This window comes from Cololabis saira, chromosome 6, assembly GCF_033807715.1.
Source record: "Cololabis saira isolate AMF1-May2022 chromosome 6, fColSai1.1, whole genome shotgun sequence".
NCBI lineage: Eukaryota > Metazoa > Chordata > Actinopteri > Beloniformes > Belonidae > Cololabis > Cololabis saira.
In genome coordinates, this window is record NC_084592.1 from 40,847,848 (window position 1) to 41,136,205 (window position 288,358).

General features: G+C 40.2%; 10 protein-coding genes across 19 annotated transcripts in view; 2 read left to right on the forward strand and 8 right to left on the reverse strand.

Annotated features, from left to right (window-relative positions):
* Positions 1 to 20,935: 20,935 nt before the first annotated feature.
* On the reverse strand, positions 20,936 to 29,164 carry si:ch211-160b11.4 (trichohyalin). 6 transcript variants are annotated; one of them, XR_009782813.1, is made up of 7 exons: positions 28,929 to 29,156; positions 25,151 to 26,965; positions 23,631 to 23,713; positions 23,403 to 23,540; positions 23,212 to 23,332; positions 21,200 to 21,399; positions 20,936 to 21,153 (listed from the first exon to the last, which is right to left on the reverse strand). XR_009782813.1 is itself a non-coding variant. In XM_061724140.1 (7 exons), exons 1-7 carry the CDS (start codon positions 28,963 to 28,965, stop codon positions 21,329 to 21,331), a joined length of 2,061 nt encoding a protein of 686 aa, XP_061580124.1. In that variant the 5' UTR covers positions 28,966 to 29,161; the 3' UTR covers positions 20,936 to 21,328. The 6 variants fall into 6 exon arrangements, 5 of the variants coding, with proteins under 5 accessions (XP_061580124.1, XP_061580123.1, XP_061580122.1 ...); XM_061724140.1 differs by having other exon boundaries at positions 20,936 to 21,399; positions 25,151 to 25,253; positions 25,458 to 26,965; positions 28,929 to 29,161; XM_061724139.1 differs by having other exon boundaries at positions 20,936 to 21,399; positions 25,151 to 26,333; positions 26,415 to 26,965; positions 28,929 to 29,157.
* An 8,813-nt stretch (positions 29,165 to 37,977) lies between these two features.
* Positions 37,978 to 108,194, reverse strand: mgat4a (alpha-1,3-mannosyl-glycoprotein 4-beta-N-acetylglucosaminyltransferase A). Its single transcript, XM_061724142.1, has 16 exons — positions 107,862 to 108,194; positions 74,074 to 74,241; positions 71,811 to 71,951; positions 61,546 to 61,679; positions 61,431 to 61,477; positions 58,373 to 58,486; positions 55,387 to 55,462; positions 51,874 to 51,988; positions 47,827 to 47,957; positions 46,533 to 46,640; positions 45,619 to 45,693; positions 45,415 to 45,533; positions 44,028 to 44,106; positions 43,702 to 43,762; positions 43,448 to 43,560; positions 37,978 to 40,094 (listed from the first exon to the last, which is right to left on the reverse strand). Exons 1-16 carry the CDS (start codon positions 107,953 to 107,955, stop codon positions 40,068 to 40,070), a joined length of 1,602 nt encoding a protein of 533 aa, XP_061580126.1. The 5' UTR covers positions 107,956 to 108,194; the 3' UTR covers positions 37,978 to 40,067.
* A 7,827-nt stretch (positions 108,195 to 116,021) lies between these two features.
* On the reverse strand, positions 116,022 to 123,483 carry creg2 (cellular repressor of E1A-stimulated genes 2). Its single transcript, XM_061724143.1, has 4 exons — positions 123,033 to 123,483; positions 121,097 to 121,266; positions 117,641 to 117,754; positions 116,022 to 117,556 (listed from the first exon to the last, which is right to left on the reverse strand). The coding sequence occupies exons 1-4, from the start codon at positions 123,456 to 123,458 to the stop codon at positions 117,415 to 117,417; spliced, it is 852 nt and encodes a 283-aa protein (XP_061580127.1). The 5' UTR covers positions 123,459 to 123,483; the 3' UTR covers positions 116,022 to 117,414.
* A 6,807-nt stretch (positions 123,484 to 130,290) lies between these two features.
* Positions 130,291 to 142,272, reverse strand: LOC133446202 (CRACD-like protein). 4 transcript variants are annotated; one of them, XM_061724146.1, is made up of 10 exons: positions 142,097 to 142,272; positions 141,303 to 141,362; positions 141,019 to 141,163; positions 138,549 to 138,681; positions 137,745 to 137,894; positions 136,784 to 137,038; positions 135,665 to 136,700; positions 133,251 to 134,137; positions 133,082 to 133,166; positions 130,291 to 130,712 (listed from the first exon to the last, which is right to left on the reverse strand). In XM_061724146.1, exons 2-10 carry the CDS (start codon positions 141,349 to 141,351, stop codon positions 130,516 to 130,518), a joined length of 2,937 nt encoding a protein of 978 aa, XP_061580130.1. In that variant the 5' UTR covers positions 141,352 to 141,362; positions 142,097 to 142,272; the 3' UTR covers positions 130,291 to 130,515. The 4 variants fall into 4 exon arrangements, with proteins under 4 accessions (XP_061580130.1, XP_061580129.1, XP_061580128.1 ...); XM_061724145.1 differs by lacking the exon at positions 142,097 to 142,272 and adding an exon at positions 141,446 to 141,996; XM_061724144.1 differs by lacking the exon at positions 142,097 to 142,272 and having other exon boundaries at positions 141,303 to 141,996.
* Positions 142,273 to 152,404: 10,132 nt separating this feature from the next.
* mitd1 (MIT, microtubule interacting and transport, domain containing 1) lies at positions 152,405 to 158,107 on the reverse strand. Its single transcript, XM_061724593.1, has 7 exons — positions 157,874 to 158,107; positions 156,161 to 156,262; positions 155,540 to 155,676; positions 155,364 to 155,450; positions 153,901 to 154,013; positions 152,899 to 152,959; positions 152,405 to 152,822 (listed from the first exon to the last, which is right to left on the reverse strand). The coding sequence occupies exons 1-7, from the start codon at positions 158,016 to 158,018 to the stop codon at positions 152,727 to 152,729; spliced, it is 741 nt and encodes a 246-aa protein (XP_061580577.1). The 5' UTR covers positions 158,019 to 158,107; the 3' UTR covers positions 152,405 to 152,726.
* A 1,493-nt stretch (positions 158,108 to 159,600) lies between these two features.
* mrpl30 (mitochondrial ribosomal protein L30) lies at positions 159,601 to 164,228 on the forward strand. The gene is made up of 5 exons (XM_061724594.1): positions 159,601 to 159,845; positions 160,629 to 160,712; positions 162,635 to 162,781; positions 162,885 to 162,958; positions 164,040 to 164,228. The coding sequence occupies exons 1-5, from the start codon at positions 159,804 to 159,806 to the stop codon at positions 164,170 to 164,172; spliced, it is 480 nt and encodes a 159-aa protein (XP_061580578.1). The 5' UTR covers positions 159,601 to 159,803; the 3' UTR covers positions 164,173 to 164,228.
* Positions 164,229 to 166,447: 2,219 nt separating this feature from the next.
* txndc9 (thioredoxin domain containing 9) lies at positions 166,448 to 172,840 on the reverse strand. Its single transcript, XM_061724595.1, has 5 exons — positions 172,748 to 172,840; positions 170,430 to 170,618; positions 169,745 to 169,863; positions 168,318 to 168,572; positions 166,448 to 166,872 (listed from the first exon to the last, which is right to left on the reverse strand). Exons 2-5 carry the CDS (start codon positions 170,601 to 170,603, stop codon positions 166,752 to 166,754), a joined length of 669 nt encoding a protein of 222 aa, XP_061580579.1. The 5' UTR covers positions 170,604 to 170,618; positions 172,748 to 172,840; the 3' UTR covers positions 166,448 to 166,751.
* A 3,880-nt stretch (positions 172,841 to 176,720) lies between these two features.
* Positions 176,721 to 216,874, reverse strand: rev1 (REV1 DNA directed polymerase). Its single transcript, XM_061724148.1, has 22 exons — positions 216,654 to 216,874; positions 210,332 to 210,407; positions 210,119 to 210,251; positions 208,851 to 209,019; positions 206,794 to 207,225; positions 205,119 to 205,753; positions 203,099 to 203,182; positions 202,899 to 203,015; positions 199,469 to 199,595; positions 199,271 to 199,399; positions 198,642 to 198,796; positions 194,880 to 194,999; positions 192,376 to 192,596; positions 190,645 to 190,817; positions 188,753 to 188,982; positions 186,466 to 186,644; positions 184,895 to 185,143; positions 183,470 to 183,569; positions 183,200 to 183,396; positions 179,334 to 179,478; positions 179,148 to 179,250; positions 176,721 to 178,434 (listed from the first exon to the last, which is right to left on the reverse strand). Exons 2-22 carry the CDS (start codon positions 210,395 to 210,397, stop codon positions 178,323 to 178,325), a joined length of 3,876 nt encoding a protein of 1,291 aa, XP_061580132.1. The 5' UTR covers positions 210,398 to 210,407; positions 216,654 to 216,874; the 3' UTR covers positions 176,721 to 178,322.
* A 4,532-nt stretch (positions 216,875 to 221,406) lies between these two features.
* aff3 (AF4/FMR2 family, member 3) lies at positions 221,407 to 258,252 on the reverse strand. Its single transcript, XM_061724597.1, has 19 exons — positions 258,061 to 258,252; positions 255,220 to 255,264; positions 245,290 to 245,364; positions 243,644 to 243,677; positions 243,495 to 243,552; positions 241,635 to 241,686; positions 239,738 to 239,772; positions 239,404 to 239,614; positions 233,233 to 235,131; positions 231,123 to 231,232; positions 230,855 to 231,011; positions 229,103 to 229,215; positions 227,625 to 227,688; positions 226,452 to 226,588; positions 226,302 to 226,373; positions 225,539 to 225,632; positions 224,695 to 224,744; positions 224,411 to 224,619; positions 221,407 to 222,004 (listed from the first exon to the last, which is right to left on the reverse strand). Exons 1-19 carry the CDS (start codon positions 258,133 to 258,135, stop codon positions 221,883 to 221,885), a joined length of 3,612 nt encoding a protein of 1,203 aa, XP_061580581.1. The 5' UTR covers positions 258,136 to 258,252; the 3' UTR covers positions 221,407 to 221,882.
* Positions 258,253 to 268,211: 9,959 nt separating this feature from the next.
* arhgef7a (Rho guanine nucleotide exchange factor (GEF) 7a) overlaps positions 268,212 to 288,358 on the forward strand; it is a 69,768-nt gene continuing 49,621 nt past the window's right edge. Inside the window, exons 1-2 of one of the 2 annotated variants that reach the window (XM_061724152.1) lie at positions 268,212 to 268,599; positions 279,039 to 279,122. In XM_061724152.1, the coding sequence (XP_061580136.1) occupies positions 268,435 to 268,599; positions 279,039 to 279,122 (249 nt within the window). In that variant the 5' untranslated portion in view covers positions 268,212 to 268,434. The remainder of the gene's footprint in view (positions 268,600 to 279,038; positions 279,123 to 288,358) is intronic. The other variant, XM_061724151.1, reaches the window with a different exon arrangement.

Below are 288,358 nucleotides of genomic sequence, written 5' to 3' on the forward strand. Positions count from 1 at the left end.
AATGTAGCGATGATGGTTGGGAGGACCATCGGCCCATGAGCTGTATGAGGTGCTCTGGGATACGTGGCGGGAGGCTGAAGTGGCGGCTCCGATCCTAAGGAGTGACCGGAGTAGTGCGTTGGGGAGGTGCCAGATAAGGAGAGTATATGACGGAAGCGATGGTGAAACCAGAAACTGGTGACGACTGTCCTGACTCGGACGCAAGGATCTGTCGAAGATGTGCTCTGTGTTTTCCAGGAAGACAAGTAGTTGGCCAGGGTCTCGAAGTATTCAGGGGAGATTGGTCTTCGGGGATGAGAAACGAGAAAGAGAGTCGGTGATGGTGGTGGAGTGACCGGGGACATGTGCTGCATGGAGGATAAATTGATGTATGGCTGAGTGCCAGACTAGACGGCGCATGAACAGCATGATGGATGTGGAGTTGGAGCGTCCTTTATTAATTATGTCGATACTTATCGATATGAAGATGATGGCGATGATGGTGGCGAAGAAGATGGCGATGGATAATGATGGCGATGATAATGGCGATGATTATGACGATGACGAAGGCGATGACGATGGCGAAGACGATGGCGAAGACGATGATGGTGGCGAAGACGATGCCGATGAATGATGATGGCGATGAAGATGATGACAAAGGCGATGACGATGGCGAAGACGAAGGCGATGACGATGCCAATGACGATGCAAGTGATGATGGCAATGACGATGACGATGACGATGATGGCGATGATGGTGGCGAAGACGATGCCGATGATGGCGATGAATGATGATGGCGATGATGATGATGGCGATGATGATGATGGCGATGCCGATGACGAAGGCGATAACGATGACGATAACGGCAATGACAATGACGATGTCGATGGCGATGACGATGACGAAGGAGATAACGATGACGATGAAGATGATGGCGATGATGGTGGCGAAGACGATGGCGATGAATGATGATGGCGATGATGATGATGATGGCGATGATGATGGCGATGATGATGATGGCGATGACGAAGGCGATGACGATAACGATGACGATAACGATGACGATGCCAATGACGATGCAAATGACGATGGCAATGACGATGATGATCGATGGTTCGGTCGAAACGTTGTGGTATTCGTTTGCGCGCTCTGAGGGCCGTCCTGCTGCGAACCATCTGCAATCGTAAAAGCCCCCAAAACCGATTGAAGGAGCAGCATCAGTGTATGGATTGATGCCGTGGGGGTGAGCCAGTTGGTCATCATAAAAGAAAGTGATCCTCTTCCAGGTGGCAGGAGGTTGAGCCACAACGAAGCTCGGCACGGCTCGAGTTGTCTGGGGAGATGGGAGACAAGAGAGATGGAACAGCGGAAGCGATGGACGGCAAGTGTGAGATGAAGGCCCGCCCTTGGGGAATAATGCGCATGGCAAAATTGAGGTGGCCCAGGAGGGAGAGGAGTTGGCGTTTGGTGCAGCCTGGAGCTAAGAGGAAATAGAAGACCGATAAATAAGAAGACCGATTCGGTTGAGCTTTCGGTTGGAAGAGAAGCCTGAAACAGATCCGTATCGAGAGTGATACCAAGGAATTCGAGGGAGGTGGAGGGGCCCGCCGTTTTCTCAGCGGACAATGGAACCCAGAGTTCGGAGAAAACGGAAGTCAGGGTGACCAGGCTGGAAGCGGGTGGCGATGAGAGAGGGGTAACGATGAGGAATCATTCAAGAGATGGACGAGGAAGGAATGCCGTGGTTGTTGGAGAGGATCCAGCAGAGGGCCTCTGAAGGTGTCGAAAAGTTAGGGGCTACTCTTGCAGTGACTGACTGCAAGTAGTATGCACCTCGCCAGCGGACGCTGAAGTACACCAGCCCGGAAGTGGGTGGCGATGAGAGAGGGTGCCAGAAACCCTGGCCGGATCTAGCGGCTGTAGTTGGTGGAGGTGGGCTGGGGGGGGCAGTGGCATCCCGGTGCCAGTAACCCCGGCTGAAGTTAGCTGTTGTAGGTGCTGGAGGTGGATTAGGTGCTGGAGGTGGGCTGAGGGGGGCAGTGGCATCCCGGTGCCAGAAACCCCAGCCGGATCTAGCTGCTGTAGTTGGTGGAGGTGGGCTGGGGGGGGCAGTGGCATCCCGGTGCCAGAAACCCCAGCCGGATCTAGCTGCTGTAGTGGCATCCCGGTGCCATAAACCCCAGCCGGATCTAGCTGCCGTAGTGGCATCCCGGTGCCAGGAACCCCAGCCGGATCTAGCTGCTGTAGTGGCATCCCGGTGCCAGGAACCCCAGCCGGATCTAGCTGCTGTAGTGGCATCCTGGTGCCAGAAACCCCAGCCGGATCTAGCTGCTGTAGTGGCATCCCGGTGCCAGGAACCCCAGCCGGATCTAGCTGCTGTAGTGGCATCCCGGTGCCAGAAACCCCAGCCGGATCTAGCTGCTGTAGTGGCATCCCGGTGCCAGAAACCCCAGCCGGATCTAGCTGCTGTAGTGGCATCCCGGTGCCAGAAACCCCAGCCGGATCTAGCTGCTGTAGTGGCATCCCGGTGCCAGAAACCCCAGCCGGATCTAGCTGCTGTAGTGGCATCCCGGTGCCAGAAACCCCAGCCGGATCTAGCTGCTGTAGTGGCATCCCGGTGCCAGAAACCCCAGCCGGATCTAGCTGCTGTAGTGGCATCCCGGTGCCAGGGACCTTGGGGAGGGAGTGAGGAGATTGCTGGTGTGGGTGGAAATCCGACCTGCGACGACGGCTATGGGCTGATCCGGATTGTCCGCGTCCTCTTCCCTCCGATGGCGGAGGTGGGCTGGAAAGGCTGGAAGATGGTGAGCTGCAGTGATGCCGGATGTTCAGAAGGGATGAACCGGGTGGAATGTGGACGACTGAAGAGGCAGAAGTTTCTGGGCGGCTGTCAGGCTCGGGAGAGCGGTGTTTCGGGCACGGCGGTGGCTGAGGAGTTTGCCTCCTCCGAAACATGGCGGGGTGTGCTAGCATCCCGGTGCTAGTAACACCGCTGAGTTAGCTGTTGTAGGTGTTGGGGGTGGGCTGGGGGGGGGCTAGCAACCCAGTGCTAGTTACCTCGGCCCCGAAGTTAGCTGTTGTAGGTTTGTTTGCACAGGTTTGGCCGGAACCGGAGAAATGCGGGAAGCGAAAGCGTTGGGATGACGGGCGGCGGGACCAGCCGCGGACAGGGCGAACGAGCAGCTGCCCGCGGGGCCGGAACGAGTCGAGGAAGAAAACCAGGCCGAAATGTGGTGGGAGGGAAGCCAGGCACTGGCCGGAACTGGGGAAGGGCGGGAAGCGAAAGCGTTGGGATGACGGACGGCGGGATTAGCTGTGGACGGGGTGAAATGAGTAGTTGCCTGCGGGGCCGGAACGGGTTGAGGAAGGAAACTGGGTTGAAATGCGGTGGGAGGGATGCCGGGTACCGACATAACCTGTTGGGACTGATGGAGCTGGGAAGCAGAGGATCCTGGCAACCCGGTGCCAAGAGCCCCTTCTGGCGCTGGCGGTTGAGGCTGCTGAATGAGCATAGCGGGGGTTTCTAGCATCCCGGTGCTAAAAACCCCGGCTGAGTTAGCTGTTGTAGGTGCCGGGGGTGGAGTGGGGGGGGGGGTGCCTAGAAACCCGGTGCTAGCAACCCCGGCCGAAGTTAGCTGTTGTACTTGCTGGAGGTGGGCAGTGTAACGATGGAATCGTTTATGTTTCCACACGGACGGCTTAAGGTGAAAGATCGCTCATGTGCAGTTGAGGTTCCTGCAATGAGGCAACGTTGTTCAGAGATTATGTTTAACGAGAATGTTAATAAAAGACCTTGTGAGTAAAGGTAATGCTCAACGTCCGGTTTGTACGATCGCTTCTCTTTTACTATTGCGGTCTATGGGAAAAGCTTTCGGGGTTTTTTTTTTTTTTTTTTTTGCGCGCAGTACCGGGGCTGGCCACTGGAAAATCTTCTGAGTGCGAGACCTGAGGGTCGACGTCACGGCGCGCCGTCGGAGTTGGCGTGATGACGTCATCCGGAAGAGAGCAGGTGTCGGCGGGGCTGATGGCATGGCAGGCTGAGATGAGATGGTTGAGAAGTTTTTTCTTCACACCTGCGGGCGGCTGCGATCACGGATGTTGATGAGAGATGAACCGGACGGGATGGACCACTCGTTTCTGGGTGTGTGTCGCTGGAGCGGGGTTGACAGCAGCTCCGCAGGTGGCTGAGAGAAAAGAAAAAAGGAGAGGACACGTGCGTTCCGGAGGAATACACCACCGCCGGAGCGGCAGCCGACGTGGGAGGTCGGCGGGCTCTTGGCGGGACACCTTGGCGGGACGGGGCGGCTCGGTCTCGCTGCGCGGCACCCCCCGGGGGTGGGGGGGGCGGCGGATTGCGCAACCTGCGGGTCAACGGCGAGGGATTGTCCGCGGCGCGTCCCCTTCCTTCCCGCCGGGCGTGGCGGGCCAGGAGACAGGGAGGACGCCATGGCGGGCTGCCGCAATACCGGATGTTCAGGAGAAATGGACCGGACGGCATGGACCGCTCACCGGGTTGGTGGACCGGGTTAACCGCGGGCTCCGCGCGTGGCTGAGAGAGAGAGGAAAAAAGGGTTAGAGAAACACGTGCGCGGCGGAGGAATACGACGGCGCAACCTGCGCTCTCGGGTTGGCGGCGAGGAGACACAGGAGAGGAGTCCGCGACGATCCGGATGATCAGGAGAGATGGACCGGACGCGGACCGCTGAGGAGACGGGGCTCGGGCGGCCCCGCGGCCGCCAGGGAGAGCGGCGCTTCGGGCGACGGCTGAAAGTTTTTTCTCCTCGGGATCTCGATCGGCTGGTGTTTGCTGGTGATCGCCTGCAAGCTGATCGTTGTCCTGATGGTGATCGACGCGAGATCCATGCCGGCCGTCGGACCCGCCGGAGCGTGGCGACGCCGGGACCGGTGGATTGCGCACCTGCGGCGCTTCAGGCACGGCTGAAAGATTTTTTCTCGGATCTTGATCAGCTGGTGTTTGCTGATGATCCCCTGCAAACAAGTCGTCATCGATGGCGATAATGACACGAGAACCATGCCTGAACGGGTGAGTAACGATCTGAGATACGAGCGTGTAGTAGTGTTGTCATGATTGCGGTTCTGGTTCGGAGAACGAGAGTGAGCGTGCTGCAGAGAACGAGAGCGAAGAGGAAATGAGGGTTAGGCTGGTATTTGAAGGTTTGCCGGAAGAGGCGTGGTGCTGGAGGAGGCGTGGTTGAGGCGTGGTCCTGCTCCCGAAATTCGCTTGTTAAGCTCCAATAAAAGCATCGATGAGTCCAGCGAACGTAGAGATGGCGGGAATTAAAACGAGAGGCGACGGGAGAGAGGGGTCACAGGATCATCATGGACCGTCTCGTTTGTGATGTGAAATATGTGTCCGTTGGCAGTCCGTCGTGCCCCCAACAATGAACCCCTTTGTCGGTGGTTTACGCCACGATTCTGCCGCCGGCCCCGTCACCGGGGTCAAAACTCAATTTAACATAAAACATGAGCAGAAGTGAAATAATCCATGCACATTTATGCATGTGGCTTTTCATTTACGAGGAAAGATGCTGATAAGAGCATTAGAGCTTCATGTGAATGTGAGGAATGATGGAGTTTAAAAGCGTTTGCATTGTATTTCGGTGCATCTCCATGTCTACATCACACACTCACTGTTAACTGGTCTGTTAAAACTGTTCAGCAGAGTTTCACGCCAGACGTCGTCCGTAGCAGTGAAAGGTTTACCCTCTTCAAGCGGCTGTTTCCCATCATGCTTTATGTTATTCTCCTCAGGATACTGCGTTGAACAGACGTATGCACAAAGGTTATGGATCCCTCCACGATCATTAAATGTTGATAAGAGATGGAAACATGTCGTTGAGACACGTGACCCAGATGTGGCTTTAGAAAAACCTTCAACACGTGTGAGATTGATTAAGTACATTTTGTTATGGTTTTGATAGTTCCTGTTTTATTTTGAAGCTCGTGTCTTTGTGTTTCAGTTTTGTTTTGATTTTCCTGTTTCCCAGCTGCTATGATTGTCTGCACCTGTGTCTCGTTAACCCTCCTGTATATCTGGTCTTGTCTTTCCCTCACTCCCTGCTGGTCCGTACTGTTTCCTCCCTCCGTGTTTCCATGTCAGGTTTTTGTAGTTTTTTGATTCATCTTCATATCCTGGTTTTTGTATCCGGCTCAGCAGCGTTTTTGGTTTTGTTTAAGTTAAATAAATCACCTTTTTTTTTGGACCTCCTGCATCTCTCCTGCATCTGGGTCCTACTCCAACCTCATTCCTAAACAATACTTGAGTTGTAAAAAAATAATCAGGGGGGATGGTGGATTTTATCATATGGGGACAGATAATTTGTGCTGATTACAAATAATATAATATATTACAAATAATAGCACTGACCAAAACACCTGCAGAAATACTGCAGGAATGACATAGCAGCAGTTAAATGCAGCCTTCTGTAAGCTTTAAATATCCACTGGGCTTACATCAAATACATCAAAACACAACAATAAAAAACAGTTTTCTGAACTTATCAACATGACTCTGTCCTTCACAGGATAAGTAAAATGGATCACTGCAAAAACTCAAAATATTAACAAGAATATTTGTCTTATTTCTAGTTAAAATGTCTCATTTTAGTAAAATCTCATTACACTTAAAACAAAACTCATCACTGGAAAAAACAACAATTTTCACCTGTTTCAAGTAGATTTTCACTTAAAATAAGTAGAAAAATCTGCCAGTGGAACAAGATTTTTTTGCTTGTAATGAGAAGATAAATCTTGTCCCACTGGCAGATTTTTCTACTTATTTCAAGTGAAAATTGACTTGAAACAGGTGAAAATTGTCAAATAAATTATTTTTCTGGTGTTATTTTTCTGGTGATGACTCTAAATGTTGAAATAGCAGTAAAACCACATTCATTGATGAAATGACATAAGGGATGGAAAGGGGGGATGGCAGTTTTACAGGGGTGATGATTTTGACCGTTTTTATTCCATCCGCCCTCATCCCCCCTCAACTCCAGTACTGTTCCTTAGACATTTAATATAAAACCAGAAAGTAGAAAGCTGCTCCTCCACTATCTCTGTTGCCACGGCAACAAGTTGACAACAACGCTGATTTAACCAAATGCAGGGAAATTTGACATTCGCATTACATCTGCAAAAAGAGGATTACAGAGTGTAAACCAATCCCGGGTCCGATCTCAAGCACCGCTTCGTCCATCAGGTTCATTTGTTGCGGGTTGATAAGAGATGGAAACATCACGGCCAATAAACGTGTCGTTGAGACACTTGACCCTGATGTGGATTTAGAAAACCCTTGAACAAGGTACCATTTAATACAAAACCAGGGAGTAGCAAGCTGCTCCTCCACTATCTCTGTTGCCACGGCGACAAGTTGATGACAACGCTGAGTTAACAAAATACAGGGAGATTCATTCATCTTTATCACGAAGGACCGGTCCGATCCAACTACCGGAGGATTTAATCCCAAGTCCAGCACCATGAGACTCTACACAAAGCAGAACAAGGAGGCCGTGGATTAGTGAACGGCGAAGCTTCCATCCAGGATGGAACAACGCAGATCCAGGAAGACATCTAGAAGATAAGCTGCTAAGTGAATGTCTCAGGGACCAGAAATCCAGTGCAGAAGAAGATGTGCACGAGGAATCATGATGGATAAAGACGCTCTTGGACAACATTTAGCATCGGGAGATTAAAGAAGTGGCTGGAAGTGGCTGGAAAAGGCTGGACTGAAGACGTAGACCAGAGGTCTACTTCACCAAACTAGACCAGATTGTTGAAGTTCTGCCCGTCTTTACCTCTGAAATGCTCCTTTAGTAGCCAGTCAGGCTACTGACCTGCTGCCAATTAAACTCATTTACTGTCCTCCAGATGTTTTTGATTCATTGTTTTTCCCGCCTTTTCTTGCCTCTGTTCCAGCTTTTTTGAATATTTTCCGTAAAATAACCCAAAAAAGTTCAGTTTCAACATCTGATTTGTTGTTTTTGTTCTGTTGGGAATAAAATTGATTTTTTTTTTTTTACATTTTACATACATAAAGTCCCATCTTTTTTGTTACTGGAGTTGCACAGAGAGAAAGGCTGAGTTTACAACTAAACCTTTATGTTTCAAATTGGTGTGAAATACCTTTAGATGTATTCTGTCTGAAGACGTGAGAATAGTTAGCAGGGATCAAGAGGGATACGTTAAAGGAGCATGAGGCAAGACTAAGAAATGAGACTCATTAGCGCCACGACGACCGTCGGGGTTACTGCAGCCAACAGCGAAGCCGGCACGGGAGCGCGTGTGTAATCTCATGTGATTTTCAAATCAAGCTCTAAATATGACTTACAATGTTATCTTACCTGGTCAGTAGGAAATGAGCCATGTCAGCATCTGTTTTCAGTCCCAATTCAAGTTGAAGCTGCCTCCATGACTCAAACGCGTATCCAATGTTTACTCGTGCGCCGCCGAGAACGCGCATGCAGCGTCATGTGACGTCACATCCGCAGGACAGCGCAGGAAATTCCGGTCCGGAATCGCAGCACATTTTGTAGCACACAGCCTGTTCAAGGCAACGGAGAGATATACTAGAGGGCTCATTCTTTTTGGTTTGGAATGCTTCATCTGACATTATTACTAGAAAACTTAAAACGTATACACATTTTTTTCATAAATCCTGCCTCATGCTCCTTTAAGTCCTTTTATCATTGTTCTCTGGAGCAAAAACACTGTTTGAACCAGGGACAGGCGTCTCCAGCCCCCGGGGGCCACAGTCCCGCATGGTGGAGATGTCTTTCTGTTTAATCACTCGCTGATCAATGATTCATGAAAGGAGTTGTGCAGATCTTGATGACGAGTTGGTGACGAACGTTGACTGGAATCAGGTGCGTTGAAGCCGGGAAACGACTAAAAACCTGCAGGACAGCGGCCCTCGAGTACCGAAGCTGCCCCTCCCCGGTTTACACAAGTCTGCAGTATTTATTAACTCCTTTTATTTATTCTTTATTAGAAATTGACTGATTTCATGAAGTAAATTATAATAAGAGGAAACCAGAGCAGCCAGAGAAAACCCAAAACTTTTACTGAACGTGAACATAAACCTCTGCGATGCTCTTCATCTAATAATACATTTTATTTGTAAAGCACTTTTCATAAAATAATCTCAAACTGCTACAGATACCAGCAAACAAAATAAACAAAAAGGAATAAAATCAAGACATATAAAAAAACAATAGAGACAATAGAAAGATCTATAAAAGACCAGGGAAATTTAATTCAATTCAGTTTTATTTATATAGCGTCTAGTACAACAAATCTTGTCTCTAGGATCTTTCCAGAGACCCAGAACATGACCCCGAGCAATTATTACATAAACAATGGCAGGTAAAAACTCCCTTAGTGGGAGAAAAGCCTTAAGCCAAACAGTAGCAAGGAAAAACTCCCCTTTAGGAGGGAAGAAACCTTGAGCAGGACCAGGCTCATAAGGGGGGACCCTCCTGCCGAAGGCCAGACTGGGGGGGTCGGGGACGTCAGCAGCACAGCAGACATCCACGCAGCAGACATCCACGCAGCAGACTTCCACGCAGCAGACATCCACGTAGCAGACATCCACGCAGGCAGGTGGAAGCAGCAGCGGGATGAGGGTGGGGGGACCGCAGGCCAGCACCTAGCTCCTGAAGCTCCGGCCTGCAAACATGCACAAAAGAGAAAAAAGGGGGCCAGCACAAGAAACTACAAAGAAAGTAGTTCCTAAACAGAAAGGTTTTCAGCCCCTTTTTAAAAGTGTCCACAGACTGGGGTCGACGTAGGTGTTCACGGAGGCAGCTCCAGATGTGGGGGGCAGCGGAGCAGAAAGCTCGGTCTCCCATGGAGTCGTGGGGGGGCTGACAGAGGAGGTTGGTGTTTTGTGACCAGAGGTTACGTGTGGATGAGTGAGGGGTCAGGAGGTCTTGGAGCCACAACAAAACGTAGAAATAAAATAAAAATCCCACCCCAAGCCAACAGTAAGCGCTGCGCAGTACGTATGCATAAAATTAATAAGTAAATAAATAGGTAAATTAAGAGACAGGTAAACGAAGAGCACATACATGGGATAAGTGAAAGAAAGAGTAGGCAGTCCTCATCCTTCAGGTGCAGAAGCTGAGTTAAGGCTTCTGTTAGAAGGAGTGCAATGATTCCCAGATCCTCCAAAACTTGTCCGAAAAAGAAAGAAGGAGTCAGCAAGAGCTGTTTACCAGTGACCTCCTGGATTACAGAGTGAACCCCTTTCCAGAAAATCTGGATGTGGTAACATGACCAAAACAAATGTACCTTTGTGTGTCTTACATTTATAACAAAGATTGGAAGTGTCAGGGAACATTTTCTGGAGGTGAACAGGAGGGTAGTAAGTTCTGTGAAAAAATTTAAAGTTCTGTTCATGTATAGAGATTGAGGTACATTTAGGAAAAGTCCCGCTGCAGATCTTGTCCCAGTCTACAGGATTAAAAATCACCTCACCTTGTTTCCGTGCTTTTATTTATTAGTGCATTCTGTCATTTTTTAAATATTATGGTTATTATGTCTTATTTCAATTAATCTTAATATTGTATCTGTTTAGCACTTTACCTGCTGATGAAGAATTTTGACAGCTTGGCCCCCTGCAGGGGGAGGTCGCCCCAGTCCTACCTCCTGCAGGGCTTTGAACTGGACTCAAGACCTTTTGAGGAAGCTCCAACTTGCTACTCAACTTCCTACCCCCCGGGCAGATCCCGACACCTGGAAGTTGGTTCAAACAGACAGGAATCAAGAGAGCACCCCATGGGGTGATTTGGAGGTCTGTGTCAGTCATGCCAAATGTCTGATAATGACATTTGGCCCGATTCACATCCGACTGTAAATTACTTTTTGTCTCTTGCCTGATTCGTGTATTCCTGCATTTGTTAAACTCCTTGTTGTATAAGAATCTGATTACAACCTCACTCGAGGTCAGCATTTCTACCAGACCTCTGGCCTGTGTAGACACGCTCACCGCCGGCTCAATAAAACCTCATAAAAAACCACAAAGCGGACTTCTGAACTGGTTTGATAAATTCCACAACAATTTGGCGCCGTGACCCGGATGACAATAGACCTTCGATGGAAACTCCTGTTCCAGAACAACGGCGCAATCAGCGACTCTATCTAAAATTTTAGAGGTTAAGGGATCCACTTACAAAATCCCAAATTATTGTTGCTGAGTTGTTGTCGAAAGTCTGTGAATTGGAGTGCCGGAGAATGGTTGACGTCATCCTGAGATTTTAGGTAAGTCCGCTGTGTGGTTGTGAAGGTTATTTTATTATTTTGTGTTATTGGGAACGTTATTGTAGAGATGTTTTTAGGAACGCTGGCAATTTCATAACACTTGAATTTGATTGTGTTGTGAGAATGTTCTGCTTCTCCTGCCTTAAGAATCTGACTCGCTCTTCTAAAAAAAGGTTTAATATCTCAGGTAACATTAAAGAGAGAAATGGCCAAGAGCGCCATGGTTGGTCTGGTACCAATAAAAAGATAGTCCAGGGGGACTATTCTTATGCATATGCAGGACGTGGGGTCCGTAAGTGTTGGAACACTGATATATTTGTGAGAAATAGACATAATGTATGTAGAGAAACTGTTTTATTTTATAAGTCGGGATGACACGCTCTCCCAAAATGAGGTATATTTCATTTCTGCAAGAATCGACTTGCTCTTCTTGCACCAACAGGAATGATTTGTATGCTCTGTCAAGTGAAGTTTTTCAGTTCTTTAAATACATGTATGGTAATCACGGTACCGATAGTTTTATTTGTTAGTTTTGTTTGTTACTTAGTTAGTATTAAATATTGTTAAAATAACTAAAAAGCACTTCAAACTCCCTCAGATTTGTGGAGGGATGAAGGTAGACGCCGTAATGCAGAATCTCAAATAGCTTCGCTTACTGATCAAAATAAAAAGCTGATGGCTAGAAGGATTTAAAAACACAACGCAGACGAAAAAGAAATTAGAGAACCAGTTAAATGATAAAATCAAAACCTTTATCCGGTGAAACTGATTAAAGAATCAAATGACGATGACACTTCTGATGACGACTGGATTTTACAAAAATCCAAGATCTGTTGCCTACAAAATTTGGAGCCAAATAATGGTAAGAGATTTTAAATTAATAAACAAAAATGGCTAGAGGAAACAGCTGTTAAACTAACTTTGCCACATGATTTGAAAAGTAAAGTACTTGATGCGCAAAGTACTTGATGCTTGTAGAATTCCCTTTAATCCCACAGCTGTTGCCAAAATCACACCAGAGCAAGCTCAGACCTTTTTTCACAGTATTTATTGCCTTAACAGTTCAAAGGGAAAATTGATAATCCCAGGGAACTTTATGCTAAAACAATTTTGACAGCAAAAGAGAATTGTGGTCTGTCACGAGATCAGATTGATGGATTCCCTCCAGGGTACATGCAAAATATATATTTGCTAATTGCCCTCCACAAAGGGTAGGCCTGGATAACGCAAAAAAAAAAGAATCTGAAATGTATGAAAATACTAAAGTCTTTTTCAAAAGTGTTTCCTACACAGGTTGAGCGCTGAGAGGAGGCGCAGAGGAAACAGCCAATGATCGGCTCCCATTGGGGTGAGCCAAATCAGAACATCCCAATTTACATAATCTTATCCTGCCTATGGTAAAATTCATCATGTAAGTGCATGGAAATCTGTCTGTGGCCTACTATAACGTCTCTGAATGCATGTATAACTAATCTCTAACTAGAGGTGTCAAGTAACGAAGTACAAATACCTCATTACCTTACTTAAGTAGAACTTTTGGTTGTGTATGCTTCACTGGAGTAATTATTTTTCAGACGGTTTTTACTTTTACTCCTTACATTTTCACGCAATTATCTTTACTTTTTACTCCTTACGTTTTAAAAAAAACAGCCTTACTCTATTTCATTTCGGCCTTTACAAAACTATCCAGTTAAATTGTGCCATCCGGATAGAGTGAATTTGGTTGTGGTTGGATGAGAAGTATAAACATATTTGGTTTGTACGTGTCTGCTCTCTGAAACACATGTTAATGCTCAATAGTACACATATATGGTTCTTTAATATATTTGCATTATACTAAGATGCATTCATTTTCAATGGCTTTTAGCCTTAATGGTTTTTCCCCGCTTATATTACTTTTACTTTTATACTTTAAGTACTTTTGAAACCAGTACTTTATACTTTTACTAGAAAAAAAAAATGCATATATAATAAATTTTGAGTTGATACTTCAACTTCTACAGGAGTATTTTTGAACTCTAATATCTATACTTCTACCTGAGTAATGAATGTGAATACTTTTGACACCTCTGTCTTTAACACTCGTCCTGACCTTTCCTGTTTTCCTCACTGACGGCTCTGCTTATAAAAATGGAATACCATACGCAGGTTATACAATTTGTGATAATTCTTAATTGTTGAAAGCGCCCCCCTCTCCAGCTCCACCCAAGTAGATGAAACTATATACTGATCAAAAGGTAAAACTGTTACAATCTATACAGATTCCAGATATGCTTTTGGTTGTGTATATTGTATCTTATAGATTTTATATATTGTGGGTGAACCGAGCATTTATCTCATCCTCGGAGATAAATGTGGTTAATTGATTGGTGAACTGTTACAAGCCTGTCAACTACCTTCATCTATTGCTTTGTTAAATGTGAAGCCCACACCCAGTCCAACCCTGTTTTCACTAGGCAATGCTTCAGCTGACCATGCAGCAAAAGAAACTGCCAAATTTGGCTTACCTGTCTATGTAAAACTTTGCCCTTCTATACCCGCTAACGACCTGGTTTCTCCTAATGATGTAGCTCTCCTACAAGAAGACTACTGAGGTGAAGAAAAAACGGATTGTAGCATTCCCATGGTTGTAAAAATGTAAATAATTTGTGGGTCAGCAACGACGGCCGCGTTGTTGCACCCACATCCTTGTACACGTGAATAGTTGATCACAGTTGGCAATCACAGATGAGAAAAAGGGGGAATGTGTCAGATAGTGTTGAAAGACTGATAAGCTCCAAGATTTGCATCCTATAAAAATATTGCAAACATTATCAACACTTCCCCCCACCGTGATTTTTTTTGAAGCTCTGCAAATAGACATTATGTGAGGGATATGAAATTATTCTTGTATGAAAATGTTCATGTATGAAAATGTTTTTGTATGTGCAGAGAATTTTAAACTGGACTTAAATGGACAATGTTGACACCTGTTAACACCCATTAGGAAGCACAAAACTCACGCTTCATGAAAGGATTATGGGTAGACCTATGACCATACCAAGCAATTCAGTTCTGTATATATGAAGAAGATGGACTTCCATGCCATGGATGAATCCATGATATCATTCTGTTGTACTCTAAACTTTTGCTGTCCAGTCAATCCACAGACAAGTAAAAGCTGTCCAGTCTCCTCCTAGTCACAAACCGTGCCATAACCTCCAACCCGGCAACTGGGTCTGTGTCAGGGAGTTCCGACGGAAAAACGCCCTGAAACCTCGCTGGTCTAAACCTCAACACGTCCTGCTCACCACCAACACCGCCGTCAAGTGTGAGGGGCGTCTAACCTGGTTCCACGCATCCCACTGCAAGAACACAACTCCTCGACCATGCAGCGGAAACCAGCCGATTCCTTCTTCTTCCTGCCCGGAAGTAGCTGAGCTCCAGCACCTGGGACCTCTGCAGAGGAGCAGGGGAGCAGGGGAGCAGGGGAGCAGGGGAGCAAAGGAGCAGCACAGGCCAAACTGTGACTCCACATGCTCTCCTTCTGAAGAACCGCTTGTTAAGCCTAAAACCAGCCAAAATCCACTATTATAGCTACCTTGCTACAATGGTTAATCGCTGTTCCATACCTCTACCAAAGGATGTTTACTGGATTTGTGGCGTGAAGGCTTGTGAATATCTTCCAAACGGTTGGTCTGGAATATGTGGTCTGGGCCATGCGGTACCAGCCATGAGAATCGTTCACATTGTTAGAAGAGAATTGTACACACACACACAAACACCATGGACAAGATTTTTTGGTGCCCTCGTTCCAAATTACGGAGTCATGGCAGCTTTGGAACAGATAAGATATTTATCCCATGCAGTTGAAGATTAGCCAACACCACTGCAAAAGACATGCCTATGCTCTCACAAGAAATGACTGCTTTAGGGATGATGGATTTATTAGCTTCTCAAGGGGGAACTTGTGCTGTCATTAAAACTGAATGTTGTACATTTATACCCGCAATGCCACAGTCCAAGAAATAACGCATCACTTGAAAGACATTGCTAAAACGTTACATACAACTGTCGCAACTAGTTTTTTGATTGCTTTAAAGAACAGTTAGGACACGTTGGTTACTTGATATTTGAATTTGTTTTGTTGGCTTGTTGTTATTTGACTTCTGATCACATGTTTAAGGTTCACTTGCAAAATATGTATCACTACTCCACTGTAATTCAACAAAAAGAAAAAAAAAAAAAAAAATTGTGAATTGATGAAGAATTTTGACAGCTTGGCCCCCTGCAGGGGGAGGTCGCCCCAGTCCTACCTCCTGCAGGGCTTTGAACTGGACTCAAGACCTTTTGAGGAAGCTCCAACTTGCTACTCAACTTCCTACCCCCCGGGCAGATCCCGACACCTGGAAGTTGGTTCAAACAGACAGGAATCAAGAGAGCACCCCATGGGGTGATTTGGAGGTCTGTGTCAGTCATGCCAAATGTCTGATAATGACATTTGGCCCGATTCACATCCGACTGTAAATTACTTTTTGTCTCTTGCCTGATTCGTGTATTCCTGCATTTGTTAAACTCCTTGTTGTATAAGAATCTGATTACAACCTCACTCGAGGTCAGCATTTCTACCAGACCTCTGGCCTGTGTAGACACGCTCACCGCCGGCTCAATAAAACCTCATAAAAAACCACAAAGCGGACTTCTGAACTGGTTTGATAAATTCCACAACACTGCCCAGGGACTACAGGCGGAAATTAGCAATTGTTGCTATAACCTGGCTCAAAGCATCTCTTCTTGTTTTACAAGATTAATGTTTTTTTTTTGTGCATTGTCCCTGTTTTAAATAAATAAATTCAATAAATTCAATCAATCAAACCTCCAGATCACGCTCCCACAACAGCTTCACAGCTTCAAAGAGTTATAATCTGAAGAATCAGAATAAAGCAGTGAAGTATAAATCTTGGAAATCAGTCCTTTGGGAGATTTTGACAGAACTATAGTGTTTTCCAGCTCTGACAGTCCCATGCGGATCCTGCCTGACTTCAAGAGAGAACCTATAAAGTGACGGATTTGGAGATACTTCTTGGAGAATCTTTGTGGGGAATATTAAAATCAGCCCTAATTTGCTCAAATGATTTTACTGAGTCAGAGACCAACAAGTCTGTAAAGCTTGACAGGCCCTTAAACGTCCACTCCATCAAACCAATACTTAAAAGAGATGTCAAACCTGGTCAAATCCATGCTTAAGAGGTGGATTTCATCAGGAGGACCTTCCCATGGATTTTCATTCAAATTAGTCAAACGCTTTATGTAAAAGGGACATTTTTTGAATTTTGGACACTAAACAAATATTTTTTGTGACGAGGTATATTTCAGTCAGTAACACCGAACCTTTTAGAAATATAGCTGTATATCAGTATCGTTCACGATTTTTTTTTTCAGAATTGTTGAGATGTTGAATTTTGATGAATTTCTTTAACCATTGAAATAATTTTCAGTTATTTATTTATCATTATTAATATTATTTTTATTGAATTGTGTAATGTTTTGTTCTTAAATCAAGAAAAACATCCTAGGAGGTAGACTGTATATCTTTTTCTCATTCCATTGAGATGCACAATATTGTTATGGTGTCAAATATCCTATATATTGTAGATTGCCATACAGAAATAATGACACTCAATGTAAATGTGTCATTGATTCCTGTTCAACTTTGCCTTACCCCCTAATAAAAATATTTGAAAAAAGAAAAAAAGACAGCTTTGGTGAACCGATGTTTTGCCAATCCTTGCTCCCTGCCGAGAAATGCTACTTTGTGGTTCTGCGCATGCGCACAGTCGAAAGTTTGCATCATTTCTTGCACAATGTAAAATGGATAATATGGGATGTTGAGTATTTGATCCTTCAAAATACACTACCCATGACATGAATTGCATTAGACTTTGTGAACATTATACGATAAAGAGAAAAAAAAACAATTGTATCGCTTTATTTGATATTCATTCAGTCATTGGCCTTTATTTAACCAGGTCATTAAGAACAAGATCTTATTTACAATAATGGCCTGGCAAGCGACAAGGACCACTTGGGGTGAAAGGAAGTGGGCTAGGGAGTAAAACACAGTAAAATTGTAGCTCTACAAAGGTGGAAAATCATTAGGTAGCATTTTTTGGCAAAGCAGCAGAAATTGGCAGAACACCGGCACAAGCAAGACGGGCATGGCAGCCGGCGAACGGCTGGTCCTGCTGCACCGAGTGGGAAAATGGCGTGAAGAGACAGATGGAGAGCAGCGACACAGTCGGTAACAATCACTCCAGGTATCAGAGGATCTCCACAGGAGGAAAATACCTGCTACTAAGGAAATTCCTACGATATTCCCACTTAATGACGATGACCAACCAGACCTGATGATGCTCGAGTCTTTACATTATGCACAGCTCATCTATCCGCCCTGATCTTTTAATGCCAGCAGAAGTCACTTTTCCTGGTGGCTGAACAACAGAGGCGTGCATGATGGTTTCCCTCAAACGATCGCTTGTGCAAGACCTTATCAATCGTATATATTAATAACCTCTAATGCTCGTACACACGGGGGCTTGTGGATGGATGCATCGGTGGAGCCGTCAGCAAATATAATGGCGGGATAAAGACCTTATAGGAGGTAATCCTCACCTCCGTGTCCACAGGTCAGGGAACGATTGTGTGCAGGCCAGTGGAAAATGAGTCACGCGGCGGCAGGCTTACGGCAGCGCCATGTGCAGGAGGAGGATGCTAATCTTCAGGTGTTTTAAAGGGAGGGTGAGGAGTTTTCACAAACGTCCCGGCTGGCTGCTCGTGATGTTGTTTCCTGCACATCCTCCAAACCTCGACAGCAGTGCAGCTTAGAGGGAATACCTGCTTGGTTATACCTCTGCTATGACTCCCCGGTCTGACGTACGGACTCGTGTTTAGACAGGTTTCCTGAATATACAGTCGAGCAAAAAAGTATTTAGTGAGACACCAGTTGTGCAAGTTCTCCCACTTAAAAAGATGAAATTTGAGGAGATTTCCATATATGAATTACTGCAATATTGTCTGCAACTTATCCAACTTTCCTCCAAAAAAGATTCTTAAGAACGATCTCTCAGTCTGGTAGACACGAACCATCTGCACCTCTTTTGATGAAATATTCCTTATTATTCATTCATAAACTTAATGTTTTTCACTTCATGCTTGTGTGCATAAGTTTATCAATAGAAAACAAGATTTTCCTGTCACTTTCCAGCAGTTTTTTACTTTTTTTATCTGATTTTAATTCATATCCAACTAGACACAGTGGCGATCTTCATTTACCCTTCTGTCGAACATCTGGTCATCAATTTAATATTAACTTTAGATCCAAAACTCTGGAATGACTTGAATGTGTCGCTGAAGTCAACATTATCTTTTACCTCCTTCAAGTTATTAAAAAAACATCTTATTCTGTTTTAACCTCCAATGTCTTTATCTTTAATGTAATCCAGACCTTGTATCCATGTTCTCTTTTACATTTATATTTTTTTCATTTGTTTTACATTATCTTTGTTACTTCATCATTGTTTAAAAAAAAAAATTGTGCTAAATAAATAAATAAAATGGGAAAAAAAAAGATGAGATATACCTGTAATTTTCATCACAGGAATATCTCAACTATGAGAGACAAAATGAAAAAAAAAAAAAAATCCAGAAAATCACATTGTGTGATTTTTAAAGAATGTATTTTGCAAATTATAGTGGAAAATAAGTATTTGGTCAATAACAATAGTTCATCTCAATACTTTTTTTATATATCCTTTGTTGGCAATGACAGAGGTCAAACGTTTTCTGTAAGTCTTCACAAGGTTTTCAACACTGTTGCTGGTATTTTGGCCCATTCCTCCATGCAGATCTCCTCTAGAGCAGTGATGTTTTGGGGCTGTCGCTGGGCAACACGGACTTTCAACTCCCTCCGAAGATTTTCTATGGGGTTGAGATCTGGAGACTGGCTACACCTTGAAAACGTTTCTTACCAAGCCACTCCTTCGTTGCCCGGGCGATGTGTTTGGATCATTGTCATGCTGAAAGACCCAGCCACGTTTCATCTTCAAAGCCCTTGCTGATGGAAGAAGGTTTTTACTCAAAATCTCACCATACATGGCCCCATTCATTCTTTCCCTTACATGGATCAGTCATCCTGGTCCCTTTGTAGAAAAACATCCCCAAACCATGATGTTTCCACCCCCATGCTTCACAGTAGGTTTGGTGTTCTTTGGATGCAACTCAGCTTTCTTTCTCCTGCAAACATGACAGGTTGTGTTTCTACCAAAAAGTTATATTTTGGTTTCATCTGATTTGAAGATTTTATTTCGAACATGCATGATAAAAAAACAAAAAAAAAGTACAAAAAAGTAAAAAAACAGAATACAAATATATATATATATATATATATATATATATATATATATATATATATATATATATATATATATATATATATATGTACAGCACTTGGGCAGACCTCACGGATCCACCAACATGCTCGAAACGGAGTAGGAATGAAGTAAACACTTATCCAGTCCTACCCCTGAATCTTACATATATTCTTACATCTAACAAGACGAGTTTCAATAAGCTTACTTATAAAAACACCCATACCTACTTTAATAACTGTTCAATACAGTGATATAATAACTCAATTATATGTATATATAAATATAGTCAAAATCAAAACAAATCAAGTCAAACAAGCATTTATTTAGAAAACAAAACAAACGCCCAGCATTTAGTTTTGCTACTATGTATGTATGTACTGATAGAAGTAATTATAATGCATGGTATTACATTATCATTACTTTACTATAATACTACAATATAATAGAGAGCAATAGACAGAAATGGTGTAACAACATACTTGAATAACTATATAAGAGTAGATATGCTATATATACACTGATTCATATATTTACCTCCAATTATATACATGAAAATTACTATAAATCTATATATCTACATATAACTATAAATCAATATATATTAATAGAGATATTGATACACAAATTCTGTACATATAATACAACTCAATATATCTATATACATACCTACATATAACATATCTATATCCATAATATCTATATATCTACATATATTAATAAGTGTACATATCTACATGTTTATTCGCATCTGTATTTTGAATAGAATGTTTCTCTGTATCTTTTTTTAAATTGTGATATGTTTTGACTCTGTTTTAGCTCCATGCTCAGGCTGTTCCACAGTTTCACTCCGCAGGTCAACATACAGAAGCTCTTGAGTGTTGATCTGACCAAATAACATTCTCCCAGTCCTCTTCTTCATCATCTAAATGCTCTCTAGCAAACTTCAGACGGGCCTGGACATGGACTGGCTGAAGCAGGGAGACACGTCTGAGTTCCTGGCTACGTAGTGTGTTACTGATGGTACATATATATATATATATATATATATATATATATATATATATATATATATATATATATATATATATATATATATATATATATATATATATATATATATATATTAGATAGATCAGAAAAAAATAATGTATGCAATTACTCATAAATTGCAAAATACCTTTTTAAAACTAGTACATCGTGCAGTCACTTGTTTCTCCATAGCAACTCTATCACAGGAAAAAAATTGAAATTAATTCAAATGAAACAAAAAACATGTTGAAGTGGTTTATTGAAAATTTTACAGAAAAAAAAAATATGTCCAGTAAATCTCCTTCATCAGGAATGAGCATATGTCTGTTTTGATCACACTTGATTGACAGCAACAATAAAAGAAACCATCTTTCAAATCTTGCTGAGTTCTGATTGGAGCACAGCAGGATGACATCATCACTCCCAGGATGAACCAGTGAGAAGCAGAAAACACCAAAACCTCTCATCTGAGATACATCATCTTAAGATCTCCTAACAGAGAAAACCAGTCTAACATATTTGTGATTTGTCTCGTCCTTTAATTTCTCACCGGATTTAATTTAGAAAAAACACTGCAAAATTTTTTTTTTTAAAAAGAAACCCTTCGAAGCAAAGAAGCCGAACAGTAAAGAGCTTCACTGTAAAGAGTAGGAGCAGATGAAGGCCTGATCCTCCCAGCATGTGAAGTCATTGAACGTCCCATATCCTGAAAGCAAAACATAAAACAATTAAGTCAATTTAAATGAGTGTTGTTTGTCCTTTTGTAAAATAAAATATAGAATATATCACTGCAGTGTTTCTGAATCCACTCTGACTAGAAGTTCGTCTACACTTCCACTATCACTCAGTCTCCTGTAGATTAATATATATCAGCCTTTATGGCGAGGTCTGGCTGGTCAGGGCTTCGTGTAAGACTCAGTTCAAAGATTGAACAAGGGCATGGAATATAGAGGGAATGTGCATGATGTCACAGATGCAACTTCACAGCGGGTTACAACCACTGAGTGGCAGAAAGACTGAGTGGCAGCGTAAACTTTCAGTTTGAGCAACTGTAAAACATCTAAAATGGGAAAGAGCTGTTGTGCGATCGACTGTACTCATAGATTTAGCAAGAAATCGGAGTTATCATTTTACAGACTGCCGAAAAATAAGCTTAAGAGAGACAAATGGATCGCTGTAATTCGCAGAAACAACTGGATTCCAGGCACCGAAACGTGGATTTGCGTTTCCCATTTAGTATCAGGTAATGTTGGATTTTTGGGTAGCTAACGTTAAACGGCCAAATCATAAAGTTCGGTGTCCTCATCACTTTAATTTCTACAACAAATGCTGCCTTGAAGTTGGACCAAGCCTCAAGACTTTTGTATGCCTTCAAGCTTTGCTTCGTGTATTTCCCCAGTGTAGAAATTAAGTACATATAAATATCAGGAAACTGGATTCGTGGCCAAATATTAATGTCCATGGACCACTGGTTCTTGGTAACTGTACGTTTCACTGTCAAGTCCAACTGCCTTTAATTTAAGCTGATAATCAGCTGTTATCCCGTCTTCTCCACTAGTTGCAGCCGTTTTTGCCACTCAGTGTGAGTAAGGGGGCTGGTCCAGTGGGGAAGTGACGTCAATGCAGACCCTCTAGTCGTCTTCTCCAGGGCAAGAGGCCCCAGGGCTCCCCATCCTCATTCTTTACTGTCCAGGGGCCGGATTCACAAAACATTCTTTAGAAAAAAAATCTTAAGTGTCATTTTTTTCTTAAGTTCAGTCTTAAGAAGAAAAAAGAGAAGAAGTCATATTCTCCAAAAAAGTTCTAAGTATTTTCTCAACTATCTTCTTAAGTTTCTTCTTAAGAAAAAACTTAAGAATAAATGGTATTCTTGAAATAAAAGTTCTCAAATTTGTTCTTGACTTTCTTCTTAACTTTAAGACAACCTTGACCTGACTTAAAATTTCTTCTGTGAAAAGGTAATAATAATAATAATAATAATAATAATAATAATAATAAATATAAAGAATAATAAAGATATACTTTGTAATTAATTACACAAAGAGCCTGTTAACTGTTTGTTAGCATGTTAGTTAGCGTGGTAGTTAATTATTATTCATTTTCCCCAATAGTATTTTTTTCACACATTAATCTCATCCACCATAACCTTGAAAAGTTCCTGCATCTCTTTTTCTCCTTCTCCATGTTTAGTGAGTGACTGACGGTTAAGACGCAAACTACCTATAAATGTTGTTTGTTGGCGCGTGCAATGCAATGACATATTTTAAGAAGTTCTTAAGTAGGAAAAATGAGAAATTCGTAAGAAACTACAGTTTTTAAGATGGCTATTAAGAAAATATTGAGGAATTTCACTTAAGAACTTTCTTATGAACTTCTTAATTTTAGATCTTAAGACATTTCTTAAGATCGTTCTTAAGAACATATTGGTGAATCCGGCCCCAGGTGTCTGAATGATTTCCTTTTTAATAGTAGTCCTTATAAAAGTAATAAAAACGATCCTCTCAGAGTTAATTCCTACCATAGGGCCGCCCCACGACCTCCAGACAGTCCTCCACCCCGGCTGTGTTGTTGGGCTCCCCGTACAGCCATTGGGCGTAACTCCAGCTGGATCCATCCAGCCACCTGAAGCCGTTCCCCTGCTGCGAGCAGCAAAACATCCATGAGATGCAGGGGTCACTTAAGGTCGTTGCTCTGACCGAACATACGCACCGAGAGTCGTCTTCCTCCGATCCATGCGCGAGTATAGGTGCCGGTGTGCTTCAGGATCAGCTTCTTCACCTCCTCATGGATGTACCGGCTGGTGATGGAGGCCAGGTGTCCTCCAGGGAAATTCTGCTTACAGAAGTTCTACAAAGCAGATGGGAACAGAGAGAACGTCAACTCAGCATCATCACGGTGCAGCAAAGGAGTCTGGGAAGTCTTGGAGGAGAGAAATACCTCAGCATCATCAAAGTTCTTTGGTCCCCTGAAGAACTGGTAGCACTTGCCGTCGGGTGTCACGCCTGGACAATTGCGCCTCCCTGTGGCAGAAAGACACAGTTACATCATTTAAACTTTAGGTTTTTTCTATTTGCATCTTCTGAACAAAACAAACCTACAGATTTACACATATCTATATATACCTATATATAATGTATGTGTGTGTGTATATATATATATATATATATATATATATATATATATATATATATATATATATATATATATATATATATATATACAGTTTTTTTTTTGCACGTTTGTCGCACTTTAATGTTTCAGATCATCAAACAAATTTAAATATTGGACAAAGATAACACATGTAAACACAAAATGCAGTTTTTAAATGAAGGTTTTTATTATTAAGGGGAAAGAAAAATCCAAACCTACATGTCCCTGTGTGAAGAAGTGATTGACCCCTAAACCTAATAAGTGGTTGGGCCCCTTAGCAGCAACAACTGCAATCAAGCGTTTGCAATAACTAGCAATGAGTATTTTTCATCTTTGCAGTTTTTATTTAATTATTTTTTTCAGTACAGATCAAAAGTTTGGACACACGTTCTCATTCAAACAAATGGGGAAGTGTGTCCAAACGTCTGGTCTGTACTGTATATATGTACATGTCCGTATAGGGCATTAAGAGATTAATTTGTTTCATGATTTTACACAAGTGACAAGTGACAGTCATGTAAAACAGCTATTAAACGGTCATCGGTGCATTAATATGAGGAAGGATCTTCTTTTTATGACTAAAGTTCGTTTATTCATATTTTTTGTTTGTAGTGAACAAAATAAGACACAGAAAGGTGGCTTTCTTGTATTTATAGACATGTATGCTTTAAACCAGTGTCTCCCAACCTGGGGTCCAGGCCCCCCCTGGGGGGGCGCGAAACTTTGTCTACTTTGAGGATATGCAGTTGTAAAAATTATATTTACACATGTTAAATAAATAAAAAATCATAATAACACACCTCATGGAATACAGTAATCCAAGTCTGTATAAACCCACTTAGAAAAATATATTTTGGTCATTTTAAAATACTAAGTTATTTATCAGGATAAAAACTTGAAAAAGGTATTATTATATCATTATTCAACATTTAATCATACTACTACTCCGACAGGTTGTTAAAGGAAAAATGTTAAAAAATGTTGCTCTCATATTAAAAGAGACATTTTTCAGAAATATTTTGATGTCCTTGCAATTATTTTTTGTGTGTATTTTATACATTGAAGGAAGGTGAGAAAAACAAAGTACAGGGTAAACCAAAGAGAAATTTATCAAAAAAACATAATTCATGTTAATTTTTTTTTGCTGCTAGTACGTAGTAGTTCTTAGACACAAGTAGGGGGGGCTCCATTGAAAAAAGGTTGGGAACCACTGCTTTAAACAACTAGTTACTACTGTGTGTGTGTGTGTGTGTGTGTGTGTGTGTGTGTGTGTGTGTGTGTGTGTGTGTGTGTGTGTCCTCACTTACCCTGCCCGTTGGGCCCCTCCCTCATCACAATCAGCTGTTCTCTCATCTCCTTCTCCTCTTCCTCCTCCAACAACTGAGCTGCTGGTTCTTCTGGCCTCAGAACCTCTGTCTTTTCTTCTTTTTCTTCTTTTTCTTCTTCTTCTTCCTCCATCAATAAGGCCTGTCCTTCGGGGTTAATCTCCTTTTCTTCCATCATCTCTGGGTCCAGTTCCATGTTCAGCTGCTCATATGAATCTTTCCCCAGCATGAGCTCTTCCTCCTCTTCCTCCTCCAACAACTGAGCTGCTGGTTCTTCTGGCCTCAGAACTTCTGTATCTTCTTCTTCTTCTTCTTCCTCCTCCATCAATAAGGCCTGTCCTTCAGGGTTCATCTCCGTCTCCTCCATCATCTCTGGGTCCAGTTCCATGTTCAGCGGCTCATATGAATCTTTCCCCAGCATGAGCTCTTCCTCCTCTTCCTCCTCCAACAACTGAGCTGCTGGTTCTTCTGGCCTCAGAACTTCTGTATCTTCTTCTTCTTCTACTTCCTCCTCCATCAATAAGGCCTGTCCTTCAGGGTTCATCTCCGTCTCCTCCATCATCTCTGGGTCCAGTTCCATGTTCAGCTGCTCATAAGAGTCTTTCCCCAGCATGAGCTCTTCCTCCTCCTCCTCCTCCTCTATCTCCTCCCCTTGTGTCAAAAGTTCAGAATCTTCCGGTCCAAACATCTCATCGTCGCCCAGTGACTTCAGCTCGTTCATGGTTTCGAATCTTCCCTCCATGTCATCCGGTCTTTCTTCCGCCTCCAGATCCGGTTCAGTTTCTCCTTCATGGAACTCCTCTTCGGCTTCATCTTCAAGCATCTCATCGGGGTATGGCTCCACCTTAACTTCTGATTCCACCTTAAACTCCGGCTCATCCTGGATCTCAGTCTCTGGCTCTAGTTCAGCCTCCTGCCCCACCTCCACCTTAACTTCTGATTCCACCTTAAACTGCTGCTCATCTTGGATCCCTGCCTCTCTCTGAAGCTCCGCGGGCTCCAGGTCTTTCTGCTGGTCCTGGGGCTGCAGGTCTTTCTGCTGGTCCTGGGGCTGCAGGTCTTTCTGCTGGTCCTTGGGCTCCAGGTGTTCCTGCTGGTTCTTGGGCTGCAGGTGTTCCTGCTGGTCCTGGGGCTCCAGGTCTTTCTGCTGGTCCTGGGGCTCCAGGTGTTCCTGCTGGTTCTTGGGCTTCAGGTCTTTCTGCTGGTCCTTGGGCTCCAGGTCTTTCTGCTGGTTCTTGGGCTGCAGGTCTTTCTGCTGGTCCTGGGGCTCCAGGTCTTTCTGCTGGTTCTTGGGCTTCAGGTCTTTCTGCTGGTCCTTGGGCTCCAGGTCTTTCTGCTGGTCCTGGGGCTCCAGGTGTTCCTGCTGGTTCTTGGGCTGCAGGTCTTTCTGCTGGTCCTGGGGCTCCAGGTCTTTCTGCTGGTCCTGGGGCTCCAGGTCTTTCTGCTGGTCCTTGGGCTCCAGGTCTTTCTGCTGGTCCTGGGGCTCCAGGACTTTCTGCTGGTCCTGGGGCTCCAGGTCTTTCTGCTGGTCCTGGGGCTCCAGGTCTTTCTGCTGGTTCTTGGGCTGCAGGTCTCCCTGCTGGTCCTGGGGCTCCAGGTCTTTCTGCTGGTCCTGGGGCTGCAGGACTTTCTGCTGGTCCTGGGGCTCCAGGTGTTCCTGCAGGTCCTGGGGGCCCAGCTTGGGTGGTGGTGCAGGATGCTCCACCACCACGTGACCCTGCAGCGGCACCCAGTCCCCCAGCAGGGGGATCTGCTGCTCCTGCGCTGGCCGAGGAAACGTGGGCGTTCCCAGAGCCACTGCAAGCAGGAAAAAATAAAGTTTAGACAATCTTTGGACTTTTAGATGCTCGTTAGAGGATTTTGTTTCTTTTTTAGTTAGTTAGTTAGTTAATCTTTATTTCAGTCAATTATAAGCATTTAAAATAAGCAATAAGCAAGATAATAAACATTTACAGGTGTTTCTTTTGTCAACATTGTGATTATTTTTACCGAAAAGGTCTGGGCTTGAAGCCGAAAGCTTATCTTGCCCACATTTTAACATAATAGAATATGCAAAAAGAAGAAATGAAGTATCATGAGGCTACACAAAATAATAATAATAATAATAGTAATAATAATAATAATGATAATGATGATGATGATGATGATAATAATAATGATAGTAATAACAATAATAATAATAATAATAATAATAACTGTAATAATAATAATAACTGTAGTAATAATAATAATAATAATGATGATAATAATAATAATAATAATAATAATAATAATAATAATAATAATAATAATAATAATAATAACTATAATAATAGTAATAATAACTAATAATAATAATAATAACTGTAATAATAATAATAATGATGATAATAATAATAATAACTATAATAATAGTAATAATAACTGTAATAATAATAATAATAATAATAATAATGATGATGATGATGATGATGATGATGATGATAATAATAATAATAACAATGATAGCTCTGAAAACAGAAAGTAAAAAGATGCTAAAGAAACCGACAAAACCAATTTAAGTTGTAATTTCATCTCATGCATGTGTATTGTGTCTATACATCAAATCCTACATACTATACATGCATATGTTCATACCGGTACACACACACACACACACACACACACACACACACACACACACACACACACACACACACACACACACACACACACACACACACACACACACACACACACCTACACGCATACATGTGTACATTTTTCTTTGTTTGCTTATTCTGCTTCTATAAACAGTATTAGTCCATTACCTTTGCTTTGAATAATAGCTTATATGCTTTTATTGAGTTAGCTAATTTAAGGTCGTTGTCTAATGAGTTCCACAGTTTTACTCCTAAAACGGATATACAGGACTGTCTCAGAAAATTAGAATATTGTGATAAAGTCCTTTATTTTCTGTAATGCAAAAATGTCATACATTCTGGATTCATTACAAATCAACTGAAATATTGCAAGCCTTTTATTATTTTAATATTGCTGATCATGGCTTACAGCTTAAGAAAACTCAAATATCCTATCTCAAAAAATTTGAATATTCTGGGAATCTTAATCTTAAACTGTAAACCATGATCAGCAATATTAAAATAATAAAAGGCTTGTAATATTTCAGTTGATTTGTAATGAATCCAGAATGTATGACATTTTTGTTTTTTTAATTGCATTACAGAAAATAAAGAACTTTATCACAATATTCAAATTTTCTGAGACAGTCCTGTACATCTGCCCTTTGTATTTGTTCTTACTGTTGTTGTCTTAAACATTGCTGTTCCCCTGAGGACGTGTTTGCCCTCTCTTGGCTTGAACAGTTCCTGCAGCCCGGAAGTAAATTGTTATAAGCCTTATATATTATTACAGTGGTGTTCAGATTAACTATATCTTGCAATTTAAGTGTATTGTTTTGAATGAAAAGTGGGTTTTTCTGATGCTTTTTGAAGTAATTTAGATCTTCTTAATACCCCTCGATAACAAATAACAACTCTGAGCGCTCAGCTGAGTAATTCATCCGTGTGTTTGTTTTGAAAGGGCAGTAAAAATCACAGAGGTCACAGCTGTTGTAAATCCTGAACAGTTACACCCGACAATCTGTTCAATCGCTTCTCATCTACTGTGGAAATTAAATACGAGCTAATAGAAATGTGCAGGAAAACAATAAGAGACAGGGCAAAGCAGAAGACATCAGGTTTGAAGAGAGAATCATCGTGCTGTCAGGAAAACCCCGTACCTGCCAGGGTGAGAGGAAGAAGCAGCAGCGTCTTCATCTTCAGCTCGTTTAAGATTGTTTAAGATGTTTCACGTCCGTCTTCTCTCTGGTTTGAACCGAGATTGTATTCGTCTTGTTTAATTCAACTCGTCCTTCCTCTTCCCGTCCGTACTTTTCTCATAAATCCATAAAGCATCACCGCCCTTTGACCCCGTCTCATCAAAGACCGACAATTGATCCTCTTGTTTCCTCGTTCGCTCCGTCTGAACTTTGACCTTGAGAATAATTAATTTACTGTCGTTGTTGTCGTTGATACCGTCTCACTGCCTGCATTTCTTTTAATCTCTTTTATCAGCATTTATGGCTCGCTGTGTCACATTAATGAGACACAGAAATAGTCTTGTGGTTGAATCTTGATTGATTGTTTGGATTTAACCAAGACCAATGGCACTTTTCCACTAGCACCTACTCGGCTCTACTCATCTCAGCTCGGCCTGGTTTCTTTTCCACTACAATTCCTGGAGTAGAAGTAGGAGGTTGGAGAGAAGCTGCTGTGACGTATTTGATTGTGTATCTAAATCCACATCTGGGTCAGGTGTCTCAACGACACGTTTGTTGACCGTGATGTTTCCATCGCTTATCAACATTTATGGCACTTTTACACTAGTACCTACTCAACCTGACTCGCCTTGCCCTCGTTTATTTTCTTTTTCCTTTTTTTTCACCTTGTCTGCACACATATTAATGGTTGATACCATGCCGGTAAAAACCTAAGGCATATATATGTGCATTATTACTATATTTAATATATATACATATATATACGCCAGAAGTGTCAAGTAACAAAGTACAAATACTTTGTTACCTTACTTAAGTAGAAATTTTGGTTATCTATACTTCACTGGAGTAATTATTTTTCAGACAACTTTTTACTTTTACTCCTTACATTTTCACGCAATTATCTGTACTTTTTACTCCTTACATTTTAAAAACAGCCTTGTTACTCTATTTCATTTCGGCCTTTAAATAAAAACTATCCAGTTAAATTGTTCCATCCGGATAGAGTGAATTTGGTTGTGGTTGTTTCAGATGTTCTTGTCCAGTTTTGTTCTTACATCCGTTCCCTCAGATTCCTGCAACTAAACTTGGATGTACATTCCAATAAAGGTTAGGATAAATGATAACATGCCTCTGAAGTTTGACTTTTTTGCACCATTACAATACTTATAGGCAACTAGTCATCATATCTGCTGCTCTCTGAAACACATGTTAATGCTCAATAGTACACATATATGGTTCTTTAATATATTTACATTATACTAAGATGCATTCATTTTCAATGGCTTTTGTCCTTAATGGCTTTATTACCCCTTACATTACTTTTACTTTTATACTTTAAGTAGTTTTGAAACCAGTACTTTTATACTTTTACTTGAGTAAAAAACTTGAGTTGATACTTCAACTTCTAAAGGAGTATTTTTAAACTCTAGTATCTATACTTCTACCTGAGGAATGAATGTGAATAATTTTGACACCTCTGATGTGCACATACATACGCATACACATACACAGGGGCGGAGCAGGGGTCCCAGCCCAGGGGGGGCCAAGCATTCTTGATGGGCCTGTAGGAGCCATTTTTTATGTTGTGCAGGTATTTGTTTTTCCACTAGGGTGCAGTATTATTTCAGTTACTTTCTTTTACCCCAACCCTTGCCCAACTGCTGTTGATCAGAAGTGTTGATTAGTTTGAGTTGAGTGGGGGTGGGAGACACACACAGTTTTTACACGGCAGCCAGAGAGACAATAGAAACCCTTTTTGTTCCGTCAATTTACCTTTTTGTTCAAATAAACGGGAACCTCACCCAAAGATATTACTTTTGCAACCTTTCCTTTTTATTCCCTCTGGAGTCGAGTCAAGAACAAACCATCTCAAACCTACGGAAGAGTATTAGGGCCATGCAGGAGAAAAAATATTTGAGAGGGGAAAAACATTTTTTATTGTGCACTTCGAGAAAAAAGTCGAAATGTCGAGATTAATGTTGAAATACCATTTCGAGAAAAAAGTTGAAATGTTGATAAAAAAGTCGAAATGATTTTTATAATGTAATAACAGGTATCATTTTTTGATAAAGTAAAGCTTGCTGTTATATATATATATATATATATATATATATATATATATATATATATATATATATATATATATATATATATATATATATATATATTTTTTTTTTTTTTTTTTTTTTTTTTTGAAGCAAAATTGAAATAGAAAACAAGGGGTAGGACCACATAAGTTTTTTCTTCCTCCTACCCCTGTTCGGGCATGAAGGTTTATTTCCCTTTGATTTTGTTTAATGACTGTTTATTTGTATTCTTTTTTTGTTTTGTGTAATTGTTTTTTTTCTGTATGCTCGAAATAAAGATTTCAATCAATCAATTAATATTATTACAGCTTACGAATGATGGTTTCATCCAACGGTGGGCAGAGAACCACAACAAACAATATTATACACATTGAACCATCCAAAATGCAAAAACTATTTCAAATCCAAACTATCATATAGTATGTGTGTGGCCTCATCATAGCACCAACAGCCGGTTCTTCATCGCCGCAAACCTTTCAATCACCTTGCTCTTATCAACGGCGAAGTCCCTCTGGATTGAGAGCAAGGTGAGGTTTGATCATCTGGCCTCATCCATGCTGCCGGAGAGATTTTTTAATCATTTCAGCTGCTGAAACTCTGCATGACTTTCCTGCTTTAAGCTCTGATGTGACAACTGGCTAAAAGTAAACAGAAAACATGCGCAGGGGAGAAGGGACTATTTCTTTCATGTTTATTTTTTAAACAACTTTATCCTTATTAATGCAAGTGTTACATAGTCCAACTTTCCTTATTTTATTCAGCACACCCCCCCCACCCCCCACCATCGGCGTGGGCCCGGGGTAGACTTGCCACCCATCCCTTGAAATATGGAATTGTTACGTAATTGGGAATTAAAAGTTGCGTTCCGTATTGAACCAATACGGACATAAATTATGCTCTTATTTATTGATGTCATAATATACAGGTGAAGGTCAGATAATTTAAATATATTGTAAAACTTAATTTGTAGTCAATTCCACTAAAGGTGAAACAAATATATTATTTCCCACTACATTCAAAATTAGATATTTCAAGTCTTTATTTATTATAATGTTGATGATTATGGCTCACAGTTTATGAAAACCCCAAATAAAAAATCTCAAAAAATTAGAATATTTAATGAAATCAATAAACAATTCAATCATCAAAATGATAACAAATAAAGGTTTAACATATCTTGCTTTGCATGTAATAAGACTAGGTAATATATTACAGTAGTTTCACCTTTTAAGTTGAATTATTGAAATAAATTAACTTTTACACCATATTTTAATTTTCCGACCTCCACCTGTAGCTATATTCTACATCTGGGCTGATGTGGACATACATAGCACAGGAGGATATTTCAGTTGCTAGTATGGTTGGCTGTCTGTGCAGTCATGCAAGTTCAATGCTATTAAAGCACTTTAAACTTTAAATCAAATTAATAAATACATTTCTATGCAGTTTAGAAGTTTTGGGGACGTCCCTTTTTTTTGGCTCCTGCGCTGCTGAAATCGGGGCGTCCCTTATTTCTATTTCTGAAAGGTGGCAACCCTAGCCCGGGGCGGCCGGTCCCTCTTCCCTCCCGCCTGCTCCGCTAGTGCTTGTGATGTTACAGAGAGCCTTAATGTTGGATCAGATCCGGTTCTGGACGTGGTTCTGTTTCACATCGTGGTGCTATTTAGTGAACTATGTTGTATTTCCACCTGTAGACTTGTAGCTCTGGTCTCTGCTGTACCTGGTCTAGTCTAGACGGCAGACCTGGGCTGCGTCCGAAATCCCATCCTTCCACCCTAATGAGTAGCAAAAACAGTATGTGAGATTTTTTAGTTCGTCTGAAACATTAGTACGTACTCAATAGTATGCGCTATCCCAGGGGTCGGCAACCCAAAATGTTGAAAGAGCCATATTGGGCCAAAAACGCAAAAAACGAATATGTCTGGAGCCGCAAAAAATGAAAAGTCTTGTATAAACCTTATAGATACATACAGCATGTGTTGCCTTCATTATATTAGTTATAACTGGGTACTCAGCTGCAAATGTAGCACGCAAATGTCTTTCTACATGACTCTTTCTGTTATTGGACAACTTCTCGCTACAGAGCAAACATTCAGGCAATGAATGCAAATGATTCGGTCCAAGAAACGTTGAATCCTCTTTTCTCCTCAGTTATTTTTCTCTTTTTCCCTTTGGAAACAATCCCTTTGGCCGGTTTGTTTACAACAGCCACCTGCCTGGCGCCGCCCTGCTGGTAGAAATGTGTGTCGCAGGCTCCGACGCAAATCTTCGTTAACAGAAATGTTGAAATTTAATATTTATTCTACACATTTTTACAGCATTGGAAAACGTTAAGAATGTTTGTGTCATGTTTGTCCTCCTACAGAAACCATATTAAAACAAAAAATAAATTTCCCTCCCCCATCTATTTCCATTTTCAAACATTTTTTAAAAAGCTCCAGGGAGCCACTAGGGCGGCGCTAAAGAGCCGGATGCGGCTCTAGAGCCACGGGTTGCCGGCCCACGTGCTATCCATACTCATTCTGGAGAAATGTATTAGTATGGATTGATGGACACTAACTAAGCAGAAACTTCCCACAATGCAATGCAGCGGTGTTTGGTTGCTAAGTGCTGTGCAGATACGTATAAGTATAATATTAAGTATAATAATATTATTATATTAAGAATTTAAACTACTGGATTCAGTACGAAAACATTGGGGTCCCCCCATCGTGGTTGGTCATGGAGGCGAACTCAGCTCATCCGGTATCCTTGAAGGCCTTGTTATACTCACCCCCTCACTCCTCTACCTCTGGTTTTGCCAAAAATGTAATTGTGGCCTCTTGTCTTAAGACCTGGGCTCAATTTAGACGCCATTTTGGCCTGCATAGATTCTCCGTCGGGGCCCCGTTGTCAGCGAATCACGCATTCCCGCCGTCTTTACTGGACAATTCCTTTGCTTTATGGGCTAGGCTGGGCATAAAAACCGTAAGAGACATGTATGTTGACTCAATTTTTGCATCATTTCAACAACTTGTCGATAAATTCTCACTCCCTAAGGGACAATTTTTTAGATACCTGCAAGCGCAGCATTGGGCCCGTACTGCATTCCCAGAATTCCCAGCTCTACCTAACCCTTCAAATTTTGAGATGTTCCTGAGACCTCTAACCTCACTGAGGGGGGCAATCTCGGTAATTTATTCAAATATTTATGACCTTCATCTGGACTCCTCAACTACGCTTAAAACAGCCTGGGAAGCAGATTTAGGTGCGAAAATCCTCGATGAGGAGTGGGTGGAAGTTTTGAGAAGAGTACATAAGTCTTCAATTTGTGCTAGACATAGTTTTATGCAATGCCGGATCATACATCGGGCTCACTATACCAAAGCGCGGCTCGCAAAAATGTTTGACACAGTGTCTCCTCTGTGTGACCGATGTCACCAGGCCACCGCAAGCTACATACACATGTTTTGGAGCTGCCCCTCGTTGAAAAGATTTTGGTCTGATATTTTTTTTACATTGTCTAAGGTAATGGGTAAAGATGTCGCCCCTAATGCTCTAACCGCCCTGTTTGGTGTGTGGCCTTCGCAATCTGGTCTTTCTCCTGCTAACAAAGACTTGACTGCATTCACAACCCTGCTGGCCAGGAGGCTGATCCTGCTGAGATGGAAATCAACAGCCCCACCCACCCATACGAGCTGGATTAAAGAGGTGCTTTACTTTCTTAAACTGGAGAAGATCAGACTGACCCTCTCTAATAGATCTGATTCATTTGATGTAACTTGGAACTGCTTTGTGTCTTATGTGAACAGCACGGAATGTAAGATCTCTTTAGACTGAAAGGGGACTGTCAACATTTTATTTTGCAAGATGCGCATACTATTATTTATGTATTCTATTTTTGATAAGTAACTCTTCATATTTTATTTTTCTTGTGCTTGAATAGGGTAGGTGCCAGGGGGGGTGGGGGGAGGGATGGAGAGGTTGAGTCTTGTTTTACGGCTCTGTTATTTTTACAACTGTTGATTTGATCTTGTGAACCAGTGTATTTTTTTTTTTATATATATATGAAAAACCACAATAAACAGATTGTTAAAAAAAAAAATAATAATAATATTATTATATAATATTAATATTATAATATTCGTATATAATAATATTGTAAGGCAGTCGCAATAGGGAAGTTTGTTCCTCCTCTATCCCCTTACATGAGAGGTTACTTGTTGTCAAATGCAGGTTTTGATTGGTTCATGAACCGGACACGAGCCCGCAAGGAAAACGAGACTTGACGAGGGTGTTAGTTTTTGGTTCTAACTAGGTTGAATGTTGCTCACGGCTCATCGCATGGACGGTGCTAACTGCTGTTCTGTGCCCGAGCTAGAGTCCACAACCCAGTATAATCGCTTGGCCTGATATAAACAGCTGCATATTCTGTACTGTATTCTGCAAGTTAAGTAAAGTTCCAACCAGAAGATCCCTTGTCGTGTGAAGAAATTTCCACCCACGCGCATCAAGACGAAGCAGCTTAGCTTCCACACAGAGAGCTACAACGCAACAATATTATATAATGTCATCTTGTTTGGGCCAGGATAAACGGGAAAGAGCGGAGCTGCTACTGCTGCTGTGACAGGAGTTGTTACCATGGTAACAACTCCTCCTCCCAACGGCAGGAAGTGCCGTGTGGCTCTGAGTAGTACGTCCCAATTAATGCATACATACTACTGATATTTACTCAAAAGTTTGACAAACTAAAGTATACTTTTGCGTAAATACTGTTTAGTATGGCATTTCTGACGCACCGCTGGTCTCTGTTGTGGGTCTAGTCTGGTGTGGTAGACCTGGTCTTAATTCTTTCTTCTTTATTTTGTACATTTATAGGGTTCATAGTTAGTATTGGTATGTGGTGGTTGTCTGGGAAAGGCAATATGCGCTGTATTGATGTATAGTAATTTATGGTTATTGTAGTATATAGGGACTGGGATTCTATATGTATGTGGCATAGTAATGATGGTATAATATTAGGGGTGTAACAATATATCATGCCACGAAATTTCACGATACAAAAACGATACAAAATCTATTGTGTTAGTAGACTAGTAACGCGCATCCGACCGCGCCTCGACCCGCGGACCAAAATCGGGGACAACTTCTGCTGAGTTCCAGTGTACTTTAATGTCCCTCAACAGTGTAGGATTTTAGAACATCAACACAGCACCTAGTGCCGTACTGTGGCGTATCACTCCGCCCAATCTAAAACAGACTAATCACTACAGATAAACTGACTAGTGTCATTATAGTCCCTGATTTACATCAGAATATAAAGAATATATTTATAAAATAATGAACCCTGAATTACCAAAATAACCTTAACAAAAATAAATCTCCTCTTACACTTATAAGGTGAGCATGAATCAATCTGTTTTATGATGTAAAATTGTATGTATTTATTTACTTTTATGTATTTATTTATTTAATTTTAGTTGTTACATTTCTGGAAAAGAAAAAAGTCAAATCATACATGAGAGAAACTATTCAGTTTGTGGCAAAATATTTGTACTTGTATGAAACTGAAGATCATAATGCAAACCTGACATTTACTTTTAGTTCAGTTTGTGGAAAATGGTTGGCCTGGCTTTCTCTTTAAAACTTAAACTGTTATAAAGCATTACAAACTGTAACAATAGGGCAAATGCACAGCATTGTTTTGTATTTTGTGTCTTTCAAATAAAAGACCATTTTTTCCAGTCATATGTTCCTCATTCAAGGTTGTTAAAAAAATTACCGTATCGTGAGATTAGTGTATCGTTACACCCCTATATAATATTTATAATACTTATGATGCTCAGGTATATTGTTTATGATAAGATATGTATATATGTGTGTGTGTGTATATATATATATATATATATATATATATATATATATTGTTTATGGTTGCTCTGGTATATCATTTGTTGTTTATAATGCTCAGGTGTAATATTTGGAATGCTCAGGTATAATATTGTAATGAAGTGCTGTAATATTTTGTATTTGTAATAATGTGATGATAGGTATATTTTTTTGATAAAGTAAAGCTTGCTGTTGTATTTTTTTATTTTTATTTTTCTATGTTGTATTTGAGTAAAATTGAAATAGAAACAAAGGGTAGGACCTCATAAGTTTTTACTTCCTCCTACTCACTTTCGGGCATGAAGGTTTACTTCTTTTTGACTTTGTTTAATGACTGTTTATTTGTATTCTTTTTTCTGATGTTTTGTGTAAATTGTTTTTTGTTTTTATAATTATTTTATGCTCGAAATAAAGATTTCAATTCAATTCATCAACAGAAACGTCAACCAATGTTATGAAAAACGGCCACCATGATCGTGAAATGGCATGACGGGAAAGCGGAAGTAAATGCATGCTGGGAACGATTGTAGTTTTTATGTGCGCGAAAGAGACTACAAACCTCATCCCAGTTAGATTTTAATATCAGGGTTCCTACACATTATTCAAGGTCAAATTCAAGCACTTTCAAGGGTCATTTTCAAAATCTTCAAGCACCTTATGGCTGGGGTAAAATATCTACAGGAATATATATACTCATAATTACTTTTTCCGCTTTTTATCACAATTATGTACATTGTATCGTGCTGTAAACATCTAGTTATGTTTCATCTTACTGATTTTATTTCTCCTTGTAATAACTAAACTATACAGTCTGATCCCAATTTTGTGAAATATAGTTATAATTTCAAGCCCTTTCAAGCACTTAAACTAAAATTCAAGCACTTTTCAGGCCTTGAAAACACAACATTGAAATTCAAGCACTTTCAAGGATTTCAAGCACCCGTAGGAACCCTGTAATATACATATTTAGCTCCTGCATGTTGGATCAAAGTTATTTTAAATGATATCATGAAGGATGTGAGCTGGATAAAATAATAAAAAACACAAAAATGGTGTGACTTCTACCAACTTTTCTCATTTATTTCAAATATGTCCATGTAAGATGATGCTGGAAACAGCAGTCAGGCAGACACATGTACGTGATGAAGGCACATGAAGTGACGGGAGCTGACGGGGGGGCTGCTGAACGCAGTCCCTTTTCTACAACTTGACCCGAGAAGGGAAATCCCAGACATCACATGACTTCATGCATGCATTCATTCATTCATTCATTGCTGTGTTTATGGCAATGGAGGATGGGGGGGGGGAAATCCTGCAGGCAGTACAAAAACCCCCTTTCAAAACAATACAGCTTAAGTGTCGCGCCCCGCCATCATCTCCAGATTAAAAGAATGTGACAGAGCCAGAGACTTTATTAGGCAGAGCTCTCGGGTCGATGGTTTGATCCGGGGGCGGCGTAGACTATTCCCACCAAAAAGTATAAATTACATATATACATCATGCTCGTGATAAGCAAATGTAACTAATTTCATATCAAAGGCACTTCACTAACTCCATGAAAAAAAGAACACGTACATGTAAAATCAGTAAAATTTCACTTACAAATAGTTTTCCACTCAGAACATCCAGCCAAATACACAAAATATGTCAGAAAACATTTCAAGTGGAGTCCGATAAAACTATAACGAAACAAAAAAGGGAGAAAAAAAATGATAGAAAGTGATGACGATCATTGTCGCTTATATCATTTATATACATGTACAACCAGTGGCACACTCTTAGCAATGATCAGTAGTCATGTTTCTCTGTCCGTTAAAACGTAGAAAATGTTCGATTGTGAAGTAGATTTAGGGGAGAAACTGGGGAGACGGGGAAGTGCGGCACAATGAGATGCGATTGAAACGAAAAAAAGGTGAAAAAGCAGTGCAAATATCGCTGTTTGGGGTAGTGAACGGGTGAAACGTCCCCGTCTACTACTCTCACTCAGGATCACAAGTATTGTCCTTCGCATCCAGTCGGACTTTGCCAGTGATTTTCATGATATTAATATATCCAGCAATCAAAGTTCAGGCCAAAAGTGAGCGGGAACCAACTGAAAACGGGAACGTAGGGACCTAAATATAAGGCACATCTTTCTAACGCACGCCCACAGCCACGACTACTTCCACACAATCCTTCAACTAATTTCTCTACCATTTCATCTTTAAGTAGTTGAAATTAATTGCTTCAGTTAAAACGTTGCAGAGAGCTGCTGAAATGAAAATAAAAACGTACAACAATTTGGATTTAAAAATTAAAAAGAAAAAAGTACACAAACACAGACTCTGAAACTACCATAAAGTCTTCTTGGTAGAATAAAAATATATTTTACCTCTTGTACAAATTAAAAGATTTATTTCAAATAAATTAAGTCACCTTCATAGATCGTCAGTCATAGCTGTAATAATATATCAATATAACAATATATTCCTTCAGGAAAAATGCTGCCGAGGCGAAGTCCGATTGCTTTCCTAGAGTTGGACGCTGAGGTCAGACGACAGGCGCGTCAGATATGATGCCGTTTCACTCGTTTTTTCTTGACGGATTCCCTCCTCGCGGCCCGAACCGTTGCCCCCGGCAACCGGAGGCAGTTATTCTGGTTCTGGAGCGAGAAGAAGCTCGCAGGGAACCGGCGTTTGGCTGCGAGTGCAACGTCTGACCGGAGGAGTGTGGAGAACATGTTCGTTTCAGGTTTCAGGGGGAGGGGAGAAGTCGATGTGAAGCTCCGGCGACCGGCCGTCGGTGCCGACAACATTCGTGCGGGTCTCGGGCTCGGCGGAGCCGCTAGTGACAGTGCAAAGCCCCGGCTGACCCGGCCGTGGCAGCATTCAGGAACCGAGGGGGGGGGGGGGGGGTTTGGCAGCATCTGCACCGCCGGCCAGATGTGAGGAGTTCCTCCCTCCTCGCTGTTCTGCAGACAGTAGTATTCACATTCTCACAAACTAATCAAGAGGGAGGGGGGGGTTCATGGAGATCTAAATAATCAGGAGGATTGAGGAGGAAGAGGTTCGTTCCTCAGACGAGCTGAGATGAGGGACTGCTGGTCGCCAGTCGATGAGGGTTTGGTCCTCCGGGGGGGGGATGATTCACGTACCTCCTCCGGACTTCAGCCAGATATTCTCTTTATATGTATCTGCAGGAAAAAAGACGAGAGCGGCATGTTTTTAGATGAAGATGAAGAAGAAAGATTCACTGGATAACAAGGCATGGGCCACTGACTGCGTTTCCATGCATCAATAACCCTTTTAAAACCGGAATATTAGCAACAACCCGGTTTTGCACAGCCATATAAACACCAATAACCCCTTTGAATTACCCCTTTGAAAGATTTAAAAATCTGAATATGACCCCTGGGTACCTCCTTTTCTAACCCGGATATTTGGTCATTTAAACGCCTAAGGGGATTTCCCCATCAAAAGGAACAGGAATTTGTTTTCTGCGCATGTTCCAGGGCGTTCCACTAAGGCACAGACTAGCCATATTAAATAAGTAGCCAACCAGGGGGGGGCAGGGGGGGTTGTTGGTGGTCACGCCGTAGCCACGATCATATAACTGGTCTTAAATGTAATAATAATAATAATAATAATAATAATGACAACATATTCATATTTATTTTTATTTATTGAAATAGTAAAAACATAAAATAAAAACAAAAGCAAAACAAAAAATATAGACAACCTAGGAATCAAGTTCAACATTATTAAATAAAAGTCCAGAATGCTACCAGTGGTACCCGCTGAAAAACCTAGGGATGCACCGAAATGAAGATTTGAGGCCGAAACTGAAGCCGAATAACATTTAAAGACTTGGCTGAATACCGTGTATCCAGTACTCGAGTTGTAAAAACAAATCAGGGGGGATGGTGGATTTTATCATGTGGGGACAGATAATTTGTGCTGATTACAAATAATATAATATATTACAAATAATAGTACTGATCAAAGCACCTGCAGAAATACTGCAGGAATGACATAGCAGCAGTTAAATGCAGCCTTCTGTAAGCTTTAAATATCCACTGGGCTTACATCAAATACATCAAAACACAACAATAAAAAACAGTTTTCTGAACTTATCAATATGACTCTGTCCTTCACAGGATAAGTAAAATGGATCACTGCAAAAACTCAAAATCTTAACAAGAATATTTGTCTTATTTCTAGTTAAAAGGTCTCATTTTAGTAAAAAACATCTCATTACACTTAAAACAAGACTCACTGGAAAAAACAACAATTTTCACCTGTTTCAAGTAGATTTTTACTTAAAATAAGTAGAAAAATCTGCCAGTGGAACAAGATTTTTTGCTTGTAATGAGAAGATAAATCTTGTCCCACTGGCAGATTTTTCTACTAACAGGGGAAAATTGTCAAATAAGTTATTTTTCTGGTGTTATTTTTCTGGTGATGACTCTAAATGTTGAAATAGCAGTAATACCACCTTCATTGATGAAATGACATAAGGGATGGAAAGGGGGGATGATTTGAACCGTTTTTATTTCGGGGGGATGCCATCCCCCCTCACCCCTACTCATCCCCCCTCATCTAGAGTACTGCGTGTACCGAATAGCCTACCTAATGCGGTTGTTCACAGTTTTTCATTTATTTTGCCATTTTTTTCCCAATTGCATAGATTAACAACAACAGCAATTACATTATTAACAACAAAAACAGTAAACTAATATGAGTTGAGCCACTGTCAAGCAGCTGGCGATGCTGTTGCTTAAATTGACCAAAAGGTGGCTCTCCAACATCACAGTTTGTTTACTGTGTGTGACTCTGACGGTGTCACATTCCTGGTTAGTAATTAAGAAGTTAAAACTCACTCGCCACTTATGGGACTCAGTAGCCAGCAGGCGAGCTTATTGCTCCACCAGAAACCAGTAGGAGCATTTATTACATTTATTAACTGTATTACCGCCTTTATGAGAGGTTATTTCTCACAGTATTCGCCTAAAGGGACTTACTCACTGCTGCAACGTGTTGCCTCCAGTCATTTCAATGAGAAGGCGACGGCATTCGTAGGTTGCAACACACCGCATTGCATATTCAGCGCCGCACAGAGGCTCCCAAATGGAAATGATTATTGATTTCTGAATGAATGGATAGATACGTCGCTTATTTTTGGCACATTTTTTTCTTTTCTGGCCTGGCGGGGGCTCTCATTGGCCTGGCGCCCTGCCAAGCCTGTACAATTGTAGGGGAAACACTGTATTAGCCTAAGTGTTCCTGCGTAATAGGCAGGCTATATTAATTTCTCAGACATTTGCTCTATTATTTTATTATTATTATCACCATCAATATCTACTCTATATATTATTATCATATCATTATTATTACAACAACATATTGCATCTTCTTTTATTCATTAGTGTTACTAATGAAGTGTATGAAAATACACTCTCACGTGTCGCAGGTGGCGCTAATTGAAAGCTTGAAGAGAAGACTGGATTACCGGTAGAACGTTTTGGGCTAAACGATGCGGTTAGGCTTTCTTTTGGCGTTTTTTCTTTTTAATACGAACTGATTAAACTGATTAAATTTTGCAGTGGATAGCCTGAGTAAGTAAGGACGTACCGTTTTTATGGAGACAAAAGAAGCATCATGGTGAGCTCTGCTTGTTGCCTCAGAGTTCCGACATATTCACTCCGCTGAGCACGCACGCACGCATGCACGCACGTTTAATTTTAAATTTTATTAAATTCGAAAAATAATATTTATAGCCTATAGGCTATAAAAATAATGGTCATTAAAGTAGCCGGCTGGACTTAATTGTGTAGTCGGCTATATGGGCGGCAGCCGGGGCTTGTGGAAAGCCCTGATGTTCTTTTTGCAAGGAATCTTGGTCTTTTGAGTCCAGGAAGTTCTTATAAACATGGAGAAACGCAAGACCAGGAGGAGACTAATCACTTCATAAATGTACTGAAAGATATGAACATTTTGGCATTTGTAGACGGTAGAAAGTACCGGGATAGCGAGATTTACAAGAAGGTGAGCGAAAAGTTGTGCGAAGCAGCATTTGTTTTGAATTTGGAAACAGGAAGAAGAAGCGGAAATGACGGGAATTGCGTCATCACGTTCTCTGTGCGTCGCTGGTTTGGTCCAGATATCCCAAATGATTGGTAACGGGAGATATTCTAGTCCGCTTGTCTATTTTCTTTTCTCTCCTCTTCTGCATCCCAGTCATAAAAATGGTTAAATTCACCAAATAAATGAAAAGAAATGACAAAATCACTCGTCCTGCGGTAGCCGGCTCTTCTTCTCTGAATCTCCGTTGCCGTGGTTACCACCTGGCAGTTGATCCAGCGCAATGATATTAAAGTTATCAGGCAATTTGACCAAACTTGTTTTCTAGGTGTAGGTTATAAGTTATAACCTACACCTGCCAGCCAATCAGAATCGAGTATTCACACGGACCGTGGTAAAATAACATATATAAGGGTGTGTGTGTGTGTGTGTGTGTGTGTGTGTGTGTGTGTGTGTGTGTGTGTACCTCACTGAGAATGGCCCACACAGCAGAGTCTCTGAGAACCGACAGCCGAAGCGCCAGAACCGGGTTGAAGGACGGATCCACGGCTCCTTCTGCCACGCCCTTCTCAAACTGACCTGCGTTCAGAAACAAACACGGGGTTCAGACACAGATCCACCCTGACAGGGGGGAGGGGGGGAGAAGCGTTGCATCGTGGGTAAACGGGTGAGGTGATGCGGAAACGGCAGCGTGTTTCACGAGGAACCACGGTCACTCACCGACCCGGTAGAATCGGTCCTCGGTTCTCTTGTACTTTTCTTTGGTCTGCAGTCCGTTCTCCTGAAACACAGAGACAGAGTTGAGGAAACGTACGATACGCAATCAAATCTCTTTTATTCTTATTTTAACAGATATTAGCAGATAGTCGTAGCCGAGGTCGGAACTGGGAATCCTGTCGTGCTCTGAGTCCTGTCAATAATCAATAATAATCAATACTACACATACAAAGGAGCAGCTGCTCAGCCTAACCTGATCAGAGGCATTTACACATATCATTATGGGTGTGTGTGTGTGTGTGTGTGTGTGTGTGTGTGTGTGTCTGTACCGAGACAGGCAGTATTTCCACCGTTGTGTTTTCGATCTTGTCCCCCGGATGTTCCTGGTTTCCGCTGCGAAACAGGAACCTGGCAATTAAAGCGTTAATCTTTAAGACGGATAATCTTTACTGCACTTACGCCCTCGTGACAGAAACAAACTCCCCCCATCAAATTATCTCTGCTCATCAAATTAGCTGCACCAATGAGGCCAGAAACACAGATGCCGTTCAAGAACAGACATGAAGGATCAACCCAACGCCACACGGCCTCCGTTCTCTCACACAGGACTGTCTCAGAAAATTAGAATATTGTGATAAAGTTCTTTTATTTTCTGTAATGCAATTAAAAAAACAAAAACGTCATACATTCTGGATTCATTACAAATCAATTGAAATATTGCAAGCCTTTTATTATTTTAATATTGCTGATTATGGTTTACAGTTTAAGATTAAGATTCCCAGAATATTCTAATTTTTTGAGATAGGATATTTGAGTTTTCTTAAGCTGTAAGCCATGATCAGCAATATTAAAATAATAAAAGGATTGCAATATTTCAGTTGATTTGTAATGAATCCAGAATGTATGACATTTTTAGTTTTTTTAAATTGCATTACAGAAAATCACAATATTCAAATTTTCTGAGACAGTCCTGTACACATGTACATACACACATCCACACACACACACACACACACACTCATGTACAAAACATATTACATAACAGAGGGAAATAAGATACGCTGTAAAACAATTGTAAAGCAGTTTAGCTAATGTTGACAAGTCTGATTCTTTAAAATCCACTTTTTGACTGCAGAAGAAAAAACATTGAAGTCTGTGCAAAGTTTCAGGTAGGTTGAAAGATTATTCCATGATTTGATGCTTTAAAGGAGACACAGATTGTGCAAAGTCAGAGCTGCTTCGGGATATTACAATCTCCACCTGAGACAGACCTTGAGGATCTGACAGTGTGTTCAGAGCCGAGTTTAACAAAGTTGTTCTTTCTGTTTACACTGACAAAGAACTGGCTCCGGGCCAGAAAACCCGGTTCCAAGGCTCCAAGACTGGGAGACATTTTCAAATAAGAATGAATCTGGATGCAGCAAAGCATCATGGGTCTGAGGAGGAGACAACCTGTCTTTTAGAGACGTGTCCACGGAGGAGCTACGTGGACCAAGTCCTATTAGAGCAGATATCTGGTTGTTGCTGCAACTTTCACGCAAATGAAAATGCAGCGACGTAATGACGTGGCTCCTTTTAGCACCCGAGCTGTGGAAAACAAACCGGTTCTCAGCTGGTTCCCAAGTTGAACGAGTTGTGAACCGGTTTGGTGGAAAAGACCCAAAGACTAGACTAAAACTCAAATTGAAACAAACAGAAACATTATTTCCCATTTACCTGTCGATGCTGATCGGCTTGTCAAACTTGAGGAGGATGTAGTCTCCTTTGGTGGGGGTGACGGCCCAGAAGAAATCTTCCCCCAGGTAGGTCTTCTCCAGCGTGTGGCCCTGATACATCTGCAGGACAGGAGACACTTCCTGTTAAAGTCATCCCATAACACTCCCAGAGCAGGCGTAACCGCGGTGAGCGAGGGCTCCGCACCTTCATGGAGGTGGACACCTCTGCCGGAGGGTTCACGTGCATCTTGTGCAGCAGCGGCTTCAGGAAGTCCTTGTCCTGCGGAAGCAGACGGGAGGAAACCGGGGGCCGGTTTCAGAAAACATTCTTAACAAAAATTTTTTTTTTAAGTGTCATTTTTTTCTTAAGTTCAGTCTTAAGAAGAAAAAAAGAGAAGAAGTCATATTCTCCAAAAAAGTTCTTAAGTATTTCTCAAATTTCTTCTTAAGTTTCTTCTTAAGAAAAAACTTAAGAATAAATGGTATTCTTGAAATAAAAGTTCTCAAATTTGTTCTTGACTTTTTTCTTAACTTTAAGACAACATTGACCTGTCTTAAAAATTTTTCTGTGAAAAGGCAAGCCTCAAATATCACCTTTTTCAACACATTTTAGACTAGGAAGTCATAGTTTGAGGATATACTTTGTAATTAATTACACAAAGAGCCTGTTAACTGTTTGTTAGCATGTTAGTTAGCATGGTAGTTAATTATTACTAATTTTCCCCAATAGTATTTTTTTTCGCACATTAATCTCATCCACCATAACCTTGAAAAGTTCCTGCATCTCTTTTTCTCCTTCTCCATGTTTAGTGAGTGACTGACGGTTAAAACCAAACTACCTATATATGTTGTTTGTTGGAGCGTGCAATGCAATGACATATTTTAAGAAGTTCTTAAGTAGGAAAAATAAGAAGATCGTAAGAAATGACAGTTCTTAAGACGGTTCTTAAGAAAATATTGAGGAATTGCACTTAAGAACTTTCTTATCAACTTCTTAATTTTAGATCTTAAGACATTTCTTAAGATCGTTCTTAAGAACATTTTGGTGAATCCGGCCCTGGGTTTCTACACAGGAAACTGGGTTTGGACCAGAACAGAACCGGACTGAGCCGGACTCACCGTGAGCTTCTGGATCTTCCCGGCGAGAGACGAGTGCAGTCCCACGTGCTGGAAGAGCGACGGCCGGAACCGAACCCGGAGGCCCGACTTCTGTCTCTCACAGTGTTTCTGAGGGACAGAGAGAGGTGTTTAAAGAGGCCCGACCCGGTCTTCTTTTTTTTTTTTTTTTTTTTTTAAATCTTTTATCTGGAAAAGTACGGGAGAGTATAAGGGCCAGGCAGGAGAAAAATAAAAATAATATTTTAGAGGAGGAGGATTTTTCTTTCATTATGCACTTTGAGAAAAATAAAAAAGTCAAAATGTCGAGAAAAAATGAGAAATGTTGAGATTAATGTTCTCAATATAATTCTCAAATACATTCATATAATAATAATAAAAAGACAGGTTAATCATCTTCATCTTCCTTTTTATAAAACTAAACACGGCCAGTATTCCCTCAGATATCGTGGTGTTACAAATATGGAACTCCAAATCTCACATTATCAAAAGCTCTGTTTCTCTAGAGATTTTTAAAAGAAATGTATCATCTCATTTAATTCACATTTAAAAAATGTCACAAGTTTTCTTTGTTGATTTTTTTTTTTTTGTTGTTGATTATTTTTTGTGTGTTGAGGATCTGTAACTACTGTATGTAGTCTAACCTTCTTTGTTTTTTGTTTATAGTTTACTGTTTTACTTCCTAAATTGAGGGGAGGTTTCGCTGCATAAGCCTGTTGGCTTTTTGACCTCTCCTGTCACATTTGTTTTACTATTTTGATAGTGTTACTTTTATTGTGTGCAAACTAATAAAATAAAATAAAAATAAAATAAAATAAAATAAAATAAAATACAATAAAATAAAATAAAATAAAATAAAATAAAATAAAATGTTGAAGTACAATTTTGAGAAAAAAGTCGAAATGTTGAGAAAAAAGTCGAAATGTCGAGAATAATGTTGAAGTACAATTTCGAGAAAAAGTCAAAGTATTTCAACTTTATTCTCGAAATTTCAACTTTATTCATGATATTTCGACTTTATTCATGAAATTGTATTTCAACATTAATCTCGACATTTCGAATTTCCATCCTGAGTCCCACATTTTCTCCAGCAACCATTACTGCTTCCCTGGTGTCGCTTTTGTAGAGGTGTAATAAAACACCTTACAATGTTTTTTGAATTCCATTGTACTTGACAAATTTTACTCCAGCCTTCCTCTGCAGTAATTAAATTTTCCTCCTTCTCCCACTTCTCCGACCCGGTCCTCTAACCCGGTCCTCTAACCCGGTCCTCCCACACCGGCAGCTTCACTCGTACCGCGTCCTTTTCGGGGTTGCAGACTTTGACCCAGAGGATGTGGTCCAGCAGCCAGTCGATGGGCTTCTCCTTGTAGAACATGAAGATAAACTCCACGATGAGGTTCAGGTCCGGAGCCTGGAACATCTTCCCTGCAGGAAACACGGAGCACATCTGTAACAATCGTTTATCCTGCAGGAAACACGGAGCACATCTGTAAACGCTGGTTTATCCTGCAGGAAACACGGAGCACATCTGTAAACGCTGGTCTATCCTGCAGGAAACACGGAGCACATCTGTAAACGCTGGTTTATCCTGCAGGAAACACGGAGCACATCTGTAAACGCTGGTTTATCCTGCAGGAAACACGGAGCACATCTGTAAACGCTGGTCTATCCTGCAGGAAACACATCTGTAAACGCTGGGTTATCCTGCAGGAAACACGGAGCACATCTGTAACAATCGTTTATCCTGCAGGAAACACGGAGCACATCTGTAAACGCTCCTTTATCCTGCAGGAAACACGGAGCACATCTGTAAACGCTGGTCTATCCTGCAGAGCTGCATTAGTCAACAATTACGAGGCAGCGTCTTGTTTGGACTCCATCTGTAAAGATTTTTTTATGACACTGAAATAAATTCAAATTTAATTTAATTCTCAATTATAGATTATACATGGAACAAGCTTCTATCGAGAATCAATAATTAGCTTTATTTTATCATCTGCAGTAAATACATCTGGGTACTAGTGTTGTTTCTGTCAGCCTGTTTCAGTTTTAGTTTTATTCTAGTCTTTGGGTCGAGCTATCGTTTTAGTTTTTATTAGTTTTAGTCACGTTCATTCTCCTTTTAGTCGTGTCAAGTTTCAGCCGACTAAAAGTCTGAGCATTTTAGTCTTATTTTAGTCAGAATTGTCCAGGACCATTTTAGTCTAGTTTTAGTCAAAGATTGTATTTAGCCAAACCCATTTTACAATTCAAACAAGGTTATCTTATTATTATATTATTGTTACCTTATAGACTCAAGAATACATTCATTCCACTTACAGAAGACTCTAATTTGAGTTTACAACATATTTATTTTTCCGCATTTCTCCCCATCTTTTTCTTTTTCGACACATTGGGTTTTCTTTTCCACGTCTATGTAGGAAAGTGTATCCAAAGATGGTTCTTCTTCTTCTTCTCCCCGCGTTTCTCTATGTAACTTTGTTTTTAATTGACGTGAACCTAGAGCTCTGCGTTAACGGCATCAGCCTCTAACTCTGCAGCTGCATCTTCTGGATCTGATTCCCGCTGCAGCGACGGGGATTGAGGACTAACGTCACCCAGCAGCAGAACTAAACCAGAGGAAACTACTGAAAACATGGACATTAAGGACATTTGTGAGAACATTTTGTCTCGTTTTGGTCAACGAAAATGAAGACAGTTTTTATTTTGTAATCTACATTTTAGTCTCGTTTTTATTCCTCTACGATATCGCATTATATATTTAATTATCGTTATCGTCACATGACCAGCATTTTAGTTGCATCTCGTCTCGTTTTCCTCGGGTGATAAAGGTTCGTTGATGACGATATTTAGTCGTAATTTTCGTTGATGAAAGCAACTTTACTGATCAGCTCATCAGTTAAAAGACTGAAGACTGCTGAACTGAACTCCAGATACAGAAGACTAATTTGAGTTTACAACATATTTATTTTTCCGCATTTCTCCCCGTCTTTTTCCTTTTCAACAAGACATTGGGTTTTCTTTTCCACGTCTATGTAGGAAAGTGTATCCAAAGATGGTTTCTTCTTGAAGATTGTATATATATATATATATATATATATATATATATATATATTTTAAGGATCTTTGTTTTTTTTCTGGATCGTCTTGTTTGGAGCAGAGTTTTTATTTTGTAATCTACATTTTAGTTTAGTTTTTATTCCTCTACGATATCGCATTATATATTTATTATATATTTAATTATCGTTATCGTTGCATCTCGTCTCGTTTTCCTCAGGTGATAAAGGTTCGTTGATGACGATATTTAGTCATAATTTTCGTTGATGAAAGCAACTTTACTTAGTAAATGATCAGATCTAAACCAGCAGAAATGCTGGTGCTCAGTGAGATGATGTTATTTAAAGTCGGATTATAAATGATTGTTAAAGTAAATGAAGTTATAACCACAGTTTGTGGTTATAATGAACATTTACCGACCTTTTCACGAATGGATCAGTGTCGGTGGGTCTCACATCTCACCGTTTAAGACATAAACATTGTCTTCGTGCATTTAGACAAATAAATCAAAGTCAACATTTTACAACAAAGACCAAAGGTTTAACTTCATCGTTTCATAGTTGAACTTTATTTAAAGGCTGAATAAAAAAGGCTCTTTAAAACCCTTTGTGCGTTGTGAAGGAGCTTTCAAACAATGCTCAGGTTTTAAAGAGCTTTTTCTGTTTTCAGAGGCTTTCAGCCTGAAACGAGGTCCAACTTCATCTTCAAAATGAGGTGATACGGAAATCGGCTAAAAATACAGCCGTCCTCCGCAGTAACGAACCTAAATGAGGATTATCTTCCCTGGCAGTCGCTCTGACCCAGTTCTAACGGTTTATCAATATCATTTCAGCTTCTCTGACTGGTTCCTCCACCTGCAGACGTGGCAACCGTTTAACTACGACGGTCTCCAGGGACGTATCTGGGTTAAAGCCTCTGGTTTAACCCTTTAAGACCTGCTGGAGCGCTATGGAAGCATATGAGGGCCTATATTCAAATTAAAATACATTTGCGGAAATGCCTTTTCATTTTAAGAATATGGCTGCATTATTTGAGTCAAAAATCAAATTAATATTATATAATCCGATTTGCATTTTAATTTCCTTTTTCAAGACTGCTCATTCTTGTACTTAATTCAAATTAAAAAGAAAAAGACGTTTGAGATTTAATTTTCAAATCATGCCTCAGCAAATAGTTCCCAATATTCCATTTTAAATCTAAAATTTGAAAATTAAATTGCATTTGCAGAAATGCTTTGTCATTTTAAGAATGTGGCTGTATTATTTGAGTCAAAAATCAAATTAATAATATATAATCCGATCTGCATTTTAATTTTATTCTTTACGCTGCACATTTCATGTCATAATCAAAAAGAAAACAAAGAGGACATTGCTTTTTCTTTTTCATGCTCTGCCCGGAAAATAGTGGTCAAAATTCGAAAACGAATTTGCAATCCCAGCGGCGCAGGAGAGTGACGTCACGGCCCGCTCCGGCGCTCCCGTCTGCATTTGATTTTCAAAATATATGTACAATTACAACCAAATAAAAAAGAGCAATACTTCTTTCTGCAGGTTAAACAGGAATAGTTTCACTTACATATCCTGCATTTAGTGTCCCAGAGTTTTAATCCATTAAATTGTTTGGAAAAATTACATAACAATCCAGTAAAATTGCATAAATCTTCATAATTGACATTGCGGGTTATAGATCCGGTATCTACGTTGACACGTACATCAACACGTTTTCAGTGAGTCATCAGGTTGGATTTTTTTTTCCCGCAAAAAGGGAGGTGACATCATTCCCTCGGGAATCTAGTATGCTTGAATTTGCGCTCTTGTTCGTGCTTTTTATCAGAGATTTTCACGAAAGATTACTCAGCGACACACACCACACACACACACACACACACACACACACCACACACTCACTAACTAACTATTAGGGATGGGAATTGATACGATTGATACAGTTTGAGATTAAGATTCCCAGAATATTCAAATTTTTTGAGATAGGATATTTTCTTAAGCTGTAAACCATGATCAGCAATATTAAAATAATAAAAAGCTTGCAATATTTCAGTTGATTTGTAATGAATCCAGAATGTATGACATTTTTGTTTTTGTAATTGCATTACAGAAAATCACAATATTCTAATTTTCTGAGACAGTCCTGTACTGGTGTGATTGTAGCATCAAAGTGTTAATTCAAGGCTAAGGCAAAGTATCGAGATATATATCGTGTATCGTGACATGGCCTAAAAATATAGAGATATTAATAAAAGGCCATATGGCCCAGCCCTACGTACCGATGAAGCCCAGCTGAGAAAACTCCAGGATCATCCAGTCCTCGGACGACAGCTGCAGGGCGAAGTTCTTCATGGTGGCAAAGTAGTTGGGCTTGGCCACGATGTCGTCCTCCAGCTGCAGACGGAACAGAGGAGTCAGACGGACAGAGGAAGAGTCTCTTCTCTCGGCAGCGGGGGCTCATTGTTGACGGAGATGTGGGGTGGGGGCAGCACAAAGACTCCTCTATGTTTACTAGACAACCCTATTATCTGACTAGACTAGAGCAGCAGTTGAACCACAGACGGACGGACGGACGGACGATACCTCTTCCCTCCTCGTGACAGCAGGTAAGAGAAACAGTACCAGCGTGAATACGACAGACGGATGAAATGATACAGTTGTAGAAAACAAACACTAGCGGCCGCAGGACACATGAGGACAATGACTGCGTATACTACTACATACTAGCTATTAGGCTGTACCGTTGGAGTTTTGTTCTCCACGCTCTGGAGTAGGGGTGGGCAAAAATATCGATATGGCAATATATCGCGATACTTTTCCAGCTGATTCAATATCGATATTCAAAATTTGAATATCGATTTTATTTTTTATTTATTTATTTTTATTTATTTTTTTAAATATTTTTTATCCCCGATTTTTTTCCCATTATATCACTCAGTGCTCCTACCTAAGTGACAGTCCTGGGCATTGCCACTCTCTACTAACCCCGGGACTTCCTGCACTGAGCTCAGGTTTTATTTCACGTTTTATTTCATTTTATAATTTATTTTTTATATAACACAATTGCCTGTCCTTAAAAAATGGACAAATAATGGACAGAGGTTTATTTATTTATGGATTTATATCTATACTGACTGATCACTGTGCCCGTCCTTGGTTTTAGTACCATCTTTCTTGTGTTTATTATCATTTGCCACATAATTAAAGCAACCTCATACTAAATTTAATGTTAATTTCATATGATGTAAATAATATGAAAAACATATACAAATAAGTTGTAACTTTAGCTTGTATAGTTATAATAAAACATTGTTTTGACTCAGCTTGTCCCATGAATTGTCGCTATAATCTGATGAACGTGCAACTCGGATTTTAAGATCCATCACTATCATCTGATGTACATATATACAACTTGGATTTTAAGATCCATCACTATCATCTGATGTACATATGTACAACTTGGATTTTAAGATCCATCACTATCATCTGATGTACATATGTACAACTTGTGTAATGCATTTTTTAATTTTTCGGTGAACTATGTAGAATATAATAATCCGGATATCGCATAATCGGGATATCGCAATGTGTATCGTATCGTGAGGTCCTTCCCAATACCCACCCCTACTCTGGAGTGACCGGCGGTGATTGTAACATCTACCTCTCCAACCCCCCGTGTCTCACAGAGCCTGGTCAGTCCAAGACCTTCAAGAGAAAGCGGTCGCTGATAAACTGGCCTTTCTGGAGAGGTTCCAACATGCATCTGGACAGCCTGCCCCTGTCCCCGACGTCCCTCTCCCCCACGCAGGGACGGCTGTTTGGACAACCCCTGAGCGCGGTCTGCTCCCCGGACCACGGCCTGCCTAAGCCCGTCATGGTGAGCTGGGATTAGAGCGGGTGAGAGGGTTGGACCTCGTCCTGAAGTGATGGGAGGATTTGGGGTTGAGTTTGTACTTGACTTAAAGGAGATGTGCTGTTATGAGCAGGGCTGGGGATCCATTCAAATGTCAGCAATCGTTTCGATTCCGATTCTTAAGATTCAGAATTGATTAGGATTTGGGTTAGTGTTATTAAAAATGATATATAACAAAATTTATTAATTAAGTTCCAGAAAAAATGCACATTTTTAAGCCTTTCCGGAGTTTTAAAAAAACCAGCGCTTTGTTAATGCTGCAGCTATTCTTTGACGCCATTTTCATTGTTTGATAGTTTCACACTACGCCCATGTGTGAATTAAATGACGTGACTACTGGGATTAAAGTTCACCGGGGAAAATGTAATGATGAAAAAAAAATCGATCTTTTTCAAAACAGGCCTAGTTATGGGAGGTCGATGCTTATTTTATTGAAAAAAGCTGCTTACTTTTTCTGTTAAACTGCTATTCTGTTGTATGTATGTATAGCCTAACGGGATATCCCCATCAAAAGGAACAGGAATCTGTTTTCAGCACATGTTCTTTTCGCAAGGAATCTTGGTCTTTTGAGTCCAGGAAGTTCTTATAAACATGGAGAAACGCAAGACCAGGAGGAGACTAATCACTTCATAAATGTAATGAAAGATATGAACATTTTGTCATTTGTAGACGGTAGAAAGTACCGGGATAGCGGGATTTACAAAAAGGTGAGCGAAAAGTTGCACGAAGCAGGATTTGTACGAACGCCAGACCAGAACAAGCACCGCTGGAAGACGCTGAAAAAGGCGAATTACAGGGCCGAGAAAAAAAACGACTTCTACTGGGCTGTTCATTATCCACCGTGCTGCTGTTATTGTTGTTGTTTTGAATTTGGATACAGGAAGAAGAAGTGAATGACGGTAATTGCGTAATGACGTTCTCCGTGCGTCGCTGGTTTGGTCCAGATATCCCAAATGATTAATTACCATGTAAACAGGGATAACCCTGTTTGCTCACGCATGGAAACGGAATATTCCGAATGTTTCAGTAACTGGAATATTAGCAATAACCTGAATTTTGACTGCATGTAAACGTAGTCAATGACGGAGTTCCCAGAATGCACCTGCCCCGCGACATTTTAGACGCTGGTGTGGAAAAGTAAACAGAAAACTAGTCTGCTGCACATGAGCACGTTCTTAGGAGTTGTTGGTTTTTTTTCCTTTACATATTTATATTTATATATTTTTTTTACTTATCTTGCACTTTATATAAGGACCAGACCTGCGATGAAGCACCTGGAATTTTGTTGTTTTGTTTGTTGTCATGTGAAATATGAACAATTACGATAAAGACTCTGTAATCTTATGAGAACAAAAGCAGCAGGAAAAGCAGGAATGTTGTGTTGTTTAAGTTTGAAATGATGTAATTCAGCGAGTTGTTCAGATCTGGAGGGACTGACATGTCAGGATCCAGTCCAGAGCAGAGATATCCAACACCTCCACCTTCACATCCGCCTTGTCCTTCATCTCCACCTCCATCTCCACCTCCATCTCCTTCACCTCCACCTTGTCCTTCACCCCCATCTCCACCTTCACCTCAACCTTCACCCCCATCTTCACCTCCACCTTCATCTCCACCTCCATCTTCATCTTCATCTCCACCTTCACCTTCACGTCCATCTCCACCTCCTCCTTCACCTCCACCTCCACCTCCATCTCCAGTTTCACCTCCACCTCCATCTCCACTGCCGGAGACCCAGATGGCTTTACAGAGATTTCCTCTTCTTTTTCTGTTGTTTCTAACGAGGCGTTGGATCGATCGTGTTTTTGTCTTGTCAACAGGAACCTCTACCTCAGCTTTAAAGGTGTAGAAATGTCGTTTTTTTAGGTTCAGGTCCTACCTGGACGTAGTAAACGCCTTTGTTCACGGCGTACATCATGAGGAAGGAGTAGTCCAGGTTCTGCTTCGTCCTCCATCTAAAGAGAAATCAGAGATCAGATCAGACATCCTGATGCTACGCTCCTCGGACCGCCATCACGCCGCCACGCCGCAGTTTCATCATCCTGCAGAGGCTTTTACCCGTAGTGACTAACCCAGGGGTGTCAAATGTGCGGCCCGCGGGCCGCACATTTCTTCTACAAATCCATCGTTATTCCACAAATAGAGCAGTTTTCAACATTTTTTTAGTTTTTCTAGAATGCATTTGCCGATTTTATTTCTTTGTAGACGGTCGTTTATTTTTATTAACTGACTACTATTACTGTATATATATCTTCGCAGGAAAAATATCACTGCTAAAAAAGATGATAGAAGATATTTATTCGGAGAATTTCAGTTTTGAATACGAGGATAGTGACAAAGTAAAACAGTTAAAAGAGAAGTGCTGACTTTTTCAGCACACTGGCGTAAATATCCGCGCCAATTTTTTAAAATAAATACACTTAATTGTACTGGAAAAATCTCTAAATCACAAAGAAACACTATCGGATGTAATAAGAAAGATTTTGCTTTTAATTAAATTTCCTATAAAAAAGCAAAATATAAAAAAAACATACTTGTTTCTGTTTATCTTTGTAAAATTTAAAGTATCTTACATAATTTGAAAAAAACGAGAAATGTCAAGAAAATATCCTGAAGAAAGATATTTTACATAATTAGAGTGTAAACAAAGTACATATTTGCTTTAAAATTAACTAAACTGATATTGGATTAGATAACAATAGTAAAAAAAAAAAAAAAAAGAATTAGAAAAAAAAAAAAAAATCGCACCGTTTTTGTTATTTTGAGCGTGCGGCCCGCGAGAAAAAAATTGGTCAAATCCGGCCCGCCAAGCAAAATGAGTTTGACACCCCTGGACTAACCAGTCAACATCAGAGCTGCTATGGTACAACTACATCCATCTGCATGATTCTGGTTCCATCTCCCGGAGGCCCGAGAGCCGGACCATGTGACCCGCGGCTGAACGGGAAACGCAGGCGTATCGAGTAACGAGCCGCGAACTGATCAGATTCATCACCCGTGTTCACAAACGCCCACAAACAAACGTGGCGGAGGTCTCCGGAGGGCCATTACCCGGTACGTTCCTCCAACGCACCAGAAATAGATTCTTAATGAAGCCGTCTATGAAGAAAAGACGAGCAGAGAGGATGAGAGGATGAGAGGAGGAGAGGACGAGAGCGAGCGCCGCTGAAGCCGACCTTGATCTGACTTTGACAGACGCCTGTGGAATATTAAGCACAGTCTCCCTCCCACCTCCTCTTGACTCATCCGCCCAGCTTCTCATCACCGCTCACCTCCATCACATCCTCTCAGCGCTGCCTCCTCCACAACCTCCGTAAAAACATGTCACTTCTTCTTCCCCTAATTAACCGTCAGGTCTCAGAGGAATCGGACGAACACAACTAGTGTTGTTTCTGTCAGCCTGTTTCAATTTTAGTTTTAGTCTCTAGTCTTTGGGTCAAGCTATCATTTTAGTTTTTATTTGTTTTAGTCACGTTCATTCGCCATTTAGTCGTGTCAAGTTTCAGTCGACTAAAAGTCTTTTACAATTCAATTCAAGTTATCTTATTATTATATTATTGTTACCATATAGACTCTATAATACATTCATCTCAGATACAGAAGACTCTAATTTGAGTTTACAACATATTTATTTTTCCGCATTTCTCCCAGTCTTTTTCTTTTTCGACGACACATTGGGTTTTCGTTTCCACGTCTATGTAGGAAAGTGTATCCAAAGATGCTACTGAAAACATGGACATTAAGGATCTTTGTTAGAACATTTCGTCTCGTTTTGGTCAACGAAAATGAAGACACATTTTAACAGAGTTTTTATTTTGTAATCTACATTTTAGTCTCGTTTTTATTCCTCTACGAGATTGCATTATATAGAGGTTTGCCTCTTTTATACAGCTAGAAAAGAAATATAATTTTCATAAATCACATTTCTACAGGTATTTACAGCTTAGAGGTTTTGTGGCTTTTAACTTTGACTGCTTCCCTTTGAGTCCTCCTGTATCTCTTTTAAAATTAGATAAACTGTAAGAGGAAATAGCAAACACCTGTCCAGTGATGCATCTTGGGAACATTGAGCAAGTTATAATGAAAAAAGACGACACCCAACTGAAACTACAGACCTTTGAAGGCATGAAGACAAGTTACTTTAATAAATAAAGAATAATAAATAAAGTTTCTTATCGCGATACTACTAATACATTATTTATAGAATCAGACACATTAAAATTCATAGATATTTTTTATTTAAAAACATAAGAAATATTATTTTGAGTTAAGAATAAAAGCCTTCCTACTTGTATTTAACATTTCTTTAGATTAAAAGAAAACAAGTTATAATTTAAGAAGGCTATGGGTCTTTGAAACATGTTATGTGAGGACTAATGTTAAATAATTCATTTTTGGGAGTCAAATTATGGAATGGACTTTGTGATGAACTGAAATTATGTAGATTTCTGTTGAGTTTTAAAAAAATATTGAAAGATGAAATAATTAAAGATTACGATGCAAAATGATTTGAATATAATATAATGCAGAGCGGTTTAAAGTAAATTTTCTTTTCTTTCTTTTCTTTTGTATTACTGATAAACTGGGTTATCTTTTGGAAGGAACAGGATCGGCAAAAATAAGCTTCGGCTTCAGCCTGCTCCTTTTTCGGTTACACAGAGTTTGTGTTATTGTTTATTGTGTGAAACTGATTAGTGTAAATATGTGTGATAATGTTTTGTCATTATATATTTAATTATTTTTAAATATTAAAAATAATTTTTCCTCAGGTGATAAAGGTTCGTTGACGACGATATTTAGTCACAATTATCGTGGACGAAAGCAACTTTAGACACGAGCAGTCGCACCCGTCGTGCTTTTCCTACCTCACTCTTTCCTTCGAGTCTCCGAAAGTCTCCTTGAGGTTGTTGAGATCGGGGTAGTAGGCAGCCGGCGGGGAGATGACCTCCAGCAGGCCCGAGTTCAGCTCTGTGGAGAACCTGAGAGAGCAGCTCCGTCACAGACAAACTCCAATACTTTTACTGCTAATGAAACCGTCATTTGAGAAGGACCTTTAATCTCACTGATATTTCACATGCTGCACCAGTGACTGCGTTTACATGCAGTTAATAACCCTTTTAAAACTGGAATATTAGCAATAACCCGGTTTTGCACGGCCATGCAAACACCAATAACCCCTTAGAATAACCGGTATTTGCTCATATTCCGGTTTTTAAAAACCCAAAAATGACCCCTGGGTTACTCCTTTTAAAACCTGAATATTTGGTCATGTAAAGCCTAACGGGATTTTCCCATTAAAAGGAACAGGAATTTGTTTCAGTAACTGGAATATTAGCAATAACCCGAATTTTGACTGCATGTAAACGTAGTCACAAAAAAGTTTGACAAAAAAAAAAAAAATCATACGTTTGACAAAGCTTTTGATGTCTGGGCAAGAAATGGAATAGGTGCAATATCTAGCCTCTACATGGAAAATAGGTTTGCCTCTTTTATACAGCTAGAAAAAGAAATATAATCTTCATAAATCACATTTCTACAGGTATTTACAGCTTAGAGGTTTTGTGGCTTCTAATTTTGACTGCTTCCCTTTGAGTCCTCCTGTATCTCTTTATAATTAGATATACTGTAAGAGGATCCACCGGAAAATGTTATGCCATTTGGCAGCCATTTATTTTCTTTGTAAAAGGCACAGCAGCTACTAATATATCTAGGTAACACAAATGTGTGTCCACCAGTGGCGGCTGGTGCTAAAAATCTTTATTTTGAAAAATGTAACCATCCAACAATGGATTATTGGTCCTAAGTTTTAGTGAAGCAGTTCAGTTCTGCTGCAGTAGAAAAAGAAAACTGAACATAAAGTAGGGGTTTAACATTTCAACAAGTCTTTTGTTATTTTATATTGTTTTTTTCTTCCTGGTTTGGGTTCAGTTTATTTTACACATTAGAGAGAAGAAAAACATGAACATTTCCATTGTTCTGTCTGGAATTCATATTATTTGAAAAGATAACGTTCCTTTATTTCAGATATTTGATCAACAAATATCATTTCAAAAGCAGGTGTTATTTAACCTGTTTAAAACAAACATAAAAATCTGGTTCGTGCCGTTCAGTTTGATTTTCTAAAAAAGACGGGGAATGAATTGTCCAATCACATTAGATTAAAAAAACAACATACGAGTCATGATGCTGATCGCTGATTCGTTGCTGATAACTGAGAGTTTCCTTTACAAATCTAATTCAAACCAATTAAAAGATCCTCAGGTCACGTGTTTATCAAATGTTGGAGAGTTTACACTGGATTCTGTTTGACCGGCGCCCCTTACTTCCAGAAGTAAATAAAATTAAAAAAATTTTGGAACCAAATAAATATTTAAACAACATTTAATTACTATTGACAGTCACCAACATACTGAAATAACACCTTCTTTTAATAATTATATGCATCTTATAGCAAGTTTTCTTTATTTTTCTTCTCTTGATTTGATGGGGGCGGCGCCCTAGCGCCCCCTACTGACCAGCCGCCACTGGTGTTTACCTTATTTGTATGTTTGTGTTTTGTTCTTTCTCTGTCTGGCTGTATGTACATTTATATGGAGGTAAATGTGTTTCTTAATTATTCAATCAAAAAAAAGATTGCTTCAATCAAAAAATATATTTTCAATAAAAAAAAAGTCACTTCAATCAAACCCTATGGTCCGACCAATGGGGAAGCATCCGCCCACTGAGGGATGTTTGTGTCAAATTGATTCAATAAAAAAAAAAAAAAAACAGACTTCAAAACTTTAACTTCAATCAATCAAAAAAAAAAAAAAAATCACTTCAAATCGAAAAAATATTTTCGATCAAAAAAAAGTGTTCAAATGCAATTTTTGCGGTGTCAAATACTTTTTTTGCATTCAAACACTTTTTTTCTTCGATTGAAAAGGTTCTTTTTTATTGAAGTGATTTTTTTGATTAAAATATTTTTTTCTTTTTGGAAGAAACTTCTTTTTTGTAAAAGATAGACACAAATGTCCTACCCATAATATGGCCGAAACACAAAACAACACTACTTCAATCAAAAAAGTTGCTTCAAACAAAAAAAACTTCACTTCTATCAAAGAAAACATTTCCAATCAAATAAAAGTCTCAAATATTTTTTTGCATTCAAACACTTTTTTTCTTTGATTGAAATAAATTTTTTTGATTGAAGTGATTTTTTTTTAAATTGAAAATATATTTTTTGATTGAAGCAATCTTTTTTTTGATTGAATAATTAAGAAACAAATCTACCTCCATAAATTTACTGATGGTCCAGTATTTGTGGGAGGGGGACGTCGGGAGGTTTGGAGGAACTAGATTAGATTGTTTCATGTACGAATTGTATTTATTTACTGTGTTATTGTGTTTGTTATTATGACGGAGTATTAGGGCCAAACTAAGACAAAAAAAAAATGGAAATTACGAGAATAAAGTAATAATAATATGAGAATAAAGTAGTAAAATTACGAGAATAAAGTCATAATGTTGTGAGAATAAAGTCGTAGTATTACGAGAATAAAGTTGTAATATTAAATATATTATAAATATATAAATATAACTTCACAAGATGCTCACTATTCCTCATTTTAACACAGGGAGAAGACTGCTTTCCTATTAGAGTTCTCATAAATTACCACTTTATTCTCGTAATATTACGACTTTATTCTCGTAATGTTACAACTTTATTCTCGTAATGTTACGACTTTATTCTCGCAACATTATGACTTTATTCTCGTAATTTTACGACTTTATTCTCATTATATTATGACTTTATTCTCGTAATTTCACATTTTTTTTTGTCTTAGTTTGGCCCTAATACTCCGTCGTATGTTATATATATTTGAAAATTTGTGAATAAAAAATACTTTGATCCAAAAAGAAAAGAGCGGCAGGTTTACTCACTCCTTCTCCAGGTCGGCGACCACGCTGTGAACGTATTCCAGGTCGGTCTGTGGGGGGGGAGACGGGTTATTTATCTCATTTATCTGATCAACCGGTGCCGTATCTGAGACCTCACCTCTCCCACGAACACGATGATGACGCAGTCCAGCTTCTCCTCCGGCGACAGCTTGTCTATCAGGGAACGCAGCGTCTCCGACAGGTAGGACTTCACTTTCCGCTTCACAGTGGGGATCCCCATCACCATGGTAACTAGGAGGAAGACCGGGTCTGAGGTGAGTCGCAATTCAATCAAAACGAGTCCAAAATCAAATAATCCTTCCTGTTAGTCAATAAAAGATTACGTTGGCCTAAATCCACGTTAAAAAACCCAAAACCTGACGCTCAGATGGACAGATGGCGGTAGGAAGGACGACAGTTTTCAACGTGGGTCCACTAGACTTAGAAAATACAGTAAAAAATATATATATAAATATATTTTTTTAAATGTATTTATTTTTTATTTCATTCATCAATAAAATAAAACAACAAACAATTTAATATAAACACAAACGTTCCTAAATTGTGAATGAAAGGGAGCAGAAAGAAGAAGAATCTTATTTAATCTGCCCCTTTTTCCCAAGAAATCAATTTACAAAGAACGTAAATTAAAAAATTAAAAACCAACAACAAAGTAAATAAAAAACTAAAATAAAATAGCCGCCGGCCAACAAAGACAGTCACATTCCTTTTTAGTTCCCAAGTTACAATTCAGTTAATACCATTCAACAACAACAAACCATGTTTATACCTTTCATGACAATGGGTATGTCAATCAAACGTAACTAACATATTTCATTATATTTCCTTAACATACTGGCTTTAATTGTTCTTTTGAATGTAATGTTTGATTTGGATTCTTTGTTTTCTTTGTTCAGATTTTTGCATAAACTGATTCCTTTCACAGAAACACAACGTTCCATCAATTTAGTCCTGAATCTTGGTTTTTTAAAGATCTCTGTTCCTTTTAAGTTATACTTGCTTTCTCTTTTTTCAAATCTTTTCTGAATGTTGATTGGTAAAGTTTTCTTATGAGCTTTAAACATAATTTGCAGAATACTATAATCTACTAATTCATGAAATTTCAACAATTGTATAAGACTTGTTTAGATATTTCAAATCAAATCAAACTTTATTTATACAGCGCTTTTCACGCATGTATAAAGTGCAACACAAAGTGCTTTACATAGAACGTTAAAAAGTATAAAACTAGTATTAATGGAGCTAAAAGCTAAAAGAAAGCAGGATAAGATTAGTTAAAATACACACTAAAAGAGTTTAAAAGTATAACATAAAATCCTAAAAGTAGGTCTAGAAAGCAAGACATGCTAAAACAAGCATAAGAACAACGTAAAACCATAAAACCTGGGTTAAAACAACAAGAACAGCTAGTTAAAACAAGGCTATACAAGAAAGACTAAAAGGAATAAACTAAAAGCCAATTTAAAAAGGTGAGTCTTGAGCTTTTAAAAGCATCAACAGTCTAGTTGAGAAACTATTTTACAAAAGAGATAAGACCAAGCAAATCTATCAAATGAGGTGATTGGAGTTATTATGAAATAACAAAGGATTTCGGCCTATTTCTGCTTTTTATGAAGCTTTGACTGAGAGCAGGAGAGAATCAACACTTTATATAAAAGCTAAATGGGAAGCAGAGGAGTGGTATCATATATGTGAGACACGATGTACATCAACAAATTAATTCATATGGAGAGAGTTCTGCTGGAAAAACCTTACTCTGTACTTCATAACACCAAAGATAAAATCCAAGCAACCAGCTACACAACAGGACTGTTGGAGACTGTGTGGGAGTGTGGAGGCAGATCATACACACATCTTCTGGAAATGGACGAAAATGAGTTTGTATTGGCAAAATGTTAACTCAGTCCTTAATTTATTTATTACGGATCCCCATTAGTCCTTTACTGCAGTGAAGACTATGCTTCCTGGGGTCCAACATTGCACACATAAAACAATAAAATACAATCCTTACCATTAAAAAATAACTAAATCTAAACAAAAATGATCTGAGATGTGATGGAATTCAACCCTTACATTTTTGAAACCAGCCAGAACCAAACAACAACAAAAATTCCATTTTACACACTCAGAATTTCAGAATAAACCAAGAATTTCAGAACAAACAACCGAACTAAAACTGACTTCCCTGCTAAGTACTGCTTTTCTTAATTTAATTTTGAATCTAGCTTTATTGTTTATCAGGGTTAAAACTGAAGAATGTTATGGGGTATGAAATAGCAAGCACCTGACCAGGGATGTATCTTGAGAACATTGAGAAAGTTATAATTTAAAAAGACGACACCCAACTGAAACTACAGACCGTTGAAGGCATGAAAACAAGTTACTTTAATAAATAAAGAATAATAAATAAAGTTTCTTATCACGATACTACTAATACATTATTTATAGAGTCAGGCACATTAAAATTCATAGATATTGTTTATTTAAAAATGTTTGAAATATAATTTCGAGTTAAGAATAAAAGCCTTCCTACTTCATTCAACGTATTCAACATTTCTTTAGATTAAAAGAAAAAAGTTATAATTTAAGAAGGCTATGGGTCTTTGAAACATGTTATGTGAGGACTAATGTTAAATGCAGATGTATTTCATTTTTGGGAGTCAAATTATGGAATGGACTTTGTGATGAACTGAAATTATGTACCGGTAGATCTCTGTTGAGTTTTAAAAAAATATTGAAAGACAAAATAATTAAGGATTACAATGCAAAATGATTTGACTATAATTTAATTATGCAGAGCGATTTAGAGTAAAGTTTCTTTTCTTTTGTATTACTGATAAACTGGGTTATCTTTTGGAAGGTACACGATCTGCAAAAATAAGCTTCGGCTTCAGTCTGCTCCTTTTTCGGTTACACAGAGTTTGTGTTATTGTTTATTGTGTGAAACTGATTAGTGTAAATATGTATGATAATGAGTGCGTTTACATGGGAAGTTGAATTCCTCTTTAATTCAGAATTAAAATTAAATCCAAGTAATGAGTGAAATGAGTAAAAATTACCATGTAAACACCTAATTCCGAATGAAAATGGCCATTCCCGAATTAAACTTAATTCCGAAGTGGCTGGTTTATTCCGATTTTAAATCCGAATAGAATAATTCCGTGATCATGTATTCACTCATTCTGCTTTAAATTAATTCTGGTCTTTCTTTCTGCTCGTTCCCTCGCCCGTCTGTCTCCATGACGCTTATATTCCGCGCTGGGCTTGTTTTCCAAACAAAGTTTCAAGATGGCAGCACGCAGTAAACGGTGGTCAAGAGCAGAGACCATTTATTTAATAAACAGCTTGGAGGACCTGGAAATAATTAAAAGAACAGATGGCAGGAAACATCAAAATGTGAGCTTTTCAAAGTTGTAGCAGCTAACTTTGTTTTTAAGTTTGTTTTTCTTCTGGTAGACGTACAGTAACTTCCGGTCCGCCCCCCTATCCAATCAGAACCTTCCCAACCCCCAGACCTTAAGAGGAATTGGATAAAGCCGATCAAACGTGTTTTCCATGTAAACCTAAATTCGGAATTACTATTTCCATGTAAACTCGAAGGAAAATAGTTTAATTCTGAATCAAAAAACATCATGTAACCGTGGCCAATGTTTTGTCAGTTACATGCACACAAGTTAAGTTGCATACAATGTAATTTAACCGAAATAAACTATTCATTCATTCATTCACTTTGTGGGAAGCAGAACTACTTAAAAAACAACAACAAATAAAAAACAAGAGTGAGTGAGACCCCCACTGCTCTCACTGCCCTTTAAAGTCCTGGAGCGGCTGCAGCAAGATTTGCTTGTTTTGCTTAAAACTTTGCATGTGAGAAGGTAAACAAGGTGAGGTGCTGCTGGGAGTCCAGAGAAGAAGAAGCTTCATCAGGACGAGTGGTGGATGTGGAGCAGGCTTCAACCTGTTTTAGCCCAGGGACCCCTTGGATTAGAGAAAAACAGAGCAGGGACCCCTGCTTGGAATTTTGAATCAGAATCAGAATCATCTTTATTGGCCAGGTTCGAACATTATCCAACAACGAATTTGACTCTGGTTATTTTGCTCTTTAGGCAGTAAATAAACAAATGTGGTACTTGTTGACATATATACAAATAAACAACTACGGTGCAGCAGTTTGAGGTAGAGAAAAAGTGACAGCTCTGAATAATATAACATATATACAATTATACAAAACAAATTATACAAAAATTATACAAAAAATACCAAAAAAGTGAGAGGTGCAGCAGAGTGAGGCAGACATGATTATTGCTGAAAGGTACTTGTTACAGCATGAAACTGATATTGTCAGCCGTTGCTATTACTAATACTTTGAATATAACTTTTGAATGTGTTTTATTCTGCTTATATCACCTTATTAACCAATCCCTGACTGGGTTATTAGCTACATGTGTTTACGGTTGATGAAACTTTGGCCTCGTCAGACGTGCAAGGAGTAAGGTTAGGCCGAGCTGTAACGTTACAATCTCCAGCTTTAGGCTTCATTATTCGAGATTCAGAGAAGAAGAGCCGGCTACCGCAGGACGGCCACATGAGTGATTTTGTAATTTCTTTTAATTTATTTGGTGAATTTAACAATTTTTATGACTGGGATGCAGAAGAGGAGAGAAAAGAAAATAGTCGAGCGGACTAGAATATCTCCCGTTACCAAGGAAACTGAGTTATGGCTTGTTAAAAAACTTTGTAACTTACCAGGTTACAACGGCTGCAGACGAGAGATTAAATAGTCCGCTCAGCCGCTCAGCTGTGGCTTGTTATAAAACTAATGATTTCAACTGAAAACACATTAAAGCATGAATAACTTATTTAATATTTATGTTTTTTGGCGTCACATCGTCCATATATTTCTGATAATGTACACCTCGTTGGGCATTATCCCTTACATATACATACATACATATACATATACATATATATATATATATATATATATATATATATATATATATATATATATATATATATAGATACATATATATACACAGGACTGTCTCAGAAAATTTGAATATTGTGATAAAGTTCTTTATTTTCTGTAATGCAATTAAAAAACAAAAATGTCATACATTCTGGATTAATTACAAATCAACTGAAATATTGCAAGCCTTTTATCATTTTAATATTGCTAATTATGACTTACAGTTTAAGATTAAGATTCCCAGAATATTCTAATTTTTGGAGATAGGATATTTGAGTTTTCTTAAGCTGTAAGCCATGATCAGCAATATTAAAATAATAAAAGGCTTGCAATATTTCAGTTGATTTGTAATGAATCCAGAATGTATGACATTTTTGTTTTTGTAATTGCATTAAAGAAAATCACAATATTCTAATTTTCTGAGACAGTCCTGTATATCTTCTTTTTTTTTTAACTCTCACAAATTATTTTGGTTAAAATTGCCTTTATTTCTTTTTTAAGTTGGAGGACCCCCTGCAGTACCTCCGCGGCCCCCCTAGGGGTCACGGATACCCGGTTGAAGACCCCTGATGTGGAGGGAATAGGCGGGGGGAGGTTAAGAGGGGGGGGGGGGGATAAAGCTTGGCGGGGAGCGGAGAGCTGCCGTCCTCCCCAGGGATCAGAGCGCCGTGGAGAATCTGTCCCAGTTCTGCTTTGTGTCTCTGAGCGACGCCCACAAGCTCCAAACTGGGTCGCCATGAAAGCAGGATGTGGGAGGAATGAAAAGAGAGAGAGACTGGAAGAAAGGACGGCAGACAGCGGATGAGTGACGATGCGTGTGCGCCGGACCCCCCCACCCCCCAACCCCCCCGCCTGATTCCCTCCGGGGCAGAAACAGGTTCTACATGCTTCACACAAAACATGCTGCTGATCGACTAAAGGCTCCCAGTGTCCTGGAACATGTTGCGTCACCGCTTCCTCAGACTGAACAAGTCAGAACTGTCACTTAAAAAAACTACAATATATGAAATATATAATAAATTAGAGGTTTCAAACTAGAAAAATGAAGATTGGTAGGAGAAAAAAAAACATCTGATATCCTGGAAGCACGAGAGGCTCTGAAATCCTGCGCAGTGAATCTGACACATGAATACTAAAACCCTGGAACCCTGGAAACCCAGGAACTCCTGGAACTCCGGGAACCTCGGGAACCCTTGGAACCCTTGAAACCTCAAATCCTGGGAACTAGGGCTGGGTATTGTTAAGAACCTCATGATTCGATTCAATTTCGATTCTTTAGGTTTCGATTTGATATCGATTCAATTCGATATTGATTTCAATGCTTCGATATCGATTCAGTAAGACGTAGAAATACACGAATACCTGTTGGCAATTTTTCATTATTTTGATTTTCATGCCTATAACACACAGCATGTTACTTCACATAGAAATGAACTGAGCAATTAAACTTAGCAGCACCATAATGGCTCACTTGTGCATTTGCACTGTGTACAAAAGTTAAAATAAAAAAAAACACATGACAGTTCTGTGTCAACATGATCCGCAGGTTTGTCGTGCTGTTCGGCGCAGCAACACCACAAACCTGCGGATCATGTTGACACAGAACTGTCATGTTTTCTGTTTTAACTTTTGTACTACAGTACTGACTCAGCGCAGAGTCGGCGCAGAGCCTCCACCACCTTCTCCCCGAATGGATACAATTTTCTCTCTTCTCTCCTATTGGACGCACCAAGATGTCGTCACAGCGCGGCGCGGTGAAATTAAAAAATGTTCAATTCGGGCAGGCAGGCAAACGCCGCGGCAGGCGCCGAACTCGGCGGCAGAGCGGTCCGCTCTTGCGCCGCGGTAGCACATACATAGATTAATGTGATCGCTGGCGGCGGTCTACGTTTTGCCCTCTGTGTGAAAGGGGCTTTACACACCACCCTACTTTTGTCCGTTTCTCGTGTTCCTTCTTTAAATGGGAATTCAAAATGAGTCCAAACGTCTGATCTGAAAGATTTTCCGCTTGCCATCGTCGCCATTTTATTGTTGTTTGGTTGCGTGCAGCCACCGTCCACAAAATGCAAATCATAAGAAATCGTTGCGCACAGCGCCCCCACTGGCCAGGAGGTGAATCAATTCAGAGGCTTTGCTTAATCGATATTGAATTAGGCTGGGGATAATTGCGATGCATTGATTTTTCAATATTTTTACCCACCCCTACTGGGAACCCTTGAACCCTGGAACTCCAGGAACCTCGGAAACTCGGGAACCCTTGAATCCTGAAAACCCAGGAACCCTGGAAACCCTAAAACCCTGGGAACCCTTGAATCCTTGGAACCCTGGAAACTTTGCGAACCCTGGAAACCCTCAAATCCTGGGATCTCTGGGAAACTCTGGATATCCTGGAACCCTACAACCCTGGGAACCCCTGGAAACCCAGGAACCTTGGGAACCCGGGAACCCTCGAATCCCGGGAACTCCTAGAACCCTTGAAACCCTTGGAACCCTGGAACCTCAAATCCTGGGAACGCTGGAACCCTAAGAAATCTGGGAACATCGGCAACCCTGGAACCCAGGAACCCTGGAAACCCTAAAACCCGGGAAGCCTTGAATCCTTGGAACCCTGGAAACTTTGCGAACCCTGGAAACCCTCAAATCCTGGGATATCTGGGAAACTCTGGATATCCTGGAACCCTAGAACCCTTGAACCCGGGAATCCTAGAACCCTGGGAACCCCTGGAAACCCAGGAACCTTGGGAACCCGGTAACCCTCGAATCCCGGGAACTCCTAGAACCCTCCTTGGAACCCTGGAACCTCAAATCCTGGGAACCCTGGAACCCTAGGAAATCTGGGAACATCAGCAACCCTGGAACCCTGGGAACCTCGGGAACCCGGGAACTCTTGAATCCTTGGAACCCCTGGAACCCTGTGAAGCTCCAGCTCCCATGATGCAGCGCTGCTGCACGGCGCCCTGCCTACCCTGAGGCCTTTAGTGCTTAAAGCCGCTCAGCAGGGACGCGGGATGCGCTGCCATCGCTGCGTGGGCCAGACGGGACGCAGGAGGGAAGGTTGCTAGGCAACCGAAAAGCTTTCCAGGTTAACAGACGTCAACCATCTTTTCAGAGCTGCTGAATCTTTCTACATCAAGGCTAAAAGCTCCGGCTTCATTTGTGCTGACGAGGACGAGGAAACGAGCGGGAGCCGCTGATCGGACCAGAAGAAACATTTTACTGGGAAAGTAGGAAAGAAAACAAAAAAATAGAAACATTTCTACTGCCTTTGAAAACGTTCCTTTTTATGTGAGATCTGGGACGCCTCTGGGTTCTCGCTGTGGAAAACCAAAAACCAGCAGAACAATTAATGAGCCGTAGACTCAACCAACGCCAGCGCGCTCGTCCGTAGCTCTCCAGATGATTCCTCAGCAGTTTTATTTCCATCATCCCGGTTCAACTTTAACCAGGCCAGCGTCCTCGTTTGTGAAGCTATAAATACGTCCGTGTCAAACCTGCTTAGACCAGCAGAAAAACAGAAACACAGAACTACAAAACGACCGGCTGGGTTTTAGTGGAGAAAGCTGCAGAAAATGAGGAAGACAGAAAAACAAAAACACTATTGTTTGTCACCGAAATGCAACCTGAGGCCTGGTGATAGCAGTCAGACCGGAAACCAGGAAATAGATCGTCACACACTTTCGTTGTTTCCTGGAAATATGATCAAATTAGCCCCCGAAGAATAAGTTACAGTATTTCTTCATTTTAAAAAAAAGCATTGAGTGATGAAGACGGATGCTGCGTTTGCAGCACAGACGTGTTTCCGCTCTGATTTACAGATGTAAAGAGAAATGAGGAACTCCATTCCACTTCGGGGGTAAATTAAGCTAAAAATGCTGATTTCTCATCTCTGACGAGACCCAGCGGGCTGCATCTCCCCTGATTTACTCTTTTGTCCTCCGTCTTTAATATCAGTGGGGAATATGGACGGAGCATCTGTCCATCCGGCCCCTAAACCTCCTTCCCTCCGACCTTAAATTCATGACAGTGGATGAATAATCCTCTTAAAGTGAGCAGGATAAAGTTGACAGGCTGTGTGCTGCAGACTAAAAGGTTAAAAAAAAAAAGCAGATATTTGTAAATAGGAAAGAGAGAGAGGGAGGAAGAACTGAACGACTGAATAACGCAACATTACCGTCTAATGCACAGGACATTAACCCTTTATGACCGACCATAGAACAAGTCCGTTCTATGGCATATTTTTTAAATTTCTGCATGTTATACTGCCATTTTATGGAGCATTTTTATTTGCTATGCATCAAAACAACCCATATAAGCCAATCTTTAATAATGTGGATGTTACAATTCCATACTAACTAAATGAATTGCTAAAAAGTGCAAATAACTAAATAGTTTTTTAATTTTACACATATTTTTCTAAATACAGAAGTCCCTCAAAACTGTCAATGGAAAAAAGTAACAGAAGCCTTTCAGACCACATGAAATTTATTTTGAATGAATTCATACTCTAGTTTTTGAGATAAATCATTTTATATATCGCATTTAGACATCGCGTCTTCATCCGGTGCTGAAATCAGCTCCAAAACTTTTAAACTGTAAACCGTTTATACCGTTTTGCCTGGACTTTGGTGGATCAAAAGGACACAAATCTCTATTCAGTAAACTAAGATGGATGGATGACTGATTTATAAGGCTCTTCTTGGCTTGGTTCCTGGTTATTTATGCTTATTTCTTCAGAGAACTAAAAGCCATTATGCTTTAAGATCAAATTACATTTTTGCACCTGGCTGTTCCTCGTGTTCGGAGTAATTTGGGGAAAAAAGCTTTTAGTTTCTCTGCACCCTCTGCTTGGAATATCCTCCAATCTGAACTGAGAATGTCTGAACTTATTTCACTTGAAGCCTTTCGCTCTTTTCTAAAAGACCGCCAACGAGAATCCTTTCGGCAGTGCCTGTGTTTTTAAACTACATGTGCCCGTGTTTTTAATCATTACTGAAGTTGTTTTGTTTTCCTACATGTTACTGAAGTCACCACTACTGCACTTTATTTGCTAAAACAGTTTGCACTTTCATTTTAATGTTTATTTTGTGATTGCTGTTATTTGTGTGTTATTTGTGGACATGTGCTGCTGCCTTCCTTGGCCAGGTCACACTTGTAAAAACGTCTTGATCTCAATGGGTCTTTTTATCTGGTTAAATAAAGGTGAAATAAAAAAAAAAGATGCTGCATGATAAATTAAACTTTGAGTGGATGTCAGAAGGGCATCACTAGTTATGAACTCGCTGGGAAGTGACACGTCGCTCCGCAGTGCAACAACGAAGCCTGCGAGGCAAGAGTGAGGGCATCAGGAATCAGTGACGTCGCCGTGATGCTGACTCTGCAGATTGGGGTCTCACCTCCGGTGCGGCCGAGGCCGGCCTGCACCGCCGGGTGCAAGCTGCCCTCATTGTTGAGCAGGTGAGGCAGGTGGTGGTAGATGTTCGGTACCTGGAGGGGTTTCCTGTTGGCCAGGTCCTTCAGCAGCTTCTGGGTCTCATCTGAAAACAGGAACCAACAGACATGAGTTAGGGGGAGCTCCTTCAGGTTCATCAAACGGGGAAAACTCGTAGCCATTAAGGCCGCGTTCAGACTGCCAGCCAATATCCGATTTTTAGCCCATCCAGATTGAAACTGGATGACTCTTTTGAAGTCTGAACAGTCCCAAACCGCACGAGATCCGATTTTTGCAAACCAGATGGAAACCACCTCCAGGAGGTAGTTTCATATCCGATCCATATCTCATTTGGGCAGATGCGTGTCAGTCTGAACAGCTCCAAACACTCAGATCGGATATGACTGTCCCAGACGCTCCAAACCACCTGCCCATTTCCAGTTGTGGAGCTACTCATCCTTTCACAGAGAGCATGTACAATCTCTGATGTCACGTCAAAAACTATTATTTGTAGTTTGAGTGTTGCAAATTCACATTACAAATCATGTTTTAATAGCAGAAAAAAAGACCGCATTTCCACGTAGGTGCGGGTCGCCGCGTACCCTACGCCGTAGGCTCTGCGTTGGTGTAACGCGGAACCATAAATCAGCCTTCAGTCGCGCTGTGAGCCTGAACCTGCAACCCGTCAGCTCATCAGGAGGAGAGGTTAAAGAGCGGGGCTGCCAGTTGTTCAATGCTGTTCAATGCTGGTTTACTCTGAGCTTTGTTGGTTGGTTTGTTAGTTTGCTGGTGGTTTTGTTCTGAACAATTTTCTCTGTTTCTCATTTTGCTGGGACGTCGGGTTCCTCCGCCGAGACACAACTTTTGCGGTATGCGTTCATTGTTGTGTCTAAAAATGATGCGCAGTGCCCACCCAATCAGAAACGGTACAGATATTTTGGGATTTTTATATATATATATATATATATATATATATATATATATAAAAAAAAAAATACATGACTTCACACAATACACGCGCTGGGTGACGCCTCCGCTCCGACGTCGTTGCTACGGCAACCCGTCAGATCAGTCAATGATGTGGCCCAGTCTGAACAGAGCCAGATCCGATTTGGACACTTGCTAAAAACAGTGTGGACAGTCAGCCCTGAAAATCGGATATGAGAAGGAATCAGATATGAATCAGATTTGCCTGCAGTCTGAAGGCGGCCTAAATGTTTGAATAAAAGAATTAAATTAACAGAACTTTCAAGATACAAGTTTTTTACATTTAAGACCTCTGGGTCTGTGGCTTTAATGGAGTTATGTACTTATACTCAAGTTAAAAATACTACAAAACGATGTAAAACGAATCACTTTATACATGTTCAGTTGATTTTTTTCCTCACCTTTTAGTTCATTTATGTAAGAAAAAAAACACTAGAACGATAAGATAAGATAAGATAAGATAAGATAATTCTTTATTGATCCCAGAGGGGAAATACAGGTGTTACCGCAGCTCAAAGTCAGATACAAGTTCAGGACAACATGAACTCAGTCTAAATAAACGATAAAGACAAATTATAAGTATAAAAAATACAGTAAAAAGAAACTGAAAAAGTGTACTATAAACATAGTAAGTACAATATAATAAATAGTGTGTTATACTAATATAGTATATAGTAGTTAATAATTAACACAATGGAGAAAAAAGAAAGTTTTTGGACATTTTTACTCAACAAACTCAATTCTAATGATGATTTTCAACATAAGCTTTATTCTAAAAAACCTTCAACTGCTTTAGTTATAGTTAGTTACAACTGCCACAGATTCACTACTTCCAGCCTCTCAAAAGGGAGCAGCAGCTGTTTTCATTGTCACCAAACATTTATTAGTTAAGGCGGTCTCATGACTCGTGGGATTTGAGAAGAAATCTGAAAAACAACTGCGGAAAAAGGCCGATTAATATCCGTCTCATGAAAAATCTCTCCCGGAGGTACTTTCCCTCAGCATGAAAAAGATTCAGTGTTCATCACAACACGACGTTATACTGTCTGCAAACCTAATAAAGCGAAGAACAAAGACATCTTTGGTCACATCAAGGGCCACAAGATGGTTTTTTTTTATTAAATCTAATCAACATTCCAGTGAAAGAAGCAGCGTTTTGACTGAAACATTTCAGATTTCTATAACATCTGCTGCACGTGACGCCTGGCGGAAACCAGACTCTTCCTGCACGCGTCAGTTACCTGAGAAGTTGATGAGCGCGTCTTTGCTGTTGTTGGTTTCGGCTATGGCTCGGCGGAACTGCTCCAGGACATTGTTGAGTTCGGACGAGCGCTGCAGCGTCCGGTGCTCGGCCACACGAAGACGCTCCTTCAAGGCGTGGAACTCCCGTTGATATGCGATCAGCTTATCTGTGACAACGAAGACACACAGTTCAATCAGTCAAAACAGCCTGGGAGCTCCAACGTCTGATAAAAGGTTCACCTGGTTCTGACGTCGCGTGACATCACACCTGGGTCACTCAAACAAATACAATAATCATGTGAGTTTAGGATTTGCTGATTTGGTTTTTCTAAAGATTTGTGGCTTTAGTGACCTTTATTTTGAAAGTGGCGAGACAGGAAATGCGGAGAGAGCGGGAGAAACCATCTAACTTCAGGGTTGAGTCATGTGGAACTAAGATTCGTTGCAGTTCCTCGACTGACCACTAGAGGCTGGTATTTTTTGTTTTATGTTCAGCCTGTTCTTCCTGCTGTGAACGTCTGACCGCAAATATTTCAGCGCGGTTCGGCTGAAGGAGCTGGATGGATGGATGGATGGATGGATGGATGGATGGATGGATGGATGGATGGATGGATGGATGGATGGATGGATGGATGGATGGATGGATGGATGGATGGATGGATGGATGGATGGATGGATGGATGGATGGATGGATGGATGGATGGATGGATGGATGGATGGATGGATGGATGGATATGGATGGATGGATGGATGGATGTATATTGATGGATGGATGGATGGATGGATGTATATGGATGGATGGATGGATGGATGTATATGGATGGATGGATGGATGGATGGATGTATATGGATGGATGGATGGATGGATGTATATGGATGGATGGATGGATGGATGGATGTATATGGATGGATGGATGGATGGATGTATATGGATGGATGGATGGATGGATGGATGTATATGGATGGATGGATGGATGGATATGGATGGATGGATGGATGGATGGATGGATGTATATGGATGGATGGATGGATGGATGGATGGATGTATATGGATGGATGGATGGATGGATGTATATGGATGGATGGATGGATGGATGGATGGATGTATATGGATGGATGGATGGATGGATGGATGGTGATGGATGGATGGATGGATGGATGGATGTATATGGATGGATGGATGGATGGATGGATGGATGGATGGATGGATGGTGATGGATGGATGGATGGATGGATGGATGTATATGGATGGATGGATGGATGGATGGATGTATATGGATGGATGGATGGATGGATGGATGGATGGATGTATATGGATGGATGGATGGATGGATGGATGGATGGATGGATGGATGGATGATAGATAAATGGATGATAGATAAATGGATGGATGGATGGATGATAGATAAATGGATGGATGGATGGATGGATGGATGATAGATAAATGGATGGATGGATGGATGGATGGTAGATAAATGGATGGATGGATGGATGGATGGATGGATGGATGGATAAATGGATGGATGGATGGATAGATAGATAAATGGATGGATGGATGGAATGATGGATGGATAAATGGATGCATGGATGGATGGATGGATGGATGGATGGATGGATGGATGGATGGATGCACAGATGGATGCATGGATGGATGGATGGATGGATGGATGATGGATGGATGCACAGATGGATGCATGGATGGATGGATGATGGATGGATGCACAGATGGATGCATGGATAAATGGATGGATGGATGGATGGATGGATGGATGGATGGATGGATGGATGCATGGATGGATGATAGATAAATGGATGCATGGATGGATGGATGGATGGATGGATGGATGATAGATAAATGGATGGATGGATGGATGATAGATAAATGGATGGATGGATGGATGGATGGATGATGGATAAATGGAGGGATGGATGGATGATGGATAAATGGAGGGATGGATGGATGGATGGATGATGGATAAATGGATGGATGGATGGATGATAGATAAATGGATGGATGGATGGATGATGGATAAATGGAGGGATGGATGGATGGATGGATGGATGGATGCACAGATGGATGGATGGATGGATGGATGGATGGATGGATGGATGGATGGATGGATGGATGGATGGATGCTTATATAGATGGATGGATGGATGGATGGATAAATGGATGGATAAATGGATGGATAAATGGATGGATAGATGGATGGATGGATGGATGGGTGTATATGGATGGATGGATGGATGGATGATAGATAAGTGGAGGGATGCATGGATGGATAGATTAAAGTTAATCATCAAAGCAGGTTTTACTGTCGGCATCAGCACTAAAGGTTTGAAGTGTTTGGGTTGCAGGTGGATCATCAGAGCAGGTACAGGCCTGAGGGGGTTGGGGGGTTTGGGTGCTCTGAGGGAGTTCTTGATTTTATCCTCTGATCTTCCTCTACCACTAGATTCTTTGTGACCCGTTACAGAACCCTCCACCGCAGCAGAAACACCACACTCCCTTTATCTCCCCCTCCATCACTGACTGAGCGTCTGGGCCTCCACGCAGGGCCGTGTTGTTCCTCTCCAACGCTGAGCTCTAAGACGCAAACAGACGCTGTCATTCGGCCCAAACCTCAAGAAAAAGGGCAACTTCAAACTAACAACAAGACTTTCATCTTAACGCGGGTCCTTTGATGGCTGGACGCTGCCGAAACGAAAACACTCCTGCGATCCCGCAGTGCAAGTAAAGATCAGACACCAGCCACCATCGGAACAGAAACCAGGAGATAAGGTTTCCGCCTGGCTAAACGTTTCCCAAAGCACGGATCCATTACACGCTGAAACGCATTAAGTGGAGCTACGTTTTCCTGTGTGGAGAAACAAACATCGGATTCTGAGGAAATGTGTTAATGCAGTTTGATTGAAACAAGACGCGTTGGTAAGGTTTCAATTATGACAAGCTGTCATTACTGTTATCCTCTGACTTTACACAAAAGTCAGAGGATAACAGAGAATATGTTCAAGGCTAAAAGCAGAATATTGCCTGAAAATATAAGTTTTTTTGTGTTTAGTTCAGAAGATAAGGACCATAGGAGGAAATTTGATTTTAAACATCCGTTTGCACGCACCACTTTAAAACAAATGTGTATTTCAGTATGTGGTGTAAAATTATGGAACTCCTTAACAACTGATTTAAAGGATTGTAAAAATATTCACCAGTTCAAGAAATTGTATAAAGACAACACAATCAGACAATATGAATTTAACGGGTAAAATATCTTTTGTTGTTTTTTGTTTTGTATTGTTGGTGAGTTAGTGTGTATGTTTTCTTATTTTTTTGTTTTGTTTTTTTCTTATTTCTTTTTTTTGGTATTATATAAGTAGTGACTGTTGAACAGACGGACAGACCATCTTCATACGAATTGTTTTATTTTTTTGAGAAAGGGGCTTGTTATATAAGGCTTTCTTCTTCTTGCGCTTTTCGATCATGGAATGGAACATGTATGTAAACTATTTCCATGATACGGAATAAATAAAAATGAAATGAAAAAAAAAATGAATTGAAAAAACTGAAAAAACGGTTCACTTAAAGGAGCTTGAGGCTCCTTTTAAGAAATGAGACTCTCTAGCGCCACCCTTCACCACGACGGCCGTCGGGGGTACTGCAGCCAACAGTGAAGCCGGCACGGGAGAACGGGGAGAACGGGCATGCAGCGTCATGTGACGTCACATCTGCAGGACAGCGCGGGAAATTCGGGACCGAATTGCAGCACATTTTGCAGCACACAGCCTGTTCAAGGCAAAGGAGAGATACACTAGAGGCCTCATTCTTTTGGGTTTGAAACGCTTCATCTGACATTATTACTAGAAAACTTAAAATGTATACGGATTTTTTTCATAAATCCTGCCACAATCCGGCCTCAAGCTCCTTTAAAAGGAATAAAACATATCAAGTGTTAAAGTGAAATCTGTACATGCATGTTTTCTGTTTTGTTTTATTGTTTGCACTCGTAAAAAGGAAGATTACACAGATGAAAAAAGTTAAGAAAAGATGAGCAGGAGAGGTCATAAAAAACCCGAAGGGCTTATAAGCGACTCCCCCCTCCTAAAAACAAGAAAAAATTAAAAACAATAATTCACAAAACCATATAAGCACAATACATAGGCCTATACAGTATAACTGATAACTCAGTTATACGATACTTCAGAATAATATGAAATAGCTTAGAAATATATTTGAATAAAGGTGAACGAAAAACACAGATATAATAAAAGTCTATAAACTTTTTTTCAGCTTTCTTTTGAATGCAGATAATGTTGAGCAAGTTTCACTTAGATGTTTTAAACTGTTCCACAGCACAACACCCTGATACATAAATGAACATTTAGCAACTGCGGTTCTACAGAAGGGGATAATGCAAATCATGCCTTCTTCTTGTGGAGTATGAATGATAATAAGAATTAAACTCAAAATAATTATGAAAATGTCTGGGTAAAGTTAACGGAGAGCATATGACTTTATACATCAGGATTCCTGTATGGATTTAACCACTAAATAAACGCAAAATGCATGAAATATCATGAAATATTGTCAATTTCCCCAAGGGAACCTCCCAAAAGGATAAATAAAGCGTTGCAGCGTCTCCTTTCTGACTTTCCCTTCTGGGATTCGACCGTTTTCAGATACTTTCTCAATATAAACACTCATCCATCCTCATGCAAGCTCTTTTCTTCTGGTTCCATGGAAATCCCAGTCCTGCCCTTTTCCCGTTATAACGCCCCATCCCCGATTCTTTTTAATTTCGTTTGTTTACTTCTGAATGAGATTTGTGGGAAGACAAGAGGGAGTGGATTTATAATGACAGTTATAGATCTGGCCTTTCAAACCGCAAACATCATTACAAACCATACAGATTGGAATATATTCAAAAATGCTCCAACGAATTCTGAAATTTACTTTATTAATTTAACTAAACATAAAATACCCAGTAAGTGGGAAGAAGCAAGTTTCCCACATATACAGAAATCTGCCCCTGGATACATCAGACAACACTTTTTATATTAAAAACAAATGGGAGCTGGAGTTAAATATTATAATTGAAGATGGGGAGTGGGAAACAATGGCCACGGTTACATCGGAATTAATTATTCCGAATTAAACTATTTTTCTTCGGTTTACATGTAAATAGTAATTCCGAATTAAGGTTTACATGGAAAACATGTTTCATCGGCTTTATCCAATTCCTCTGAAGGTCTGGGGGTTGGGAAGGTTCTGATTGGATAGGGGGGCGGACCGGAAGTTACATCTACCGGAAGAAAAACAAACTTAGCCGCTACAACTTTGAAAAGCTCACAATTTTTATGTTTCCTGTTTCCATCTGTTCTTTTAATTATTTCCAGGTCCTCCAAGCTGTTTATTAAATAAATGGTCTCTGCTCTTGACCACCGTTTACTGCGTGCTGCCATCTTGAAACTTTGTTTGGAAAACAAGCCCAGCGCGGAATATAAGCGTCATGGAGACAGACGGGCGAGGGAAGGAGCAGAAAGAAAGACCGGAATTAATTCTAAGAGGAATGAGTGTATACATGATCGCAGAATTATTCTATTCGGATTTAAAATCGGATTAAACCAGCCACTTACTTCGGAATTAAGTTTAATTCGGAATGGCCATTTTCATTCGGAATTAGGTGTTTACATGGTAATTTTTACTCATTTTAAATCGGATTTAATTTTAATTCTGAATTAAAGAGGAATTAAACTTCCCATGTAAATACACTGAATAGTAACATGTGGAAGGAGTTTGACTGGAAGATGAATACTAGGTTCTATATACTGTCTTGTGGTTACATTTGCATAAAATGCAAAAACCAAATTCTCAAAAATTAAAAACCTGAAAATGGAAAAAATTCAAACGGAATCTGGGAAAAAATAAAACCGATTTCATACGGCCTCTGTTCGCTGCCCTGGATCTGTTTGGTAATTCTGCCCTACGTTTCTGAAAGCAGTTCTATCAGCATTCTGGGAGCTGATTGGTCCTTACAGCATCATTATCTGCCAATACTTGCTGTTGAATCTCAATATAATACTAGTATTAATATGTTGCAGAAGTACAGTCATATAATTCATGCAACAGCTCAAAAAACTGTTTTAATAACACTAACCCAAATCAATATCGGAATCGAATCGAATCTTGATAATCGATTCTGAATCTTCTGTCCATTTTATTTTTCCTTATTTTTCATTTATCAGTTTTATTCAACTTTATAGACCCCACTGGCCCCATTTTGTTACTGTCTTTAACGCATTCATATATATTCTGTGACGTTGTCAAGGAATATCTGTGTTTTTCTTCAATAAAAATAAAGTAAAAAAATAAAATAAAACTGCAAATATCTGAAGTAATGACAGTAACGATCATTAAGCCAACGTTTCGGCCTGATTCAGCTGATTGACTGAACAGGGATCTCCACGGCTTCACATTCCTTCAGCCAACAGTCTGATTCAATTTGGTGCAAGGCTGTGTCAGTAATTATTCCTCTCTTTTGAGTTATTTTTTATGGTTTTTCTTGACGAGGATTGAGGATTCGTTAAAACAACAGCAGGGAGGGGGGTTTATAATGTTGAAATATCAGTTTTAATTTAATCCAAAGTAACATTTGGTCATATTTAAGCAGTATTATCTAGTTGTCATGGTACACAGACCCAGATACTGTAAATCCTGAGCAGCTTTGAACTCACTTATTGCTTTCCAGCGGTATGGGACACAACAGCGGCTGTGAGATTGAACCAGATCACAAAGATGCTGTGGAAATCACGGCAGAAGCCACAGAGAGGCCCGAGACAGTAGAGGAGGAAGCAAGATGAGAGGGAACGATTGAGCAGATGCAACAAGATAAAATCTTGAAGAGCTTTGTAAAGCCACTTAAAGGGGACCTATTATGAAAAACACGTTTTTTTTCTTGCTTTAACATATATAAAGTGGTCTCCCCTCAGCCTGCCAACTGACGTTCTGAAGCCTAAATGTCCGTTTCCCTCTGTTTACAAGCAAACGTGAAGACAGAGTTTTTGCAAATCTCCACTTTGGCCGGAGTTTTCAGCAATGATCATTTTTTATTGACTGAGCTTCGTTTCCGTGTAAACGAACGGCCAAAACGCATGAAAACACCACCGTTTTTGCTACGTGTAAAGGGTAGGCCTGTGTTGAAAAAATCGATTTCCCAATTCTAAATCGATTCTCATATTAATTCCTAAAAATCGATTCATATGTCTAAAGACTGATTTTTTTATTTATTTATTTATGTATTTTTTTTTTTTCATCATTACATTACAACTTTTGGTTATTTTTTTGTTTATCCCCAAAAAAGGAATGTTTTGTTGGACACGAGAATAACTGGTGCCATGTTTTTGCCTTTAAATATGTTTAAAAGGTATGAAAACATTAAAGTGTTAGGTTATAATTGCATAAATTGTCTATATTTCATTACTTTATATACTGTCTCTGGGTTACATTTGCAAAAAATGCTAAAAACCAAATGCTCAAAAATTAAAAACCAAAATAGAACGAAAATGGAACAAATAAAAACTGAATGTGGGAAAAAATAAAACCGATTTCATCCGTCTCTGTTTGCTGCCCTGGATCTGTTTGGTAATTCTGACCCACGATGTTTCTGAAAGCAGTTCTATCAGCATTCTGGGAGCTGATTGGTCCTTACAGCATCATTAGCTGACAATACTTGCTGTTTAATCTCAATATAATACTAGTAGTAATATTTTGCATAACTACAGTCATATAATTCATGCAACAGCTCAAAAAACAGTTTTAATAACACTAACCCAAATCAATATCGGAATCGAATCAAATCTTGATCATCGATTCTGAATCTTAAGAATCGGAATCGAATCGATTCTTGACATCTGAATCGATCCCCAGCCCTAGTAAACGGGGCTTTAGACTAAATTAATCCAAGACAAAAACATGACATTCAAATGTGTGAATTTCACAATTAAATTGTAGAAACTGATCATCTGTACAAAGATTCCACCCTCTTTAGACGTCTCTGCTCCCCTCGCAGAGATGGCGTCGCTGACGCCTGCTGCTGACGCCTGCTGCTGACGCCTGCTGCTGACGGCGGCTTCACGAGTGCTGAGGACTTGTGAAGTCTGTCTGCATGAAAGAGGCAGTTTGGAGGCTTAAAATGTGGATTTACTTGTGAAATCAAAGTTTCACATTCCCAGCTTTCTGCCACTTTGAAACACATAACTCACAACTCGAAGGAGACATGTGTTCTTATTCACAACTTCCTGTGTCCTCGATGACACGTCTGACACTCTCTGGTGGAAATACGAGCGCGGTGGAGAACAAACGTGTTAATGTTCGTTTACAGGAGCCGGTTTTAGGCAGCAGATTAAGCTCCATAAGGCCTGATGTACAGTAGGTTCCAGCTTGAGATCCCAGACTGGACAATCAAGCACTCTCAAACTCAGGACGAAATTAATGGAACATTGTGTTTCTGTAAAAGGTATCAGTTTATGGAACAATCTGGATACGGAAGCCAAAGAATGCAAATCAAACATTACATTTAAAAGAATAATAAAACCCAGTTTGATGAAGAAATATCATGATAATTGTTAAGTTAAGTGGGTTTTCTTTTTTTTCCTCTCTCTTTTTAGCACAATTGTCATATTTTTTTTTCTTTGAATCAAAAAAGGATACGACTATCTGTGTTTGACGACAGCTATTTTGTGTTATTTTATAACTTTGTTGTAGTTTTGTTTTTGTTTTTTGTTTGTTTGCTTTTTTAAATTACGTTATTGGAAATTGTTTTTTTTATTTCATAATTTGTCATTTGTTTTTGTTTTTTTATTATTACATTAATTGAAATTTGATTTCTTAGGAAAAAGGGACAGATAAAAAAAAAGCTTAGTCTTCTTTCTGTCCCCTTTCATTCAAGGAAAGAGATTTGTTGTAATTATACTAAACTGTTTTGTTTTTATTTTAATGAATGAAATAAAGAAATAAAGAAAGAAAGAAGAAAGAAAACTCTGTCGTCTGTTTAATAACAAACGGAACATCACAACTCGCTCATTTCCTTCTTAAGTGAACTTGTATAACACATGTCATGGCATGCGTTTCAAACACTGAGAACGCTGCTAATATTCCTCAAAAATACTTCATTTCCAGATCAGGACCGGGAACCATGAACTGTACGGTCGTGAACGTTGCAGGTATGGAGACCCCGCATGGTGCATTGTGGTTCCCGCTGTAGCCATTTCACCACATGTTACTGTACATTCACAACCAAAGCGTCAAAAATCGGCGCGGATTTGGTCATAATGTTTAAACTGCGTTTTGTGATTAATAAGCACGGCTTTTAATGATTTTGCGTTGGATGGATGTAGCAAATAAAATTAAGACCATACAGGCCCTCAAACATCAGTTACGTGTTTCACCTGAGCAGAGTTAAGGTAAAAACAGTTCAGGTAGAAACATTTAGTTCAGGTAGAAACCTTTAGTTCAGGTAGAAACATTTAGTTCAGGTAGAAACATTTAGTTCAGGTAGAAACCTTTAGTTCAGGTAGAAACCTTTAGTTCAGGTAGAAATATTTAGTTCTGGTAGAAACATTTAGTTCAGGTAGAAACCTTTAGTTCAGGTAGAAACATTTAGTTCAGGTAGAAACATTTAGTTCTGGTAGAAACATTTAGTTCAGGTAGAAACCTTTAGTTCAGGTAGAAACCTTTAGTTCAGGTAGAAACCTTTAGTTCAGGTAGAAACCTTTAGTTCAGGTAGAAATATTTAGTTCTGGTAGAAACATTTAGTTCAGGTAGAAACCTTTAGTTCAGGTAGAAACCTTTAGTTCAGGTAGAAACCTTTAGTTCAGGTAGAAACATTTAGTTCTGGTAGAAACATTTAGTTCAGGTAGAAACCTTTAGTTCAGGTAGAAACCTTTAGTTCAGGTAGAAACCTTTAGTTCAGGTAGAAACATTTAGTTCAGGTAGAAACATTTAGTTCTGGTAGAAACATTTAGTTCAGGTAGAAACCTTTAGTTCAGGTAGAAACCTTTAGTTAGGCAGTCAAATCAGCTAATTTGACTGCCTAACCGGTGGAACAAACTTCCTGTAGACCTGAGGTCTGCTCCAACTGTCAGCTCCTTTAAATCAGGGTTAAAAACATTACTGTTTACTGAAGTGTACTCTTAAATTAAACCTGCTGTACTCTACTCTACTGCCCTTATTTTTTTTAACAGCTTGTGCTTTTTATTATTTTACTTCTTTTCTTATTCTTACCCATTTGTTATTATGTCTTGCCGCTTTTAATGTCAATGTAAAGCACTTTGAATTACCTTGTGTTGAATTGTGCTATATAAATAAATTTGCCTAAAATGTCAGTTTGCTAGATGAAATATATTAATTCCTGATAAAATAAGTTTGTTAGTGCACAGCTCTGCCCATGTATGCATATGAATGAGTGTAAGTTTGTGTGTACATGAAAGTACAACATGCTTCGGGAATCCCGGTCTATGATTGGACGCTGCCTCAGCGTCGCCGCTGCTCATTTGCATAAAGTTGAGATTTTCTTAACTTCAAATTGACGCTCTGGACGCCTCCGACGCCTCTCCAGCGAGCTTTCATAGACAATGAGTGGCAGTCGGACCCTTATGACGCTTTCAGTGTGAACGCACGCTTAGTGTTTACAATGCAGATTTGAAGGTTCCCAGCAGGAACAGCAGAGAGGTTCTCCGTCAGTGACTACGTTTACATGCAGTCAAAATTCGGGTTATTGCTAATATTCCGGTTACTGAAACATTCGGAATATTCCGTTTACATGCGTGAGCAAACAGGGTTATCCCTGTTTACATGGTAATTAATCATTTGGGATATCTGGATCAAACCAGCGACGCGTGGAAAACGTCATGACGCAATTCCCGTCATTTCCGCTTCTTCTTCCTGTATCCAAATTCAAAACAAATGCTGCTTCGCGCAACTTTTCGCTCACCTTCTTGTAAATCTGGCTATCCCGGTACTTTCTACCGTCTACAAATGCCAAAATGTTCATATCCTTCATTACATTTATAAAATGATTAGTCTCCTCCTGGTCTTGCACATGGTCTTGTGTTTCTCCATGTTTATAAGAACTTCCTGGACTCAAAAGACCAAGATTCCTTGCGAAAAAGAGCATGCGCAGAAAACAGATTCCTGTTCCTTTTGATGGGGAAATCCAATTAGGCTATACATGACCAAATATTCGGGCTAGAAAAGGAGTAACCCAAGCCTTATCCACCCACACTGGACCAGTGGACCCAAAGACTTAAGGATGTGAACTGTATGGAACACATAACGGCAAAGGTTCAACTCCAGACGGACTTGTATCTTACGAAATGGACACCTGTTAGAATGTATTTAGAGAAGTGAGAATATCGTCTCTGTGCAACTGGCTAGTTGAATTTTCCTCATTTTTTTATTTTTTATTTCTTTAGTATTCTGAAATAAGTGGACTTATAAGCAATATCCTTTCAACTCATGGCAATTTGATTGTCTATTTGATACAATGTTATTTTGATACCAAGCTGTGTATTTGTACCTGTCATACTTTGTGAGACTGTCAAGGAACTGGTTCTAATAAATGTAAAAAAAAAAAAAAGAAAAGGAGTAACCCGGGGGTCTTTTTCGGGTTTTTAAAAATCCGAATATGAGCAAATTCGGGTTATTCAAAGGGGTTATTGGTGTTTACATGGCCGTGCAAAACCGGTTATTGCTAATATTCGGGTTTTAAAAGGGTTATCGACGGCATGTAAACGCAGTCAGTGACGTCAGGCGTCGTCCGCGGGGAACTCGTCTTCTCAGAAGTGGACGGTTAAGATGTCGAGGATGACTTCAACAGTTTCACTACCTCCACGCCCTGCAGCGCTCCAGGAGAAGCAGCGGAAGAAAGCTCGCCAGCACACATCAATAAGCAGGCCTGACGCAGAGTAGTAGTATTGATTTTCAGTGGTGTTCTCATGCAAGTCGATCCAGGAGTGGGTCGGGGAAAACCAACACCCCCCGCAGTCTCGTCTTCTCTTTCACACGATGCAACCCTTCTCCTCACTTCTGGAGTGAAGGATAAGAAGGTTGTGGGGTCAAGAAGGGAGATCTGAATCACGCGTGTTCCCGTGGCAACACGGCGGTTTCTTAGTTTCTTAGGGGGTCATTGTTCGTCTGGACCTCCTCCCACCGTCCTGTCCCCACGCGATAAGCAGGCGAGCCGGATGCGTCTCTTTGTGGCGGAGCTTGTAGCCCGGCGATGACACACGCCTGCTCCCACGCCGCTCGCTCGCACGGCTGCAGCAAGGCCGCAAGCAGCCACAACTAGCTCTCTCTTCTAAAACACTTCTGAGGTGAAAGGATTTGTGGATTTAGTCATTATTTGCCCGTCAGACAAATAATCACTTCTTTTTTCCCCCCTCATGCATAATAACGTAATTGCTTCCTGCTTGGCTGTGGTAAGCCTCTATTAGTAACAATCAAACTACTGCCTCTGCAGTCAGCACTGAACCATTTAAGGTGCTATTATTATACTCCAACTTATTTAATGAATCTTATGTTACCCTTCAGATCTTAAATTTGGCAGTTTTAACACTAAATTTACACAAATACTGACGTTTAGTTTCCTAAACTGGTTCAGTTAAAGGTTAGAATAGAGTTTTTATATTTAGCAGATGGAACAATCACAGTTGCTGCAGAAGTCATCATTTATGTTGAGTAGTTACAGCATCTAGAAGTTCAGTATAGATTAAAACACAAGAGGCAGAATCACATCTCTTGCTACTTTTACTTCTACCTGGCTCTGACGATGTAAACGTCTTGTTTTCGGTCGTATAAAACTCTGTGAAAGCTGAGTTTAAAGTGATAAGTAAGAATGAATAACTGCATCCACAACATGACCAGCACATACGGATCCCATGCTACTGATTACGGACTATTAGGACCCAACAATAAGCATTTCTCTGAGTCTGTGGAGAGGTTGTGTGTTCGGGAATGCTGGCGGTCCGGCGGTCAAGAACTCGCACAAGCGAGAAAAACCAGTGAATGAAGGCATAGAGAGGCTGAGAAATACTGACTGTGACGTCACTGGCAGCTGGAGACGCCCGTTTCAACAGAATAAAGACAGGAAGATGTGTGTGCATGTGTGTGCATGTGTGCGCGCGGCCATATCCTACTTTTTTACTGCCTTGTCAGCACTCTGGGCCGTTCTCCACATCATATAGCTGATCTCCATCTCCCCACCTCCTCCCTCTTAGGAGTTACTACCCTTTACTCCTTTACCGCCCAAGCCAGGTAGGATTAGTCTGGCAGACTGCCTCACACACACCGCACACCGCCCAGAAAAACACACACTTCAAGTTGCTTTCGTCAACGAAAATTATGACTAAATATCGTCGTCAACGAACCTTTATCACCTGAGGAAAACGAGACGAGATGCAACGAAAAAATGCCGGTCATGTGACGATAACGATAATTAAATATATAATGCAATATCGTAGACGAATAAAAACGAGACTAAAATGTAAATTACAAAATAAAAACTCTGCTAAAATGTGTCTTCATTTTCGTTGACCAAAACCAGATGAAATGTTCTATCAAAGATCCTTAATCTCCATGTTTTCAGTAGTTTCCTCTGGTTTAGTTCTGCAGCGGGGAATCAGATCCAGAAGATGCAGCTGCAGAGTTAGAGGCTTATGCCGTTAACGCAGAGCTCTAGGTTCACGTCAATTAAAAACAAAGTTACATAGAGAAACATGGGGATCTGCTCTGGGGGGGAGAAGAAGAAGAAGAAGAACCATCTTTGGATACACTTTCCTACATAGACGTGGAAAAGAAAACCCAATGTGTCGCCGAAAAAGAAAAAGACGGGGAGAAATGCGTAAAAATAAATATGTTGTAAATTCAAATTAGAGTCTTCTGTATCTGGAATGAATGTATTCTTGAGTCTATAAGGTAACAATAATATAATAATAAGATAACCTTGTTTGAATTGTAAAATGGGTTTGGCTAAATACAATATTTGACTAAAACTAGACTTAAATGGTCCTGGACAATTCTGACTAAAATAAGACTAAAATGCTCAGACTTTTAGTCGACTGAAACTTGACACGACTAAAAGAAGAATGAACGGGACTAAAACTAATAAAAACTAAAATGATAGCTTGACCCAAAGACTAGACTAAAACTAAAATTCAAACAGGCTGCCAAAAGCAACACTACACACACCTCAAACCGCCCAGAAACACACACACACACACACACACACACACACACACACACACACACACACACGCACACACACACACACACACACCTCACAAAAGTACGCTGTAAAGCCACATCCTTCCCTACTCAGAAATGCCCTGCACTTCCTCGTATTGCGGCTTCCTCGTTTAAAAAACACGCTATTTTTGGCCCCTATTCTTCTACGAATGATTAGAAGAAGGTGGAAATAGATCAACCTTTTAAAAACAGAGGAAGGAAATGGTAACGAGGAAATCACATTTGCAGAAGGGAAGGAGTGTTAGCGGTCGCTAACGGTTATCTCAACGACTCTGCTGTGAACAGATGGCCCGAGTCTGAGACGTTTCCTCGCAACGTGGAAACCACAAAAATGATGTCGTAAAGCAGCGTAGAGCTGCGGCGACTTCGGATGGGGAAGATATTAGCATCATGAATATTGAGAGTTATCAACCCCATGAAAGGAAGCAGTCGCTTCCTCTTGCGAGCAGATTGATGTAGACGCGTGCTGCAACTCTACCGGCGAGTTTCACGGATTGGACTTCCTTGATTGAACAAAACATTGTGGCCATTTTTAATAATACCCAAATGATCAATTAGTAACGACTGGATTTGTTTGGCTGTTGGATGTAACTCGGGAATATTCTCCAGCTTCTCCACCTGCCAGGTGAGTCAAAGCTGATGGGCTGCAGAGCATGACCACACGCTACAACCGCAATCAACAGCAGGATACAGGACTCCCGCTACGACTTCCCGTTCCTCCCTGCGAGGAAACACGGCTCCCTCTTTGGCTGCAAGCCAACTATTGTTCTGAGTGGTTTTTCTTTATTTTACTTCACACGATCAGACTTGGCGGATGGCTGGCTGGATGCAGGACTGAGCTCCACTTTTAAAAGAACCCGTGTTGAAATTAATCTGAAGAGTCTAGAGGAAATGTTGACTTTTGCTGATCAGTAGTGTTGTTTTTTGGTGTTGTCTTGTCTTTGGGTCAAGCTATCATTTTAGTTTTTATTAGTTTCAGTCACGTTCATTCTCCTTTTAGTCGTGTCAAGTTTCAGTCGACTAAAAGTCTGAGCATTTTAGTCTTATTTTAGTCAGAATTGTCCATTTTAGTCTAGTTTTAGTCAAAGATTGTATTTAGCCAAACCCATTTTACAATTCAAACAAGGTTATCTTATTATTATATTATTGTTACCTTATAGACTCAAGAATACATTCATTCCAGATACAGAAGACTCTAATTTGAGTTTACAACATATTTATTTTTCCACATTTCTCCCCAACCTTTTCTTTTCCACGACACATTGGGTTTTCTTTTCCACGTCTATGTAAGAAAGTGTATCCAAAGATGGTCTCCTCTTCTTCTTCTTCTCCCCCCCAGAGCAGATCCCCACGTTTCTCTATGTAACTTTGTTTTTAATTGATGTGAACCTAAAGCTCTGCGTTAACGGCATCAGCCTCTAACTCTGCAGCTGCATCTTCTGGATCTGATTCCTGCTGCAGCGACTGGGATTGAGGATGTGACGTCACCCAGCAGAACTAAACCAGAGGAAACTACTGAAAACATGGACATTAAACCAGAGGAAACTACTGAAAACATGGACATTAAACCAGAGGAAACTACTGAAAACATGGACATTAAGGATCTTTGTTAGAACATTTCGTCTCGTTTTGGTCAACGAAAATGAAAACAGAGTTTTTATTTTGTAATCTACATTTTAGTTTCGTTTTTATTCCTCTACGATATTGCATTATATATTTAATTAGCGTTATCGTCACATGACCAGCATTTCAGTTGCATCTAGTCTCGTTTTCCTCGGGTGATAAAGGTTCATTGACGACGATATTTAGTCGTAATTTTCGTTGATGAAAGCAACTTTACTGATCAGCTCATCAGTTAAAGACTGAAGACTGCTGAACTGATCACGAATGTTCGATTCCACTTCATCAGTTCATCCGTTCCCCTTCTGCCTGTACCTGCTTCAGTTTTATTTAAGGGTCCCAGGGGGCTGCTGGAGCCTTGCGTTAAAAAGGGAACGGGCTGTTCATCTCATGTTTTATTAGTCCTCCAAGAGAAATCATATTTCAGTCGGCTGATCAATCAGCATGGGATGCTGTTGCTGCGGACGGGGATGCTGTCCTGCACCCGTCTGTGCTGCAGTGAGACTGTAAGTGTTTAAATCACTCAGTAAACAGGATGTGCCGTTCTACCCATCATGGTTGGCAACAAATGCGGCATTCATCTTCCCACCAGCAGGTCCAGAGGCTCCGGATCGGTTCCCCCAGCGGGCCGGCCCACGTCATCATCTGTTCATCTGCTTTAAAGCCGCTGGCTCTGACGCTACCGTCCTAAAAGATGACTGCAGATAACGCGGCTCTCTCCGCTGCAGACAAGTGGAGAGGATGTGCAACATATTCCTCAGGAAACACACGCTGTTCCTCTTCAAAGCCTCAGTTTTGCATCTTCTCTCCGGCCTGTGAATGGAGAACATCCAGGTATCTCTCATTCTTAACCACGACGGCCTTTTCTTGGAGGATGAAAATTGCTCCTGACTTATTCCTGACCCTGATGAAGTGGATATCAGGACGGATCAGCACGAAATGATCGTCCTGCTGACATTCTGCTGACATTCTCCACAACAGCAGACGTCTGAATCTTTATGGAGACGACTCTTACTGAGTGAAGAGAGACGGCGAGAACAGCGTTCCATGCAGCGCTGCCCTCCCTCTTCCCAGACCGGGGTCACATCATGCACATCATGTGGACAGGCAGTACTCTCAAGCATGGGTAGGAACAGTCTACCAACTACCATAAGAGAATGTGATACATATGCAACATTCAAAGTTAACTTGAAAAAATGGTTGCTAAACAGACAAACTTGTGACCATGTTTGATGTAACCGCTGTTATCATGTAGCACTGTCATATTGTTATTACTACTACCTCTCTTTTATTTTGCAGTATGCACTTTATATTTATAACTAGTAGCACTTTATAGTGATATGCATCAGGGAAATGTGCAATCGTCATTAGTACTTTTGTAAAAGTTATTGATACACAGCAGCAGTTTATCTAATATTTTTTATATTTTACAAGGGCATCGTGCAATTTAGATTAGCATTCTTTGCAATAAATATTTTATCAATGCATCAGAACTTTATAGTAAGCACTTTCCCTCTTACCACCTACCACTGAATGATCCGTGTATTTGTATTGTGAATGTCTTGTTTTTTCTTATTCTATTTTTAATGTGTTTATAATTCAAATGTAACATCAATCTGCCAAGGGACTACCGATGTAAACTAGCCTATGGCTATAATCTGGCATATTTACATGTAAATTAGGGCTGCACGATTCTGGACAAAATGAGAATCACGATTTTTTTGCTTAGAATTGAGATCACGATTCTCTCACGATTTTTTTCCAATATAAAATTTATTGCACTTATTACTTTAACTTTGCAACAGCTGAACAAAAATATAATAACAATACACATCTCTTGTCTTCTTTACACAAACCTTTGAATAATTTAAACAATAATAACAATTTTGAACAATATTTGTTCCTCCCTGAGTTGAACACCCTTTCAGAAAGGGGACTTGTAACAGATCCTGTAGTTCTGAGGCAACAAATTATTCCTCTGGCTGGGATGAACCCCCCATTGCCTTTTGCTGCTATTAAGAAGCTGCCGATACAAAAGGTAAACGTTACAAAAAATATGATGGTGCCTGATAAAAGACTGGCATCAACTTTGTAACAGCTGACATTGAACATAAAAACAATAAACATCAAAAAAAAAAAAAAAAAAAAATGTAATCGTCGTCATTTGGAAATGAGATTGCGTTCAAGCATGAATCGAGATCGCGATTTTTTAACGATTAATCGTGCAGCCCTAATGTAAATGTTCTTTAATATGCACTGTCCCTTTTAAATAAATAAATTGAAATTGTTCATCGGGTTGTCAATAAGCTGTTATAAAGCAGAGCATCCTGGATCATGTTAACGATGGAGACATAAGAGAAGAAGATCCTGGATGATACGGCCCAAAAGCAGAAGCTCTGATTTTTTTTTTTTTTTTTTTTAAACTACAGCCAACTTCAGATTTACTTACTTACTAAGAAAAGAGGAAAAAAGCTTTGGAGGATCAATTATTCCTCAAGTAGCCTCTGCTTTTATTTTGACAACAAAAAAAAAGTGGAAAAATACCCGACCTGCAACACCATCGCTGAAACTTGGGATGACAAAATAACTTGTGATGTATAAATGATTTATAAATGGTGCTTATGTCCTTTTGCTGTTCAGCTGAAATAGATGCATGACACTAAATAACAGCCGTGCACGTACTACACCCACAGACATAGAACTGAATAAACAGAACACTGCAACAACATCTTCATGTAAACTGGAATCTGAACCAGCATCTTGAGCAGGAAACGTCCTACTGACTCAACAGATAAATTATTTACACTTAGAGCATCAACGCATGGCCAAAACAACAGGCTGCCGTTTAGTGCAATGTTTTTAGAGTTTCGTACATTACAATATTGCATCAACAATAAACTGTCTTGACATTAGACATCCCTAATCCTAGCTTTGATATTTACTTAATTCTAAAATAAATAATACCCAGCAGTTTTTGTATGTGGGATCATCTGTACTCAGCATGAAGGTGACCCCGGGCTGTCCGCTGGAAATAGGAACTATATTTTTAGCGACGTTCTTATTTGTGGGATACACCTCGGGAAAATGATCCTGCTGGAGTCGCCTGCATCTTAGCCGGTGTTTTAAAGGTCCAGTCCTCCCAGTCCTCCCATTCTGCTGCGTTACTCGGTTTAAGACACCAGAATACAGTCGTGCTGCTACGTTTGATTGCAACGAACAACAGACAAACTTTACAAAAGGACAGCGATTTGCATGATGTCGTTATCGCAGATCTGAACCACTTCCAGGAGACTGAAGACTTATTGGGAAAACTATTAACAGCACAGACTGCTATGTTGTGAATGTATCTGCGTCTGAAGAAGCCAAACTACTAAACCTAAATAAGAGCCAGTGACAGCACCTTCAGCTTTATGACAATAATGGTACTTTTCCACTAGCACCTACTCAGCTTGGCTCGCCTCCACTCGGTTTGGCACTTTTCCACCAGGAGTCTAGCCATCCAGAGTAGATACTTTTTCTGTAGCTACTCTGCCGAGGTTCTAAGCGGCTGAGTTGGCTGTATCTGACGTCACCACAATACAGGCCCCCGATTGGTCGGGGGGTTGGAGTCAGACGTCTGAGTCAGGATGTGACATCAGAGAAAGAGAGACTCTGACGGCGGCTTCTTGTTCATTTTATTTGAGCAGCAACGGCAGCAGAAGTCTGTTTCATGATCCAACTCTGAGGTGCAGATGTTCATAAACCTGGTGTCTGAGGAGAGAATTAAAAAAGGGATCTAGACGGGCGATAAGGAACGACCAGGAGCTCTGTCACTTCATAGCTGCTCACGGCTCCCAACGGACTTTTCAGCAGCACCGAGACAAACTAAAACAATTAAAAAGCCTTGCCGCTTGAACCTTCTCTCACTCTCATTTTTTAACTTGATATGGAACACAAGCCACAGACCCAGCAGCACATCTATCATCTCCTCCAGGTTCTACATCTTTAGTGTTGTTGTCTTCTTCGTTTAGATCAACAATCAAATACGTCACAGCAGCTTCACTCCAACCTCCTACTTCTGCTCCAGGTGCTGAATTGTTATGGAAAAGAAATCAGGCCAAGTTGAGTCGAGCCGAGTAGGTACTAATGGAAAAGTGCCATAAGATAAGAGCCAGTGATGGCATCTTCAGCTCTATGACAATAAACAAACTTATTGGGGTCCTAAAAGGCTGATTCCTGTTTTTTTAGTTGGTCAAATAAGACTCCATGAAGGACTTTAGGGCAGCCTGCCTGCAGTCGTTAGGAGAGATGGATGACATTTCCTTGGTACCGGAACAAGGTGGGGCGTCGTAGGTGTCACTGGAACCTTCTGTTGGCCCAAGCTGAGGGTGAAGAGGTGCTGTAGAATGTCACATCGCCGGTAGGGATGGGCGGTATGGACTAAAAAATGTATCACGATAATTTCCGGCATTTATCCCGATAACGATAAAAATGACGATAAAAAAAATACCAATTCAACTCCACCTTTGTAACTATAAATCTATCTCGCTCTCAGATCCGCCATGTTTGTTACACAAAAACCTCATCAACGGGAATCAATCTTTCTTTCTTTCTTTCTTTCTTTCTTTCTTTCTTTCTTTCTTTCTTTCTTTCTTTCTTTCTTTCTTTCTTTCTTTCTTTCTTTCTTTCTTTCTTTCTTTCTTTCTTTCTTTCTTTCTTTCTTTCTTTCTTTCTTTCTTTCTTTCTTTCTTTCTCTTTCTTTCTTTCTTTCTTTCTGGCTCATTCCCTTCCTACCTTCTTTCCTCCTGCTCTCTCCTTCGTTCTTCCCTTCCTCTTTTCTCCCTTCCTTCCTCCTTTCTTTGTTTCCTTCCTTCCTTCTCCCCTTTCCTTCCTTCCTTCCTTTTTTTCCTTCCTTCCTTCCTTCCTTCCTTCCTTCCTTCCTTCCTTCCTTCCTTCCTTCCTTCCTTCCTTCCTTCCTTCCTTCCTTCCTTCCTTCCTTCCTTCCTTCCTTCCTTCCTTCCTTCCTTCCTTCCTTCCTTCCTTCCTTCCTTCCTTCTGCTCTCTCATTCCTTCTTCCCTTCCTCTTTTCTCCCTTCCTTCCTCCTTTCCTTGTTTCCTTCCTCCCTTCTCCCCTTTCCTTCGTTCCTTCGTTCCTTCGTTCCTTCCTTCCTTTTTTTCCCTTCCTTCCTTCCTTCCTTCCTTCCTTCCTTCCTTCCTTCCTTCCTTACTTCCTTCCTTCCTTCCTTCCTTCCTTCCTTCCTTCCTTCCTTCCTTCCTTCCTTCCTTCCTTCCTTCCTTCCTTCCTTCCTTCCTTCCTTCCTTCCTTCCTTCCTTCCTTCCTTCCTTCCTTCCTTCCTTCCTTCCTTCCTTTTATCGTTTTTACCGCGAGATGACAAATTCTTATCGTGAGGAATTTTTTTGACGGTTTATCGTGAACGGTAAAATATCGCCCATTCCTAATCGCCGGTCCACACGGGCCTTCAGGGGCCATAAGTCACAATAAAGCACTTAAAGCCAGCCGTGTAGTAGATCCAGATCTGAATCGGCAATCACTCAATCTGTGGTGCATTAAGATCCACAACGGAGGTGGAGAACTGGACTATAGAGGAGCGACAGGAAAGCTGTGGTCTGGGCTAAGGAGAGGAGGATGTCCTGCTTCCTGACTTTGACTTTGTCGGTTTACAAGCGCCGACGAGCTCTCGTCAGTCTGATGTCACTTCTACTGGAAGCCAGTAATCTGTTTCCTCCCTGATCACACACCTCACGCGTCGCTGTACTGGAGCTTATTCATCAGCGTTTCACCGGACACCTCCTTGTCCTCTCAGCTTGACTCTTAAGTGTCTGCACACTCCTCAATGCCGCCCTTTGTCTCTCCGTGAAGGCTCTTTTCTTGCTTGTTCAACAGCTATTTCAGGTCAGCAGGACTCCAGACAGGCCTTGTCATTGAGGAGTCGCGTCACTGCCTCGCAGGGCGTGGGGTTCTCCGGACAGACGCTAATGGCTCTGTCATCACTATGTGCTGATGATGCACTTTGCAAACACCATGTGGTTGACAGAGTGCATCACAGTGTGTAACCTCAAAACACTCCTGCAGCGTTTCTCCGGCTCCGGTGACGAGCTCCTCGCGGCTCCGTAGGTCACCGGCCTCCTGCGAGCGATGGAGCTGAAGGTGGAGACGAGAGTGACAGGTGGAGCAGCTGGTCGCTACTCGTCTGAATCATTACCCTGGATTCACACTGAAAGTGCCACAGGCGTCATTTTCTATTATGGCTGGGTATCGATTTAAATGTCAAGAATCGATTCGATTCCGATTCTTAATATTCAGAATCGATTATCATGATTCGATTCGATCTGATTCGATATTGATTTGGCTTAGTGTTATTTAAAATGTTTTTTGAGCTGTTGCCTGAATTATATGACTGTAAAATAACTAGTGAAATAATAATTTCACAATAAGTATTGTGAAATAACTAAGAAATAAATAACTCAAACAGGCCTTTCAATATCCATTTAAAGTGCAAAAAAGAAAGAAATTGCAACAGTTCATGCAGTAAACAAATCATTTTAGCTTATCTAATTTATTATGTCACCACGCACACATATTGCCATGAAGCACCTGGCATTTTTCAGAAGTGTCATGACAAACTGTGTGTCCGACTACTGGGATTAAAGTTCACCTGGCGAAAATGATGAGAGAGAAAAAAAAAAAAATCGATCTTAAGACATAAGAATCGATTATTACGAATTAATATGAGAATCGATTTAGAATCAAAAATCGATTTTTTTCAACACAGGTCTATTTTCTATGAAAGCGCGCTGCAAGAGGCGTCGGAGGCATCCAGAGCGTCAATTTGAAGTTGAGAGTAGTGGTGCACCAAAATGAAAATTTGTGGCCGAAACCGAAAATAATAATACACTTGGCCGAATACCGAATAATACCGAACAATGGTTCTTCGCAGTTTTTCATTTATTTTGCCAATTTTTTCACCATTGTATAAATCAAATAAATGTGCAGTGAAATACCCGCCAGTCACAATTTTTCTTACTGTACTTATTGTATTTTTTATCATAATCCTTTTTAATTTTCTCCCATTCAAACCCAATTAAACGGGTCGCGGTGGGATGGGGCTGATCTCCGCAATTTGAAGCCTTGTATAATAATTGTAAAAATCTGGGTTATTTTCTTGGAGGATCTCGTCAAACATAGACAGTGAGGGTTCGTGCACCGCATCGGTAGTACGGGCCCTTTTCTCTGCGGTGCATCCCGTGACCGTCTCCATCACCAAGCGGCTTTCCCAAATCCAACTCAGCCTGGATAATTTCTCGTGTCCTCTGCTTTTTCCCCATATTCAAGTAATGATCTGACATGCTGACATGCTGCGTTTAACACCGCTCGCCCCTCACTCCACTGTTTTCTGTTTGATTGCGTCATCATTTATGGTTTATAGTGGTGGGCAAATATATCGATACGACAATATATCGCGCTACTTTGCCAGCCGATTGGATATCGGTATTCAAATTTTGAATATCAATTTTTATTTCTATTTTTTCAAATAATAATGTTTCAGATTGGTTAATTTCCTATAATGAAAATAATATGAAAAACATATAAAAATATGTTGTTGCCTTAGCTTGTATAGTTACAATAAAACTACATGGATCATTTGAATGACATTGTTTTGACTCAGTTTGTCCCATGAATCATCATCATCAATCTGATGTACGTGCAACTCGGATTTTAAGATGCATAAGGCCTTTTACAGTTTTCAGCAAACTATGTTTGACATCGCAATATATCGCAAAATTTGGATTACCGCAATATTGTATCAAGATTCTTCATTGTACATACTAACTGTAGGCACAATGAAATTACCTTACGAAATAACATCGTATTGTAACTCCAGTATCGTGATGTGTATCGTATCGTGAGGTCCTTGGCAAGACCCACTTTTATTTGTTAATGGAAAAATACTTTAGGTCAAAACTGTGACCTCAAATCCGGTGTTAGCGCAGGTTTACACTCGCATTTAAGGAAGTAGCACATGAAGAGGGAAAAAAATTAGCTTTCTTTGTGTTATTGCTGTTAAAAGATAAAAGAAAGAAAATCTATTTCATGTGGATCAATCATGCGATCTATTTCATCACTTTAGTACATCTTCCTTTTGTTCAGTCCATTATTATCAACAACAAAGACCGACATGAAACGTTAAATGGCTCCGACGGTTTTAGTTGACCTCTTTGTCCACCATCAATGCATGATGCATTTAAAACTTAATACCACCATCAATACATGATGCATTTAAAACTTAATACCACCATCAATACATGATGCATTTAAAACTTAATACCACCATCTATACATGATGCATTTAAAACTTAATACCACCATCAATACATGATGCATTTAAAACTTAATACCACCATCAATACATGATGCATTTAAAACTTAATACCACCATCTATACATGATGCATTTAAAAACTTAATACCACCAGATAAAAGTTTCCCCTTTGTAAATGTTTTAATGGTCCATTATATTAATACCAAAGAGCACTCTCTCACCAGGACATGAAGGACGCCCTGTTTGAACAGCTGACGTGCAAAACTCTCACTCACAGCAGTCGAGTAAACAGAACAAGACAGGCTGTCAGACGTAAGGCATTGTGTGGATAACAAGAAGAAGAAAGAAAGAAAAATAAAACCCAGGTCACCGCCCTCTCATAAAACCCTTCAAAACAAACTATAGAATTGGCCTTTGAATACACAACCTGCAGGATGAGGCGGGTACGTGATTAGATGGGGGTTTTGTTAACAGAAGATGTTGGTTGTGTCGGGGAAGTACAACTGCATCAGAGTACTGAGAAATTCCCCCCCCCTGGTCAGTAAGTGCATCTTGATGACACAGTCCCCAGGAAAAAGGCCTTTGATGAACACAGAAGACCCAAACACAGCAGCTAACGCAGCCTGGAAAGGCTCTGGATGGAGGAACAATGAGCAAAATGTTTCGGACACCAAACTTCATCGCATGAGAATGCGGAGCATGTTCAATGCTAATAGGCTAAAAATAAACCTCTTAGAGCACACAGTCTGCAGCCTCTGTCATCTTTCACTGGTTGATTATGTTACTGTGTGGCTAATTATAGCTCTAAAAAATAAAGTTGGCGGGCCAAACCTTTAAGAAAATTGGAATTGACCATGAAAACTCCAGTCAGGGAATCTCGAGTTAATAATGCATTTAAGACGTGAATTTGTGTTCATGTATCTATATCAGGCTGCATTCCTTTTATTTGCCATCTTCCATTGATTAGGAAAATTGAAACGAGGTCAGTTCCAAACTGATAAAGTCTTTCGGTTAGAAGGAGAAATGTCTTCAAGAATAAAAGAAAAGGAAGTCCGGTGGCCTTTTTTCAAGCCTTGAGAGTCACCGTGACCTGGAGGACTGAAAAACTGCACCAGCGTAAGAGAAGACAGGCACGTTGCATGACATTTCCAGCTTTCAGCAAACAATCACTTATTTTGTTTGGATGCGGAGAGTTCATGGATTAAATCAATACTTTCATTTCTTCATTTACCTATTGTTTATCTTTTTTCACGAACGTCATTAATGGTCACATTTTGGAGTGGAAACTGAAACGTTTTCAGTTTTTAAAACATGTTGCTGTGGACAACAGTGTAGGAAAGTGTGAGTAAATATAAAAAATACAACTAAAAATGTTTAAAAAATGTTACAATTATACGACAATGACATTGTTGTGAAAATAAATACTTCTGACTTCTGATTCAATTTGGCCAGTTTGTGAATGTCTCAAAGAAGAACCATCATATAAAGAGATTAAATGACAATATGACATCCAATAAGCAATAAAAGTTCATAATAAATATGCAAACTGCTTTCTTATCATGTTCAAATAAAAACAAGTTTGCTTTCTAGAAGTACACAATGTGTTTCCATCTGTGTATGATGTACATGTTGGTCACTCATTAGCGTTATCCTTTTCTTTTCCCTAAACGCCATGGTGAGAATCAGTCAGTTACCACAACAGTAAAATATACCACTTAAATCTCTACATTTGGAATATCTTCAAGTGCCTATTGGTATGTATTAATGTGCCTTGTTCTGTTTTGTTCTGTTTTGTGCCTTTGTACTGTAATTGAAAAAGTAAATAAAAAATATTTGTCAAAAACTAGCTTGCTCGTCATGTTTAGAGCTAAAATAGTAATAATTGTGTACATGGTTGTACTTAAAGATTGCATTTCCCCACATGAAGAACAATTACATTTGTTTTGACCTCCGTATATAAGTGGGACAGTGTGATGCCATCAAAGCTCTTTTCACAAAGCTGCTGCATCATATCAGCGCTAAAACACCATCCTCATTAAGCCGCAGCGACTCCCCTTCAGACATTGCCCCGGATCAGGATCCTTCACGTGCAAATAGGTCTGTGTTGAAAAAAAATTGATTTTCCCCATTTGAAATCGATTCTCATATTAATTCCTAAAAATCGATTCGTATGTCTAAAGATCGATTTTTTTTTCATCATTACATTACAACTTGTGGTATTTTTTTGTTTATGTCCAAAAAAGGAATGTTTTGTTGAACACAATGTTTTTGCCTTAAAATATCTTTAAAAGGTATGAAAACATTAAAGTTTTCAGTTATAATTGCATAAATTGTCGTTATTTCATTACTTTTATATACTGTTTTGGGGTTACATGAAAAAGATTTTAACGGAATGTGTTAAAAAATAAAACCGATTTCATATGTTTGCTGCCCTGAGAGACGATATTAACAATAATAATAATAACACAATCATATGCTGTAACAATGCACCTTCCAATAAACATGTCTACCTCATACTGCTGCACCTTTCACTTTTTAAAAACTGTATATATGTTAATAAGAGCTAGGCCTGTGTTGAAAAAAATCTATTCTTTAAATCGATTCTCATATTAATTCCTAAAAATCGATTCATATGTCTAAAGATCGATTTAAAATTTTTTTATTTTTTTTTTCCTCACTACATTACAACTTTTGGTACTTTTTTGTTTATGCCCAAAAAAGGAATATTTTGTTGGACAGGAGAATAACTGGTGCCATGTTTTTGCCTTTAAATATGTTTAAAGGTATGAAAACATTAAAGTTTTCAGTTATAATTGCATACATTATAATTGTCTTTCTTTGCTTTATATACTGTCTTGGGGTTACATTTGCATAAATGTTAAAAAACGAATTCTCATAAATGCGGAAAAAATAAAAGCGATTTCTTTCGTCCTCTCCTTGCTGCCCTGGATCTGTTTGATAATTCTGACTCACACGATGTTTCTGAAAGCAGTTCTATCAGCATTCTGGGAGCTGATTGGTCCTTACAGCATCATTAGCTGCCAATACTTGCTGTTGAATCTCAATATAATACTAGTATTAATATGTTGTATAACTAGACAGTCATATAATTCATGCAACAGCTGAAAAAACAGTTTTATTAACAGTAACCCAAATCAATATTGGATCGAATCGGATCGTGATAATCGATTCTGAATCTTAAGAATCGGAATCGAATCTTGACATTTGAATGGACCCCCAGACCTGCGTGCAAATGCCAGCCCGAGCAGTGCAGTGCTCTTCTAACCACGGATGCAGAAATACAACAGGTTTGGTCTAGTTTCCCCTTCAGAGTTTCCTGCACATCAGCCAGACACTCAAAGCTTAACAGAACAACAACACCAATATATTCCTGACACCCGTCCTCGCTCTAATACACGTTACAAAGAGTCCGTTTTAAGGAACACCCACATGGAGAGTCCCACCTGCTTCAAGCTCTGAGGAGAGATAATCATCTAAATCCTGGCGGGTATTAAACTCCGGAGTCGCAGGGTAAGAACCGACACTTTATCTCCGATGATCTTATTGATGACCGGCACTGCAGATTTCTGTTGGACAGAAAAAAGTGAGGTGATGACAAAAACGCCAATAGAAGACCGGCAGCCATGTCCTCAGCCATGTCATGTGATCTTCAACCCAACAGAAGCGCCTGTTCTCAGAATCATTGATCCGGGTGGATGCATTCTTTCAGCAGGTTCAACAAACAAGACGGAGGCCCTAATCTCTTAACCTCTGTTTAGCATTCGCTGCACTTTCATCTAACCAGTGGAAGCGTCTGCTTAATCTACTCTTTGCCGCTCACTAGGATCCATTTAGAGGTAAGTATCTCACTGGGCCGATAAGCTCCACGGTCATCACTTTATAAGGCCACGGCCTGGAATTTGTCTTAAGGCTGCAATTATTAACACTCTGCTGATAACAAGTCAGTGAAGCCCACAGCCCCCCCCACCAGAGCTGGGTTAGTGCCGTCATGCTGTAGCCCGGGGCTCGGCTCAAACATATTTATGTGGGTAAAAGGGCCGGGCCGAGATGTTTACAGGACTTGTAAAAGAAAATACTGTCACCCCTTACACCCTTGTGTTTCCATAGCAACTTTTGAGGTCATCTCTAACTGACATTAAACAGCGTTGCCCACAAAATCAGATGTTAGACGTCAGGGTGGGGGTCTGAGGGGACGTCAGTACTTTCCAGTTACCGTTGTTTCCATCTACTGACAATCACCTGACATGAGAAGCATCAGAACGTCGCGACTTTCCCCTCTCGCTCACATTTACGTCATCGTAACTTCACGCGCTGATGTCGTGTTCTTGGCTACCGCACGACTTCTGGGCTCCAACCACAGAGGGAGGGGCGGGTAACTGTCGTGTTGGGATTACAACACTTTTTTTTACAAGGTTCTTATTCACAAAAGGTTGCTGCAGGGGTCTGGAGAAAAAAGTCTAACAGTCGCTGCATCTATTTCTCACAAGTGCAAGCTGACAAATGTCACTGATCAAGTAGGTGTGTGTATTGACCGAAGAGAAGTCATGTTAAAATATGGATATAAAGTTGCTTTTGTCAACAAAAATTATGACTAAATATCGTCGTCAACGAACCTTAATCACCTGAGGAAAACGAGACGCAACGAAAATGCTGGTCATGTGACGATAACGATAATTAAATTTGTGCATGCAAAAAAAAAGGAATTATTTAGTTTCTGTCGTGTTTAGATTTTGATATAGTGAACTATTCATTATACATCATTTCTATGTCCTTAGTGTGATAAAGGAAAACTAAGTATACCATGTTAAAAGTTATATTATAAACACATTGATGTGATTTAAAGCTGCTAGGATCCAGGGGGTGGGTGGGTAATGTCTGGGGTTATGATTTTATTTTCATTTATTTATTTTTGCTCTTAATTTATGTGTTAATTTTGCATTGTTATACTTAATAATATGGGCATTACTTTTTTTTCTTTCTTTTTTTTGTTGTTTTGTATTTGTTTTTTTTTGTTATTACATTTATCTATTCATTTTTTGTTGTTATGTATTGGTGTTTTTTTGCACCATGTTGTTTTTTCAGAAAAAGGAAAAAAAGAAATAAAAATTTGATCACAAAAAAAAAAGGAAAAAAAAAAAGCCAGTGAGGCATGTTTTTGCTTATGATTGTTATGATTTGTATTATACTGTATTTATAATGATTATTATTTAACTATTGTTCCTTGGTTTAAATATATATATATATATTTTTTTTTTTGAGCATGTTTCGAAATAAAGTTTTTCAATCATTCATTCATTCATTCATAAATATATAATGCAATATCATAGACGAATAAAAACCAGACTAAAATGTAGAAACTCTGCTAAAATGTGTCTTCATTTTCGTTGACCAAAATGAGACGAAATGTTGTAACAAAGATCCTTAATATCCATTTTTGAAGTAGTTTCCTCTGGTTTAGATCTGCTGCTGGTGACGTCACGTCCTCAATCCAGTCGCGGCCACAAAATCACAGGAAAAAATCAATCTGTTGTAAAATCAAATTAGAGTCTTCTGTATCTGGAATGAACTTATTCTTGAGTCTATAAGGTAACAATAATATGATAGTAAGATAACCTTGTTTGAAATGTAAAATGGGTTTGGTTAATTACAATATTTGAGTAAAACTAGACGAAAATGTCATCAGTTTTCTTCAACTAAAACTTGACACGACTAAAAGGAGAAGACAAAAACAGGCTGCCAAAAACAACACTACATGGATAGGTGTCGTAAAGACAGAGATGAGGTGTGTTTCCATTATCGGGGATTCATAGGAACCTCTAACAGACTAACTGTCTCACAGCCAGCTTGTCTCTATCACACTGTAGCAACACACAAGAAGTTGAGATATTTCAGATAAGTCATGTCACAGCACTGAAATCGCTCTTCTCAGGCGATGACTTGCTTTTAACGGTTGATTCTGGAGCCGCTGCTCTTATTCTTCTCCAGTGCAGCCTTCGACACGGTGGATCATGACATCTTATCACACCGATTAAAGCAGCCCGTTGGTGTAGGGGGCTATGCACTTCAACGGTTTAAGTCCTATTTTCTATCCAACTTGGACAGTTTTCTTCCACAGAGGCCCCAATTAAATACGGGGTACCTCAAGGCTCTATTTTAGGCCCCATTTTATTTTCTCTACCCGCTTCCACTGGGCTCCATCTTTGAAAGATATAATGTGGCATTTCACTGTTATGCAGATGACGACTAGATTTACTTCCCTTTAAAATCTGGTGTGTCTACGAGATGTCAAAAGGTGGATGGAGCTAAACTTCCTCTGCTGAAATGAAGATAAAACAGAAGTTTTTGGGAAAACTGACGTGCTGACAGGATGCAGCCTTTCGACTTTTCTAACGCTCCAAAATTTATAAGATATATTGAAGTCATCTTTGACGGAAATTTCAAATTTGCAAGACAGGTCAATGCAGTAGTCCAGTCTAGTTTTTTTTATCATCGGAGGCTGATCAGCAAAGTTGCATGCTCTTATCTTTTGTAGACTGGACTAATGCAACTCCCTTTATAGTGGGATGGACAAGTCTCACCTCCGCCATCCCCAGCTAGTCCAGAATCAAACTGCCCGCCTATCAATGAGGACAAAACGGTGTGAGCATTTTACCCTGATATGGCAATCACTTAACTAGCTGCCTGTTTCTCTTAGAGGTGTTTTTAAAATTTCACTCTTGGGCTTTTAAAAGCTTACATGCTCTGGCTCCTCCTTATCTCGCTGAACTCTTGCATAGACATCGTCCTTGTACCAGTAATTCAGGTAACAGCTCAAAAAGTCATTTTAATAACACTAAAGCCTGAATTATGGTTCTGCGTTAAATCGAAGAAGAGCCTACACCGTAGCCTCACGTGCACCTCCCAAAAATTGTAACTACGCGTCGCGGTGACGCAGACCAACGCAGACCAACGCGGACCGAGAGGGCTGATTGGTTTGCTTGGTAACAACGCATTTCCGGTTCCGGTTCATGAAGCAGTCGTGAACTTTCAGCGCTCTTTTCTTCGTGTGTGTGGTTTTTTTGGGGGTTGTTTTGGTTTTTTGGACAATAGTTGTCCTTATCTCTTTGATTCATTCTGACGGGAAAAAAACAGAAGCTAAAGTATCAACTAGCGCTCTGGGGGGGGTACTGCACCGCGGCGAAATGGAGTGACGGAGAAGTCCGAAGGATTCACGACGGCGTCACGGCAACGGCGTAGGCTCTTCGTTGGTTTAACGCAGAACCTTAATTCAGGCTTAACTCGATATTGGTTTGAATCAAATCGTGATAATCGATTCTGAATTTTAGAATTCAGAATTGAATCAATTCTTGACATTTGAATCGATCCTAAGCCATATATGGTACCATGATGATTACGGAAGATAAAGTTATAAGGGCTAGCCATTGGGTGAGCAAACTGTCAATCAATAATCTATTGCTTCATATAAAATCTCCTTTAGAGTTGTCATGGATGTGAACTAAAACGATTGAGGCCAAGACTTTCCAGGGTGTAAATACGTTCACTTCTGCTCTCAAGTTGGACATTTTATCAGAGCCAATTGGAGACTGTTGAGTCAGCCTCTAGCGGCCAGCCGAGGAACTGCAACAATTTTTAGGAAGTTAGATGGACTTCACAATGTAGCCGTCTATGAAAGCCTTTTTCGCTCAAAACTCGAGGACAACACTTTGTAGTCTGGTTGACTGGGGGTCGCCAAGCTTTCAGACCACAACTGGACAGCACCAAAGTTCACACTAAAACACTTTTAGCTATGGCTGTTGTGGTTCCCGCGTTTGCTGCGCTCAAATAGCCGTTTTCCACCAAACTGGTTCTGGGCCTGTGCTGAGTTTGGAACCGGTCTTTCTGTTTCCACTGGCAAAGCTCTGGAACAGAAAACCCGGTTCGCAAGGTAGCACCAACTCTTTGCTGGTCTAGAGGGAAGAACCGCTTACGTAAGCGGAGGGGGCGGAGTTATTAAGACCAACGTCAACAGCAAGACTGGGAGACGGAGACATTTTCAAATAAGAATGAATCTGGATGCAGCAAAGCATCATGGGTCTGAAGAGGAGACAACCAGTGTTTTAGAGATGTGTCCACGGAGGAGCTACGTGGACCAAGTCCTATTAGAGCAGATACCTGGTTGTTGCTGCAACTTTCGTGCAAATGAAAACACAGCGACCTAACTGACGTTTGCAGTGATGTAATGAAATGAAATGACTCCCCTTACAACTCGAGCTGTGTAAAAACAAACTAGTTCTCAGCTGGTTACCAAGTAGAACAAGTTGTGAACTAGAACCAGCCCTGGAACCGGTTTTGGGGGAAAAGGTGTAACAGTGGCCCACGTGAGTTCCTCTGGACCGGGGGTCGGCAACCAGAGTCTATAGAGCCGCCCTGGTGGCTCCTGGAGCTTTTTCAAAAATGTTTGACCTTTTTTTTCCTTTTTTTTCTTTTTTCTTTCCTTTTTAATCTCGACATTTTGACTTTTTTCACGAAATTTTTAATATTTCCTCGACATTTCGACTTTGTTCTCAACATTTTGACTTTTTTCTCGACATTTCGACTTTTTTCTCAAGATTGTACTTCAACATTAATCTTGACATTTTGACTTTTTTCTCGAAATTTCAACGTTTTCTCGAAATTTTTACTTTGTCGATATTTCGACTTTTTTTCCTCAACATTTCAACTTTTTTCTCGACATTTCGACTTTTTTCTCGACATTTCGACTTTTTTCTCAAGATTGTACTTCAACATTAATCTTGACATTTCAACTTTTTTCTCGACATTTTGACTTTTTTCTCGAAATTTCAACTTTTTTCTCGACATTTTGACTTTTTTCTCGAAATTTTGACTTTTTTCTCGATATTTCAACATTTCGACTTTTTTCTCAAGATTGTACTTCAACATTAATCTTGACATTTTGACTTTTTTCTCGAAATTTCGACTTTTTCTCGAAATTTTGACTTTTTTGTGGACATTTCGACATTTCAACTTTTTTCCTCAACATTTCGACTTTTTTCTCGACATTTCGATTTTTTTCTCGACATTTCGACTTTTTTCTCAAGATTGTACTTCAACATTAATCTTGACATTTCGACTTTTTCTCGAAATTTCGACTTTTTTGTCAACATTTCGACTTTTTTCCTCGACATTTCGACTTTTTTTCCTCAACATTTCAACTTTTTTCTTGACATTTCGCCTTTCGCCATTTGCCTTCATTCTAAGGCTTATGCAAGACTAATATAATGAAGGCAACACATGCTGTACTATCTATAAGGCTTATACAAGACTTTTCATTTTTTGCGGCTCCAGACATTTGTTTTTTGTGTTTTTGGTCCAATCAACATTTTGGGTTGCAGACCCCTGCTCTGGTCTGGACCAACTTAAACAGCACATGTGCAAGAAAACGACCTTAGTCCTTGGCAGGACAAATGAGGGTGGGGGGGCATTAGGGGGGCTCTCAGCCCCACGACCAACCCCCCCACCCCCCACCAGCCCGCCCCTGGATGGCAGCCTACCTTTGCCGTTCTGCCAGGCCGTGTACCAGGACAGGCTGAGGAAGGACGTGAAGAAGATGAGTGCGGTGGCCACAGTTCCGTGTCTGAGCCTCATCTCATTGCAGCGCCGCGGGGACCCGGAGCCGCCGCTGCCGCTCCTTCCTCCTGCTGGCCTCAGGACGGGAATAACACCACGATACTGAGGGAAACCGCTCCGCTCCGGTTATGGTTACGGCTCCGGCGGGGTCTGGGGAGGACGGGAACGTCCTTGCTGGGCTGTGACTTCTTATTTCGTGCCCATTCTACCCCCGATTTTTTCGTCAACTGGTTGCGAGTTCACCTGTCACGTCAGACCGCGTCGTGTAAAATAGCGGCTTCCGGTAGAGACTTTCAGAATAAAAGCTATTGCAGCAAAGCGTTTGAAAAAAAAAATGGGGTGGGGGTTATAGTCAGTACTGGAGTTGAGGGGGGATGAGGAATTAAAAACGGTCAAAATCATCCCCCCCTGAAATAAAAACGGTCAAAATCATCCCCCTAGTAAAATTGTCATCCCTCCTTTCCATCCCTTATGTCATTTCATCAATGAATGTGGTTTTACTGCTATTTCAACATTTAGAGTCATCACCAGAAAAATAAAACCTTAACTTATTTGACAATTTTCACCTGTTTCAAGTACATTTTCACTTGAAATAAGTAGAAAAATCTGCCAGTGGGACAAGATTTATCTTCTCGTTACAAGCAAAAAAATCTTGTTCCGCGTGCAGATTTTTCTACTTATTTTAAGTGAAAATCTACTTAAAACAGGTGAAAATTGTTGTTTTTCCAGTGACGAGTCTTGTTTTAAGTGTAATGAGATTTTTTTTACTAAAATGAGACATTTTAACTAGAAATAAGACAAATATTCTTGTTAAGATTTTGAGTTTTTGCAGTGATCCATTTTACTTATCCTGTGAAGGACAGAGTCATATTGATAAGTTCAGAAAACAGTTTTTTATTTTTGTGTTGTGATATATTTGATGTAAGCCCAGTGGATATTTAAAGCTTACAGAAGGCTGCATTTAACTGCTGCTATGTCATTCCTGCAGTATTTCTGCAGGTGTTTTGGTCAGTGCTATTATTTGTATGATAAAATCCACCATCCCCCCTGATTTCTTTTTACAACTCGAGTACTGGTTATAGTACCTTCTTCAGTCTCTTTTTCTAATCTCACACACACATATATATATATTTTTTTTTTATTAATGATAATAATAATAATAATAATAATAATAATAATAATAATAATAATAATAATAATAATAATAATAATAATAATAATAATAATAATAATAATCGATTTTATTTGTTGGCGCCTTTCTTTATTTTATTTTATTATTTTTTTGTATTTATTTATTTATTTATTTATAATAGGGACAGTGCATATTAATAAAAGTTTAAATAAGTAAATACATAAATGTAAACATGCCAGATATAGCCATCAAGCTAATTTTCATCTGCAGTCCCTTTTTCAGGTTGATGGTCTTATTTCACACAACTGACGAGAATTACGTTTTTTCTATACGGTCAAAACGTACAAAGACCGGGTCAAATACAGTATTACAAAAGTAATCTGTGCCGATTTGTGCGGTCAATCAAACCATTAAAATAAATAAAAATGTTAAATAACACTGGTTTCAGATCAGCCCACACACAAAGCCCAGGATTTTGGTATAGAAAGAGAAAAAAAAAAACGTATCAGAACATCTTAATATATAATTTAAATGTGATAGTTTCGTAGTTGTAAACACTGCTCGACTTGTATAAGAAGAACTGGACAAGTGCCCGGTGACGTCACCCGTAGGTTTTCTAAAGAGTGCTTTTGAAGTCTTTAGCCCCATCTAATGGCACTTTTCCACTAGTACCTACTCGGCTCTATTCATCTCAGCTCGGCTCGACTCAGCTCGGCCTGGTTTCTTTTCCATAACAATTCAGCACCTGGAGCAGAAGTAGGAGGTTGGAGTGAAGCTGCTCTGACGTATTTGATTGTGTATCTAAACGAAGAAGACAACAACACTAAAGATGTAGAACCTGGAGGAGACGATACATGTGCTGCTTGGTCTGTGGCTTGTGTTTGATATCAAGTTAAAAAATGAGAGAAAGAGAAGCTTCAAGCGGCTTTTTAATTTTTTTTGGTTTGTCTCTGCTGCTGAAAAGTCCGTTGGTAGCTGAGCAGCTATGAAGTGACAGAGCTCCTGGTAGATCTGGTCGTTCCTTATCGCCCGTCTAGATCCCTTTTTAATTCTCTCCTCAGCACCAGGTTTATGAACATCTGCACCTCAGAGTTGGATCAGCAAACAGACTTCTGCTGCCGTTGCTGCTGGAATAAAATCAACCAGAAGCCGCCGACAGAGTCGCTCTTTCTCTGATGTCACATCCTTAATCAGACGTCTGATTCCAACCCCCCGACCAATCGGTGGCTTGTAGTGTGATGACATCACAGCCCGACTCAGCCGCTTATGGCCCTTTTCCACTAGTACCACCTCAACACGCTTCTACTCGCCACGCCCACATCTTGCGCTTTTCCAATACGGGCCGAGGCCGGTGGAGTCGTGCCAAGCAGATACTTTTTCTGTACCGAGGCTGACGTTTGTCAGACGTCAGACGTTTGAATCAGGAAGCGGGAGTCAGCGTGAGAGCGGCTCGCGGCGATTTTATTATACAGCGCAAACGTCTGTTTGGTGATCCAACTCTGAGGTGGGTAAGCCTGCTGAAAAGTACTGAGACTTCACATGGTCCTGTGTTTGAATACTTTTTAAAATGGTGCGAGGAATCTTTTTTATCTTTGAATATTTTTAAGACAAACTTTATGTGTATCGATTTCAGACGCGTGTCTTATAAATATTTAAGCACTATTATTGACAACAAACTGTCATTTGGAAAAAATTCAGACTCAATATATAAGAAAAGCCAGCAGCGCCTTTTTTTTTTCCCAAAAAGTTCTAAATACCAGGTTGATTCTTCCTCTATGTTTTATCGTTCTTTCATCAAATCTGTCATCACTTTTTCTTTCATTTGTTGGTTTTCAATCCTTGAAGGTCAAAGACAGAAATTTGCTCAATAAGGTTGTCAGTCTAAGCAGTAAAATCATCGGGTCGGCTCAACAAACTTTACAAGAACTTTATAAAAAACAGCTGATCAAGAAGGCAAACTCCATATTGTCTGATTGCTCACATCCCTTAATAAACAGTTTCAGTTTCTACCATCAGGTACAGTGCTTAGACTCCCTTTTGCAAAGACAAACTGATATAAACACTCCTTTGTTCCCTCCGCTATTGTTATTTTAAATGCCGGAAGGAAAAGGTAGTGGGTGAAAAAGCCTTCATTCTCAAGCTATACTACTATTGTAATTTATTATGTATATTTTATGTATATTTAACATTGTGTGCTTCTCCTGTCGCGAAACTAATCGCCCCCTTGGGGACAAATAAAGTAATTGATTGAACTCTGAGGTGCAGATGTTCATAAACCTGGTGGCTGACGAGAGAATTAAAAAAGGGATGTAGACGGGGCGATAAGGAACGATCAGATCCACCAGGAACTCTGTTTTACTCTCAGCCGCTCGCGGCTCCAGCTGATTTCTCATCAGCGCCGACACGAACAAAGGGATTGCGCAATTGAGTACGTCACAGCAGCTTCACCCCAACCTGCCCACTTCTCACCTGGCTGTGGAAAAACAAACGAGGACAAAGCGGGTAGAGGCGTGACGAGCCGTCCCGAGCTGGGGCGCGCTGAGTAAGTACTAGTGGAAAAGCGCCATTAGAACCTCTGCAGAGTAGCTACAGAAAAGTATCTACTCGGCACGTTAGACCCGTAGTGGGAAAGAACCAAACCGAGTGGAGGAGAGCCGAGCTGAGTAGGTGCTAGTGGAAAAGTGCCATAAGTAAGTACATTTTTATTTCTATTGCACCTTTCACAGAAAACGGAATGTCACAAGGTGCTTCACAAAAAATAAAACAACATCAAAGATAACACGAATAATAAAACACTACAATAAAAGTAGAAATACAATAAAGATAAGATAAGATAAGATAAGATAAGATAATCCCTTATTTCTCCCTCAATGTGGGAACTCACATTGTTCAGCAGCAGTACACTTAACACACACATGCAGGGAAGGGGTGAAAAAGTAAAAAAAGTAAAAAATATATATAATAATTACGAAATGTAGACAGTATATACAGTACATTGTAATGGAAATAGGAGTAGTGCGAAAGAAAAAAACAGCAGTGCAAAAAAAAGCAGGTAGAATCTGTGTAAGGTAGACAGACAGATATTGCACATCTTGTTATTGCACATCTTGTTATTGCACGTGTTATTGTCCATTGACTACTGAGAGCAGGCCTGGTTGCAGGCCTGATGGCAGCGGGGAGGAAGGACCTGCCATGAAAAACATAACACAACCCTCTCACTACTAATGTTTAAAAGCTCTGAGAAGCAGGTGGGTTTTAAATGTTTACTTTGCAGGATACCCTGCCTTAAATAAATCTAGTGTGTCACCTGTTCTTTTTACATTAACCGACACAGGGTGAAGTCGAGCTGAATATCCTCTGAGGAATACACTTAATAGCGGGTCTGGACTAATGTAAACAGAAGTGAAGTGTGATGCAAGGATGTCTGCAAACCGTAGTTGCAGCTTTGCAAGAAACAAAACTCGGCTCGTTGACAAATTGAAGAGTCTTGGAAAGAAGTTCTTTGCGGTCAACGAACGCAACAGCAGGAGTTGCAGAGGGAGGATGCTGGTCACATTGGTGCAAAATCATTTCAGGGAAGTCATTATGCAAATCTGCTTGTTATTCAGGGTGGATCCACCTCCCACTCCGTCTCCTGCATCCAGCCAGGCCAAGCAACACTGATACAAATATTGTGCTTGATCTACTTAAAAAAAAAAGTCAACTTTTTGCATGAGATTATTATGTAGATCAAGAAAGACTAGTCTTTGTATAAACTACTTAATTTTTTGTATGTAAATAATACATTTTGCAAGTACAGTCAATTTAATTGTGTTAAGTTTACTTTATTTATCAAAATTAAGTTGACTTTACTTGCAAATGAATTTTGTACATACTAAAAATTAAGTAGTTTATACAAAGACTAGTCTTTCTTGATCTACATAAAAACCTCATGCGAAAAAGTTACTTAATTTTTTTAAAGTAGATCAAGCAAGATATGTTTTACTGTGGTGTTCTACTTAAACAAATAAAGCATGTTTCATCTAAACGTTGGTCAATCTGCCCAGTAGATTAAAATTGTTAAAGGAAAGGTAAATACAACAAGATCATTGCTTGTTGTTTGTGTGTAAATGAAAAGATTGCCTGGGATTACATAAATACTGCTTGTTAAGGAAAAAATGCACAATGTCTTGTTTTTTGAAAAAATGCAGATTAAGTTCAAAACTACTGTAGATGTATTCATGTAAAGCAACAAACTTCATTTTTAATTGTCAATATAACAGATTTAAATATGTTATATTTACATGCGCTTGGATTTATTTTTTTCAGTGCAGAACCGTAGTTGCAGCTTTTTGCAAGAAACAAAACTCGGCTCGTTGACAAATTGAAGAGTCTTGGAAAGAAGTTCTTTGCGATCAACAAACGCAACGGCAGGAGTTGCAGAAGGAGGATGCTGGTCAGCTTTGTGCAACATAATTTCAGGGAAGTTATTATGCAAATCCGCTTGTCACTCAGGGTGGATCCACCTCCCACTCCGTCTCCTGCATCCAGCCAGTCAGGCCAAGCGAGCAGACACTGGGCCGTCTCGTTACGAAAAGAAAAGTTGCAGTTTTTCCACCGACAACTGGATACTGACTCACTTTTGTTGCTAAAATCCACCACCCCGACAGCTTAAAAGGTCAAAAGAGCATATTTACAGCCTGAAATGAGGTGGGGGTCTGCTGGAGCTCATCTCAGCTGTCTTGTCAACTCACCAGTCCATCAAACGGCACATCAAACGAGACCTGGAGACTTGTCCAGGGTGGACCCCTAACTCTCACCTGTAATGAGCTGGGACTGGCTCCAGCAAGGCCCCCCGAGACCCTGTACGGCTCGTCAATATGTTGATTTCTGCGTAAAGTTGGACAGTTTTAACTCGTAGGTCTGTGACTAACTTTTGTTTTTTTTTGTTTTTTTATTATTACACCAAGTGGACATAATACAAATACAAGATACAGACAGTGGACATACAGTACAAACAACAACAAAAGACAACATTGAGTTACAATGATATGTATCTAGGTGTGTGTGTGTGTGTGTGTGTGTGTGTGGAAATAACATAATGAATGAATAAATAAATAAATAAATTACGAATATTACTTTGAAAAATAAATAAATAAATAAATAGATAATTATACTATAATAGCCTATAATATAATAATATCCTAATATAACATATTATAATATTATAACATATAACAAAATTATATCACCATACTATAATATATACCAATATAATAATACTATTATATAACATCCCATGAGATCTCATAACATAATATAATAATACACTATAAAACAATATATTGTGATAATGCCAAGAATAATTATTAGAATTAGAATTGTGTTATATATATTGCAATGTGACTAACTTTTGGAGCCAGCCCCTTGTGGTCAGGACAGGAACTGCAGGTTTTCCTTTGTTCGGCCCTGGCTTCGACCCGGTCCATGATGCAAGCGTGCAAATGACCTGGGGCCTCATTTATAAAAGAGTGCGTAGGATTCATACTAAAAGTGTACGTGCGCTCAAAAGCCGAAAATGGCGTGCACACAAAAAAATCCTGATTTATAAAACCGTGTGCACGCACATCTGCACGCAATGTTCTCTTTATAAATCAGTCCAGCTGGAAAGTTGCGCAGGTGAATTCGCCTCATATCGCCTCTACACGCCCACTTCATACCATAAATGGTCAATGCAAAGTACTTCATGACTGTTTTTGCATATGAATGAGCCTGCTGATCAACAACAACTTGGGAAAAGGCACATTGGACTTACCGGTATTTGTTATGTGCTACGTCCTACGCTGGAGGCTAAATAGATTTAAAAACTCTTTTATCCCATCCTCAATAAGGCTACTTAATAGCAGCAAATGAAATATAGAGGATGGTTATCTTTGAACTGTGTTATTGAAATGGTATCATCTAGTACACACACTCTGTGGTCTATGTCTATGTAAATATGGTGTATGTTATTGTCCTTGAAGAGTCCTTAGTTGTTGATTCTTGTTGTCTGTGGGCGCAGCATGGGTTAAAGCCCAACCCGAATTTCCCACACTTGGGACAATAAAGTGTATCTTAATCTTAATCCTCAGTCACTCTACAGTTGGAACCGGTGGGTGACGAGGAGGTTCCCGGCACGACGTGTCCTGGCACGTCATTAGGGATTAGGCTCAATAACTGTCCCAGTTACTTCTGTCAAAGTATTAAAAATTGCAGTCCAATAGTTATACAGGGATGTACATGACCAAAGCATATGCACATGATTGGCTGGTGTTTGATGACATTTTTCACAAAAGGGATCAACACTATCATAAACCTTACAAAGTCTAACTTTGGTCCAACCTGCCGTAGTTAATGTAATAATTGCTCGGGGGTTGTTCTGTGTTTTGGGTCTCTGGAAATCACTTCTGTTGTAATAGATGCTGTATAAATAAAAAAACTGAACAATTTGAATAATAATGAGATAATATGTTTTATTTGAGTCTAGGTAGAAAAAAAGAAATAACACCGTAACTGATGCAAAGATGTTTTCGGTTCCTTTTTCAGCTTCATCTGCTTGCGACATAACGCCAGGTTTTCACTCGGTTTTGGTACCTTTGTTCGGCACCAAACCAACTTCCTTCCTCTTTTCCGTCTTAATTTTGGTCACGAGGATCCTTTCTTTCATGTTTGTCTACCTACAAACACTGTCAGCTCTGCAACTATCCCCCCCCCCCCCCCCACCGACATGCACTTGTACTTCGGTCTCAAAGTCACAGAGAGCTGCTTTCTGCTTTTAAGAACCTGTTGCTGAACATCTCTTATATCCAGACATTCATTTTGCTGTTTTTTACATTTTTTTACATTTTTATGATAAATAATAGTTTATAAGGAAACATTCTGTTGAGTCTTACTGATATAGAAGAAGAAAAAAAATCAAAACACCAACACTACAAAACCTTAACCATGTTTTTTTATTAACATAGTCTTCATTCAAATTTCTGTCTCAATAAAACGAAATAAAATAAAAACCAGTGAGAATTCTCTTTGAAATGTTTAACTTTCAACACTAAACTTAAGCTTGAACTTAAGTCGGCACCCATGTGATTGTTTATAAAGGCTACATGACGTAATCAGTTTAAATTGTCCATTGCTTATTAGTACATTCATGCATCAAGCGTAAGAAATGTGTTTTGTGATTGAGTATATATATTTATACCACGGTCTGTGTGAATACTCGATTCTGATTGGCTGGCAGGTGTAGGTTATAACTTATAACCTACACCTAGAAAACAAGTTAGGTCAAATTGCCTGATAACTTTAATATCAATGCGCTGGATCAACTGCCAGGTGGTAACTACGGCAACGGAGATTCAGAGAAGAAGAGCCAGCTACAGCAGGACGGCGACATGAGTGATTTTGTCATTTCTTTTAATTTATTTGGTGAATTTAACCATTTTGATAACAGGGATGCAAAAGAGGAGAGAAAAGAAAATAGCCGAGTGGACTAGAATATCTCCCGTTACCTAGGAAACTGAGTTATGGCTTGTTAAAAAAAAAGACGAGAGATTAAATAGTCTGCTCAGCCGTGGCTTGTTATAAAACTAATGATTTCAACTGAAAACACATTAAAGCATGAATAACTGATTTAATATTTATGTTTTTTGGTAAGTGACCGTGGTATAAGCGGGATAATGCCCTTCGCGGAGGCAAACCGTCCGACGCAAATATTTCTGATAATGTACACCTCGTCGGGCATTATCCCTTACATATACACACATATATATATATATATATATATATATATGTGTATCAGGGCCGCAAAAAAGTGAAAAGTCTTTTATAAGCCTTAGAATGAAGGCAAATGGCGAAAGGCGAAATGTCAAGAAAAAAGTTGAAATGTTGAGGAAAAAAAAGTCGAAATGTCGATAAAAAGTTGAAATTTAGTGAAAAAAGTCGAAATGTCGAGAAAAAAGTCGAAATGTCAAGATTAATGTTGAAGTACAATCTTGAGAAAAAAGTCGAAATGTCGAGAAAAAAGTCGAAATGTCGAGAAAAGTCAAAATGTTGAGAACAAAGTCGAAATGTCGAGGAAAGAGTCAAAATGTTGAGATTAAAAAGGAAAGGAAAAAGGAAGAAAAAAAGAGAAAAAAAGAACAAAAAAGAAAAAAGAAGAAAAAAGAGAAAAAGGAAAAAAAAAGAGAAAAAAAATAAGAAAAAAAAGGAAAAAAAAAGTCAAACATTTTTGAAAAAGCTCCAGGAGCCACCAGGGCGGCGCTAAAGAGCTGCATGCGGCTCTAGAGCCGCGGGTTGCCGACCCCCGATATATGTTCTGCACCTAGCGGGCCTCAGAAGGGCGAGGCCTTAAAGTAGTCCTCCAGGGGAACGAGGGAAACCCCCCCGACCCAGTCCTGCAGCCACACCTGGATCAGATCCAGCCTCATGAAGAACCACTTGTGCCCCACCGGCCACTTCGCCATGACGGGATGTCTGGAAAACAGAAGCAGGTGTGAAGACGGCGCTGCCAGACGCAGCCCGGGCCTCGTCACAGCCGTTAGCCATTAGCTCACTAACCTGGAGAACATGGCCTCCTTGGCGAAGGCCAGCTCCTCCGGAGGAACCGCCACCATCTTCCCCGTCAGGGTCAGCCGGGCACATCGGGGATCCTCGGCCTCGTACACCATCTGCCTGCAGAACACAACACCTCACTTTGGTGACACCGCTTCTCAAGCCCTTTCAAACAAACTTTCCATCATGCAGATGCATGAGAAAGTTTGAGAAATGCTTGAAATGAGTGGGAGACGGCGGGGGGGGCTGGGGATAGGCGACACGACTCGGCTCAATATGTCATCTTTAAGATCATTAAAAAATTAAAATTACATAACAGATTGCAGGATCCCGCCCAGCAAATGAGGAAACAGGGTGGGTCGCACAGTGTGTGTGTGTGTGTGTGTGTGTGTGTGTGTGTGTGGCACTGTTGCTTCATCACAAATTATTAAAAAAAAAAAAAAAAAGTTATTTTGCAGATAAGGAGGCGGGGCTTCCTGGACGAGAAGCTGCTCTCAGACTAGTTCAGAGCTCAGAGTTCAGTTACCTCAGTGAGTTTTAACGCCTCAACCTGCCGGTTCAGTTATTTTATCGTTCCTCATCTCAGCATCAAGCCAGGTATTTATTTATGATGTTTTAATGTCTATGTGGTGTGGGGTGGGAGGGGGGTATATACAGTTAGGTACATAAATATTTGGACATTGACACAATTTTCAGTATTCCAGCTCTGTACAACACCACAATGGATTTGAAATGAAACAATCAAGATGTGCTTGAAGTGCAGACTTTCAGCTTTAATGTGAGGGTATTTACATCCAAATCATGTGAACGGTGTAGGAATTACAACACATTTTATATGTGCCTTACACTTTTTCAGGGACCAAAAGTAATTGGACAACTAACATAATCATAAATAAAATTGTCACTTTTTAATATTTTGTTGCAAATCCTTTGCAGTCAATGACAGCCTGAAGTCTGGAACCCATGGACATCACCAGACGCTGGGTTTCGTCCCTGGTGATGCTCTGCCAGGCCTCTGCTGCAGCCGTCTTCAGTTCCTGCTTGTTCTTTGGGCATTTTCCCTTCAGTTTTGTCTTCAGCAAGTGAAATGCATGCTCAATCGGATTCAGGTCAGGTGATTGACTTGGCCATTGCAGAACATTCCACTTCTTTGCCTTAAAAAACTCTTTGGTTGCTTTCGCAGTATGCTTCGGGTCATTGTCCATCTGGATTGTGAAGCGCCGTCCAATGAGTTTTGAAGCATTTGGCTGAATATGAGCAGATAATATTGCCCGAAACACTTCAGAATTCATTCTGCTGCTTTTGTCAGCAGTCACATCATCAATAAATATAAGAGATCCAGTTCCACTGGCAGCCATGCATGCCCACGCCATTACACTACCACCACCATGCTTCACTGATGAGGTGGTATGCTTTGGATATTGAGCAGTTCCTTCCCTTCTCCATACTCTTCTCTTTCCATCATTCTGGTACAAGTTGATCTTTGTCTCATCTGTCCATAAGATGTGGTTCCAGAACTGCACAGGCTCTGTTAGATATTTCTTGGCAAACTCTAATCTGCCCTTCCTGTTTTTGAGGCTCACCAATGGTTTACACCTTGTGATGAACCCTCTGTATTTCCTCTGGTGAAGTCTTCTCTTAATTGTTGACTTGGACACAGATACACCTACCTCCTGGAGAGTTTTCTTGATCTGTTCAACTGTTGTGAAGGGGTTTTTCTTGACGAGGGAAAGGATTCGTCTGTCATCCACCACACTTGTTTTCCGTGGTCTTTTTTCCAGGTCTTTTGGTGTTGCTGAGCTCACCAGTGCGTTCTTTCTTTTTAAGAATGTACCAAACAGTTGATTTGGCCACACCTAATGTTTTTGCTATCTCTCTGATGGGTTTGTTTTGATTTTTCAGCCTAATGATGGCTCGCTTCACTGATAGTGACAGCTCTTTGGACTTCATATTGAGAGATGACCTCACCAGATTCCAAATGAACATACCACACTTGAAATGAACTCTAGGCCTTTTATCTGTTCCTTGTAAATGAAATAACGAGGGAATAACACACACCTGGCCATGGAACAGCTGAGTAGCCAATTGTCCAATTACTTTTGGTCCCTTAAAAAGTGGAAGGCACATATAAAATGTGTTGTAATTCCTACACCGTTCAGCTGATTTGGATGTAAATACCATCAAATTAAAGCTGAGAGTCTGCACTTCAAGCACATCTTGATTGTTTTGTTTCAAATCCATTGTGGTGTTGTACAGAGCTGGAATACTGAAAATTGTGTCAATGTCCAAATATTTATGTACCTAACTGTATGTGCTGTGTGGGGATTAATGTGAGGATGTGTGTGAAAATGACCAAATGTGTTTTTAACCATGAGAGTTTTTATATGTTAAATGTGGATTTTATTATGTAAAGCACTTTGTGTTACTATTGTATGAAAAGTTCTATATAAATACAGTTTGATTTGATTTAATTTTTTTTTTTTTTTTTTTTTTTAAGATTTTTTGTGGCTTTAGTGGCCCTTTATTGAAGTTTGGAATGTATTAAAAGGATAGCCCCTTGAGATGTAACATCTCATTTTCAAGGGGGTCCCATAAAACATACAACATTAAAATATATCACATTACAGTTTAGACATACGTGACATAAAACAAACACAGAAATCTTGCTCACCCCCTCCCACACACAACCCCCACCCACATAAGTCTAGTTACAAAGCAGACTAATTGAATAACCGAAACAATGTATGAGATAAATATAACATAACCGAGAGAAAGTTAAAAAAATAAAAAAATAAAATAAAAATAAATAAATAGAGAAAAAAAATACATAAATAAATTAAAAACATAGGCAATTTTTTTTAAGATGAGAATATAATGCCAACTTAAAACAATGAAAAGAGGTAATAGAACGCAAAAAGAGGGGAAGATTATTCCAATCTGATGGAGCTTTAAAATAAAATGATCTTTTACCAACCTCTTTTAAAATTCTAGGAACAAAGAAAAATTCATATGTCTGAGTGAGTATGGAGAATTATATAGAATCATGAGTTCTTTTGAATATGGAGGACAGTGAAAATAAACACATTTAAAAAGGAACTGAAGCCAGTGAAATTGCTGTTGAAATTTGGGTTGCAACCAGTTCAATGAATCAAACATAAAACAATGATGTGTTTCTGTAACACAAATCTACATAATGAATTAAATAATACAGTCAGAGGTTTGAGTTGCAGACAGGAAGGGGGTAGAGAGAGAGAATGGGGATGACATGCAGCAAAGGTGCTCAGGCCGGGATTCGAACCTGTGACCGCTGCAGGAGGACTGTAGCCTCAGTATATGAGCCGCTTGATTAACCCACTGCACCACCGAGCAGATTTGCTTAATTTGATGTGATCTGTTTAAAAAACTCCAGAAACTACTGGACGGGTGTAAGTTCGCGTCCGGCTCCAGCAGGCGGAGACTCACCTGCAGAAATCGCCCTCGGCCTCCGAGAAGGTGAGCGAGGCGAGGGGGTTGCTGCTCAGGTCGGCCACCGTGTTGTCCATGGGAGTCACGTAGAAGTAGACGACGCCCGTGCTGTTGCCCAGAGGCCCGTCGCTGACGGAGAAGATGTTCCCGAAGGGCAGACCTCGGATCTGGGGGGGGGACAGAACCACAGCACTTCAGCGGGACGGAAACGTTGACGTCATGACGACGCTTTTACTGCCAGGGCTTAAAGGACATATGTAATAATAATAGTAATAATAGTACGACTACTACTACTACCTTCATTTAGCAGTCGCTTTTATCCAAAGCAACTTACATCTGAGGGAACAAACACACCATTTCACCCGGGGAGCAATTATGGTTAAGTGCCTTGCTCAGGGGCGCAAGGTGGTTGATCTTGGTTGCCATTCTGGGGCTTGAACCGGGTTCCTCCAGACCCAAATCCACCTCTCTAGTCACTAGACTAACTCTCCCCACGTGTTTTATTGTAGTAGTAGTAATAATAATAATAATAATAATAATAATAATAATAATAATAATAATAATAATAATAATAATAATAATAATAATAATAATAACAGTTATAATAATAGTAATAATAATAATAATAATATGCCGTCCACAGGAATGGACGGAGGGGAAGCCTGCCTTTGGATATTTAAGTTATTATCTCTTAACACAAAACAACTGGACTAAATTAAATCCCACTGACATGCAGGGACTTATGAAAACTTATGAAAAACCTACCTTTTTAAATAGGCTTTTATGTAAACTGCATTGTTTTCAGTTATTTTATGTTTTTTCTTTTCTATCATGTATTCTATGTATTTTATTGCTCTAAACTGTTTTTATTCTGTAAAGCACTTAGTAACAAATGTCTGTGAAAAGCGCTATATAAATAAACTTTACTTACTTACTTATGTCCAAATAAACATTTCTCTTGTTTGTTTTGTTGTAGTTATCTTTAGTTCCATCTCACCAAAGTTTCCGTTAGTTAAAATGCTGAATTTTCTTCTTTTTTACCATTTTTCTTTTTAAATTTAGCATTTTGTTTTTTTAGTTTTCTGTTTGTGATGTATGTAATCTAGACATTCAATTTCTTCCCCTGTTGTGATGCATCTTTGACGCACCTGAGGGTCACTGGTGACCTTGAAGGGTCCACTAACCTGGGACACCTGTGGGTGTCTTCGTGCTGGTCGAATGTTTGATTTATGGTCAAGTTTTCATTCATTTAATGCAGGCCCGGTTCTACGAGGGTGCATCAGCATTGCACCCTCAGTTTATGTGTTTGCTCAGTTGAAAAGACGAAAAGAAAACTGACAAATGCGCGCGCGTCAAGCCTGATTTATGGTTCCACGTTAAATCGACAGCGTAGCCTACTTATATTTATGGTTATATTTATTTTTGTTATTTATTTTTCTATGTTTTATTTTCTGTTGCTAGAGTGTCTGATGGGTGAGGTAGCCCAGACTAAATGTAGAATTTTCTTTGTTCTGCAGCAATATTGCTGCAATAAAGCATTTGAAATACACTTTAAATATTCTTGTTTTGCTAGTATCATTCCGCTTGAAAAGACTGTCATGTTTAGTGATGGTTTTGAGCTGTATAGATAAAATTAGTTTGAATTTCTATGTTTTATTTTCAGGGTCAGAAACATCTGTTGCTAGATTGTCTGATGGGTGAGGTAGGCCAGACTAAATGTAGCATTTTCTTTGTTCTGCAGCAATATTGCTGCAATAAAGCATTTGAAATACACTTTAAATATTCTTGTTTTGCTAGTATCATTCCGCTTGAAATTATGGGAAAATGCATAATTTAGTGTTGAATAACGTGCCAGCCATGTGCACCCCCTCTGACCTGAGATGCAGCCCTACTCATCATTTTATACAACCGGCCCTGATTGAATGTCATGTACCTTGTCCTGCGTGGAGATGGTGGCCAGGTGTCCCCAGTCGCTGTAATGGGAGATGTACCTGGCGGTCCTGGCGGTGTCCTGGTGGGGGGGCGGCGGGGGGTCCCGGTAGGAGAAGAGCCGGGAGGACCGCGGGGACTCGTCCCCCCCGACCCCGGGCTTCCCCTGCGGGCTGCGGGGCTCCGCGCTGCTGGCCGGGCCGCTGCTCCTCCACCAGCCGGCCTCCAGCAGCGCCGGGGCGGCCTCCGCAGACAGGTCCGACAGGTCCGCGTCCTGCGGGTCCGCGGAGCTGGAGGACACGGAGGAGACGGAGGAGCCCCAGGACACGGAGCCGCGCAGGCTGTGGCCCCGGCAGGGAGCCGTGTAGGCGGCCAGGAGGACCAGCAGGGCCGGCAGGGCCGGCAGCACCGTACCGCTCCACGACCTCATGGCTGCAGCTGTTTACAAACTCACCTGGAGAGCTTTCATAACACACGGGGACACGTGGAAACATCGACCTCTGCTGGCAGGACCGCAGTACGGCGGCTCGGGGGGGACAAATCAGGACTTATTTTATACTTATTCAATGTTTTTTCCATATTTTATCTGAGAACTACATAAACCTGTACTCGATAAATGTTGATCCGGGCCGATATCAGGAATTATGAAGTCATATCAATAAAAATTATACATATTTTATATATATATTTTATTTTTTACTTTTTAGTCTCTTTTTACCCCTCCCCTGCATGTGTGTGCTAAGTGTACTGCTGCCAACAAAATAAGTTTCCCCACTGAGGGAGAAAATAAAGGATTATCTTATCTTATCTTATTTTATCTGTCTGTTACAATTTATATGCACAATTAGTTTTTTCATACCCTGACTGGTTCCAGAGTCAGGGTATCTAGAAAGTCTCTCATTCTAGATCAGGAACTACATAAACCTGTACTTAGAGAAGTTTCTGCTGCATTGTGATGGTATTAAGGGTGCACGATAAATATCGATCCGGGCCGATATCAGGAATTATGAAGTCATATCAATAAAAATGAATAATAATAATAATAATAATAATAATAATAATCATAATCATAATCATAATCATAATAATAATAAGGAAACAGCTACCTCTGCTGGCCGACCGCAGTACGGCGGCTCTGGGATGACAAATCAGGACATGTGATCACTTCTTTACTTTCTCATCTCTCCTCTACTTATTAGGATTCTTTGAAATAGTTTAAAGGTTTGAAGGGTTTTTCTATAAGATTCTACACTGGTGGTTTTTCTCTATTTGCAGGGTCAGCTCCTGTCTTATGACTAGGCTGTTAAATAGTGTTTCTTTAGGTGAAGACAATGAAGAGAAACATATGTTTTAACACTGATGGGTCTAATCCGTTATCTGGGTTGATATCTTAAGTAGGAAGTAATAAACAGGGATATACGGCTGAAAGTCTGACATGTTTGGCAGCTATTCACGTACAAAGAACACCTCCCTTTTTAGTAAAAATACGAATCGTGTACATTTTCTCTCCTACCTTTGTGGTTTGAGAAATGTGCACCTCCGGCCGGAAAATATTGTGCACGATATAATAAAAACTTGTCCCAACATTTGATTCTGTTCATTGTTTTTTTTTTGTTTTTTTTTTGTCTGCACACATATTAATGATTGATACCATGACCATGTTCATTGGTTTTCTTATGGTGCACCAGACAGAAGAACACGCAGATCTTTCATACTGTTTAATTTTATACTTATTCAGTGTTTTCTTCTTTATTTTATCTGTCTGTTACAATTTATATGCATGTGGCAGGGTGGAGGTGCAGCCATCAGGAGATTGGGTACAGGTGTATCCAATCAACCTCTCCACCCTGCCTCCCTTGATAAGCAGCAGCTGCACTCCAGAGAGAGGCTGCTGCTTATCAAGGGAGGCAGGGTGGAGAGGTTGATTTGATACACCTGGTTCTAGAGTCAGGGTATCTAGAAAGTCTCTCATTCTAGATCAGGAACTACAGAAACCTGTACTCGGAGAAGTCGTGATGGTATTAAGGGTGCACGATAAATATCGATCCTGGTCGATATCAGGAATTATGAAGTCATATCAATAAAAATGACTTGTGATCACTTCTTTACTTTCTCATCTCACATCTACTTGTTAACCGTTTAAGATTAAATTTGAGGCGTTTTTATTTTTAATATGTTCAATTTTAAAAGAAAAAGGATTTCCTGGTGTATTATTGCACACATCAGGCTTTAAAGGGTTAATTAAACAGTCTAGTTGGGAGAGGTACCAATAAATACATATTTGTTTTAGGAGAATTGATTGTTGAATCAGCACTGACGGATCAATAACAGGCAGATCGGTTGAGAATTTAAAGAGAGACAGAAACTTTCCGTTCTAATAAAACACTGTGAAGAAGGTTGCTTCTCATTTTCATCATTTTCATGATGATAATTATAAGAATAAGTGTTTTTGAAATCCTTAAAACAGGTTTTATTGTCAACGTTTGCTGGAGTATAAAAGTTGCTGACATCATTCCCCACAAGCTTTCTGTGATGTCAGAGAGTCTGCTGTTAATTCAATAACGTTTTCTTCGTTTTCTTTTAATTTTACAAAAAGGAGCCCATCTCATTTGCTGTTTGGTCTTGAGTTTGGGACAATGTTCACATCGGACCTCCAGCGGGGGATCGTGGACCAGATTACAAATGAATCCAGGGAATACATTTCCATCAGACATCCCGATAAAAAACGTACATTTCCCATCATGTTTTTCTCTTAATGCACATTTTTTTTCATCCAAATGTTCACACCAAACTAGATCAGACAGGTTTTACTCTCTGGATGGGTAAATTAAGCTTGTTTCCTACCGTAGTTTAGTGGTTTAGTCCTGGATTTGAAACAAAGATCTCCAAGAAACATGTTCCTGCTTGATGGACACAAATAAACCCGTATATTTTAAGAAGCTTGAAGGCTGATATGTTTCCTTAGTGTCGGCCACACCTCTGGAATAGTTGTATTATTAATAGTTAAATTCAGTAATATGGTAATATGATATTTGAATTGTCTGTGCAACCATCCTCTGACCAGGCCCGGTTCTACGAGGGTGCATAAGCATGCATTGCACCCTCAGTTTATGTGTTTGCATGCTCAGTTGAAAAGACGGAAAAAAAAAACTGACAAAAACTCAAAATCTTACCAGGAATATTTGTCTTATTTCTAGTTAAAACGTCTCATTTTTAGTCAAGAAATCTTATTACACTTAAAACAAGAGTAATTACCAGAAAAATAACTTGTTATTTGACAATTTTCAACTGTTTCAAGTAAATTTCCACTTTAAATAAGTAGGAAAATCTGCCAGTGGAACAAGATTTATCTTCTTATTACAAGCAAAAAAATCTTATTCAACTGGCAGATTTTTCTATTTATTTTAAGTGAAAATCTACTTGAAACAGGTGAAAATTGTTGTTTTTTCCAGTGATGAGTCTTGTTTTAAGTGTAATGAGATTTTTTTAGACTAAAAATGAGACATTTTAACTTGAAATAAGACAAATATTCTTGTTAAGATTTTGAATTTTTGCAGTGTAGATTGTCTGATGGGTGAGGTAGCCCAGACTAAATGTAGCATTTTCTTTGTTCTGCAGCAATATTGCTGCAATAAAGCATTTGAAATACACTTTAAATATTCTTGTTTTACTAGTATCATTCCTCTTGAAATTATGGGAAAATGCATAATTTAGTGTTGAATAACGTGCCAGGCATGTGCACCCCCTCTGATCTAGTCATCATTTTCTAGAACCGGCCCTGCCTCTGACACTCCTGAACTAGATCATAAATTAAATAAAGTATCATTCAGGTATTCGGGTTTCATCCATTTGGGTTTAACCATCAAACATCAAAATGCTCAACAACCAAAATCTGTGATAGAAATTTAATTATTTACCATAAACCTCTCCCAGCAATGAAATCTTTCATAAAACGCAAACCGATAGAATATCGTTTTCCGTCTCGGTCGCTGAATAAAACATTAAAACTTTACAATTAAATAATAACACAACCGGAGCTGATTGGAAACATCTCTGGCACATAAATGAAGGTCGTTGGTCTCCGGGGGTTCGGGGTCTGAACCCGGCGGTCCCGCTCAGTCCGTGGGCTTGTCACTCCAGGCCATGGACTTCCTCCTGGCCAGCTCCATCCAGGACGGCTGGCCGCCCTCGGGCGCCGACCGCAGCACCGACGGGTGCGTGGGCGACGAGGACGGGGACGGGTGCGAGCCCGCGGTTTTCCTGAGCCACCGGTCCTCCCGAGGCTTCTCCGGGACTCTGGTCGGGATGGATTCTGCAGAAGAGGAGAGTTTAACGTCTCAGAGCCTCTGCTGTCACCGCCGCAACCTCAGCGACCTTAGCAACCTCAGCGACCTCAGCGACCTCAGCGTGTCAACTGTTGTGGAAACTTTATAAATTGCACAAAGTAAAGTACATAATAATAATAAGGAAACAGCTACCTCTGCTGGCCGACCGCAGTACGGCGGCTCTGGGATGACAAATCAGGACATGTGATCACTTCTTTACTTTCTCATCTCTCCTCTACTTATTAGGATTCTTTGAAATAGTTTAAAGGTTTGAAGGGTTTTTCTATAAGATTCTACACTGGTGGTTTTTCTCTATTTGCAGGGTCAGCTCCTGTCTTATGACTAGGCTGTTAAATAGTGTTTCTTTAGGTGAAGACAATGAAGAGAAACATATGTTTTAACACTGATGGGTCTAATCCGTTATCTGGGTTGATATCTTAAGTAGGAAGTAATAAACAGGGATATACGGCTGAAAGTCTGACATGTTTGGCAGCTATTCACGTACAAAGAACACCTCCCTTTTTAGTAAAAATACGAATCGTGTACATTTTCTCTCCTACCTTTGTGGTTTGAGAAATGTGCACCTCCGGCCGGAAAATATTGTGCACGATATAATAAAAACTTGTCCCAACATTTGATTCTGTTCATTGTTTTTTTTTTGTTTTTTTTTTGTCTGCACACATATTAATGATTGATACCATGACCATGTTCATTGGTTTTCTTATGGTGCACCAGACAGAAGAACACGCAGATCTTTCATACTGTTTAATTTTATACTTATTCAGTGTTTTCTTCTTTATTTTATCTGTCTGTTACAATTTATATGCATGTGGCAGGGTGGAGGTGCAGCCATCAGGAGATTGGGTACAGGTGTATCCAATCAACCTCTCCACCCTGCCTCCCTTGATAAGCAGCAGCTGCACTCCAGAGAGAGGCTGCTGCTTATCAAGGGAGGCAGGGTGGAGAGGTTGATTTGATACACCTGGTTCTAGAGTCAGGGTATCTAGAAAGTCTCTCATTCTAGATCAGGAACTACAGAAACCTGTACTCGGAGAAGTCGTGATGGTATTAAGGGTGCACGATAAATATCGATCCTGGTCGATATCAGGAATTATGAAGTCATATCAATAAAAATGACTTGTGATCACTTCTTTACTTTCTCATCTCACATCTACTTGTTAACCGTTTAAGATTAAATTTGAGGCGTTTTTATTTTTAATATGTTCAATTTTAAAAGAAAAAGGATTTCCTGGTGTATTATTGCACACATCAGGCTTTAAAGGGTTAATTAAACAGTCTAGTTGGGAGAGGTACCAATAAATACATATTTGTTTTAGGAGAATTGATTGTTGAATCAGCACTGACGGATCAATAACAGGCAGATCGGTTGAGAATTTAAAGAGAGACAGAAACTTTCCGTTCTAATAAAACACTGTGAAGAAGGTTGCTTCTCATTTTCATCATTTTCATGATGATAATTATAAGAATAAGCGTTTTTGAAATCCTTAACACAGGTTTTATTGTCAACGTTTGCTGGAGTATAAAAGTTGCTGACATCATTCCCCACAAGCTTTCTGTGATGTCAGAGAGTCTGCTGTTAATTCAATAACGTTTTCTTCGTTTTCTTTTAATTTTACAAAAAGGAGCCCATCTCATTTGCTGTTTGGTCTTGAGTTTGGGACAATGTTCACATCGGACCTCCAGCGGGGGATCGTGGACCAGATTACAAATGAATCCAGGGAATACATTTCCATCAGACATCCCGATAAAAAACGTACATTTCCCATCATGTTTTTCTCTTAATGCACATTTTTTTTCATCCAAATGTTCACACCAAACTAGATCAGACAGGTTTTACTCTCTGGATGGGTAAATTAAGCTTGTTTCCTACCGTAGTTTAGTGGTTTAGTCCTGGATTTGAAACAAAGATCTCCAAGAAACATGTTCCTGCTTGATGGACACAAATAAACCCGTATATTTTAAGAAGCTTGAAGGCTGATATGTTTCCTTAGTGTCGGCCACACCTCTGGAATAGTTGTATTATTAATAGTTAAATTCAGTAATATGGTAATATGATATTTGAATTGTCTGTGCAACCATCCTCTGACCAGGCCCGGTTCTACGAGGGTGCATAAGCATGCATTGCACCCTCAGTTTATGTGTTTGCATGCTCAGTTGAAAAGACGGAAAAAAAAAACTGACAAAAACTCAAAATCTTACCAGGAATATTTGTCTTATTTCTAGTTAAAACGTCTCATTTTTAGTCAAGAAATCTTATTACACTTAAAACAAGAGTAATTACCAGAAAAATAACTTGTTATTTGACAATTTTCAACTGTTTCAAGTAAATTTCCACTTTAAATAAGTAGGAAAATCTGCCAGTGGAACAAGATTTATCTTCTTATTACAAGCAAAAAAATCTTATTCAACTGGCAGATTTTTCTATTTATTTTAAGTGAAAATCTACTTGAAACAGGTGAAAATTGTTGTTTTTTCCAGTGATGAGTCTTGTTTTAAGTGTAATGAGATTTTTTTAGACTAAAAATGAGACATTTTAACTTGAAATAAGACAAATATTCTTGTTAAGATTTTGAATTTTTGCAGTGTAGATTGTCTGATGGGTGAGGTAGCCCAGACTAAATGTAGCATTTTCTTTGTTCTGCAGCAATATTGCTGCAATAAAGCATTTGAAATACACTTTAAATATTCTTGTTTTACTAGTATCATTCCTCTTGAAATTATGGGAAAATGCATAATTTAGTGTTGAATAACGTGCCAGGCATGTGCACCCCCTCTGATCTAGTCATCATTTTCTAGAACCGGCCCTGCCTCTGACACTCCTGAACTAGATCATAAATTAAATAAAGTATCATTCAGGTATTCGGGTTTCATCCATTTGGGTTTAACCATCAAACATCAAAATGCTCAACAACCAAAATCTGTGATAGAAATTTAATTATTTACCATAAACCTCTCCCAGCAATGAAATCTTTCATAAAACGCAAACCGATAGAATATCGTTTTCCGTCTCGGTCGCTGAATAAAACATTAAAACTTTACAATTAAATAATAACACAACCGGAGCTGATTGGAAACATCTCTGGCACATAAATGAAGGTCGTTGGTCTCCGGGGGTTCGGGGTCTGAACCCGGCGGTCCCGCTCAGTCCGTGGGCTTGTCACTCCAGGCCATGGACTTCCTCCTGGCCAGCTCCATCCAGGACGGCTGGCCGCCCTCGGGCGCCGACCGCAGCACCGACGGGTGCGTGGGCGACGAGGACGGGGACGGGTGCGAGCCCGCGGTTTTCCTGAGCCACCGGTCCTCCCGAGGCTTCTCCGGGACTCTGGTCGGGATGGATTCTGCAGAAGAGGAGAGTTTAACGTCTCAGAGCCTCTGCTGTCACCGCCGCAACCTCAGCGACCTTAGCAACCTCAGCGACCTCAGCGACCTCAGCGACCTCAGCGTGTCAACTGTTGTGGAAACTTTATAAATTGCACAAAGTAAAGTACAGATCCTTAACAAACTACAACACCGGTGAGCTCGAGATTACTAGGGGTGTAACATACACTAATCTCACGATACGGTACGATACGCGATATTGAGGTCACGATAACAATACGATACGATATTATAGCAGTATTTTTTAAACAACCTTGAATGAGGAACATATGACTGGAAAAAATGGTCTTTGATTTGAAAGACACAAAATACAAAACAATGCTGTCCATTAGTTTGTAATGCTTTATAACTGTTTAAGTTTTAAAGAGAAAGCCAGGCCAACCATTTTCCACAAACTGAACTAAAAGTAAATGTCAGGTTTGCATTATGCACCTTCAGTTTCATACAAGTACAAATATTTTTTTGACTTTTTTCTTTTCCAGAAATTTAACAACTAAAATTAAATAAATACATAAAATTAAATAAATACATACAATTTTACATCATAAAAAAGATTGATTCATGCTCACCTTATAAGTGTAAGAGGAGATTTATTTTTGTTAAGAAGGTTATTTTGGTAATTCAGGGTTCATTATTTAATATAGATTATAATATAGATTTTATATATATATATATATATATATATATATATTTAATAGATTAATATTAGTAACCCAATATCGCGATACACTTTGTCACCTCCACGACACGTATCGTGACGTTTTTGTATCGCGAAATTTCGTGGCACGATATATTTATATATATATATAACAACCTGACAATAAATATACATACCGGAAAATAATGTGCAATATCATTCTCTGCAACGTGCAATCATGTAAATAACATCAGTAAAAATCCATCTGTTATTTTTTATTTTTTATATACTAGTATTTATTTTTCTTCTCCTTATTATTATTATTATTATTATTATTATTATTATTATTATTATTATTATTATTATTATTATTATTATTATTATTATTGTATATACCAGTTTACTGTTTATAGTGTGTTATTATTACTGTGTGATAACTATTTCTATTGATGCCTCTTGTTTTTTGCACTATCCCCTTTGCTGCTGTAATCTGCAAATTTCCCTTCTGTGGGACTATTAAAGGATTTCTTATCTTATCTTATTGTTACACCCCTAGAGATTACCAAAGTTTATTTTAACTGATGCGCAATCAGGAGAGTCGACGTGGGCTGGACAGTCGAGTCTGAGGCAACATGTTGTTTGACTGCTTTTATATGGGAATAGGTAAGACCTGATAGACCATTGAAACAATGGTCATTCAAGGGAAATTGTGGCCCCTCTGCATCCGACACATAGGTGCTAGTTCTCTTATGGCGCTTTTCCACTAGTACCTACTCAGCGCGACTCGCCACGCCCCCGTTTTGCGCTTTTACACTACGGGTGGAGGCGGGTGGAGGCGTGCCGAGTAGATACTTTTTCTGTATCTATTCTGCCGAAGTTCTAAGCGGCTGAGTCGGCTGTATCTGACATCATCACACTACAGGCCACCGATTGGTCGGGAGGTTGGAGTCAGACGTCTGAGTCAGGAAGCGGGAATTAGCGCCAGAGCGACTCGAGGCTTCCTCATTTTATCCGACAGGCAATGGCAGCGCAAAAGGTGATCCAACTCTGAGCTGCAGATATTCATAAACCTGGTGGCTGTGGAGAGAATTAAAAAGGGATCTAGACGGGGCGATAAGGAACGACTAGATCCACCAGGAGCTCTGTCACTCACGGCTCCCAGCTGATTTCTCAGCAGCGCCGACACGAACAAAATAAAAAAAAAAGCGTTGCCACTTGTAGCTTCTCTCTCTCTCATTTTTTAACTTGATATGGAACACAAGTCACAGACCCAGCAGCACATCTATCATCTCCTCCAGGTTCTACATCTTTAGTGTTGTTGTCTTCTTCGTTTAGATACACAATCAAATACGTCACAGCAGCTTCGCTCCAATCGCGCCTACTTCTCATCTGGGTGTTTAAAAACAAACGAGGACAAGGCAAGTGGAGGCGTGATGAGGCGTAGCGAGTAGGTACTAGTATAAAAGCGCCATTAGAGAAAGGCATACATTACAAAAGAGATGCAACACCTTCATCTGCATCCACATCCTTTTACACCCCCCTCTATCTAGTTCCTTTCTGGCAACTGACCTTTGTTAGTATTTTGCATTTATACAGCTGTTGATCCCGCCCCCCCATTATATTGCTCCCCACAGCTGTTGACCTTTTGTTAGAAAGTATATAATGTTGGAATTTTTCCATGACACAACGTACCTGCAGGCTTCGGCCCGGGCCTTCCTTCTGCTGGAGGGCAAGTTTTTGCAGGAGAGGGAAAGTCACCTGACGTCTTCAGTTCCACCTGAGAGAAACACAGTTTCAGAGGAGGCTGAGGACGTGACGGATCACCGGTGTGAAAGACGGATGCAAAAGAAGTGCCACAAACCTCCTTCGGGGAAGCTGATGGGTTCCATTCCGCCCGTTTTTCCAGAAACGCTGCCCTCTCCCCGACGGAGCCGGTCCGGACCGCCCACCTGACGGACCAGGATGGATCTTCTCTCTCTCCTCTCTCCGCGGGGGGGTCTGACGTAGAAGCTGCCGAGGCCGGAGATGCTGCCGTCTGAGTTGAGGTCACGGGTTGGAGAGCTCGATTGGTCCAGGACGGCTGCTGCTGCTGTTGGCCGGAGTAAACGTAGGACTGTGCCGGAGACGGTGCAGCGTTTGCATGTGCAGAAGAAGACGTCACTGCTTGTGAAGATGAGCGCAGGGGAGACTGTGCCATCCACGGGTTGGACTGGAGGACCGAACGAGACGGAGAGTGGGAGACGGTTGTGCTCGGCTCCGACTGCTCGTCTTTGGTTTGTGATTCTCTAAAGTTATTCGACTGAACCGGAGACGCCGCCATCGTCTTCTGAGGTGTTGCCACTGACGACATTTTGATGGTCAGAATTCTGCCAGTTTGAGCCGGTTCTTCCTTCGCCGCCTCTGCAGGCGCCTGAACCGCCGCCTGGACCCGCGCCGGACTCTGCTGACTCTGGGCTGCGACCGTCGTCTCGGAAGGTTGCGAGGCCGGAGCTTGTGTCCGAGCAGGCGCCGGTGTCCCAGTGAGCGGGAACCGACTGAAAAGCTGCTGGATGCTCCTGGTCTTCTCCATCGCTAGACTCATCCAGGAGACCTCGGACGAGGAGGTCTGGGGGGCCGGCTGAGGCTCCGGTGGGGGAGCTGGGGTTTCTTTGAGGCCTGAGGAGACCTTTAGGACATCTGGAAGCGGTGCCTGAGGACCGTCGGTGGGTGGAGGCCTGGCTGCAAGGGAGATGCCAGACGGGGCTGGATCTAAGGAGGGACACGAGTCTGTTAGACACGCTTGGCAGATCTGTTAAACTTCGCCCGGGTGGCGTTTTTTAATGAGTGCAAAGTTCGCCCGTGATCAGGGAAGGTCTTATCTCTCTCAGACTGATTATTGACCATGTGCAACCCATCGTTTCACAACATGTTGGTTTAAATCATATCTCTCTGACAGATTCCAGTTTGCTCATGTACATGAGGTTTCTTTAGAACAGTCAAAGGTCTGCTATGGTGTCCCGCAGGGTTCAGTGCTAGGGCCAATCTTGTTCAGTTTATACATGCAGCCCTTGTGAAGTTTAATCCAGAATCACGACATCAATGTTCAGTGCTATGCTGATGATACGCAGCTCTATTTGTCTATGAAGCCAGATGAAACAGACCCATTAGCTAAACTTCAGGCATGTCTTAGGGACATCAAGGACTGGATGTCCGGAAATTTTTTCTTTCTAAATTCCTATGAAACAGAGGTTATCATTTTTGGTCCCAAACATCTTAGGAAGGGATTAGATTGGGTTGTGATGGCTTCCAGTACAACGGTGAGGAACCTTGCTGATGTTTTCGATTAGGATTTGTCTTTAAACCGTATATTAATCAGGTTTGTAAAACAGCGTTTTTCCATCTCCGTAATATCAAAGATCAGGAAAATCCTCTCACAGAGTGAAGCAGAAAAACTAATTCACGCATTTGTATCTTCTAGACCAGTGTCTCCCAACCTGGGGTCCGGGCGCCAGAGATCTCTGGGGGGGCACGAAACTTTGTCTGCTTTAAAATTATGCAGTTGTAAAAATTATATTTGCCAATGAGTCATTCATAAGACATTGTTAGGAATAATTTATGAATGTCTTGAATATTTTTTGTGTTTTTTATACACTGGCGACAATCACAGGAAATGATTTAATTCCTTATTATTATATCATTATTCAACATTTAATCTATTCCAACAGTTTGTTAAAGGAAAAATGTAAAAAAAATGTTGGTCTCATATTAAGAGACATTTTTTAGAAATATTTTTATGTCCTTTTATGTCCTTTTGTGCATATCTTATACATTGGTGACATTGGAGAAAAACAAAGTCATATGTATACAGAGTAAACCAAAGAGAAATGTATCAAAAAAACATAATTAATGTTCATTTTTTCAATTAAAGACTATTTTGGTGCTAGTACGTACGGGTCGGGGGGCCTGGCTGGTCTTAGACACAACTAGGGGGGACAAGGAAAAAAGGTTGGGAACCACTGTTCTAGACTACATTACATTTGTCATGTTTTATTAGCAGGATGTCCAAGTATTTCATGAATATCCTCCAGCTGATCCAAAATGCCCTTGTTTCTCTTTTGTGTATGTTTGCAGGCCAGAGCTTCAGGAACTGCATGCTGCCCTGCAGTCCCCCCCTCTGATCATCCCACTGCTGCTTCCACCTATCTGTGTGGACGTCTGAATTGAATTTAATTCAACTTAAATCTTCGGGGAGCTCAAATGTGAAACGGGGGATAAAGAAGTTCATGACGGACTCACCTGCAGGTTTGAGGACAGACGACGTGCTCGCCGTCAGCCTCTCTGGCATTCGACTGACATTGTTGCTCACTTCCTGCCTCCTCCGTCGGTCTCCCGGGTCCTCGAGCTGCGGCGCTCTCTGGTGGCGGCTGGAGGAGCCTTGAGACTGGTATTTGAGCGACTGACTCGTGGCGCGAAGTCTGACGCCAAACGCAGACTTTGCTTCGTCTTCCTGGACCTCCTTAGCTTCTTCTGCCTCTTCGTCCAGCTCCTGGCTGCTCTCCATCTCCTCCGCCTCCACAGCACCAGTGTCCGGCGTGGTATCTGCCGCTGGTTCTGCAGTTTTGAGAGTGTCCTTCTTGTCCTGGGGAGGGACCGGGGTTCTGCTCGGGTCTCCCTCTGGCCGGATTCTCCCCACGGCAAAGCGGTTTCCTCGGACCTGGGAGCCTGCGGGTTCCTCCTTCACGCTCTTCTCTTCGGTTTGTCCCGTGAAGCTGACGGCTCGCGGTCTCGCTTCCTCTTCTTGGGTTTTCACGGTGCGGAGGGAGATCTTGAAAGATCCGGTTCTCGGTGCCGGTCGCTTTATCCCCTTCGTGCTCTCAGCCTCCCCTTGAGGCCACAGCTGAGCCGAGGAAGACCTTCTGGACGCCTTGTGGAGCCGGTCGGGCGACGTTTCCCTCGCCGCAGATTTGTTCAGGGCGGTTTTCTTATCGACAAACGTATGTTGTTTCCCAAAATCCACCCAATCCCTCGGTTCTGACTCGATGAAGGACGAGTGCGGCCGTCCGCGGGTCAGTGTGTCCGAACGCATGGGAGGCTTCGCCCGGAGGACCTGGGAGGCGACGGTCGCGGGAGGAGTAGCGCTTTGGCCGAGGGGTTTGGGTTCTGGGTCAAAGGAGACCAGCGACACCGCCGAGGACTTGGGCGGAGGATGTGAAGGAGAGACGTCCGCTGCTTCATCCTCCATCTCGTTGTCCACGGCAACAAGCTCCTGGTCCTTGGCAGAGTCGGGGAGGTCGATGCTGTTGAGGCTGGGTAACGGCGAGCTGGAGGACGTCTGCAGGACAACAAAAACAAACCTGAGGGAATTAGAAAAACAGAGATGTGAGGCAGCAGGAAGTCGTCCTCGCGAGCCCTCACCGCGGCGAGGGGTTTCTTCTTGGTGCTGGCCCGCTGGTTCCGGGGTTTGATGGACATCCGGTGGCGGGCGGCGGACGTATCCAGGCGGGTGCTCAGCTGGGCCGGCGCGCCGAAGTCCAGCGGCGCCTCGACGGTGGAGGAGGAGGAACTCTGGGGCACGGGGACGGACATGGGGTGGGACGGCGTTGGCGGCAGAGATTTGGTCTGCGGCCTGAGGACGGCTGAGAACAGACCCGAGGACGGCTGGGACGTCGTCTGACGGACAGAACGAGGAGATGGTTAATAAACGGCTGCAGATATAGAGTTAGAACTAAGAAGCTCAGTTCAGTTCAACTTTATCGTACCCGAAGGCAGGCCAGCTGACAGTCTTGCCTGGGCCCCAGACAAAATAATCTAAGATGGGCCCCCCTGCGCCCGGATCTCTCCTTCTCCTCTTCCTCTCCTCTCCCTCTGCTCTTCAGGTTTTTATACAAGCTAATGGACGTTAACATTAGAGCTAGCCAGTTAGGTTAAGTTACAAGGTTTGTAAACGTTGGCTGTGCTGTTTCTTACCTTGCTCTACGCTGACTTTATTAATTCCAGCTTCACCGTCACCACCCTTTTTTAAATATTTGTGTAGAGAATCTATGAGGCCTCTATTTTCTTCTTCTCTTTTCTCTTCTTTTCTGAGCACCGGACTTGTGCTGACCGGACATTTTGACCATTCTAATGGTTGAATTAAATGATAACATCAAATTTTGATCAGCGGCCAAACCATTTTTGTGTTGGGTGTTCTTGACCACAAGGACAATTAGGAAGAAAACAAATAACAAGCTTTTATGTAGCATCAAATTCAAGATAATTTGTTGTTGTTTTTAAAGAAAAATCAGTAGAATGAACATTTAGTGGTACATTTCTGTTTTAGGTTCTGGGATATAACAAATCTACGTATTTGTGACACTTAACTGGGGAGATAAACCACCTGGGTGAGGGTTTCCTGGGCTGTGATGACCTCTCCTGAGGAGCTCTGGAGAAGGTCGTCCTCGGAGCGGCCGCTCGGCTCCTCCGGACATCGGACCGGCAGAACCGCCGGCGGTGGGCCCAGATGCATCTTCTGCAACTGCAGCTTCATCTGTGATAGCAGAGCCGGCCGTTAGGCACCGAGAGGACTCCTAACTATGCCCGTGTTGAAAAAATCGATTTCCCAATTCTAAATCGATTCTCATATTAATTCCTAAAAATCGATTCACATGTCTATCGATTTTTTTTTTTTTTTAAATTTTATTTATTAATGTATTTTTTTTTTTTTCATCATTACATTACAACTTTTGGTTATTTTTTTGTTTATCCCCAAAAAAGGAATGTTTTGTTGGACACGAGAATAACTGGTGCCATGTTTTTGCCTTTAAATATGTTTAAAGGTATGAAAACATTAAAGTGTTAGGTTATAATTGCATAAATTGTCTATATTTCATTACTTTATATACTGTCTTGGGGCTACATTTGCAAAAAATGCTAAAAACTAAATGCTCAAAAATTAAAAACCAAAATAGACCGAAAATGGAACAAATAAAAACTGAATGTGGGAAAAAAAAAAAAAAAAAAGTGTTTTAGTAACACTAACCCAAATCCATATCGGAATCGAATCGAATCGGATCGAATCAAATCTTGATAATCGATTCTGAATCTTAAGAAAATCGGAATCGAATCGATTCTTGACATTTGAATCGATCCCCAGCCCTACTCCTAACCACCCCAAATTCACGCCTCCGAGCAGAAGTCGTACCTGAAGAGCTTTGATCTTGCTGTGGACGTTCTCCTGGGATAAGATCCGGGCCGGTTCAGGGTCCACGGGGTCGTCGGCCAGGAAGATGCTCTCGCAGGACCACGCTCGAGATCCCATCGTGTCCTGGGAGAACCTGAGGCGGGAAGGGGTTGACGTTACTGACCGTAACGAAGATGGAAACATGAAACAGCCGGAAAGAAATGGGCCAGTAAGGCACTGATATATATTGGTCAAATGTTTAAGGGTCAAACCATGAAGTCATTTGAGAAACTAATCCAGGAGTTTGATCTTCCAACTCAGGACTTTTGCAAGTTCTGGCAGCCGAGGCACTATCTTCAGAAACATGAGGAATGGACGGTTATTAGTGGAGATCCATCTAAACTACAGGAGCTACACTGCAAAAACTCAAAATCTTAACAAGAATATTTGTCTTATTTCTAGTTAAAATGTCTAGTTATTCTAGTTAATGTCTCATTTTTAGTCCAAAAAATCTCATTACACTTAAAACAAGACTCATCACTGGAAAAAACAATAATTTTTCACCTGTTTCAAGTAAATTTTCACTTAAAATAAGTAGAAAAATCTGCCAGTGGAACAAGATTTTTTTTGCTTGTAATGAGAAGATAAATCTTGGCAGACTTTTCTACTTATTTCAAGTGAAAATTTACTTGAAACAGGTGAAAATGGTCAAATAACAAGTTATTTTTCTGGTAATAGAATAGAATAGAATAGAATAGAATAGAATAGAATAGAATAGAATAGAATAGAATAGAAGACTTTATTGATCTCCCAGAGGAGAAATTCAATCGTGCAGCAGCCAAACACACACACAGGCTCAACGGTTTATACAAAAAATTAAAATAAAAATAACCAATAAATAGCTAAATAATAAAAAAGAGCAATAAAAAATGAAGAAAAATTAGTAATGTACAAGAGAAAAAATAGTAAACACTATGTAATGACTCTTGTTTTAAGTGTAATGAGATTTTTTGACTAAAAATGAGACATTTTAACTAGAAATAAGACAAATATTCCTGGTAAGATTTCAAAGAAAAATGGGAATTGGAAGCGGACATTATAATAACGATGACCAATGGGAGGAAACATTTAAAGCAGGACATAGATTGACTAATAGCCCATTATGGAGGGAATTTGACTGGAAGGTGAAGATGCGGTACTTTGACGTCCCTGTCATCACATCAAAATACAGCAATAGCTGCGTTGGAGAGGCTGTGGTCTGATCGGGGACTTAACACATATATTTTTGGAACTGCCCAAAGCTCACTGGTTCCTGGAAAAAGGTTGAATTAGAGATTAAACAGGTTGTGCATGTTGATTTTACTATGTGGCCAGCCCTAGTTATACTAGCTATACTTCCAGATGATATGATGGAGAGCGATCTGGCTTCTCTACTGCGAATTCTGCTTTTAGTGGGCATAAAAATGATAACAGTCAACCTACTGTTAACCTTCTGTGTTTATTTTTCTCTCTCGACTTTTATTTTTTCTCGTTTTTTTTTTCTTTCTCGTTTTTCTTCCGACGAAATGATGGCCTTTTTTTCATGCCCCAAAAGTCACCAAATTTTGCACGCAAGCCAGGCTTCAGATAAATTTGATATTTAATGGTTTGCATTAATGGGCGTGGCCTAATGGCTCAACAGCGCCCCCTAGAAAACTTTGTGCCTCAAGCCCCACAATACGGTTTGACGTACATGCACGAAAATCAGTACACACTTGTATCATGTCGCAACTTAAAGAAAAGTCTCTTGGCGCCATGGCCGAAACCGAACAGGAAGTCGGTCATTTTGAATTAATCGTGTAATTTCTGTGCAATTTATGCCATTTCTTCGGCCGCTTCTTCGCCCGAACCGTAACGTGCACCCAGGTGTGTTATACATCAAAATGTGCGTCTCCATCCTGCGACGATGCGCATTACTTTTCTCAGTCAAAAGCGTTACCGTGGCGACGCTAGACGCCAAAAAGCACGCCCCCCCTTCATCTGATTGGTCCATATTTGATAATTCCTACTTTCTACCATAACTTTTGAATGGTTGGACATAAAGACTCATGGGTGGTGTAATAGGACTCGGTTTTGAGTCCTTGTAACATAATTGGTGTAAATTAGCCCCGCCCCTTCTTCTGATTGGTCGATATCTGATAGTTCCTACTTTCTGCCTTAACTTTTGAATGGTTTGATATAGAGAGTCGTGGCTGGTGTCATCCGCTAAATGTCCAGGCCTGAAGAATCTACATGCAAGTCACACAAGCTTCCACTGCAGCCTGAACGTGCACAAGGGTGCGAGGGCCCGTTCATCGCTGCTTGCAGCTTTAATTATTATTTCTTTCTTTTCATGTCTTTTATTTCATTGTACACGGTTGCACCAGTTCTTTTAGTATCTGTTAACATGGATAAAGAGTGTAAATGTGTATTAATCTGTTTGTGTTCAATAAAAAATCTGGAGGACACTCACGCCAGATCCTCGTCTGACCCCAGTCCCTTCCCCGCCGTGACGTCACCGGCCGACTGGCTGAGTTTGGCGGCGTCCTCCGTATCCGCTTGCTTCGTCCTCGACAACAGACGGCTTTTCATCGACTTGATCTTTGACCTTTTACGTCCTGACAGAGTCAGAGACAGAGACGGATCCAGGTCACCACCGCTGACTGCGACCTGTCACTGTTTCGGCTGACGTTAATCATCCTCACAAACCCTTTTAAACTTCGATGAAAAAACAGCCGTACGTGGATACAAACTCACCTGAGAAGTCCTCTGCAGCTTCTCCTGTATCTCCGGAGAAACTCTCCATCGGTCTGATCCCTGAAATCACAACAGATAACAGAAAAAGTGTCTGAGGACGGTAAATGTTGACCGAAGTCCCCAGCATCAACAACCAGACCCACCGTCACATGGGTCGGGGGCGCGGACGCTTCAGGGAGTCGTCTCAAGAACAAATAATACGGTTCAAAGGTTTACGACCGCCTCCGGATCAGGAACCAAACCCAACCTTCCCGGCCTTTACAACCGAGGAAACCCGGTGCCTAAGATCAACTCAAAACCGCAGGAATAAAGCTGCTACTTCCTGCAGGAGTGTTGTGGGTAAATCACAGCTTAACTAAGCTGCATTTGGAGCAGACTGAGAGAGTCTAGAGATGCAGAAACCGTCGTGCAGCTCTGCCTCTGCCGGAGCGCCGTGCACCGCCTTGGCCGCCCGATAAGACCAGATGCAAAGTCCAGCCTGCACCTCCGCTATCGCAGCAGCATCCAGCATGATTACTGCCCCTTGACACTCAGGGAAAAGTGAAAAACACAACAACAGAAAAGTGAGAAGCTTCCAGCCTCAAATCAGAACTGAAAAATGCTGCCGTCCACAAAGGAACGGTTGGAAAAACAAAAGATAATCCACTGGATTATTGACATTGCAGAGAGATCCTTGTAAGATGTGACGGCACAATAATAATCCAGCGGCCGGGGCGTAATCACAACCCGGGGGGGTGGAGGGGGACGTCGCCTGGAACACACTCCATCAAGCGGATCCCTCGGGTGAAACTTACCCAAAACCAAAAGCCGGCTTCCCACGGAGCAGCTGTGCCACGACCCGGACGCTCTGACCCGACGCTCACGCCTGCAACATCTGCAGATGTGGAGGCAGCAGGGAACGATGGGAGGGAGCGATAAAGGGAGAGAGAGGGAGAAGGTCACTGCCTGGCGGGACGAGCAAATGCACAGAGAGAGAAAAGAGGGCAGATGAGAGTGTGTGAGAGAGAGGGAGAGAGAGGGAGGGATACTCGATTACATTAGTGGCACACTGTGGCCCTCTGCGCTAAGCTCCTTATAAAACGCTAACCTGATTTTAGGCCCAGAAATGAGAGTAGAGGGAAAAAATAAAGCTCCAGTTGGAAGGAGGACGTGCACACGGGATTATAGGACTCATAGGGACTCATAGGACTGTTTACACGCCGCCGCAGCCGCTCGCTCTCGCTCGCTCGCCCCAGAGCGGCAGGCCGGGCAGAAATTAAAGGCACAAAAATGAAATTACCAATCAGGAATTAGCTGCTGCCCTTTGTGGAGCACGGCGTTTAAACGCAGCTGAGGTCATTTCTTTTCTCTTGGAAGTAAATGCTGCCATGTGTTCTCATATGTACATGCAATTTTTTATTTATTTATTTTTTATTTCCTATTTTGTTGATTTTATTTATTATTTTATTCTTTTTTTTTTTCTTTTTTTTAAATGATAAAATCGGTTTTCTTGTATTGCTTGATGCACAAACATGCTGTAGTGAGAAATAATGTTAATAAAAACAAATCTTAAAAAAAAAGACTTTGTTTTCCTAATTTACATTCATTTTATGACTATATAGTTCCAAAAAACGCTAAAGACCTCGTCTTCTGCTGTTCTCATATTATTTTATTGTGTCGCTGCTCCTTTTTATGTTAAATTCAAAAGCCTGATAGAATTTTTTTTAAATGTCTTTTTCTTTTATTCATAATAATCCCTAATGCGATGTATTCTGAACTTTTGTACCATTTAATTTTCATTTTTATTATTATTATTATCCTCGTTGAGAGTTTATATTTTCAATTATTCAATAAAAAAAAAAAAAAAAAAACACTAAAGACTCCTTCAGTGGCTTAATAACAGAGTTTATATGATTAATAATATATAATATATTTATAATAATAATGATAATAATATATATATATATATATATATATATATATATATATATATATATATATATATATATATATTATATAATATAATATATTTAAAGAGCATGTCTACATATATATATATATATATATATATATATATATATATATATATATATATATATATATATATATATATATATATATATATATGTATGTATGTATATATATATATATATATATATGTAGACATGCTCTTTAAATATATTATATTATATAATATATATATATATATATATATATATATATATATATATATATATATATATATTATATAATATAATAATAACATAATATATTTAAAGAGCATGTCTACAAATAAAGAATAATTTACACCTTTTCGATGAATGTGACGGTTTCTGAAACCATGATGTTTTTAATTTATTGAAAAAAAGGATTTCATTTTCTATTCTAATGACGCTGACAACAGAGGACAGGTAAAAGTAGGCTGATGATGCAGCGACTGTTCCAGGTGAGTCCCCTGGTCCGACCTGGACGCTCCTCTACGGGCCGAGGGACTGGAGCTCTTTGGCTAAAACGTGCAGTAAAGCACGGTGGAGGTTTCTATGATGCCCAGTGTAGATTTACATTCTTTGATGTTGAGGAGGCTGAATATTTAAAAGTTGTTACATGAACCCCAGAAATTTGGGACGCTGTGTAAATTCAGAATAATATATGTATATAAAATGGTATATATAATAATGATTATATTGTTTATGATAAGATGTGTATATATAACTATATACATATATATTGTATAGGTATATTATTTATAAGTGCTCTGGTATATCATTTATTTATATAATTTATTTAGAATGCTCAGGTATAATATTGCAATGAAGTGCTGTAATATTTTTATATTGTAATAACAGGTATATTTTTTGAGAAAGTAAAGCTTGCTGTTATATTTATTTATATTTATTTTTATTTTGTATTCAAGCAAAATTGCAAAAGAAACAAAGGGTAGGACCTCATAAGTTTTTTACTTCCTCCTACTCCTTTTCGGGCATGAAGGTTTATTTCCCTTTGATTTGTTTAATGACTGTTTATTTCTATTATTTTCTGATGTTTTGTGTAATTGTTTTTCTTTTTTATTTAATATGCTCGAAATAAAGATTTCAATCAAAAATTTCAATCAATAAATAAATAAATACAGAATGATTCACAAACATCTCAAACCCATATCAAAGAACACGAGCAACATATCAGATTTCATGGAGGATATTAGCTCATTTTGAATCGGCACATCTCTAAAAACCTGTAGCAGGGCGATTGTCCAGACGCCACAGACACGAATGCGACCCCACGCCATCGGAGATGCTCTCAACAAGCTGGATGGTTCCTCTCCTCCGTCTCCTGCAGAGCATCCACCGTTCTGATCCATCTGACCTGAGATTTCCCCTCAGGGTCGGCAACCCAAAATGTTGAAAGAGCCATATTGGACCAAAAACACAAAAAACAAATATGTCTGGAGCCGCAAGAAATGAAAAGTCTTGTATCAGCCTTAGAATGAAGACAACACATGCTGCATGTTTCTATATTAGTTATAACTGGGGGAAGATTTTTTTTTTCATTATGCACAAAGTCAAAATGTCGAGAAAAAGTCAAAATGTCGAGAAAAAAGTCGAATTTTCGAGAAAAAAGTCTAAATGTCAAGATTAATGTTGAAGTACAATCTGGAGAAAAAAGTCGAAATGTTGAGAAAAAAGTCGAAATGTTGAGAGAAAAGTCAAAATTTCGAGAAAAAAAGTGAAAAAAAGAAAAAGAGAAGAAAAAAAGAAAAAAAAAGAAGAAAAAAAGGAAAAAAAAGTCAAACATATTTGAAAAAGCTCCAGGGAGCCACTAGGGTAGCGCTAGAGCCGCGGGGTGCCGACCCCCGCCTCTGGCCATTTCAAATGAGCTTTGGTTCAGAGAAGATGGTGATGTTGATGTTAGTTTACAGGTTTTTCTTTGGTCAATATGGTGATTATTTTGACCGAAAAGGTCTGGGCTTGAAGCATAAAGCTTATCTTGCCCACCTTTTAACATAATAGAATATGCAAAAAAATATGCAACTACTGCTCATCTTTACTCTGAGAAGTTCTGCCTCTGAAATGCTCCTTATTCCCCGTCATGTCACTGAGCTGTCGCCAATTAACCTAGTTAGCTGTCAAATGCTGGTCAGGGTCTTTATTATTAATCCCAATTACTTTTCAAGCCTTTCGTCGCCCCTTATCTGACTTTTTGTGTTTAGTTGCTGCCGTCAAATTCAAAATGAGCTAAAATTTTGTGTGAAATGGACAAAAACAGCGACTGATGCTGGAAAATAAAGTGTCTCCAAAATACAGTACCGTCCACATGTGTTTTACCATCTCCACAATGATCCTTGTGATACACAACACGGCTGAACCAAGCTGCTTTTCTGACGAGACCCCAAGAGATCATCTCCACCGTTAATGATGATAATAACAAAACCCAGTAGCTGAGCTCTGCATAACAACGAACAAGAGCCAGCATGTTGGAGAAACGGCCCAGCCATGGATTCCTCTCTAATCTTCACCTGTTCCACAGCATTTCAGACGGTCTCAGTTGATTTTATTTACTTGTAAAAGGATGAAAAGCAATATTTCACTATTTTGAAGCTGTTTTGATGCAGTTCATGAACTGAACTGCATCTCTACTTGTTACTAGCAGTAGTTCTGTAGTTCTCAAGAGTTCTCAAGGTGACAGAATCTGGTGATCAGCAGTTCTTCCTCTTGTTAATGTAGTTTTGTAAACTATTTGTATTTGATTTAATCTTTTGGTGCATCTGCATGTGTCTGTATTTAATTACAGTTTAGTGTTTATAACGGCCTTGTTTGAATAAATATATGAATAATATTTGATATCGTTGTGATTGATTAAGGATCTGGTCCATTTCAGTGATGCTGATATACGGTGTAATCTGATTACTATAGTGGTAAATAATGTAATTTAAAGTTGATAATTGTATCTTTAATATTTAAAATTCAGGTTTCCCCCTCCGTCTGGGGGCTCCGGCGGCGCCGGGGGAGCCCGTGGAGGTACGGTGGGGCCCTGGCCCGGCTCGGAGGGCCGGCCCCCGTCTACTGGATGGCCGGTGGGGGGACGCGGGTGTCTTATCAGGGCCGGCTTTGCTGGTCCTGCTTCCTGGCTTCGGCCTCCGCTCCCCCTCTTCCCCCCCCTACACGATTCATACGTACATAGGCGAAGGGCGGGGGGCCCGGGTCGTGGGGGGGCACTGTCCTGCGTGGCCCAGCACTCCCCGCCTCACGGTTTTAACAGCAAAACAGACACTGCACATTCAACACTTAATAAATACATTTGACAAGGACACGTAGTTCGGGAGGGGGGGGGGTCGGTGTCAATCGATACTTGGCCCTCCCCCCTCCCTGTTTTTATGGCATTAATCACATGCATTCAACACCAGGGGCGGGAGGGGGTCCCACATCACCCGCGTTCCCTCACCGGCCTGGGACAGGTGGGTCGGGTTACCCGCGCCTGGCGGGGCCCGCCGTGCAGCCTGGGGTGCCTTCTGGCGGTGCTGGACCCCCCGGGGAGGGGGAAACGGTGCGTGATTGTATGTCTGTGTCGGTGAGAATGCGGTATGGAAGGGTCCTGCCATGGAGGATTTGAGCCTCCATTGGCAGGACATCAAAACTTAATAATTTATCAATATTATATTATACAAAGATGGTTATTATTATTATTATTATTATTAGTATTATTATTATTAGTAGTAGTAGTATTATTATTATGTATAGTATATCATATTATTATTAGTATAGATATCGGATAGTTGAATGGATGAATGAATGGGATGCCTGGGTCTGGGGCCCTCCGTTGTCGGGCCTGCACGGGTGTCGCCTTGTTGGGGGGTTCCCTCTCTCCGGGCCCGTCTCCGGTCCCCCCCGCTGCCTCTGCGGCGGGGCGCCCCTCTGGTCTTGGAGGGCCACTTTCGTGGGGGACGGGTGCGCCTGCCCGCGTCGGCGGCCGAGGCGGCTCTGTCTCTCCGGGCAGGCTGGCCCCCTGCCGGGTGGGGGTCGTTGGCCTGAAGGGTGAGGGCCTCCTGGCCGCGTGTCCGGCCCGGACCGGGTGGCCGGGGATTGCCTGGGTCGCGGTCCGCCGCCGCGGGATCCCTGGCTGCTTCTTCCCGCGCCGTGGGGGCCCCGCCTGCGGGCCCCCTCGGCCGCCGCCGGGGGGGGAGGGGCGGCTCGCAGGCGGTGGGTTGCCTCCCTCCTACTTCTCCCCTCTGTGGGGTTGCCGGTGGCCTGGGTTCCGGGCTCTTCTGTGTCGGCCTCTGGTCTCGCGGGTGGCGGGGTTGCTCCCCCCCCTCCCCCACTATAGATACACTTCAGGTGGAGCTTTGTTTGGTTTATTACACACACACACACACACACACACACACACACACACACACACACACACACACACACACACACACACACACACACACACACACACACACACACACATAGTCACTTAGTCACATGCATATACACACACACACGCATGATCATATACATACACACACACACACATAGACATACACACTGGCTTGTTCACCTGCATGCTGGCTCTCTAGTTTTTGGGTTTAGGTAGCGGTAGCGATAGCTTAGCTCAGACTGCGACGATCAGATCTCAAGATTTAGGTCGATTGCTGTTATTGTTTTGGTTGGCTCCGTGCCGGTTTCGTGCTTTGTTTGTGGTTTTTTGTTGCAGATTTCCAGTGCTTGACGTGTGTCTCCGTGTGTTCCTGCTTCCTGGATTGGCAGTGGATGTCGTCACCCCCCCCCCCCCCCCCCCCCCCCAAAAAACAAAAAAAAAAAACAAAAAAAAAAAAAACACTGGGTTTGTATGTGTATATTTATGTATGTGTACGCATATGTGTGTGTATATATATGTATATATATTAAATATAGTAATAATGCACATATATATACTTTTGGTTTCTACCGTCATGGTATCAATCATTAATATGTGTGCAGACAAGGTGAGAAAAAAAAAAAAAAAAAAAAATCAGGTTTCATCTCCAAATTAAGTCCAATTTAGATCAGTAACATTTACTATTCATGACTTTTCTGAGGTGGAGGGAGGTGTTGGAGCTGGTTATTCTGCTAGAGGACTTTGGGACTATTTAGTAGTCGTGTCAATTAGGAATAGGTGATATTTTACCGTTCACGATATACCGTCAAACAAATTCCCCACGGTAAGAATTTGTCATCTCGCGGTAAAAACGATAAATTCCCGTTGATGACGTTTTTGTGTAACAAACATGGCGGAAGGCGGATCTGAGAGCGAGGAGCTCGTTGTTAAACGAGGCTCCAGCTCTGTTATCTGGAACTGGTTTGGATTTAAAAAGAGAGACGAGGAGCGAACATCATCTATTATATGCAGAGTCTGTCTTCTTTATTTATCAGGTTGTATTTTTTTCTACTTTGTGATTTTATAAGCTAGGAAAACTTGAAGGACAATGGTACTTTTGCTGTTTTCACTGTTATCCCACTGTTTAAGCCATACAGTTTGAATAAATGTTGAATCTGTTCTTACATTTCAAACTTGTTTCATTTGAGTCATTACAGTTTTGCAGTACAGGTGTACTAATTTAATTGTTTTTTATTAATTCAATTTAATTGGTGTAGTTTAGTAGCATTTAGTATTCTTTTAGAGCAGTGTTTTGAGGATTCCAAAGACTGAATGTGATGATAGATTTATAGTTACAAAGGTGGAGTTGAAATGGTACTTTTTTATCGTCATTTTTATCGTTATCGGGATAAATGCCAGAAATTATCGTGATACATTTTTTAGTCCATACCGCCCATCCCTAGTGTCAATCCTTAAAAGCACTGGAGTCAATCCTCCAATAGTGTAGAAATAGCGGTAGTGCAGTCGCCACACATATCTGATCTCAGCTGATGGATGGAAACATTTATAGTGAGTTCAACATCATCATCCACTTCTCTGTGTTATTGAGCTGCAGTTGAATACAAGCTCATATGGAAACTAGCTGGACCAGGATGATGGAATACAATCACGCAGGATCAGGACATTACTAGGTTTGTTTTGGTCTCGGTCTTGATACTCTCTGGTCTTGTTTAGGCAGTCTGGACTACAAGTCTACTTGTTGCGCTGAAGCATCTGTTGCCCCGGCAACAGGGGGCTGAACAAGGTTACCGCCAGGACTGTCTGCGATGCGGCTCCCTGGTGGATGATGACGTCCTCATCTCTGATGACGCCTGGAGACTTCAGGATTAAGGCCGTAAATACCCAGACTGAACACTTCCCTGTTAAATTCTGATTTCTAAAACGTGATGTCGTTTATGTTGTGCAGGTGCTTTTCCACTAGGGTGCAGTAGGATTTCAGTTACTTTCTTTTACCCCAACCCTTGCCCAGCTGCTGTTGATCAGAAGTGTTGATTAGTTTGAGTTGAGTGGTGGTGGTCGGAGACAAACCCTTTTTGTTCCGTCAATTTACCTTTTTGTTCAAATAAGCGGGAACCTCACCCAAAGATATTACTTTTGCAACCTTTCCTTTTTATTCACTCTGGAGTCGAGTCAAAAACAAACCATCTCAAACCACCATCAGGTGACAAGTTTTGTTTATTGAGTAGTCACCACCAGTACTCGAGTTGTAAAAAGAAATCAGGGGGGATGGTGGATTTTATCATATGGGGACAGATAATTTGTGCTGATTACAAATAATATAATATTATTTGTAATATATTATATTATATAATATATTACAAATAATAGCAGTGACCAAAACACCTGCAGAAATACTGCAGGAATGACATAGCAGCAGTTAAATGCAGCCTTCTGTAAGCTTTAAATATCCACTGGGCTTACATCAAATACATCAAAACACAACAATAAAAAACAGTTTTCTGAACTTATCAATATGACTCTGTCCTTCACAGGATAAGTAAAATGGATCACTGCAAAAACTCAAAATCCTAACAAGAATATTTGTCTTATTTCTAGTTAAAATGTCTCATTTTAGTAAAAAAAATCTCATTACACTTAAAACAAGACTCATCACTGGAAAAAACAACAATTTTCACCTGTTTCAAGTAGATTTTTACTTAAAATAAGTAGAAAAATCTGCCAGTGGAACAAGATTTTTTTTGCTTGTAATAAGAAGATAAATCTTGTCCCATTGGCAGATTTTTCTAATTATTTCAAGTGAAAATTTACGAAACAGGTGAAAATTGTCAAAATAGTTATTTTTCTTGTGATATAAATGTTGAAATAGCAGTAAAACCACATTCATTGATTAAATGAAATAAGGGATGGAAAGGGGGATGGCAGTTTTACAGGGGGGATGATTTTGACTGTTTTTATTTCAGGGGGGGATGCCATCCCCCCTCATCCCCCCTCAACTCCAGTACTGGTCACCACACAGTGGATTCATCCCAGAATGTTATAAACACCTGAAACGCTTTAATAACGTTTCTCAGATAAACTCGAGTTCTCATTAAGAAAGCTGTAGTTGTTAATTCTGTAATTTAGATTTTTATGTCAATTATTAAGTGAAAGTCGGAGCTGCGTTGTTGTGAAGGCCAGGAATGTCGTGCACGTTCACAGCGCCGTCACGTGACCGATGAACCCTTGAGACCTCAGAGGTGGAGCTTTTATTACAGCAGGGCAGGTGAGTTAATGTTTAGGGAAAGATGCTGGACGTGTGCCATTTTGAAATAAGTAACTGTGCTGTCAGTAATACTGCAGTCTGCAACTTCTGATGAACTCCGGGTCACGTGTTCTGTGGACATAAGTATCATAACTGGTGTGAAAAGTCCATTTGAAGCAAAAAACTAAGTTTTTAATGTACTGGAACCATAGATCTTATATATATTTGTGTTATTATTGATATTCATATAACATTTGTGTTTGTGTGTGTGTGTGTGTGTGTGTGTGTGTGTGTGTGTGTGTGTGTGTGTGTGTGTGTGTGTGTGTGTGTGTATATATATGTATATGTATGTATTTCATATCCAAAAAGTGCATATGTATGTGTGTGTATGTGTTATATATAGATATATATATAGATATATTTAGTTTTTTTGTATAGAAATTAAATTCATTTTGATTATAATGAAATAGAGTTTAGGGGGTAGGATTTAATACGTTTTTACTTCTTCCTACTCCTTTTCAAGCATGTTAATTATGATGGATGCATGATTTGCACAATGTTTTTTTGTTTTTTTGTGTTGTCATGACTGAATAAACTTCATTCATTCATTCATTTATTTATATTTTTGTTTTCTTATTTACATTTATTTATTATTGATTATTATTATTTTGTTTTGTATTCACTACGGTTTCATGTTTGAAATAAAAATTTCAATTAAATTCATTCAATATATATATATATATACACGACTGTCTCAGAAAATTAGAATATTGTGATAAAGTTCTTTATTTTCTGTAATGCAATTAAAAAAACTAAAATGTCATACATTCTGGATTCATTACAAATTAACTGAAATATTGCAAGCCTTTTATTATTTTAATATTGCTGATCATGGCTTACAGTTTAAGATTAAGATTCCCAGAATATTCTAATTTTTTGAGATAGGATATTTGAGTTTTCTTAAGCTGTAAGCCATGATCAGCAATATTAAAATAATAAAAGGCTTGCAATATTTCAGTTGATTTGTAATGAATCCAGAATGTATGACATTTTTGTTTTTTTAATTGCATTACAGAAAGTCACAATATTCTAATTTTCTGAGACAGTCCTGTATATAGTATAGTATGTATAATGTCCATTTTTACATTTATGTTGCAGTAATGCCACAAAATCCTAAAGAAAACCTTTTTTAACACAAAATATACTGTGTACATGTGTTTTCTAGCTTGACTATAATCAGACTTTATAATGCTTCATATTAATTATTCAAATTTAAATGTAATGTCCCTGCACTCATTGAGATCTACTTTGTTGTTGTTTTTCTACCTTAATATTAATTTAAAAAAAATGTCCCTTTGTTTTATATAACTGCTGAATGTGGAACATGTGTCATTGTGTTATTTATATGTTTCTGCTATTATGTCTAAAGAAGGACCCCTCTGGCTATAAACACACATTCATTTTGCAAAGTATATAGTCATAATGAAAATAACTGGAGGTGCAACAGTCAGCAGATATTTGTGGTAGTATAAAAGTACTTTTTAATATGATTTAAAAATAATCTTTTTCTTTTTCCACTGGACGGCATTCTCTCTGTATACAACCATCATTACAGAAAGAGATTTCTACTTCACGAGTACAAAACGTAGAAGGAATAACCCTATAAAATCCCCAATAATAAATAACTTTAACCCTATTTAGAGGTTTACAACATACATCAGTGCAGCGAAAAGTTAAACCTTCAGTTATAACGTCTTGCTCTGCTTGCGTCTGCTTGTGGCGTGTGAAGGTTAAAATCCATCATGAAGAGCAGATAAGTTAATGAAAACACTGGAGTTAGAACAACTTCAGAGAGTTTTGGTGTGTTTGGTGTGGAAGATGTCGACGGTGGTTTCCAGGCACGGCCGGAGGTCGTAGTCGCAGTATCCGATGGAGAACCGGCCCTGCGGGACAAACGGCCACAGAGCTTAGTAACCATGACGACGGCGGCAAGTAAAGGACGACGAAGGTTTGACTCACCTTCGGCCTCTTGAAGTAATCCAGCCCTCTTCCAATTTTTATGATCCAACCGTTGTCAAACCTAAAAATAAATCTTGTTTGATCACACAAAATAAGAATAATATAGCAAACATGTATTTATTTCAGTAGGTAGATACAAGTATTAGGTATTAGGGCCAAACTAAGACAAAAAAAAGTTGGAAATTATGAGAATAAAGTCGTAAAATTACGAGAATAAAGTCATAATGTTGCGAGAATAAAGTCGTAATATTACGAGAATAAAGTCGTAATTTATGAGAACTCTAACAGGAAGAGGAGCAGGAAGGGGAGGGAGAGGAGGATTTAACAATCTTTTCCAATTGTTATTAGCAGTCGACACTGTGGTAAATTATTTTAATATTGTAGTTTTTTCCGTGTTACTACCATGTATAATTCTATACTTTATTGTTATTCTGTATGTTTTTATTATGTATATACAGGACTGTCTCAGAAAATTTGAATATTGTGATAAAGTCCTTTATTTTCTGTAATGCAAAAATGTCATACATTCTGGATTCATTACAAATCAACTGAAATATTGCAAGCCTTTTATTATTTTAATATTGCTGATCATGGCTTACAGCTTAAGAAAACTCAAATATCCTATCTCAAAAAATTTGAATATTCTGGGAATCTTAATCTTAAACTGTAAACCATAATCAGAAATGTTAAAATAATAAAAGGCTTGCAATATTTCAGTTGGTTTGTAATGAATCCAGAATGACATTTTTGTTTTTTTAATTGCATTACAGAAAATAAAGAACTTTATCACAATATTCAAATTTTCTGAGACAGTCCTGTATAATTCTATACTTTATTGTTATCCTGTATGTTTTTATTATATATATAATTGTGTCCTGTGTGAAGACCCCAGGAAGAATAGCCATTACTCCCACAACGGATTGATGGATAATGGGGATCCTAATAAATAAACAAATAAACTAATTCCAGACTTGGTGTCAGTGTGTCTGCTGTGAAACCCACCGGATCTCCCTGTCGTGGATGGTGGAGGAGAACTGCAGGTCCAGAGCGACTCCCTCGGCAGCCAGGCTGTCCGTCAGCTCTGCCAGAGCGCCGCCCTGCTGGCGGCTGTCGCCCTGCACCACACAAGGAGTATCCGTGAAAACCGCATACCTGTCTAAATACGGGAAATTTTCTGCCGCTTTCCCACCAGCCCAACCGAGGTCCATTATTACATTTTAAGACAGATTTAAGAGAAATTCAAAATAACTACCTGTCAACCCCTTACACACTACAATTATGTGCTCATAGCCTGATAGTTCCACCTTTGTTGACACTGAAATGCTGTGGACATTCCTATGTTTGTAATTCCTATAATAGAGCCTAAATGAAAACACAAAAGTGAATTAAATCCGTTTTTTTTATATATGTATTTTCAGTTTGTATGCTAATTGATTGTCTTCAAATGAAACATTTACATTTTCTTTTAATTTGTCATTTTCACTCATGTGGCCCTCCGGTGCTGCTTTTTTTTTTTTCTTTTTTTTTTTTACTTTATTAAAAGAATTATCACAGAATAGTATTCAGGAACAGTATACAAATAGAATACAGAACATGTGCCAGGGGTGATGTTCGTTATTCAAGAAGATTATACATATTACACAAGTCTACGGTTTTAATAGCCTTTTCATTTGTTGATTTAGTGATTAGTTTTAAGTAAAGTTCCATTTCTTTCTGGAAAACATAAAAGCAAGGGGTTTTCTTTGAAAATTTACTCTTATGAATATGAAATTTGGTAAGAAATAAAAACAGATTCATCAAAAAGTAACATTTTCCTTCTTTCTTAGGGTAACAATGGAAACCAAAAACAACATTTTCCCAATGTAAATTAAGATCTACAGTGAAAGAGTCAATAATAAATTTGCTAATATCTACCCATAGTTTTTTCGAATGAGAGCAAAGCCAGAATAAGTGAACAACCGTTTCTGGATGTAAATTACAGAAGGAACAGTTCGTACTAATGTCCTTTTTAAATTTCTGCAGGCTCTCCGGTGCTGCTGACGGACATCGTTCCTTCCCCCGTGAGAGACACTAAAATCACCCCATCCTGCTCCTCTTTGGGAAAGTAAACTTAATATCCCATTTTAGAGATATTTATACGAAGTCTTCGCTTTTTTGGCAGAAATGCTTCCTCTCTCATGACATCCATCCATCCCGTTCTTGCCACTAATTTTGCAAAAACTGCCACCCGGGATACAGCAAGCAGCAGTTCTCGTGAGGTTAGTCGCCCTGCACCACAATTCACTTTGCAGTTTAAAAATTATTACATTATAAAATGGGAAATTTACGGGAAAATACTAATACGGGAGGACGGCGGGAAAGAGGGGTGAAATACGGTAGTTTCCCGGGCAAAACAGGAGATTTGACAGGTATGGAAAACAGCGCGCCGCGTGATTGATTTGTGCGAGATTGGCAGAAGGACCTACTTCATCCTGCGTCGTGAGGAGATGGATCGTCTTCACCTTGCCGGAGGATTTCAGCAGCATCTCGCAGAAACGCAGGAAGTTGTACAACTGGGATGCAGAGAGGAGACAGTTAATGTCTGGCTTCAGCATGAATCAGCTAAAATGTTTATGTCTGCTGATTAAAACAGACTCCTTACTTGGTGAGTGTGCCGTATGTACGGATCCTCCACCCAGACCTCGGTGAGGCTGCTGCTGATGTACGGCTTGAACAGAGCCTCGTAGCCGTAGCCGATGGCGTCCTCGGGTACTTTTATCTGTTCGTGGTACTTCCCGTCTGCCAAGACAAGTTGTTTGGTTCTTTAGAAACCATCTCAGGTCCCTGCTGTGTTTGATAACTATCCCATCTGTGCCCATGTGGAAACTAGCTGTGAGAACTGAGAAGATGTGTGAACTGTTTTCTAAGTTGTCTATAATTGTTCGAACACTGCAATCAAAAAACCTTGTTCATAGAAATTTTACTTTGGAGGGCATACAATTGTTTTTTGAACTTAAATGTGCTTACCTCTCTAGCCATGTGTCTCCCTTCTTTGCAGGATGATTGAAATTGATGCCTCTCCAAAACGATGTGATCACATGAGCAATTTATTCTATGGTTTTCTAGATAACAGGGGTGGAACAACTTGCACAAATTACCCCACTCTCCCTACTCATTGACCACATCTCTTATCACACCCAACACTCAGCAAAAAATAAATCTGAATCTGAAGCTAATCTCAGGTTGGTTTGTTATTGAAGCCTGTTGAGATGGAGTTAATTACCTTCTTTCATCTGGTTCACCAGGGCTTTGAGCTGCTCTGCTCGGTCCATGTATCCCCTGATCCGCTCCCTGTAGTGGCCCCTCTTAGACTCGTCTTTAATAGCTGCACGACAGTAACAAACACATGGAAGTTCAAGTTCAAGTTCAAGTTCAAGTTAACTCTATTAATACCCGTAGTACTGCCCTTACTTTTTAACAACTTGTGCTTTTTTATTATTTTAGCTCTTTTCTTATCAAAACATGCCAAATGTTATATTATCTCTAGAAATAGAAGTTGGGACGGGTCAAATCTCAGCCTACACCTTTTCAGTCTTGTTTTGTTTATATATTTTGGTCTAATGGAATATTAGCATTAACTTCATGTTTTTTTTGTTTTCTTTTCTTTCGTTTCTTTTGTATTTTATTTCTTATTTTGGAAATTTAGCTGCTTTAAATCAGGCCTAAAAACATTACTGTTTACTGAAGCGTACTCTTAAATTAAATACTTACTGGCTGTACTCTACTGCCCTTACTTTTTAACAACTTGTGCTTTTTATTATTTTACCTCTTTTCTTATCTTTTTATTTCATTTTATTTGTTATTTACTGTTTAATTGTGTCTTGCTGCTTTTAATGTTGATGTAAAGCACTTTGAATTACCTTGTGTTGAATTGTGCTATAAAAATAAACTTGCCTTGCCTTACTCTCACTACTACTACTGTCATTACTACTACTACTAGTTTTACTACTACTACTGTCATTACTACTACTATTACTGCTACTACTGCTGTAGTAGTAGTAGTAGTAGTAGTAGTAGTAGTAATAGTAGTACTATTACTACTACTGCTACCAGTACTCGAGTTGTAAAAAAGAAATCAGGGGGGATGGTGGATTTTATCATATGGGGACAGATAATTTGTGCTGATTACAAATAATATAATATATTACAAATAATAGCACTGACCAAAACACCTGCAGAAATACTGCAGGAATGACATAGCAGCAGTTAAATGCAGCCTTCTGTAAGCTTTAAATATCCACTGGGCTTACATCAAATACATCAAAACACAACAATAAAAAACAGTTTTCTGAACTTATCAATATGACTCTGTCCTTCACAGGATAAGTAAAATGGATCACTGCAAAAACTCAAAATCTTAAGAATATTTGTCTTATTTCTAGTTAAAATGTCTCATTTTAGTAAGAAAATCTCATTACACTTAAAATAAGACTCATCACTGGGAAAAACAACAATTTTCACCTGTTTCAAGTAGATTTTCAGTTAAAATAAGTAGAAAAATCTGCCAGTGGAACAAGATTTTTTTACTTGTAATAAGAAGATAAATCTTGTCCCACTGGCAGATTTTCCTACTTATTTCAAGTGAAAATTTACTTGAAAAGGGTAAAAAATTGTCAAATAAGTTATTTTTCTGGTGATGACTCTAAATGTTGAAATAGCAGTAAAACCACATTCATTGATGAAATGACATAAGGGATGGAAAGAGGGGATGGCAGTTTTACAGGGAGATAATTTTGACATTTTTTATTTCAGGGGGGATGCCATCCCCCCTCATCCCCCCTCAACTCCAGTACTGACTTCTACTACTATTACTTTCATTACTACTACTGTCATTTCTAGTACTATTACTAAGTGCATGTAGTAAAGCACATGCATTACTCCACATAGGGGTCCTGTCAGGGACCTGTCAGGACCATGGATGTATTATGGTCAGGACCTTTCAGTGCGTCCATGAGCAGCTGGATCCCCTCCTGGTAGCAGACCAGGGACTCCTGCAGGCGGCCGCTCTGGTCCAGCTCCACCGCCCGCTTCAGCACCGACACGGCCGAGGCCTCCAGGCCGGACACGTGGTTCTGGCTCATCCTCCCCGTCAAAAAATATAAGCTCCTAAACTGTTTTCATGCTTGGTTAAAACCAGGAAGAGGATGAGAGAAGAGAAACCAGGTGGTGCCGCGTGCGCCACAAAAATAAGGCCCCGGGAAACGCTGTGGCCGGAATATATGGTTCCTGATGCAAAGCAAGGCAAGTTTATCTTTACAGCACAATTCAAGTGTTTTACATCAACATTCAAAGCAGCAAGACACAATTAAACAGTAAATAACAAATAAAATGATAAGAAAAGAGTTAAAATAATAAAAAGCACCAGTTGTTAAAAAGTAAGGGCAGTAGAGTACAGCAGATAAGTATTTAATTTAAGAGTACGCTTCAGTAAACAGTAGTAGTAAAGGAATGTCTCCTTGAAGAAACTGATAAGATACTGAAAGTTAGAATAACATCCAATTTCACTTTTAGATTCAAAGCATCATTGAATAGAATGTGGTTATATATTTAGGCTTTTTAAAATGATTTTTCTTTTAAATAATATGCATTGTTCTTGCTTCTTTAGGCCTTTAAGGCAAGGCATGTTTATTTGTATAGCACAATTCAACACAAGGTAATCCAAAGTGCTTTACATCAACATTAAAAGCAGCAAGACACAATTAAACAGTAAATAACAAATAAAATGAAATAAAAAGATAAGAAAAGAGGTAAAATAATAAAAAGCACAAGTTGTTAAAAAGTAAGGGCAGTAGAGTACAGCCGGTAAGTATTTAATTTAAGAGTACGCTTCAGTAAACAGTAATGTTTTTAGGCCTGATTTAAAGCAGCTAAATTTCCAAAATAAGAAATAAAATACAAAAGAAACGAAAGAAAAGAAAACAAAAAAACATTAAGTTAATGCTAATATTCCATTAGACCAAAATATATAAACAAAACAAGACTGAAAAGGTGTAGGCTGAGATTTGACCCGTCCCAACTTCTATTTCTAGAGATAATATAACATTTGGCATGTTTTTACAAAACAAAAGTGATGAACTCTGTTGTAATGTAATCCTCTGTTTAGCCAAATTCTTTATTCATAAAAATAGATATTTAAAGTCATCCCCCAAATTAGTTTTTTTTTTAAATGAATTTGGATTATATTTAAAATCTAAAACTAATAACTGAAACAAAAGCACAAAAAATGTATGAAGTGTTAAGGCATTTTCCCACTGATTTAGAAGACTGGTATCCTTACTTACCCCTTGTATGATGGACTTTGTTGTATTATTTTACTTAAATGTCATGTATTTAATTTATTTATTATTGTTTGAACCTTATTTTCATATTATATTACTGTATAAAATTGAACATTTTATAAAAAAAAATGTTTTTATACAGTTGTTATACAATTTTGTCATGGGACATTCAATCTCTACACACTTTATTCTCATGTTTACATACAGTGTCCAATCTACTGTTCCCTTTATCAACCTCGTTTCGATTACAAATGTATTTGTATGGAATGTATATTTGCCATGTTTCTTTTATAATGAACCTTTGACACGAATAAAATAATAAAAAATAAAAACGATTATAAAATAAAGAACGGAACAACGGCACGTCGGCGTCATTTGAATGTAACACACTTCCGGTGTTTCAGCAGGGGATAAAACTGAAATGTGATTCTCGTGTTTGTTTGTTATTTTACTTTTTGGAAACATGTTTCATTTATAATTCTTGTGAACATTGAACCTAAAGCAGTAATCTTTCCCTGGGGTGTCGTTAGACTCGACACACGTGATCATTTTGACGGTTTTCGTGCCTTTAACCTTCAGATTTTCAACATGTCAGGCATCTGTCGCAGTTTCAGCTTTCTGTCGGTCAAAGTGAGTATTTTTAAAACCTTTATAACTTAAAATGTCCCGGTTTAACCATCAGATTCAATAGCTTTTTACACAATAAATTTTGATGCAATTTTTAAATATAAATAAAAAGTAAGTGCAGGTTTTGCTGCTCATTATCAGGGTTTATATACAAAATTAAATACACTTTTAAATGTATTAACTTGTATAAACACCCTTTATAAGTCAGATGTTACTTACACTTGCCTGTGAGACTTTTAAACACCTTAAAACTCTTCAATCAATATTACTGTGACGTCAGGTCATCTTACATGTTTATTAATAATAATAATGATAATAATAATAAATTTTATTTATAGAGCGCTTTTTGTCTTATTTCTAGTAAAAATGTCTCATTTTTAGTCCAAGAAAATCTCATTACACTTAAAACAAAACTCATCACTGGAAAAAACAACCATTTTCCCCTGTTTCAAGTAGATTTTCACTTAAAATAAGTAGAAAAATCTGCCAGTGGAACAAGATTTTTTTGCTTGTAATGAGAAGATAAATCTTGTCCCACTGGCAGATATTTCTACTTATTTCAAGTGAAAATTTACTTGAAACAGGTGAAAATTGTCAAATAAGTTATTTTTCTGGGGATGACTCCTGTTTCAAGTGTAATGAGATTTTTCGAATAAAAATGAGACATTTTAACTAGAAATAAGACAAATATTCCTGGTAAGATTTTGAGTTTTTGCAGTGTAATATTTTGAATGAAGTAACAAACCTGCATTTAATTGATTTTCTTTGACTCTTCATATGTTACAGACGCTGAATGACGTGGCTCTGTCACCGTGCGGCTGGTATTTGTCCGCACGAAGCAAATTCTGCAAGGCGAAGGTTTCAAAAGAGGTACGAACCAAGACTGTCGTCTCAGCTTTACTTCAACGTTTGTGTATCTGGTGACCCAACAAAAGGTCTCGATAAGCAGGTTGATGTTTCCCAACGATGGAGATGCTCCGTCCCTTCTGACCGTAAACATCTACACCTCCGAGCTTTTACCTAAAATAAGCAACCAGTCAAATTAATATCTGGCAGCCGAATGGTCTGGTTTCTGTCTCAATGCTTGAATAAATGAACTCGACATAAATTTTAGGGAAAAATTACATATTTTTGTGTGAAAGTTTATAGCTAAGGCTTGCAGTGTTTTCTTTGGCAGTGCAGCTTAGGGTCAAATTTAATTTAACACATTTTCTGTCACTTTTGTGCAACAAAATCCTCACATTTTCTCTTTTTAATAATATTCCAACTGTTCGGTTATCCTAAATTGGCCTTTTGTCAGCCTTCTGATTGGTCAATCAGAAAAATTGTAGCCGGTTGGACAGAACAGCCGTCTTTCTCATTCAAATCAATGTTTCTACTTGCTTTGTATCAAAAATGTAAATCACTGGATTCGTTTTTTAAACTTTATATTAGTAAAAAGAAACACTTGTAGTGTCGTGAGGGTGCCACTTATTTATTTATTTATTTATTTATTCATTTATGTATCTTAAAATGGTTAAAGGAAAAATGTCTGCTCTGGATAAAGCTATGTGGACGGCCAGACCTTCCACCGTGCTATCAGCTAAACTATCTTGTTTTCTCCGAAAAACCTCAGTTTTTTTAAAACTCACTACACCTGAAGTGTTCCTTTTTTATTTATATCTAGTTCCTGTTGATTTTCTTTGGTACAACAATTAGAAATAAAGTGATATAAAACCCTGTTTTTACAACTGGAGTGGACAGGAGAGATGGCAACGGCCTAGCAACGCCCTAGCAACGGGGGCGGGGCTTGACAAAGGCTCAGTTGACATTTTCCATAAACCAGGTTTCCAGAAACACGGCACGGTCGGCTCTCAGGTGGAGTCAGAAGGCCGAGACTCTGATCTCATTTTGGTGTCTTGCTTTGGTTCGTTGGTTCATCCCGTGCGACCTTTGACCCGCCCAGTCCGGTTCATGTAGGAGGTGGAGACGACGGAAGCAGTGGGGGAATCATTCGGTGTCGCAGCGTCTTTGTTCGTGATTGTCGTCTGTGACTACGTTTACATGCAGTCAAAATTCGGGTTATTGCTAATATTCCGGTTACTGAAACATGTGGAATAATCTGTTTCCATGGTGATTAATCATTTGGGATAGCTGGATCAGACAGTGACGCACGGAAAACATCATTTCCGCTTCTTCTTCCTGTATCCAAATCCAAAACAACAACAACAATAACAGCAGAAAGGCAAGGCGGATAATCTGACCCGCTGGTACCGTTTTGTTTCTTGGTCCTGCAGTTCGCCTTTTTCCAGCGGAGCTTGATCTGGTCTGGCGTTCGTACAAATCCTGCTTCGTGCAACTTTTGGCTCACCTCTTTGTAAATCTGGCTATCCCGGTACTTTCTACCGTCTACAAATGCCAAAATGTTCATATCCTTCAGTACATTTATGAAGTGATTAGTCTCCTCCTGGTCTTGTGTTTCTCCGTGTTTATAAGAACTTCCTGGACTCAAAAGACCAAGATTCCTTGCGAAAAGAACGTGCAGAAAACAAATTCATGTTCCTTTTGATGGGGAAATCCCATTAGGCGTTTACATGACCAAATATTCAGGTTAGAAAAGGAGTAACCCAGGGGTCATTCTCGGGTTTTTAAAAACCGGAATATGAGCAAATTCCGGTTATTCAAAGGGGTTATTGGTGTTTACATGGCCGTGCAAAACCGGGTTATTGCTAATATTCCGGTTAGAAAAGAGTTATTGACTGCATGTAAACGCAGTCAGTGATCAAGACTTCCACCTTTTTCCTCCTGAACAGATTTTTGAAGAACGGTCAAAAGAGCACGAGAAGTACGGCGGGGATCCGGAACAACCTCACAAGCTGCACATCGTGACCCGGGTGAAGAGCGTGAAGCGACGGCCGTACTGGGAGAAGGACATGGTGAAAAGCCTCGGCCTCCAGAAGGTACGTGAGGAGAAAAACCGCTCAAACTGTTGGCTGGGATTGATGATCTGTCCGATACCGGGGAAACCAGAACCTCATGTCTCCCTCTCTGTTTCCCCTGAAGGCCCACGACCCCGTAATCCACAAAAACACCCCGGCCGTCAACAGTCAACTCAAATTTGTCAAGCACCTCGTGAGGTAAGAGCGCTCGATGCTGCCGACGCCGAGTCGTCGGTCCGGTTACAGAATGTTTTTTGTTTTTATTGTTTGCACTCGTAAAAAGGAACATTACACAGAGGAAAAAAGTTAAGAAAGATGAGCAGGAGAGGTCATAAAAAACCCGAAGGGCTTATAAGCGACTCCCCCCTCCTAAAAACAAGAAAAAAGAAAAAACAATAATTCACAAAACCATATAAGCACAATACTACAGAAGAGTATTAGGGCCATGCAGGATTATTATATTATTATATAGATATTTTAGAGGAGGAAGATTTTTTTTTTATTGTGCACTTCGAGAAAAAAGTCGAAATGTCGAGAATAATGTTGAAATAAAATTTCAAGAATAAAATCGAAATTTCATGAATAAAGTCGAAATGTCGAGAACAAAATTGAAATAAAATTTCGTGAATAAAGTCGAAATGTCGAGAATAATGTTGAAATACAATTTCGAGAAAAAAGTCGAAATGTCGTTATTAATGTTGAAATACAATTTTGTGAATAAAGTTGAAATTTCGTGAATAAAGCCGAAATTTTGTGAATAAAGTTGAAATGTCGAGAACAAAATTGAAATACAATTTTGTGAAAAAAGTCGAAATGTCGAGATTAATGTTGAAATAAAATTTCGTGAATAAAGTTGAAATTTCGTGAATAAAGTCGAAATTTCGTGAATAAAGTCAAAATACAATTTCATCAATAAAGTGGAAATGTCTCTTCTGGCCCATCAAATCCAGTTAGGAGAGCAACTGACAGCTCTGCAGCCGTAACTAACTAACTAACTAACTAACATCCTTGGAGTGGAACGTTAAGTTATGCAACTGCATATGTGTCAAATCAATATCTAATATAGCCAATTCACTTTATTCACGTAATTTTGACTTTTTTCTCAATGTTTCGACTTTTTTCTCAAAGTGCATAATGAAAAAAAAATCTTCCTCTTAAATATTATTTTTATTTTTCTCCTGCCTGAACCTAATACCAGTACTCTTCCGTATAAAGATGATGAAATGAGACTGTGTCTAATGTTTGGTGTTGCATATTAAAGTCCCCTCCCTCCCTGCAGGATCCAGCCTCTCAAGACGCCCTACGGCCTCCCAGCCGAGCAGGACATGGCGGAAACTTACATCAACAGCAAAGGAGAGCTGATCGTACGGCGTCTCCTCCAACCGGCCGAGCAGAAGGCCCTGGACTCTTAGCTCCGCCTCGTCCCTCAAAACATCAACTCGTTAATAAAACCCTCTGAAAAACCCAAGAGCTTCCCGTCTTCAATCCTTTTGCAGAGAAAATGTGAATTTTTAAATCTTATCTGACAAATGTAATGAAGAAGTGATCCAGATGAAGCTGAAACACTTCCACTTTCTATTATATTTATTGTTTTTAAGCTGTTGGGGAAATTGGAGTCGATCGCAACGGGTTTAGTTGATTAAATTTTCACTCAAGTACTTGAATAAATTGGGGCAGATCTTGAATATAATTTACCTTCCCTGTTAATTTAGCAACAGGTGGTTCAGATTCTCGATGAAAGTCAGACTGAAATAATAAAGTCTGCATATTTTCCATGGAGTTCCAGTCTCTTTACTCACGTAGGTTCATTATTTTGCGTCACGTATTCATGACGTATATCATAAAACATGTTTTCCTAAAACAAGAGGTGTGAGGCAACAAAGCAGCATGAAATCAGTGGATTATTTATCTGACTAACCAAATTATGTAAATAATTCAAATTCTCAGATGTGGCTTCTGCCAAAAAACTAAAAAAAAACCTTAAAAATGACAGCTTTTTATTTCTTCTATTAACCTGTTACCCCAAGGGATTTTAGAGGTAAATATATCCACAATTATAAGGCCAATATGCATAATATTGGTCTCAATGGATAGCTAAGACCTCCCAGCATGCATTTCCAGTGTCAGAAAAATTGTGAACATTCACATGCCTGAGCAAATTGTGATAAACTAAAGAAAAACAAAAGTTTCATCCTCGTCTAATTTTTTTTTTAGTTTGCACAGTGATGGGAAAACACCATGATAGCAATGCATCTATTTATACAGGACTGTCTCAGAAAATTAGAATATTGTGATAAAGTTCTTTATTTTCTGTAATGCAATTAAAAAAAAACAAAAATGTCATACATTCTGGATTCATTACAAATCAACTGAAATATTGCAAACCTTTTATTATTTTAATATAGCTGATTTGGCTTACAGTTTAATAAGATTCCCAGAATATTCTAATTTTTTGAGATAGGATATTTGAGTTTTCTTAAGCTGTAAGCCATGATCAGCAATATTAAAATGATAAAAGGCTTGCAATATTTCAGTTGATTTGTAATGAATCCAGAATGTATGACATTTTTGTTTTTGTAATTGCATTACAGAAAATCACAATATTCTAATTTTCTGAGACAGTCCTGTAAAAACACCACCGCCTGGATTCAGCAACTCCTTGACTACAACTGTACCTAGTTACATGAGAATAGCCTAAAGCACATAGATTTTATAAAGGTTTTAGTGTGGATAGAACCAGAAAACATGTTTTCCTAAAACAAAAGGTGTGAGGCGACAAAGCAGCGTGAAATCAGTGGATTATTTATCTGATGAACCAAATTATTTAAATAATTAAAATTCTCAGATGTGGCTTATGCCAAAAATGAAAAAAAAAAAAAAAAAAAAACCTTCAAAGTGACAGCTTTTTATTTCTTCTATTAAAGCAATTCCATCTTTTAATCCTAATGGAGAATTATGTTCAGTCTGGTCGGGTTCTGACTTTGACACATTCATGACTTGGACCCGTTTCTCTGTTATTAATTTAACAATTATTTTGTGATAAACCGAATCCGGCCAAACTGAAGTTTTCTCTGCTTCGCACCCACAAAATAATGAGATCAAATAGAGGTTCATGAGGCTTTGACAGGCAGCATCAGGACAGATGTTGCATTCTGGGACGTCCAATAAGAAAACGAGGGCACTCGGACGGCTTTTAGAGACGAGGAGTCTCCAAAGCTCCAGAACTTAATATTTTATCTACAACTAAACTCTGGGTGCAGCTGAACACGTTTCCCATCCACCACCATCTCCTTCACATTTCCTGCCCGTGTTTCCATGACGATCAATGAGCATCATCATCTCTGGGCTTATAAAAAGAAAAAAAAACCCTCAAAAGGAGTCATTTAAAAAAGGGAGAAAAAAAATCACAAGAGTTCAATTTATTAATGATTTTTTCATTACAGCTGAATTATTTAATTCAAATTTTTGCTACAAGTTTGATATGTAAAACTGTTTTGATGCTAAACTCAAAACATTTGATGTTGGTACACGTCCCTCACTGATCGTTGCCATGGATGCCATTATTGCTGTTCATGTAACTCACTAACTAACATAAACTAATGGATGAGGAGAAAACAAACTCGGCACATTTATCACTTCAAACTTCCTGCTTTTAAGCTGTTACTTTTTAATGCATTTAAAAAAAAAAAAATCACAGCTGACAAATAATTGAGCTACTGGTAAATTGGCACCACGATGATCAATTAATCTGCACATTTCATACCCAAGGTATGCAAAATAATAAAGAAAAAAAAAGAACATTTGAACAAAGAAATAATCCAACTTCTCTTAATCCGACTGTAGAAACTTAACTTAAATTAGGCTAAAAACATACAATTGAATATTTTATAAAGTATGTGATCAAGCAGAATGAGAAAGTACAAATGAACGCGGGCTGTCCGAGAGAGTGATGAGTGAGGTAGCCCCGGGGGGAAACCCGCCGGCCCGGTTTTCACTCGTCCCCAGAGTCCGAGTCGGAGTCGTAGCCTCGGCCTCGGATCGTTTTCTTCTCCACCTTCGTGAACTTGGAGCCCGGTTTCTTATTGGCCGCCGGAGGCTCCATCAGGTTCCCACTGGGACCACAGAGAAGATTGAATTGAATTTTTTTTTTTTTTTCAAACATGAAACAGTAGTGAATACAAAACAATAAATAAATGTAAATAGGAAAACTACGGAGCCCCTAAAGGGACACAGATTTTTTTTTTTTATAATGAGTTTTAAGCGTGCGCGTGAAACCTTTAAGTGAGCACGTAAAGTTGTTTACGTGAGCACGTAAAACGTTTATGCACTCACTAAAAAGTTTCACGCGCTCTCACAAAACTTATAAGTGAGCGCCTAAAAGTTGTTCTACGTGAGCGCGTAAAAACAAGTACATGGGAGTTTTGCTGGAACAGGAGACCAACCAGTAGCGCCCTGCTCTGTTTATGAATGGAAATTACATTACAGGATTTAGCTGAGCTATATTTTAACCTGGGACTCCATTATAAGGACATTACCACTTTGCTTGCAAGTAAACAACTTTACGTGCTCACTTAAAGTTTTCACGCGCACGCTTAAAACTCATTATAAAAAAAATAAAAAAATCCGTGTCCCTTTAGGGGCGCGTAGAAAACAAAACAAAAATATAAATAAAAAAAAAACATGCATCTACCATAATTAACATGCTCGAAAAGGAGTAGGAAGAAGTAAAAACGTATTAAATCCCACCCCCTATACTATATTTCATTATGATCCAAATTATTTTAATTTCTATACAAAAAAACTAAAGATCAATATATACAGGACTGTCTCAGAAAATTTTAATATTGTGATTTTCTGTAATGCAATTACAAAAATGTCATACATTCTGGATTCATTACAAATCAAATTAAATATTGCAAGCCTTTTATTATTTTAATATTGCTGATCATGGCTTACAGCTTAAGAAAACTCAAATATCCTATCTCAAAAAATTTGAATATTCTGGGAATCTTAATCTTAAACTGTAAACCATAATCAGCAATATTAAAATAATAAAAGGCTTGCAATATTTCAGTTGATTTGTAATTAATCCAGAATGTATGACATTTTTGCATTACAGAAAATAAAGAACTTTATCACAATATTCAAATTTTCTGAGACAGTCCTGTATAAATATCAATAATAATAATACATCCTCACACATATATACACTGATATAAATATACCCATTTATAAATTAATATATCAGTCTCAACAATATACAAAAAAGAAAATAACTCATAACGGCAAAGCCCCCCCAAAAGCAACCAAAACCCCCTCCATTATTTGTTATGCAGAATCTTTTCATTGTAGTTCGATTTTGCTGAATCTTGAAATGTAATGTTTCCCTTAAATCATACCCTCCCTCTCTTCTCATTCATGAAACAGTTTCTGTAAGTGATTTGGTAATAAATTGTTCCTGGCTTTGTATAGAATTTTTGCTGTTTGGAATTCTACAATATCATAAAGTTTGACGTTTAAAGATGACGGTTAAATGAAGCACGTCGCCGCGTCTCACCTGTAGTTGATGACGTCGGCACACCCGAGTCTCCACTCCAGCATCTCTGTGGAAAAGTCGTCCGTGTTGCCGAGATCGTTGAACCCCACGACGTAATCCTTGGTTTTCCCGTCTATGAGCAACGCCAGCGTGGGGATCACTTTGATGCGCAGCCTCTCCGACAGAAACGGCGCCTTTTCCACGTTCAGCTTGAGGAATTTGGTCTCAACGTGCTTCTTCGCCAAGAGGGCCAAGTGTTTGTCGACGATCTTGCACCTAAACGTAGAAGAAAGAGAACAACGACAAAAACAGAGCCATTTAATAAATCATAATGAATGGGGATATTGGGAAAAAAATCTATTGCCGTAAGAATTGTGACTGAATCGTTTCAAGGTTTTCAAGAATTGACGGGGCTGGAGATCGATTCATGTCAAGAATTGATTCAATTCCGATTCTTAAGATTCAGAATTGATTTTTCAAGATTTGATTCGATTAGATTCCGATATTGATTTGGTTTAGTGTTATTAAAACTGTTTTTTCAGCTGTTGCATGAATTATATGACTGTAGTTCTGCAACATATTACTACTAGTATTATATTGAGATTCAACAGCAAGTATTGCAGCTAATGATGCTGTAAGGACCAATCAGCTCCCAGAATGCTGATAGAACTGCTTTCAGAAACATCATGTGGGTCAGAATTATCAAACAGATCCAGGGAGGAAACAGAGACGGATGAAATCAGTTTATGTTTTTCCATTTTTTGCGAATTTGGTTTTTAGCATTTTATGCAAATGTAACCCCAAGACAGTATATAAAGCATTATTATTATTACTATTATTATTATTTTGTGTAGCCTTATGATACTTCAATTGTTCTTTTTGTATATTCTATTATGTTAAAAGGTGGGCAAGATGAGCTTTATGCTTCAAGCCCAGACCTTTTCGGTCAAAATAATCACAATATTGACCAAAGAAAAACATGTGTTATCTTGTTTGTTGATTTTTATGCTTGTGATTGACCAAAATAAATATTAACTATATAACTAAGCAAAGAAATAGACAATTTATGCAATTATATCCTTTTTTGGGCATAAACAAAAAAATACCAAAAGTTGTAATGTAATGATGAAAAATAAAATTAAAATAAATAAATCAAATCAAGCTGGTAAAAGTGATGAACTCAAGTTATCTATAAAACTGTTGAGGTATGGGGTGTACTTAGTTTTTCCAAGTACTGTTTCTGCATTGTGGCTTAGTTTTTGTTTAATAACGACACGGTATAATACATCAGTGTTGTCCGTCTGAGGTTGTATTTATCAAATTTTAAGGCGAGTTAGGGACCACTTCTTACACCCTGAAACACAATATTTTAGAAATAAAAGCGGGTGCTTAAAAAAAAAAAAAAAAACGAGTGTGTAATAGTTAGTTACATGAAGTAAGTTCTTTACCTGAAGGTTGAATTCCTGTAGAAGTGACAGACAACTTTTGTGCTCTCCTTCACCTCAGTGAAAAACTCTCTCTCACTGGGGATTTCTCGGTACTCGCCGTGTCCTTTAGACAGCCAGTCCTGTGAAGAGGAGAATTTCAAATGAACAGGACGATAGAAGAAAAACAGTTTTACGTCGGAGACTAGCAACAGTTTTCTGTTTTCTTTGAAAGCACCATTTCCATCCACTCAAGCAGCCAAAAAGTAGTAATAACTGAACTGAAATCTTAAAAAAAAAAGTCTACTCTTCCACCTCCACGTTGTCCTGTAACTCAATAAATGCACCACAAGATACGTAACTTCCTCTCTAAAATTTCAGATATCATTGATCCCACTAAGGTGAAGGTTGTCTCTAATAGAGCGACTGGAGAATTGAGTCGGACTTTCTGGCACAATACATGACTGGTTTGAGTCTAACTTAAAGGACGGACTAATTATGGCGCTTTTATACCAGAACCTACTCAGCCCGACTCGTCTCTTCCATACCTTGTTTTTTAAATTGAATACAGAAAACCTGATCAGAAATCAAGAGAACAAAATCTCTCACTTATCTACTCAGGCCTTTTTCGTCCACTAATAACATTAAACACTGATAAACATGCAACAAATGATGAAAATATAAAAGTTTTACAACATGTTTCTCTTACCTGCTTCTGTTTCTGAGCTTTTTTGAGCGCCTCTAATCGTTTCTCCTTCAGCCTCTCAAAGTCATCTTCATCCATTTCATTCAGTTTGCTCAGCTGATTATTCAACTCCTCCTCCATCACTTTGGTCGTCTGTTCCACAACTTTCGCCAAGATGTCCATCGTTTGACTGGCCATGGCTGCTTGCTAAGTCTGAAAAGGAGAAGAGACCACACCATGGAAATGTGAGGTTCAGAAAATACTCGCTGTGAATGCACGAAAGAGCACTGAAAGCGGAACTCAGGCTGCTGTGGATGAAGGGTTGTAACTTTTTAGTCTGACGCAACAGCATGATGGAGCGTCCCATCATCGTGATGGATTTCATTTTTAGCTTTTGATGAACCCCTCAGAGAGGCATCAATTCCTTTTATGGGCTGTATTTTGCATTACATTGACATATGCTTATAATTATAACCACATTAATAATACATTTTATTTATAGAGCACTTTTAAAAGATCTCAAAGACGCTTCACAGACACAAAGATAAAACATTGAGATCAAGAAAATTAAAAATTAAAAACCACAGGATAAAAAAAGATAAGAGATAAAAGATAAGATAAAGGATAAGAAACAAATCAAACATTAAAAGTTGTTCTGAAAAGGTGAGTTTTGAAATGCGATTTGAGATTAAGATTAGATGCATAGCTAGATAGATAAACAGATAACATGGGGTTAGTTAGGTTTTAAAGGTTGTTTAATCACAGATCATCTCTCTGGATAAAGTTGAGAAAAAAAAGTAATGGTTTAAGATTGTGAGAATTGAATTTAGTTTTATTTTACTATTTCAACAGAGGGTGACCACACAGCAGAAACTTCACAGATCTTTGTTTGGAGACTGACACAAAAGTATTCATTCTTAAAAAATAAAAATAGCCCCCAAAATAGATGCAACTGCACAGATGACAAAGTACATCAATTAAGATGATTTAAAACCAGAGGTGGGTAGTAACGAGTTACATTTACTCCGTTACATTTACTTGAGTAAGTTTTGGGAAATGTTGTACTTTTAGGAGTAGTTTTGAATCACAATACTTTTTACTTTTACTTGAGTAGATTTGTGAAGAAGAAACTGTTACTCTTACTCCGCTACATTAGGCTACGTTGAGCTGTTACTTTTCTTTTATCCCTTTTATCTACGTACACGTCAATCTCATGACATCACTGGGTGATTCTTTGGGGAAAAATGTTTGTTTTTGCATGTTTTGTCACATTTACACAGACTCAAAACACACACAGAGTTTCGATGAGTTCATGGGCTTGTTCTAGTTCTGCCTGGTTAAAAAAGAAAAGTACAAAGGCTTGAAATTTTGTGCTACTTGTGCTTGATTTATTTTTTTATTCTATTATTTTATTATTTATTTAAGTACTTGAATTTACTGTAAGATTATTTGAATTTTTTTTAAATTAATTTTAATTTATTTTATTATATTATTGATCTAATTTGCCTGAAGTTGATTATTTTGTACTTTTGTCTGTTTGAATGGTTGTGTTAAAAAAAATAAATAAATAAATAAAAAATCAGACGTTACTCAACAGTTACTCAGTACTTGAGTAGTTTTTTCACCAACTACTTTTTTACTTTTACTCAAGTAATTATTTGGATGACTACTTTTTACTTCTACTTGAGTCATATTATTCTGAAGTAACAGTACTTTTACTTCAGTACAATTTTTGGCTACTCTACCCAGCTCTGTTTAGAACGATGTTGACGGAAGTAACGTGAACCTGCAGCGTCTCAACCTCCCCCCCTTTTTTTGGGATTAAAATCTTTATTTCGAGCATACAGAAAAAACTAAACAAAAAAACAATACAAATAAACAGTCAAAGGGAAATAAACCTTCACTTTTTAATCTAGTTACAGTTGAATCGCGGTTTCGTGGAGTTTGGGTTTTAACTGCGCAGTAAAGTGACATTAATGACACACAAAGTGACATATTTGTAGTTTTGAGCAGCAACAAAGCCGCAGTCACGCCCCAGGATGCAATGCAGCTGTTGACTTATTAGATGTTTATACTTTATCTTTATACGTGTTCTTTATTACTCTTTACTAAAGGGATCGATACAGACAGAAAAATATAAGTAGACGCATGAACTTCTGCTAGAAATCAGAAAAATCCAGACAAAACGAGAACAAACCCAGAACCTAATGTCTCGCTGCGCAGCCGGTTAATGTGACTTAAAACAGGAACACGTGGCGAGTGGGTGAGATACTCAAAGTTCAAACTGTGTGGTTTTAACGCAGAAAATAAATAAATACATAAAAAAGATCGATCAAACTCACCTTTAATGATTAAAATGAGTAAAACGGGACTGTTCTGCAACGCTTCGGTAGCTCGGCACCTGCGGTTGCTACGGATATGACGTCAGCCGGGACCGGAAACCCTTATATGCCTTCCCTTCCGCTGGCCACGCCCACTTTAGTTTGTAACTCAAACCATTATTTTTCATAATGTATTTATTATGTTAAACAATAACAATATTGCATTATTATTAATATTATTAATATTAGTAATAGTAATAATAATAATAGCTCAGCATCTGCGGTGGCTACGGATATGACGTCAGGCGGGACACGCTGGCCACGCCCACCTAGTTTATATATATATATATATATATATATATATATATATATATATATATATATATATATATATATATATATATATATACATATACAGGACTGTCTCAGAAAATTAGATTATTGTGATTTTCTGTAATGTAATTACAAAAACATCCCTCTGGATGAAGTTAAGAAAAAAAAGTAATGGTTTAAGATTGTGAGAATTGAATTTAGTTTTATTTTACTATTTCAACAGAGGGTGACAACACTGCAGAAACTTCACAGATCTTTGTTTGGAGACTGACACAAAATAGATGCAACTGCACAGAAGACAAAGTACAGGACTGTCTCAGAAAATTAGAATATTGTGATAAAGTTCTTTATTTTCTGTAATGCAATTAAAAAAACAAAAATGTCATACATTCTGGATTCATTACAAATCAACTGAAATATTGCAAGCCTTTTATTATTTTAATATTGCTGATCATGGTTTACAGCTTAAGAAAACTCAAATATCCTATCTCAAAAAATTAGAATATTCTGGGAATCTTAATCTTAAACTGTAAACCATAATCAGCAATATTAAAATAATAAAAGGCTTGCAATATTTCATTTGATTTGTAATAAATCCAGAATGTATGACATTTTTGTTTTTTTAATTGCATTACAGAAAATAAAGAACTTTATCACAATATTCTAATTTTCTGAGACAGTCCTGTATATATATGTCTATGATTCAAACCAACCACCAGAGGGCGTGGTCACCCATCGAGATTATTTTTCATAATTTATATATTTAATATGTTAAACAATAACAATATTGCATTATTATTAATAATAATATTAGTAGTAGTAATAATATATATCTTTTTTTTAATTGAAAGACAAACAGTACAATCCAACCGCCAGGAGGAGACACACACTCAGCGGCTGAAAATCAGGACACAATGAACTATAGAAATACATTAAAAAGAGCACACAAACTTAAGGCCTTGATGGCCTTTGCATTGGTTGAGAGTCTATGGTTCTAATATATTGTTTGACCTCATTTTCAAAAATACAATAAAGACATTATATACAGAAACAAGTCCATATTTTACCCTGGTTTTCTAATAACATTCTTTGGTTGGTCAGCTGTTTAACCCAAATGGCTTACTTTTGACATATCAAGAATGTATGTTGAAATTCAATATTATTGTCCCCGTTAAGGAATTTAATGTCATTATAAATGCAATCCCTATTGGAGTCGTTATGTTATTTAAAAGTACAGCGAGACAGAACTTGAATTTAAATTTGTCTTTTGATCCGACCAAACTTGAAATTGGTGAGATTTGTTTCTCCTCAAGACGCAATAATAGTCGTCATTTATGTGCATTGTTTCAGAAGGATGTTGTATCAATTCCATATGTGGTTTCTTATTGGAATAACTTCGGTAACAATCTTGACTGGAAAAAGTTTTGGTTGTTACCTGCAAAATACTTAATTACTAATAAATTGAAGGAAGTATCTTTTAAAATAATTCACAGTCTACCCATGTAAAGTTTTTGTTCAACGCTTCAAAAAAGACATAGACACTGTTGTTTCTGTGAAGGATCCCCTGAAGATGTTTTTCATTTATTTTGGAGTTGCTCTTTCACTACAAAATTATGGAACTATATCTGTAATTTGATTTGTGTTTGTGTTGAATCACATTTCTCCCTTTGCTTTGAACATGTATTGTTTGACTTCATTGACCAGCCATCTGTTAAAAAAAAAAACAATTTTATATCATTAATCTTATTATATTATTGGCAAAATGGTTTATTCACAAATCCCTGTTATATTAATCAAAAGCTTAGTTTACCGTCTCGTTTGTAATTCAAACCAACCACCAGAGGGTGTGGTCACCCCTAGTATATAATTTTTCATAATTGATGTAATTATTATGTTAAACAATAACAATATTGCATTATTATTATTATTATTATTACTACTATTACTGTTTAGAGTCAATTTATCAGAACAGTAGTCAGCTTACGTTCTAATCTGTAAAGAGCATATAAAAGATGTATACAAGAAATTGCATAGCATATAAATATAAAGAATATAAAAGCATGTAAAATTGGGTAACTGGCTCCTGGTTTAATATACCAGTCGTCATCTACCGCTCTGTTACAGGTGCTCCTTTTAACACCCATCACTGTAACCTCGACTCACCTGTCAACCTGCCTTCACTTCCCTCCCGTAGACTGATCCACTGGTATCACTTCATCTACAAAACCATCATATCCTGGCTCACTACTTAATATCAACATCAGTAATGGAAACCCACATTCAAGCAATTACATTAACCTGGTCTTTCCAGAATCCCGCACCTCCTTTGGCCATAATTAACTTCAGTTGGCTGCTGCTAGTGGTTGGAATCATCTGCAACAAACACTTAAACTTCACACATTCATCTCATTCTCCTCCTTCAAACATACAGGACTGTCTCAGAAAATCTTAAATATTGTGATAAAGTTCTTTATTTCCTGTAATGCAATTAAAAAAAACAAAAATGTCATACATTCTGGATTCATTACAAATCAAATATTGCAAGCCTTTTATTATTTTAATATTGCTGATTATGGCTTACAGTTTAAGATTAAGATTCCCAGAATATTCAAATTTTTTTAGATAGGATATTTGAGTTTTCTTAAGCTGTAAGCCATGATCAGCAATATTAAAATAATAAAAGCCTTGCAATATTTCAGTTGATTTGTAATGAATCCAGAATGTATGACATTTTTGTTTTTGTAATTGCATTACAGAAAATCCCAATATTCAAATTTTCTGAGAGTCCTGTACACTCCAAACATTCATCTGTGATCACTGCACATGTTTGCAATTCCTCCGGAGCAGCGCTAACACTTTTTAATTCATATTTTTTATGTGTTGTGTTTCTTATATATCATGTTCGATTGTTTGTTTCACTGTGATTGTATGTGCTTGACTCTTTGTGCTGCCTCTTGTCCAGGTCGTCATTGTAAATGACAAACGGTTCTCAACTGACCTACCGGGTTAAATAAAAAAATAAAATAAAAATATACCAGAAAAAACAAAAAAAAAAAGTCCTTAAAAGCATCTCATCATTAGGCCTGTGTTGAAAAAAATTGATTTTCCGATTCTAAATCGATTCTCATATTAATTCCTAAAAATCGATTCTTATGTCTAAAGATCGATTTTTTTTTTTCCCCCCCAATCATTTTCGCCAGGTGAACTTTAATCCCAGTAGTCGGACACACAGTTTGTCATGACACTTCTGAAAAATGCAGGTGCTTCATGGCAATTTGTGTGTGTGGTGACAGAATAAATTAGATAAGCTAAAATGATTTGTTTACTGCATGAACTGTTGCAATTTCTTTCTTTTTTGCACTTTAAATGGATATTGAAAGGCCAGTTTGAGTTATTTATTTCTTAGTTATTTCACAATAATTATTGGGAAATTATTTCACTAGTTATTTTACAGTCATAATTCAGGAACAGCTCAAAAACATTTTAAATAACACTAAGCCAAATCAATATCAAATCGGATCGAATCATGATAATCGATTCTGAATCTTAAGAATCGGAATCGATTCGATTCTTGACATTTGAATCGATCCCCAGCCCTACTCATCATAACGACTCTTGGCAAGTTGAGCTGCAACATTTAAGAACTTAAAAAAAGGATGCTTAAACAGAGTTCTCGGTTTATTGTCAAGGTTTAGAAAACTTACAAACAAGTTCACAGCTTCAGGTCTTCAGGCACAAGCCAGTTTAAAAGAACACAACACTGGCCATTTTTCAACTGTGGCCACTGCTTTCAGGAACGATGACAGGAGAAGAGAAACATCCTGAAAGTGAGTGAGGATTCACACATTCCAGATTACATTCATTTCAACAAGTGTTCAAATGATGTCAGGCTGATCTGATTTGCATATAAGGATACTGCCTTTAACAATCTTTTTTCCGATCGCTTACGCGACATCCCCGTACGGAGGGATCGGAAGTCAGCTAGTCGTGTCTGCTGAGTACTTCTAACAACCAACCACAGAAGTTCAATTCACAGAAACACAGAAATGAAACCATGTGCTTTTTTAGGTTGACTCCCACGTCTGAGTTATAAAAGATGAGCCACAAAGTTAGAAAGATCGACTGCTCCTAAACAATCCAGCATTATTTCAGTTTAGACGTAAGAAAGCAGTGAAAACACGCCATAATCTTGCATTTACTCACAATACAAATGCTTAATGAACATATGAAGGTTACATCGTCTAGAAGGGACATCTCACTGAGAAAAACCAACAAAAAACATACAAAAACAAGCTGCTTGACTGCAATGAATCCTTCCAATGTCCTCTTGATTTGAGTGCTACAGAGAATCAGAAGCGAATCCTTTACCAAGTACTTTGGAAAGCTTCTGATTTCCATGTTTGAACACTTTTGACACAAAGAGTGAGAAGAGTTACAATTTAAAGATATTTACTAAGAATTCACTACAGGTAAACAATAAGAGGCAAGTCCTCTCTGTACATTTCTGTCTCTTTTAAATGGTTTGACAAGGATCTTTAAAAACAGCATTTACACTCTTATAATAAAAAGATTTTGGCACTTTTTTTTTGTTAAAAAAAGTGAAGAAAAGCAAAGAAGATTTTTACCGTGTGCAGCAGTTGTTGATATTTCTGAGATATTTGCTGGAAATGAGAGCACCAAATAATCCATAATGAAACAAAACCGTCTTTCTGCTGTACCAATGTGGGTATCGCATGCCTGATGTTTGCTACACAACCATTAAAATAAAACAAAAACAACTGCTGAAAGATGCATTTTAACATGATAACACTCGTAGAAAAGAGTCAGCTTTTGTATCAAATGGAAAACACTGATCAGGAAACGGATTTCAAACCAAAACAACCCGGGAAGCAAACAGAAAACAGTGTAAAAAGAAACAAACGAGAAAAGCATGCGCAGTCTGTAGAAAAGTCCTCAAACAGAAGTAAAACAAAGGAAAAGTAAATGATGAATTTTACAAAACAAAGCTGCTATGATTTGGGTTTTTAGTGAAACCGGGAACATTTGATGTTTTCCAGTTTCAGTCGCTCGTCTTCTGAATAAATAAGTACAAGAAATGAAGTGCTGAGTGTTTATGGATGATCTCTTTTAAAACTCGGCCTCTGAGCTGACGGACGGACGGCGGCCGCCGCGGCGACGACGTGCTCGGGACACATTCACACGCTCAAACAGATGTCTTGATTTTAGTCCAGCGGCTTGTAAGGCGAGGAAACCCAAACCTCCCTCATGTCATCTGCAGCACGCTGCCGTACGTCTGCTGCACAACCACCTGCACGTTGTCCAGGATGAAGTCGAACGCCATGCTCCACACGGACTCCAGCGACTGCTGCATCAGCCTTCGGGGGGAAAGTTTAGCACACAAATTAAAACCGGTGGAAACAGACACGCGGACACTGACTACGTTTACATGCAGTCAAAATTCGGGTTATTGCTAATATTCCGGTTAATTAATCATTCGGGATATCTCGATCAAACCAGCGATGCACGGAGAACGTGATGACGCAATTCCCGTCATTTCTGCTTCTTCTTCCTGTGTCCAAATTCAAAACAAATGCTGCTTCGTGCAACTTTTCGCTCACCTTCTTTTAAATCTCGCTATCCCCGTACTTTCTACTGCTACAAATGCCAAAATGTTCATATCTTTCATCACATTTATGAAGTGATTAGTCTCCTCCTGGTCTTGCATTTCTCCATGTTTATAAGAACTTCCTGGACTCAAAAGACCAGGATTCCTTGCAAAAAAGAACATGCAGAAAACAAATTCCTGTTCCTTTTGATGGGGAAATCCTGTTAGGCGTTTAAATGACCAAATATTCGGGTTAGAAAAGGAGTAACCCAGGGGTCATTTTCGGGTTTTTAGAAACCGGAATATGAGCAAATTCCTGTTATTCAAAAGGGGTTATTGGTGTTTACATGGTCGTGCAAAACGGGGTTATTGCTAATATTCCAGTTTTAAAAGGGTTCAACGTTCTCACAGAAATGAACGCGTTCATTTGAACTGGTTCATGCACAACACCAACCGCGGAGACGACTGAACCGACTGACCGACCTTTTCATGTATTTAATGATGAGGTCCAGCTTCTCCAGGTCTTTGTCCTCGATCAGGTCGGTGCAGTACTTCACCACCTGCAGGATGTCCTCCTCCATGGGTTCTGGGGGAAACACATCAGCACACGTGGTCAGGGTCTGCAGTTCTGCAGGGACGGGGGGCGTGGGGGGGTTGTGAACCCCGTACCTGTGATGGTGGTGACCCACTCCCGCAGGAGGGTTTTGATGTCGGCCAGGTCACAGGCCCCCGCCAGCGTCGGGGCGGGGCGGGGGGGCGGCTTGGTGACGGACGCCGCCATGTCCAGGGTTGAGGTGGAGGGACCGTTTTCAATCTGACGGGGAAAATATGTTGCAGTCAAACATGTTCCACTTCCACCGCAACATCACCAGGGTGTTTAGAGGATTGAACAAGTTACATTTAAAGGGGACCTATTATGGCATCTAATACCTATTTTAAACAGGCCTCGAATGTCTTAAAAAAAAGCTTTTTATTTTTTTTGCTAAATAAATTAGAAATTCAGCCTCTAAAGCAGGGGTGTCAAACTCATTTTGCTTGGCGGGCCGGATTTGACCAATTTTTTTCTCGCGGGCCGCACGCTCAAAATAACAAAAACTGAGCTTTTTTTTTTTACTATTGTTATCTAATCCAATATCAGTTTAGTTCATTTTAAAGGAAATATGCACTTTGTTTACACTCTAATTATGTAAAACACATTTCTTCAGGATCTTTTCTTGAAATTTCTCATTTTTTTTCAAATTATGTAAGATACGTTGGTCTGGCCCTCCCAAACTTTCGTTATTATTATTGGGCTGCTAACCTGCGCTGCCTTGCATTCTGGTCCTTCTACTGCGACGGCGCTGACCGCCCTGACTGGGTGGCGATGGAGTTACATCCAACTGATGACCTGTCAATTCCTGCCCTACTCGGCTCCTCACTTCCACTTCCTTCACTTAAATCAATCAAAAACCCAGTGGTTAAACATTCTCTTAGAATTTGGGCCCAATTTAGGAAGTTTTTTGGTTTTCAAAGCTTCTCTCTTCTTAGCCCCATTGCATCAAATCACTTTTTCAAACCATCCCTTGAGGACCCCACCTTCCAGGAATGGCACAGGAGGGGTATGAATCGTTTTAGAGATATGTTCATAGACGGCACCGTGGCATCTTTTGAGCAGTTAAGTAGTAAATTCAGCCTTCCAAAATCACATTTCTTTAGGTATCTTCAGGCTAGACATTTTGTTCTTTCCCAGACACCCAGCCCTGGTGCATCGATAGGCTTGACCACAGTTGACAAAGTTCTTGCCACAGACCCATTCAAAAAGGGGCTCATATCGTCTTTCTATGGCATGTTGCTGGATCTTAAGAGTGCCCCTACAGATAAACTCAAAGCAGCATGGGAGCAGGACTTAGGGCTTCCCTTATCAGAGGATACCTGGGAGTCCATACTCAAACTGGTTAATACAACCTCCCTGTGCGCACGTCACTGCTTAATTCAGTTTAAAGTGGTACACAGGGCTCATATTTCCAAAGCAAAGTTATCCTCCATGTACCCAGATATTAGTCCATACTGTGTAAGATGTAAGGTAGCAGAAGCCTCTCTCATCCACATGTACTGGTCCTGCCCATGTCTAAATAAGTACTGGATGGAAGTATTTCATACTCTCTCTCTGGTGCTTAAAATCAGATTAGAACCAAACCCACTGACTGCCCTGTTTGGGGTCATGGAGGGAGGAAGGAAGTTAACCACTGCACAGGGGCACACTTTGTCTTTTGCCTCCCTTTTGGCTCGTCGGGCAATTCTGTTCAGGTGGAAGGATCCCTTCCCTCCTACTCGTGCACAATGGCTGGAAGACATCATGTCCTGCTTAAAACTGGAGAAAATTAGATACTCGCTTCAGCAATCAAATAAGTTCCAGAAAGTGTGGGGACCTTTTCTAGAAGCATTCCAGACCCTGTGAACTATACTTCATATTTCTTTTATATTCCTAGTGCAGGCTTTTGATGATAGAGTGACCTCATATTGTGATTAGTAATCTGGCAGTGACAGGGGAGGGATTAGTTTGGTCTGTAGTTTGTTTTTGTTACTATTTTATATTTTTTCATACTGTTTAATTGTTTTTTACATTTTGTACACTGGTGTATGCTATGATTAACATGCCCATGCCTACTCAAAATATTTGTAATTGACATGCAGCATTTCACCTGTTTTACTTTGTGAAAATTTTAATAAAAAGATCTTGAATTAAAAAAATTATGTAAGATACTTTTAATACCATTTTACAAAGATAAACAGAAACAAGTATGTTTTTTTTATATTTCGCTTTTTTTTATAGGAAATTTAATTAAAAGCAAAATCTTTCTTATTACATCCGAGAGTGTTTCTTTGTGATTTAGAGATTTTTCCAGTACAATTAAGTGTATTTATTTTTAAAAATTGGCGCGGATATTTACGCCAGTGTGCCAAAAAAGTCAGCACTTCTCTTTTAAATGTTTTACTTTGTCACTATCCTTGTATTCAAAACTGAAATTCTCTGAATAAATATCTTCTATCATCTTTTTTAGCAGTGATATTTTTCCTGCGAAAAATATATAATAGTAGTCAGTTAATAAAAATAAACGACCGTCTACAAAGAAATAAAATCGGCAAATGCATTCTAGAAAACAAAAAAAAATTGAAAACTGCTCTATTTGTGGAATAACGATGGATTTGTAAAAGAAATATATTATCGGATATGCTGCGATTCATGGCAATTATTTATGCCTTCCTTTTTAGTAAATTAACATTTCAGTTTATTGTGTTGGAAACTTCTCGCGGGCCGCTTGAAAATCTCTCTCGGGCCACATGCGGCCCACGGGCCGCACATTTGACACCCCTGCTCTAAACCATGTCTTTATCTTCTCAGTCTCTAACCTCATTATCTATGCAGGATTCTGAGTGGGCGGGGCTATGATAATGAGGCTCTGTGCTGATTGGCTGCCTGAATGACGCGTAGCAGGGGAGGGCACAAAGCATCGCTTGTGTTGGTTTTTACAACCAACAACGGAGCAATTCGCATGTCTAGCTCGAACAGACGCCATCACGATACACCGCTACGAAAAAATGGCGGAAACTCCGGCCGGCGGAGTTAGTTGTTGTTTTTTTCCGGCCACAGTTAGTTGTGGGCGTGGTTTCACGCATCGCTCCCGTCGTTACATAACGACGGGAGCAGAATCTGAACGGCTCGTAGATCCACATCACACTGGACGGCTCATCCGGGCGGCTGTACAGACACTGCAGAATTTAGTTGCTTTCCTCCTTCTCTGAGTTGGCAGGCTGAGGGAAGACCACTTTATATATGTTAAAGCAAGAAAAAACATGTTTTTCATAATCGGTCCCCTTTAAGACCTTTTAACCCTTGTGCTGTCTTCGGGTCAAGGAAGGAGGAAGAGAAGAAGGAAGGGAGAAAAGAAGGAAGGAACGGAGAAAAGAAAGGAAGGGAGAAGGAACAGAGAAAAAAAGGAAGGAAGGAAAGAAGGAAGGAAGGAAGGAAGAAAAGAAGGAAGGAAGGGAAAAAGAAGGAAGGAAGGAAAGAAGGAAGGAAGGAAGGAAGGAAGGAAGGAAGGAAGGAAGGAAGGAAGGAAGGAAGGAAGGAAGGAAGGAAGGAAGGGAGAAAAGAAGGAAGGAAGGGAGAAAAGAAGGAAGGAAGGAAGGAAGGAAGGGAAAAAAGAAGGAAGGAAGGAAAGAAGGAAGGGAGAAAATAAGGAAGGAAGGAAGGATGGGAAAAAAGAAGGAAGGAAGAAAGGAAGGAAGGAAAGAAGGGAAGAAAGAAAAGAAGGAAGGAAGGGAGGAAAGAAGGAAGGAAGAAAGAAAAGAAGGAAGGAAGGGAGAAAAGAAGGAAGGAAGGGAGTAAAGAAGAAAGGAAGGGAGAAAAGAGGAAGGAAGAAGGAAGGAGAGAGCAGGAGGAAAGAAGGAACAGGAGAATGAGGTCATTTTGACCCAAAGACAGTACCAGGTTAAAACTTCTTAGGACCCGCGGCCGCCCGGTACACGAGTATTTGAACCAGAACCACTCTCACCTTTGGTGCGTTTAGAGTCTCCTGGGACTTCAGCGCGGCTGCAGCTTTGGCGGGACTGTTGCTCGTCAGGCACCTCTTCAGCGGCGAGGTCCCTCTCTTCAGCGGGCTGACTGCGTTCTTCCTCTTGTAGCGGCGCTTCACCCGGCCCACGCCGACGCCGCTCTGCTTCAGCTGCAGCAGCGGGTTCTTGGGCTCCGCTGCAGAGACACCGTGGGGTCAGAAGGACGCACGGAGGGAAGAACGGCGGCCGGTCGAAGCGCGGGGCCTCACCTGTTTTCACCTGGGGCTGCACGCTCAGCGCGCGGCTGTAGGCCGACTTCAGCTCCTCCTGCAGCTCTTTGGGAAGCGCAGCAAACACATCTGGATCCACCTGCAGGGCGGAGAGGATTGACATCGATAATAATCTTTATTTTGGAAACCATACTTCACTTCACGTTGTTTTCTGAAGCAAATCCAGAATGATCCGAACCAGATTTGGCACCCGTGATTAATAATTAGTAGAGCTGTAATCTCCCAGTCGACTGGTCCATTTATTAGTCGCCTGGTTTGACCAAAATTCTGATTGGTCGATTCTTTAATATCGTTTCATTTAAATCGGGAGTAAAGTAGCAAGTTCTAGACCAGGGGTCGGCAACCCGCGGCTCTTTAGCACTGCCCTAGTGGCTCCTGGAGCGTTTTCAAAAATGTTTGACGTTTTTTTTTTGTTTTTTTTCTCCCCTTTTTTCCTTTTTCCTTTTTTCTTTCTTTTCTTTTATTCCCTTTTTCCTTTCCTTTTTAATCTCGACATTTCGACTTTTTTCTCGACATGTCGACTTTTTTCTCGACATTTCAACTTTTTTCTCAACATTTCGGATTTTTTCTCAACATTTCGACTTTTTTCTCGACATTTCGGATTTTTTCTCAAGATTGTACTTCAACATTAATCTCGACATTTTGACTTTTTTCTCGACATTCCGACTTTTTTCTCGACATTTCGACTTTTTTCTCTCGACATTTTGACTTTTTTCTCGACATTTCGACTTTTTTCTCTCGACATTTCGACTTTTTTCTCGAAGTGCATAATGAAAAAAAAAATCTTCCCCCAGTTATAGCTAATATGCTAATAACATGCAGCATGTGCCTTCATTCTAAGGCTTATACAAGACTTTTCATTTTTTGCGGCTCCAGACATACCGGTATTTGTTTTTTGTGTTTTTGGTCCAATATGGCTCTTTCAACATTTTGGGTTGCCGACCCCAGCTCTAGACCAAGACAACTTTTTTGTGGTCTTGGTCTTGTCTTGGGTCTCTGGGTCTCTCCAGGTCTCGGACACGGATCATTGAGATGCCGTTTTACACCAAGGTGATCAGCAGTTCTTCCTCATCTGCATGTGTCTGTATTTAATTACAGTTTTGTGTTTATAACGGCCTGTTTGAATAAATCAATATAAGAATAATATTTGATATAGTTGTGATTGATTAAGCATCAGGTAAAAATAGCCAATTAGTCAAAATTTGAGGCCTTCAGTCAACCAAGAATTTTTTTGGTTGATTACAGTTCTATTAATTACATAAAATAAGTTGATTTAAAACATAGATAAATAGATTTTATGCTGGTGGGTTCCTTTAAAGCACCCGTTACAGCTTCCAGCGAAGTTTCCAACCTTGAATTTCGTCTAATATTTATGACAAAAGCAGAAACCGGCTGGAGCGGTACCTGTGAGAAGTTGGGCAGCTCCAGCACGATGCCCGGCCCGTCGGGCTGGTTGGGGATCTGGATGAGCAGCGTCCCGGCGGGGGGCGTGTAAACGGCCGGCTGAGGAGGAGTCGGGGGTCGAGGGATCGGGCCGGGAGGCTGCAGACCCGGTGAACGGCAGCTGCCGGGCCTGGCGTCCCTCCGGGTCCACGACTGCTCCACCTGAGCCCTCAGCTCCGCGGGCAGGGCCTCCAGAACGGACCGGTCCACCTGGGGGAGCCCAAACACAACCGTATCACCAGAGGGGTCAAAAGTATTCACATTCATTACTCAGGTAGAAGTATAGATACTAGAGTTTAAAAATACTCCTGTAGAAGTTGAAGTATCAACTCAAGTTTTTTACTCAAGTAAAAGTATAAAAGTACTGGTTTCAAAACTACTTAAAGTATAAAAGTAAAAGTAATGTAAGGGGGAAAAAAGCCACTAAAGGACAAAAGCCATTGAAAATGAATGCATCTTAGTATAATGCAAATATATTAAAGAACCATATATGTGTACTATTGAGCATTAACATGTGTTTCAGAGAGCAGCAGATATGATGACTAGTTGCCTATAAGTATTGTAATGGTGCAAAAAGTCAAACTTTAGAGGCATGTTATCATTTATCCTAACCTTTATTGGAATGTACATCCAAGTTTAGTTGCAGGAATCTGAGGGAACGGATGTAAGAACAAAACTGGACAAGAACATCTGAAACAACCACAACCAAATTCACTCTATCCGGATGGAGCAATTTAACTGGATAGTTTTTTTTTAAAGGCCGAAATGAAATAGAGTAACGAGGCTGTTTTTAAAATATAAGGAGTAAAAAGTACAGATAATTGCGTGAAAATGTAAGGAGTAAAAGTAAAAACTCGTCTGAAAAATAATTACCGTATTGGCCCGAATATAAGACGACCCCCTCTTTTTCAAGACTTAAGTTTGAAAAAAGACTTTTTGAACACCAAATTAAATTTTTATACAGAAAATAATTGCAGTACATCTGAAACAAATGATTATAACAATATATTCAAGAGAAAAAGCATGTTATTTTGCCTCATTCAAACCATCATCTTGAAGTTTGCATCATAACTTCTCCTCAGCTGCTGGTTAACCTGGCCGATCTTCAACCAGATTTTCTCCAGATTGTCGCTACGTTTCTCCATTTTCTGTTATCTCTTCTGTTATTTTTATTCTCTTTTCTTTCTCACTGCTATTTTTATTTTTCTTCTTCGTGACAGGGGTTCGCTTTGGCCTGGGGAGTTAAGTTCAGCATTCGCTTTAAAGATATCTGGTGCCATCTAGCGTTGCAAATGGGTATAACGTCTAGACCCCGAATGTGAGACGACCCCCACTTTTTCAGTCTTATTTCAATGCAAAAAACACTGTCTTATATTCGGGCCAATACGGTACTCCAGTGAAGTATAGATAACCAAAATTTCTACTTAAGTAAGGTAACCAAGTATTTGTACTTCGTTACTTGACACCTCTGCGTATCACGTAACCGGGCCGCTCCTCCGGCATCGGCCAGGCGGCGGCCGTCCGGGTCTCACCTGGGAGGGGGACGGGACCTCGATGCTGAGGTTGAGACGGGTCCGGCAGCGCTTCGGCGTCTGCCGGCACCACGGCTGCTCGTCGCTGGTTCCCGGGACCGGCTCGGCGGGGGACGTCGGGTCTGGCGGGGAGCAAACTGCTGTCGGGGGGGTCCGTTCTGTACGAGCGTCTGAAGAATCTGCAACAGAAATCAAGATCTTACTCGTCTACATACTCACTCCACAGTTTTGGGGGATAGATAATCGCAGTAGCCTAGTCCTGGCTCTCTCAAACATGTACACTGCAAAAACTTTAAATCTTAACAAGAATATTTGTATTATTTCTAGTTAAAATGTCTCATTTTTAGTAAAAAAAAAACTCATTACACTTAAAACAAGACTCATCACTGTAAAAAACAACAATTTTCACCTGTTTCAAGTAGATTTTCACTTAAAATAAGTAGAAAAATCTGCCAGTGGAACAAGATTTTTTTTTTTGCCTGTAATGAGAAGATAAATCTTGTCCCACTGGCAGATTTTTTTACTTATTTCAAGTGAAAATTTACTTGAAACAGGTGAAAATTGTCAAGTAAGTTATTTATCTAGTGATGAGTCTTTTTCTAAGTGGAATTTGACTAAAAATGAGACATTTTAACTAGAAATAAGACAAATATTCCTGGAAAGATTTTGAGTTTTTGCAGTGTAATAACATTGACTGGCTGAAACTAACTGTTGAGTAAAGGTTGAAAGATCCGTTTCTGCAAAAATGGCGAAGTGAACTCTATAGGATGAAATCATGTGATATTTATGTAGAGTTTAAGCAAGAGTTTAAGCTAGAACAGCACTTATTGTGTCAAAATCAAAAGTATAGACAGGCCATTTGTAATTTCAGTATGAATAACACCAGAATCCCAAAAGTCACTGGAAGGTATAAAGGTTATTATTATTATTATTATTATTATTATTATTATTATTATTATTATTAAGGTCTGGATAGAAGTCAGAGATTCTGTAACCTCTGGAATGTCAACTGTATTGGAGATGAGTTTCATATTTTGTTTGAATGTAAAAATGTAAATATAATGAATCTCAGACAAAAATATTTACCAAAGTATTATACAAGCCGACCATCTATGTTTAAATTAATTTTGTTACAACAATCTAATAAGTTAAATGTTATTTATGAATTAGGCGCCTTTTAGAAGAATGTCCTTCCTCTGTTCAAATGATTTTTATTTTGCCAAATTGAGTATTTTAATTGAACAGGTACAGCCCGCCACTTGCTATAAATGTACAATCGTTTGTACATTGTTGTGTCAAAACATAAACATAAACCGATTTCATACGTCTCTGTTTCCTCCCTGGATCTGTTTGATAATTCTGAACCACACGATGTTTCTGAAATCAGTTCTATCAACATTCTGGGAGGTGATTGGTCCTTACAGCATCATTAGCTGCCAATACTTGCTGTTGAATCTCAATATAATACTAGTATTAATATGTTGCATAACTACAGTCATATAATTCATGTAACAGCTGAAAAAACAGTTTTAATAACACTAACCCAAATCATTATCGGAATCGAATCAAATCGTATCGAATCAAAGCCTGATAATCGATTCTGAATCTTAAGAATCGGAATCGATTCTTGACATTTGAATCGATCCCCAGCCCTAGTATTAACCATTAATATACATGCAGACAAGGGGAAAAGAAATAAAAAAAAAAAAAAATTAAAAAAAAAGATCTTCTTGAGTTTCTAGACCAGGGGTCGGCAACCCGCGGCTCAGTAGCGCTGCCCTAGTGGCTCCCTGGAGCTTTTTCAAAAATGTTTGACCTTTTTTATCCTTTTTTCTTCTCTTTTTTTCCTCTTTTTCTCTTTTCTTCCTTTTTCCTTTCCTTTTTAATCTCGACATTTCAAATTTTTTCTCGCCATTTCGACTTTTTTCTCGAAATTGTACTTCAACATTAGTCTCAACATTTCAACTTTTTTCTTGAGATTGTACTTCAATATTAATCTCGATATTTAGACTTTTTCTAGCCATTTCGACTTTTTTCTCAAAATTTTGACTATTTCCTCGACATTTTGACTTTTTTCTGGACATTTCGACTTTTTTCTGGACATTTTGCCTTTCGCCATTTGCCTTCATTCTAAGGCTTAAACAAAACGTTTCATTTTTTGCGGCTCCAGACGTATTAGTTTTTTGTTTTTTTGGTCCAATACGGCTCTTTCAACATTTTGGGTTGCCGACCCCTGTTCTAGACCAACGATGGTGAAAAAACACTGAGCCAGAGAGACGGAACCGACCTCTGTTATTGGACCTGGCGCTGGGTCCCGGGCCCAGCAGCATGTCCTTGATGGAGCGGGTTCGGGGCCCCCGGGGGTCCTGCGGGGGCGGCTGACTTCCCTCCAGGAGCTGGACCTGGATCCCGAGCCCCCTCAGGTCCTGCACCTCCAGCTTCATGGCGTGGAACAGCTTCAGGACGGCGGCGGCGATGGTCTGGCCGCTGTCGGTGGCCTGAGCCAGCATCACGGTCCTGGGGGGGGGTCACATGACAGAGGTGAGCATCCTGGGAGGAGCAACGGGAAGCTGTGTCCGGCGCCGGTGTTCTGTCCAGTTCTGCTGCTTCGTCGAAAAATGCTACCGCCGCTGCATAAACCGATAGCGTCTGTCTATCGGTTTTTGCTACCGTATCAAAAAATGCTACCTAATGGTTTTCTACCTTTGTAGAGCTACAATTTTTAGGTTTTACTTCCTAGCCCACGTCCTTGTCGCTTGCCAGACCGTTATTGTAAATAAGAATGTTATTAATGCATTCATTCCATTTTAAATCAATATTTCAAGGGTAGCATCATTTGATAGTCCAGTAACATCCGATCAAATAATGTCCCCGTCACTTAACCCTTGTGCTGTCTTTGGGTCAAGGGAGGGTGAAGGGAGAAAAGATGGAAGGAAAGAAGGAAGTAAGGAAGAAAGGAGGAAAGAAGGAAGGAAATGTGAAAGGGAGTAAGGAAGGCAGAAAAGATGGAAGGGAGGAAAAAAGGGAAAAAAGATGGAAGGAAGGGAGAAAGGAAGGAAAGAAGGAAGGAAGTGAGGAAAGAAGGGAGAAAAGATGGAAGGAAGGGAGAAAGGAAGGAAAGAAGGGAGAAAAGGAAAGAAGGGAGGGGGAAGGAATGGAGAAAAGGAAAGAAAGAAGGGAGGGAAGAAGAAAGGAATGGAGAAAATAAGGAAAGAAGGAAGGAAAAGCAAAAAAGGTAATAAAGAATGAATGACAAAAGGGAGGTAGGAAGAAAAAGGAGTAAAGGAGGGTAAAAAAGGAGGAAAAGAGGAAAGGAAGAAAGAAGGAGAGAGCATGGCAGGAGGAAAGAAGGATAGAAGAATTGGGTCATTTTGACCCAAAGACAGCACAAGGGTTAATGCATTCAGGTAAGATACTAATCAACTCACTGCCACTGCAGGATGAATGTCAGTATTCTTATACCTCAATTTATCCATTTTAAATCAATATTTCAGCATAATTCGATAGTCCAGTAACATCCTATCAAATAATGCTCCCGGTTTGCATATATCTGGTTTATCAGAATCAGAAATCCGGGCACGGGAAACATCTAAAATTATCTCTGCTGGCTTGTATACAGGACTGTCTCAGAAAATTAGAATAATGTGATAAAGTTCTTTATTTTCTGTAATGCAAAAATGTCATACATTCTGGATTCATTACAAATCAACTGAAATATTGCAAGCCTTTTATTATTTTAATATTGCTGATCATGGCTTACAGCTTAAGAAAACTCAAATATCCTATCTCAAAAAATTTGAATATTTTGGGAATCTTAATCTTAAACTGTAAACCATAATCAGCAATATTAAAATAATAAAAGGCTTGCAATATTTCAGTTGATTTGTAATGAATCCAGAATGTATGACATTTTTGTTTTTTTTTAAATTGCATTACAGAAAATAAAGAACTTTATCACAATATTCTAATTTTCTGAGACAGTCCTGTATATATAAATATAAATCTTCTTAGGGATTTTGAGGATGTTACTCACTGTTAACAGCAGCGTGGACTGAAGGGATGCAAGAAATTATGGGCGTGGAAATCAAACTTTGAAAATCGACTGTGTGCAGAAGCACAAAGTAGCAGATCTGGACGGGTAGCATGGATGAACAGAACGCCGGGCCCGGCCCGTCCTACCTGGCCAGGCTGTCACAGATGCCGTGGCCGCCGTACTTCGCCGGCTCCAGCGGCGCTCCGACCTTCCGCACCATGACCTTGAGGGTGACCCGGCGGCCGCGCAGACCCGCGTCCTGCAGGCGCTTCTGCACCTCCATCGACAGGTTGTTGAGGAAACTCTCGGCCTCCTGGACCTGTGGGACACAGAGTTCCCCCCGTTTAAATGCAATAGATTATCTTTAAATATCAGTGAAACTAACTATGTTTTGTTTCGCTCAAATAAAAACCGAAGTAATATTGAACATATACAAAAACGGATAAATGGTGGAGCTACCGAGAGGGTAGAATTTATTACATTTTTGGGAATATATGTGGATGAATATTTAAACTTTAGGAAACATATTGATGAACTATCAAAGAAATTATCTAAATATGTCGGCTTATTTTATAGGCTGAGACATTTTCTTCCTCTTGAAGCTTCTCCTAACTCTGAACCGGTCTCTATTTGAGCCTCATTTAAATTATTGTAATGTTTTATGGTGTAATACATATCCAAGTTATGTTGACAAATTACAGATCTTACAAAAGAAAGTGATCAGAGTTTTATCATGGAGCAAATTTAATGCTCCCTCTGATCCTCTTTTTTTATGGATATAAGCTTCTGAAACATACTGAGTGTAACATTTTCCACAATGCCTGTGTAATGTATAATGTAGTTTTTAGACTCAATGACAGACTCTGAAATCTCATCCCAATTTATGCTCCCACTCATGAACACGCCACAAGGGGAAAACAACTTTTAAAGGGAAAGTAAAGGAAACTGAAATGTACAAGTTTCAGACAAGTTTCAGTGTAACCTGTAAAGGTCCAAAAATTTGGAATGCGATTGATAGTGCTATAGACTAAAACAAAAATTGTTATTAAATGATGTCTCTTCTTATTAAATTATGTCTAATTCTCAAATTACAGGACTGTCTCAGAAAATTAGAATATTGTGATAAAGTCCTTTATTTTCTGTAATGCAAAAATGTCATACATTCTGGATTCATTACAAATCAACTGAAATATTGCAAGCCTTTTATTATTTTAATATTGCTGATCATGGCTTACAGCTTAAGAAAACTCAAATATCCTATCTCAAAAAATTAGAATATTCTGGGAATCTTAATCTTAAACTGTAAACCATAATCAGCAATATTAAAATAATAAAAGGCTTGCAATATTTCAGTTGATTTGTAATGAATCCAGAATGTATGACATTTTTGTTTTTTTAAATTGCATTACAGAAAATAAAAGAACTTTATCACAATATTCAAATTTTCTGAGATAGTCCTGTATGTCTAACTCTAAAACTATCTGGGAATGTTTATGTACCAATACCTGATGTATTATTTTTACAAGAATATCTTTGTATCTAGGAAATCTGAGGAGGTCTCAGGGTTTTATTGTGTTTTTTTTTAGGTTATAAGGTTTATATGTATCTGTATGTTTATATGTAAGGATTATATGTATCTGTGTAATTTATAGTAGTTTTGCTCTGTGACTGGGCCCCTATTCATAAACTACAGTAGCTTCTGTGGAGTCCCATTTTACAAACTCACCTCAATTCATAGTTATCTGCATTTGTGTTTTTAAATTATTTGTGAATAAACTCTGAACTGAACTGTGAACTGTGACACGGGACAAGCGGGTGGGTGAGAACGGGAGGAAGCGCCTGCCGGGTCGTGCAGGGTGACGGCATGCGGGTCTGACCTTGGAGAAGCGGATGTTGTAGTTCATCTCCGCGGAGACGGACTTCCTCTCCTTCTCGTAGCGGACGGGCCGGTCGTCCAGGCCCCGGCAGAACCGGAACAGCGTCTGACCGGTCCGCGAGCCGAACCTCTTCTGCAGCTGCGGCAGCGACACCTGCTGCAGGTCGCCGCAGGACTTCACCCCCATGTCCGCCAGCTTCCTGCCCATGACGTGGCCGACCCCTGGGGGAGGAACCGGGCCGTCAGGTATCACACATGTGGCGCTTTTACACTAGTACCTACTCAGCCCGACTCCACTCGACTTGCCCTCGTTTATTTTCAATACCCAGATCAGACGTTGCGAAGCTGCTGTGACGTATTTGATTGTGTGATCTAAACCAGGGGTCTTCAAATGGGGGTCCGCGGAGGTACTGTAGGGGGTCCTCCAACTTAAAAAGAAATAAAGGCAATTTTAACCAAAATAATTTGAGTTAAAAAAAAAAAAAAAAAAAAAATATATAATAATAATAATAATAATAATAATAATAATAATAATAATAATAATAATAATAATAATAATAATAATAATAATAAATATATATATATATATATATATATATATATATATATATATATATATAAACATATATATATATAATGATTGAGAAAACTACTTTTGACAATAACTATTTAGTCTACAACTCTACATAAATGATTCCCATGACGGAAAAACGAGCTAGCTAGCTGTTTGTGAAAAGAAAATTCTTGTAAAATTCTTGTAAATTGACTTGTCTATTTCATATTTAACGTTAGTTAGACCTGAAGTATAAATTTGTGACAATAACGAAGCCTAAAGCTGGAGATTGTAACGTTACAACTCGGCCTAACGTTACTCCTTCCACGTCTGACGAGGCCAAAGTTTCATCAACCATAAACACGTGTAGGCTAATAATAATTCCCAGTCAGGAATTGGTGAATAAGGTGATATAAGCAGAATAAAACACATTCAAAAGTTATTCGAAGCCAGGCTTAAAACTTGACACAGTAAAAAAAAAAAGGGGAAAAAATAAGCATCGCAAGCGCGGGTCCCTGCTCTGTTTTTCTCTCATCCAAGGGCTAAAAAAGGTTGAAGACCCCTGATCTAAACGAAGAAGACAACACCACTAAAGATGTAGAACCTGGAGGAGATGATAAATGTGCTGCTGGATCTGTGACTTGTGTTCCATATCAAGTTAAAAAATGAGAGAGAGAGAGAAGCTTCAAGCGGCAACGCTTTTTTTTTTTTTTAGTTTGTTCGTCTCGGCGCTGCTGGAGCCGCAAGCAGCTGTGAAGTGACATAGTTCCTGGTAGATCTGGTCGTTCCTTATCGCCCGTCTAGATCCCTTTTTAATTCTCTAATCGGCCACCAGGTTTATGAACATCTGACCCTCAGAGTTGGATCACCAAACAGACTTTTGCGCTGCCATTGCCTGTCGGATAAAACGAGGAAGTCGCGAGCCGCTCTTGCGCTGATTCCCGCTTCCTGATTCAAACGTCTGACTCCAACCCCCCGACCAATCGGTGGCCTGTAGTGTGATGACGTCAGATACAGCCAAATCAGCCGCTTAGAACAGCGGTCGGCAACCCAAAATGTTGAAAGAGCCATATTGGACCAAAAAGACAAAAAACAAATATGTCTGGAGCCGCAAAAAATGAAAAGTCTTGTATCAGCCTTAGAATGAAGGCAACACATGCTGCATATTTCTATATTAGTTATAACTGGGGGAATTTTTTTTCCATTATGCACTTCGAGAAAAAAAGTCAAAATGTTGAGAAAAGTCAAAATGTTGAGAAAAAAGTCAAAATTTCATGAAAAAAGTCGAAATCTCGAGAAAAAAGTCGAAATGTCGAGAAAAAAGTCAAAATTTCAAGAAAAAAGTCGAAATGTTGAGAAAAAAGTCAAAATGTCGAGAAAAAAGTCGAAATGTCAAGATTAATGTTGAAGTACAAACTTGAGAAAGAAGTCAAAGTGTCGAGAAAAAAGTTGAAATGTCGAGAAAAAAGTCAACATTTTGAGAAAAAAGTCAAAATGTCGAGATTAAAAAGGAAAGGAAAAGGAAAAAAAAAAGAGTAAAAAAGAGTAAAAAAGGAAAAAAAGAAAAGAAAAAAGGAAAAGAAAAAAAAGAAGAAAAAGAAATAAAGAGAAATAAGGGAAAAAAAAGAAATAAAGGAAAAAGGAAGAAAAAAATGAAAAAAGAAGAAAAAGAAGAAATAATGGAAAAAAAATAAGAAAAAAAGGAAAAAAAAAGGTCAAACATTTTTGAAAAAGCTCCAGGAGCCACTAGGGCGGCGCTAAAGAGCTGCGGGTTGCGACCCCTGGCTTAGAACCTCGGCAGAATAGATACAGAAAAAGTATCAACACGGCACGCCTCCACCCCTAGTTGAGAAGCGCAAAACGGGGGCGAGTCGAGTTGAGTTGGGCTGAGTCGGTACTAGTGTAAAAAGCGCCAAAGGAGAAACCGGGCCAGTCCACCGTTGCGTACCCACCTGGCAGCCGAGTCACCGGCAGGTCCCTGATGAAGTCGTCCACCTCTTCAGACTTCAGGTGATACTGCCCGTCCGGTTTGGCCTTGCGGGTCGCCAGCCGGGCCAGGAGGATGTTGGAGCCTGAACGGATCAGAATAAACGGTTTTGAATTCGGAAACAAATGAGCTTGATTTGTTCAACGGTGTTGAGTCAATGTGGGCTGGAGTTGTAGTTCCCAGACCGGTCCTGGTCTTGTCTCGGTCTCTCCAGGTCTCAGACTCGGATAACTGAGTCCGTTGCACCAAGGTGACAGAATCTGGTGATCAGCAGTTCTTCCTCTTGTTAAAGTACAGTTTTGTAAACTATTTGTATTTTGCATCTGATTTAATGTTTTGGTGCATCTGCATGTGTCTGTATTTAATTAGTTTTGTGTTTATAATAGTCTTGTTTGAATAAATATATGAATAATAATATTTTAGGGATGCCCCGATACCGATATCGGGGCCGATACTGCTCTCATATACTCGTACTTGCAAAAATTCTCAGATACCACGCACCGATACACTTCATTGTTGTTGTAGTTACTGATTAGTGACTCTAGGGGGAGATGTTGAGCTGCAGTCAGCGTGGTGATGAGAAGAGAGTGATGCCCATGAGTGAGACTGGCAGCGCCGTTTCAGGCAAGATAGTGACAATTAATGCAGCGGGACGTCAGCAGTGTGGACATATTTCAATAAGGGACGGCGACAGAAGCAAGACAGACTGCAAGCTACGTGCTGCTGAGGTGTCAAGAGGAGGGAAGGAGAATACGTCGTTTAATACCAGCAACTTGATAAAACATCTCAAGGCTCATCATAAAGCTGAGTATACAGAGTTTGCAAATGCTGCTGCAAGACCACAACAGCAACATTAGCTCAGGTTCTGCAAAAGCGACAAACAAATAACAAGAGACAACCATTAAAATAACGGAGGCTCTAACACATTGAATGGTGCTGGACGAAGGATTTTGCCGTCTTCGAGCCGCGATATGATGTTTCATTGATATGTTATATGTTTGCTATTTTCTTAAATGGGAAAATAGTGCCAGTGTGGAGACTTTTTATTTACAAAGAAAGATTATTTTTTGTTTAAAATAGTTATTCCACTCATTTTATTTATTTGTATTGAATGCATCTGTTGCGAATAAAACCTGTCTTCCAATTCATTGCATTTTTCATTGCATTTTTAGCCTACTTATTTTTGCAGTAGAAGTATCGTAACGGTACTCGGTATCGGCAAGTACACAAATTAAAATACTCGTTCTCGGTGTGAAAAAAATGGTATCGGGGCATCCCTATAATATTTGCATATCGTTGTGATTTATTGACCATCAGGTCCATTTCAGTGATGCTGATATACGGTGTAATCTGATTAGTCATTTGTTGCTAAATTTCCATTTACCCATATTTGCTTGCCGGGTTTTGAGACTAGGACTAAGAAATCCAGCGCTGAGGTCGAGGTTGCCAAATCTGACAGGTTCCAGCCCAGAAACGATGGTCTCAGTCGCAGGTCATAGATCTTCCAACAGGACAACGATCCAAAACACACAGCCAAAAACACCCAAGAATGGCTGAGAGAAAAGCGTTGGACTATTCTAAAGTGGCCTTCCATGAGCCCAGATCTGAATCCCATTGAACATCTGTGGAAGGAGCTGAAACATGCCATTTGGAGAAGACACCCATCAAACCTGAGACAACTGGAGCAGTTTGCTCATGAGGAGTGGGCCAAAAAACCTGTTGACAGCTGCAGAACGCTCATTGACAAATACAGAAATCGTTTAATTGCATTGATTGCCTCAAAAGGTTGTGCAACAAAATATTAAGTTATGGGTACCATAATTTTTGTCCAGCCCTATTTCATTAGTTGTTTTTTTTTAATAATTATGTTAATCAACAATTCAAAAGTAATGGCTGATTTTGATTATTTAAATTTTCAATAAATTTTTATTTATTGTTACTTTTGTACGTTTCAAGTGATTTCAGTGAGAATTGTGGGTTTTTCCTTCTTTAACTGAGGGGTACCAACAATTTTGTCCACGTGTGTATGTTCATACCGGTACACACCCACACACAGGCACACACACACCTACACGCATACATGTGTACATTAGGGGTGGGCGATATGACCTAAAATTAATATCACAGTATTTTTCATCTTTTGAACGGTGACGGTATAATATCACGGTATTTTTTGGTACGTTTTGGGAGGAGTAGCCTGTCCTGTCCCTTTATGTGAATAAGGTTAATATTTTTATAATATAATAAGTAAATGGTAGGTATCCTTATAAAAAAGAGACATGGGAGAGTATTATGCATTCTCAACATATTTATTTGGCAAAAAATCTAAAGATCTTACATATATATATATATATATATATATATATATATATATATATATATATATATATAATATTTATTTTTATTATATTATATTTTAAATATTTTGTAAACCTGTCTTAAAATGTAATACTGGACCTCGGTTGGGCTGGTTGGACAGCGGGTGGTGGAAAATGTCCCTTAATTTTAAATCCAAAACTTGACAGGTTTATGCCATGAGTATTCATATACAGTAATCCCTTGTTTTTCGAGAGGGTTACGTTCCAAAAAGAACCCGTGATAAGTGATATTCACATAGTAGCAACCCTTTTTTTTTAATATAATTATTATACAAGGCTTCAAATTGCGGAGATCAGCACCGCCTCGCACGTATTTCCCTGCTCTTCTGAGCCGCTCCATCCCGACTCGCGCCGTAGCGTCTTTTTCTTCTAAAGCCCGCGGTACAGGTGTGTTTTTTCGAGAGAAGAACATAGTTATGGGTATTTTTTTGTCACTCTTTTTTTCTTCTGGGCAAAAAGATTCTTTTAAACCGACATTCATTAATTTTTTCTCCATCTTGAAGTGGGTGACTGGTATTCCAGCAGGTTGAAACAGCGCTCTGCGCTCCGCTGCTGTCAAAGACCCGCCCAGCTCCACTTCTGATTGGCTAGTGTTAGTTTGGTTGAGCCAGAGCTGCTTTCCTCTCATTCCATTGGTAGACGAACTCGGTTGACTCAAACTTTTTTTTTCTCTCAAACCTTTTTTTTTTTTTTTTTTTTTTTTTAAAGCAGTCAAACTCGCACGCCGAGAAAAAAAACTCTGTACGCCGGAGATCCGGCACGGTGCCGGAATACTTTAAGCCCTGCATTTCTTACTACTCTTGTCGTAAGGTGTAGCAGCAGTAAACGATGCCTGCAGTGAAAGCTGTGTAGTCTTGGGACCGCTGCTCCGCTGGTGCTGCTGGTCCCACTTGCGCTCGTTTTGGCCCGGGTTGCCTCTTCATATTCACGGGCGTGCGTGTTTTTTAAGCGATGAAACAGGTTGCTTGTGTTTCCACCTCTTGCTGTCACAACACGGCAGCAAACCTTGCATATCACCGAAGTTTTTAATGCCTTATTTAGGCTTATTATTTTATAATTGATTTATTACGGTATTGACGGTATTGCAAAATCCATGTCGTGGCGCAGTTTCACACCGGTGATGACTATGACACCGGTGTACCGCCCACCCCTAGTGTACATTCTTCTTTGTTTGCTTATTCTGCTTCTATATATGTGTCCATTACCTTTGCTTTGAATAATATCTTGTATGCTTTTATGAGTTTGCTAATTTAAGGTCGTTGTCTAATGAGTTCCACAGTTTTTACTCCTAAAACGTCTGTCCTGGTCTGGGTTTAGGCGGTCTGGACTACAGATCTAACGTGGCTCACCCATGCCCACGGAGGCGCAGCAGCCCGTCTTCTCCTGGATGTCGGCCCGGATGGCCCGGGCCAGGTCCTCCGGTCCGACCCCCAGCTCGTTCAGCAGGGCCGAGCCGTCCAGCAGGGCTTCGTCGCAGCTCAGCGCCTCGATGTCGTGAGTGTAGCTGCGGAAAAGCAAAGCCGTGAAGAAACTGGTGCTGCAGAACCGTGAACCGATGAAAAACTAGTTCATGCGTTTGTATCTTCTAGACTAGTTAACTGTAATGTGTTATTAGCAGGATGTCCAAGTAATTTGCTGAATAGGCTCCAGTTGATCCAAAATGCAGCAGCACGAGTGCTGACAGGAATCAGCAGGAGAGACCACGTCTCTCCAGTGTTAGCGTCGCTCAATTGGCTACCCGTAAAATTCAGAATTCAATTAAAAATGTTATTACCGTACTTGCGTATAAAGCCCAAAACGGCTTAGCTCCGCAATATTTGCAAGACCTGATAGTGCCTTATGTTCCTGGCAGAGCTCTCCGTTCTCGGAGTGCAGGTTTACTCGGAGTTTCTAGAGTATCCAAATTTAGATTTGGAGGGCGGGCGCTATATAAATAAATTTGAATTGAATTGAACCGGCCCGGGCGGGAACCTCTTACCTGGCGAGGATCTCGTACATGTTGAGCGCCACCTCCTTGTAGGCCTCGAAGTCGTATGGGACGGACTTGAGCGCGGGGCACAGCTGCCGGGCTCTGCCGAAGAACATCCCGTTCTTCACGCCCGCCTGCCTGCAGCGGGACGAGAACATCTGCACTTCCGTTCGCGGGAGGCGGTGAGGACCTGCGGCGCTCTCTTACCTGGCATCGTAGCTGCAGGACGCGATCTCTGCCATGGAGAGGGCGGCGGGGTCCTGGTCCGGCCCGCCGGGACCCGGGGGGGGACCCTCCTGAGAGGGCGTCGCCTGCAGGGGATCGACCTCGCCCTCTGGAAAAGCAGCAGAACTAGAATCAGCTCAGACTGAGAAAATTAGGACTAAATATCGTCGTGAACGAACCTTTACGAATGAATGAATGAAGTTTATTCAATCATGACAACACAACACCAAAAAACATTGTGCACAGCATGACATTTCACACAAAACCAAAAATCATGTGTTGAACAATGACTGAAAAGGCATAGGCAGAAACAGACTGCTTATAAAAGCCTATCCTATATTACCAACTTTCTTTTTTTTGGCTACCAACGAAAGAAGAATAGAAAAGCAAAGAAACAACAGAAAAGCAAAGGAACATTAACAGATAGTCAATTGCACTTATAAGATTCAAAAATAGCTTTACAAACCATTTTCTTAAAAACCAAAAGAGAATGACATGTTTTTAAATTTATGTTGGCATCATTCCAGAATTTAACTCCAGTAATGGAGACACATCTCCTTTTCATACCTTTTTTAGCTTTTTGTACAGTAAAATTGCAGACACCTTGAAGATTATAGGGAGTTTCCTGAATTGAAAAAAACCTCTGTATTGAGTCAGGGAGCATTTTTGATTTTGCTCTGAACATAATTTGCATGATTTTATAATAAAACAAATCATAAAATTTCATAACATGAGAATTTAGAGCAAGTGGATCTGTGTGAGCGTAGTAATCAGCCTTATTGATGATACGTATGGCTCGTTTTTGAAGTTTTATTATTGAATTTAAGGTGGTTTTAAAGGTGGATCCCAACATTCCACACAGTAAGATAAATAGGGAACAATCAATGATTGGTGGATGAAATGCAAGGCCTTGGAATTCAGTACATTTCTGGATTTATACAGGATTGCATTTATCACCTGAGGAAAACGAGACGAGACGAAAATGCTGGTCATGTGACGATAACGATAATATAATGCAATATCGTAGACGAATAAAAACAAGACTAAAATGTAGATTACAAAATAAAAACTCTGCTAAAATGTGTCTTCATTTTCGTTGACCAAAACGAGACGAAATGTTCCAACAAAGATCCTTACCGTATTTTCCGGACTATAAGTCGCGTTGTTTTTCATAGTTTGGCCGGGGGTGCGGTTTATACTCTGGAGCGATTTATGTGTGAAATTATTAACACATTATTACCGGTTTATCATTTCACATGTTATTTTCAAACTAAACCTCAAGAGGGCGCTCTAGGAAGCGCCGCATCTTCTACCTCCGGAGTTAGCGGAGTTGTTTAAAAGTGACAACGAGGCTGAAGATTTCATGTGATTTTAGTTATTTGGAGTGACACGGATGGTTTGGTAAACTTCTTAGCATGTTATTTATGCTATAGTTATCTGAATAACTCTTAATATGTTACGTTAACATACCAGGCACGTTATCAGTTGTGTCATGTAACGTAAGCAACCGTACAATTATTCAGCCTGTTGTTGCCTCTATTCTAGTTTTATTTTAAATTTCCTTTCAAGATGAAATGTTCTTGGATTTTATAAAATAAAATTCCCCCAAAAATGCGACTTATATATGTTTTTCCTTCTTTATTATGCATTTTATGGCTGGTGCGACTTGTACTCCGGAAAATACGGTCTGGTTTAGTTCTGCTGCTGGGTGACGGCCCGCGGGGAATCAGATCCAGAAGATGCAGCTGCAGAGTTAGAGGCTGATGCCGTTAACGCAGAGCTCTAGGTTCACGTCAATTAAAAACAAAGTTACATAGAGAAACGCGAGGATCTGCTCTGGGGCTGGAGAAGAAGAAGAACCATCTTTGGATACACTTTCCTACAAAAGACGTGGAAAAGAAAACCCAATGTGTCATCGAAAAAGAAAAAGACGGGGAGAAATGTGGAAAAATAAATATGTTGTAAACTCAAATTAGAGTCTTCTGTATCTGGAATGAATGTATTCTTGAGTCTATAAGGTAACAATAATATAATAATAAGATAACCTTGTTTGGCACTATGTAGATTTATAGGTACATTTGTGTGTGGATGTGTAGGTGTATGAATGAAAGGTAATAGAGAGCCGTACAAGGGAGGGGTGGGGAGTGGAATGGGAAGGGTTGTTTTTGTGTGTGTGAATAATCCTCCTTGCATCTGACATGTTTGTGACCTATTATTTTTAATGAGTGCCTTCTACATTATTTGACTGAAGTCATTGCTATCCTGTCTAAATGTATATTAGATGTGTTTCCTTATTGTGTTCAAAATTATTTGATTTGTCTTTTTCCTTCTTTCTTTTTTCTTGGAAGCAAATGCTGGCATGTGTTCTCATATGTACATGCAATTTTTTATTTGTTTATTTTTTATTTCCTATTTTGTTAATTTTATTTATTCATTTTCTTTTGTTTTTGCTTTTTCTTAAATTATAAAACAGGTACTCTTTGCACAAACTTGTATTACTTGATGCACAAACAACACACTGTAATGAAAAAATAATGTTAATAAAAACCTTAAAAAAAAAGATAACCTTGTTTGAATTAGGGCTGGGCGATATATCGAGATTTTAATATATATCGATATATTTTCAAATGCCATATGGTACGAGACAATATCGTTTATATCGATATAGCTTTTTTTTTTCTTCTATTTTTTCATTTATTTTTTTTAATGATTTTTATATAGCTTATTTTGTGACAAATTGACTTGAATGTTTTATTTGAGATTTGCACAAATGTTTTGTTATTTGCGCAACTGTCAACCTCAGTGGAAAAGTCTGCCTGTTACTGTCTGCATTGTATTAATTGCACAGTGTATTTTAATTTAATTGTTATGCAGGAAAGGGATATTTGTTTTATTTTATTCAAGAAGCATTTTTATTCTATATATGCAGGCAGTTTATTTTTATTTCATTTGTTTTATACATTTTGATATTGTGCAGACCTCTGTTAATAAAGGAACCTGTGTGACATTTGGCACGAGGCTTTGTATTAAAACTGAAAAACTGAAAAAAATGAAGCTAACAGAGATGCTATGCTATAATGCTTTGGGGGAAACCCCAATTATGGCACAGAAAAAATATCGATATATATCGAGTATTGCCATTCAACTAGAAAATATCGAGATATGACTTTTGGTCCATTTCGCCATACCTAGTTTGAATTGTAAAATGGGTTTGGCTAAATAACAATCTTTGACTAAAACGAGACTAAAATGGTCCTGGACAATTCTGACTAAAATAAACTAAAAAGCTCAGACTTTTAGTCGACTGAAACTTGACACGATTAAAAGGAGAATGAACGTGAACTAAAACTAATAAAAACTAAAATGATAGCTTGACCCAAAGACTAAAGTAAAACTGAAAGACTCCTCTCACCGGGTCGGGGAGGAGCCCGTTTCCTCTGGTAGTACTGCAGCTCCAGCTGGGGGTCGGCGCCGGGCCTCGGCGGGACTCGGCCCGGCCCGCGGTTGCTGGTCACAGCGACGGGTTCGCCTGCAGGAGAACCACAGGTCACAACGGGTCACAAACGGGTCACACACAAACACGTGTCACCGGCGGGGCGGCGGCGGACTTGCCTTTGAGCTCGGGTCGGCGCCGGATCCCCACCGACACGAAGAAGCAGTCCATGTCCACGTGCAGGATGCAGGACTTCAGCGCGGCTGCAGCGACACAAACACACGCCCAGTCAGACCTTCGTCACCCACTAGGGATGGGAATCGAGAACCGGTTCTCAACAAGAACCGGTTCCCAGTGTTTCAATTCCTTGGAATCGTTTGCTTTTTTTGCAACGATTCCCTTATCGATTCCAGTGGGCGGTGAATGACGTCCCCACGTCACATTCGCGTCCAGCAGGAAAACATGGATACAAAGCGGCATAAACGCTCGAAAGTTTGGTTACATTTTACCAAAAAGGATGACAACAGGGCGACAATTAGGGATGGGCGATATGGACTAAAAAAAATGTATCACGATAATTTCTGGCATTTATCCCGATAACGATAAAAATGACGATAAAAAAAATACCAATTCAACTCCACCTTTTTAACTATAAATCTATCACCACATTCAGTCTTTGGAGCCAAAACACTGCTCTAAAAGATACTAAATACTACTAAACTACACCAATTAAATTGAATTAATAAAAACCAATTAAATGAGTTACACCTGTAATGACTCAGATCCGCCATGTTTGTTACACAAAAACCTCGACGTGAATTTTCTTTCTTTCTTTCTTTCTTTCTTTCTTTCTTTCTTTCTTTCTTTCTTTCTTTCTTTCTTTCTTTCTTTCTTTCTTTCTTTCTTTCTTTCTTTCTTTCTTTCTTTCTTTCTTTCTTTCTTTCTTTCTTTCTTTCTTTCTTTCTTTCTTTCATTTTTACCGCGAGATGACAATTTCTTACTGTGGGGAATTTTTTGGACGGTATATCGTGAATGGTAAAATATCGCCCATTCCTAGCGACAATACTTGCAATGTGGACATTTCAACAAAGGGAGGAAACTGTTAGGACTGGCTGGGGCTTTCCTCCGCAACCCGTGGAGTCGGCCAGCGTGTGGCAGGAAGAGCTGCGCACTCGGCCACGAGGACGAGCCGGGCTCCGGTGGACTACTAGTCTACCACTAGCTTCTCCTTCCATCAAGGCAGGGAAGAGTATCAGGCCAGAATAGATGAATGTCACCGAGCTGTGACTAAGTTTGTGGTGTTGAACATTTTACTGGACATTCTTGTGTAATTGCCACAGAATAATTTGTTGTATTTAGTTAATTTCTACAGAAGAATATTTATTTTATTATTTTATATTAAATACATATTTTATATTACAAATAATTTTGTGGGGACCCCCTGGCACCATGGGGGAGCCCAAGGCTGGGGGCGTCTTAACACCTCACTTGTATTTTTTTGTTCAAAGATATAAAACAAAGTTGATGCTAAAATCAACCTGTTTGTTCTCCTTTTTTCCAAATGAGAATCGATAAGAGAATCAATAAAGAATCAAAAAGTTAAAGGGGACCTATTATGAAAAACACGTTTTTTCTTGCTTTAACATATATAAAGTGGTCTCCCCTCAGCCTGCCAACTCAGAGAAGGAGGAAAGCAACCAAATTCTGCAGTGTCTGTACAGCCGCCCGGATGAGCCGTCCAGTGTGATGTGGATCTACGAGCTGTTCAGATTCTGCTCCCGTCGTTACGTAACTAAAATGTGATTTACATCGGTTGGCCTACGATGCGTGAAACCACGCCCACAACTAACTCTGGCCGGGCGGAGCTTCTGCAATTTTTTCGTAGCGGTGTATCGCGTCATTCAGGCAGCCAATCAGCACAGAGCCTCATTATCATAGCCCCGCCCACTCAGAATCCTGCATAGATAATGAGGTTAGAGAATGGGATGATAAAAACATGGCTCAGAGGCTGAATTTCTAATTTATTTAGCAAAAACAATCACAAGCTTGTTTTTAAGACATTCAAGGCCTGTTTAAAATAGGTATTAGATGCCATAATAGGTCCCCTTTAAACAGAATCGAAAATGGAATTGGAAAAATCTTATCAATTCCCATCCCTATCACCCACGTTACCGCGGAGACCGGGCCCCCCCCCCTTACCTGGACCACCGGGCCTCCGGGCCCCGGACCTCCTCAGCCGGTCCCTCCCCGGGAACGTGGGGCTCGGCCCCGCCGTGTGCCGGCCGTGCAGCTGGTTGACGTAGTCGGAGAAGCCGATCCTCCAGGTGGAGATCTGGTGCAGCCGCGAGTGGGAGTAGTACTCCGAGATGAGGCCCCCGGCCTGGTCCTGCAGCCCCGGGGGGCCCCGTGCGGGCCCCCGGGGGCTGGGGGGCCGGTCCGGCCCGGGGTGGAGACTCCCGTTCAGCCGGACGGAGGACGGCGGGCTAAACTCCGGAGTTTGGTCGAGGGGGGGCCCCTGCAGCGGCCGGGGGGGGCCCTCGGGGTCGGGGTCCGGGCCGGGGGGCGGTCTAGTCCTCGGAGGGCTGGGGGGGAACTCGTACGGGTCGGGCTTGGCGTGCCGAGGTCTGTCTGGGTGGGGGCGGCCCGCGCCGGGGGGCGGGTCCTCCGGCTTGAAGGCTCCGTTGACGACGTGGGCGTGTCCGTTGGTCAGGGAGGGGTCCGCCCCCCCCGCTGAGGCCCCCGCGGGACCCGGCCCTGCTCTTCCTCCTCGCTGCTTCTCGCTCGCGTGTGAAGAAGGGCTGGAGACGTCCGGCGACGTCGGCATCAGTCCGTTCCTGCGGCAGAAGATAAGAAAAGATGTTTCAACTGTTTCAGAATATCTCGTCAATTTCAAAATAAAAGGAAAAAATTCAAAAAAAATTACTTAAATTTCAAAATAAAAGTAAAAATAAAAACAATAACTTCAACTTCAAAATAAAAAAAAAAAACAATTTCAATTTCAAAATAAAATAAAAAAACTCCTTAATTTCAAAATAAAAGGAAAAATAAAATAACGATAACTTCAATTTCAAAATAGAAATAAAAAAACAATAACTTCAACTTCAAAATAAAATAAAAAAACCATTTCAATTTCAAAATAAAATAAAAAACTCCTTAATTTCAAAATAAAAGGAAAAATAATTTAAAAAAAACAACTTCAATTTTAAAATAAAATAAAAAAACAATAACTTCAACTTCAAAATAAAATAAAAAAACCATTTCAATTTCAAAATAAAATAAAAAACTCCTTAATTTCAAAATAAAAGGAAAAATAAAATAAAAACGATAACTTCAATTTCAAAATAGAAATAAAAAAACAATAACTTCAACTTCAAAATAAAATAACCATTTCAATTTCAAAATAAAATAAAAAACTCCTTAATTTCAAAATAAAAGGAAAAATAATTTAAAAAAAACAACTTCAATTTTAAAATAAAATAAAAAAACAATAACTTCAACTTCAAAATAAAATAAAAAAACCATTTCAATTTCAAAATAAAATAAAAAACTCCTTAATTTCAAAATAAAAGGAAAAATAATTAAAAAAAACAACTTCAATTTTAAAATAAAATAAAAAACAACTTCAATATCAAAATAAAAAAAACACACAATAACTCTTCAATTAAAAAAAAAACAATAACTTCAATTTCAAAATTAAATTAAAAAAGAATAACTTCATTAAAAAAATTAAATAAAAAAAACACAATAATTCTTCAATTTCAAAATTAAAAAAAAAAAAAAAAAACAATAACTTCTATTTCAAAATAACATTTTTAAATGTGCAAAACAATAACTTAATTTCAAAATAAAATAAAAGATTCATTTGAATTCTCACATCTTTGCTTCTTCCTCCTCCGGGTGGGCGGGGAGTGGAGGCTTGTGTGGGGGCTTTGTCTGGTGGGGGCTACGCGGCGGGTGTCTGGACTCCGTGATGAGCTGACTGGATATGGGCCGATCCGGTTGGGCGGTAACCAGACGGGCCTCTGGGTGGTGCTGGGGGGTCCGGGAGGGGGTTCCGGCCCGGCCGGGGACAGGGACGGAGTTGTTCCTGCAGGTGGACGACGGCCACCCGTTGTGGGGAACAGAGAGCTCAGTGTTGCACGGCGGCGGCGGATGGAGATTGTGATGGACGTTGGGGTGAGCGGAACCGCGGCTCGGTCCCGCCGCCTCTGAGGTCTGGCGCCGGGTCGCGCCGGGGAAGAGCGCGTTCCTCTGCTTAGCATACAGCTGGTACTCCAGGTAAGGCAGCAGACGCCCGGCGGCGATGCTGCACGAGACAAGACAGCGTCAACACTGACTGCGTTTCCATGCATCAATAACCCTTTTAAAACCGGAATATTAGCAATAACCCGGTTGCGCACGGCCATGTAAACACCAATAACCCCTTTAAATAACCCACATTTTTCCTCAGACATCCATTCATATCAGACACGACACTCAAAGAACTTTCACCTTCCTTTATGCCGGACTTCACACAATCAACGCACTTTAAAATACAGAGGACCGTCGCTATGGAACAATTTACCTACATCACTAAAATCAATATCTTCACTGGCTTTGTTCAAAAAACACTTGAAAAAAGCATTTTTTTAGTTAAGATCAGAAACACATCTGGAGTTTTTAAATTGTACTTTTTTTCATGCAATTATACTACATTTCCTTCATTTTTTTTCCATCTTTCAATAATTCAGTAGTGTTTTTCTTTTTCATGTTAAATTGTCTTTTTCTGTCTTATATTATCTATTTCTATATTGTGTTTTTGCTTTTGCTGTTGTTATTGTTGTTTATGTTTGTTTTATAAAGGGGAGGCATTTTCATAAGCCTTTTTGGCTTCCACCTCTCCTGCACAATCTTTCATTTGACCTTTGTTTTTTACTGTTATGTTTTATGTGCAAAATAAACTAAACTAAACTAAATTTGCTCATATTCCAGTTTTTAAAACCCGAAAATGACCCCTGGGTTACTCCTTTTCTAACCTGAATATTTGGTCATGTATAGCTTAACGGGATTTCCCCATCAAAAGGAACAGGAATTTGTTTTCTGCGCATGTTCTTTTCACAAGGAATCCTGGTCTTTTGAGTCCAGGAAGTTCTTATAAACATGGAGAAACGCAAGACCAAGAGGAGACTAATCACTTCATAAATGTAATGAAAGATATGAACATTTTGTCATTTGTAGACGGTAGAAAGTACCGGGATAGCGAGATTTACAAAAAGGTGAGCGAAAAGTTGCACGAAGCAGCATTTGTACGAACGCCAGACCAGATCAAGCTCCACTGGAAGACGCTGAAAAAGGCGAACTACAGGGCCAAGAAACAAAACGAGTGTTGTGTAGTGTGAGTGAGTTATTCTGTCAAATGCGTATAAACACTTTTCATGCTCCGTTGAGAAAATTGATGTATAGATTCATTTGTCGACTGAATGACACACAAAACTCTGTTTTAATGCTGTTGACCAATCCTGGACAGAGTGCTGTGAGATATCAATCAGCAATGTGGAAACACTGGCATGACTGTCTTTTTTAAATTTGTATGTGTGTTTGTCTTTTTTAAATGGACCCTGAGTCTATTAATAAAGTATATCTATCTAAAACGACTTCTACTGGGCTGTTCATTATCCGCCGTGCTTCTGTTATTGTTGTTTTGGATTTGGATACAGGAAGAAGAAGCGGAAATGACGGGAATTGCGTCATGACGTTCTCCTCACGTCGCTGGTTTGATCCAGATTTCCCAAATGATTAATTACCATGTATACAGGGATAACCCTGTTTGCTCACGCATGGAAACGGAATATTCCGAATGTTTCAGTAACCAGAATATTAGCAATAACCCGAATTTTGACTGCATGTAAACGTAGTCACAGAGACCCTCCGAGACCACCAGAACCCCCTCACCTGTCAGTGATCCAGTCGGGCCGGATGACCTTCTCCCCTCTGAGCTCCTGGACCTTGCAGTTGGGCAGGTTGCTGGCGATGATGTGGGTGGTCTTGGAGCGGGAGTAGTAGACGTGGAACTGGCCGCCGTGCAGCATCATCAGCCTGCGGAGTTCGTCCGCACTCGGATCTGATCGCAGAGGAGAACGAGACGCCACAGAAGACGTTCAGCAGCGGCAACAGAACGGATCAGTCACACTTCAGACACGCGACGGTTTCAAAATAAAAGCTCATCGTGACCTTTTATTTTTTGTTTGCATTAAATTCCACTGAAAAGGAAAGTGTTTAGAATCTGAATACCTGATACCTGATACCTCCCAGAAAATGACAGATACCCCTTTTCCACCAAACCGGTTCCAGGGCTGGTTCTGGTTCACAACTCGTTCAACTCTCGCTGCGTTTGCGTGAAAGTTGAAGCAACAACAAGGTATTTGCTCTAACAGGACTTGGTCCTCGTAGCTCCTCCGTGGACACATCTCTAAAAGACAGGTTGTCTCCTCCTCAGACCCATGATGCTTTGCTGCATCCTGTTAATTCTTATTTGAAAATGTCTCCGTCTCCCAGTCTTGCTATTGATGTTGGTCTTAATTAATAATAATTAAGTAATAACGTACAGTATTGTTTTGTATTTTGTGTCTTTCAAATAAAAGACCATTTTCCCAGTCATATGTTCCTTATTCAAGGTAATTAAAAAAATACTGCTATAATATCGTATCGTTATCGTGACCTCAATATCGTGTATCGTACCGTATCGTGAGATTAGTGTATCGTTACACCCCTAGATGGCAACGTAAAAGCCTTTCTTCTAAAGCAGGGGTCGGCAACCCAAAATGTTGAAAGAGCCGTATTGGACCAAAAACACAAAAAACAAATATGTCTGGGCTGGAGCCACAAAAAATGAAAAGTCTTAGATGTTTAAGCCTTAGAATGAAGGCAAATGGCGAAAGACGAAATGTTGAGAAAAAAGTCGAAATGCCGTGAAAAAAGTCAAATGTCGAGAAAAAAGTCAAAATTTCAAGAAAGAAAATCAAAATTTCGAGAAAAAGGAAAGGAAAAAGGAGGAAAAAAAGAGAAAAAAAAGAAAAAAAAGGTTAAACATTTTTGAAAAAGCTCCAGGAGCCACTAGGGCGGCGCTAAAGAGCCACATGCGGCTCTGGAGCCGCGGGTTGCCGACTCCTGTTCTAAAGGAACAATCAAACCACGGGTGATGGACTGGACGCACGCGTCACCTGTGTATCCGTTGACGTAAATGGCGACCCCGCCGAAGATGCTGGAGCAGGCTCCGTCCTTCTGCTTCTCCCGCGGGGCGTCCAGCCTGAACTGCTCCTCCAGCTTGGACACCTTGGCGGCCATGTAGCCGCCCTGCATGTGAGGAAAACGCAGAGACACAGGTGAGCGGGGGCAGAGGACAGAAACACGAGGCCCTCGGCAGCGACACCCACCCTCTCGCTCCAACCGTTGTCATCGCTGGCGAAGGCTTTCTTCTTCATCCACCCTTCCCGACTCATGCTGAGCGACCTGCAGGCGGGAAGAGAGACGCCGGGACATCAATCAAGGGTTCATTTATGGCACTTTTCCACCAGCACCTACTCAGCCCGGCTCGGTTTGGTTCTTTTCCACTAGGGGTCTAACGTGCCGAGTGGATATTTTCTGTAACTACTCTGCCGAGGTTCTAATGGCACTTTTATACCAGTACCTACTCAGACCGACTCGACTCGACTTGCCCTCGTTTATTTTCGACACCCAGATCAGAAGTAGGAGGTTGGAGCGAAGCTGCTGTGACGTATTTGATTGTGTGATCTAAACAAAGAAGACAACAACACTAAAGATGTAGAACCTGGAGGAGATGATAGATGTGCTGCTGGGTCTGTGACTTGTGTTTGATATCAAGTTAAAAAATGAGAGTGAGAGAAGCTTCAAGCGGCGACACTTTTTTTTTGTTTGTTTGCCACGAGCAGCTATGAAGAGACAGAGCTCCTGGTAGATCTGGTCGTTCCTTATCTCCCGTCTAGATCCCTTTTTAATTCTCTCCTCAGCACCAGGTTTATGAACATCTGCACCTCAGAGTTGGATCACCAAACAGACTTCTGCTGCCGTTGCTGCTGGAATCAAATGAACAAGAAGTCAGAGTCGCTCTTTCGCTGATTCCCGCTTCCTGACTCAGACATCTGACTCCAACCCCCCGACCAATCGGTGGCCTGTAGTGTGATGACATCACAGCCCGACTCAGCACGCTTAGAACCTCGGCAGAATAGATACAGAAAAGTATCTACTCATCACGCCTCCACCCGCCTCGGCCCGTAGTGGAGAATCGCAAAACCGAGGCGAGTCCAGTCGGGCTGAGTAGGTACTAGTGTAAAAGCGCCCTAAGCGGCTGAGTCGGGCCATATCTGACGTCATCACATTACAGGCCACCGATTGGTCGGGGGGTTGGAGTCAGACGTCTGAGTCAGGATGTGACATCAGAGAAAGAGACTCTGAAGGCTGCCTCTTGTTCAGGTGCTGGATTGTAGTGGAAAAGAAACCAGGCTGAGATGAGTAGAGCCGAGTAGGTGCTGGTGGAAAAGCGCCATTAAATACCAGACAACATTTAAGACTAAGGCCCCGTTTACACGTAGCAAAAACGGTGGTGCTTTCATGCGTTTCTCAAAGTCACCAAAAACGATCATTCCTGAAAACTCCGGCCAAAGTGGAGATTTGCAAAACCTCCGTCTTCACGTTTGCTTGTAAACTGAGGGAAACTGACATTTAGGCTTCAGAACGTCACATTATGCGACAGAAACGTCACCAGCGTCATTTGTGCGACCTGTGTTTACAATTTGTTTGGCCACCGTCAATATTTTCTGGTATTTTACCTGTTTTATATTATAAAGTCACACTTAAAAGTAACTCCACTTCTCTGTCACTCCAAACGAAAGACTCTCGTTCCGTCTTGGAAGTAACTGGAAGTTACTCGTGTCATTTGTTGATGTTTTTTTCCAGGATTCAGCGTATTCATGCGCGTTCGTGTAAATGATGGTATTTTTCAAATCGTAGAGGGGGAAATATCAGTTTTTGTAAATACCCGGCTATGTGGAAACGTGGCCTGAGATGAGTAGAGCTGAGTAGGTCCTAGTGGAAAAATGCCATTAGATACCAGACAACATTTAAGACTAAATCATACGGTGGCCAACAAGGGCCAAAGACACTGCAACGGCCTAATGCGTCTCAGTTAAGGAAAACGGCTTCAATTACAGAAACGATTCAAATTCACAAACTCAAAACGAGGTACAAAAAGAGGAACGTGGTGCAAATGAAAAAACGTGCTGCAAAAAACAAAGACAAATGCAGCATCATCAAACGCGCTGCAAATAGAGAAACGATGCAAAGCACAAAACGATATAAAACAAGAAACCATCTTCAAAAGAAAAACGCTTCATAACCGCTTACCAAACCTGCAGGGGGCGCTCTCAGCGTAACAGCTCAATGGACAGACACACGGGATGTAGAGAGACCGAACAGCTGACTGAACCACAGTGTTTACGTCAATGGTTTAAACATACAGCAGGAACAGTAATGTGATATAATGTGGTTTATATCACTGTACAACTCTGTACATTACGAGACGTTTCTTTATTAAATTTTAACGTTACAGTCAGCTGTTGGTTGTTTTTTTGCAGAGGTGTTTAATCCGGATGCCATAAAGTAAAAACCCTGCCGTGTTTCTGGATCAGCCTGTACATTTAGAACAGGGAGAAGAATGTACACATGTATGAGATGAAATGACAACCTAAATTGGTTTTGTCGGTTTCTTTAGCATCTTTTCACTTTCTGTTTTCAGAGCCATCATTATTATTATCATTATTATTACAGCTATTACAGCTATTATTATTATTATTATTATTATTTTGTGTAACTCCGTGATACTTCATTTGTTCTTTTTGTATATTTTATTACGTTAAAAGGTGGGCAAGATAAGCTTTATGCTTCAAGCCCAGACCTTTTCGGTCAAAATAATCACAATGTTGACCAGGGAAAAACCTGTGGATATTTGTTATCTTGTTTGTTGATTTTTATGCTTGTGATTGACCGAAATAAATATTAACTATATAACTAAGCAAAGAAATATAGACAATTTATGCAATTATAACTGAAAACTTTAATGTTTTCATACCTTTAAACATATTTAAAGGCAAAAACATGGCACTAGTTATGCTCGTGTCTAACAAAACATTCCTTTTTTGGGCATAAACAAAAAAATACCAAGAGTTGTAACGTAATGATGACCTACCTTTTACCTGCAGAGGAGCTGGTTTAATATTTGGTTGGAACAACTGCTGGACAGGATTTTTTACTTTATGGCACCTGGATTATTCACCTCTGCACGTGAACTTTAATTACAAACTCATTAAAAGAAGCTCTGTAGCTTTTTCTTCTTGATTGCAAACTTTCTCTGTGCAGGACACATGACACATGGCCACCTCTAGATGCATGAACCCCCCAGGTGGAGGTTACGTCCCTGGTGCTGGTTCTGGTTCTGCAGGAGGGGGTCGGTCCCCGGGGTGAAGGGGGGGTCCTAGGGGGGTGTGGGGGTTGCAGCCACATGTGGCCCCCCCTGACACCCAACAGGCTGCTAACAGGACCCACCAGCTGCAGGAATCCATGTGTTGGGCTGCACCCACTAACCGAACCGAGCCAAGCCGAACTACCGGGGGGCAGCAGGGTCTGGGGCAGAGGTGAATAATCCAGGTGCCATAAAGTAAAAACCCTGCTGTGTTTCTGGATCAGCCTGTACATTTAGGACAGGGGTTTTCACTAAGGACCAGGGGTGAAAGTAAGCCGGTACGATCCGGTACTCCGTACCACCAAAAGATTCTGTGCTGGTACGCATTACCGGGAAAAAAAAAACACGAATTACTGACGATAATCTTCACATACAGCAGGTCTCGAACCCTCGATCTCTCACACCAAAGACGGCAACGCTGACCGCTCAGCCATGACTCAGCTCCACCTATTATGACTGACTGAGTGAGCAGAAAAGAACATAGTGATATATTCTAACTGAGTCCCGACCTGTTTTTTCGTAATTTTTAAAATATTTGTACGATATAAATATTAGTAAAACACCACTATTTGTGCTTTTGTGAATAGCGTATTCCAGTCTTTACTTCCTAAACACACACTGCATGGAAGGGAGCGTTTGATTTATTGTTCACGTAACGTTACTTTTTATTTTTTAACGACCAAACCACGTACTTTATTTATGTCATTTGCACCGGGCAAGGACAAAAAATAAATGATTCCAAAGATTTTTGTGGTTGGCTGACACATTACCAGCATATTTCAAATATGCTGGTAAATAATCACACGCCAAATAATCACAAAAATTATATTTGTGATTGGTTTTCATTCCTCGTTTCAGGAAAAAAAGAAAAAAGCCTCAAAAATGTTGAAGGTACGTTTTTTTTTAATGTTTTAAGTGTTTTGCTTTGATGAAAAAAATGCTTAAGAAGTTATTTTCCATTTCAATGCACACATTGTAAGAGACATTTTGAGACATTTTACTCATCTGTTACTCTTTTTTCATTTATGTGCCCAATGTTCTAAAAATTCAAAGACAGAGACTTGTTAACTGTTCAGCTGCTGATGAATTTAACTGTAAATTTATTCTAATTTGAAACAAAACAAATTGTTATGATTTTGAAAATTTTGTCAACATTTACAAATTATTCTGTGACAATCCTTGGTCCGGACTGGCCTTTATTTACACCAGTGGGTCCCAAACTGGGGGGCGCAGCGCTATTGCAGGGGGGGCGCGACAAATCTAACTGTGGACCTGCTGCTTCAGGCCCCACAACTACCTGGTGCTACTGGAAGGAAGATGCATGTGTTAATCTCTCACCTGCAACCGGTTTGAGAGGATCTGTAACATGAACAAGCCCACCCCGCTCACTGAAAAGGTGTGGGGATTAAAGCTGACATTTTTGCAGAGCAATTGTTGAAATTTTGATTATTTGTTTAGCTGTTGCTGCTGTTTTTTTTCCCTCAGGGAGATGGTAATTTTTGGAAAAAATATGTTGAAAGTAATGCATACTGTACTGCACAGTAAAAATGAAAAAAAAGAAATGTGTTGCACACATGAAGCAAGCCCACTCACATCACTGAAAAGATGTGGGGATTAAAGGTGTAATTTTGTAGAGCAAATGTTCAGATTTTGGCTCCCGTTTGTATTGTTGTTGTTTCAATCTCTGGGAGCTGGTCAGGTTGAAAATCTATTTTTACAGAGATGGACAGTTTTTTCGCACATATGTTCAATATATGAAATAAATTGCTCGAAAATTCTGTTACGTACAAAAGGGGCCCTGGCAAAAAAAAGTTTGGGAACCACTGCACTAACCGAACCGAGCCAAGCTGAGCTACCGGGGGGCAGCAGGGTCTGGGACAGAGGTGAATAATCCAGGTGCCATAAAGTAAAAACCCTGCCATGTTTCTGGATCAGCCTGTACATTTAGAACAGGGAGAAGAATGTACACATGTATGAGATGAAATGACAACCTAAATTGGTTTTGTCAGTTTCTTTAGCATCTTTTCACTTTCTGTTTTCAGAGCCATCATTATTATTACTATTATTACAGTTATTACAGCTATTATTATTTTTTTTTGTGTGTAACCCTGTGATACTTCATTTGTTCTTTTTGTATATTTTACTATGTTAAAAGGTGGGCAAGATAAGCTTTATGCTTCAAGCCCAGACATTTTCGGTCAAAATAATCACAATGTTGACCAGGAAAAAACCTGTGGATATTTGGTATCTTGTTTGTTGATTTTTATGTTTGTGATTGACCGAAATAAATATTAACTATATAACTAACAGGGGTTTTCACTAAGGGTGGGACGATACGGGTAACTCACGATTCAATACTGTGGCGATATGTGGCCCACGATAATATCACGATACATGATATTCGATATATATTGTAAGAAATTTCCTCCTACGATATGTGACTGAAAAAGAAAAAATACCCATAAAAAGGAAAACGTCTTATGTATTTATTCAATGCCAAAACTTCATACAATGTACAAAGAAAGTGCATTTGTTTAGAGCCTCACTGCCTCCTAGGCTTGTAAATGTAAACACTGTAGAGCTGGACAAATTAAAGTGCATGAACATTAATAACATGTTTTATATAAACCAGGACATTGCACTGCTTTGTTTCTAATACTGAAAAGTCAGTAAGCAACTTAATTTTGCATCGCACCTCACTGCCTGCTAGTCTTGTAAATGTAAACACTGTACAGCTGGACTAATTGAAGTGCATGAACAATAGTGCGGTGACAACCGCGTAAATCCATTATGTGTGTTGTAATAAAATATCGATATTTGCCGTCAGTTTATCGATTATTTATTGCGACAGAGAGCGCAACAATATATTACAATTTCAATTTCTTTCCCCACCACTAGTTTTCACTAAGGACCTACCATTTACCTGCAGAGGAGCTGGTTTAGTATCTGATTGGAACAACTGCTGGACAGGATTTTTACTTTATGGCACCTGGATTATCCACCTTTACATGTGAACTTTAATGACAAACTTTCTACTGGACACATGGCCACCTCTGGATGCATGAACCCCCCAGGTGGAGGTTACGTCCCTGGTGCTGGTTCTGGTTCTGCAGGAGGGGGTCGGTCCCCGGGGTGAAGGGGGGGTCCTAGGGGGGCCTGGGGGTTGCAGCCACATGTGCCCCCCCTGAACCCCCCCAGCCCCCCCGGTTATAATCCCTCACCTTTTCCGCTGTCAGTCCAGCGTCCCTGCAGAATCTCCAGTTATTGCAGCTCCTGCAGACACGTCGGTTCCTCCAGCTGAGTGGTTTTCCGGGGGTCGTTTCAGAACCGAACCCCCCTCACTGGCCGCCACGCCGCGGCTCGTCGACGGTTCCGCCTGCCCTGCCAGCCCTGTCGCTCCTCTCCATTTCCACCGCCCGGTCCATTTGCTTATCTTTTTCTCTGGCGGGAGTCAAGCAGAAACAAGTATGGGAGAGCGAACACTTCCGGGACCAGGCTTTTCAAAATAAAACAAGCGCGCTTTCAAACGTTCTGATTCGATAACAATGAGGAAAGATGGTAAAGTTGCGTTTCCGAGAGTGACCACTAGGGCTCTAAAAATAAATCCCTAACCTAATAAATTAAAATTATTAAAAAATACCTTAAATTAAAATAATCTTAAAGTAAATTTGAGGACTTTAATAAATAATAATATAAATAAAATAACAGAATAAAAAAATAAATTAAGCACAAGTAGCACAAAATTTCAAGCCTCTTTTTTTTCTTTTTTAACCAGGCAGAACTAGAACAAGCCCATGAACTCATAGAAACTCTGTGTGTGTTTGAGTCTGTGTAAATGTGACAAAACATGCAAAAACAAACATTTTTCCCAAAGAATCACTCAGTAATGTCATGAGATTGACGCGTACGCGTAGTAATAATAATTTACGCGTAGTAATAATAATAATAATAGTAATAATAATAATAATAGTAATAATAATAATTATTATTATTATTGTTATTATTAGTATTTGTATTATTATTATTATTATTATTATTAGTATTTGTATTATTATTAGTATTATTATTATTATTAGTAGTAGTAGTAGTAGTATTATACAAAAACCAGGAAGAGGAAGTATTTCCAAAAAGAAAATGTTGATTGTTTTCAACTGAGAAAAACAAAGCAAAAGCTAAATTAAGAGAATTATATAAATTTGAAAAAAAAAAGAACTTAAATACTTATTATCCAAGTGAAACAAAAAGTTATTTTATTCTTTAAACCAAAACGCATCCACGTTCTGGCTGTTAGGCCCGTCGGAAGCTGACTTGACGCATACCATCCGGCTTCTTGTTTTCAGCTCCGAGTTGAGCAGTAAAACACCGCCTCTGCGCGGAGGACAGACTACATGCCACCTTCACTTAACTACAACACTTCCCGGAATCTGGGGACACTTTTGACACATAAATCCGCGGTATTTAATCAAACAAGTGACTCGTTCAGAGCGTGAAGGTTTATGTTCATATAACAGACAGACAGACAGCTCAAACCCTGCCGTTAATTCATTTTCATTTATTAATGTATTTATTTTCTCTTCTTTTACTGGTGTTTTCTATATTGTCTGGACCTCCATCGTCCTCAGACGGCACCAGTTCGTTGCCACGGCAACCGAATCTCTGTGACGCAGCGGCACGTGCAGCATCAGCAGCCGCCGCAGCTCCATCAGTACGTGACAGCATCTCTTATAAAAGGAGGGGGGGCATTAAGTCACGTATTTCTCACATCAGCCAGCGAGCAGCCTGATTAATGACCCTAAAATTTAAATCAGAAACATCACGTGATCTTCGTGTTCCAATTTAAAATAAGCTTTTATTGAGATTACGGCCTCATTTAGAGACGACATGAATATATTTCTCTATATTTTAGGTTGTAAATGATCAACAGCCTGCGTGGAAGTGATTCGGAGTGAAGCCAACTGCTCATTTCACCAGGAATGCAGGGATGCTGCTGACCCTGTCCCAAGGAGCCTTCTCATTGGCTGCTCTCTGTTGCTATGGTACCAGACATCGGATGCTGAGGCTCCATCTCTGTCTCTGTCGGTGCGGCAGGAAGTGGCAGCAGATCTCTGGCCACTGGCTCGCCAGTCTCACACAGAGAGACAGTGCGTGTGTTATTCACGTCACAAGTATGTAAATCACCACGTATACGAGTCAGGTGTGGGTTAAAGTCAGGGAAATGGTTCATGGGCAGTGTTGTCATGGTTACTGCAGGTCAGGAAATCGATGCAACGTCCCCCTGAAAAGACAGAAATTCAATTTTCAGCATCATTAGTGGCAAGAAAAGGTTAAAAACATCCCAAATGATCCTCTGCTTTTGAGCACCCAACTCTTTTAAAGCAGCGATTCCCAAAGTGTGGACCGGGGCCCCCTGCTGGGCCGTGGTGGTACTACACGTGGGCCGCAAGAGGTCATTCAAAATAAACAAATGAATATCTTAAATCCCTGATTTTGTATTTTTTTTAAATTACTCTAAAATATTTATTAAATGATTAAAAAGAAAAGTACTAAAATAAACCAATTGGACGGCGCAACAGAGCACTGTACGCCAAAACCAGAGGTGTCAAGTAACGAAGCACAAATACTTCGTTACCTTACTTAAGTAGAGATTTTGGTTATCTATACTTCACTGGTAGTAATTATTTTTCAGACGACTTTTTACTTTTACTCCTTACATTTTCACACAATTATCTGTACTTTTTACTCCTTACATTTTAAAAACAGCCTCGTTACTCTATTTCATTTCGGCCTTTCCCTCAGATTCCTGCAACTAAACTTGGATGTACATTCCAATAAAGGTTAGGATAAATGATAACATGCCTCTGAAGTTTGACTTTTTGCACCATTACAATACTTATAGGCAACTAGTCATCATATCTCCTGCTCTCTGAAACACATGTTAATGCTCAATAGTACACATATATGGTTCTTTAATATATTTACATTATACTAAGATACATTCATTTTCAATGGCTTTTGTCCTTAATGGCTTTTTTCCCCCTTACATTACTTTTACTTTTATACTTTAATTAGTTTTAAAACCAGTACTTTTATACTTTTACTTGAGTAAAAAACTTGAGTTGATACTTCAACTTCTACAGGAGTATTTTTAAACTCTAGTATCTATACTTCTACCTGAGTAATGAATGTGAATACTTTTGACACCTCTGGCCAAAACGTCCAGACACAGAGACAGTTTCTTCCCCCAAGCTGTTGCTCGGATGAACTCTCATCACTCATAGAGTCTCAGAGTAATCAACCACTGTGCAACAATAATATTAATAATAATAATAATAATAATAATAATAATAATAATCATCATCATCATCATCATCATTATCATCATCATCATTATTATTATTATTATTATTATTATTATATTACACAATAATATGCTGTAACAATGCACCTTTCAATAACCATGTCTACCTTATACAATTCACTTTTTAAAAATTGTATATATGTTAATAAGAGCTGTCATTTGTCTATTTGCCTATTTACTGTACAGTGAGTGAAAATAACCAAGTCAGATTCCCTCTCTTGTTTGACCTGACTTGGCTGATTCTGATTCTGAATTGAGTGTTATTCTACTGTCATATAACAGGTGTCACCTTTTTGTTCAAGCGTCACATTAATATAAGAACGTGGCTTATCTCTCGTCATCACTCAGGCAGGATGGAGCCGTGGCTTACAGGTGTTGAAAGGAAATGAAAAAACGAAGCTGCAAGTGAAACCCACACCGATAATCAAAAGTAGAAAGTATTCAGGTGTATATCTACAGGACTGTCTCAGAAAATTAGAATATTGTGATAAAGACCTTTATTTTCTGTAATGCAAAAATGTCATACATTCTGGATTCATTACAAATCAACTGAAATATTGCAAGCTTTTTATTATTTTAATATTGCTGATCATGGCTTACAGCTTAAGAAAACTCAAATATCCTATCTCAAAAAATTTGAATATTCTGGGAATCTTAATCTTAAACTGTAAGCCATAATCAGCAATATTAAAATAATAAAAGGCTTGCAATATTTCAGTTGATTTGTAATGAATCCAGAATGTATGACATTTTCCATCCATCCATCCATCCATTATCTTACCCGCTTTATCCCTTGCGGGGTCACGGGGGTCTGCTGGAGCCTATCCCAGCTCATTTTTAGGTGAGAGGCAGGGGTTACACCCTGGACAGGTCACCAGTCCATCACAGGGCCACATAGAAACACACAAACCATGCTCACAATCACACTCACACCTACGGGCAATTTAGAATCATCAATTAACCTAGCATGCATGTTTTTGGACTGTGGGAGGAAGCCGGAGTACCCGGAGAGAACCCACGCAAGCACGGGGAGAACATGCAAACTCCACACAGAAAGGCCCCTGCCGGGCCTGGGAGTCGAACCGGGGACCTTCTTGCTGTGAGGCAACAGTGCTAACCACTAAGCCACCGTGCTGCCTGTATGACATTTTTTTTTTTTTTTTTTAATTGCATTACAGAAAATAAAGAACTTTATCACAATATTCTAATTTTCTGAGACAGTCCTGTATATATTACATCTGTTCCTCTCCCAACTGACATGACTGACAGCTTTAGTTACTTATCATATAAAAAGCTTTTAAAATACATCAGTTTGTTGAAGGATAAACTTCTAATTTCTGATTTTTTGGGCGTAAACAAACTTGAAATGGCACCAAATTTTCCCTCTGAATGGGACTAAAGACTAATTTTAACGTTGGGTTGGTGGTTTCGCATCTGTAAAATAGTTAAAAGCTTTTTTCATGGCTGCCGGCGGTTTAACGTCAAGCGTTTTCGTAGCTTCTGAATTAAAGTATTTTATGATGTGATTTTGTGAAGAAAACGGTGTCAGCTGGACTTTTGGAGGGTTTTATTCGCGTGTTTCTGGATCAGAACCACCGAGGTCGACGTCTCTCCGTCCTCACGTCTCATTCACACATCCAGAACTCAAAACAGCCACAGACTTCACATTTTCTCCTTTATTTCGTCTCCTAATGCCTCTTTAAAAAAAGAATCCATCAAACATTGCACGGTAAAAACGTAGAGGAGGAAATATTTGATGCTTTGAAAAGAGTCATCAAGAGGACGTTCCTACTTTGGAGGAAGTGGTGTTTTAATTAGTCTTTTTTCTTCTTCACCACCTTTTCCTTCGTTTTGGCCCCGGAGAGAAAAACCATCCTGATAAAGACGGAGACGTTTCTTCACGTCTGAGTTCCTGGAGGTCCAGTGTATTTTTGGCAAACGAGACCTCAGTCCTCCACAAGTCTTCAGGTCGTCATCAGGACCGCTCCGTCACGAGGGCCAATCAGAGCCCGGCATCCCGGGAGCATCGCGCTCTGGTCCCACTCTGGATTCAAGAGTTTAGCTGCATAGATCCCGACACTTCACCCTGCTGTCAGTTGAGTTTGGCACTGATGCGTATCCACTGCAGAGCCTGCCGGGTGTACTGGACGGCGTGAGCGATGCTGCTGTGCAGGGTCAGCGGCCCGGACAAAGTATTCAAGTAGTTGAAGAACTCTGCAACGAGAAACCATGGAGAGTCAAGCAGTGTTGTGCTAGTTACTGAAAAATAGTAACTAGTTGCTAGTTACTTCATTAAAAAGTAACTCAGTTAGTAACTCAGTTACTTAGACCAAAAAGTAATAAGTTACTATGAAAAGTAATGTTTTAGTTACTTTAACCCTTGTACTGTTGTTCTTCCTTCCTACCTAATTCTCCTGTTCTTTCTTTACTTCCTTCCTTCCTTCCTTCCTTCCTTCCTTCCTTCCTTCCTTCCTTCCTTCCTTCCTTCCTTCCTTCCTTCCTTCCTTCCTTCCTTCCTTCCTCCCTTCCTTCCTTCCTTCCTTCCTTCCTTCCTTCCTTCCTCCTGCTCTCTCCTTCCATCTCCCTTCCTTCCTTCCTTCCTTCCATCTCCCTTCCTCTTTCCTTCCTTCCTTCCTTCCTTCCTCCTGCTCTCTCCTTCCTTCCTTCTTCCTTCCTATTTCCTTCCTTCCTTCCTTCTGCTCTCTCCTTCCTTCTACCTTTCTCTTTTCTTCCTTCCTTCCTTCCTTCCTTCCTTCCTTCCTTCCTTCCTTCCTTCCTTCCTTCCTTCCTTCCTTCCTTCCTTCCTTCCTTCCTTCCTTCCTTCCTTCCTTCCTTCCTTCCTCTTTCCTTCCTTCCTTCCTTCCTTCCTCCTGCTCTCTCCTTTCTTCCTTCTTCCTTCCTATTTCCTTCCTTCCTTCCTTCCTTCCTTCCTTCCTTCCTTCCTTCCTTCCTTCCTTCCTTCCTTCCTTCCTTCCTTCCTTCCTTCCTTCCTTCCTTCCTTCCTTCCTTCCTTCCTTCCTTCCTTCCTTCCTTCCTCCCTTCTTCTCTTCCTCCTTCCTTGACCCGAAGACAGCCATGGGTTAAAAAACAACATTTTTTTAAATGCTCCCATTAACGCCCCTCTAGCCTTCATTTCAGCAGGTACTGTATGGATTTGCATTGTGCCTCCCCGCTTCTTCACTTCCTGTGTCAATAACGTTGGTTGCTTAGCAACAAGCTGAGAACGGCCAATGAGCTTCAGCAGCAGCTCAAGAACGGGACCTTTGATGAATCAGTCATTACAGTCTCAGATATAATCCATGGTGGCATGTCGGTTTATAAGAATCTTTTAGCCCAGAAGAAAAAAGAGCGACAACATCCCATAACTATGTTCTTCTCTCGAAAAAACACAGCAGGCTTTAGAAGAAAAAGACGCTACAGAGCGGAGTCGGGATGCAGCTGCAGTCAGAAGAGCAGGGAAATACGTGCAAGGCGGTGCTGATCTCCGCAATATGAAGCCTTGTATAAAAAAAAAGGTTGCTACTTCGTGGATTTCTCTTATCACGGGTTCTTTTTGGAACGTAGCCCCCGTGAAAAACCAGGGATTGCTGTAATGACACTGTACTGTAGTCCCTGCACTTGTTTAAAACAGGGTTTTAAAGCTGTAAAAACGCAAACTGGTGTCTCAGTTGTCTTTGACTTTATTTCGGTCTTGTACAAGTTAGTTTACAAAACAAAATGAAAAAAGTAAAATAAACATTGCTTTTGCCAAAAAGGTGTAGGCTGAAGCCGTAGCTTCTACCCTTTTTCTCTTGTGATCAGTTTAAATCTGAAACATTAGCATTAATCCGTGGAAACAAACAATGCATAAAGAAGAAAAAAAAAAAGACAAAATATATAATTGACGTTTCACATTCTAGAATGTTTTTGATAATATACTCTATAGTTATAGCGTTTTATATTTACTTACAACATTTTCTTGAACTTGTAGATAGAACTGCAAATTTTTTTGTCACAACTATTCCATATTTTGCCTTAATTGATGTTCATCTCTTTTTAATATTAGTTCTTTCTGTCGTCGTCTCAAACATGAGTTTCTCCCTCAGGTCATAGCATAGTTTCTTTTATTTGGAACCATTCCTGAATGCAGTTTGGAAGCAGTTTCTGCTGCTTTAAAGGCAAATAAAACAGTTTTCTGCTCTACTATATCATGGAATTTTAGAGAATTATATTTAATAAAGAGATTATTTGTTGTTTCATAATAGTCAGATCTATTAATTATCCTTAAAGCTTTTTTCTGTAATAAGTAAATAGGGTTTGTATTTGTTTTATAGGTGTTACACCAAACCTCCACGCAATAAGTAATGTATGGAAGTATGAGTGAGTAATACATCAAAAACTGAGCTCTTGGACAGAAGATATACTTTGTTTTACTTAATATTGCTAGGGTTTTAGACATTTTTGATTTTACACTATTTATATGTGATTTCCAGCAAAGTTTATCATCAATTATTACCCCCAGGAACTTATTTTCGTATACTCTTTCTATTTCCATACCACTAATTTTAATTGTTATTTGATTATTTATTTTTCCAGTGCCGAAAATGATGAACTTAGTTTTAGTGAGTCCCGCTGGGTCACCTTTGTTCTCCTTGGCCAGGTTGTCCGCCACCTCCCAGTACTCGTAGCTGTACAGGACGCTGTTGGTGATGTTCAGGTGGTTTGCTGCCATCTGGTGGATGCGGTGGGGAATGCTGATGACGGGGGAGCCCCCGGTGCTGCCGGTGTGGGAGACGCGCCGGTGGTGTCTCTGGCTGGGGGACAGGGCGGGTGGGGGTCCTGCAGTAGTCCTGGGGGGGGGGGAGAGCCTGGTCAGTGACGGTTCAGAGACCGGAACTTAATTAATGATTATTATCAGCTCTTACTTCACAGGGTCGTCCCAACACGGCGGCGTCGTAGGCACTTTGGGAGAACTCTGCAATAACACCAACAAATCTCAATAAATCACACTCACATGGACCAAAGCAATGATTTGAACTTTAATATATATATATATATTTTCTTTTTGTTTATTTATTTATATATATATACAGGACTGTCTCAGAAAATTTGAATATTGTGATAAAGTTCTTTATTTTCTGTAATGCAATTAAAAAAACAAAAATGTCTTCATTTTCATCGTCATTTGCGGACTGAATAAAAAAAAAACATGGCGGACATTTCTTATTTTTTAGTGAATAAAATCAATATTTTGAGTTAGTTTCTGCATAAAAATGGGTTTTGATTACATTTCTAGCGAGAAATATATATTTTACTTTCATAATATTCACTCAGTGAATGTACATAATCACTCGTTTGCCCGTTGTTGCGAAGTCTTTTTCAAAACTCAAATATCCTATCTCAAAAAATTAGAATATTCTGGGAATCTTAATCTTAAACTGTAAGCCATAATCAGCAATATTAAAATAATAAAAGGCTTGCAATATTTCAGTTGATTTGTAATGAATCCAGAATGTATGACATTTTTGTTTTTTTAATTGCATTACAGAAAATAAAGAACTTTATCACAATATTCTAATTTTCTGAGACAGTCCTGTATATTGCAGAAGGGCAAGATTTTTTTTGTTCCATTTTCATTATATTTGTCATTTTAGTTCGTTATTACGGATTTAATATGAAGGAAATAAATTATAATAACATATTAAATGTGACGGCCAGCCACTGATACACACAAGAAACCTGTCCTCCAGGACGGATCAGCGCTCGTACCTTAAAATAGTCGAGCAGCACTTTGGAGTATTTCAGCGCGTGGTCCTTCTTCAACCGGAACATCTGCCAGTACAGCAGAGCAAGGCACCTGAAGCTGCACACACACACACACAGGAAAACAGCAACTTCGTTAATCAAACTTCCAAATTGTGATAGCCACTATTTATTTATAATAAAAAAAAAAAAATTAAAAAAAAAAAGAAAGTCCACATTGCAGTTTACACTCCATTACTATCCTGGCTTAATTTGTTCTTCTCCCAAAACGCTGATTCAAAGTCATCTCAACACTGGCATATTTTTATGTATATCAATAAATAATTGTATAAAGTAAATTTTAACATACGTTAAAATGCATATTAAAACTGAGATAGTGTCAATATTAAAGTGAGATAGAAACCTGGTGTAAATTTGTTTTTCACACTCTACACCATGTGACGAGCATCAGCCTAAAGCTGATAATCACATGAATGTCACATTTTAACTTAATAACCATAGTGTATGTCTTTTAAATTTTAACCCACATTTTTTTTCCTCCTCTTTTTTGGGGAGAGAGTGTGTCAAACACAGACGTGAATCCACAGTAATATCCTCCCCTTGTATCTCTTTACTCATCTATGTGTCCATGAAAGGTCTTTCTGTCATTTCAGATTAGCTAATTTCTCTCTCGACAACATGCCCACGAAGATAAAATAAAATAAAATAATTCAGGTGCAGGTTCTCCGCCACCATGATGGACGTAAACGGAGGTGTGTAACGTACGCACCACAGGACGGCCAGCTGCTTGTCCTCCTGTCGGGCCCCGGGGCCGGCGTGGCTCTTCAGCCTCATGGCGTACCTGCAGACACAGACACAGTTAGAGGGGGCCGGGTCCCGGGGGCCGAGTCTGGGGTCCGAGTCCCGGGTCGGGGGTCACCTGATCAGCTCCACCGTCTCGGCGTACATGGTGTACGGGGACTTGGCCTCCAGCGGTCCCTCCTCCATGGCCTTCCCACACTCCATGAAGGAGAGAGCCGCGTCGATGTAGTTCACCGCTTTGCCCAGTTTGTCCACCTGGAAATAAACATTAAAGAGTTAAAGCTGGTGGTGGCGTTCTTTAAAAGAAAACATAGTGCATCCTTGGTCTCTAGGAGAGGGGTTATTATCTAATTTACCAATTAAAATTTGCAAATTACAATTTGGTTCAATTATATCTCAATATAATATCTCAATACTTCACTATGTCAAAAACAAATTTTGCTTGCTGGCCTAACAGCAGCAAAAAAGATAATTGCAGTAAGATGGAAACCACCACACACACACTTAACATCTCCCATTGGTATCTGACCTTCCTTGAAATTATCTACCTGGAAATATTTACAGCCCGAATCCATAATGCAAAACAACAAAATATTTTATTTCGGTTTATGGCAGCAGATAAAATTAAGGCCAAACTTGAAATATGTATTTAAAATTGACATAGATTACCTTGGTGCAGCTATCCTTGTCCAGTTTTTGATATTATGTTTTGCCTTTGTTTTATTTTGTCCTTTGTTCTATTATTTTTGTAGTATCTGTTTATCTGCATTATCCATTTTTTTTTTTTTCATCGAATGCTTAGGTACAAGGGGTTTGGAAGGGGCTGAGAATATGTGTTAATGCTTGTTTAACATCATTGTGGATGCCACTGTTGATAAGAAAATCATGAAAAATAAATAAAAACATTTGATCACAAAAAAAAAAGAGTTAAAGCTGAACAACTATTGGCATAATTTATTAAAGAGCATCTTCCAGCGACCATAAAGGGCTTATCGGAATAATTTACATGTCACTCAATTCCCATAACTTAGAACCTCTGACACGTCTAAAAAGCCAATGGGAAGAAGAATTAGGCATAGAACTTACTGAGGATATATGGGACTCCACATTAGATAGGATACACTCACCCTCAATTTGCTTAAGACATAAGGTAATACAGTTCAAGATTCTTACATAGGCTACATTGGTCTAAATCGAGATTGGCAAAAATAACACCAAACATTCATCCTAACCCCAAACACGTCAAGAAACGCTGCTCTAAAGTACCAGAAAGTCCAGATCCGAGACTCACCATGGCGTCGGCGCGATGCTTCATCCTCTTTGCTTCGTGTAAGTAGTACTCAGCATGGTGGGGGCTGGAGGGGTGGAGACACAACTACGTCAGTTATGGCACTTTTCCACTAGGACCTACTCAGCTCGGCTCAGCTCTCCTCTACTCGGTTTCTTTCCCATTAGGGGTCTAACGTGCAGAGTAGATACTTTTCTGTAACTACTCTGCCGAGGTTCTAAGCGGCCGAGTCTTGTTCATTCTTGTTCATTTTATTCCAGCAGCAACGGCAGCACAAAAGTCTGTTTCATGATCCAACTCTGAGGGTCAGTTGTTCATAAACCTGGTGCTGAGGAGAGAATTAAAAAGGGATCTACACGGGCGATAAGGAACGACCAGATTTACCAGGAGTTCTGTCACTTCATAGCTGCTCAGCTACCAACGGACTTTTCAGCAGCGCAGAGACAAACTAAAAAAAATTAAAAAGCGTCGCCGCTTGAAGCTTCTCTTTCTCTCATTTTTTAACTTGATATGGAACACAAGCCACAGACCTAGCAGCACATCTATCATCTCCTCCATGTTCTACATCTTTAGTGTTGTCTTCTTCGTTTAGATCACACAATAAAATACGTCACAGCAGCTTCACTCCAACCTCATACTTCTGCTCCAGGTGCTGAATTGAAGTGGAAAAGAAACCAGGCCGAGCTGAGATGAGTAGAGGTGTCTTCAGTATTCACATTCATTACTCAGGTAGAAGTATAGATACTAGAGTTTAAAAATACTCCTGTAGAAGTTGAAGTATCAAGTCAAGTTTTTTACTCAAGTAAAAGTATAAAAGTACTGGTTTCAAAACTACTTAAAGTATAAAAGTAAAAATAATGTAAGGGGGGAAAAAGCCATTGAAATGAATGCATCTTAGTATAATGTAAATATATTAAAGAAGCATATATGTGTACTATTGAGCATTAACATGTGTTTCAGAGAGCAGCAGATATGATGACTAGTTGCCTATAAGTATTGTAATGGTGCAAAAAGTTAAACTTCAGAGGCATGTTATCATTTATCCTAACCTTTATTGGAATGTACATCCAAGTTTAGTTGCAGGAATCTGAGGGAACGGATGTAAGAACAAAACTGGACAAGAACATCTGAAACAACCACAACCAAATTCACTCTATCCGGATGGAGCAATTTAACTGGATAGTTTTTATTTAAAGGCCGAAATGAAATAGAGTAACGAGGCTGTTTTTAAAATGTAAGGAGTAAAAAGTACAGATAATTGCGTGAAAATGTAAGGAGTAAAAGTAAAAAGTTGTCTGAAAAATAATTACTCCAGTGAAGTATAGATAACCAAAATTTCTACTTAAGTAAGGTAACGAAGTATTTGTACTTTGTTACTTGACACCTCTGGAGATGAGTAGAGTCGAGTAGGTGCTGGTGGAAAAGTGCTATTAGAGCGTTTCTCCCGCCCCCCCGTGCGGCCAGGCAGCGCCCAGACTCACGTTTTGTGGTTCGGCAGCGCTCCCTGGTGACCAGCGGGGCCCCAGGAGGACTCGGGCGGCGGCGGTTGCGGCTGCCGCGACACCTTCACGCTCTCCGCCTCCGTCTTGGGCTGCTGTGCAGAGAAAAGGGGCGGGTGAAGCTGAGCAGCCACGAGCCGGGGAGTCACCTACGCCGGCGGGCGTCACCTTTTTTTTTTTTTTCCTTTTTCCCCTTTATTACACCAAGTGGACATAATACAAATACAAGATACAGACAGTGGCCATACAGTACAAACAACAATAAAAGACAACATCGAGTTACAATGATATGTATCTAGGTGTGTGTGTGTGTGTGTGTGTGTGTGTGTGTGTGTGTGTGTGTGTGTGTGTGTGTGAACTTAAAAAAAACAAAACGTAAATAAATAAATTAAGAATATTAATTTGAAAAATAAATAAATAAATAAATAGATCATTATCATATAGAGTGATATAATATAGCATGATATAATATAAAGTAATATATGTAATACTATAATAGTATACAATAATATAATAATATCCTAATATAAGATTATAATATTATAATATTATAATATTATAATATTATAACATCACCATACTATAATATAAACCAATATAATAATACTAAACTATAACATCCCATGAGATCTCATAACATAATATAATAATACACTATAAAACAATATATCATGATAATGTCAAGAATTATTTAATTCCGATATTCATTCTTATGCCACAAGGCACAAAGATGGTTTTAATTTACCATTTTGTAGAACATGTAAACATCAATCTTTCTTCACTTTCAGAGGCCCCCACTTGTGGAATTCACTCAATAAATCTCTTAAATCATCACCATCCTTGCCAATATTCAAAAAACATTTAAAGAACTTTCTTATTATTTCATCTTTGTAGTGTTTATTATTTGATCTGAGTTACATTTTCTTTTGTGTTTTTTTTTTACTCCCCCTTGTGTAGCTTTTGTTTTGTTTTTTATTCATATATAGAAAGGATTCTATATAAGCCACCAGGCTTCTTCCTTTCCTTGCATATTATTTCAATGTTTTTTCATTTTTTTGTTCAATTTGTCTTATATTGCTAAATAAATAAACTAAACTAAACTAATTATTAGAATTAAAATTGGTAATATACCGTATTGCCCCGACCAGACCACCCTGATAATAAGACGATCCCCTCTTTTTCAAGACCCAAGTTTAAAAAAAGACTTTTTGAACACCAAATTCAATTTTTGTACAGAAAAATAGTTACAGTACATCTGAAACAAATGATTATAACAATATATTTCAGAGAAAAAGCATGTTATTTTGCCTCATTCAAATCATTATCTTGAAGTTTGCATCATAACTTCTCCTCAGCTGCCGGTTTACCTGCCGATCTTCCACCCACTTTTCTCCAGATTGTTGCTATGTTTCTCCTTTTTCTGTTATTTCTTCTCTTATTTTCTTCTCTTTTCTTTCTTACCGCTATTTTTATTTTTATTCTTTGTGCTACCGCTATTTTTATTTTTATTCTTCGTGACAGGGGTTGGCTTTGGCCTGGGGACTTAAGTTCTGCATTCGCTTTAAAGATATCTGGCGCCATCTAGCGTTGTGAATGGGTATAACGTCTAAACCCTGAATGTAACACGACCCCCACTTTTTCAGTCATATTTCAATGCGAAAATCCGGGCCAATACGGTATATATTGTAATGAGGGGCGAGGTCGGACCGGGGCATCGGGAAGCGCGGCTCTCACCTTTACGGCGGCGTCCCTGCTCCTGTCTCGGTTCTTCTGCTGGTCGGCCGTCTTGGTTCTGGAGGTAGGCTTGTTGGTCTCGGGGCTCTGGGGGAGAGGAGACAAGGGGGACAGTGGGGACGCCGGCCCGTTGCTGTCCACCAACTCCTGCAGGTATCTGCAAACGCACACATCCACGTGCAAGGGGCGGAGCGTGAGCGTGCATGTTTGTGCATCGTCCTAAATGTGGTGCAGTTTTAAAAAAAAAGGAAGGTTTTGTCTTTCTCACCCGTTCTGCATCGTCTCCGTCACGAGTGACGAGGAATCTTTGTGGCCCGAGGCGTCGTCGGCCTCAGGAAAGCTCCGCTTGCTCTCCCTGCACGACGCCTCGCTCTCCAGCTGGGACCAAACACAGAAACCAGGGGCCAGATTCATCAATATGTTCTTAAGAACGATCTTAAGAAATGTCTTAAGATCTAAAATTAAGAAGTTCATAAGAAAGTTCTTAAGTGCAATTCCTCAATATTTTCTTAAAAACCGTCTTAAGAACTGTCATTTCTTACGAATTTCTTATTTTTCCTACTTAAGAACTTCTTAAAATATGTCATTGCATTGCACGCGCCAACAAACAACATTTATACAGGTAGTTTGGTCTTAACCGTCAGTCACTCACTAAACATGGAGAAGGAGAAAAAGAGATGCAGGAACTTTTCAAGGTTATGGTGGATGAGATTAATGTGCGAAAAAAAAATACTATTGGGGAAAATTAATAATAATTAACTACCACGCTAACTAACATGCTAACAAACAGTTAACAGGCTCTTTGTGTAATTAATTACAAAGTATATCCTCAAACTATGACCTCTTAGTCTAAACTTGTCTAAAACGTGTTGAAAAAGGTTTATATTAGAGGCTTACCTTTTCACAGAAGAAATTTTAAGACAGGTCAAAGTTAAGAAAAAAGTCAAGAACAAATTTGAGAACTTTTAAGTTTTTTCTTAAGAAGAAACTTAAGAAGAAAGTTGAGAAAATACTTAGAACTTTTTTGGAGAATATGACTTCTTCTCTTTTTTCTTCTTAAGACTGAACTTAAGAAAAAAATGACACTTAAGAAGATTTTTTTTCAATGTTTTGTGAATCCGGCCCCAGGTCTTCATCAAGAACCCCTTTTCCACCAAACCGGTTCCAGGTTCTGGTTCCGGGCCAGTGTGTTATGGTTTTGGTAGTTTCCCGTTTTATTTTGAAGCCTTAGTCTTTGTTTCAGTTCTAGTTTGACCTTCCTGTTTCCCGTCTGCCCTGATCGTCTGCACCTGTGTCTCGTTAACCCCTGTGTATATCTGGTCTTGTCTTTCCCTGCTAGTCCGTACTGTTTTTCTCCCTCCGTGTTTCCATGTCAGGGTTTGTAATTTTTGATTCTTGTTCCTGGTTTTGTATCCTGCTCAGCAGCGCTTTGGTTTAGTTAAATAAATCACTGTTTTTTGGGAACTCCTGGCTCCTGCTCTCCTACATCTGGGTCCGAGCAACCACCATTTCCTAACAAAGTGCTGAGTTTGGAACCGGGCTTTCTGTTTCCACTGACAAAGAACTGACCAGAAAACCCGGTTCCAAGGTAGCACCAACTCTTTGCTGGTCTAGAGGAAAGAACCGCTTATGTAAGCGGAGGGGACAGAGTTATTAAGACCAACAGCAAGACTGGGAGACGGAGACATTTCCATCCATCCATCCATCGTCTGCCGCTTATCCGTTCCCGGGTCGCTGGGGCAGCAGCCTCAGCAGAGATGCCCAGACTTCCTTCACCCCAGACACTTCCTCCAGCTCTTCCTCCAGCTCTTCCTCCAGCTCTTCCTCCAGCTCTTCCTCCAGCTCTTCCTCCAGCTCTTCCTCCAGCTCTTCCTCCAGCTCTTCCTCCAGTTCTTCCCGGGGGAGTCCGAGGCGTTCCCAGGCCAGCCGAGAGACATAGTCTCTCCAGCGTGTTCTGGGTCTTCCCCGGGGTGTCCTCCCGGTGGGACATGCCTGGAACACCTCCCTAGGGAGGAGGGACATGCCTGGAACACCTCCCTAGGGAGGCGTCCAGGAGGATCCGGTACAGATGCCCAAGCCACCTCAGCTGACTCCTCTCAATGTGAAGGAGCAGCGGCTCGACTCCGAGTCATCAGTCATCAATGAGGGGGAACACTTCTTAACAACATAAATTGATTATAAAACTATAACCAATATGTTATATATTTGCTAAAATGTGTCACTTATCATCTGGTTCCCAAGTTGAACGAGTTGTGAATCCGCACCAGTACTGGCCCAGAACCAGCTCTGGAACCGGTTTGGTGGAAAAGGGTTAAAGGATGCCGTCCTCACGTCAGACGCGGAGGAGAGGCGGGTACCTTAAAAGATGGCGGCCTTACCTTGCGCTTCCTTTTGCCGTCTTTGCTGGCGGTGTCGGGGACGTGCGCGTGCTTCATAGCCTCTCCGTTGTCCTTGCTGGAGGACGAGGACGAGGTTTTCCTGGCGGGGGGGTGCGTGGGGCTGTCCGGGACCCTCTTGAGAAGACACAGGTCTATCTGGACCACCAGGTTCTGCAGCCCCCTCTGGGAGAACGGAGCCGACTTCTCGTTGCGCCCGAATGGCACCAGGGTGTAGAGCTTCTTCCGCTTCTCCCCTCGCTGCCCGTCGCTGCCAGCCGCCGCGCCGGACGCTCTGGGCGGCACTGCCTTGGCTCTGGTCCCGTCGGCTCCAGCTGGGTCCCGTCTGACCCTTTTATTGGCTCTGCTGTGAGAGGTGGAGTCTGCCGAGACTTTGGCGACCGGCGCTCGGTACTCCGATTCTGAACTTGAAGAAGAGGAGGACGAGGATGAGGATGAAGAGAACGGTCTGCGAGGACTCGGGGAACCTGACGAGTCCCTGTCCTCCTCACTTCTCCCGCCTCTACTGGTCCTCCGATGCTGCGACTCGTCTCGGAGGTGGCGCCGCGGCGCGTCGGTCGGCCCTCTCTCTTTGGCCTGAGCCGTTTGCCATCCGTGCGGCCGCTCGTCGTTCTTCCGTTTCCCGCCTCTCACCGCCTCCTCCTTCCCGCCCTGCAGCTCCGTCGCACCATCCTCCTCTTCGTCCTCTTCTTCCGTCGAACTTTGGATCCAGGGACGCCTCAGCTGCTCCTCCGCCAGCCTCCTTTCTTCCTTTCTCTCCGGTTTTCCGTGACGTCTCCCTCCGTGCCCGTCGTCTTTCCTCCCGGGTTTCCTCTCCTCTGCCCGGGTCGGACGCCCTCCTCTCGGGTTCACCTCCTGAACTTTGGCGTGGGTTTGCTTCTGCGAAGATTTGGAGTGGTTGGGATGTGCTGGGGTCGGGGCCGGAGCCTCCCAAGACTTGGACCTGTGTTTCAGACCAGGACTGGGCCTAGAACTGGACCCAGCGTGAGAAACAGTAGCAGCTTTAGAGGAAGGCGGAGGATGCGACCCGTGACCGGCGCTGGTCGCCCCACTAGTGGACCCCGGGTGCTTTGTTCTTGTGGGGCTACGTTGTTGAAATAGATGCCGAGGCTCCTGATTGGACCTTTTACCGTGGGTTTTCTCAAGGTGCGATGCGTCTCTGGCTTTGGGTGTGTCCGCAGGTGCTTTGGCGCTTGGATCACAGGTCGGTTTGTGTCTGGATTTGTAATTGTGGTTCTCAGGAAGTCTGGGCTTGCTGCGGCTTTGGTCTCGGTGGACGTTAGGCCGGTGCTGATGCTGATGTGCCGGCTGGATCTTTGTGTTGGTGGTCGTCGCCGGAGCAACCCATGGCCTGACTTTTGTCCTGTGAGGGTGACCCGTCAAGCTGGGACGTGTTCGGTTGGGACTCTGACCCTCGGGGTTGTGACGAACTCGGGTAAACGCAGGTAAAGTAGGAATCGGGCTTTTGGGAGGATCTCTAGCTATGGGGCTCGGGCTGCGACTGAGTCCGGGGCTCCCGCAAGGGCTGGGACATACGCTGGGAACCGGGCTGGGGATCGGGCTGCGCCTCGGACTTGGAGTGGGGCTCGGGCAGGTGCTGGGGAACGGGCTGGGACTCGGGCAGAAACTGTAGCCGGGGCTGGGTAGGGGGCTGCCGTGGCGACTGTAGCTGAACTGCGGGCTAGGGATGGGGCTCTGGCTGGGGCTGTACTCCCGACGGCTGTCCCATGACCTGGCTGGCGACGGGGCTCGCTGGGCGCCAGGAGACGGCCGTTGGCCCGGAAAGTTCTGGGGCGGATCTCGGTCAGCGCCTGCAGACTTCCTCCGGGACCTTTTCAGCCATTCATCGAGCTGCCACTGGGTGGCAGACGGGTGGTCGGGCTGGAGAGGAAACACGGGGACAAAATAACTGGTGTTACTCACGTGTGAAGTGGAAACTGGTGAAAGAAGGCAAAGCTTTGACAACGATATTCAACAGTATGCAAGAATATAAACAGGATATTCTCATTATTCTTGTTAGCAAGTATCAAATGGCATTTTATTACATCGTATCTACACAGCTACTACATCACTACTACATCAATACTGCAACACTACTACATCACTACTACATCAATACTGCAACACTACTACATCACTACTACATCAATACTGCAACACTACTACATCACTACTACATCAATACTGCAACACTACTACATCACTACTACACAGCTACTACATCACTACTACACAGCTACTACATCACTACTACACCACTACTACATCACTACTACATCACTACTACATCACTACTACATCACCACTACACTGCTGCTTGATCACTAATACATCACCATTACTACAAACAGCCCATGTGGCATCCTTCCTGTGGCTGAAACGGAAGGATGCCACATGGGCTGTTTGATGACCACGGGGTGCCACCATATGACACACACCCAGGTCTGATCAGCCTGTGGTGGGCCAACCTTGGAAGAGGGTGTATTGTGTTAAGAGGCCGAAACACCTGATGAAGACAAGGCACACAACTGATGACGTGTAGATTTGGTGATGCCCCGCGATCCTGTCCAAACTCCACCCCACCGACTTGTCCAATAGGAGTTATTGTGCTGATACATTGTTAGGGATATTAACAGCTAGTCCTATTAAGAATCCATCACTGCTACATCACTAATACATCAATTCTACACCGTTGCTACACCGTTGCTTCATCACTACTACACCACTACTAAATCACTACTACATCACTGCTACCTCACTACTCCACCACTATTACATCACTACTACATCACTGCTACCTCACTACTACATCACCACTACATCACCACTACATCATCACTACTACATCACCACTACTACATCATCACTACTACATCAATACTATATCACCACTACTACATCACTACTACATCACCACCACTACTACATCACCACTACTACATCACTACTACATCAATACTATATCACTACTTCATCACCACTACTACATCACTGCTACATCACAACTACATCACTACTACATCACTACTACACCACTACTACATCACTACTACATCACTACTACACCACTACTACATCACTACTACATCACTACTACACCACTACTACATCACTACTACATCACCACTACTACACCACTACTACATCACTACTACATCACCACTACTACACCACTACTACATCACTACTACATCACTACTACTACACCACTACTACACCACTACTACATCACAACTACATCACTACTACATCACTACTACACCACTACTACACCACTACTACATCACTACTACATCACTACTACACCACTACTACATCACAACTACATCACTACTACATCACTACTACACCACTACTACATCACTACTACATCACTACTACACCACTACTACATCACTGCTACATCACCACTACATCAGTACTATTACACCACTACTACATCACTACTACTACATCAGTACTACATCACTACTACACCACTACTACACCACTACTACATCACTACTACATCACTACTACTACATCAGTACTACATCACTACTACACCACTACTACATCACTACTACACCACTACATCAGTACTATTACATCACTACTACATCGGTACTACATCACCACTACTACATCACTACTACTACATCAGTACTACATCACTACTACACCACTACTACACCACTACTACATCACTACTACATCACTACTACTACACCACTACTACACCACTACTACATCACTACTACATCACTACTACACCACTACTACACCACTACTACATCACTGCTACATCACTACTACACCACTACTACATCACTACTACACCACTACTACATCACCACTGCTACATCACTGCTACATCGCTGCTACATCACCACTAGTACATCACTACTACATCACCACTACATCATTACTACATCACTACTACACCACTACTACATCACTTCTACACCATCATATTGTCATAATCAGTTAAGTTTATATTGAAGTCCCGGTGCTGAAGGTGGAGGTTTACCAGGTCGTAGGTTTGGTTTCCCTGGTGGTTGTTCTCAGGAATTCCACTTAATGAAATTAAAAAATCATCTGTAGGTCACTGCGGTAAATTTAATCAACTAACTTCGGCGTTTTATGGGATGTGGACAGATCTACACGCACATATTCAGGGTCTACAAATAGCTTATTATGCAATAATAAAAAAAAACCCAGAAGAGTTTAGGTAACGTTACAGATCACGGAAAACACAAAACTTTGTGTCAATCCTCTTCTTAAAAAAAAGTATGTTATTGATTATTGATCATCATAAAACCTCCGGTGGACGTTTAGTTGTAAAGGATTATAAGCTGTGAGGCTGCTGAGTGAAACAGAAGCGGAGCCGCTGAAAAGTTCCTCTGCGCCTGTAAAACCAGGAAAACTTCAGAGCGTCTCAGAGCTCCGGAGATGTTTCCACGTATTTCCTCTTTTACCCCCCAAAAAAACCTTCAGCTGACATCACCAACAACGGTGAAGCAAAACTCCCATCCCATAATGCCAAGGCAGTCAAAGAAAGCGAGAAAGAAAGTAGAAAGTTTTTACTCCAATAAAAAACAAAGAGGCTACTCACAGCTGAGTGGGAAGCTTCCTCCTCCTCGGCTGCGCTGCTCTTTTTCCCCGTCTGGCCAGAAGCTAAATTAAACCTCTACTCCTCAAGTCAAACAGCGAACCCCCCCCCATCTCTCGTCCTCTTTCCAGAGAAGACACTGCATCTCTTGTACCGTCTCGGCTGCCCTCCCTCTCCCCTGTCCCTCCCTTTTTCTCCGTCTCTCTCTCCCTCTCTCTCCCTGGCTACCTGGAACATGGATCTGCTGCCTCCAGGACTCCAACCCCCAACTCTTCCCTGGGAGACACTCCAACGCTCCGTGTAAATGAAAAACACATGGGCCCCCCCCCCCCCGCCCTCCGGCTCTACAGGGGCTGGAACCGGCGCACGTCTAGCCGTACAGTGGGCCGTGTCACACAGGGCCCTCCACTCATAAAAGAGGGGCCCCGGGTCCCCGGCCCCCCCCCGACCCCCATACCTTTAAAAGCCCACCAGGGCCACGCTGCACGCCGGCTCTGAGGGGCTTGTTGACCAGGGCTCGGGATCGATTCAAATGTCAAGAATCGATTTGATTCCGATTCTTAAGATTGATTCGATTCCGATATTGATTTGGGTTAATGTTATTAAAACTGTTTTTTGAGTTGTTGCATGAATTATATGACTGTAGTTATGCAACATATTAATACTAGTATTATATTGAGATTCAATAGCAAGTATTGCAGCTAATGATGCTGTAAGGACCAATCAGCTCCCAGAATGCTGATAGAACTGCTTTCAGAAACATCGTGTGGCAGAATTATCAAACAGATCCAGGGCAATAAACAGTGGCCGTATGAAATCACTTTTCATTCTTTTTCGGTTTTTAATTTTTGAGAATTTGGTTTTAAAAACATTACTGTTTACTCAAGCTTACTCTTAAATTAAATACTTACCTGCTGTACTCTACTGCCCTTATTTTTATTTTTAACAGCTTGTGATTTTTATTATTTTATCTTATTATTTTATTTATTATTTTACCTCCTTTTCTCATAATTTTATTTACTGTACAATTATGTCTTGCTGCTTTTAATGTTGATGTAAAGCACCTTGAATCACCTTGTGTTGAATAGTGCTATATAAATAAACTTGCCTTGCCTTGCCTTGCCTTTAAGCATTTTATGCAAATGTAACCCCAAGACAGTATATAAAGTAATGAAATATAAACACTTTATGCAATTATAACTAAAAACTTTAATGTTTTCATACCTTTAAACATATTTAAAGGCAAAAAGGTACCACTTATTCTCGTGTCCAACAAAACATCATTTTTTGGGCATAAACAAAAAAAATACCAAAAGTTGGAATGTAATGATGAAAAAAAAAAATCGATCTTTAGACATACAAACCGATTTTTAGGAATTAATATGAGAATCGATTTAGAATCGGAAAATCGATTTTTTTCAACACAGCCCCGAGGGCTTTCCCCTACACCCAACCCCTCATTCCTGTGCCCCCCGCCCCCCCACACACCTGCTGTCACCTGCCCTGAGGCCACAGCTCCCCCCGGAGACTTCATCCACACCCTCACAAACATGGTGTTTTACCTCCTGGTTGCTGCACGGCGGCTGCGGGTCAGCAGGTGACGGAGGATCCGGGTCGACCTCTGGACTCTGGCTGGAGCTGCGGGAATGAAACCCACCGCCGCCGCCCCCGGGGCTGGCGCTGCCCGACTCGCCCGACGAGTCGGAGTCCGAGGAGTCGGAGCTGGAATGTCTCACCCGCCTGCCATGTGTGTGCTGCCTCTGCGCTGACAGGCTGTCGGTCGGGGCGGGGGTCGGGTGGAGGCAAACACGGCGTTAGTCACATGACCCCCAACGCATTTCAAAGTCACATTCTCACTTATTAGAGAAGAAAGAGATGATGTTTAGCTGCTGGTACCTGTGTCGGTCCCAGGACGCCGACTCGTGGATGGCCTGTGGGTGGAGGGGGTAAAAACAGAACGTTATCATCTGCTGCAGCCTCCACCCACCTCCACCCTCCTCCACCTCACTCCACCCTCCTCCACTCTCCTCCACCTTCTTCCACTCTCCTCCACCTTCTTCCACTCTCCTCCACCTTCTTCCACTCTCCTCCACCTTCCTCCACCCTCCTCCACCTTCCTCCACCCTCACTCCACTCTCCTCCACCTTCTTCCACCCTCCTCCACCTTCCTCCACTCTCCTCCACCTTCTTCCACTCTCCTCCACCTTCCTCCACCCTCCTCCACCTTCCTCCACCCTCCTCCACCTTCCTCCACCCTCACTCCACTCTCCTCCACCTTCTTCCACCCTCCTCCACCTTCCTCCACTCTCCTCCACCTTCTTCCACTCTCCTCCACCTTCCTCCACCCTCCTCCACCTTCCTCCACCCTCCTCCACCTTCCTCCACCCTCCTCCACCTTCCTCCACCCTCACTCCACTCTCCTCCACCTTCTTCCACCCTCCTCCACCTTCCTCCACCCTCCTCCACCTTCCTCCACCCTCCTCCACCTTCTTCCACCCTCCTCCACCTTCCTCCACCCTCCTCCACCTTCTTCCACTCTCCTCCACCCTCCTCCACTCTCCTCCACCTTCTTCCACTCTCCTCCACCTTCTTCCACTCTCCTCCACCTTCTTCCACCCTCCTCCACCTTCCTCCACCCTCCTCCACCTTCTTCCACTCTCCTCCACCCTCCTCCACCTTCCTCCACCCTCACTCCACTCTCCTCCACCTTCTTCCACCCTCCTCCACCTTCCTCCACTCTCCTCCACCCTCCTCCACCTTCTTCCACTCTCCTCCACCTTCCTCCACTCTCCTCCACCCTCCTCCACCTTCCTCCACCCTCACTCCACCCTCCTCCACCCTCCTCCACCTTCCACCCTCCTCCACCTTCCTCCCCCTCCTCCACCTTCCTCCACCCTCACTCCACCCTCACTCCACCCTCCTCCTCCTTCCTCCACCCTCCTCCACCCTCACTCCACCTTCCTCCACCCTCACTCCACCCTCACTCCACCTTCCTCCACCCTCCTCCACCCTCCTCCACCTTCCTCCAACATGCTCCACTTTCCTCCACCTTCCTCCACCCTCCTCCACCCTCTTCCACCTTCCTCCACCTTCCTCCACATAAATAAATTAAATAAATAAAAATATATATATATAAATTCAAAAAATAAATATATATATATATATATATATATATATATATATATATATATATATATATATAAAATAAATAAACATAAATAAATAAATAAATATATATATATATATATATATATAAATAAATATAAAAATAATAAAATAAATAAATAAAAATATATATATATAGTGCAGACCAAAAGTATATACAGGACTGTCTCAGAAAATTAGAATATTGATTTTCTGTAATGCAATATTGCTGATCATGGTTTACAGCTTAAGAAAACTCAAATATCCTATCTCAAAAAATGTGAATATTCTGGGAATCTTAATCTTAAACTGTAAACCATAATCAGCAATATTAAAATAATAAAAGGCTTGCAATATTTCAGTTGATTTGTAATGAATCCAGAATGTATAACATTTTTGTTTTTTTAATTGCATTACAGGAAATAAAGAACTTTATCACAATATTCAAATTTTCTGAGACAGTCCTGTGTATATATATATAGCACACTTTTGGTCTGTACTGTATATACATACATATGTATATATGTACTTAATGAAATATGTATATATATATGTATATATATTATATATATTGTCTCTACTCTGCCAGCACAGCAGCGTCTGCGCGTGCGCAGCAGACTCCAACATACAGGAAGTGGAGTGTTCGTACCCTCTGAGTGTCGTCATCGTCGCTGCTCAGCTCCAGGTCATCAGCGAGCATCCTGGGAAAAAAGAGCGGTCTGAAAACAGAGCTCTTGCACCGCCAGCTCTGAGACGTCGCTGCAGAAATCAGGACGTCTTACTGACGTGAACCAGCACGCCGGATGTAACGTTACATCCGGCGCCAAAACCTGCAACCCGGTCCCATGTTTGACTCGGAGAGCTCGTTTGATTCTGGTCATCTTTTAGAACGGGTTAAAGGGTTAAAGTTCAACGGTCTGAAATCTTCCTTGAACTCTTGTCCTCTCCTGCCTGAATACGCTATTTTAAGTCCTGCCGTTTTAATGCCCCTCGTTGTGGAGAGGCTTTATGGTCAGAGCAGCCGCCGGCAGGACTCCTGCAGACACGACGCCGCGGAGACAAACAAGATGCTTCAGAGCGCTCAGGCGCCGAGTTACGTCTTTTTAAAGCTTAAAAAGCTGTAAAAAACACTCAAGAAGCTGCAATAATCTGTTGGTTTTAGTTCAATATCCGTAGCATTTTAATTTCATTGAGAAAAATGACAATTCTGTCCTTAATTTCTAATCTTCACACTGGCTCATTTATTAAGTCTTTAATGAAAAAGCTAACTAAAAGAGGAACCAGTTCAGGGAGCAGAAGGTTTTAATTTAACCACTTTACTCTTTAATGTAAAGTTTCACAAGTCAGGAAAGAATTTAGAAATACTCATTTTGAAGAAGGTGCATCTGACGCCTGGAACAAAATACCGCATTTTTAAAGATCAATAATTATAATGTAGTTATTTTAAGTCTCCCAACATTGACCTGTAACTGTTTTATAGCTCTGTTTCCTTATTGTTTCACGTGTTTGTATCTGGATGTTTTATAAAAGAAGGAAGTGTAATTTTACAGCATTTTAAATATTTGACTGAAGTCTTATCACTGAATCTTAGTTTAAACTTTAATTTTATTACTTTACAAAGACATTTCTATAACCGTAAAATATTAATTTAAATGACTTTTTCTTGTGTCAGCATATCTTTTTGTTATTTTATTATATTTTCGCTCTTACCATTGACTCAATGTCCCACAAGAAACAGCCTGTTAATGATTTCTCCCATAAAAATAAAGCTTAGATAAATTAAAGAAACAAATGTTTTTGATAATTAAAGAATAAAAGCCTGTGATACTTTGAGGCGCGTCCAAGCTTACAGGACTGTCTCAGAAAATTAGAATATTGTGATAAAGTCCTTTATTTTCTGTAATACAAAAATGTCATACATTCTGGATTCATTATAAATCAACTGAAATATTGCAAGCTTGCTGATCATGGCTTACAGCTTAAGAAAACTCAAATATCCTATCTCAAAAAATGAATTATTATTATTAATAATAAAAGGCTTGCAATATTTCAGTTAATTTGTAATGAATCCAGAATGAATGACATTTTAGTTTTTTTTAAATTGCATTACAGAAAATAAAGAACTTTATCACAATATTCTAATTTTCTGAGACAGTCCTGTAGATAAATTAAAGAAACAAATGTTTTTGATAATTAAAGAATAAAAGCCTGTGATACTTTGAGCGCCGCGCTGCATGTGTTCCCCGTTAAAGGAGGATGTAACATGCCAACGAACACGAGCGCATCAGTCTTCAGTGACAGCTTCGAGGAACGCGGCGTGACCTTTGACCTCGTCTGCAGCCTGAGCCTCAGCCGTGGGAGGAGTCGGGGCGCCTGCTCCGTTTCACGCTCTGCCCCGCGCGACGCCGAGGCTCAGAGGTTACCGGGACGGACCGACCGGTCGTTAAGGTGATATACTCGCGGGCGTCACACGATCCCCGGAGGGTCGTGTTGCTGCAGGAAGACTTACGATTTGTGGGGGGCCACGTGAGGGTGACGGGTCATCCGCTGCTGCACATCCCCGCGACCTGACAAGCACGTCCAGTCATTAGCAGGGCAAACAACTCGTGCACTTATTAAATTAAAGAAACAACAAACCGTCACCGAGTACGTACTTACTTTGCCGTTGATGTGCCGATGACTGCTTTGCATCCTGGGAAAATAAGAGACAAGAGTAGGGACGTTAAAGGTGTTTAAGAGCTGCAGCTCAGGACTTCCTCGTCTCGGCAGGTCGAAAGTTTCCTCTCTGGTTGTTTTTTTGTGTAAACAGTTTAACACCAATGTTGGAGTAGCAGTGTTGTGCATGAACGAGTTCAAATGAACGCGTTCATTTCTGTGAGAACGTCGAACTGAACGCAACATATTTGCAAATAAAGAACTTGAACTTGTTCAGATCTGCAGATAGAACTGGATGATGCCTCCGCTTATTACGACGGAGTATTAGGGCCAAACTAAGACAAAAAAAAAAGGAAATTACGAGAATAAAGTCATAATAATATGAGAATAAAGTCGTAAAATTACAAGAATAAAGTCATAATATTACGAGAATAAAGTCGTAATATTTTGAGAATAAAGTCGTAATATTACGAGAATAAAGTCGTAATATTAAATATATTATTAATATTGCTTCACAAGATGCTCAGTATTCCTCATTTTAACACAGGGAGAAGACTGCTCTTCCTGTTAGAGTTCTCATAAATTATATTCTCATAATATTACGACTTTATTCTCATAATATTACGACTTTATTCTCATAAATTACGACTTTATTCTCGTAATATTACGACTTTAGTCTCGTAATGTTACGACTTTATTCTCGTAATGTTACGACTTTATTCTCGTAATGTTACGAGTTTATTCTCGTAATATTACGACTTTATTCTCGCAACACTATGACTTTATTTTCTCGTAATTGTACGACTTTATTCCCATTAAATTATGACTTCATTCTCGTATTTTCTCTTTTTTTTTGTCTTAGTTTGGCCCTAATACTCCGTCGTAGCTTATCATTATCTGCGGGAATTTTACACATCGTCTCCCAAAGAGTCCGACGGTAAAAATCTAACCTTTCTGTGCAAATTATGTCCACCTGCGCTGAGAAAAACAAGTCAGAGCGCCTGCTTCGTCAACTTCAAATTTGAAACGTCATGTGGAGTTAAAGCATCTGTCCAGTGTGAGAAAATATCTGCAAGTCCTTAACAATCAAACAAAGTCATCAGGAAAGACCAAGAAGACCCAACAGCCCCAAACGACCCCAGTCCCACTGCTGCACCTTCAGGGGGTTGATTTACCTGCAACAGGGAGACAAACTGATAATGGACTACAATGTTGGAGATTTACAGTCTCCGAGTAAAGTTGAAAAGCCACTAGGACAAAACATGATTGTACAGGGAACAGTTTTAGGATAGGGGGGCGTTTCATTCGTACTTCTCACCTAAAAATATTGAAATGGACTGAATTTGAACTAGTTCAAAGTGAAAATGGTGAACTATGAATGTGAACTATTCATTTTTTAAACTATGTGAACTGAACTTTGAACTAGTTCATGAGAAGTATGAACTTGCACAACGATGTTGGAGTACCACCAGGGTCGATTTTAGGACTCCTGAACTTATTTACGCTGCTCCTTTTCCGTGTTATTGAAGCCGAACGCCTGCAGCGGTGCAGGTTGCAGAACCCTGACCCAACAGTCGCCGGCTTCACTCGCTTCACCTTCACAGTTAAAGTCATGAAAAAAGCTGTGGAAGAAAAAAAAACCCACGTACCTTGGAGTTGTAGAGGATCCGCTGGGCGTGGTCACCTGCCAGGGCCTGCTGCGACGGCCAGGACTGGGTCATCTCCTGTGGAGCAGAAATGGGAGGGGCTTAGAGGTGGAAAGGTGTCACGCTGATGAATGAATCCTCACATTGATTGAAATTCTTTATTCAGTCACATCACACTACAAGCATTATCAACACACACATTATTGAAAAAATAGTGACTGAAAAGGCACAGGCAGAAGCATAGTGCTTATATTAATGCCTGCCATACATACGACAACAAACAATAGCAAAACTACAGGACTGTCTCAAATTAGAATATTGTGATAAAGTTCTTTATTTTCTTTCATGCAATTAAAAAAAACAAAAAAGTCATACATTCTGGATTCATTAAAAATCAACTGAAATGTTGCAAGCCTTTTATTATTTTGATATTGCTGATCATGGCTTACAGTTTAAGATTAAGATTCCCAGAATATTCAAATTTTTTGAGATAGGATATTTGAGTTTTCTTAAGCTGTAAGCCATGATCAGTAATATTAAAGTAATAAAAGGCTTGCAACATTTCAGTTGATTTTTAATGAATCCAGAATGTATGACATTTTTTTTGTTTTTGTACCATTGCATTACAGAAAATCACAATATTCTAATTTTCTGAGACAGTCCTGTATATCCAGATGCTCTTTGTTTTGGTTTATGCTACAGTCTGCTCCTTTTATCATATTTTTTATTATGTCTATTTTAACTATTATTTAATTGTGTTTTTTTTCTCTAAAGTATTTTTTGTTTTACTGTCTGAAGTGTATCATAGAGGGGAGGCCACTCGATGAGCCCTCTCAGGTTTCTGACCTCTCCAGCACATTTTCTTTTATATTGTTGTTTTTTTTTATTACTTTTTTTATTTACTCTAAATCAGGGGGGTCAAATGTGCGGCCCGTGGGTCGCATGCAGCCCGAGAGAGGTTTTCATGTGGCCCGCGAGAAGTTTCCAACGCAAAAAAACGAAATGTTAATTTACTAAAAAGGAAGGCATAAATAATTGCCATGAATCGCAGCATATCCGATAATATATTTCTTCTACAAATCCATCGTTATTCCACAAATAGAGCAGTTTTCGACATTTTTTTTGTTTTTCTAGAATGCATTTGCCGATTTTATTTCTTTGTAGACGGTTGTTTATTTTTATTAACTGACTACTATTACTGTATATATCTTCGCAGGAAAAATATCACTGCTAAAAAAGATGATAGAAGATATTTATTTGGAGAATTTCAGTTTTGAATACGAGGATAGTGACAAAGTAAAACAGTTAAAAAAGAAGTGCTGACTTTTTCGGCACACTGGCGTAAATATCCGCGCCAATTTTTAAAAATAAATACACTTAATTGTACTGGAAAAATCTCTAAATCACAAAGAAACACTCTCGGATGTAATAAGAAAGATTTTGCTTTTAATTAAATTTCCTATAAAAAAGCGAAATATAAAAAAAACGTACTTTTTTCTGTTTATCTTTGTAAAATGATATTAAAAGTATCTTACATAATTTGAAAAAAAACGAGAAATTTCAAGAAAAGATCCTGAAGAAATATATTTTACATAATTAGAGTGTAAACAAAGTGCATATTTCCTTTAAAATTAACTAAACTGATATTGGATTAGATAACAATAGTAAAAAAAAAAAGAATTAGAGAAAAAAATTTCCGCACCGTTTTTGTTATTTTGAGCGTGCGGCCCGCGAGAAAAAAATTGGTCAAATCCGGCCCGCCAACCAAAATGAGTTTGACACCCCTGCTCTAAATGCATTCCATTGTATTTAAAAAATCTAAAGCTGTCTTCAGGAAATTCCTCCTTTCTCTTTTATTTAGGAGGAACTCATCTTTCCCTCCACGTCTGGCAGCCGACTCACATCATCACCGGGTCTGGAAGTGAGTGAGAGTGAACCTTCCTGTCTGGGGTTCAGGTCGGTGACAATAACAACGCCTACAGTAGCTGCGATAAGTCGTCGTGTGGTGAAGCTAAAACCTCAAACCGGGGGCTGCTGCACGTCTACGCCAACAGGTGCCTGTGAGGAGAAGCTGCTTCTCTGTGAATGTGAACGAACTGAAACTGTGATCTGACACGCAGGCATGACTCTGCACTTTAAGAGGACAGATCAAGGTAAAGAAATCGCTGCACAGTTGTTGCTGAAACGTGAGAGAAAAGCACCGGTGTTCTGCCAGATCCATACTACCCGCTGAGAAATGCTCCTTTGTGGTTCTGCGCATGCACACAGTCAATTTTCAAAGTTTGATTGCCGCGCCCATCAGTTCTTGCACGATGTAAAATTGATAATATGGGATGTTAAGTATTTGATCCTTCAAAATACACTACCCATGACATGAATTGCATTACACTTTGTGAACATTATACGATAAAGAGAAGAACAAAAAATAATTCTGTCGCTTTATTTAATATTCATTCAGTCATTCACCTTTATTTATCCAGGCAGGTCATTGAGAACATTCTTATTTACAATGACGGCCTGGCAAGAGACAAGCACCACTTGGGGGAAAAGGAAGTGGGCTACGGAGTAAAACATAGTAAAATTGTAGCTCTACAAAGGTAGAAAACCATTAGGTAGCATTTTTCGGCAAAGCAGCAGAAATCGGCAGAACACCGGCAATGCGGCTCGTCGCCACACGGCTCGATGAAGGAGATGAGTGTAAAAACCATCAGGTGGTTCAAGCTGCAGCGGGTAACCGCCTCGTCCCCGCTGCAACAACTGCAATCACACGTCTCTTCCTCTGTGCAGTTTGCATCGTGCAGGAGACGTAAAGGAGATTTCCCTTTTCTGAGCTGAGCTGTCTAACCACCTTTTCCACCAAACCGGTTCCAGAGCTGGTTCTGTATTGAGCTAAAACAGTCTCATAATTCGCAAATGCACACACCGTTCAACGGCTCTGATTGAACGGCCCGACAAACCATCTCTGATTGCGCTGTTTTCTTTACCGAGATCACAAGAAAAGCAGAGCAGTGATCTCCTCTCCATCCCGTGTTGCTGTCTTGTTTATTTATCTTTACTTCACCAACTCCAAATATTGAATCACTTTTGTAAGCGAACGACGCGAACGCAGTTCAAACAGCAGGTGTATCCGCCCCTTTAATCTGATTGGTTTACGAGTAAGTCGTGTTTTATCCACTGCTCTGCGTCCCCCAAGTGGGATGCGCTCTTATGATTGGCTGGAACAAAGGAAGACATGTGATTGGTCGCAGATGCTTCCGTGTTAAAAAAATGTCAGGGGAGTCTCAAAAGTCACACGCAAATCCAACGCAGCTCACAGACAAAAAAAGTTTGTAAATCAGGTAATATTTGTGTGTGCATCAAAAATACATTTGTATATCTTGTCCTACGCACGTGTAATTTGTTCTGTGCATTTGTGAAACTTGTCCTGTGCATTTGTGAAACGGTGTGTGCATTCGCGAATTATGAGACTGTTCTAGCTCCATAGTTCTGAGCAAGTGCTGGTGCCGGTTCACAACTCGAACCAGCTGAGAACCGGTTTGTTTTTCCATAGCTCGGGTGCTAAGGTTCAGCCATAACAACATACACCTTAAATCGACAAAAACAAATCTTCTCTTCCAAAGAACGTTGTCCTGTTCTAGAAGGATTCAACACAAAAACAAATAAAAATGACTCCAGGCTCCTAATGGATCCACTGCGAGCTGGAGTCGCTGGTCTTCCTGTGCACATTTGACCATCTTTGCTTGTTCTCCCCCGAGAGTTGTCTGGGTCATGGAGACAGCTCTTATGTTAAGGTGATACCCCTTTTCCACCAAACCAGTTCCAGTGCTGGTTCTGGTTCACAACTCGTTCAACTTGCGAACCAGCTGAGAACCGGTTTGTTTTTCCACAGCTCGGTGCTAAGGGGAGCCACGTCATTACATCACTGCAAACGTTAGTTACGTCACTGCATTTGCGTGAAAATTGAAGCATTTGCTCTAATATGTACTAGGTCCACGTAGCCCCTCCGTGGATCACATCACTAATGGCGCTTTTACACTAGTACCTACTCAGCCCGACTCGACTCGCCTTGCCCTCGTTTATTTTCGATACCCAGATGAGAAGTGGCGGGTTGCTGTGACGTATTTGATTGTGTGATCTAAACAGAGAAGACAACAACACTAAAGATGTAGAACCTGGAGGAGATGATAGATGTGCTGATGGGTCTGTGGCTTGTGTTTGATATCAAGTTAAAAAATGAGAGTGAGAGAAGCTTCAAGCAGTGACGCGCTGTCTCTGCGCTGCTGAAAAGTCCGTTTGTAGCTGAGCAGCTATGAAGTGACAGAGCTCCTGGTAGATCTGGTCGTTCCTTATCGCCCGTCTAGATCCCTTTTTAATTCTCTCCTCAGCACCAGGTTTATGAACATCTGCACCTCAGAGTTGGATCACCAAACAGACTTTTGCTGCCGTTGCTGGTCGAATAAATTGAACAAGAAGCCGCGAGTTGCTCTTTCGCTGATTTCCGCCTCCTGACTCAGACGTCTGACTCCAACCCCCCGACCAATCGGTGGCCTGTAGTGTGATGACATCACAGCCCGACTCAGCCGCTTAGAACCTCGGCAGAATAGATAAAGAAAAAGTATCTACTCAGCACTTTAGACCCCTAGTGGAAAAGCGCAAAACGGAGACGAGGGGAGTCGGGCTGAGTAGGTACTAGTGGAAAAGCGCCATAAAAGACAGGTTGTCTCCTCCTCAGACCCATGACTCTTTGCTGCATCCAGATTCATTCTTATTTGAAAATGTCTCCATCTCCCAGCCTTGCTATTGCCGTTGGTCTTAATAACTCCGCCCCCTCCGCTTACGTAGGTCCTCTGGACCAGGAGTCGGCAACCCGGGGGTCCAGAGCCGCATGTGGCTCTTTAGCACCGCCCTAGTGGCTTCTGGAGCTTTTTCAGAAATGTTTGACCTTTTTTTTTCATTTTTTTTTCTTTTTTTCATTTTTTTCTGCTTTTTTCTTTTTTTCTTCCTTTTTCCTATCCTTTTTAATCTCGACATTTTTCTCAAAATTTTGACTTTTTTCTTGACATTTTGACTTTTTTTCTCAACATTGACTTTTTTCACAAAATTTTGACTTTTTTCTCGACATTTCAACTTGTTTTTCAAAATTGTACTTCAACATTCATCTCGACATTTTGACTTTTTTCTCGACATTTCGACTTTTTTTCCTCGAAATTTCGACTTTTTTCTCGACATTGACTTTTTTCTCGAAGTGCATAATGAAAAAAAAAAATCTCCCCCCAGTTATAACTAATATAGATACATGCATTATGTGTTGCCTTCATTCTAAGGCTTATACAAGACTATTCTTTTTTTGCGGCTCCAGACATATTTGTTTTGTGTTTTTGGTCCAATATGGCTCTTTCTACATTTTGGGTTGCCGACCCCTGATTTAGACCAGCAAAGAGTTGGTGCTACCTTGGAACCGGGTTTCTGGCCCGGAGCCAGTTCTTTGTCAGTGGAAACAGAAAGCCCGGTTCCAAACTCAGCACTGGCCCAGAACCAGAACCAGAACCAGAACTGATTTGGTGGAAAAGGGCTATGTCAGCGCTCGGAGGGAGCCGGCTGAAGCAGCTGCTGAAGCGTGAGTGGTGAATGAGAACAGGAAACACTGCTGGCAGGTTCCCTGACTCTTCACGGTTTGTAAAAGTGGTTAAGTGTTGACTGTACGCTGCACTGTACACATCTACGACAAGAGAAAACAAGCGTGGCTCGCTTCCTCTCCAGTGTCTCGCTGCTGCTGATTTCTTGTTTGCTGTGTTATTGCAGCTCAGAGGAGGTGGGGGGGGACGTGGATGTATTTATAACCTCTGAAGTGACTGAGCCAGACAGGCGAGGCTTTTATTTGTTTTTAATTAACAGAAGTATTATCTTTGAGCAAAGCAAGATGCTGCAGAAGCAAGAGTGGCGGTTGAGGCCTGTGCGGCTGAGACGGAGCCACCGCAGCGCGAACAACAACCTGCTCTCTGCTAAAACCACTTTTACGTCACTTCTTCGTTGGCCGGAGCTTTAAAGACTTAAATACAATAATATTTTGAAGAGTCCCATCACATCTCCCAGCTAGGAATGGGCGATATTTTACTGTCCACGATAAACCGTCAAAAAAATTCCCCACGGTGAGAATTTGTCATCTCACGGTAAAAATGATAAATTCCTGTTGATGACGTTTTTGTGTAAAGCTGATTTATGGTTGTGTTAAATCCATGCACAATCTACGTGAAGGAAGGAAGGAAGGAAGGAAGGAAGGAAGGAAGGAAGGAAGGAAGGAAGGAAGGAAGGAAGGAAGGAAGGAAGGAAGGAAGGAAGGAAGGAAGGAAGGAAGGAAGGAAGGAAGGGAGGAAGGGAGAAAAGAGGAAGGGAAGAAGGAAGGAAGGAAATAAGGAAGGAAGGAAGGAAGGAAGGAAGGAAGGAAGGAAGGAAGGAAGGAAGGAAGGAAGGAAGGAAGGAAATAAGGAAGGAAGGAAGGAAGAAAGGGAGGAAGGAAGGAAAGAAGGAAGGAAGGGAAAAAAGAAGGAAGGAAGAAAGAAAAGAAGGAAGGAAAGAAGGAAGGAAGGGAAAAAAGAAGGAAGGAAGAAAGAAAAGAAGGAAGGAAGGGAGAAAAGGAAGGAAGGAAAGAAGGAAGGAAGGGAAAAAAGAAGGAAGGAAGGAAGGAAGGAAGGAAGGAAGGAAGGAAGGAAGGAAGGAAGGAAGGAAGGAAGGAAGGAAGGAAGGAAGGAAGGAAGGAAGGAAGGAAGGAAGGAAGGAAGGAAGGTTTTTGTGTAACAAACATGGCGGATCTGAGTCATTCCAGTTTTGCAGTACAGGTGTACTAATTTAATTAATTAATTCAATTTAATTGGTGTAGTTTAGTAGTATTTAGTATCTTTTAGAGCAGCGATTTGGCTCCAAAGACTGAATGTGGTGATAGATTTATAGTTACAAAGGTGGAGTTGAATTGGTATTTTTTTTATCGTCATTTTTATCGTTATCGGGATAAATACCAGAAATTATCGTGATACATTTTTTAGTCCATACCGCCCATCCCTACTCCCAGCATCATCGTCTCTCCATCATGAGGCGATGAGGTTAGATAACGACCACGAGTCCGTCTGCTCTCGTCGGCCGGCAGCAGCTTCCTTCTTTAACCCTGTTTTTATATTAAACGCTGAACCCGGGGCCGTGGCGGCGATGGCTTCCGTGCAAACGCACCCTGAGAGTGAGTGAATAAAGGATCGCACGCCCCCAAACTTTTAGCTCATTTATTATCCGTTATCTCCGGAGGAAAGCAGGACGCTGCGCCGCATCCAGGCGGCACTCGCTGCCGTCGCTGCCTTCGCTCCGGCTCTGATTGTGATCTTCCTGATTAGATTCCCTGAAGTTGAGCTGAGACGAAACCAGACCTCGGGGAAGCTGGCGAAGCCTCGTCGGAGCTCGGCGGTGGCCTGATCTGACCCCTCGGCTGCGTCACCACGGCGATGCGCAGGATCACGGGGGGGAGAGATGGGTACCAGGTTCATCACGTTACTATAACCGGTACCTGCACCACCTTCACCTCCTCTCCCCTCCTCCCTCTTCCTTCCCACTGGAGGGAAAGTGTTTCCTTCCTTCCACTTCATTATCCCTCCCTGGTCACCAAGGACACGACAGCAGCTCTCACCCTTTTCCTCCTCCGACAACAACAAAGTCTCCCAGGGGGAGGTCATGTGATCAAGTGGGAGGTCATGTGATCAGGTGAGAGGTCATGTGATCAGGTGAGAGGTCATGTGATCAGGTGGGAGGTCATGTGATCAGGTGAGAGGTCATGTGATCAGGTGGGAGGTCATGTGATCAGGTGAGAGGTCATGTGATCGTCCCTATCCATCGCTCCTGCCGTCCATCACACCGGGAGGAGGACGTGAGACGGACCGTCCATCAGCACATCTACTACTACTAGTGGTAGTAGTACTACTACTAGTAGTAGTACTACTACCAGAGCCGACTGGGAGATTTGCGAGGCCCTGTGCGAAATGGCCGGGGGGGGCCCTCGCGTGCGCAAAATTTTTGGGTTTTTCGGGTCGGATCGGGTGTCTATCTGCGCAATTTTAACTCTCCAATTAGCAAAATACTGGATACCTTCCCCTGCCTCATCATCATCTCTTGCCTCAACGCGGGGCCCCACGGCTGCTTGAGACCTGGTCGGATCGGTGATTTTTGTAACAAATTTGTCTAACGAGGCTTTCAGAGAGGCATTAAACTCTTCAATTTTCTTTAGTTTTTTTGTTTTTTAAATTCCCTGATGGAAATTTCCTGAATCTGTCTCGTTCTCTCGACATTGTGTGACAGTTTGTTCCACAATCCACCTGTCTGGATCAGAGCACCTTGTGTCTGCGCTTGGTCTGATCAGTTGTATGGAACAACAGACACGCGCATCATTGCACATATATTTATTGATATGCACAGACTAGTTCACATTTAGGTCTGTAATGGAACGTGACTGTTGATATTTATAAGGGAAAAAAGAAAAAAAAAAACGAAAAAAAAAAAATTGAAAAAAAAAACCGGCCCATAGCGCGAGGCCCCGTGCGGTCGCACGGTTCGCACATCCCTTGCGGCGGCCCTGACTACTACTACTATTACTACTACTACTACTGTCATTACTACAACTACTACTGCTACTACTGGTACTACTTTTACTACTACTATCATTATTACTACCACTGCTACTACTACTACTAATGTCATTACTACTACTACTAGTACTACTAGTAGTACTACTATACTACTACTAATGTCATTACTACTACTACCACTGCTACTACTACTACTACTAGTACTACTATACTACTACTACTGTCATTACTGCTACCACTACTAGTAGTAGTAGTAGTAGTAGTAATGACAGTAGTAGTAGTCTACTACTACTACTGTCATTACTACTACTAGTGAAATTTTAAGAAAACACAACCTTTTAACTTTTGAAAACTTTGTGAATTTTAGTAGTCTTAAACTGGTTTCTAAATGTTTACATAATCATGTTTCACCCCTGTTCTCTGAAGTGGTTATTAGGCATCAGAGCTCTGGTAGAGTAACCATACGGGCCTGCACCAATGGTGACTGTCGTATCCCAAAGTATAAGACCTCTTTTGGTGAGTCGGTTTTTTCTGTGAATGGTGCAAAACTCTGGAATTCTTTACCGACTAATTTAAAATTAGAAACGTGTGGCAATATTTTCAACAGAGGACTCAAACTATTGCTCAAGTCTAAACAACAGTGCCAACATGAATAGGTCAGGTCTGGTTCTGCTCTTGAATGTTGTCTTTGCTTTATATCTTATGTCATCCTCTAATTTTATTGTATATCATATTATATTGTATTTATATTATTTTTTTAAAAGCCTCCTGTGGACAAGTGTTGCAAATTAGCATGTATGCTAAAACACTCAAACAGTGCATTTGGTTTGTCCTATGTTATTGTGATGTCCATACCAAATAAAGAAATATAATAATAATAATACTACTACTACCACTGCTACTACTACTACTACTGTCATTACTGCTACTACTACTACTACTACTACTACTACTGCTACCACTACTACTACTACCAGACTTCAGTCCACTTCTGTAGCCACTAGACTACCACTCCCCCATCTTCACATCTAAACCAACGAAGCTCAAAGGCCAGTAAACTCCCAGATTATTGTCTGATGAATCAGGAACATGTGGGAGTAGGAACCTACTTCTGGTCGGACAGAAATAAAAACCAACCATATTAAAATATCATCATGAACCTGGAAATGGGAGAAACTGCTGGAGTTTCTCAACATCATCTGCAGCTGAACTGATGCAAACATCTGTAAGGTGCAGCGGCTACTTCCTCCTGCTGGTCCTCACAGATACAGTCACACTGAAATACAAGCCGTGGGATTATAGAGTTCCTCACCTTGAGAGTGTCTCTGGCACCGCTGACGCGTCGGCTTCTCGATACCTGTTCCAACCCGAGGACAGAGGACGTTAGCGGAGGAGAAGATGAGGAAGACTGAAAGCTGCTGAGAGGTTGTGACACTTCAGAGAAACTCTCAGATGCAAATTTCAGATGCAGCTGAAACGTCGGTGGACAAATATAGACTCACAAACGCAGGGACAGGAGGTAGATGAACGAGTCAGTCTTTCATCGGTTACTCATCACGTGAACTTCTAATCATCTCCTCAGTCCTCACACACACACACACACACACACACACACACACACACACACACACACACGCACATCACTTTCTGTGTTGAATTTCCCGCCTCTTTTCTACTGCATTTACAACTCTGTCTCACACTTTACTGTAACGCTTGTCTTTTCCTCCCTCGTTCTCTCTATCTCTCTTTCTCTCTCTTTCTCTTTCTCTCTTTCTCACACACACATGCACAAACATGCACACACACACCCACACAGCGATGGCGACAGTTGAAAAGACTTTTGGGTTCGTTCATGACTCATGTCGCAGAAATCAAAGCTGCAGACGGCCGTGTGGATACCAACTCTGATGCTAACAACTTTCATTTTCCATCCCCCCTCCTCCCTCCCTTTTTTCTTTCTTTTGTTAAAAGAAAAATCATCTTACAACTTGCATCTACAGTGAAACCCAGGAACTGTTGTGTTGTGTTGCCGCTCTGTGTCTGTGTGACAGCAGGAATCAACCACTGTGCAATAATAATAATAATAATAATTAAAGCTGCAAGCAGCGATGATCGGGCCCTCGCGCTTGCAATTTTCCCCAATAAAGGTCAAGGACTCAGAACTAAGTCCGATAACACCCATGACGCTTTATGTCAAACCATTGAAAAGTTATGGCAGAAAATAGGAACTATCAAATATCGACCAATCAGCTACTAGTATCACTTCCTGTCTAATGTCAAAGTTTGGCGCGGCGCCACGGCCTCGCCATTTCACGCAAACTCACGATTTTGAGGACTTTTCATCGTTAACGTCTTTTGTGTCTCCTGACCGAGTTTTATGTCGAACGGACAATCCTGCTAGGAGGAGTTCGTTAAAGTACGACACGTGAAAATGGCATAAATTGCGCCAAAATTACATGATTAATTCAAAATGGCCGACTTCCTGTTCGGTTTCGGTCATGGCAAGAGAACACTCCATTAACAGGCGATAATAATCTACTTTTGACAATAACTATTTAGTCTACAACTCTACATAAATGATTCCCATGACGTGAGTCATGTGACTAATGTCAACTTTAGAGCGGAAAAATGAGCTAGCTACCGGTAGCTTAAGATTTGTTGCGAAATTGACTTGGCTATTTCATATTTAACGCTAGTTAGATCTGAAGGATAAATTTGTGACAATAACGAAGCCTAAAGCTGGAGATTTCTGCTGCTATTACTACTACTACTACTAGTAGCAGGATTGATTGATTCCTTAATAAATAAATAAATAAATAAATATGTTAATAAGAGACATTTGTCTATTTGTCTATTCCCTCTCTGGCATGTTCAAACTTGGCCAATGAAGCTGATTCTGATTCTGATTCTGGTTAGTCCTGCATTTATAACAGTAAATCATAAAGGAATCATATCCCATAATGCATTTAGGTTTTTATTCATACTTATTTGTGTCTGACTTGCAGAAATGCTGTATTCTGATTCAGGCCTTGTACTTCCCTGCATCTATCTTCAGTGCCATCTGCGTTCGCCTCCTCTGGAGTGACTCACCGGTCAGAGTCTGCAGACGATGTGTGTGAAAACATTCTGACTCAACCACCAAGCAGTTATGACGCCCGGGGCTGGAAATCAAACACACGAAGGCGGTGCAGGTCCTGCACCGCTGAAATCATCCGTTCACAGGACCCTTTTAGCGGCACCATTATCAGGTCTAATGCGTCTCACATGTCGGTGCCTCCAGGCTCCAGCGGCAACGGCTCTGCTGCAATACCCAAATGAGGGGAAACCTCCAGAGGCCCAAAGAGAAACCACAACCCTTCAAAACACCTGCAACCAGCAGCATGGAGCCACGTCTGACTGCAGCCAGCTGTTGCATTCTTAACGTGGCTGCAATTGCTGAAGTTATGCTCAAATCCAGACTATTTCCAGCACTTTTCATTGGTGCTTTCCACTTTTATAATCCATACTGGAGCATAAAAACTCCAGCGCCATTGTTAAACCGGTATGAATAATTGATATTAGGCTAAATATATTTATTCATCCAATCAAAAGTATCATATTTCTTCTCTAGATTTCATGGATTTGTACAAACTGGCTACACTGAAAAAGATATAACCTTAGCTTAATTTAAAAAAAATTATGGTAATCTGTCACACCTAATAGTTTAGTGTTGACTCAGTATAAAAAATTCATTTAGCTTAACTTTTTATTTCATATACATTATTTGTCAGAAAATGTAAAGACTGCGCATGCGCAAATAATACTAAATAAAAAAAAAATGCTTTGATCAAAATGAGAAAAATCAATCTGGTAATTTGTTGTCAATTTATATTATAGTAAAGTAAAAAAAAAAAAAAAAATTCACCGATAGATATAAATTAGAAAACTTAGTTTGAATAAGCAAACTAATATTTTTCAACTATTAGAATGAGAAAAAAAATAAATGGTTGGTTTACATTTTTCAGTGCACTTTAAACACGAGTTAATCTGAAATAAAGAAAAACACCGACAGACTCGGTCCATGAAAGTCCCTGCCTGAACCGTCAGAATCGCTGTTATCCCTCACAACTTCTTCTTGTTTTTATTCTAAAGAGGATAAAACCTTTTCTCTCACCTGAGAATAAGCGCATCGGAGCAGAAAGCAGACAATGGAAAGTTTCCCGTTGCCAGCAGCGAGGGCGGTCGGCATGGTTCCCCGGTGGTCAGAGCCCTGCTGCGGGGTCCATGCCAGCCGGGATGCGGGGCTCCCCTGGCGGACGCGCCGGGGTCGCCGGTCCGGTTCGTGTCCGTGGGGCGGCGGGGGTCCTGCGTGCGGCCGCTGCGCGCTCCGTGTGTCTCTGCTGGGGCGTGAAGGCGTGGAGACGCGGAGACGCGGAGCCGGGCCGGGAGCGTCACGGATGACACACACACGGCTCACGCAGCAGGATCACGACTCAGGACCAGGGAGGGAGTTCTGGAGAAACCAACACACCCTGGTGCTGCTGATGGAGTTTACATGACAGGAAAACAGCTGATCGATCAATAGGTCAATAATAGTATTGATTGGTAATAGAGCTTCTCAAGAATGTGAAGTTCCCATCATGCAGTTTCATCCTTTAATCTGATGAGGATCTGCATCTCTGTGCATCTACATCCCCCCCACTACTGACATTACTACTACTACTACTTTTTTTTAATTATTATTTATCATTTTTGTTTTTCAAAATGAAGACAGGAACAATAAAAAAAAAAAGTTAACAACACCACATTTCACATAATCAAAAAGAGAAACATTACAAAAAAAAAAGACAAGGGGGTGGGGGGAAGGGTTGGTACAGATAAACTTAAGGGATGATGGATCCTCTAGCGTCAGTTCAGGTCCAGCTCTAAAAGAAGAATAAGTAAAATAAACTAAGAAGCATGTGACCAACACAACAGGTCATATTATTATTCCATTATTCTCAAGTGTTGTCTAATGACAGTCCATGGGGCATATTGGTCATTTTCATTGTCTTTGAGGATTGAGGTTGCCTTTTCCATTGACAATAAGTCCAAAAAGTCCTTCAGTCCTACTACTACTACAACTAATACTACTACTACTACTATTACTGTCATAACTACTACTATTACTATTCAACAGAGTTTAACATGTTCATCACCAAAACTAAAACCTGGTTAAAGAAAAATCTAAACTGTACTCATCTGGGGCGGCAGTAGCTCAGGTAGTAAAGCGGGTCGTCCAATGATCGGAAGGTCGGCGGTTCGAATCCCGCTCTGTCCCAGTTTGCTGTCGTAGTGTCCTTGGGCAAGACACCTTACCCACCTTGCCCCGTGTGAATGTGTATGAATGTTGGTGGTGGTTGTAGGGGCTGTTTGGCGCGATATGGCAGCCACCCTCCGTCAGTCTGCAGGGCTGTCTGTGGCTACAAATCTAGCTACCACCACCAGTGAGGATGTGTATGAATGAATAATGATCTCTGTAAAGCACTCTGGGTGCCTTGAAGGAAGCTATATAAAACGTCGTCGTCGTCGTCATCTGTAAATAGTGTGTATATTTGTGTGAGTGAGGAAAGGTTTTATAACATGTAAATGCAATATTGCATTATTGAATTGTATGGTCTTTTTAATCCATGTATATGAATTTTATGTTGTACTGCAATGTTGTGGAAGAGAATTAGCACTAGCTATAAACGCTAATACTACTACTACTACATCAGCTGCAAGCTTGTGACTGCATTGTCCCTGTCAAATAAATAAATACAAAAAAATACTACTGTCATGACTACTACTACTACTACTACTTCTACTACTACTACTGTCATTACTACTACTACTACTACTACTACTACTACTACTACTACTTCTACTACTACTACTGTCATTACTACTACTACTACTACTACTACTACAGCCTTCACTCCTTTTCCACCAAACCGGTTCCAGGTTCTGGTTCTGGTCCAGTGCTGAGTTTGGAACCGGACTTTCTGTTTCCACTGAGAAAGAACTGTCTCCGGGCCAGAAAACCCAGTTCCAAGGTAGCACCAACTCTTTGCTAGGCTAAGAGGGAAGAACCGCTTACGTAAGCGGAGGGGGTGGAGTTATTAAGAGCAACGGCAACAGCAAGACTGGGAGACGGAGACATTTTCAAATAAGAATGAATCTGGATGCAGCAAAGCATCATGGGTCTGAGGAGGAGACAACCTGTCTTTTAGAGATGTGTCCACGGAGGAGCTACGTGGACCAAGTCCTGTTAGAGCAGATACCTGGTTGTTGCTGCAACTTTCACGCAAACGCAGCAACGTAACTGACGTTTGCAGCGACGTAATGACGTGGCTCCCCTTAGCACCGAGCTGGGGAAAAGCAAACCGGTTCTCAGCTGGTTTACAAGTTGAAGGAGTTGTGAACCAGAACCAGCACTGGAACCGGTTTGGTGGAAAAAGGGTATCACCTTAACAAGAGCTGTCTCCATGACCCAGATGTGCACAGGAAGAGGGGCGACTCCAGCTCGCAGTGGATCGATTAGGTGCCTGGAGGCAACACCGTCATTTTTATTTGTTTTTGTGTTGAATCCTGCTGGAACAGGACAACGTTCTTTGGAAGAGAAGATTTGTTTCGTTGATTTAAAGCAGCACTATGTAACTTTTCCACCTTAATATCATATTTCCAGAGTCATTGTGATGGAACATCAACTTCCAACAGGTTTAATGAACCTCTGTCATGGTCTGAGGGGTCTGTATCACCTTCACTGGCACTATGTAACTTTGAGGAGCATGGTAGGAACCCTGCCACACTAAAAAACTACAAATTTTTACGGCTTTGACTGCTTTACGGCATACGTCACTTCCCCCTCCTTCCCTATTCGTAGTCGAGACGAAAATGGGCGGGGCGTGGAGCGCAGAGCTCAAGAGAAGCTGGTAACCGTTGCTGTGTTGTAGCTGCAGCAGCTCCACACACAACAGACGTGGGGAAAAGATCGCTAATGGTTTAACTTTTCACCGCTTTCCTGCTCGGATGCAGAACCACGCAGGCCAAGTATCTGATATAACAGAGTAAAAGAGTCGTCGGCTCGCTTGGATCGCGGCTGTAACGACCAAACATAACCGACCACACAGTAAACCACAAACACTCAAAACACGGGTTTTATTCCCCACTTCGCCAGCTAAACGCAGTTGCTGGCCAGCTCTCTGCGGTGCAATTAACCCCAATCTTCAGATAAAACTAGTTTGTTGAGGAAAAAATATTAACTCTATTTGTAGCTGCAGAGGAAAAAAATAATCTCACGAGGAAAACAAAAATATTGCTCACGCCAAACATTTACCAAGGCAGCTGCCAAACACTCCTAAACAAGGAGACGGTGGTTGTGCAGAACTGCAGCAGTAAATCCCTTCTAAAGAGTGCAGCTCTGACGAGGAGCTCCATTCTTTAGTAGGGATTTCATATGGATCCAAACCGTTAATTATTATTTTCTACATATACTGCTCCCTGGCTTCCTTGTTTAAGGTATCACGGTAAATTCCAGTTCCTTTCCAGCAGTTTAACATTTTTTTTTTGCGTTCTGTCTGTTCACTTGGTGAAACAGAAAAGTTTGTCCCGTCTTTATTCACTATCAAAACAAATGCACGCGACGGGACAGGATCTTTCCGGCAGTACGCGCTGGTGCTCATGGGAAACGTAGTGTTCTTTCTGGTAAAACACTACCGCTTTTGTCCAACAGATGCCGCCAAACTCAACAAAAGCTGAAAGTTACGTTGTGCTGCTTTAAGGTGTATGTTGTTATGGCTGAACTCTCCGGTTCCACAGCTTCCCCCTTTTCCTGGTTGCGGCGGCTGTCAGAGACCAGCGGACCTGGACCAGACCTCTCCGCGACGCCGTGTAGGTTTCACTTGTTGACAGATCCTCGTTTGATCTGCAGAATGTTTAGGCATCAAAACAAACTAGGAAATCGATCAGCGATGCACCACGTGTTTGGTTTCCACCACAAACCGGGAGCCGGTTCCACCAGGAGAGGAGCCTCGCGACCGAAGGCTCGCGAGGCTTCTATTCTCATCATGATGATGATGATGAGAATAGAAGATCTTATTGATCTCAGAGGAGAAGTTCAGTCGTGCAGCAGCCAAACACACACACGCTCAACGGTTTATACAAAAAAATTCAAATAAAAATAACCAATAAATAGCTAAATAATTAAAAAAAAGAGCAATATAAAATGTAGAAAAATGAAGAAATGTTCACATCTGAACCCAATGAAGAGAAGCTCAGATTACCTGATCTATTTAGTGTTAAATCAGGCCTAAAAATGACTGTTTACTGAAGCGTACTCCTAAATTAAATACTTACCTGCTGGACACTACTGCCCTTATTCTTTAACAACTTGTGCTTTTTATTATTTTACCTCTTTTCTTGTCATTTTATTTTATTTTATTTGTTATTTAAACATACTCTTAAATTAAATACTTTTTGAAAACCGCGCAAAGTTATGGATAAGCCCTGATTGCAGGCATTGTGATGTAGAATTGTCAAATTGGTTTAATTCACCGCACGAATCGGCACAGATTATTTTTGTAATACTGTATTTGACCCGGTCTTTGTACGTTTTGACCCTATAGAAACGTAATTCTTGCCATTGTAAGAATGAGATGTACCTGCTGTACTCTACTGCCCTTACTTTCTAACCCTTGTACTGTCTTTGGGTCAAAATGACCCAATTCTTCTATCCTTCTTTCCTCCTGCTCTCTCCTTCTTTCTTCCTACCTCCCTTTCGTCATTCATTCTTTATTACCTTCTTTGCTTTTCCTTCCTTCTTTCCTTATTTTCTCCATTCCTTCCTTCTTCCCTCCCTTCTTTCTTTCCTTTTCTCCCTTCTTTCCTTCTTTTCTCCCTTCCTTCCATCTTTTCTCCCTTCTTTCCTCCCTTCCATCTTTTCTCCCTTCCTTACTCCCTTTCCTACTTCCTTCCATTCTTCCCTTCTTTCCTTCCTTCCATCTTTTCTCCCTTCATTACTCCCTTTCCTACTTCCTTCCTTCTTTTCTCCTTTCCCCCTTCCTTCTATTCCTCCCTTCTTTCCTTCCTTCCATCTTTTCTCCCTTCCTTCATTCCTTCTTTTCTCCCTTCACCCCCCCTTGACCCAAAGACAGCACAAGGGTTAACAACTTGTTCTTTTTATTATTTTACCTTTTTTCTTATCATTTTATTTTCATTTTATTTGTTATCTACCGTTTAATTGTGTCTTGCCGCTTTTAATGTTGATATAAAGCACTTTGAATTACCTTGATTTGAATTGTGCTATACAAATAAACTTGCCTTGCCTAGTGTTGATCTTCATTAGAACTACGAGGCGGTTCAAAGTAATTTAGGACATTATATGTATAAGGAACTGGAGTATTCCAGTCTTCTCCTCGCGTGGATCAGGCTGGAAGTTGCTGGGATGAGCTGGGGACGGGGGGATGAGAGGAGCCCAGGGCCACGGTAGCATCCATGGCTACAGGACCTCCGAGGCACAGCAGCATCCCTCGACACCGACTGTTTAGAACACGGCTAGCCCTCGAGAGCTACACACACACACACACACACACACACACACACACACACACACACACACACACACACACACACACACACACACACACACACACACACACACACACACACACACACACACACACATGGAGGTGTGAGGGGAGCAGAAGTGATGCTGAGCTCCATGAGCTCTCTGTCTCTGCTTGCTTCCCTCGGTTGCCATGGTGATCCGGCAGGGACTCCAGATTCCTGCAGGTAAAAGACTGAAATATGAACAATCTGGTGGCACTTTCCAATTATCAATATATATATATATATATATATATATATATATATATATATATATATATATATATATATATATATATATATATATATATATATATATATATATATATATATATATATACAATACAATTTTACCATCCACACAAGCCATCATCTAACACAGAGGCTGAGTATTTAAAACATAAAAATAAAATAAATAAATAAATAAATACATTAATAAATAAAAAAAATAATTTAATTCAATTAAAAAAAAATAAATATAAAAAAACAGTCTGAGAGGACATGACGGTGTGCAGAGGGCGCCATCAAGTGGCCGGTCTGATACACTACACACTCCTGCGGCTGCAGTCGTGCAAATAAATATTACATTTCTATTTCTTTTCTGAGCTGTTATCAGTCCTGGCTCTCCCAACAACCCTTTCCTGCATATTTGTGGTTATTTGTCATCTCTGGTGATTTTGTACCTCTCCTTTAAGTAATTTCTGTCCTGTGCTTTACTTTTATAGCTGTTTTTCTTACATTTGTACAAATACTGCAGCTCTGGGGGGCTTATATTTCACCTGTTATTGTGAATGTGTTTTTTATTTCTGCCTTGTTGTGGTTTTGTGTTTTTTTATGGATAATTTTCTTGCCTTTGCAGCAGTTTTTAACCTCTATATCCTTGTTCTGCAAAGCATTTAGGTTATTTAGTTTTTCTTCTTGATCTTTTTGAGATTTTTGTATCAATTTTAACCACTTTTCTCAATAATTCAGTTCTGTAACTCTTAACTGGGGTCCAGACTCATCACAGTGCTGATGGTTTTGCTTTTGGGTTTTCGTCCAGATCCTAACCTCAACCAGCAAGAATCCTAACCCGGTCTCAACTCCCACCGGACCTCTGTTCCTGTTCAGGCCCCAGAAACGACATCTGTCCCATTGCAACCGGACTTTGGTCCCCAGGAGGACGGCCCGGTGCAACAAGGTCAGGGCTGATCCCACGGGAGGTTTTCTCATGGTCACACGTGTGCACGTATCCTGTAAACTCTAAAAAAGACCCCAGCACCAGATCTGATGTGGACAGACCCGGCCAGCAGGATCCAGTTCTGGCCCTCAACTAGTTGGTTGGGTTGAATCATCTACTCAAAAAATTGTAAAAATAAGTATTTGTGGTTCCTGGAGGTTCTAAAAGCAGAACGGGAGGTAGAACCTTCCAGTATCAGTTTCCTCTCCTCTAGAACCAGCAAGTTCACTTGTGGTTCATAGAGGTTTTTAAAGCAGAAAGGTAGACACCCTAAAAGTAGACACCCAGGTTGCTGTGAACACTAGGGATGGGCGGTGTGGACTAAAAAGTTTATCACGATAATTTCTGGCATTTATCCCGATAACGATAAAAATGACGATTAAAAAAAAAATACCAATTCAACTCCACCTTTGTAACTATAAATCTATCACCACATTCAGTCTTTGGAGCCAAAACACTGCTCTAAAAGATACTAAATGCTACTAAACTACACCAATTAAATTGAATTAATAAAAACCAATTAAATTAGTACACCTGTACTGCAAAACTGGAATGACTCCTTTTTTTTTTCTTTCTTTTCTTTCTTTCTTTCTTTCTTTCTTTCTTTCTTTCTTTCTTTCTTTCTTTCTTTCTTTCTTTCTTTCTTTCTTTCTTTCTTTCTTTCTTTCTTTCTTTCTTTCTTTCTTTCTTTCTTTCTTTCTTTCTTTCTTTCTTTCTTTCTTTCTTTCTTTCTTTCTTTCTTTCTGGCTCATTTCTTTCTTTCTTTCTTTCTTTCTTTCTTTCTTTCTTTCTTTCTTTCTTTCTTTCTTTCTTTCTTTCTTTCTTTCCTTCCCACGTACGTTGTGCGTGGATTTAACGCAGAACCATAAATCAGCTTTACACAAAAACGTCATCAATGGGAATTTATCGTTTTTACCGTGAGATACAAATTCTTACCGTGGGGAATTTTTTTGATGGTTTATCGTGAACGGTAAAATATCACTCATTCCTAGTGAACACTTGTGAACACCAAGATACTCGTGGACACCCAAGTTCTTGTGAACACCCAGGTTTTTGTGAAACACTCGGGTTCTTGTGAAACACAGGTTCTCATGGACACTCAGGTCCAGTTACCACTTAAGTTTGTTGAGAGAAGGTCAAACTAAAACATAAAAAAACATCCTGAAATACGATCACATCATCTTTCTTTCATTAATAAAAAAAAACGCTTCTCTAAATAGAGATAAATAAAGTGTCTTCGTTCGTTCATTTGTTTTTATTTATTTCAAACATGTATAAAAAAACAAGAAAAAAAGATAAGAGAAACAAATACAGGTGGGCATTCCACCACATAAAGAAAAAAAAAACACACAAAAAACATATTTCAGTTACATGTTCGAAAAGGAGTGAGAGGAAGTATAAACTTATTTAATCCCACCCCCTTTCCACAACTAAACATAAATTATATGCCGGTATTTACGTTTTATACTATACACTAATTTGTATAAATAAATATATATCATTTTTACAAAAATAGCCTGTTTAATACCAAATGTAAGCTCTATCATAAATATAACTATGATATAAATATAATATGACTATGATATAAATATAACTATGATATAAATATAATATCTATACAAACATACAAAGACAACATGACGAAATAGCAAAACACACACAGCTGCTGATCTTTAAACACAGTCTTCACTTTTATACCTCAAATAAACTATGAGGATCATTCATAAAGAAGAGAACTCACCAACAGATTATTTATTAATTCAGGACTTATTAAATTTAAAGAAATAGTGGCGTTACAGACATTATTAGTTATGCATAGGGCAAAAAGAAAAGTATTACCAAGTAATCTACAGCAGTTGTTTGTTTTTTCGAATCCAGGAGTTATAGATTATAGAAGGAAATATAATGTTAAACATCAGTATGCAAGGACCACTCTCAAGCAGATGTGTGTATCGGTTGTGGGAGTAAAACTGTGGAACTCTCTACAGAATGATTTAAAGGAATGTACAAATTTACTTAGGTTCAAAAAAATGTATAAAGATAAAATATATAAGTTATATGATCATGAATAGACTGGGACTTAAACAGTACTATTGATATATGTGGTTGGTTTCTATTTAAGTGTATATTTAAATATTGGTTACATTGACTGTTCTTTTTGTTTTGGTATTGAATAAGGGGCAGGTAAAATAAGACTTGTCTTCATCCTGCTCCTTTTCAGTCATGGGTGTGTAGATTGAAGTATACAAATGTACTACTGTAATATTGTCAAACTATGCACTACCATGCACAAAATAAATAAATGTCTTTATATTTCTGTGTCTGTTTGGCAACTTCAAATTTCAAATATAATGAATGAATGAATGAATGAATGAATGAAGTTTATTCAGTCATGACAACACAAAACAACACCAAAAAAAACATTGTGCACAGCATTAACATTTCATACAAAACCAAAACATGTGTTGAACAATAACTGAAAAGGCATAGGCTGAAGCAAAATGCTTATAAAAGCCTATCCTATTGTACCAACTTTCTTTTTTTGGCTACCAACCTCCAGAAAACTAAAAAGAGAATAGAAAAGCAAAGAAACAACAAAAGGCAAAGAAACAACAGAAAAGCAAAGGAACATTTACAGATGGTCAATTGCACTTATAAGCTTCAAAAATAGCTTTACAAACCATTTTCTTAAATACAAAAAAAGAATGACATGTTTTTAAATTTATATTGGCATCATTCCAGAATTTAACTCCAGTAATGGAGACACATCTCCTTTTCATACCTTTTTCAGCTTTTTGTACAATAAAATTGCAGACACCTCTAAGATTGTAACGAGTCTCCTGAATTGAAAAGAACCTCTGTATTGGGTCAGGGAGCATTTTTGATTTTGCACTTTGCAGGATTTTAAAATAAAACAAATAATACAATTTAATAACATGAGAATTTACAAAAAAGTGGATCTGTGTGAGCAAAGTAATCAGCCTTATTGATGATACGTATGGCTCGTTTTTGAAGTTTTATTATTGAATTTAAGGTGGTTTTAAAGGTGGATCCCCACAATTCCACACAGTAAGACAAATACATAGAGGCTTGTGTGTGTGCGTGTGTGTGTGTGTGTGTGTGTGTGTGTGGTGTGTGTGTGCGTGTGCATGTGCGTTTGTGTGTGTGTGTGCGTGTGTGTGTGTGTGTGTGTGTGTGTGTGTGTGTGTGTGTGCGTGTGTGTGTGTGTGTGTGTGTGTGTGTGTGTGTGTGTGTGCGCCCGCAGCGCGGCTATTATAGACGGATAAAAGCAGGATATGCAAAAGCCGCGCACTGAAAGCTTATTCATGACACACTGAAGAGAAAAGCACCAACAACAACTGGTTGGACTGGCTTTGCTCCTCTCTGTGATGTCATCCAATAGTGATGCGCATGTATGCATCACCGCGAACCTCTGACAGCTTTCCAGGTTATTATCGGGGGGGTGGGGGGGGAAACAGCTCGTTCAGGGGAGGAAACCAAACCTCGCTGAGCTGACTTCCACCAGGCGCTCCTCGTCATCACCATCCGCATCCAGCAGAGGTACAGCCTCCATCCCTCCATCCCTCCATCCATCCTCCCGCATCCTCGCTTCCAGCCTCGGAGGGATTAATCATGTTTGTCTGAAGCCAGGGCTTCAGATACCGAACACCCGCCTCTTTTGTTGAGCAGGAAACCTGCTTGGCCATGAATTCCGCGGAGCAGACGGTGACATGGCTGATCACGCTCGGCGTGCTGGAGTCGCCCAAGAAAAGCATCTCCGACCCCGAGGCGTTCCTGCAGAGCTCCCTGAAGGACGGGGTGGTGCTGTGCCGGCTGCTGGAGCGGCTCAGCCCGGGCTGCACGGAGAAGGTAAGAGCCTTATACACCCCCATGCTCACCCCCTCCCATCCTCCCATCCTCCCATCCCTCCCATCCCTCCATCCATCCATCCCCTGCGTCGGCGCGTCCGCGCCGCCGACGCGGCTCGTTGTCTGGCTTCTCTCTTTTTGCGCACTGATCCATGAGTGGATTCCTTTTGTAGGTCACGGCAGCCGCGGTTGTTATTGTCTGCCGTGGCAGCACTGTGGCCTCACACGCTCACATTGTCTGCGAGGGGCGTTCAGAAGGAAAGAAAAGGCCACATATCGATCGGTTTATTGATCAGGCTCCAGCCGGGGAAGGTGTTTTAATCAGATGTATCATGACAGGGCGGTGTGGGTGACGGCGGCTCGTGGGAAGCCTGTGTTTTTGTGCGTCTGGGGGGTTTTGAGGGGTTTGAGGGACCGGTGCTGGTCCAGGGATGAGAGGGGGGTCTATCTGGGGCCTCCATCCCTCCATCCATCCCTCCCTCCATCCGCCGCCACTGCGCCTCTTTTAAAGGCACAGCGCGTGTTTGTGTCCGTGCAGGGGCCGGTTCTGGTTCCGACAGCTGTCCGAGCCGGGGGAGGAGAGGCTCTCCTGGGAGGATTTATTACGAGAACCTCTGATCCAAATGTTCACCCTGCAGGGAAAACTGGTTCTTACAACGATTTCAACTGTTAAAGCAAAAGGTGACGCGATTATTGATGATAACTGGCTCATTATTGGGATGTCACGTGGTCACGGTTAGAGATATATGAAACCAAAACAAATAACAAACACATACACACAACACAAAACAGGAAAAGTTTCAGAAAACACAATAGATAGATAGATGGGAAGATGGATAGATAGATAGATAGATGGATGGGTGGATGGATGGATGGATGGATAGCTAGGTATATTGATAGGTGGATGGTAGGGATGGGCGATATGGACTAAAAAAATTATCACAATAACTATTCATATATATATCACTATTATTTATCCCGATAACGATAAAAATTACGATAAAAAAATACCAATTCAACTCCACCTTTGTAACTATAAATATATCACCACATTCAGTCTTTGGAGCCAAAACACTGCTCTACAAGAATACTAAATACTACTAAACTACATCAATGGGAATTTATCTTTCTTTCTTTCTTTCTTTCTTTCTTTCTTTCTTTCTTTCTTTCTTTCTTTCTTTCTTTCTTTCTTTCTTTCTTTCTTTCTTTCTTTCTTTCAGGCTCATATCTTTCTTTCTTTCTTTCTTTCTTTCTTTCTGGCTCATTTCCTTCCTTCCTTCCTTCCTTCCTTCCTTCCTTCCTTCCTTCCTTCCTTCCTTCCTTCCTTCCTTCCTTCCTTCCTTCCTTCCTTCCTTCCTTCCTTCCTTCCTTCCTTCCTTCCTTCCTTCCTTCCTTCCTTCCTTCACGTACGTTGTGCGTGGATTTAACGCAGAACCATAAATCAGCTTTACACAAAAACAGGAATTTATCGTTTTTACCGCGAGATACAAATTCTTACCGTGGGGAATTGTTTTGACGGTATATCATGAACGGTAAAATATCACCCATTCCTAGTGGATGGATAGATAGATGATAGATTGACAGATACACAGATAGATAGATAGATAGATAGATAGATAGATAGATAGATAGATAGATAGATAGATAGATAGATAGATAGATAGATAGATAGATAGATAGATAGATAGATAGATAGATAGATAGATAGATAGATAGATAGATAGATAGATAGATAGATAGATAGATAGATAGATAGATAGATAGATAGATAGATAGATAGATAGATAGATAGATGTACACTATTCCAGCTACTTGGTTGTCATGTTCTGATCATCCTTTACCTCCATTTCATTGTTATGAAATATGAACGATGACAAATAAAGAATCTTGATTGCTTGAATGCATGATGGGAGCTGAGGATTAGTGCCACCAGTCAGGATGACGTGACAAAGATCCAGAAATACTTCCAGAAGATAGACCTCTACGATGAGGCGCTAAGGAAATGTCCCAGGAAGTAGAAATCCCCCGCTGAGGAGGAAGAGATGGAAGAGGAAACGTTGTGGAGAGAGAAGTCCATGCAGAGCAAGGACCGGAGGCTTAAATCATTTACATCATAGCAGCACAAGAACTTCAAAATCAAGATTCCAGATTCCTTATTGTCATTGTTCATATTTCATAACAATGAAATTACAGGTGCTTCATCGAAGGTGCTGGTCCTAATACAGGACTGTCTCAGAAAATTTGAATATTGTAATAAAGTCCTTTATTTTCTGTAATGCAAAAATGTCATACATTCTGGATTCATTACAAATCAACTGAAATATTGCAAGCCTTTTATTATTTTAATATTGCTGATCATGGCTTACAGCTTAAGAAAACTCAAATATCCTATCTCAAAAAATTAGAATATTCTGGGAATCTTAATCTTTAACTGTAAGCCATAATCAGCAATATTAAAATAATAAAAGGCTTGCAATATTTCAGTTGATTTGTAATGAATCCAGAATGTATGACATTTTTGTTTTTTTAATTGCATTACAGAAAATAAAGGACTTCATCACAATATTCTAATTTTCTGAGACAGTCCTGTAAGTGCAGGATAAGTAAAGAAAAAAATAGATAAATATAAAGTGCAAAATAAGTCAAGAAAAAAATAGATAAATATAAAGTACAAGATAAGTAAAGAAAAAAGTATTTAATGCCCAGAAGGTTTCCGTGTGATGGTGGTCAGATGCGTGTTTAGGAAGATGATGGTTTTGGAGAAGAAACCATTTTTGAGTCTGTTTGTCCTGGTTCTGGTTCACCGGTACAGAGGGGAGCAGGTTGACGGTTACGGTAGAAATTAGGGTCTAATCTCCATATGCCTTAATTACGCCGGTGTTTTCCACCTCGTCTAAAGCATCTCTGTCTGTTTTGATTCCACTTGACCGTATTTATTAATACAATGCACATTTTTTCTTCTCTCTGCTCTGGTCAAACCAGAGGTGTCAAGTAACGAAGTACAAATACTTTGTTACCTTACTTAAGTAGAAATTTTGGTTATCTATACTTCACTGGAGTGATTATTTTTCAGACGACTTTTTACTTTTACTCCTTACATTTTCACGCAATTATCTGTACGTTTTACTCCTTACATTTTAAAAACAGCCTCGTTACTCTATTTCATTTCGGCCTTTAATAAAAACTATCCAGTTAAATTGCTCCATCCGGATAGAGTGAATTTGGTTGTGGTTGTTTCAGATGTTCTTGTCCAGTTTTGTTCTTACATCCGTTCCCTCAGATTCCTGCAACTAAACTTGGATGTACATTCCAATAAAGGTTAGGATAAATGATAACATGCCTCTGAAGTTTGACTTTTTGCACCATTACAATACTTATAGGCAACTAGTCATCATATCTCCTGCTCTCTGAAACACATGTTAATGCTCAATAGTACACATATATGGTTCTTTAATATATTTGCATTATACTAAGATACATTCATTTTCAATGGCTTTTGTCCTTAATGGCTTTTTCTCCCTTACATTACTTTTACTTTTATACTTTAAGTAGTTTTGAAACCGGTACTTTTATACTTTTACTTGAGTAAAAAACTTGAGTTGATACTTCAACTTCTACAGGAGTATTTTTAAACTTTAGTATCTATACTTCTACCTGAGTAATGAATGTGAATACTGAAGACATCTCTGGCTCAAACAGCCATCGTCAGTATAACATCAGCAAATACACCCGTGCTGCAACAATATGAAATTTAAAACGTGATGAAAGATGATGGAGAACGCAGAGAAAGTTTAGTTAGTGAAATTATATAATGCAGTTAAAGGTAATATTAAATATATTTGGTTACACTACCTGAGGGCCGGAATATCTGCGTTCCTGTCATATGACACTTAACAGGAAACAGAACAGTCTGAAATCAGCACATTTACATGGTTTATCCACCAACGTGTCAATAACATTTCACAAACGTCTGTGAAACTGACAAAACATGATATTTTCAGTCATGTGTTGGCACTTTCTATACTTTCACAGTAACTGTGTGACTTACAGTCTCACAGCACTTCTGCAAACTGTCACAAAAGGAGCGATTACTAGTTTTAAAAAGAAAAAGTCTGCAACGTGATTTGAATGCTCCTTCTATTCAATTCAATTCAATTCAATTTCATTTATATAGAGTCTATTACAACAGAAGTTGTCTCTAGGATCTTTCCAGAAACCGAGAACATGACATAATAATAATTCTTTATTTTTAAAAAGGGACAGTGTACATTGATCGTGCAGAAAGTAAATGTACCCGAGTTAGCCGAAAGGCTAATTTTCATCGGCAGTCCCTTCGCCAGATGTTAATAGACTTTTGCAAAAAATAAAATAAAAAATGCACAATAGACATAAACACAAATACAGCATGCATGACATATCACAACAAAGACAGATACAGTGCAAAAATAGAATAGAATAAAACAAATGAATAAAAGTACAGTACAATCATCTTAAAACCCGCCAAATTGGCGAGCATACAGTTTTGAATTACATTTATTCACTTCCTGATACAGGTAAAATAATGACATAAACAATGGCAGGTAAAAAACTCCCCTAGTGGGAGAAAAAACCTAAGCCAAAGCTCCTTGATGAAATTGTTTTAGACTAATTTCTGACACAAAAGGACCAACTATTGTTGAGGGTAATTCAAATGTGCCTTAAATATGACCTGAAGAGACATGTGCAGAATCCCAAAACAGATGAGGTTGGTAATAAAGATTTTGAGGTTTGCAGATGCCTCACTTTATTGTCGTCAGTCGCAGACGACAGAATCCAGGATCATCGCTCCTCGTGCACCACACAGTCAGATCAATGTACTTTGTATTTAGTTTAACTTGTTCTGCACAGGAAGTTTTAGATCTGAGGTGTTGTATATTCAGATTAGCTATCTATTATCTAGCCCTCGATCTGAAGTAGGGAAGACGTGCTAGTGCGAGGAAGTGCTCCATAAGCTAAAAACACAAGCAGCCGGTGCAGGCTGAGTTATGTAACAATTATAATTGAATATCTTAATCTAATATGAGTAGAATTTAAACCATTGTACATTTATTTTACCTTAATTAAATGTAAATATTTCATTCATTTCATTTTCATTTTATTCTTTATTTCATTCAAAAAATAAAACAAACAATTCAATACAAATACAAATGTTCATAAATTGTGAATGAAAAGGGAGCATAACGAAGAAGAATCTTATCTAATCTGCCCCTTTTTCCAAGAAATAAATTCACAAATAACAAATTAAAAATTCAAAAAAACAAACAAACAACTAAGTAAATCAAAAACTAAAATAAAATTACCACCGTTTATGGATATGTCAATCAAACTTAACTAACATATTTCATTATATTTACTTAACATACAGGCTTTAATTGTTCTTTTGAATGTAATGTTTGATTTGGATTCTTTGTTTTCTTTATTCAGATTGTTCCATAAACTGATTCCTTTCACAGAAACACAACGTTGTAACGTTGAAATGTAAATATCCATTTTAAACTTATCAACATTAAATTGGCGGCTCAATTCAAACCTTAATTTTTGCTCTGCTTTGTTTGGATTTAGGAAATGTAAAAAAAAAAAAAAAAAGGTACCTGGAAAACCTGGAAAACCTGGAATCTGTGTTTCATCTACAGTTTTATTTTTTAATCTTCATAAACTCGGGAAAAAAGGCGATAGTTCGGGATCTTTTAATGTTTTTCTCTGAAACTAAAAGCTGCAGATGTCCAAACTCTGCTCCCTGTGCAACTGATACTCGACAGCCATTGGCTGAGAGGCGCTTGGGGGCGGGGCTTATCGATAGGTCATTTGTATCTAATGGCGCTTTTATACTAGTTCCTACTCAGCGCGACTCGTCTCGCCTCGACTCGCCTTGTCCTCGTTTGTTTTTAGACACCCAGATGAGAAGTAGGAGGTTGGAGTGAAGCTGCTGTGACGTATTTGATTGTGTGATCTAAACGAGGAAGACATCAACACTAAAGATGTAGAACCTGGAGGAGATAATAGATGTGCTGCTGGGTCTGTGGCTTGTGTTCCATATCAAGTTAAAAAATGAGAGTGAGAGAAGCTTCAAGCGGCAAAGCTTTTTTTTTTTCTTTGTTTGTCGAGTGGTCGCCCACGAGGCCGGGCAGACCGGCGAGAAAGCTCGGGGGGGGGGGTCGTCCTCGATGCCTAGGCTTGGGCCTTGGCGTGGGGCCTGGAAGGCTTGGCGGGGAACTTGGACGACTTGGCGGGGAACTTGGACGACTTGGCGGGGAACTTGGACGACTTGGCGGGGAACTTGGACGACTTGGCGTGGAGCCTGGAAGACTTGGGGAGGGGGGCCTGGAAGACTTGGGGAGGGGGGCCTGGAAGACTTGGGGAGGGGCCTGGAAGGCTTGGCGGGGAACTTGGACGACTTGGCGGGGAACTTGGACGACTTGGCGTGGAACCTTGACTTGGCGGAGAACCCAGGATACGAGGAGCCGGCTGCGGGGGTACTCGGGTACGTGGCGCTGGCTGCGGGGGGTCCGGGACCATCACCGGAGCAGGGGCTGATGCGTCCGGGACCACCACCGACGACGCGCCCAAGACCACCGCCGGAACAGCGGCTAGCTGGGGCTGACGTCGACGCCGTCGCCGGCGTCGGCCCAGAGCCTGAATGCTCCTGGGCCCACCCCGTGCAACCCGAAGGGGGATTCCAGCTCATCCGGGGAGTCCAGCTCATCTGGGTGCCGCCAACCAGGGATAGTGAGTTCCGCCTCCGGGTACAAAATGTCCCAGAAGGCGGAACTCTCTCCCGCTGCGTCCATACTGGTGGTTCCGTTCTGTGACAGAACTTCTGTCACGACTGGTGTAGTGAGGACCCAGATGCAGGAGAGCAAGGCAGGAGTTCGCAACAAAAAGGGTTTATTTTCCAAACCAAATATACATAGTATATAGCTCTCAAATTCTTTCCAAAATATGCTGCTATAAGAGCAACCATAAAACAAGTGAGTTACAGTTTCAGGTTCCGTTTTGCAGAAAGTACATTTGTTATCCATGTCAAGGAATTTTGAGATATATGTGTTAGATGGGTATATGTTATGTAGTATTTTTAAATGTAGTTCTCTGATTTTGTTTGTAACACAGAATTTGAAAGGAACAAGCCACGCCTTGTGCCAATTAATATCCACGAAAATAGCATTACACAAAATATCAATACCATTGATATAAAGAGTGTTAATAGTTATATGTTGCACATTCTGTTTTTTATAGCTTTTCATTTATTCTACTATTCCGTGGGGAATGGAGTTTATTACTAAGATAAATTCTCTAAATTTGATAGGGAATGCTTTTTGTGAGAGAAAATTTTCGTAGTTGACCATTAGGGTTAAATAAGTATTTTATATGAATTATATTTTTGTCGATCCAATTTTGTAAATAGAGTGATTTGTTCCTTTTAGTAATGTATTCATTGTTCCAAATGATAGATTTATGTGTAGAAAAGTTATGTGAATAACATAGTTTCCATGCTAACAGAGCTTGTTGATAAAATTCTAACATCTTAACTGGTAACCTTGAGATACTGTAATTACATGACAGTAAGAACTGAAGACCTCCAACACTTTGAATATGTCATGTGGAATGAATGAATGAATGAATGAATGAATGAATGAATGAATTTATTTCGAACAAATGAAAATAAAAATAAACAGTAACATCTTCATATGCACATAGGTACCCCATTATAACGCTATGAATTTACATCATTGCTATTATTATATCTACACAATATCCATATATAGTCTATATAAATACTACGTAAACATGCCTATTACTACATAATTATCCATATAAGTATATAGAAAATATAAATATTACATAAATATTATATCAATATATAGAAAATACAAATATTATATAATTATACAGTATATAAACTACATAAATATCCCTATAAATATATATATGCTACATACATAATAAATATATAACATATATTACATAATTATACTATCCCTCTCAACATATAATATATACTACATAAATATCCACATAGATATCTAAACATATCTTAAGCAAGTATAATATAAATTTTTTCCCTATTTTATGAATGAAATACCATAATGTATCTGGAGCTTTTAAGCATTCTTTTAGCCATTTCACCTTAAATGTATAATTCAAGTCCCTAAAGTCCAGTAGATCAAAACCACCTTTGGCTTTAGATTCAGAAAGCACAGCTTTTTTTCAGATGATGGTGCTTATTCTTCCATACAAAGTTGACAACATATTATATAATATTGTTAATATCTTTACATGTAGAATCGCGAACATTGAGAGAAAGTGCTGGGTACACAAATCCAGTGCGGGTTTATTTTTATTTTTATTTTTTTTAATGCATCAAAATTAACATACAGGGAAGTTGGAATCAGCAAAGACCTTGTGTGCATCATGCCAGTGAAATAACAACAAATAGCAAAAACATAAAACATTTGGAAGTACATTCATATATCAATGCAATTAGTAACTTAATATCAACCTAATCTAATGGAGAACAAATTAAATCAAAATAAATAAATGAAATAAATAATACAGAGAGAAGGAGTTACATTAGAATAACATTCAGGGGTTTCCATCTTTAACATTGTTGAGGTGTACAAGTATAGATTTACATTTATGATTCTTCATATTCTTTATGGATGTTATAAGGCTTTCAATCTCAAAGAGAAAAAGATGAATGTTGGTGGATGATTTGGCAAATTTTTGTTTATGAATATGGAACTTCCCTGTCAAAAGTACAAAGTTAGTGACATAGTCAATATTCTTCAGGCCATCACTTTGATAAAAAGTGACTATATCTTTCAGAGAAAAGGTATAATTTCTATGCACAAAATTAAATATATATGGCGCTACCTTTTTCCAAAAGGCTGAGGTTTTGGTACATTCATAAAACAAATGAACCATTTTTTTTTAGTTAGTTTAAGTTTATTTCAGTCATACTGTTCAAGGCAACAAGGAAGAAACAAATTTTACAATTTGACTGAAAAAGGCTCATCAAGTGAGATGTGTTATATGTGTTAGATGGGTACAATCAGTACTCGAGTTGAGGGGGGATGAGGGGGGATGGCATCCCCCCTGAAATAAAAACGGTCAAAATCATCCCCCCTGTAAAACTGCCATCCCCCCTTTCCATCCCTTATGTCATTTCATCAATGAATGTGGTTTTACTGCTATTTCAACATTTAGAGTCATCACCAGAAAAATAACACCAGAAAAATAACTTATTTGACAATTTTCACCAGTTTCAAGTACATTTTCACTTGAAATAAGTAGAAAAATCTGCCAGTGGGACAAGATTTATCTTCTTATTTACAAGCAAAAAAATCTTGTTCCACTGGCAGATTTTTCTACTTATTTCAAGTGAAAATCTACTTGAAACAGGTGAAAATTGTTGTTTTTTCCAGTGATGAGTCTTGTTTTAAGTGTAATGAGATTTTTTTACTAAAATGAGACATTTTAACTAGAAATAAGACAAATATTCTTGTTAAGATTTTGAATTTTTGCAGTGATCCATTTTACTTATCCTGTGAAGGACAGAGTCATATTGATAAGTTCAGAAAACTGTTTTTTATTCTTGCGTTTTGATGTATTTGATGTAAGCTCAGTGGATATTTAAAGCTTACAGAAGGCTGCATTGCTATGTCATTCCTGCAGTATTTCTGCAGGTGTTTTGGTCAGTGCTATTATTTGTAATATATTATATTATTTGTAATCAGCACAAATTATCTGTCCCCGTATGATAAAATCCACCATCCCCCCTGATTTTTTTTTACAACTCGAGTACTGGGTACAATATACAATTATATACATGTATAAATGAATAAAATAAAAATATCTATAAAATGAATTTATCTTAATCAAGGAAGAAAAAAGGTCTCTATAATATGACAATGTGTGTTCGCTCTTTGGGTTTGACATAAGTTTAAGGTAGTCTTTATATAAATTAAAATCTCCAAGGAAAGCATTGAAATTTGAGAGTAATTTTGAGAATTTTGCTTTGTGTATAGGAAATTTACCAATTGCAATCATAATATTTACTATGTAACTTAATGGTTTATTGTCAGATTCAAGCTGAGTGATAACATCTTTAGCCTGTATATGTTATGTAGTATTTTTAAATGTAGTTCTCTGATTTTGTTAGTAACACAGAATTAGAAAGGAACAAGCCCCACGCTTGTATCCACCAGAGCGGGGGGAGTGGGGGGGTCTGTGACCGGGCTGCTGTCGTCATTTCCCCCGAACCTCCTCCCGCAGCTCCCCGCCGCGGGTCCGTGTTCAGTCCCGGTCCGGGAGCGGATCTAACCGGCCTCTACCCGGCCTCTAACCGGCCCCTAAGCGGCCTCTAAGCGGCCTCTAACCGGCCTCCCTCTCCTGTCCCTGCAGGTCCACCCGGAGCCCCGCACCGACGCCGAGTGTCTCAGCAACATCAAGGAGTTTCTGCGCGGCTGCGCGGCGTTCAGAGTCGAGGTAAGTTGCGCCTCCTGTACCCGAACCTGGACCCGGACCCGGGTTCGAACTCCGGATCGGGTTCCTCCACAACCAGGAGCCTTTTCTTTCTCTAAAACCCACAAGTTTGCATGATTTGCAGGGACTATAATGGACAATGTGGAGAGTGATGGGGGGGTTACTGAAGGCTGATTTATGGTCCCGCGTTAGACCGACGCAGAGCCTACGCCGTAGGGTACGCGGCGACGCACACCGTACGGGTGCTTCGCCGCGTACCCTACGGCGTAGGGTCTGCGTCGCTTTAACGCAGAACCATAAATCAGGCTTCAGAAGGGGAGGGAATGGAACCCGCAGCAGCCTGGATCAGACCCCCTCGGCTCGGTTCGGTTCTTGCAGGTTTGTAAGGGATGCAGATGCGGAGGAACCGAGCCTGGTAGAAGCAGCTGCAGCTCCGAGCGTCCAGGCCCAGTAATGAATGCATTAATGCATTAATGCATTCATGCAGAGCTTTGTCCTGCTGCGGGTCGTGCGTGGCTTTGTTGTCACCAGTGGATTCATCAACAATGAAGACCCACGCTTCACTTATGCAACCCAGTCCGGTTCCAGCTGCAGCCGTGGGGAGTCTGCACGGGTTTTAACGCAACTTTATTTATTGTTGCTTTGCTTTGCATCAAATTAAAAGCGTCAAAATATCCACACACAAAAAAAGCTAAACAATTTAAACAGTTATTACACAATCAGAACACACAGTAATATTGAATAACTGCCAGATATTGAAAGAAAAATGGGCAGGAGCACTGATTCTTTTCACATTTGACAATTCTACAGCCATAAAATCAAAAAACAGGACTGTCTCAGAAAATTAGAATATTGTGATAAAGTTCTTTATTTTCTGTAATGCAATTAAAAAAACAAAAATGTCATACATTCTGGATTCATTACAAATCAACTGAAATATTGCAAGCCTTTTATTATTTTAATATTGCTGATTATGGCTTACAGTTTTAGATTAAGATTTCCAGAATATTCTAATTTTTTGAGATAGGATATTTGAGTTTTTTTAAGCTGTAAGCCATGATCAGAAATATTAAAATAATAAAAGGCTTGCAATATTTCAGTTGATTTGTAATGAATCCAGAATGTATGACATTTTTGTTTTTGTAATTGCATTACAGAAAATCACAATATTCAAATTTTCTGAGACAGTCCTGTAAATCCAGGCGGCCTGAATGTAATTACAGTAGTAAGGGGGTTAACAGTCTCATCCAGAATTAAAGAACAACAGCAAAATAAAGAGTGCGTTTACATGGGAAGTTTAATTCCTCTTTAATTCAGAATTAAAATTGAATCCGATTTAAAATGAGTAAAAATTACCATGTAAACACCTAATTCCGAATGAAAATGGCCATTCTGAATTAGACTTAATTCCGAAGTAAGTCGCTGGTTTATTCCTTTTTTAAATCCGAATAGAATAATTCTGCGATCATGTATAAACTAATTCCGCTTTAAATTAATTCCCGGTCTTTCTGCGCTGCTCGTTCCCTTGCCGTCTGTCGTGATGACGCTTAAGGCTGGATTATGGTTCTGCGTTAAATCCACGCCGAGCGTGCGCCGCAATGAGCTCCCCACGGCGCACGCCACGTCGAGCCTGACACGTACCTCCCAAAAATCGTAACTACGCATCGAGAGGACGCAGACCGAGAGGGCTGTGATTGGTTTGCTTGGTAGCAACGCATTTCCGGTTCCGGTTCGTGAAGCAGTAATGAACTTTCAGCGCTCTTTTCTTCGTGTGTGTGTGATTTTTTTTGTTTTTGCTTTTTGCACAATAGTTGTCCTTATCTCTTTGATTCACTGTGACCGGAAAAGTCGGATAAACCATTCAGGAAAAGATTGCACCCCCCTAGCGCTCTGGGGGGTTTATTGCACCACGGCGAAATGGAGTGACAGAGAAGTCCGAAGGGTTCACGACGGCGTCACGACGGCGTCACGGCAGCGGCGTGTGCTCTGCGTTGGTTTAACGCAGAACCATAATCCAGGCTTTATATTCCGCGCCGGGCTTGTTCTTGCTAATTGAGTACGTTTGTTTTCTTCAGGTAGACGTAAATACGTAAAGACGTCCGCCCCCTATCCAATCAGAACCTTCCCAACCCCCAGACCTTAAGCGGAATTGGATAAAGCCGATCAAACGTGTTTTCCATGTAAACCTCAATTCGGAATTACTATTTCCATGTAAACTCGAAGGAAAATAGTTTAATTCGGAATAATTTTATTCAGAATAATTAATTCCGAATTAAAAAACATCACGTAACCGTGGCCAATGAAGCTCCGCGCTTACGCAACCCGGTCTGGTTCCCACCCGGTTCCAGCTGCAGTGGTGGGAAGTCTGCACGAGTTTTTAACGCACTTTATTTATTGTTGGCTTTGTCTCGAACAACAACAAAACCCGTCAAATTAAAAGCGTCACAATATCAAAAAACTAAAAAGAAAAAGCTAAACAATTTAACAGTCTCATCCAAAAATAAAGCACAATAGCAAAATAATGTGTTGGAGAGGGAACAGGAGGAAGCAGAACACTTATTTAGTCCTGTCCCTTCCTCACAATATCCTATCATATATGCCATAGAAAATATAACAATTAAAATAAAATAAGAAAAGAAAGAAAAGACAAAATAATAACACAAAAATAAATAAATACAACACAATCAATTAATAAACGAAGATCAAGGCATAATTAAACTGGCCTCCTACAATATCCTAAACTCAAAAATGTAATTTCCCAGTCACTTCTCTGATGATCCATGAATGCTGGTAGTTACATTTGTATCGTATATGATTTATCACGTAAGGAACATAGTAATAATAATAATAATAATAATAATCAAATAAATACATACAGAAGGTAAATTGAGTTCTTTAGAGGTCCTTATTTTTATATTTGTCAAGAATTGTTTTCCTGTATGTGTTTTTAAACTGTATAGTGTTAGTGCTTCGTTTGATTTCATTATCAAGACCATTCCACAAAGTTCCCCCACAGACTGACATGCACATGCTTTTAAGAGCAGTACGTACACAAGGTTGTTTAAAATTGAGTTTTCCTCTTAGATGATATTTTCCTTCTTTATCTTGAAAAATTTTTTGAATATTTTCAGCCGTCACTTCTGCAGATCCGTGAGGAAATGTTGTGTATTTTTACATTAAAATAAGCAGAATTCCCCAGTTTCTGTGCTTGCGAGTACTGCGGACAAAGTGTTGTTTATGTGCTGCGCGCTGGCCGGTGCACAGAGGGGTCATTGAACCGGCCCGGTGTGACAATGCAGCTCAGTGTTCCCCAGTCAGCAGAGCTTTTCCCTGCAGGCCCTGCAGCCGGCGAGCAGGGAGGAGGAGAGGTGGAGCCGAGGCGGCGCAGGGTGCTGTCACACTCACTCGCTTAGACATTCACTACTTAGGGGGAGAAATGAAAAGCAAGCGAGGCAAAAGACATGCATTGTTGTTATATTGGATCATAACAGTGTTATTTCCAGTTTACTACATCTCTGTAAACTTGTCAAGACCAACTAAACAGAGACCAAGACCAGAGAGTATCAAGACCAGGACTAGTTCAGCTCCAGACCAAACAGAAACCTGGTAATGTCTTGATCCTGTGTGATTGTAGAACATCTAGCACTAGTGGTGGGGAAAAAAATCGATATTGCAATATATTGTTGCGTTCTCTATCACAATAAATAATCGATAAACTGATGGCAAATATCGATATTTTATTACAACACACATAATGGATTTACGCGGTTGTCACTGCACTATTGTTCATGCACTTCAATTTGTCCAGCTGTACAGAGTTTACATTTACAAGACTAGAAGGCAGTGAGGCTCTGTACCAGGGGTCGGCAACCCAAAATGTTGAAAGAGCCATTTTGGACCAAAACACAAAAAACTAATATGGAACAAATCTGGAGCCGCAAAAAATGAAAAGTCTCGTATAAGCCTTAGAATGAAGACAACACATGCTGCATGTATCTATATTAGTTAGAACTGGGGGGAGATTTTTTTTTTTTCATTATGCAAGTCTAAATGTCGAGAAAAAAGTCTAAATTTGAGAAAAAAGTCGAAATGTCCAGAAAAAAGTAAATTTCGTGAATATAGTTGAAATGTCGAGAAAAAAGTAGAAATTTAAGAAAAAAGTCGAAATCTCTAGAAAAAAGTCAAAATTTTGAGAAAAAAGTTGAAATGTCGAGATTAAAAAGGAAAGGAAAAAGGAATAAAAAAGGAGAAAAAGGGAAAAAAAGAAGAAGAAAAAAGAAAAGAAAAAAAAAGAAGAAAAAATGGAAAAAAAAAGGTCAAACTTTTTTTAAAAAGCTCCAGGAGCCACTAGGCCGACGCTAAAGAGCCGCATGCGGCTCTAGAGCCGCGGGTTGCCGACCCCTGCTCGATACAAATGCACTTTCTTTGTACATTGTATGAACTTTTGGCATTGAATAAATGCATAACTATGGACATTTTCCTTTTTATGGGTATTTTTTCTTTTTCAGTCACATGTATCGTGATATATCGTTGATGAAATTTCTTACAATATATCGAATATGGTAGATATCGTGTATCGTGATATTATCGTTATCGTGGGCCACATATCGCCACAGTATTGAATCGTGAGTTACCCGTATCATCCCACCCCTAATCAGCTCCATCCTGGTTCAGCTAGTTTCCATATGAGCTTGTTTTCAACTGCAGCTCAATAACACAGAGAAGTGGATGATGATGTTGAACTCACTATAAATGTTTCCATCCATCAGCTGAGATCAGATCTGTGTGGCGACTGCACTACCGCTATTTCTACACTATTGGAGGATTGACTCCAGTGCTTTTAAGGATTGACACGACTACTAACTAGTCCCAAAGTCCTCTAGCAGAATAACCAGCTCCAACACCCCCCTCCACCTCAGAAAAGTACTGAATAGTAAATGATACTGATTTAAATTGGACTGAATTTGGAGATGAAACCTGAATTTTAAATATTAAAGATTGAAATTACATTATTTACCATTATAGTAATCAGATTACACCATATATCAGCATCACTGAAATGGACCTGATCAGAATCAGAATCAGCTTCATTGGCTAAGTATGAACATGCCAGACAGGGAATTTGACTCCAGTTGTTTCGCTCACTGAACCCAGAATTAAATAGTAGCAAACAGTAAATAGACAATGTGGTTCTTATTAACATATATACGATTAAAAAAAGTGAAAGGTGCAGCAATATGAGGTAGACATGGTTATTGAAAGGTGCATTGTTACAGCATATGATTGTGAGAGCGAGGAGCTCGTTGTTAAACAAGGCTCCAGCTCCGTTATCTGGAACTGGTTTGGATTTAAAAAGAGTGACGAGGAGCAAACATCATCTATTATGTGCAGAGTCTGCAAAAACAGTGAGTGCAAAGGATGGCAATACTGTTTCTTTATTTATCAGGTTGTATTTTTTTCTACTTTGTGATTTTATAAGCTAAGAAAACTTGAAGGACGATGGTACTACTGTTTGCACTGTTATCCCACTGTTTAAGCCATACAGTTTGAATAAATGTTGAATCTGTTCTTACATTTCAAACTTGTTTCATTTGAGTCATTACAGTTTTGCAGTACAGGTGTACTAATTTAATTGGTTTTTATTAATTACATTTCATTGGTGTAGTTTAGTAGCATTTAGTATTATTTTAGAGCAGTGTTTTGGGGGCTCCAAAGACTGAATGTGGTCATAGATTTATAGTTACAAAGGTGGAGTTGAATTGTTATTTTTTTATCGTCATTTTTATCGTTATCGGGATAAATGCTAGAAATTATTGTGATAAATGTTTTAGTCCATACCGCCCATCCCTAGTCCCAATGATCCTCTCTGCAGACCTGATTGTCCGTTGCAGTCTGTTCTGTCTAGTTTGGTGGCCGATCCAAACCAGACAGTGATGGAAGAGCAGAGAACAGACTGATGGCAGAGTAGAAGGTGATCAGCAGCTGCTGTGGCAGGTTAAACTTCCTGAGCTGATGCAGGAAGTACAACCTCTGCTGAGCTTCTTCCAGACAGAGTTAATGTGGGTGGTTCCACTTCAGGTCCCGGGAGATTGTGGATCCCAGGAACCTGAAGGTGGAGACAGTGCTGTTGAGGATGGTGAGGGGGGTTCCTGAAGTAGATGCTTAATCAATCACAACAATATGCAAATATTATCCATATATTTATTCAAACAAGGTCGTTATAAACACAAGACTGTAATTAAATGCAGACACATGCAGATCCACCAAAACATTAAATCAGAAGCAAAATACAAATATGGCGCTTTTCCACTAGCACCTACTCAGCTCGGCTCTCCTCCACTCGGTTTGGTTCTTTCCCACTAGGGGTCTAACGTGCCGAGTAGATACTTTTCTGTAGCTACTCTGCCGAGATTCTAAGCGGCTGAGTCGGGCTGTGATGTCACACACTACAGGCCACCGATTGGTCGGGGGGTTGGAGTCAGACGTCTGAGTCAGGAGGTGGAAATTAGCGAAAGAGCGACTCTGACAGCAGAAGTCTGTTTGGTGATCCAACTCTGAGGTGCAGATGTTCATAAACCTGGTGCTGAGGAGAGAATTAAAAAGATCTAGACGGGCGATAAGGAACGACCAGATCTACCAGGAGCTCTGTCACTTCATAGCTGCTCAGATACCAACGGACTTTTCAGCAGCGCAGAGACAAACAAACAAAACTAAAAAGCGTTGCTGCTTTTTATTTTTATTTATTTATTTGCACATAAAAAAAATATGTATATACAACCGCCAAAAATTCAGATAAACAGTATGTAGAAAAAAAAGGAAACAACAAAAAAGAAACACAATGTAACAGAAAAAATGTGCAGGAGGAACCAAAAAAACCCATAAGGGCTTGTCGAGTGGTTCCTCCTATAATGAAACAAACAATATCTACAGAGATATGTAAAACATAGGACCACTAAGCTAAATTACTAGAAAAACAGGAATCTGACGAGGATGTGCAGAGAAATTCTAGAAATTAGTTGTTAAGCTTTGCTAAGCTGGGTTAGTAAAAAAGTTGTGATTTGTTTTTTGAAATTATTTGTGCTCGAGCGTTCTCTAATATTGAGTGGTAAGGTGTTCCAATAAAGAGGAACCTCTGAACCTAACTGAAAATTTGGAAAAAGTCGTCCTGAAAAAGGTGGGATGGAGATTGTTTGCAGACCTTGTATTAAAGTGAGTAATTTGGGAATTGAATTGAAATAAAGAATGAAAACAGGTTGGAAGTAGCTTGTGGATGGATTGATAGACAAAAAGACAAATCTGAAAAACATTTACCGCAGAAATAGGGAGAATACTTAGGCATTGCTTGAAGCTTCTCTCACTCTCATTTTTTAACTTGATATGGAACACAAGTCACAGACCCAGCAGCACATCTATCATCTCCTCCAGGTTCTGCATCTTTAGTGTTGTTGCTCCAACCTCCTACTTCTGCTCCAGGTGCTGATTGTAGTGGAAAAGAAACCAGGCCGAGCTGAGATGAGTAGAGTCGAGTAGGTGCTGGTGGAAAAGTGCCAATAGTTTACAAAACTGTACATTAACAAGACGAAGAACTGCTGATCACCAGATTCTGTCACCTTGGTGATCAGCAGCATCTCAGTTATCCGAGTCCGAGAGCGAGACAAGACCAGGACCAGATAAAAGTGGTCTCCAGAACTACAAGTCTGCATCTCTGTAGAGGATTGAGAGAGACTCGTGAGAGATTTACAGTTTCTCCCCTTCTGTCCCCCGTCCAGTTCTTTATCCAGATTGTCTTGGGCCTTGCACGCAAGAGTGTGATCAAATATGCGAGTTTCCTTTTTTTTTTGAGTGAGTGAGCTGGATGCAGCAGGATTACTGTAATTTGGGGCACAGCGGTCCGCTGCTTGCCATCTGTGGGGCAGAGATGATCTTCTCCAGAGCCCAGTGCACCGCTGGCTCTGACCTCGGCCCGCCCAGGCGGCAGATTAAGAGCAGCGACTGCTGACATGTAAAAGACGGAGAGGGGCCAGGCTCGTCTTTTTTCCTGCTATAGTGGAGTCGAGATGCACGTTTTTCAAACGTCTCGCCAAAATAATTCAGCCGGCATGGTTTTATTCTGGATGTAATTTGGATGCTCAGTTCGATTTGAACGTTCTAGGTCAGGGGTCGGCAATAAAATGTTGAAAGAGCCATATTGGACCAAAAACACAAAAAACAAATATGTTTGGAGCCGCAAAAAATGAAAGGTCTTGTATAAGCCTTAGAATGAAGGCAAATGGTGAAAGTCAAAATGGCGAGAAAAAAGTCAAAATGGCGAGAAAAAAGTCGAAATGTCAAGAAAAAAGTCGAAATGTCGAGATTAATGTTAAAGTACAATCTCGAGAAAAAAGTGGAAATGTTGAGAAAAAAGTCGAAATTTCGAGAAAAAAGTCGAAATTTCGAGAAAAAAGTCAAAATTTCGAGATTAAAAAGGAAAGGAAAAGGGAAGAAAAAAAGATAAAAAAGCAAAAAAAAAAACAAGAAAAAAAAGGAAAAAAAGAAAAAAAAAGAGAAAAAAAGAAGAAGAAAACAAGAAAAAAGGGGAAAAAAGAAGAAAAAAAGGAAAAAAAGGTTATACATTTTTGAAAAAGCTCCAGGAGCCACTAGGGCGGCGCTAAAGAGCTCTAGAGCTGCGGGTTGCCGACCCCTGTTTTCGGCTGACGTCTTTAATCAGACAGAAAAATTGTATTGAAAAGTACAATAATAAATGATTAAATCTTGTATTAAAGGGGACCTATTATGAAAAACAGGTTTTTTCTTGTTTTAACATATATAAAGTGGTCTCCCCTCACCCTGCCAGCACAGGGGAGAAAAAATACCATGAATTTCTGCAGGGTCTCTGACCCCCGCCGGCCAGAGTCCCCAGTGTCACGTGACCTTTTTTTGAGCCATTCTGAATCTGCGCCTAGGGTGACGTCACCATAGGCGCTCATTTCCATAGGTTCAGCCTCCGCTGCTGAAACCACGCCCACAACCAGCTCTCTCCCCGGCTGGAGCGGTCCTTTCATTGAGCCAGTCGGACGCGGCGCCGCGGATCCGGGTTAAATCATCCAGGTTCCCGGGTGGTTTGGGAGCTGGGTCCTTGGGGGTCTGTCCCAGGTCGGACCAGCTTCACCCTCAAAGATTTTCAGCCAAATCTGTCGGTTTGATCCCCGGTAACGGGCGATGCGCACAGGATGCGCCCCGGAGCGGATCTGTGCGCCCGC

Bases quoted from the DNA above. Each gene is read 5' to 3' on its own strand.
- mrpl30 (XM_061724594.1), top strand. From the start codon at position 159,804: ATGTCAGGCATCTGTCGCAGTTTCAGCTTTCTGTCGGTCAAA. The intron at 160,713-162,634 runs GTACGAACCAAG...CCTCCTGAACAG, and splicing joins AGGCGAAGGTTTCAAAAGAG to ATTTTTGAAGAACGGTCAAA. The intron at 162,782-162,884 runs GTACGTGAGGAG...TTTCCCCTGAAG, and splicing joins AAAGCCTCGGCCTCCAGAAG to GCCCACGACCCCGTAATCCA.
- mgat4a (XM_061724142.1), bottom strand. From the start codon at position 107,955: ATGAGGCTCAGACACGGAACTGTGGCCACCGCACTCATCTTCTTCACG. The intron at 51,989-55,386 runs GTAGGACCTGAA...TTCCGTCTGCAG, and splicing joins AAGGCGTTTACTACGTCCAG to CTGGAGGACGACATCGTGGC. The intron at 43,763-44,027 runs GTACAGACACAC...TCTGTGTTTCAG, and splicing joins TGGAAATACTGCCTGTCTCG to GAGAACGGACTGCAGACCAA.
- creg2 (XM_061724143.1), bottom strand. From the start codon at position 123,458: ATGAGGTCGTGGAGCGGTACGGTGCTGCCGGCCCTGCCGGCCCTGCTG. The intron at 117,755-121,096 runs GTGAGTCTCCGC...TGTGTTCTGCAG, and splicing joins GCCGAGGGCGATTTCTGCAG to GCAGATGGTGTACGAGGCCG. The intron at 117,557-117,640 runs GTTAGTGAGCTA...TCTGTTTTCCAG, and splicing joins AAGGAGGCCATGTTCTCCAG to ACATCCCGTCATGGCGAAGT.
- LOC133446202 (XM_061724144.1), bottom strand. From the start codon at position 141,429: ATGCTGGGGACTTCGGTCAACATTTACCGTCCTCAGACACTTTTTCTG. The intron at 138,682-141,018 runs GTGAGTGTCCTC...TTCCCGCCTCAG, and splicing joins GGGTCAGACGAGGATCTGGC to GTTCTCCCAGGACACGATGG. The intron at 137,895-138,548 runs GTACGACTTCTG...CTGCTATCACAG, and splicing joins GCAAGATCAAAGCTCTTCAG to ATGAAGCTGCAGTTGCAGAA.
- aff3 (XM_061724597.1), bottom strand. From the start codon at position 258,135: ATGCCGACCGCCCTCGCTGCTGGCAACGGGAAACTTTCCATTGTCTGC. The intron at 227,689-229,102 runs GTGAGTCTGGGC...CCACCCCTCCAG, and splicing joins GCGCTGCCGAACCACAAAAC to CCCCCACCATGCTGAGTACT. The intron at 222,005-224,410 runs GTGACCCAGCGG...TTCTCGTTGCAG, and splicing joins CCTGGCCAAGGAGAACAAAG to AGTTCTTCAACTACTTGAAT.
- txndc9 (XM_061724595.1), bottom strand. From the start codon at position 170,603: ATGGCCAGTCAAACGATGGACATCTTGGCGAAAGTTGTGGAACAGACG. The intron at 169,864-170,429 runs GTAAGAGAAACA...TCCTCTTCACAG, and splicing joins AAGCTCAGAAACAGAAGCAG to GACTGGCTGTCTAAAGGACA. The intron at 166,873-168,317 runs GTGAGACGCGGC...CTGTGGTCCCAG, and splicing joins GCCGACGTCATCAACTACAG to TGGGAACCTGATGGAGCCTC.
- mitd1 (XM_061724593.1), bottom strand. From the start codon at position 158,018: ATGAGCCAGAACCACGTGTCCGGCCTGGAGGCCTCGGCCGTGTCGGTG. The intron at 154,014-155,363 runs GTAGGTCCTTCT...TGTGTGGTGCAG, and splicing joins TCCTCACGACGCAGGATGAA to GGCGACAGCCGCCAGCAGGG. The intron at 152,823-152,898 runs GTGAGTCAAACC...TTTGTCCCGCAG, and splicing joins ATTACTTCAAGAGGCCGAAG to GGCCGGTTCTCCATCGGATA.
- si:ch211-160b11.4 (XM_061724136.1), bottom strand. From the start codon at position 28,965: ATGAAGACGCTGCTGCTTCTTCCTCTCACCCTGGCAG. The intron at 26,966-28,928 runs GTACGGGGTTTT...TCCTGCTTGCAG, and splicing joins TCTTCCTCTCACCCTGGCAG to TGGCTCTGGGAACGCCCACG. The intron at 23,333-23,402 runs GTGCGTATGTTC...TGCTGCTCGCAG, and splicing joins TCGGAGGAAGACGACTCTCG to CAGGGGAACGGCTTCAGGTG.
- rev1 (XM_061724148.1), bottom strand. From the start codon at position 210,397: ATGAGTCGGGAAGGGTGGATGAAGAAGAAAGCCTTCGCCAGCGATGAC. The intron at 190,818-192,375 runs GTCAGACCCGCA...TGTGTCCCACAG, and splicing joins ACAACATCCGCTTCTCCAAG to GTCCAGGAGGCCGAGAGTTT. The intron at 183,570-184,894 runs GTACCGCTCCAG...TCCGCCCTGCAG, and splicing joins AGCTGCCCAACTTCTCACAG to GTGGATCCAGATGTGTTTGC.